General features: G+C 39.9%; 6 protein-coding genes across 8 annotated transcripts; 3 read left to right on the top strand and 3 right to left on the bottom strand.

Annotated features, from left to right (window-relative positions):
- Positions 1-12,211: 12,211 nt before the first annotated feature.
- LOC124856868 (interferon-induced GTP-binding protein Mx-like) lies at positions 12,212-24,606 on the top strand. The gene is made up of 12 exons (XM_047347793.1): positions 12,212-12,870; positions 18,228-18,365; positions 18,469-18,623; positions 19,296-19,434; positions 19,515-19,713; positions 19,803-19,881; positions 19,968-20,090; positions 20,180-20,321; positions 20,388-20,546; positions 21,749-21,825; positions 21,948-22,190; positions 24,064-24,606. The coding sequence occupies exons 1-12, from the start codon at positions 12,648-12,650 to the stop codon at positions 24,286-24,288; spliced, it is 1,902 nt and encodes a 633-aa protein (XP_047203749.1). The 5' UTR covers positions 12,212-12,647; the 3' UTR covers positions 24,289-24,606.
- A 404-nt stretch (positions 24,607-25,010) lies between these two features.
- thoc7 (THO complex 7) lies at positions 25,011-27,625 on the bottom strand. Its single transcript, XM_047347794.1, has 8 exons — positions 27,388-27,625; positions 27,034-27,154; positions 26,438-26,565; positions 26,264-26,350; positions 25,572-25,629; positions 25,421-25,487; positions 25,272-25,341; positions 25,011-25,179 (listed from the first exon to the last, which is right to left on the bottom strand). Exons 1-8 carry the CDS (start codon positions 27,404-27,406, stop codon positions 25,118-25,120), a joined length of 612 nt encoding a protein of 203 aa, XP_047203750.1. The 5' UTR covers positions 27,407-27,625; the 3' UTR covers positions 25,011-25,117.
- Positions 27,626-29,652: 2,027 nt separating this feature from the next.
- Positions 29,653-72,532, top strand: LOC124856726 (ataxin-7). Its single transcript, XM_047347504.1, has 13 exons — positions 29,653-30,003; positions 33,030-33,127; positions 40,915-41,127; positions 41,328-41,396; positions 50,974-51,078; positions 55,155-55,434; positions 57,634-57,956; positions 58,233-58,315; positions 60,980-61,260; positions 61,367-61,556; positions 61,648-61,769; positions 63,832-64,984; positions 68,383-72,532. The coding sequence occupies exons 3-13, from the start codon at positions 40,923-40,925 to the stop codon at positions 68,398-68,400; spliced, it is 2,829 nt and encodes a 942-aa protein (XP_047203460.1). The 5' UTR covers positions 29,653-30,003; positions 33,030-33,127; positions 40,915-40,922; the 3' UTR covers positions 68,401-72,532.
- A 37-nt stretch (positions 72,533-72,569) lies between these two features.
- Positions 72,570-76,491, bottom strand: psmd6 (proteasome 26S subunit, non-ATPase 6). Its single transcript, XM_047347505.1, has 8 exons — positions 76,238-76,491; positions 75,603-75,808; positions 74,398-74,543; positions 74,102-74,321; positions 73,913-74,021; positions 73,613-73,781; positions 72,881-72,958; positions 72,570-72,787 (listed from the first exon to the last, which is right to left on the bottom strand). Exons 1-8 carry the CDS (start codon positions 76,380-76,382, stop codon positions 72,691-72,693), a joined length of 1,170 nt encoding a protein of 389 aa, XP_047203461.1. The 5' UTR covers positions 76,383-76,491; the 3' UTR covers positions 72,570-72,690.
- A 3,326-nt stretch (positions 76,492-79,817) lies between these two features.
- slc2a9l1 (solute carrier family 2 member 9, like 1) lies at positions 79,818-94,365 on the top strand. Its single transcript, XM_047348372.1, has 11 exons — positions 79,818-79,908; positions 80,000-80,160; positions 82,353-82,477; positions 82,620-82,749; positions 82,849-82,997; positions 83,090-83,277; positions 83,979-84,089; positions 85,482-85,583; positions 90,939-91,011; positions 92,436-92,563; positions 92,660-94,365. The coding sequence occupies exons 2-11, from the start codon at positions 80,072-80,074 to the stop codon at positions 92,843-92,845; spliced, it is 1,281 nt and encodes a 426-aa protein (XP_047204328.1). The 5' UTR covers positions 79,818-79,908; positions 80,000-80,071; the 3' UTR covers positions 92,846-94,365.
- Positions 94,366-102,031: 7,666 nt separating this feature from the next.
- prickle2b (prickle homolog 2b) lies at positions 102,032-242,269 on the bottom strand. Of its 3 annotated transcripts, none has more exons than XM_047348195.1 (9): positions 242,062-242,269; positions 241,580-241,665; positions 122,249-122,432; positions 114,774-114,887; positions 113,517-113,654; positions 109,861-110,064; positions 109,222-109,408; positions 106,113-106,973; positions 102,032-104,457 (listed from the first exon to the last, which is right to left on the bottom strand). In XM_047348195.1, exons 1-9 carry the CDS (start codon positions 242,101-242,103, stop codon positions 103,523-103,525), a joined length of 2,751 nt encoding a protein of 916 aa, XP_047204151.1. In that variant the 5' UTR covers positions 242,104-242,269; the 3' UTR covers positions 102,032-103,522. The 3 variants fall into 3 exon arrangements, with proteins under 3 accessions (XP_047204151.1, XP_047204152.1, XP_047204153.1); XM_047348196.1 differs by having other exon boundaries at positions 241,580-241,704; positions 242,062-242,268; XM_047348197.1 differs by lacking the exons at positions 241,580-241,665; positions 242,062-242,269 and adding an exon at positions 129,013-129,482.
- Positions 242,270-244,396: the final 2,127 nt, after the last annotated feature.

A 244,396-nucleotide genomic window follows, 5' to 3' on the forward strand; every position in this document is an offset into this window, starting at 1 on the left:
AGTGATTGTTGCCTTAAAAACAAGTTTTTTTTGTATAATAATTAAGGATGTAGCATGACTTTTAGATTTATGTGTTTTATTACTAAAAGGTTAATGAAATAGTTTAAACTAGTTTGAAGAATTAGTTTTGCATGCAGAATCATTGGTGATTTATTAGATTGAAAGTTTCCCTGGTGCCATTAAGCTAGCTGACAGTTCAAGATATGCAAAAGTAAGGAATATATTTTTGATAAAGAATCAGAGTCATGCCTTTATACTTGGTGGGAATTATTTATTTGATTCAATTTGTAGAGTTTATTCATCCAAATTACATTGGATGTCCATTAATCTAATACTCATCTTTGTACAAGACAAATTAGGATGATGTGTGACTAATTTCTAAGTGAGACATTGATGACGTGAATAACTAAAGTTTGTGTTTAGTTGTTGATGGAACTGAATTGCAGTTAAAAACATCTGGATTTTCTTTATGTTGCTTTTCTTAAATTCATAGTGACACATAGTTATGTCAGAATTCATTTCTTTGGTTCTATGTAATGTGATTTTGGTTACTAGAACATTTTTGTTCAAACTTTTTGCTGGATTGTCGCATGGGTTGGACCCTGCGCCAGAAGAGGGGAATGTCAGAATAAAGTAACATGGGGTTCCAAAAGTTTTAGCACTCATGGGAAAAAGGGTAGCTCAGACCTCCAGTGAGGACTTAGTGACAATGCGAGAGAGACGTTGTACTTTGTTATATAAATGGTGCATAGCTCCCTAAGACCACATTATGATAACCTCTCTGAAATTATGGTGTTGATTTTTTGTGAAATTTTATATCTCCACAGATTAGACCATTTTTGAAATTCTTTTTGGGTTGTCTGAAACTATGAAATGTTGACCTGTAATCAGACCTTCCTCAAACATCATGTCACATTTTTGATATTCAGAATATTTAGCTGATGGTCATTGCTAGTATATCAGGTGAAGTCAGAAGATCAATTCTTTTGATTTTGTTGGATGTTTTGATGAAGTTCATGTAGTTAAGCACTTAGGTTTGAGAATGGGACTTTGAATTGAAAATTAGCCAAGTGTTGTGAAGGCTCTACCTATTGTTCTCACTTATATGAGATTGAGACAAAGGACAGAGGCAAATCTCAGTCCTTTTGAAGTGCTGTGTGGCAGGTCTCCTATTTTGGACATGGGGATATTGCCAAGATAATTTTCTTCCACATATTTGTGTGAAGATAGGATGTTGTTTTACTGTCAAAACCTGTCCACTGTGTTTTCTCAAGTTTCACAGACGGTGAAGGCTGCATTACCAGAAACAGCCACTTCCACCCTCCAGTCCTTTATTCCTGGCGACTGGATTCTGGTCAGAGAATCTAGGAGAAAACACAGGAAGTCCAGGCGCTGGAATGGCCCATATCAGATCCTACTAGACACCCAGGAAAGCTGCAGGAAAGCTGCAGGAAAGCTCCAGCTCCTCCAGCTTCATCTGGCTTCCAGGACACGAGTCATCTTCCAACTGGATCATCCACGGCCTGAAAGGTGTGAGGACAGCGGACCACCACAAGACAAAGAACTGTAAGCTGATCACTGGCGAGTGATTGAAGAGGTGGTTGAAGAACACTGTTCTTACAAGGGCACAATGATCCCTTGGGCAGTGCAACGTTATTTCAGAATCTACTTAAGGCCATCGCATTGCCTGAAAGTTAGAAATCATAAGGTCATTTGCCTCACTGCACACACACCACAGTGAGAGATTCTTTCCTCCCACTTTGACAGCAAGACTGACTCTGAGGAGGAAATCTCGGATGCTTTTATCTAACTTTTATGTTTATTGCTTGATATTTATCATTATGGTATTATTACAAATTTGAATGTGTTCATTTCCACCGTTGTTTAGTTGGACTATGGAAGCCTAACTTCCAGCAGGTTAGAGTTCCTGTTTCTAAATATATTTCTAGAGGAGCTTCCTACGACCGCCCACCTGTACCAGACTGGTAATAGGGCAGCTTGAAGCCACTCAGGAGAGTCAGCAGGATTTTTTGTTTTTTAAGTTGTGTTTATAATTTGTTTTCTTTAAAAAAAGAAACTGTTTGCTTTCAGTACCAGAAGAAAGGACATTCCACTTCAAGGTCACGATGCAGTTAAATGGAAGATAGTCTGTTCTGATGCTAATAATTGGTATTGCAAATATTTTTTATAACTCTTGTGTTCATTTTGGGAAAGGTACAGCAAAGACAATGTGTGGTTAATCTGACTAATAATATTCATCGGTGGATTCGAAGAGAGATTCATCACTTTTCTGACTACTATGAACATGCTGATAATGTCTGGTGGCAACTGATGCATCAAAACTGTGAGGAAGATAAGAAATGATTGTTGTTATGTTTGTTGTTTGATTTCACGTGCTATTAATGATCAACCATTTTTGGTACCAGTTCCTATTGATACTACTTATGCTCTAGCTACTTTCTTTCCAGATAACAGGTTGGTGGAGGTCGTTTTTCCTTGGGTGATGGTTTTGTAGAATTTTCTTTTAGTTATGTGATTATCTTGTAATCAGAAGAAAGGAGTGTAATGGAAAATTCTTTTAAAGTGCTCTGATATTCCCTTCACCTCTCTCCTCTGACATCTGTGTTTTAATAGTGTTCTGTTATTTAGAGCAGATGGACTCTAAATTCAAATGCTGGAGAGTTTTATGGTTAACACTTCCTGAAGTGTATATTTCAAGGGAAGGTAGATGGGTGCCCTCATAAATAACTTTGTTAACTCTGACCCGGGGAGGGTCTAGGGGCCATATTTCTAAAACTCTTTGCAGTTGAGATAACACTGTCATGTTCTGGTATAAATACTGTGTGTAAATGTTGATCGGGGCTCTGTTTCACTGACTAACCTCAGTGACAGAGTCATTCAAACGCTGAATGCCTTTGAATAAAACTTATAAGACAAAGTCCGGATTTTCTCTTGTTATGAGTCAACTTCTACCCACTTTGATAAGAAAATTCCACAACACAAGCAACACAGCTTTGTTCACTTTTCCTCTAGTTCCGCTGGGGGCAGTAGCAGCCAGCCATTTTAACACGCAAGTTCCTAATTTAAATAGGGCAGTCTGCACCTCTTTTGCTACTTTTTTTCATTGCATGTGCAAAATGTTTTTGTACAAGCAGTTTACTGACCCCTATTTTTATACACATTAATTGAGCATACTTTAGTACACTATGCTGGAATTAAAAAAATATATATACTTAAAAAGATCTTTCTGTATTCCTTCTCTTTTGTCCATGAATAAATTAAGCTATACACATCAAAACAAGCCAGAATTTGTCTAAAATGGAAAAGCCTTAGAACCAAAGCAGTGGTACCTGGGCAGCCTTCAGTGGTGATCAGAAAGAAAGAAATAGTGGCATCAGTTATTAGCAAAGCTATTACAAATAAATATATTGTCATGAATTGGCTGGCGTTAGTTGCTATTTATGCTGTGTTTTATTTATCACTGAAGTCCTAACTTGGATTTTGGAATGACACCAAATCCAACTCAATGTTCCAGTTCCAAGTTGAAAACCACTGGTATTTACTCAATAATGAGGCTAAGTCTCTGCATTTTGTACTTTCAAACACTGTAGCAACATGCTAACCACCGGGCCAAGAACCCTAATAGTGGGCAACACAGTTGTGAATGGTATTAAAAACTTCTGCAACAAAAAAACACAGACGTTATCATTGGTACCAGTAACGTGGTGTCCGATATCTCAGAGAATATTCTGGCAATCACAGAAAAAACCCCAACTGTAGAAAACCTTATCATACACTTTGGAGCCATGGATGACATAGCTAAGAAAAAATCTGAAGTATTGAAGGAGGATTTCATTCATCAGCTGAATAAAGTTGGAGGTCTCAATATCAAGGTGTTTCTCAAAGGTAACCCTTTGCACTGATTTTCTGTGGAGATTAAATTTTTTCGAAACTTCTGATGGTTAACAAGTGGTTAAATAAAGCATGTGCTACAACATCTGTGAACTTCATCAATAACTTTAATATTGTTTTGGGAAAAAAGATACCTTTTATAAGCAAGATGGTTTCTATTTGAACGAGCTGGGAAACAGACTTCTCACATCTATTCTCTCTGCCACCAACAGCTCCAGCAGAGATAAAGATAACCAGGCAGTTGGCTGAGAGAGAGAGAGTTCATCATAAAAGGTCTCCCCACAGAATTCCACAGAAAAAGTGGAACCCCCTTCCCCCAAACCCCGACCATCCCCCTCTGTTAAACCCCCCTGACCCCAGACCCCGACCCAAACCGCACAGAACTCTCATCTCTCCACTGAGCCCGATATTTGCATTACTGGATTTCACTGATAACATGAAAGAAGATTTTGAAATTGGGACCCAAATGACTCTGACATCTTCTCCATTCAACACCCCCTATGGCCCAGGCCCTGCTACTAAACCGACATCTTCAAAAAGCCACAGAGCCACCCCACCTCCTAATCTATCTCCTCCTAATCAGGACCTTCAAATCAGTTCTCTGTGATACAGTCTGGGCCCCAGTGGGAACTCTATCAGAAATGCAAAGTACTGCTCAGAACTCGAAAATGAAAAAGCATTCCGAGCGGTGCGCGCAGCAGAGTGACATCAGCAGCCGCTCTTCCTCAGCTCCCTGCTGACCGAGCTACCCATCTTGTTCGGTAGGGGGGCGCTGTGCACGTCTGCATTGCATTACATTGCAAACGTGCCGAGAAATTGATTGAATTGCAGCAGGGCCGAGATCAATTTGTGGCAGTGGCAGGCCAGGTGGAGGGTGGCCACTTTGTTTAAAGATTTATTAGAGTGTAAAAAAGTATTTCTGGGCAAATTTGGCTCTTTTGAATATTTGGCTCTCCAGGTAAAGAGCCCGGTCCGAACCATGTTCTTGAATATTTACAGGCCTCCGAAGTCCAAAACAAACTTTTTCAGTGATTTTAATGAGCTTTTATCTGTGATTTGTGTTTATTATGACTGTTTAATTATTGTGGGAGACTTCAACATTCACATGGACAATCCTGAAGACAGAAGTGCAATAGATCTATGTGACACTCTTGGACATTTGGATTTAAATTAACACGTTAAACAGCAAACGCACAAACAGGGACATATTTTGGACTTGATCTTCACTAAGGGTTTAAACATTTCCAAGGTGTCTGTAACTGACACGTACAGCGACTAGGCTCTACTTCCTGCTGTCTCGATGTTTTATCCACAGCTTTCCTTAAGAAAGCTTTGCCTCTCATAATGTCTAATTATAACTTTCTAATTTCCCTTTTGTCAGTTGTTTTCCCCCAGGCCCTGAAAGCAGCAATTATCAAATCACTGTTGAAAAAGAGCAACTTGGACAAGCTGCTACTGCAGAACTACAGGCCCATCTCAAACCTCCCCTTCATCAGTAATATTATTGAAAAATCTGTGTTTCAGCAGTTAAACAACTTCCTAACAATGACCAGCCGCTTCGATGTCTTCCAGTCAGGCTTCCTGCTCACCACACTACAGAGACTGCTCTTGTCAAGGTGTTCAAAGACATCCATATAAATGCAGACTGTGGAAGAACCACAGTGCTGGTATTATTGGACCTTAGTGCAGCATTCGACACTGTTGATCACGCCATTTTATTAGAGCGCTTGGAAAACTGGGTTGGCCTTTCTGAAACACCACTCGTTTGGTTTAAATCCTACTTGAAGGACAGGTACTTTTTTGTGTCAGCTTTACATCAAAGACCACAAAAATCACGTGACAATCCCCAAGGGTCCATCTTAGGGCTCCTTCTATTTAATATCTACACGCTCCCCCTAACTCAGATTATAATAAACAACATAAGTCATCATAACTATGCAGATGACACACAGCTATAAATTACAATGTAACCAGGTGACTATGAATTCATTCAAGCGCTGGGTAAATGCTTAGAAGTAATCAATGAATGGATGTGCCAAAATTTTCTTCAACTGAATCAAAACAAAACAGAAGTATTAATTTTTTCTGTGCCAAAGTAAGAGTGTTTAAAAATTAGCACACAGCTTCAGTTAATACAGCTAGAAACCTCAAATCAGGCTTGAAACCTATGTGTGGTGATGGACTCAGACCTGAACCTTCAGAGGCACATAAAGACAGTAACAAGGTCGGCCTTCTATCACCTAAAGAACATCTCCAGGATTAAAGGACTAATGTCTCAACAGGACCTTGAAAAACTAATTCATGCGTTCATCTTTAGTAGAATTGATTACTGCAATGGTGTCTTCACAGGTCTGCCTGAAAAGTCGATCAGACAGCTGCAGTTGATCCAAAATGCTGCTGCCCGCGTCCTCACTAAAACTAAGAAAGTGGAGCACATCACCCCAGTTCTAAAGTCCTTACACTGGCTCCCTGTAGCTCAGAGAATACACTTCTGTTAGTCTATAAATCACTGAATGGTCCAGTACCGAGCTGCATGGTGGCGCAGCTGGTAGCATTGTTGCCTTGCAGCCAGAAAGTCCTGGGTTCAATTCCCAGTGGGGGTCTTTCTGCATTGAGTTTTCATGTTCTCCCTGTGCATGCGTGGGTTCTCACTGGGTACTCTGGCTTCCTCCCACAGTCCAAAGACAAGCCTGTTAGGTTAATTGGTCTCTCTAAATTGCCCTTAGGTGTATGAATGAGTATGTGCATGGTTGTATGTGTGTTACCCTGCGATGGACTGGCGAACTGTCCAGGGTGAATCCCACCTCTTGCCCATAGACTGCTGGAGATAGGCACCAGCTTCCCTGTGACCCACTATGGAATAAGTGGTAGAAAATGACTGACTGACTGGTTTAGCACCAAAATACATTACAGACTTGTTGACAGTGTATCAACCACCCAGACCTCTCAGGTCTTCTGGCTCAAATCTACTCTGCATACCCAGAACCAAACATGGAGAAGCAGCTTTTAGTTTTTATGCTCCACTAACCTGGAATAAACTCCCAGAAAACTGTAAAAGCGCTGAAACCCTAAGTTGCTTTAAATCAAGATTAAAATTGTATTTGTTTAAAGTGGCCTTTGACTGTGCCATCTAAACATTATTAGTTAAGTTTTCAGTCCAATTTTGCTTGTTGTTTACTTATTTGTTTGTGTGGCAGCAAACAAAGTGAAAAGGTCCTGCAGTACTTCAACTTTAAAATGAATGCCAAAATGGTACTTGGAAAACTTTGGATATACTAAGTGGTACTTGTTATAAGTAACGAGGGGGGGGGGGGACAATTGCCCCCTGCTGTAGAGCCTTGGACCCCCAGCTGCCCCCCTACTTTTATTTCCCTAAAATACTTGTAATTACTAGTCACTTGTTTGTCCAAAAACCTCTTACAGCCTTTAAATTAAACATTAACTTACCAAAAAGTATATAATTGTAAATATAATCTGAGATCTCTGAAAACCTTAGTGACCCTGCATCAAACACCGTCTGTCTACCGCTTGGCGGCCGCACCTGCGTGCAGTTTCAGGCACATTAACGAGACTGTCTGCTGCCCAGCAGACTGGAGCAACTGAGCTGTCCAAGCTTCTGCAGTTAGAGTCAGTTTGTCAAGGTGATGTTTTAACACACAACAGCAAAGGCAATTTAAGTTTGCAATGAATGAAATGTCTGCTTAAGTGACCAATTTTCAGAGTGTAATACGTTTATTAATCGTTTGACAACAGTGACTCACTCGTGTATGATTTGTAAGATCGTTCACATATTTCAATTGTTCGTTTAACAGTTCATGAAAAGTTTAGCTATGTTTGCTTTTTTAGGGGCTGCAGTTTCACTGTCAGCTCTATATGATCAATTTCACAGCAATGAGGCCCAATTAAACCATGTTACATCCGTTCGGTCAGATCGGGAAAATAATAAATTGGCTGCCATAAGAATAAGATTTCTAAATACTATAACTTGTTGTGTGACCTGTGTCAAATGTGATCATTTCTGGTTTCATTTTAGCAGATCGCAATGAAAAGGAAATTTTAAAGTGGAGACAAAAAGGTGGTAAAGTAAGGAATGAGAAGGAAGAAGAGACTTCGAGATTTGACAAAGGAAGAATGTTAGAGAGACCAGGAGGGTCACAGGTGAAGGAGGCCACAGAGAGTGCAACAGGTGAAGAAATTAGTGAAGATAAGGAAAATGATGTTAGCGTAAGCGGTGAAGGTGAGAAGATTTCAGAGTCTGAGAAAGAAGACAGTGCAGTTCTTGCAGCAACTTCAGGAGACAAATTACAAGCCACTGAGTGGCTGAAGTTGGGCCGTTCCTTGCCCGATGTGCTCGTAAGAAAAGAGGATCGAAAGAAAATGCCTTTAATTACTTTATTAAGGAAAAGTAAACAACTTAGAGTAACGTGTCCCAAAAATCCGACTTAACGAACATATATCGCAACAATCTCAACTGATAGTGGTCAACAAAAAAATACAGCGGCCCACACACCCACTCTCCTGCCTTGACACTCCGACAGGTGGGTTAATATGCCCAATCACCAAATCTCTGCCCATATTTAGTTGACCTACATATTGATAAACAGTAACAAAAGTAACAATTATAATCCAAACAATTAAATATCTAATAAATTACCTTAATTTCATTTATGGCTCCTACAGCAGTGATAAGGAGAGAATTGGAAAGCACAGAGTCAGAGAATCCAGCCTATCCAGCTGGACCACCTGATATGGATTTATTCTCGGTATAAATTCCAGTGCAGAGATATTAATGTCTACAGTTGAGTTATGAAGTTAGATAGTCCAGGGTTTAGATATGTCAATTTATGTTATAATTTTATGTTACAATAAAATACAGTGCAGAAACGCAATGCAAAATTGTATTAGATTCTTATTGTGACGTTATATTATTTTAGAACAATGAACTTCAATGAAGAGTTCCAGCATTGCCACCCTGTCTAAACATTTTGCGCCTCCTTTGTCCCCGCATGTAAAATTTTCTAGATCCGTCACTGTAATGCCCCGCTTAGGGACAATCACAGTGAAAAATAATTCAGTTGGTGTCACAAATTTTTAGAATTGCGCCGCTCAAGGTGGCAGGAGGTTGGAGTAGCTCTGTTACTTTTGATTCTGTTACTTTTGATTCTGATTTATTCTTTTTTGGGAACTATTCCTCTTGTGGTGGATACAGTTGATTTTTTTTGGATGACTGTCCACTCCAGTGTCGGATGCTGTGCAGCTTGGAGGATTTTTCTTAATACTTTCTTTTTTTGGACATTTGTTATGATGCATTGCCATGGCAACGGGGTTGTTTCTTACAACCGGGAGCAGCTGATTAATATCTCAAAAGCTCAAATAATACTTCAGCTACAACCCCAAATCCCTGATGAGTTGAAAAGGAGACGCCGTGGATGCAGAGCAGGAGCTAAGAGAAGAGAGAGAAGGAGGAAGTTCAAACCATCTCTTCCGTCGATTTTGATGGGCAATGTGAAATCGTTGGGAAACAAGTTGGATGAACTCCAAGCCCTACAAAGGACCCAGCCAGAGTACCGGGCATGCAGTATCATGTGTTTAACTGAGACATGGCTGCAGGATCATATCCCTGACTCTAGCGTCTCTCTGCCGGGCTTTTTAACCATACGAGGAGACAGAGATTTAAAGAGGAGCGGCAAATGTAAAGGAGGTGGACTGGCAGTACTTGTGAACAACAGATGGTGTAATCCAGGACATGTTACTGTGAAGTGTCATCTCTGCAGTCCGGATATTGAACTGTTGGCAGTAAGTTTTCGTCCATATTCTTTACCCAGAGAGTTCACCAGTGTTATTTTGGCAACAGTTTAGGTTCCACCTTCTGCTGTTGCTGACACTGCATGTGATGCCATCAGCTCAGTTGTTGCTAAGCTACAGACACAAAACCCCAATGCTTTTGTGGCAATTTCTGGTGATTTTAACCATGCTTCACTCTCTGCTACACTTCCAACATTTCAACAATTTGTCAGCTGCTCTACCAGAGAAAATAAAACATTGGATTTGTTTTATGCAAATGTCAAGGACTCATACATCTCTACAGCAAGACCTCCTCTAGGCAAATCAGATCACAATCTTGTTTTTCTCTGCTCGAAATATAAGCCACTTGTTCAGAGGCAACCTGTAATAAAGAGGACTGTGAGAAAATGGTCACAGGAAGCTGAAGAAGCTCTGCAAGGTTGCTTTGAGGCTACAGACTGGGACGCACTGTGCCAGCCACATGGAGAGGACATCAATGCCATGACTGAGTGTGTAACCGACTTTATAAACTTCTGTGTGGATAACATCATCCCCACCAGAACCGTGAGATGCTTCCCCAATAACAAACCTTGGATCACCAACGACCTGAAGGACCTGCTTAACAAGAAAAAAAGAGCCTTCAGAGAGGGAGACAGAGAATTATTGAGGATTATACAGAAGCAACTTAAAGTCAAGATAAGAGACAGCAAGGAGGTGTACAAGAAGAAGCTGGAGAGCAAGCTCCAGCAAAACAATATCAGAGATGTGTGGACAGGGATGAAGAAGATCACAGGCTTCAAGCAGAAGGATGATCAGACCAATGGAGGTCTGGACAGAGCCAATGAACTGAATACATTCTTCAATAGGTTCAGTTCAGAAACAAGCTTCGCATCCTCCTCTCCTGCTCACAGCCAAACAGACATTCCATCTTCCTTTGACCCGCAGGACCCACAGCTGTCCAGTAACACCTCACATTTTTTATCTTCCACCTCAGCCCTAGGCCCTTCTGCTTCTACATGTTTGCCTTCAACTATATCAGAAGATGCTGATGCTTCCTTTGCTTCCCCCTTCCACCTGTGTGTCTCAAGAAGTCAGGTGAAGAGACAACTGGAGAGACTGAATAGGAATAAGGCTGGAGGTCCAGATCATGTCAGCCCTAGAGTCCTGAAGGTCTGTGCAGAGCAGCTCTGTGGGATTCTGTAGCACCTCTTCAACCTTAGCCTGGCCCAGAAGAAGGTTCCGGTGTTGTGGAAGACCTCCTGTCTTATTACAGTACCAAAGAAAACTCACCCATCAGTCCTCAATGACTATAGACCTGTTGCCCTGACATCTCACATCATGAAGGTCCTAGAGAGACTCCTGTTGGCCCACCTGAGTAAGCAAACAGTAAACCATCAGGACCCACTTCAGTTTGCTTATCGCTGTGGAGTTGGAGTTGAAGATGCCATCATACACCTGCTTCAACAAACCCACTGTCAGCTGGACAAAGCCAGTAGCACTGTGAGGATCATGTTCTTAGATTTATCCAGTGCATTTAATACAATCCAACCTGATTTGCTTTGTCAGAAACTCCAGAAGACTCAGGTGGAGGCCTCAACAATCTCCTGGATCAAAGACTACCTGACAAACAGACCACAGTTTGTGAGACTGAAGGGTTATGAGTCTAACCAGGTAGTCAGCAGCACAGGAGAACCACAGGAGACTGTACTCTCACCATTCCTTTTCACTCTGTACACCTCAGACTTCCAGTACAAGACAGACTCCTGTCATCTGCAGAAATACTCGGATGATTCTGCAGTCGTGGGGTGGATCAGAGATGGACAAGAAGCTGAGTACAGGATGGTGGTGGACCGCTTTGTGGCATGGTGTGGAAACAATCATCTCATTTTGAACGTGACTAAAACAAAGGAGATGATTGTAGATTTTAAGAGAAACAGGAATAAGTCAAACACTATTTCTATCATGGGAGAAGGTGGAGGTGGTGGAGGAGTATAAATACCTCGGTGTTCACCTGACAACAGACTAGAGTGGAGATGCAACTGTGAAGCCATCTACAAGAAGGGACAGAGCAGACTGTACTTCTTGAGGAAGCTTAGGTCCTTTGGTGTTTGCAGCAAGATGCTGCATATCTTCTATAAGTCTGTTGTGGAGAGTGTGATCTCTTCTGCCATCATCTGCTGGGGAAGCAGCATCAGAGCCAGGGACTTAAAAAAGCTCAACAAGCTGATAAAAAAGGCTGGCTCTGTTCTGGGGACTCCTCTGGAACCTCTGGAGATCATTGTGGAAAGATGGATTCTTCATAAAATGAAGAACATTATGGAGAACCCCGAGCATCCTCTTCATGAGACTGTCCTACAACAACAGAGTGTGTTTAGTCAGAGGCTTCTTCAGATCTGCTGTAAGAGGGAGTGCTACAGGAGATCCTTCCTGCCCACAGCCATCAGCATCTACAACGGCTCTTTGAGGAAACCTTCATAATATGAGCTACAACAACATTTAATTTCCCTTTGGGATTAATAAAGTATTTTTGAATTGAATTGAAATTTTCCAAATTTAAATTATAACACTTGAAGGCGAGGGTACAGATTGAGAAATATTGCATAAAACTTAAAATAAAAATCCTTGTACGACACTTTAATGCGATGAAAATGTAAGTTCGTCTCTTTTCTGTGTGACAAAGTATCGTTTAGTGCAAACCGCAGTAGAAATGGGACGGGAAGAAACGAAACTCAAACCATGAATGAAAACCATAACACACATTAAATACCTCATCGTTACTTTGAAGGACACTCCCTTTAGGTCCGCTGCGATGCTTCGCGATGCCGGGAAACGAAACCTAACTTGATGCTCCGAAAAATATCCCTAACAGTTGTTTCTTGTCCAGTAGCTCTCGGTGGTTCAGACTGGCTGCACACGGCATACCTCTCTATATCACCGTCTTTTCTGTTTGCATGTATCTTGTTTCACAGACGACAACATCAGAGGCAATGAATACACTGAACCAGCAGTATGAGGAGAAGGTGCGTCCCTGCATCGACCTGATCGACTCCCTTCGCTCCCTGGGAGTGGAGAAGGACTTGGCCCTGCCTGCCATCGCCGTGATAGGAGACCAGAGCTCGGGGAAGAGCTCGGTGCTGGAGGCGCTGTCAGGGGTGGCTCTGCCAAGAGGAAGCGGTGGGTGAAGTTAATTCATGCCTTTGGCCAAAATAAAACTGTAGATTTTAACGTAATGTGAAAATGATTATTTTATGCAAATTCGTCACGATTATAAACTTTACTACAATTTTTTAAAGTTTTAAAAATGTTGTTAGCGTTGTATGATTGCCTAAGTCAGTTGTTCCCAAAGTGGGAACGACTACAAGAATGTAGACACCTGTAATGCTAATTAATGGACACACCTTGATTTAAAATGTCCCTGAAAACATTATTTTCAAGGGCACCATCATTTTTGTCCAGGCCTGTTTCATGAGTTTATTTTTAAAAATAATTATGTTGAAGCATGTTTGAAAAGCAATGTCTGACTTCCATTTGTTCATTTTCATAGAATTTTTATTCATTATTACCTTTGTCAGATTCAAGTTATTTCTGTGACCATTGTGGGTTTTTCTTTCATTAACCGAGGGGTACCAACAATTTTGTCCATGTGTGTAAGTCTCCTTCAGTTCCTGCACTTTCTTCTCTTCAATACGATTGCTTGTTGCAGTTTTAAAAGAATTTTTAGCAGTAAAACTGGATAAACAGCAACAGGTCCCTCCATTTTTGATGTCACAGTTATGGCGCAGAGGGGCAAGTCGATGATGTAACCCCTACTGTCCCAATTCTCCAATTTTGCACGAGTGTTACCTGCGCACTTGAACCCTTACATGGACTTCTACAAAGTACACACTTCATTGAGGGGCGTAGTGTGGGTATTGGGACAGGGCCATTCTGATACTGTTATGGCTTGCGAGATATAGGACCCCAGAATGCAGACGAGCAGGCAGCGTGATGGTAAGTGCAAAAATGATTTAATAAAAAACAAAAACTCACTCTCAGAAGAGGCAGAAACAAAACAATAAACGGACAGGTAGGACAGGCTTGGCATGAACCACAAAGCAAGACAAGAGCATGATTTAAGAACAAGACATGATATGAGAAATGTTTCCGCCATGAACAACTGAACAGGAGTGAATATATGGAGAGTATACCAGGTGGAGCTAGGCGACAGATTAGTTTGGAGCAGGTGAACCGGATAAAGATAATTAACAGACAGAATAGAACGTGGCTGGAGCAAGAACAGAGACTCTTGAATACAAACAAAAACTAAAACATGACCAGAACCAAAAACCGAACTTGACAAAACATGAACAAGACTAAAACATGACCAGAAAAATAATAAACAGAAGCATAATTCAAAAACTGTGAGAGAAATAAGAAAAACCCAGAAACCAAAAACCAAACAACCCCAAATCATAACAGATACACTGCTTGGAGCAATGTGTTACATATAAAACAATTCAATATGTAGACTTTTTTCCACCCAGCAGTTTATTGTGTGACACCGCGTACGTGGTCGTAAAAGTCAGGCGGACATCCGCCTGACTTTTCAGTCTGTCCGTGGAGTCAAGTAGGGTATGCCCGGCTATGCTTTGCCCTTAACTCATAGGCCAAAAAAATATTGCTGCTCTTTAAAAAACAGCCATTAAAGGGCTAACCCAGCCTATCGTTGATGGTTGATAAATTCGTAAAATTAAAAATAGATAAATTCGACCAACCTTACTCGCTATCTAGAGGCAAAGTTATGAAACCACTGTCTGCGGATCCTACGGTTCTTTAATCTCAGACTAAACTGTTTGCCCAATCATAAAGTATAAAATACTAAACTCCCATTAATTAGGTCAGTCAGTCAGTCATTTTCTACCGCTTATTCCATAGTGGGTCATGGGGGAGCTGGTGCCTATCTCCAGCAGTCTATGGGCAAAAGGCAGGGTACACCCTGGACAGGTCGCCAGTCCATCGCAGGCCAATACACAAACATCCATGCACACACTCATACACCTAAGAGCAATTTTGAGTGACCAATTAACCTAACAGGCATGTCTTTGGACTGTGGGAGGAAGCCAGAGTACCCGGTGAGAACCCATGCATGCACAGGGAGAACATGCAAACTCCATGCAGAACGACCCCCAGCTGGGAATTGAACCCAGGACCTTCTTGCTGCAAGGCAACAGTGCTACCAACTGCGCCACCATGCAACCCGTTAATTAGGTTTAAACAGATTTAATGCTTTAAGGCAGAAAAATAGTACATCAGTACCAAGACCTTCAGTTCCTCCTCCAGCAGATGAAGAAAGTTGAAGAACCCCGAACAAAGGAAAACCCAACATTATATACTCTAGGCTCTGCCCTGTCACATAGGGCAGAGTTCAGCCTTTTGTGTATCAGTAGATAATATGTGTAGTCAGAATCACCTGGATGTGGTGCATTATCATTATTATGTGTCCTTATCTGTGTACGTGCAGCTGCAAGACAGAGATAGGCCTAGTAACAATCTAACAGTAATGACACGTTTCTTTGAATTGAGAGATGAACATAAGATTTTCTTCAGTGATCATCAATTTCAACTGTCCAAACATATTTTCTCACCTGAACGAACTAAATCTAGGTGTTTTCAAGGGGTTTCAACAGCCACATTTAATGTGCAAGATAAGGTTGAGGCAATGATAAAGAAGTTAAGCCTCTGGGTAAACTGCATGGACAACAACAAAACAGATGTTTTGTTGTTACTACATGACTTTGTGTGCGCAAATGAAATTACATTGAGTGTGAGTGTGAAATGTGACATTACTGTGCACCTTTGGTGAACTGGTTTCCCTGAATCCGACGGTTCTGATAGTTGTCACCCATTCAGCTCTCTGCCTGCGGCTTTACCAAGCACAACATTCTCATTAAAGCTGTGGTGAATTTAGTTAAAAACACAGTATGTTCAATAACTGTTATCACACCAGAAATATAATTTTCCTCTCTCTCTCTGTATACAAATGGCAAGTGGCCTGCACTTGTATAGCCCTTTATCTTGTCTGAGGACTCCATTCATACACACATCCACATACTGACAGTGGTAGGCTACGTAGTAGACTGACAGAAGCAGGGCTGACATACAAACGGCACCTCCGGGCTTTCTTACCAGGCGGGTTTTACATGTACCTGAAATTTTATGACATCCTAATCTTTTTATTAAAATTATTTATGGTTTACATGTTTGTTTACATAACAATTTAACAGTCCCTTCATCTGTACATTACAGTCAATTTACATTGGTTCTCCCTAAACAATATCGAGGATTAAATTGTGAAATATACAAATACGAGCAAAACTTTCTAGAACAGGAGCGTTGGGATGTATATTTGTCGTATACAGAACAAAAGGAAAACAGACGGATATGAATGGATACAACCACCTAAAGCTAGACAAAAGATGGTCGAAGTGGTGTAACAAAACTAATCTATCTTTCCCATCTTTTCTAGAATATACCCTTTTGTAGTCTTATGGCATAAAAGATTCTTTCCATCGTAAAAATATAAATGATGTCGAACCATTCCTCCATTGAAGGTCTTTCTCGTTTCAACCATTTCCTTGTTATGACTTTCCTACACACAGCACTTAAAATCTGGAATAATAATTTATCATTGAAAAAGACATATCTTGATGGTAGAGCTCCTAGGTATAAAGATACAAATTCAAAAGGAACCCTCGTTTGAAATACTTTTTGCAGAATCTCACGGACCTCTTTCCAGAAAGGGAGTAATATTGGACAAGACCAGAATATGGGAAAATGATTCACCTTGAGACATCCACACTGTCTCCAGCATATCGATGAATTGGTGTGGTGACCCTTTTGGACTGGAGTGGTGAAATATCTAATTAGTGTTTTCCAACAAAACTTTCTCCATACTGTCGAGTTTGATGTTTTCCACTGAATCTCTCAAAGATGTTTCCAATTTTCCTTTTTTATTACTAGATTTCCTTCCCTCTCCCATTACTGTTTTACCTGTGTAGAACTCCCTTTCCACTGTTGTAAACCTATATATGGCCTTGCTATAGTATTTTTTTCCTAGATTTGAAGCGTATGCATCCATAAATATTTTCAATATATCACTATCCCAGTGTTCTTGTTTAATCTCTGCCTGATTTGCTCAATATGGTGACGAACCTGTAAGAATCTATAGAAATCAGCATTAATTAAACCAAACTGTCCCGTAAGGCTTTGAAAACAGTTCATCGACCCTTTACACAAAAAATTACAATACGCTGTTAAACCACGAGTTTTCCAACCTTTAAATCTTGCATCCATATTTCTGGGGAAAAGGTCTGGATCAAAAAAAGCACCATCTCAATAATTGTATCGCCTCTGTCAAATGATTTGTATTTATTACCCTTTTCCATGTCTTAATTGATAGACCAATCCATGGGTTCCCCAGAGTAGTTAATTCATACATCATTCCCTTATCCCCTAATGCTCCTTGAATTGGAAACTGCCATTATGGCCCCCTCTATCTCCATCTAGCCCTATACTCTGGATTGCACCAACACTACCAGTCTGAGCTGCGCAGCTGTATAATAATCTCTCAAGCACGGTAGCACTACACCACACTCATTCTTTGCCAACTGTAAATTCCGGTATTTAATTCTTGGTCTTCGTCCCTTAAAAAATATACCTTGATATGAGTTTATCCCACTCATGGAACTGTTGATCAGGTATATATATTGGAAGGGATTGAATAACCTCGGTGGAATTATCATTTTAACAGATTCAATACGGAAACCAAAGTTGAGAAATGGCACTGAGTCCCATGTTCCTATGTCTTCTCTAATTTTGTTGTTTGGGGGAGACATTAAGTGAGTACAATTTTGCCAAGTCTTTTGGTATATTGACCCCCAAATACCTCTTGAGGGACTGTAATTAAAACTAAGAATATGTGTTTTTGAAACAAGGATCCTGAAACAACTCCATTAATTTTGATTCTAGCCTTAGGGTTATCATATAGAGCCTGTAATGTCTTAACAAATGAATTGTGAAATCTTAACGTTTCCAGGACCCTAAACAAAAAAGACCAATTTACACAGTCGACATCCTAATCTTAATCTATAATGTCCTATTTATTGATAGACACACAGTTGCCAGCAACAGCAACTTTGCCTATTCTGTAAACATCTTCCACAAGATTGAGGAGTGCGTTCATAGTTAGATGAGAAAACCAGAATTGCAGCCTCCACTCTAATTCATCCCAAAGGTTGAGGTCAGGACTCTGTGCAGGTCAGTCAAGTTTCTCCACAACAAACTCTATACACCCGCAGCCATGGAAGTGATTGGAACACTGGAATTCATTGATTCATTTGGTGGTGTGACGAAATGCTTGTGGGAAAATAGATCAATGAAGTTTTGTTAATCTGTAATGTGATTTAACCTATGTTAGCCAAACATTCACCAACCCCACTGGAAGTCACGTCAGATGTCTTTGTTCCCTAATCATTGTCTCATCTTTATTATAGGCATTGTTACAAGATGCCCTCTCGAGCTGAAGATGAAGAGAAGGAAAGAAGGTCAGGAGTGGTATGGAAAGATCAGTTACCAAGAACATGAGGAGGAGCTAGATGATCCTGCAACTGTAGAGAAAAAAATCAGAGAAGGTACAACGCTGCATTTTCCATGTATTGGTAAAAGTATTGAAAGAGTTTCTTTAATTTGTAAGCTTTACTGACCAGAACGTCCACCTTTGTTCCCTCTCTCCAGCACAGGATGAAATGGCTGGAGTCGGTGTGGGGATTAGCGATGACCTCATCTCTCTGGAAATTGCTTCCCCAGATGTTCCGGACCTGACTCTCATCGACCTTCCTGGCATCGCCAGGGTGGCTGTAAAGGGACAACCTGAGAACATTGGTGATCAGGTCAGCCTCTTTAGTGTCTCCTTGTAAGTTGTTCAAATAAGTGTTAGTGGTTAATTAAAGAGACTGGCAAGGCTTCAAATCCAGTGCCTTGAAATTTCTGACATTTTGTAACGTTCTAACCATAAACTTAAGTGCATTTAATTGGGAACACACCTGTCTGGTGTGCCTTATGGTCTACATAATGCTGTTTGATCACACATTTTCTCCACCAAATCAGAGCATCTTTATTCATAGTGAGTTTAATTGCACACAGGCAGACTCCTTTTAATAATTAAGTGGCTTCACTGGGTAATTAGTTGTACTGGATTTTATTTAGGGTTGTCAGAGTAATAGACGCCGAATAGGGCACACTTTTCAGATTGTTTTGTAAAAAATTGTATCATTTGTTTCTTCCTTTTCACGTTACTTTGGGTTGATCTATCACATAGAATCTCCATAAATTACATTGAAGTTTGTGGTTGTATCATGACAAAATCTGGAAAAGTTCAAGTAGTGTGAATAGTTTGTAAGGAAATTGAGAAGAAAAGGAACTGCTGGTGGAGAGTAGGCTTCCTGCAAACAAGCCAGAGGTTTAGATAAGCTTGACCTGGCCTCCAGGGTGCATGCATGTCAGAAGTCTTGTCAAGTGTGTTATAATGTACCATTTATTATAATTTAAATGGGAAATTTCAGATAAAGCGACTCATCGAGAAGTTTATTAGAAAGCAAGAAACCATCAATCTGGTGGTGGTTCCATCCAATGTGGACATTGCCACCACAGAGGCTTTAAAGATGGCTCAACTGGTGGATGGTGAAGGAGAGAGGACTCTGGGTAAAAAGAAACTATTTAATAAAATTGCCACATGGCTCTCAGTTAAGTAATTAATAACTTAGGTATTCCCTTATTCTCAGGTATCTTGACCAAGCCTGACTTGGTGGACAAAGGCACAGAAGAGACTGTGGTGGAAATAGTCCACAATGAAGTCATTCAGCTGAAAAAGGGCTACATGATCGTCAAATGCAGAGGTCAGAAGGAGATCACAGAGAAGGTGTCTCTCACTGAAGCAATAGAGAGAGAGAAAGACTTCTTTAAAAATCATGCCTATTTCCAGTAAGTTCATTCTTTTTGTGCCATCAGGTGAACATTGTTTGTTGCAGAATGTGTTTGGATTTGATTTGTTTTTATTATTTTTTCCGCAGCACTCTGTACAACGAAGGTCATGCAACTGTTCCCAAACTTGCTGAGAAACTTACTCTGGAGCTGGTGCATCACATTGAGGTGAGTAATTTCTTTCATCCTAACTGCTTAATGAATTGTGTAGTTTTTAATGGTCCAATTTTTGACTCATGATTTGGGATTTACAGAAATCTCTCCCAAGACTGGAAGAGCAGATAGAGGAAAAGCTGAAGCAGACTCAGAGGGACCTGGACCGATATGGTAATGGACCCCCGTCTGATGAGGCAGAGAGACTCTTCTTCCTGATTGATGTGAGTTCTCATGATGTGACTAACACTTACTTGGCTATGCATTGTCTCGCTAACAAACATTAAATACCTGTAATATATGTGCACTACAGATAGTGACAGCATTCACCCAGGATGCCATCAGTCTGACCACAGGGGAGGAGCTGAAGTGCAGAGAGGGACTCAATGTCTTCTCTATGCTTAGAAGAGAGTTCGGGAGATGGAAGGCCCACCTGGAGGACTCAGGACAAAACTGTAAGTTTTTTTTAAGCAGACGTACAGCTGTATATCAACTCACAAGTGACGTTCTTTATGATGCAGTTAACAGAAAAATTGAAAGCGAGGTGGAGCAATATGAAGAGAGGTATCGCGGAAGAGAACTACCAGGCTTCATTAACTACAAGACCTTTGAGGTGATGGTCAAGGAGCAGATCAGACTGCTAGAAGAACCAGCCATCAGGAAACTTAAGGATGTCGGAGGTGAGTAAAGGCACTTTTTTCAGCATGTGTGTGTGTTCAATATGTTTTAAAGGGACTTTATGTGATAGACCAACACAATATAGTATAATTGTGAAGTGGAAGGAAATGTAGGGTATACATTTGCATTTGCCACTTCTTCTCTGATATCCCTAAATAAAATCCAGTGCAACCAATTGCCTTCAGGAATTACCTAATTAGTAAACATGGTCCACCTGTGTGTAATGTAATCCCAGCAATACATTTTTACGCCTAGACTCGTAGCGGACGCAACATAAATCACAAAACCCAAAGAATGGTTTAAAAAGACAATAAATGACAATATGTTTTTGGGATATCAGTGCAAAGCAATAAAACAGAATACAAGAATCAAAGTTTTCTTCAAAAATGATCTAAAATACAAAAGCGACTCTTAAGAGTGAACTGGCTAGTCGAAGGCAAAACCTAAAAGCTCCAAAAGAACACAGAATACACAATTAAACTGGGAAGGAGTAGACACTAAAACCTGTGGCTCAAACCACAAGTATGAAATTTGTTCACAAATTTGGCTGCAAATGTCACAACGTTAAAAGTCACAAATACCCCTTTTTCACCACCGTGGTTCGTGGTTTTTTCTGAGTTTTGATATTGCAGTAATAATACAACTGTGTTGGAAAAGAACTGTACTTTTGTTTATTTGAGCTCAACAATTGAGAGAATAGGTCATCAAATTAACATATTTGTATTGTACTGGTGGCATTTTTATATCAAATACACAAACAACCCCCACTTTTCAGATTTCTGTTTATAAAGAATATGCATAATATGCGTTATTTTCCTTTCACTTCACAATCATGCACTACTTTGGGTTTGTCCATTGCACTAAATTCCTAATAAAATACATTGATGTTTGTTGTTGTAACGTGACAAAATAAAAAAAGGTTGTGTGGTGTTATTGCTACATAAAAATGAAGTGTTTAAACTTTTAAAATATATAAAAAAAACAACAACAGTGCCAAAGTAACTGTTTTTATGACTCCTGAGTCACTTGCATGAGAATGAGATCTGTTCAAGTTGAATGTAGAGACAGAGGAAAGAAAACCTATGGTATTTATTTTGCTGTATTTTCATTGTAGTGTTTTTTATTGCTTGGGTTTATTTTCCGAACACAACCACAGAGATACAAAAATAAAGCAGGTTTTTCTTGCTTATTTTGTTTCTTTTAGATGCTGTCAAGAAAACCTTCATTCAGCTGGCCTACGAAAGCTTCACAGGATTTCCTAATCTTTTGAAAACAGCCAAGGTAGGGCTTTAGCTTAGCTGAAGAAAGACCTCTTTACGGCTTACGTCATTGTGAGCATTGCCGCTGTCTATAATTTATATCATTATTTTGGTAAAAATTCAAATGGAGATGTGTGTTTTTAGGCAAAGATTGAGGCCATTAAGCAGCAAAAAGAATCTGTTGCTGAATTGATGCTGAGGACCCAGTTCAAGATGGAGCTGCTCGTTTACTCCCAGGATAAGACCTACAGCAACAGTCTGACTGAGAGCAAAAAGGAGGAACAGGAGAATGATGACGACTCCATTTCAGAAAGGAGCACTGTCTTCTGCATGGATAACCATGCAACACTTCAAGAGCTGATGGTGCATCTTAAATCATATTACAAAGTAAGATTTCATTTCCAGGTTTAGTAAACACCAACACTTTAGACCTTTTCACCTCATGTAACACCCATTTTTCTCCAGATAACTTTAGATACTCATGGCCCTTTTTTATTTAGTCACAACAAATTGTCTGAATACCTGTCATTCAGTTCAGTTCAGTTTTATTTATATAGCTCCAATTCACAACACGTCATCTTAAGGAACTTTAGAAAGACAATTCAATCGAATCATACAGATTTCAAGTCGGGTACATACATTCCAAGTAATCCCATCAAACAGTGCAGTCAGATTTAGTTTATTGTTCAAATTGGTTAAAGGGTTTTCTATCCAAGGAAACCCAGCAATTTGTTGTGAGTCAGTGACTTGCGGCATTTACTCCTCCTGGATGAGCATGTAGCAACAGTGGACAGTTACTTGCATTGATTTAGCAGCAATCCCTCACACTGAGCATGCATGTAGCGACAGGGGAGAGGAAAAACTCTCCTTTAACAGGAAGAAACCTCCAGCAGAACCAGGCTCAGTGTGAACGGCCATCTGCCACAACTGACTGGGGGTATGAGAGAACAGAGCAGAGACAGAAAAAGAACACAGAAGCACTGATCAAGGAGTACTTTCTATGGGAAAGAAAAGTGAAATAATAATGGTTGTGGCTCCTTTAGTGGCTTCATCTAGGAGAGAATGACAGCCAAGCAGATGAACTCTGAGCCAGTTTTCTGGTCTATAGTATGAAAGGGAACACATACAGTTAGTCACAGTAGAAGCTGAAATAAAAGCAAATAATGCAAAATTGGAGAGTATTATAATGTAGCAGAGAGTGTGAAAGTGGTCATTATGTCCTCCAGCAGCCTAAGCCTATAGCAGCATAACTACAGAGATAGCTCAGGATAACCTAAGCCACTCTAACTATAAGCTTTATCAAAAAGGAAAGTTTTAAGCCTAGCCTTAAAAGTAGACAGGGTGTTTGCCTCACGGACTAAAACTGAGAGCTGGTTCCACAGGACAGGAGCCTGATAACTAAAGGATCTGCCTCCCATTCTACTTCTAGAGACTCTAGGAACCACCAGTAAACCTGCAGTCTGAGAATGAAGTGCTCTGTTAGGAACATATGGAACAATCAGATCTCTGATGTATGATGGAGCTAGATCATTAAGGGCTTCATATGTGAGGAGGAGAATTTTAAATTCTATTCTGGATTTAACAGGGAGCCAATGAAGGGAAGTTAAAGTAGGAGAAATATGATCTCTCTTTTTAATTTTCATCAGAACTCTTGCTGCAGCATTTTGAATCAGGGTGCAGTAGTTCGGACAGTACTATAAAACAAGATTAGCTTATAAACCTTTTCCTAAACTTCTGAGAGCTGTGAACTTTTGCTAAACATAGATTTTTATCAGTTTAATTAATATTCTGAATCTTCAATTTCCTAGCCATAAACTGTTCTTTCTAGCCTGAAATAACTATTTTCTAGACTAGAATTAGCATTAGCATGTGTCCTTTAGATTTATTTGCCTTTTCTAGCCTAATTAAATCATTAATAAATAGATCTTAGTTTGATTAATATTTAAAATTCTTAAGTTTATTGATAACCAATTCCCAGTGATTTTCCTATAAATTTTAAATAAAGTATATGTATCCTTGGTAAATCCTAAATTAAAATTTACAAAACTGTCTTGATTATTCTTTGACCGTAGCTGAGATGGCTCAATTGGTAGAAAATAATTCATCCTGCACTTAGTTTGAGACTGATTTATGTATGTACAGTAATATAATTTAACCTAACATACTCAAGCTACACATGTAGATTCATGGGTTCTCCAGATGGGTGTTGATTTTTTTTCTTCGAAGAGTTTTAAAGTATTGTGCCCATTTTTCCTGGCAGATTGCGGGAATCCGCCTGGCCGACCAGATCCCCCTGGTGATCCGTTACGAGATGCTGCAGCAGTCTGCCGTGCAGCTGCAGAGGGAAATGCTGCAGATGCTTCAGGACAAGGAAAATGTGGACTTCTTGCTGAAGGAGGACTATGACATCGGCAGCAAGAGGGCTGCTTTGCAGAGTCGCATGAAGCGCCTCACGGAGGCCCGTTCATACCTGGTGGAGTTTTAGAAGTCATGCCAACTACCAGGAGGGGTACATCTTTTACTTTAAATGTATATCATAAGATGCACCCTTCTTAAAAGTTTTAAAAGGCCAGCATTTTCTGCACTGCAGTGCATATTCATTGTAGGAAATTATTATATTGTGATATGTATTTTATGGCTTAATATTTTGCAAAATATCCCATAAGGCACTACTATTGTCACAGGCAAAACCTAGAAGTAGGTTTAGTTTTTTCTATAGTAGAAATTTGCTTTACCAGAATAATTGTCTGATTTCAATAGTCCAGTTTATTGCAGGAAAATAAAAACATTTAAGCAAATTAAATCATTTTGTCTCATTGTAGATGTTAAATACCTTCAAACAATCTAGATTCATTGTAGAAAAGCAAATGTATAGATTTAACAAATCAGAGCAGTGGACTGAAAAATGAACGTCAGCGCACCCTTGTGGAGATTTGACTTAAAAATGTTCTCAAATGTTAAAAAAAGCCGCTGAAAATATACTTTTCTCCTTAATGTCAATAGCAAGCAAATGTTGCCTTTGACCTTAAATTTTAAAAACAACTCAGTTACTTGCTTTAGTTGCAGAAAGTAATTGATATGATGCAGAACCAAATTTTGAACTGTGAAATACTAAATGCTTTTTCTGCTCTTCAACTTCCAGTACAAAGTGTATATTAAAAAAACTCTTATTTTAACTCAAACGCATGAATTACACAGACAACCACATATGGACAAGTCAACTTTATTTAAAAGTACATACAAAAAAAAACCAGGATTCTTAAAGTTGGTTCCGTTTAAAATCAAGATCCATTTCAGTCAGGCTCTGTAGGCATTTATTCACCATTCTCTGCAGGGCTCTCCTGACTGTGGTCGTCACTGTCTGACTTCTCGTCAACTAGATATGGAATGCATAAAGGACTTTACTTTTCTCAGAAAACAGTTTAAAGTTTAAGTGCCACTGAAGAAAAAAAAAAAAAAAGTACTTACTCTCAAGTGTCTGCTGTAGCTCCTGAATGGTGGTGAGAAGAACATGGAACTGCTTCTTCCTCAACTCCAACTAAACAAGGCACAGGTGTCAGAAAAAGAAAAGCAACTTACATCTAAACAGAGGAGATAACGCACACATTTTCTTTTACCTTCGCATCCACATTCTCCTTAATATGAGACAATTGTTGGAGTTCTTTGTCTAATGCCTCCAACTGCCTGTAAGTAAACAAAGCAAAATGAAGCACAATACATGAATTAAAAAAGCAAAAGATAAAAGACAAGATGATTAGGCTGACTTACTTGAGGGTTTCATGGCGGTCCGGATGCTGCTGGATTACCTTTGCTAAAGCATCATATTCTGGAAGGGAACAAAACAGTTAAGCATGCAAACTTTCACAATATTTAGATAACCAAAAACTCCTCAACCTAAAGAGTAGAAGTAAATCCCTACAAGAATACATAACCTTGTGGAAGAATGTACTCGGGTCAGATGAGATTTTTTTATTTTTTTTTGGCCTAAAAGCAAAAAGCTATGTTTTGCGAAAAAAAACACAACATCCCCACTGTGTAACATGGTGGTGGAAGCCTGATGCTGTGGGGATGCTTTTCGTCAGCAGGGACAGTGAAGCTGGTCAGAGTTGATGAGAAGGTGTATTGAGCCAAATACATGGCAATCCTGGAAGAATAAAATCTGACTAAACTTGCAAAGAATGAAAAAAAAAAAAAATCAGTCTCTAGATATAAGTTGGTAGAAGCTCTCACTAGAAGTGTGCAGCTACAATTGCAGAGAAAGGTGACTCACAGAGTTTTCACCATTGGGAACTGAATACAAATACATGCTGTACTTTTCAGATTTTCATTAGACTACGTATTTCTTCCACACTGCAGATAAAACTCTGGTCAAATACTTAGAGGTTTGAGGATGTAACATTAAAAAGCACATGAATACTTTGCAAGGTACTTTGCAAAGTATCAAAAATAAAGAACTTTACCTTGCCGATTTTTTCGTATTCTCTTTGCCCTCTGTATTTCTTTTTTGCATTCTCCAATCTTGTCATGAGCAGACATGATGCTTTGTTCTTCAACATAAAAATACAAATTTGTTCAAAATTTTTAGCCAAAAGATACAGATATTGTAGACTGTGGTAGATTGAATCAGTTACTACCTATGTTTGAGTAAATCTTCTCGTAATTCTCCATTTCCCGAAGATTCATGTCGTAAACCATCAACGTTTTCCCCATGGAAAACTCACATTGAGCCAGAGTGCCCAGCATCCTTTGATACTGGGTAAATCTACACACAGAAACAAAACAGATCAACTCCAAGAACAAGGTTCTGGCACATTTTTCATTTTAAAACTCCTATATTTATCCAGGCTCAAATTTCCAAACTTCTTGTCCTTTTTGGTCTGTTTTAAAGGTTTTAATACAAACCCTCACTGTGCATGTATGGAATATTATTTCTACTCTGATCTGGATGGATTTATGACTGGCTGGATAGATTTAAACAGATGGAAGGAAGAATACATGCAGTCTATCCAATGGGACAGGGGATCAGCTCTGAAAATACAATTAACTTTTCACAATCTATTTCCCTTTTCTATACCTTTCCAGACTACACATTAACCGTGTGACTACAGAAGGTATACTATTCGATCTCACCCAAACGTATGTTTTGTATTATAGTTACATATCTAGCACACATTAGAAGAAAAACAACGAGCAAGAAAAGATGGATTTCAGTGAACCAACACTCGCTCACCCTTCCTCTGGACTCCCAGGAGAGTGGCACCATTTGTTGAAGCTCTTTAACAGCAGATTGATTCTGCGGTCATCTCCGGCTCCGTCACCGTCAATGAGAAGACGCTTTCTTATAACTTCATCTGTGACACAAACCAGAGAGGCAACACTCACAGACAGGCTACTAGAAAGCTACTGATTTAGCTAACGGTTAGCATCTTAGTTGCTCCCAGTAAAGTCGACTTCTTTAAGTAGAATTTAATTGCTGTCGACAATTAAACCCATTTTGTATGCTGACACATTGTAGGGTTAGAAAAACGTCGATACAATTACCTTTAACTTAGAGATAAAATTAATAAATCGCACAATTACTTACCATCAGTAACAGCCCCCATGTTGTTTCCTTCTTCTGCTTACAGTCCAGGCACATTTTCAACCGATACTGCCTCCTTCTGGTGTTAAACGGAACTGCTGCCTGGGACGTTCGAGCTCCAGATTAAAATCTCGACCGCATGGACGTCATTTTATCAACAATTAATTAGCTTTTTAGTGATTTTAAAATAAATTTCATTCATTTTTGAATCTTTGTCAATTATTTTAATGTATGTATTTTTTAGTCAGCTATATATTTGTAAACGTAATTTACCTTTTATCGAAGCAATATTAATGTACGTTTATTTTATTTTTTTCCTTTTACACTTTGAGTATTTTGGTAAAATTGGCGTAATGAAACAATAATAAATACCATAAAAATGCAACAGTTTGACTATAATTGTAATTTCCTGAGTACCGACGTTTTTGCTTGAAAACCTACAAAATATGCTTTTGTAAATGATGCAATAATGATGAATCCAATGCAGCAAAACACTCAAACGTGGTTTATTGGATTACTACAACATTGCTACAGTTTAATCAGGCAAAAGTATTTTTAACATCCAAATAACATTCAAATTAGGTAGTGCGTCTGACCAATCACATGTGAACATCACAGGACGTTTCACAAGCAGAAGTTGGGCCTTTCTTCCCTAGATTGTAGTAGGCATATCAAGTCAAGTTTATTTATATAGCGCGTTTCAGCAACAAGGCACTCAAGGCATATACAGTACTGTGAAACATTCTAAGTGCGACAAAAAGCAAAACTTAGAGGAAAAGGGACAAATATTTTTTCACAGCTCTGCATGAGTCTGTATTGATGTTAGTCTCGTATATGTTTTCCTCTTTATCTTGTTTATTATATTCTGCTAAGTAATTTATACCTCTTTATTTCTACTGTAGACAAAAAGACCAAACGATGAACTTCACGTCCTCGCACAGTGTCTGGTTATGGGCATTAGAACTCTTTTCTAAGATCCGGATCATTGGTTCAGTTCATTCCCAAGACCCATTTGGCTACCATGTGACTCTTCAGTTAGTAGTGCTTCTAGTTTTCATATATATGTATATATTTATATATATATATATATACCGATACATATATATACATATACATATACATATACAAAAAAAAAAAAAAAAAAAAAAATATATATATATATATAAAAAAATATATATATATACATATACATATATATATATATATATATATATATATTTTTTTTTTTTTTTGACGTTTATGTATAAATCTACGTACATGTAAAATATTTTTAGTCTTCTAAGAAATCATACTTAGCATGAAATTCTTTTGTACACAACAATCTTTTCTGATCTTGGATATTAGTAAGTAATTTCAGTGTAAGGCTCATTTCCTCTCTGCCCACAGATAATGCAGTGTTTATTGCACTGCACCTACCTCTGTTTTAATAGTATTAAATATTCCTCTTGTACTGTCAGTGTAAAGGTATTAACTTGATTGCATTTAATCTTTTTTCAATAGATTAGTGATATGTTTATAAAACAGGCCTTACAATACTTTAAACCGCAACATACTCTTCATGACTCATTGTGTGTTCTGTAAGGACCAACAGAAAATGCAAAACAGTTTTGAAAGATGCAGAATCAATGCCACTATACACTCACTGGTTCTGTAACATTCCAGGATGTGACTGGCATGAATGGCTGGCTTATGAAAGCCTTAGAGAAGGGCTCATATTTGTGTCTATGTTGGAGATAACTGTCTAGTGAAATGGGATTTAATTCATGAGAAAGGTGCAAAGGTTCCCTTCAAGTAGGAATTCTGACTGGAGAGGAGTTCAAGTTGATTTTTGCCACAAAAACTCAGGAACTGCATTGTCTGAATGGAATGAATTGTCTGCACTAAACTGAATGAGAGAAGATGCAGAAGATAGGGTTATATGGAGACAAATGACTCGCTGTGGTGACCCCTGAAAGGCAAAAGCTGAAAGAGAAGAAATCTAAACGGAATTAATCTAGGGTAAACAGATTATTTCAAACACAGTTTAAACTTATTATATCTATATTTTATTTAGAAAAACACAAAGAATAACATATAAAATGCTTATCTTGGCACCAAGATAACATTAGACTAAGAAAAACGTAAAACCAGCAATATATAGAATGGTCAAACCTGTACTGAACTGATCTACACAGATAACAGACTCTTTAAAATACAGTTTAGATGTGGCGGACTACGAAGGCCTCCTGCAAAACCCGCCACTACTTCTCAGTTTAAACAAACTGCATCAAAAGCAATACAAGTATTATCGCTCTGCTAAAAAAAAAACAAAAACAAAAAAAAAACACACACACACATACATACTCCGTTAAAAAAAACATCTTCACCCAGGTTTAATACTGCCCAGACATGAACCGGCACCGTGAGTTGGCTCGGCCGCAACCGACACATGACCAGTGACGTCCCGTTCCCAGAATGCAATCTGGTAAACAGACATGGAAGCACCAGGTGAAGACCTCCTTAGAAGCTGAACACTGCATTCGTTTCCCTCCCACCGTCCTGTTTGTCATTCACCCCGTGCATCCAGTTGCTGTTCATCGGCCTTGGGACACATTTAGAGCTCCGGTACCCACAGTCTCGGTGAGTTCCCGGCGGTTGTCGCTCCGTGACCGCCGCTGGGCTGTCAGGCTTCTGGCAGCTTCCTCGCTATCGTTGGCCATGGCTGTTTTCAGGCTAACGTAACAATTAGCCACCGCTGCTGTGAAGTACCAGCCACCAGTGTTACTCTGAATCAAGCTTGTTCTTAGGACAAAACCGCGCAAACAAATATCTATTTTGCCCAATATAACCCTTCCTGATATTGGTCGTTAGTTATTGTTGGGCTTTAAAATGAATTTATACAGATAGGATAGTTTTTTGCTGTACAAGTGTAGTAAAAAAGTACAAGAACAACGTTAGCTAAACATGCTGCCTCTTGTTTGTGTCCTCTAGCTGCTGCCCGCTAGCTATTCCAGTTGCACCTGCTTTGAACCAATAGAGACATTTCTCCATTAAAGTGTGATGAACGTTTAGTTTATTTTTAAAACACCGTAGATAAAGAGTTTTAAATACCCGTCTAATTTTAACGTAAGAGCATGAAATCGCTGTGATTACATAGATGGTGTCATTGTAAACTAAAAGCTCGTCTATTTTACACACTACTTTAAATACGTTAACCTGATTTAGATTGTGACATTTTGATCATATGTTTAAAATGTTAGCAACGAGTTTATGTTGCCATTAGCTACAGTGACTCCTTTAGGGAGAGCTGAACCACCTCTTCATTCTGAAGAAAACGTTTTCTCCAACACAAACTCTTCTGAAGACACCTCAGACAACATGCCTTGTGGATCGCTGAAACTGAAGATCAAATAATTGATCGCTCCTACTCTTCATCCTCCACTAGATTACAGTAGACCTTTAAAACAATGACTTGTTTCACTGTTTTATTTAGCTGTTTTGTTAATAGTAACTCGCAGACCTTTTGTTATATATGGCTTGTTGTTGCATACTGGACATATGCATTGAAATTATGTTTATGATGTGGCACCTGACATATCCCTATGGATCCTGCATCTGTGTGATGTAGTATATTGGTCACTAAAAGCAGCAACTTCTTTAACAACTGTATTCTGGGACAAAGGCCTCTTCAGTGATCACTTTGTCTCTTTAAAAAAGTTTCTTTGTTGTTTTTTTTTATTCCTTTTTTGTCATGCTGAAATATTTTAAATGATGAAACAAATGTTGATATCACACAGAAATAACCTGAGTAAAGACAAAAGGCAGTTTTCTAATCATTCTAATCATGATTTTGAGGAGAAAGATAACATTAGCCAAACCTTCCTGGCCCTATGTAAAATAGTAATCACCTTCTTGCTATATTATGAATCAACCTTTTTTAAGCAGAGTTCAAGAGCTACACACAGGCCTGATTGCTGCTAGAGCTGTTGAATCTACACATTCTTTAAATAGAACCTGTCAGATAACAGGAAGTGGACTAAAAGATCTTAAAAGCAACACATCCTGCCCTGATATAAAGACATTCAAGAACAGGTGAGAAACATTCTGGGCTACAGTGAGAATTATTGTGTACAAGAGGAGAAAGTATGAAACAGCTGTAAAGCTTTCCAGGGGTTCCAGTCCTACTCAGATTTATTTAAGAGTGCAAACACAAAGACTCGTCACTTCTTTGCCCAGAAAAACATCTTAAAGATCCACACAACTCCGGGGAAAATATTCTGTTGGAAACTTTTTGGTAGTTGTGCTTCCTGCAAGGTCTGGTGTAAAACTAGCACGGCATTTCAAAAAATAGAACATCACACTGACAATCAGACATGGTGGTGGTAGTGTGATGGTAATCTCTGGATCACTTACTGTAGTAAAAGGAACGATAAGTTCTGTTTTCTACCAAACAATTGTGACAAGGAATGTCCAGTCATCAGTTTGGGACCTTAAGCTCAAGTAGACTTGGGTTACACAACAGAACAATGATTTCAAAAACACCAACAACTCTGAATGGCTAAAAAAACAAAAACAAAATGAAGATTTCGTAACGGCATAGTCAAAGTTCAGACTTAAATTCAATTGAGACGCCATGGTATGACGTTAAACATGGCGTTCGAACTAGAAAATCTCGCAAAGTGGAAAAATTAAAACCATTCTGCATAGAAGAGTGGTCCAAAATTCCTCCACAGGGATGTCGTATCACTGACTTGTCTGCATCTGAAAATCAGGGGAGATCTTTAAGAAATAAGTAGAATTTAATATTTCTAAAATCTTGATCTGTGTCGAATGACGTTAATTTAAACTGACAGTTTGATAGTTTGACAATCAAAAGTTGATTCAGAAGGCTTGTATGAGAAGATGTTTCACTGTTTAAAGTTAGAAAACAGTCCTAATACTAGCTCTTTTTTAGTAGTAGTGGTGGTAGGAATAGGAGGAGAGGTATTAGTGTGCTTGGGAAGACACAGAACCCCAAACCACCCTCAAACATTTCATCGAAAACACTATTTGTATGTAAAATGCAATGTATGCATAAAAAATTAGAAGAAATGCTTTAAAAAGGATGTGAATAACTGAACAGTAAACTCATCGCAGATACAGAAATGTGTTTTATACTTTATTTATTTAATTAAAGATCACAATCCACATTTAGCAACATGGGTGCTCTTGTCCATCAGGTAAATTTACTTGTTTTAACCATAGAGGCTAATATTTATGTTTAGTTTTTAGCACGGTGGTTAGGATAAAACAACAGTAAAACATTACGTACAAAGATTTCTTAAAATTCAAAATTTAAGAAATTGGGGATCATCTCACTTTAAGGCCAAATGGCAAATATCCAATCACTAAATCCTTTTACAAATGATTAAAATGATTCTTCAGCAGGTCATCGAGTTTTGAAGTAGCCTGTTGATGACCCACTCATTTTAATCAGAGTTGTTCCAGCAAGGACTCTAACTCACATGGGACAGTTGCAGATGGACAACGAGTTTAGAGGCATTTCAAACGTACCGTTGCTTGTTTGTTTTATGAAATGGATAAATGACAATACAAATGGGCTAACAGAGCCAAGCTTGACTTGATAATAGTCTTTGTTGGTTGTGTTTTGGTTTGTTTGTCTCCAGGTATCCTCTCCAGTGTGTGTACCAGCCTGCAACACCCAAACTGATGAGGATTGGCTAATCAAATTAAAAATAACCTTCTTGTTTCTTGTTGTATCAAGGTAAGATCTCACAGCTTCCTGCAAAAAACATAATTACTAACAAAAAAGCATAATTTGTATATAATTTGTATTTTCTTTGTTTATTTGGTATTCTTAGTAGTGTTTCCAGACTATTAACTTGATGCCAACGAGGCATTTTATTACAGCAACAGTCACAGTGCCTGGCATTAGTCTTCTTTTCTCTGAAGTTTCTCATTTTATGACGTTACAGCCGTAAATGCCGTTTGCATTTCTATTTGCCCCCCCCCCCCCCTCCGAGTCAATACTTTGCAGAACCATCTTTTAAAGCAACTAGGGCTGCGAGTGTTGTGGGGTAAATAACACCACTAGCATCAACCTAATGTCATCAAGCGATTTATAATTGCATCGTGGCCTCCTGAATAATAATAATAATTATATCCCATACCTAACGTCTTTGTGTGATAGCAGTTTTGACATACTTTTTTACCTTTTTGGATGATGGAGCGAAAAGCGCTCCATGAAATTTGCGATATTGTTTTATAACACGTAAGTTAAACTTCTTCACATCTTTCTCCCTAACCTGTCTGCTGTGTTCCATGGTCTTCAAGATCCTGCATGTTCGCTAATGTTCTCTAACAAACCCCTGAAGCCTTCACAGAACAGCTGGATTTAAACTGAGATTAAACTGCACACAGGTGGATGACTCTAGTTCACCAATTAGGTGACTTCGGAAGGCATTTGGTTGCCCTTGGTTTCATGTCGGGGAATCAAGTTAAAGACTGGATTGAAATGCACGCCACACCTTTCAGATTTGTCTTTGTAATGTTTTGTTTTCTTTCCATAATCCGTGTTCCTCCATCAATAATGCATTCACAGATGTGCAAGCTGCTGTTAAATGTGCATGAATGGGTTCCCGTACCTTCATGGATCCTGACATTAAATTGTTTTTTGATTTCGAAGTAAGTTGGTGACTGTTACCCTTTAGCCTGGAATATGTGTAGTCCATGATTTCCAGAAACACTTTCTCGTTTTCAGTTGACCACCGGACAGTTTTCTACTTTTATTTGACTTGACGCACTTTTTCTGAAGTTAAGAATAATTTGATGTCCTGAAAGATTTAAGGGTGGCAAAAAAGCCAAAACAGAAGAAAGCTTTGAGGGGGCAAATACTTTTTCACTGCACTCCATTTAGTGTGTGAGGAAATTATAAGCTGGGGCAGGGACAGGAGGGTAAGTGTTCCGGCCTTCTTTTTAATGAGCTAGATAAGTGTTTTTATTGTTTGTCTTTTTCGATATAACTGAGGTATAATTTGTTGATTGGACCAACTTTGTGTGTTAGTATTAAAAATATCACCCCTCCCTTCTTTTTTGTCAGAGCCACAGTGCTGATAACAAAGTTGACACAAAGAGAAGCCTGTAAAATAAAGAGATAAACTTCAGCTTTATTCGCTTGAAGAAATGGTTGTGGGAATAATTTCTAGCTAGTTTATGTTTTTATTCAGCCCCTAAGTACTTTTAAACAATCAGACATTAATGTTTTATTGCTCTGATGTCACAATCACTCCCTCCTCTCCTCATTCATCCTGCAACCGTTAGCGTACGCTGTGCCTTAGTATTCCTGGGGTACAACCTACAGTTAAATGATTTTATGAGCTCAGAAGGGGGAAGAAGATGTGGGGGATGACTAAGACAGAGAAATGTAGATAAAATGCTGGGAAAGCCTGGCTGATGAGTACCGACTGCAAGCCCCACCAAGTTATGAGTAATCTCTGAAGTAATCTCTATCATTTCAGTCCCCTGGGTCACATACGCAACCACTCCCCCAAACTTTGATCAGAACCTAGCCCATACAGTTGAAATGGAGTTGGATTAAATCAGTTTACTAAAATAAAAAACATGAAAAGAATAATTGCTATTCCACTCAGGGTCACAGTTGATTTGTGAAACATATTTGTGCTGCTGTGATGAAAGACCAAGATTTTGTTTGGTCTTAATCAACAAGATGATGTTAACAAGAACCGCTGCATTACTGGGTCATATGTGGGCTGGTTCGGGTTAGTTGACCCTTTTGCCAATTCCTATCTCCAAATCCTATCTACACTTTGCCATTTCATCACTTCCATTTTTACCTGTAAACAAAACAATTTTGGCTTCATGGTTTAAACCATGCTTTGTCCACTTATTTTAGATGTTAAGTGATTTCATGCGTAAGGGAGATAAAAGATCTCAAATGGTCAAATCTATCATTAAATTCCATTTAATTCTATTTTATAATCTGGAAACAGTGTACAAACCACTATATTCCCATTTACTTTTGTTCAAATCTGTATTTGGACAAGTCCACTCATATAAAATATGACTGATAATAAACCCAGATCAAAACAAAGTGACTCTTAAGTGACCGTCTGCTGATATCATATAAATAGATACAAAACATACAACCACATTTCCTTACAGTGGACTATCATTAGATTAAAGAAAATGACTTGAAATAGTTGGATATCAAAGTGAGTATAAAAAGGTCTTTCAGGCAGGTACAGAATGAAGCATGGTCGATACAAAATGGCCTATTATAGACAGCAGGACAACAACCAAAACTACAAAGGTACAAAATGGCAAAGGCAAACACGGCCAGCACCCTGTGAGGATGTAGGTTTACACCAATGCTGGACTGCAATTCTGTTCCAGGTAGGGTTGTTCCTTCAGTGGATGTGCCCGTAGATTTTAATTGTAGGTCTCATTCTTAATTAAATGTAACTGCATCAAGTAATGCACAAGTGGCACTATGTTGTATACAACTGCAAAAGCCTCAGAACTAAATTACTGGTTGTCCATCTGCATGTCTCTTTTTTTTATTTTTCTGGGCAAATAAACTTAGAGTACATTTTGTGATCCAAAACATTTTTGTTTAGAATTTCTGAAAAATTACAGAGCTGTCTCCTTCAAAACATTGAAACATGGTCCCATATTATGATTGTTTTTTCTATTTCCTGAGTAACTGGGAATTTAATATTCAAATATTAAAGTAAACTGCCCTCTACAAACTTCATTACCTAAACTAATAATACTATTTACCAACTGGGTTTAATCCTTAGTGTCAATGTTATGTTTTGGAGCTTGAGTTATGGTCCAACGTGAAGCATTTTCTTGTCAGATTTAAATTCTTTTAAGAAATTGGTTCGATTTTAACCATTAGTTCCTATAGTAGCCCGTCTTAAATATAGCTTAGGTTTAAAATACAGAGCCATGAAAAGTATTTGGACCCTTACACAATTCTTCTGTTTTTGCCTTGTGTCCCTTAAATGTTGCAGATGATCAATATTGGCCCACTATTGGAAGAATTGTTTCGGTTGAGACACATTGGGAGGTTTTCTAGCATACATCTCCTGTTCGAGTTATGCTGCAGCATTTAAACCATATTTAAGTCCAAACTTTGATCAAGCCACTCCAAAACCTTATTTTGTCATTTATTTATTAAAGAGTATTTTTTGCAATTCAGAGGTTGACTTGCTGGTGTGCTTTGGATCATTGTGTGTCTGCATAACACCAGTTTGCTTGAGTTTAAAGTCACAAACCTTTGACTGGACATTCTCCTTCAGGATGTTCTGGTAGAGAGCAGAATTCAGCCATTTGATCGGCTACATCAGCAAACACCTTTTCATTCCTTGTTGCCCCATCCAGCTGTCGTTAAATATTGCAGTCTCCTATGATATGAGAAAAGCTTGCACCTCGTCATTGCTCCAAGGGGTGACTTTTTCGTATATTTGTCCGCACTCCTTCATATGTTTCTCTCGCTTGCTTGAATGCACGTTTGAAAATTGCGGTTGTTTAGTTACGCTGGTTGACTCTTACGGCTGGCCGTGCTCACGGCCTGTCAGTGAACAGCCGTTTGTTCACGTCGTGTACAGTACGACTTGGCCTCGCTTAGCCCTGCTAAGAAGGAGAAATGCTAGCGAAACGAGCTTAGTGGAGCTGAGTCGGGCCAAATCGAGCCAGTGGGAAAAGGGCAATAGATATACATATCAATTATGTTTTCACACAGGGCGGGGTTGGTTTGGATAGCTTTTTGCCCATAATAAATGAAATCTTCATTTGAAATCTGTGTTACTATGCATGTGGTTTCTAACCAGTTCAGGAGCCAGGAGAGTTCAGATGATTTTCAGCAGTTGAGGACAAGGAATCAATATTTGACTGAAGTGTTTGCTTGTAAAAGCCTAAATTGGACCAAAGGAAATAACGTTTACTAATTATGTGATAGAAACTGACAATATATTTAGTTTTAAGTGATTAATTCGGATTTAGTTTCCTTTTATAACTTACAGAGGCTATGAGTCCTCAATGCCACCGTCTGTGGTTCGATTCCCCATCCTGGGACATCTGCTGTATGTCTTCTCTCCTACTCTCTATGCCCATTTCCTGTCTGTACATTGCTAAAAAATAAACGAATTAAAAATACAGGGGCAGGTGTACAAAATGAAGTATATATTCCAATATGCCTTTTAATTTGGGATTTTATTTAACGTGGGTTCCTGTACATTCAGAAATAACCTCGTTGTATTGTCAATCTGACAGCTTGGAAAATGATACAAATAAAATAGAAGAGACTCATTTAAATTCTTTACTTAAATTATTCACTATTAATAAGTCTTGTTTTCTCTTGGTGTTGGATCAGGAGTAGTCATTTAGAAAGTGAAAGTAAACAGATTTTTTTTTTTTCCCAAAGACATGATGAAAGAAAAAATATTGGGGTTGTAAGAAGTAATATAACGTAATATAACGCTAAAGATTTTTATTTTTACAGTCTTCCTTAAACAATGCTGACCGCTGAATTGTCAGAGAGAATCCTCACCTTTGGGCAAAACATCAGTGCCCCACTTGCTGCCCTGCACACAGTGGCCCACTTCCTTGTTCTTTGCAGGAAGAAGCTTTTTCAAATCTGTGGACATAGATTGCAAAACACAAGGCATGCATATCCAGTTTGTGCACTTAGATGGTATATGCTCTGAGATTCTGAATGCGAGACTGCATTTAAAAAATGGAGAGCTTAGATTTATACCCAGTTGTTTTTCTTTTCCTTTTTTTAATCTCTTCTTTTGTGTGTAGTTCTTATTTTTACCTTGAAAAGATGTCACTTTCCATTGTACTCAGTCATTCATAAGGGATCATAGTACGTTTTTCATTTTATCTACAAAGTTTTTGTGTCCTGTCTGTTCCATTACCATTTCTTTCTACAGTTTGTACAAAACTCTTCTTAGCCCTAGATTCTTATTTCTTCTTTTCAGATTAAACCACAAAATTCTTTGCTTTAAGTTACAGTTATATTTTTAAGTTATATTAAGTCATATTACACTATGTGTAATAGTTCCACACGTAGTGGGAAATTATTGCAAAGTTGAATAAAAACGACACATGATTTGATAAAATAATTAAAAAAAAACTTTTTATTGAGCCTCCTTTACTCTGATACCCCAAAATTAAATCCAGTGTCACCAATTGCATTCAGAACTCACTGAACTAGTAAATAGTCTGGCTGTGTGAAATTTAACCTCATTATAAAAAAAGCTGTTTTTTAAAGGGGACATATCATGCTTTTAAATCCTTTCATTTCGCACTTAAATCATTCAGTTTTGGTCTATATAACGTGGAACTGCAGTGCTTTGGTCTGTTGTTTTACCCCTTCTGAAGTGCGTCTGAGAGCAACTTATTTGGTGCGGTCTCTTTAAATGCTACTGAGGCACTTCACACCCCGCCCTCTCCAGGTCGAAGATCGCTCAACTTTAACCCGTTTGGCCATTTTTGTAGTTTGATTACAGATACAATTATGTAGTGGCACAAAAACGAGACAAAAAAGGCAAAAACAATGCAAAGCTGTTTCTGTAATACTATTAAAAACACGCAGTATGGTTATGTCCTCAAGGAGCTAAATGCAGCACACAACACTTACATGAGAAGAAGGCATGATGGTACTGCTATCGACACAATGGCAAGATCATTTCAACAAACAATAAATTCCTGTCTAAAATAAAATTTATTGTCATTTTAGCGTTATTTGCAGCTTATCGCTCGTTCTGCTTCACGCAGACAAAAAGAAATTTCCCACTGATGTGGGAACATTTCCATGAAAAATAAAATGCAACCAGGCACTTCGAAGAGGTTCTTATGCTGGGGGACTGTGTAATGAACTGTATGGGTTAATACACCCAACAACTGAACATTTAGACTTGCAGCTTCAGCATACTTGAGTTTGGACTACAAATCGCAGCGAGAAATAAAAATGGCAGATACGTGAACTTGGTTAGCCAGAAGTCCATGACCCTGTTCGGCTTTTCTGCAGCAAATACTGTGACGTAACATGTTGGAAAACGTAACAGGTAATAGAGAAAACTGAACGGATTGAAAAACATGACCCAAACAGAATATAAAGATATCAACCCAGCACCTGTAGAGACCAAATCCAACTGTTCTGCACTCCTGCACTCCATCATGTGCATGCCACACTTTTCAAATTTTCATTTATTTAAATAAAATAAAGTTGCTGTATTTTTTTTGTTTTTTTTTTAGGTATAGGCAAAAAAAATGTAATGTAAGAGCAAATTTTTTTATTTCACATCACATGGATAACTTGTGCAATATTTCATGAATGACAAGCATTGAGCTATCATCAGTGTTTATTCAGAGGCATTGCTTGTATATACACTTAATGACCACTAGGTACACCCGCTTAATTTTTTGTTGCCACACATTATCAAATCTGCCAATCACATGGCAGCCACTCTGTGCATTTAGTCATGTAGATGTGGGGAAGATAACTTGCTAAAGTTCAAATGGTGCATCAGAGTGGGGAAGAAACAGGAAGGTATTTTGTGTCATGGTTGCTGGTGCCTCATGGGCTGGTATTTCAGAAGTATTTCAGAAACAGCCAATCTGCAGGGACTTTCACTCACAACCATATCTCGGGTTTACAGAGAATAGTTCAAAAATATCCAGTAAGAGGCATCAGTGTGAACCAAATTGCCTTTGTCTGAGGAGAAAGGACAGAGAGATTTGAGGTAGAAAGGCAACAGTAGCACAAATAACCAACCTTACAGCCAAGTTTGTTGAATACAATCTCAACACATAACATGTCAAACCATGAAACAGGTGGGCTACAGCAGCAGAAAACCACACAGAATGCAGCTCCTATCAGCTAAGAGCAGGAAGCTGGGGCTACAGCTCACACAGACTCCACAAAATTGGACAATAACAGACTGGAAAAATGTTGCCTGCTCCAATGAGTCTTGATCTCAGCTGACATTCAGGTGGTAGGGTCTATCCTGTTGTGCACCATCGGTTAAGGCTGCTGGTGGTAGTGTAATGGTGTGGGCAGTATTTTCTTGGAACACTTTGGGCCCATTAGTACCGACTGAGCAGATTACCATGTCCATCCATTTATGACCACAGAAATGTTTCTGACACCTTGTTTTGGGTCAGTTCTGAAGGCAGAAGGGGGTCCAACAAAGCGGCCCTCAAGGGTATATTGGTAGAATAATTTTCATTATGCATAATGCCATAGCAACGTTGCTGTCACTATGGGTTCTGCGTAGTGGAAGAAACGAAGCTTATGAACTCACGAGTGAAATGACAAATGTCAGCGTTAACTAGATGGTAACTTACAGCTGAACCGCCACTAGACTTAGGACTGTTGAGTACATATGAGCTTTTATTTTATTTTAATTTTATGTTAGAGTCTAATAACACAAGTATTGGCTGTTTAAAATAATCAGTGGGTGAAGAGTCGTCCTATCCCGAGCGCGCCCATAGCTGACTCTCTCTGTTGTTACATTGTAGCGGAAAGAATGTCGGAAAGGGCCGAGGATGACGTCAGGGGGGAGCAGCGCCGAGCGGCCAGGCAGCAGCTGAAGCAGCAGCAGATCCAGCGGGGAGAAGGCTCCACAGCAATGGCGACTGTTGCGGAGCGGAGATCGCTGCCTAGTCCTGAAATAATGCTGGGACAGCCTTGGAGCAGCTGGATCGACGCCGCCAAACTGCACGGACACGACGGTGAGTTCCTCGGCGTCCCGAATGTGTGAGAGGAAGCGAGGGGAAGCGCGACAGTTGCCAGTCCCGACCTTTTTTTTATTTGGCCGATTGCATTCAGTTTTTAGGCTGGATATGAAGAAACGCTACTGGTAGCAGCAGCACGGTCAGACAAGCAAGTGCAACTATTTATCTGTCCCTGTTTCGGATCGCCTTGTTTTCAGGTGCTGGATCGGAGGAAAGTTTCAAAGACTTGGGGAAAAATCGAGAAGCCATGCGTTTGTGCAGAGAAGGTGAGTGTTTTTTCACTGTAGGGCCAAATGTGTATTTTGGTTGTGGGGTTTGCACATAAGACACACACTGACTCAAAACACTTTGCACGCTTGGTTCAGTCAGAACTTACTGTAGATCATGCGCATAAACAGCTAACTAAACAGCCGGTTTTTGAATGTGAAACCTGATTTTGATCGTGTTTAGTTTCTCCTTTACGGCTGCACACAAAAACAATAAGAGTTAGCAGTTAAGTTTAGGCCCAAACATACTCATTGCTTATGGGTTTCTCTTTGGAACACGAATTTAATACACGTCTTTAGGTGTGTGAGCAAATGTCGGAAGAGTTGTCTGTCAAAAGAAAGTATTTCACCTGAGTGAACATTACAATAACTTCATGCATGCAGCTAAAAATTAAGAGTTGCAGCCTTTTAAAAGCGGAATTTAAATGTATGTCCCTCAATTTGCATTGAAACCAATAGCAGTCGTGACAAAAAATAAATCACAAAAATGCCTAATTTATAAAATAATTTAAATATTTCCATAAAACTTTCAAAAAACTTTATTGGATTTATGATCGACCTCATTATTGGTTAGAGTAAGTGTCAGTTGATTGATTGTAGTTGTCCATTATTATTAAAAAGTCACATTCATTACTGTAGAATATATTTTCACTGGTTAAAGAAAGTAATGGAGAGATTCTGCTTGTATTCTTTTTCAAATGAAATAAGCTATACACCCCGGACAATATTGTTTACAGGAAAAAAAGGACATAAATTATATTCTCGGCAGAAATCCTCAAAAGTGCAGCTTAGAATCTCTATATTATACCCCAAATAAAATTGTTTCAAACGTCACTGCATTCACTTCATTCTAAAAACATGTTAGTTACAAAGACTGCACATATAGGAGGCTTCTACTAAAATAGTTGGAAGAATTTATTACATTTGTTGTAGAAACCAGTCTAGAAGATAAAGTGGTTAATGTTCCTGCTGAACCTTTAATCAAATTTCTTTTCCTAAAAAATGTTTTAGGATTTAGCTAGTATATGTGTACTGTTTATTGCATTATTTACAACAGAACAGAGGGGAAATCCTATGTCTTCTGTAGGCGCTAAAACAAATATTATCTAAACATCATCTTATTTTACCCAGACTGTCCCAATGAGAAGCAGTCTCTTGTCTACCAGTGATCTATGATCAAGACGAGGGACAAAAATTCCCTAAATTACAGAGAACTGGAAACACTAGGCTATAGAAACAAAAATCAACTGTAATACAAAACAGATTAACATACACAATTTATCTAAAAACCAAAAGGCCGTAACATTTTTTTAAAATAGTTTTTAAATAAATAAAATGCTTAGCAGTAACAAATAAGTCCACACATAATGAGCATGTGTTATTATGCAGTTTGTCTTAATTGAGAACAGGATCTTGGGACTATCAGAAGAACATTATCTGAAGACCTGGTGTTACACACAATACAATAAATAGCATTAATTGTCCTTCAGTGGGAAAATTCAGGTGTATCAACAGGAAATGAAAGGCAAATAGAAGCATGCTGATCCACACCAAGCTAAAAATCTAAAAACAGAAAATACGAATATGAGACTGTATAGTAAGGGGAAATAGATAACATGAGAAACATTCTGTACAGTCATTAAAAATACCATACTCTGATTAAAAGAAATGTACAACTGAGTAATTAAACAAATGTATAAATATGCGTATAAAACAATAGACTGTCTACAAGAAATGGAAAAAACAGCAGGGATGTGAACACTTATTGAGTTTGTTGGGAGCTGTGCAGACTGCAGATATAATGCGGTCATTTGTAAATAGTAAATGGACTGAACTTATATAGCGCTTTTCCAGTCATACAGATCGCTCAAAGCGCTTTACACTAGCGCCACATTCACCCAATCGCACTCACTAACACTCACACATTCATACACCGATACGCAGATCGGTAGGCAACTTGAGGTTAAGTGCCTTGCCCAGGGGCACATCAACCAGGCGGAAGCTGGAATCGAACCCACAACCTTCTGATTGCAAGACGACTACTCTTCCTACTGAGCCACAGTTGCCTCAGTTGTGCTTTACAAATGAAAAGTGTTTCTCCACACACACAAACAGAGTAATGCTTCACATTGGTTATAATGCAGGTTTTATTTGCACTGTCTCTAATACTGATTTTGTCCTGCTTACAGGCCAAGATTTGGAATGACCATTAATATCAATAACTTGTTTGAAAGTAAATAAAAAAGCCTCTTTTGTAAAGGACTTTAATCCCTTTTACAGGCTAATAGGACAGATTAGGTGGAAAGTTTGATCAGGATGTTGTGGGTGACAAGGAAGACGAATTTCTACCTGAGTAAAGTTTTATATTTGTTATTATAGATACAGTGCGTCGAGTTTAAGGTTATTTTGACCTGCATGGTTTCCCCAGAAAATACCTGAGGCTGCATGAATTTGGTCTCGTCTTTAGTGGTAAGAGTGAAAATCAGTTGTCTGTGAACCTGTCACACCAAACGACCACGATCAGAGAGTTGGGGTTCTCTCTCAAGCATTTGGACATCCAATATGAACCTGGCTTTAGTTGTCTGTTTGGTTCACAAAATCAGCATTAGCAATTGTGCAGGTAGCTACTGAATACAGGAAAAGCAGTGTTCTAAGCCCAGTATGAGGTCCTGTACATCATACTGAACCCATGCTGGCAACCTGCTGGCAACATTTGAACCTGGGCACAGCGTCTAGTGAGAAGGAACCACACATACACTTTGGAGTTTGAGCATGTTTGTCTACTGATCATTGGGAGCTGATTACCCAAGCCCCCTTTCGGTCTCTGTTTTACGTCTGAGATCTACACATGTTCTGAACATCTCATCACCTGAAAGAGTTGGCCCGAAATGAGACGTCCAAAATGGCCCACCTCTGTTACGGTTCTGACCCGACGTAACTAGGTAGTCACAGATCGGAGACTGCCATGCTGTAAAAGGGTAAGCATAGATCACATAAGAGTGGGATGTTCATGTTAATCAGCAGAGTCTGATGCAGATTATAACATGACGAGGTAGCAAACAACAACTGTGCTTTTTATTTAAAGCACTGAATAGACTTGATCGGACAGAAAGAGGATCGCAGTGCAGAACTGGGCAAGATATTATTGGGTATAAAGATGCCCAACATTCTGTGTGTGAGTTTTAGACCAATCCTCTTTGTTTTTACAATTCCTGCTGCTTATTTTGAAAGCACATAATCATCGGACTGACTTCTGTGATATAAATGACAAGGTGAGCCGTAAACAGTTCGCATTTTGAACTGTGTTTCCACAGCAGCTTCAGAGGTTCTATGACTTAAAGATTTGCAGGAACACTTCTCTACCACCCTAAACATCAGGTATGGATATGTTTTTGGATGTGCAAGTAATATACCCAGTAGCAGGAATTGTAAATCCAACCTGCGCAGACCAGAAGTCAGCTCTGTTGTGCAGGGTTCTTGTGTCTACAAGTGCAGTCTCTGAGCAAGCCTAAACTCTTCGAATGCCAAAGATGTAGGCTGCAGATTGTTCCTTCTTGTCCTCTTCATCTGAAAATACGATGCAAGTCCTTTTTGCACTTACGCGATGCATTCAAGCACAAGTTTGGGGCTCTCTCTGCTTTAGTCCTTTTTTTTTTTCCAGTAACCAGCTGCAAACTTTGGCGTGTCTTGAACACCTGTACACATCTCTCCTGCTCAGTGGTGAGTGTGTTGGACACAGTTTTCCGTCTAAAAACACACTCCTGCAGGATCTCTCACAGATCTCTCACAGGTTTCCATAGGAAGTGTTTTGGAGGCTCATGTTGAACTCTGTTCTAGTTCTTGCTATGAAATCATAGCATTCAGTAACATTTTTACCTGTCTCATGCTGTCCTGTTATTGTGACGCCCTAGTCCCAGTCTAGTCTTTCTTTCTGTTTCATGAGTTTTAGAAAGTTAAGCATTAACTACAGGCCTTGTGTTTGGTGCTGTATGTAATTTTAAATTAGCTTTGGTCAGCAAGGTGTGTTGTGTACATACTCCAAAATCTTTACACAAGTCTTGGAAGCTCCAAGTGACAAGAGCACAGCTTTAATGTCGGACGTGTTCATGTCTTTGAAAAGGTGGCGCATTAAGCACCTATAAATCACAGCATCCTTTTGTGACTAGCCTTTAGAGGGTTTTCTTTGGAATAAATCAGATGAATTGCCCTCCTGGTCAGATGAAAGCTGACAGGCGGTTTTAAAATTTCAGGGCTGCTAGATTAGTTGACCAGCAGCCAGCTTGAAACACGTATTTGTTATGTAGCAGCGTCTGTCTGTGACTATTTTCTTTGTCATAGAGCCTGATCAACACATGCTTCTCATACCAGAAGTTTGCCTTCATACATAGTGTGTGTGTGTGTGTGTGTGTGTGTAGTAGGGGTACCAAAAGAGGATGACTATACCTATCCATTATGAGTCACCATTAGATTCCTCCTGTGGTATAGCTGCATTTCTACTCAGACATTAACATAACACACATTGTAGAAATGAATGCTAATTAATGATTTATGAATTCAGCAGTCTGTGATGGATTTTTATGAATTTTACAATGGCTCTGTCACAGTTCGCAAAGCTGGGAAACGTAGCGGCACTGTCACCCACGGGTCAGACTGTGCCAGCATGTGTGCTGCTCAGAGGTTGTTGGAGCTGCTACAGTCACACCTATATCATCCATCACTGCCATGGCAGAGGATGCTGAAATTAACTAGACTTTCATTGTTTTCCCCTGTCTAAGATTCACAGGCTCTCTTTCTCCTCGTCGAACTGAGCCTCCTTTTCCCTCTTCCTCCGTGTGTCGCCAAGGCCTTGACCATCTTGAGATGGGTTTAAAAGGGAATTCGAAGTGATGACGGCTACTTTTAAAGTCGAGCCTGTTTAGTGGGTTTCCAGAAAGTATCAGGAATAGGCGCAGGGTGCTTGCTGTGAGATGCCTCGAGTATGATAACCTCGCAGGGTTCCTTCTAGAGCTGTACAGAAGTTGCCCCACACACAGAATTTCATCTCATTATTTTTAAAGACTGGAACATTAATCATTCAATAATTAAAAAAGGACATTTTACTGTTTTTTTTTTTTTTTACCTCTAAGACCCAATTAGGATCAGAATTTCTAGTTAGGTTTGTGGGTCTGGTTTAAATGACTAATGTGGCAAACTCAAAACCATTTGAATCTTAACAGACAAAGTAAAGATGTACAGTGCCTTCCAAAAGTTGTGGCTTTTTACCTATTTACATAATTTAAATGTTTTTAAATGGTATTTTATGTAATGGATTTGCACAAAATAGTCTTAGTTGGTGAAGTGAAATGAGAAAAATATAAAAAAAGGAAAAAACTTTGCTATGAAGCCCCTTAAAGGTGCAAGTGTAATCAATTAGCTTAAAAAGGTCACATAATTGGTGAAATGAAGTCCAACCTGTGTGCAGTCTTAAGTGTCATATGATCCCTAAGTAAAAACCTACCTTTTCTGAAGGCCCCTGACCCTGCATCTCCACTAAGCCAGAGGATATCATTCCATGATGACCAAGGAGCTCTCCAAATAAGTCAGGGACAAAGTTGTTAAGTAGTATATGTCAGGGTGGGGTTATAAAAAAATATCCAGATCTTTGATGGTTTCCCCAGAGCAACATCAAACCCAACATCTTCAAATGGAGAGCACATGGTACAACAAAGGGGTGAGAATCTGTCGACACCTGGCGAATTGATCCCATTATATTTCAGAGGACTAAGATACGATTATAAATCGATTGATGCATTGACGCCCCCCTCCATCCATATGGATCTTTCATCTGTTACTGAAACTAAATCCTTCTTGTCAATCTGCCGTTTTTCTGCGAGACACACACGATCCCTTCACTGGTCTCGTTTGAAGCACACAACCTGCAAGCTGCTGCGCATCACAAATTGCGCAGTTACATTGACACAAGATTCCTCGGAAATGGAATTGAACCTCGTCACTTTGTTTTGGTCTCGCTGTGGGGCGTGTCGATCGTTCTTCGAGCTGGTATGTTGTATTAAAAGACTGCTCCATAGGGCAAAAGCCCTGATTTTCACTATATTTGGTATTACTTTTCAAGTGTTCTTTGCACAGAACATTTTACCTTTCAGATGTTCTGCCCCTCCTGGAGCAACACACTGACACATTGTAAATAAGGTTGATATTAATTAGATGGGTTGAATCTGCAGCCGGCTGCTTGACAGACATGGCTCCCTAGTAATGCTAATGCTCATAAGGATTTTACACCATGGATGTTTGTGTTTTTAGCGATGGGAAATATTTTCAGACAGCTGGATTTGTCTTTGTTTAATTCAAAGTGTGGCTGCTTTTTTTTTAGCCAGCTGGCCAGCAGCACACAGTACCAGGTTGCTGTTCGGTTCTGTACAGCCGGTGAAAGTCCTCTAACTAGCACACTGAACCTATAATCTCAGGCTTTGGCTAATTGAAGTAAAGAATTCTGATGTTTTCTTAAACAATGCTTCAGAAATTACATATTGAAATATGTCCACTTAACTCTTATATAAAATATGTGCCCTTGTAACCTTCAGTAAAGACATTCTCTTTTTATTTATGCCGCATTGGATGTTCTACAATAGGCCTTTTCACACCACTGCTACTAAAGGAGACACTTGGCAGACATTCAATCAATTGACATATTAAGAAGCATCAGGCCAGTCAATTTATCCACACAACACTGCCGCTGACCTCTGAGAGGGAGCCCAGCAGGTAGATGCTTTTATACGGCCTTCGCATAATGGCCCTCATCCCTTCCAGACTCAGACAGTGATGTTTGGAGAACCCTTGAAAACCCTTGCCGAGTAGGTACCGGAGAGAGGAGCTCCACTTGGCTTCTCTTGTATCCGCTTCTCAGCTCATCTCATCGTAGCACCCCAGGCAATCTCTTAATTAGCCTCCTTAATGAGGCTGGGTTCTGATTCTCAGGGTAGATTTTGAACCCAGTCAGCTGAGGAGCTACTCTCTTCCTGATTTGCATGAGAGGGGCTTGCAAGGTGTGAGGTGGGGTTTGTGGGCGGAGAGAGACTCTTCAGCTGTACCAGCTTATGAAAGTATTCATAACCTCTGAATGTTTTTGGACCCTTTGGTCATTTTACAACGACAAACGTCATTGTAATTTGTTGGGATTTTATGTGATCGATTATCACAAAGTGTGGTGTAATTGTAATGTGGAAGGAAAATTATACAAGTAAATACACTGCTCAAAAAAATAAAGGGAACACTTAAACAACACAATATAACTCCAAGTGAATCAAACTTCTGTGAAATCAAACTGTCCACTTGGGAAGCAACACTGATTGACAATTAATTTCACATGTTGTTGTGCAAATGGAATAGACAACAGGGGGAAATCTTTGACGATTAGCAAGACACTCAATAAAGGAGTGGTTCTGCAGGTGGGGACCACAGACCACTTCTCAGTACCTATGCTTTCTGGCTGATGTTTTGGTCACTTTTGAATGTTGGTGGTGCTTTCACACTCGTGGTAGCATGAGACGGACTCTACAACCCACACAAGTGGCTCAGGTAGTGAAGCTCATCCAGGATGGCACATCAATGTGAGCTGTGGCAAGAAGGTTTGCTGTGTCTGTCAGCGTAGTATCCAGAGCCTGGAGGCGCTACCAGGAGACAGGCCAGTACACCAGGAGACGTGGAGGAAGCCGTAGGAGGACAACAACCCAGCAGCAGGACCGCTACCCCTTTTTTTTTTTTTGCAGTGAGGAACAGGAGGAGCACTGCCAGAGCCCTGCAAAATGACCTCCAGCAGGCCACAAATGTGCATGTGTCTACACAAACGGTTAGAAACCAACTCCATGAGGATGGTATGAGGGCCCGACGTCCACAAATGGGGTTGTGCTCACAGCCCAACACCGTGCAGGATGCTTGGCATTTGCCAGAGAACACCAGGATTGGCAAATTCGCCACTGGCGCCCTGTGCTCTTCACAGATGAAAGTAGGTTCACACTGAGCACATGTGACAGACGTGACAGAGTCTGGAGACACCGTGGAGAGCGATCTGCTGCCTGCAACATCCTTCAGCATGACCGGTTTGGAGGTGGGTCAGTAATGGTGTGGGGTGGCATCTCTTTCCATGTGCTCGCCAGAGGTAGCCTGACTGCCATTAGGTACTGAGATGAGATCCTCAGACCCCTTGTGAGACCATATGCTGGTACGGTTGGTCCTGGGTTCCTCCAATGCAGGACAATGCTAGACCTCATGTGGCTGGAGTGTGTCAGCAGTTCCTGCAAGATGAAGACATTGAAGCTGTGGACTGGCCCGCCCGTTCCCCAGACCTGAATCTGATTGAGCACATCTGAGACATCATGTCTCGCTCCATCCACCAACGGATGCTTTAGTCCAGGTCTGGGAGGAGATCCCTCAGGAGACCACCCACCGTCTCAACAGGAGCATGTCCAGGTGTTGTAGGGAGATCATACACAATACTGAGCCTCATTTTGACTTGTTTTAAGGACATTACATCAAAGTTGGATCAGCCTCTAGTGTGTTTTTCCACTTTAATTTTGTGTGTGACTCCAAATCCAGGCCTCCATTGGTTAATAAATGTGATTTCCATTGATGGTTTTTGTGTGATTTTGTTGTCAGCAGATTCAACTTTGTACAGCACAAAGTATTCAATGAGAATATTTCATTCATTCAGATGTAGGATGTGTTATTTGAGTGTTCCCTTTATTTTTTTGAGCAGTGTATATTAAAACACACACTATGTTTTTTTTGGAATTACAGCAGCAGGTTTAGGGGTACGTCACTAATACCTACTAGCTTTGCACATCTAGAGACTCGGATTGAATTGAGAGTTCAATTAGAACTATGTCTGGACTTTGACTGGGCCATTCGAAAACCTAAATATGTTTCTAAATTGCATTCCATTGTAGCTCCTGGCCAGTTAAGGCAATCCACAGTGATAGTTATACTTGAAAACATAGCACAGTACAGAAGTTATGCTTTTTTGTGGTATGATGTGGAGGCATTTGTTTGATCCCGAGCCTTTGTATCAAACAGCTTTTGGGGAAAGCTTTTGGCTTGTTGTGACTTAGTAAAGAAAAATGTTGCCACTGGTATTTTAATATATTAACATGTAATAATCAGTTTCGCACCAAACTTTAAGAAATCCACCCTTCTGTCGCCACCTATGTTTTTTGTGTCTATAAAGCTGTCCAGTTATCACCCTGGGCAAAACCTTTGTTTATACCTGAAAACAGCCAGCTTTTGGCAGCAGGCAAATTATTTTTGATTCTTGTCTTATTTATCTGTTTTTCTCTTATTTTTATTTTCTTCTTATTTTTTGTTTGTGGTGTAGTGCTTCTTTATTCATGCTAATAAAAAAATGTATGTTATGCTAAAATAAACCTTTTTTGAGGCATTACAAAGTTATTACAACAAACGATTTCAGAGGTAAATTATCCACAGTTCTTCTAACTGGGTCACCAGGTGAATGAAGGTCTAAGTTATATCCCCCTCCTTAACTTGTGCTCTCTGTTTCTCTGCTTGACTCCTCCACTGTTTACAGACATGCCCATATTTGGTCAGTGTCCCGCACAGGACGACTTCTACCTAGTGATGTGCAGCCACTGCGGTCATGTGGTCAAGCCACAAGCCTTTCAAGCACACTATGGTAAGTGTCACTCAAAAACAACTGCGTCCACTCCTTAAATTTTTAAAGGGGACAAATATGCAAAATCCACTTTTTTAGCCTTTAAATACATTTTGTTGTGTACTTGGAGTCTGTAGGAGTGTAGAAAAGTTTACTTTAGTCTCTCCAGGTGCTGTGGAGGTATCTTTATGTTCAGTTTGGTTCGTATTTTTCAGTCTGTTCAAGTTTCTCTGTCATCTGTTACATTTTTCTAACTGTTATGTCACAGTATTTGCTGCAGAACAGCTCAATACGGTCATGGACTTCGGGCTGATCAATTACATGTATCCGCCATATTCGTTTCTCGCTGCTATTTTGTAGTACAAGCTCAAGTATGCCTACGTTGAAAGAGGATAAGTTCGGTTCGCTTGTTGGGTGTATTACCCCTCACAATTCATTACACCATCCCCCAGCATCAGAACCTCTTCAAAGTTCCCGGTTAAATTTTATTGAAATGTTCCCACATCAGTGGGGGAAATTACCATTACCATGAGACGGCACCAAAACGAGTTGCTCTCAGACGTGCCTCAGAACAGGTAAGAGTGTGGAGCTACAATAACAAGTAGTTCCACTTTATAAAGACCACAACTGAATGATTTAGGTGTGAGTGGAAGGATATAAAAGCATGATATGTCCCCTTTAAGTTTAAAGCACGAGTGCTTTCAATGGGAAATGTAGTTAATCTGAAGCCCGGTTTGCCGTATTTTTATGCATAACTTAATACAGTGAGATGCATTTGAACCAAAACACATGGTTTTTAAGAGCAAATTAATTTATAATTTGCCTAAAAAATTCTGTATCACATCAAAGCTGGTGTTAAAGTTGCCAATGTTGAAACACACCCTTCTGTTTTACCCACATCCACTTTTCCCTTTCATGTTGTATGGCTGAGTAGCAATCGTGTTTTATTTCCTTTAACAATTTTAACTTGTCTTCCATTTTGAAACGAAGTAATAATTTGAAGTGAACAATTTAAACTATTATCAACTTATTTTAGGGATTAGCAGGGTAAGCATTACTAACAGTAAACATCAGTGTCTGCGTAGGTCCATACATTAACTCTCCAGTTCCCACAGATTCAACATTTCCAAATCCAGCATGTTCCATAAAAGTCTACGATTAAAGCTGAGCAACTCTGGAGGAATACCTTCAGCCCTCTTGATGTAGTTGGTTCCTGGTCAATTCGACTAAACTTTACATGAATTGACAAAAACAGTCAGGTAGAAAACAACTCAAAAGTACAGAATGCTCTACTTTATATTACTTTGATCTTGCTTAATAACTTTGTGTTTGTGAGGATTGCATCACTGTAGACAGTGTTTGCAGCCAATTAGAAAATTCCCACAGCTGATGTCAATTTTATTTTCATAGCACATTTAAACTTGACTAAAGTCCTTCATAATTTCAAACTATAACCAAAATACAAAAAAGAAAATGAGTAAATTACAGTATAAGGACTAAAAACAAATCAACATTAATAAAAACTATGGCGTTATGCTGTACAAAAAAATAAATGGGTTTTTAGCTGACATTTAAAGGAATCTGCGTTCTGAACGTTGCGAATATTTGGTGCTAAGCTATCGCCTGGTCACCCCTTCATTCTAGTTTGGATCCTGGGACGTCCAGGAGAAACTGGCTGGTTGACCAGAGTGTTTTTAAAGCTGTGTAAAGAAGAAGGAGATCACAGATAAAATGGGCCCAGATGAAACATTTTTTAAATCAATGCCAAAATGGACCAGTGGAGATGTTTCAGGACCAGAGTTCAATCACAAACTCAAATAGAGTTGCACCTGCTGTGTCTTGCTTCATCCTATTTGATAAATGTACCATTTGTGCGTTAGTGTTTGTCAGTAGATCCTTCACAGTGCCTATTATCCTCTCTGAAGTGACTCCTCCCACATTGTTACACAATATCACCAGTCTGGGCTGTATTATTTTTGATTTGCTTCTACTTGTAGATTGGCTTTCAATCGTGTCAGGGCGATTTTTAATTGAGATGTAGAAGAAAAAACTGCAGGGTGCTACCCTGCTAGTAAATAAAAGCCGTACTGACTGCATCCCAGCAGGTGACTGCTAGGCAGAAAGACCATGGCAGTATTGTTATACAGACTCAGAATCTGATTCATAGATAAAAAGCATCCATAATGAGCTGTTTACGACAATTTCAGCATGTTTTGTGCAATGATTATTTGTTATATGATCATATTGCCTGTAGTGTTTTAGGAATGTACCAATCAGCACATACTTTCCAGGAGCTGAAGATTCACCCTCTGCAGTAATTATAACTAAATCCTTATATTTACAGCGATAAATCTCAAGACTCATTAAAACTGCAATGTTTTATTTTTCCTTTTGGTTCATAATGTGTTTTGTTTTTATCCGTTTCCGGTTGAAGTTCAGCTCTGCAACAAAGTGTCAAATTAAAGTGCAGTGCTGGAACCATGCAACCATACATGGCCATAAAGATTAGCCGGTCTCTTGCTGGGCTTTACTCCATGTTCTTCTCCCTGATGTCATTGTGGGAAGACCCAATGCGGTGTTGACACCAGGACAGGAGCACTGATTTCAGTACCATGGAGATTGTCTCAATATGTTGTTAGCATGCTTCTTCAGCCCATCTGTCCTCTGGAAGGTGTGCTTCTCAGCTGCGGCTGATCCCAGCAGGGGAGATGCTAACTACAGGATGGGATACAGCAAGCTTAGCTGTCTGCAATTTATAATTTTATTGAATAGGTACTTTGCTCCTCACTGATCTGGTGATATGCAAGTAGACTTTCATGAAAAGGTTTTTTGGATAATGCATCTTGAATCTAGATTCAGAATAAACAATGCTTTATCATCAGGTATGTTTTGTATATATTTAGGACCTTTTAGGCAATCCTTTGATTGGGGGGTTGACAGGAGGCACCAGGGACAAGGATTATACGCATACAGTTTCCATATGCCTGCTTTCGCAGGGACTGAAATCACTCACGACGTGATCTAATAAAATCAATGACATCAACTGTTTAAACATGGTATTACTACATGCCATGATCCTCTTGAGGAGGCAGGCGGGGCGCCCCCCCTGTATGATGGTAGGGGAAACACTGCTACGGTTCTCTCGTCCTTGTTTATCTTAAATGCTGTCTTCATTTGTTGTCCTTGGGCTTCTCCTTGTTTGTCATTCCTTTCTTGTCTTCTTTCTTCTGTTGTTGCTTCCTTCTACCTCCCTTCCTTCCGTCCTTCCAGCTTTCCTTCCAATCTTCCTTCCCTGTATCCTTTCTTCTTTCCTTCCTTCACTCCTACCTCGCTTCCTTCCATGTACTTTGTCTTCTTTCTCTCCTTTCTTATGTCCTACCTTCTTTCCTTCCTTCCATCCCTGACCATAGTTGAAATGTCTGATCTCAATTCATATTAAACTTTAGTGTAATGTTGTTATACTTCTAAAACATGTTTTTGTTTGTGTTGTTGGAGCAGATGACGTCAACACTGAGAACTGTGTCAGTTTAAAGGCTAAATTAGGACCCCAGCTATCTTGTACTCCTGAAATTAGCAGCTGAGATTTCCATTAGAAGACCCGATGTTTCTGTGGTTGCCTCCTGGGATTCTGTAACAGCTATGACGATGAGCACATATGGCCATGTGTTTATTGATTCTGGAAACCCCTCAAACTGACCAGAGTTATTTATAATCTGATGTGTGATGAAATTTCTTTCTTCTATTTTTGTCTTTTTTCCACCTCCACAACAAAGACTCATCCTAACATTTTCTTCTCCCATACAGCCTTTTATCAGTCTGCATGGCAACTATTGAGTGATGCTCAGTCAGGAAATAAAGCTTTTGACCTATTGGCTGCTTCTATTTCAGGCCGTTGAGGCATGAATCACAAATGTTCCTGTTCTATTTGTTGGGGGTAACCTGTATCCTGACAGAGAAAAATCTCCATGTCCCTGTCGTGTCTTCTCTTTCCTCTTTGTTCATGGCACATAATTACTTTTGGTCTAGTCTGTTTCAGAGAATGTCGTTGCTTGTATTATTTTGTGTTAATTTTGATCTGTTTTCTGCTGTTATTACAGAGAGAAGGCACAGTTCTACCAGCAAGCCGGCCTCCACGTCGCCCTTCCCGGTGTCGGGCAGAAACCGAAGTGCTGGCAGCGGACTAAGCTCGGGGACCCTGGCCGGAGTAACAAGTGGCGGAATCCTCGGGCGGACATCCTCCGCCGTCACCAGCGTGTCGTCATCATCTTCATCATCATCCTCCAATCCAAAATTTCAGAAATCAGCCAAAGAAAAACCGCAAGGCATTCAGAGAAGACCTCCCCTCGCCCCATTTAGGATGAGCCAGTCTGACAAAAGGTAAGTTTCATCCTTTATCCTATAAATCACAAAAAGCAAGCAGAATTGGTGTGTGTCTGGTGTGAGAATACAAAGCTAATGCAGGTCTGGCAACGTCATAAAGGTGCGTTCACACCAAACGCAATTTCCGTGAAAGGAGCGGCCAATTTACATGTTATCCCTATGTAGAGGCGCGTTCAGGAGCGGCGCAGTGCGCTCCTGAACTTTTCCTAAATTCGCGTCACGTCAACCAATCAGGGACTGGATGTGGCTGTGACGTAGGGTGAAGGACCAAAGCGGAGAAGAAGCAGTTGTCAGTGATGGAGGACCAGATCATAGTGGCGGTGTGCGGCAAGCCAGAGTTGTATGACTCAACTAATTACTTTTACCGAGACAAGTACAGAAAGGACCTGGCCTGGTTATGTTTAGACACAAATATCTTAAATTTAGGAGATGTGGACATTAAAAATCGGCAGTTTTTTTTTACTGAGCTGAGATTTATTTACTCACCGAAGACAGATGGACAGGTGTTCAGCCGCAGGGATACAGCGCCGGTAAACCGCGGTGAAGTTAGTTTGAAGTTGGATGTTCAAGCTCCGCGGAGTTAGCAGAATCTGGCTCACGGTTGATCCGATTCAGGCACTCAGATTTTCCACGATTGTTTGGTACAGAAACTTATTGACGGTCCCTAGTGAACCACCGCGCGTCAGAAGAGGGAGCAACAGAGAGCAGCTAGCTGAAATCTGGTGCCTGACTCGGATCGGCCGTGGGCTGGATGCCGTTGGCTCCGCGGAGCTTGAGTGTCCGGCTTCGGGCTGGCTTCACTGCGGTCGCCGGTAGTTGGCGTCCCGGAGGCCGATTCGTCTCCCAACGCGGGGCAGCAGATCTTCGTACTGGGTCGTGGATAGACGGAAGTACTGCTGAAATCAACCGTCATCCAGACGCAGCTCCTGGAGTAGGTGGTGGTAATCTCCGAACTGTTCCCGTCCCTGAAGAATCTGGTGAACCCAGGGACATTGATGTCGGCGGCGTTTGTTGGCTCTCCACAGGTAAAACACCGTGATTATCCGTGAAATCCATGTCCAGCATGTTCAGTTGAAACCAGAAAGCAGCAGATGGAAGCTCCTCCTATTTGATGACGCGGCGAAGCGTTGCCGCTTGTTGCCAAATGCCAACGCGGAGTTCACGGGGAATGTGAAGCGGGCAAAAGCACACAAATGAGGCGAAAAATTCGCAGAAATTGCGTTTGGTGTGAACGCACCATAACGCAGGCAGAGACAAATGCATTGACTGTAGTCTCACATGTCTGCTTGGTAAGCACATTACAGTAACTAACACTTCGCTTTGCTCTTCAAATCTCTTATTTGTTTTTTTTAGAAACACCTGGTATAGGGTAGCCCAGAGCTTGTTATAAAGATGAATGAGTTTAGATTATTGATATTACAACCACAGACAGGAAACCTGCTGCAAATTCAATGTTTTGAATACAGATTTGAGTCTCATTGAAATTTCCGGACTGAATAAAGGTGTTGGCTGCGAACGGTAGAACATGTCATTGTTTGCTCATTCAGTTCTGCCAGCTCTTCGTGTTCGTTATGTCATGGATCACCTCATAATACATATAAAAGATTCGGGCCTAGAGCTTGACATGTGTGCCCTTTTCAGGTACTTTTAACAAATGGATCATGATAACAGAATTTTCTACTTTTAACATTGTGGGTAGCTGGATCAATGGAAGGATGGATGATATACAGAAATATGCAGTCAATTGAGTCCAATCATATAGACAGATTTAAAGTCTGTTGCATTCAGTTTGATCCGAGTTATAACTGCTCTCATGTTCAGTTTATTTCGCCAATTGGTAAAAAGAAAGGAAACCCATCGGATCAGATTGAGTCGCTGACTACATGTGCCGACAGTGAACGGTTGATTGCTTCGAGTTGTTAACTTTGCAGCTATCCTTTATAATAAATGAGCAGCCATCTGCCATGATTGAATGAATGAATATGGTGATGTAGCTTGGCTGGAAACTGTATTAATATGACTTAAAAATAACACACCTTTTGTTGTCTTTGATAAATGATCAGGTTTACGTTTTGTCCAAACAGCCCGTTTCATGCCTCCACATCCGTCTCTTACCATGCTTCTTTCTGGATCATTGTTTCGAACTCAAGGTTTGGTCCTTGCTGCCCTCTTCATCTCTGTAACCTTCTCTTCCAGCCTCACCCAAGCTGTTAAGGTGGAGAAGATGCATCTAAAGGTGGACTCGTCAGCTAAGCTGGTGCAGGCTCCATCCACCCCCGCTGCCTCCTCCTCCTCCTCTACGCCCTCCTCTAACACCACTGTGAGCACTGCCGTCATCACGACTTCCACGTCCTCATCATCATCATCATCAGCCCCTAAACCAGGCCTTAACTGTCCCTCCATACCAAAGCCCCCATTGCTGGTATCTGGTCCGATTCCCAACGGCAAGGGCCTTCCCGCAGACAAGAAGCAGGACAGCAGCACCAGTAGCAAACGCCACGTTAACAAGAAGGTGTCAGGTCAGTTGGAAGGGAAACAGAAATAAAAAATATTTTTTATACAGTTGATGATGTTTTTGCTTATTAGTCAATTATCCCATGATTGTTTAAAGGGGCCCATAGTTGTTCTGAAATCATCTAACTCTTCTAGATATTGTTTGTGTTCCTTACACATGTAACAAAGAACAGAATTAATCTAATTAACATTTCAAAGACAGACCCTCAGTATATATTATATATAACAAAGTAGTAATGAATGAGCTAATGTGTTTTTACCCCAACTTTTTGTGCCTGTAGAGCGTGAGTTCAATCCTGACATTCACTGTGGCGTTATGGATGCTACAGGCAGGAAACCCTGCACAAGATCACTAACATGCAAGGTAATCACTCTGCTTTTTCCTGAGCAAATGAACTATATACGCAACGTGAAACAGCATAAAGCAGGTTATATTATTCTGCTGTTTTCTTTTTCAAATTTTTAATCAATTGTTCTCCGACACAGCTTGTTTTCTGTATAATTCCCAAGAATCCTCAGGCATCATAGCTTCAGACTTCTAAACAGGGGTTTTTACCATCAAAGCAACTCAGTGACAACTGAATGTCTGTAAGCCTCTGTCACAAAACATTCCTGTCATACACCCACGATGTAAGGATCAGCAATCATCACTTGATTGGTTAAAAGGTAGCTGTTTACCATTATTAGGGCTGTTTTTTTTTTTTACTGTAATGAGAATTTCATTTATTGTGACGACGACAAACACTACATGACAGTTACAACCCCAAATTCAAAAGGTGCTGTTACCACCGTTATCATGAGAGCAGCAATAACTATCAATATCTTTAAGCGCACTGCTCAAAAAAATTAAGAGAACACTTAAACAACACAATATAACTCCAAGTAAATCAAACTTCTGTGAAATCAAACTGTCCACTTAGGAAGCAACACTGATTGACAATCAGTTTCACAAGATGTTGTGTAAATGGAATAGACAACAGGGAAATCTTTGGCCACAAATGGGAGTTGTGCTCACAGCCCAACTCCGTGCGTCCTGCACAGTGGCATTTGCCAGAGAACACCAGGATTGGCAAATTCGCCACAGGCGCCCTGTGCTCTTCACAGATGAAAGCAGGTTCACACTGAGCACATGTGACAGACGTGACAGAGTCTGGAGACACCGTGGAGAGCAATCTGCTGCCTGCAACATCCTTCAGCATGACTGGTTTGGCAGTGGGTCAGTAATGGTGTGGGGTGGCATTTCTTTGGAGGGCTGCATGGCCCTCCATGTGCTCGCCAGAGGTAGCCTGACTGCCATTAGGTACCGAGATGAGATCCTCAGACCCCTTGTGAGACCATATGCTGGTGTGGTTGGTCCTGGGTTCCTTCTAATGCAGGACAATGCTAGACCTCATGTGGCTGGAGTGTGTCAGCAGTTCCTGCAAGATGAAGACATTGAAGCTATGGACTGGCCCGCCCGTTCTCCAGACCTGAATCTGATGGAGCACATCTGGGACATCATGTCTCGTTCCATCCACCAACGTCACGTTGCACCACAGACTGTCCAGGAGTTGGCGGATTCTTTAGTCCAGGTCTGGGAGGAGATCTCTCAGGAGACCATCCACTGTCTCATCAGGAGCATGTCCAGGTGTTGTAGGGAGGTCATACACAATACTGAGCCTCATTTTGACTTGTTTTAAGGACATTACATCAAAGTTGGATCAGCATGTAGTGTGTTTTTCCACTTAAATGTTGTGTGTGACTCCAAATCCAGGCCTCCATTGGTTAATAAATTTGATTTTAATTGATGATTTTTGTGTGATTTTGTTGTCAGCACATTCAACTTTGTACAGAACAAACTATTCAATGAGAATATTTCATTCATTCAGATCTAGGATGTGTTATTTGAGTGTTCCCTTTATTTTTTTGAGCAGTGTATACGATTAGTGCCATAATTGTTTTGCTGTTTAGCTGGAAATATGCACTACTTAATGTCACTTTTGTCTTAAAGTATTAAAAACAGCTTGAACTATTCATTTAGTTTAAGCTGTTTTTGTGTTTGTGGGGCTTAGACTGCAGTGACGTGCAGTCCTAGCCAAACAGTCTATAGCCAATAAAGACTGCAAGGAATTTTTAAATATTTTGTATCATCCCTTCTGTTATCGTGAAAAGCTTTCAAGTCCATATCTCACATCAGAAACTGTGAAGACGAGTCTCCTCTGACCTCCCACTGATTATTCATAGATCACATTACTGCATTGTCCTGCATATCTGTTTTTACCGTCGGTGCGGGATGACAGAAGGTGCCATGAGTATATGACTTAGACATTACGCATAAAATTTGCATCCAAAGTCTCCACATTGTTCTTTTCAAAACAATAATGGCTGAAGAACTCAGTGTGGTGTTCCTGTTGTAAACCAAGCAAATTATTTAACCCAAACCAAAAACCTGGACCTTCTGCTATGGGAAGAGCAAGGAAAGCTGTGGGTATGAGGAGCAGCTGGGTTTAAATAGACAGGGAACATTGGGCGCAGGTGTTTCCAGTCAGCAGTGAACTCCAAACCACTTTGACTTCACCAGAGACACAGAATCTCAAATATGAAAGCAGGCAAAGGCAGGAGTCGTCACAGTGCTTTAAGAGTCACCACACAGGGACACACAAAGGACATGGGCTGCAGCTATTGCTTTCCTTGTGTGAAGTTTCTTTTGAACCAGAGATTCTAATTTGGGATTTTCAGTAGCTCTAAGCAATAATGATCAAAACTAACAGAAGCAAACACATAAAAATCATTGCATTTGAAATCTATTACTTCAATAAATGAATTTCTGAAGATATTCTAATTTTGAGATCCACCTGTTCTGAAATAAAGTTAGGTTTTGTAAATACATAAAAGGAGTATTTGAGGATTTTTTTTAACTTGAGACAGTTGTGTTATACAGTCCAGTAGCCCAAGGTATCATCTATGCCATATAAATTAGTGAAGCATTCATATGATTCACAGGCTCTGTGATTTACTGTTTTCTTTATTATTTTTAACGTCCCAACAGACACATTCCTTAAGCCATCGGAGGGCCGTGCCTGGACGTAGGAAGCGCTTCGACATATTGCTGGCAGAACACAAGAACAGAACAAGAGAGCGGGAGAGGGAACGAGAACTGCTCCAAACGCATTCCCAGCAAACTGCCCCTCTCAGGGACCCACACCCCTCTCCCCAGCTTGCCCCTGGCCATGACACCCACCCTGTTTCTCATGGCAACGGACCAGCCCCTGATACCACAAAGCCTTTGTCACTCGGAAAGCCCAAATTTCACAGTCCTGGTCTTCCACGGTAAGTGCTGCCCTGCATTTGCTCAAGCAGTTTTTATTCTAATTATTTTAATAAAAGCAGTTTGCATGTTTCAGTGAACTTATTTGCCAAACTCTGTGTCAATCAGACTGAACAACTGTCATGCTGGAGGTTCCTCTGGAGATCCTTCAGTAGTCCACGAGTCACCGCACTATGCCCAGTCTGCCCCAGATGCTTTATCCAGACCCTCGAGTGATGAGGGAGAGAATGAGGAGCGGGAAGACGGCGCAGACAAACTGGACTGTCTCTATTCAGGTTACCACCCACGACCGGCAGCTGTAAGTGGTATTAACAGGCTATATGTGTATATATAAAACTACGAAGGAGGGTGGTTTGTGTTTCTCACCCAAGCTTTGTCTCTCTTCCCAGTACTGTACCTTTGGAAGTCGTCTGATTGGGAGAGGCTTTTATCCCTTTGATAGGCGATGGGACAGAGTGCGAGGTGCCCTAACCACGATGATGGAAAAGCACGTTAACTCTCAGATGTGGAAGTAAGTCTCTTTAGTTTTTGTTCAGTTTCAACTCCAGCAAGATTCCTGCACAGTCTAGAAACGTATGTAATTTGTTTTTATCATTTTCCAGCTCCTGATAAGTGTGAAAAAAAAGAGAACAGTATGGAAAAATATTGCTAAGTTACTGACTGACTACCTTTTCCTCTCTCTAACACTTTAAGTTGAGGTTGAGTCGGAGCTGTGATTCCTCAGGTCTAAAATTCCAAACAAAGCACTGCTGTAAAAACTGCTGCACTGAAAGGACATTTAAAAACAAAAGTTTAGAAGCGGTGCTTTAGAAAATCTCCTTTCAGTCGAAGATACTTTGTAACCTATTTGAGAAATACAAAAGTTTAAGGTTTTTCAATGGAGTTGATCTAAAAGTACTTAAGTTGCCTTGGAAACCAATTTCTGCATTTTGTGGTTTCAAATCCACAGATCATTAAAGCAGACTGCTATTCAAGTACCCTGTAAATGTACAATGAAAACATTTGATCTTAAATAACAATAGAAATACATTGTCTTTAAAAAACATTCATACCCCTTTTCTGCATTTTGACACGTTACAAACAAACTTCATTGTGTTTTATTAGGATTTTACTGTATGTGCTAGATCTGCAGAGGTGTTTGCAGAAAGTGAGGGAAGGCTGCTGACTGGACAGGTATTAGTCCTGTGCCCCGCAAAGCTGGCCTTTGAAAGAAAGAGAAAAGCCGTAAGGCATCTCGTTTGGAGGTTGCCACAAGGAGACACTGCGAAGAACAAAATTGAACCTTTTGGCCAAGCAAAATGCTAGCTGTAGCAGAAAACTAACACTAACCCTGAAATTGTCATCCCTACGGTAAAACATTGGGGTGGAAGCATCAGACTGTCAAGGGAGCTGGTCAGAGTTCAGGGGAAGATGAATGGACTAAGTTAGGGCCACACAATATATCAAGAATATATCATCACCGCAATATTGATGTGTTCAATATTCATTTGATGTGGCAAAGGATTGTCTAGAGTGAAATTATAATTGGCTAATATATTCCAAGTGTTATGAACTTGCATTTTACATGCCAACGTAATATTTACCCAGTTGGACAGTCTCACAGCAGCAGATTCTCATACCAGACACAAATGGCATTGCCCAAAATGCTACATGGAAAAAATGCTAAAGGTCACAGAGTGTAGGAAGCACAGCTGAGAAGGAGAGGAAAGAAAAAAATAGGCATATACTGAAACCCATATTGTTATCACAATATTTACCAATATTGTCGCCACTACATGTTTTGTTAATAGCTTACAGCCCTAAACTAAATACAAATTCACACCACATTTATCAGATTTTTATTTGTGAAACATTTAGAACCATCATTGTTTTCCATTTCAGTCTTTGTGTTGATCTATTAGATAAAAGACCCCCAAAATACACTACCGGAGCTTTTCTCACTTAATGGGTCTCTTATTTTCATTACTATTTAAATCGTAGATTCTCACCAGGGACAACAAACCTGTGAATTATCACATGTGGAATTATGTAGTAAACAAAAAGTGTTTAATAACTCTAAATATTTTTAGATTTTTATAAAATAGCCACCCTTTGCTTTGATGACTGCTTTGATCTCTTGGCATTCTGTCTATGAGGTTCATGAGGTGGTCGTCTAAAATGGTTTTCCACAGTCTGTAGAGAGATGACATAAAAACCACACGGAGGGAGCCCAGATGTCAGTCAAATGGCCGATACGCGCATAAAAAATGAGCAATTTGCAGCGTAGCGGGAGTTTCAAAACAATAACGGTGGATGGAGTCCGTGTAGCAGTCCTGTTGTTGGCCGAAGAAGTGCTTCGTCTCTTGTTGGTAATCATCTCTGAGGCTTTTTTTTTTTTTGCCTTAAATTCTATTGCCGACTGGTTTCGGTAGCCCCTGTTGAAGTCAGCTGATCCGGGCCAGTGACTAACTTGCTTAGCTAGTCAGAGGAGTAACACATGGAGATGGCAAAAAGTCATTTTAATCACACTACAGTTTTGAGTTTGTGTTAAAAACCAATGGACCATATTAATCCTTATTTTTCTTTATTTTTAGGAAAATCCCCCTGGCCTTGGAGAATTCCTCTCTTGGAGCCCATAGGACAAGCACAAATTCCCACAGTAGCACTCCCTCGTCAGGCTTCCTGAGCCCCCCGGCAACCTTGCCCCAATCTCCCTATAGCCAATCTAGTGAGAGCAAGTCATCGCTCTCCTATGGGACCACCTTAAACGCTCACAGCTCCTTTCAGGGCGGGCCTGAGCACCCGGTCTATGGCACCACGCAGGCCAGACAAGTGTCTTCGTTGCCGCAGATGCCTTCAACCCACTTGTCCTCAGCCTCGTCTTCTTCAGCTCCTTCCCCAGCCTCAGGCCGGGCACCGAAGTCACGTTCATCCAGCAGCAGCACCTCTACCAAATCATCTTCCTCATCCTTCAAACCCAAGGAGATCTCTTCTTTCTCCTCCACACCTGCCATACCCAACTCCACCAGTGGAGGAAGCACTGGAGCAAACATTAACAGTAGCAGCACTAGCTTTAGCTCGGGAAAGAAGAGGAAGAACAGTTCTGTCATTTCTTCATCCCATTGCTCTTCTGAATCCTCTTCTAATGCCAGTTTCTCTTCATCCTCCCCCTCATTCAAGAAGAACTGTGCAAATGTCGGCAGCTCAGGGAGCACCTACCATCATAGCTCATTAGGACCTTCATCTTCGTTATCGTCCTCTCATAGTGGAGTTCACAGTGTGGGCCTAAACTGTGGCCCCAGTGTGCGGACCAACTCACTTAGTCTCAAGGCAGAGCCTTCTGGAGGCTCAGCAGGTGGTTCCTCTGGGCCACTGGCACGAGGTCCTCCCTCAGGCAGCCCCGCAGAGTCCATAAAGCGTATGAGTGTAGTAATGAACAGCAGTGACTCAACACTTTCTCTGGGGCCTTTTGTCCATCACCAGCCCACCTCCTCATCAGACCACCACACCACCTTTAGTCACCACTCCTCAGATGGGCGCCTGGAGGCTAAGAAGCGCAAAAGCTCTTCTGCTTCCAGTGGCATTAACAGCGGAGGTGGTAGTCTAGGAAGGGAAGGAGCGGCAGGAGGAACTGGACCGGGCAGACCCAAAATAACAAAGTCCCCTGCTCTTAATAATATCCATGGGAAGCATGGTCGAAGCATTCCAGGGACGCCAGGTCTACCCAACAATTCTCATTTACATCAGGTTGGTGTTAATAAATTGTGGTTGTTTCATTAAAGAGTAATGTTGGCTTAGATTAACTTCTCCAATCTGCACTGCTTTATTTATCTGACTAAATAAGGAGACAGCAGAAAGTAAAAAGCAGTTTTCTACGACTGAATGAATGAATCCATTAAAACCACGATCAGAATCAGATAACCTTTTTAATGCTAAGATTATAGACTTCATTTTTGAATTTCTCTGAGATCACACTTTTTTTTGCTCTGAACAATATTTCCCAATATTGATGAGCTACATACATTGGCTGTATAAACTATGAATTACTCCATAACAAGTTATTGCCACATATTCTACTCTAGTGCCTTTTACAAGTATTTATACCCTTAAATGTCCTCCCATTTTGCCACATTATAACCACAAACTTCAGTGTATTTCATTGGGATTATATGTGATGGACCAACACAAAGTAGTGCTCACCTTTGAACATCTCACAGAGCACTGTCCATCATTCCAGAATGGAAACAGTGTAGCACAACTGTAAACCCACTTAGTGATGCACCGCACACATCTGGCCTTTATGAAAGGGGGTTTAAGAAGAAAGCTGTTGTTAAAAAAAAACAAACGGCAAACACACTTGACTACATGCAAAGGGCGCTGCCTGTGGAGGAAGAACTAACACTGTACATCTCCTTGAACACCCCAACACCATGGTGAAACATGGTGGTGGCAGCATGATGCTGTCTTAAGCATGGACGAGGAAGCTGGGAAGAGTTGACGAGAAGATGAGTTGAGGTGAATACAGGGCAATACTGGAAGAAACCCTTGTTAGAAATGTTGCCTTTAAGCAGGGCAACAACCCTAGACATGCAGTCAGAGCTACAATGGAAAGGTTTCGATCAAAGCGCATTCTTGTGTGAGAATGGTCCAGTCAAAACCCAGACCTAAATACAATAGAGACTTGATTGGTGTTCACACTCTCCATCCAATCAAGTTGAGATTGAGCTATTTTGTGTAGAAATGTATGGGTAAAGGTTTCAGTCTGTAGATGGAGGGTGGTAGAGACGGACCGCAAAAGCCTTGGTGGCTACGTCACTGGAAATGGTTCTTATATGTAGTTGTACAAATTAATGTCACATTGTTCAGGTTTTTATTTGTAAAATGTTGTATCTGTAGGTGTTGGTCTATCCCAGCAAATCCCAATAAAAGATGTAGTAGTTTGTAGTCTTAATTAGACAAAATGTGAAAACGTTTCAAGATGTATAAATACTTTTACAAGGTATTGTTGTATGGCAAACGTTAAAGTTGATGGTAAAATAACGGAGAAAGTCCAAATTAGCTTTGTAAACTTGCTTCTGAGCATATCACAGCACTTCTAGACAGGCAAGTCCAAAGTGAAAGGACGACCACATGCAATAAATGACACCCTGTGCACACAACAACATTTTTGGTTGAAACAAAAACGTTTTGTAGCGTTTCTGCTATTTGTGTACATTGCAACGACACCCATTTACTTGATTTAAAAACAATTTTCATTTTCGCATAGACAGGAATAACAGAATGTTCCTGTATGGAGAAGCCGTGGCACATGCCCAGGATGACTGTATTCAGTAGAAATTAATGCACGCACATACAACATAATTGAAGCAGACCTGTTTAAAACCCACAGATTCTACGGCGCAATTCAACATGATTCCCAGTCATGCTTCAGCAAGAGTTCTGATGAAAATGAAAAAGAGATCATATTTCTCCTATTTTAGCTTCCCTTCATTGGCTCCTTGTTAAATCCAGAATATAATTTAAAATTCTCCTCCTCACATATGAAGCCCTTAATGATCTAGCTCCATCATACATCAGAGATCTGATTGTTCCATATGTTCCTAACAGAGCACTTCATTCTCAGACTGCAGGTTTACTGGTGGTTTCTAAAGTCTCTAGAAGTAGAATGGGAGGCAGATCTTTTAGTTATCAGGCTCCTCTCCTGTGGAACCAGCTCCCAGTTTTAGTCCGTGAGGCAAACACCCTGTCTACTATTAAGGCTAGGCTTAAAACTTTGCTTTTTGATAAAGCTTATAGTTAGAGTGGCTTAGGTTATCCTGAGCTATCTCTGTAGTTATGTTGCTATAAGCTTAGGCTGCTGGAGGACATAATGACCACTTTCACCCTCTTCGCTACATTCTCATACTACTCTCCAATTTTGCATTATTTGCTGTTATTTCAGCTTTTAACCTTGTTCCCTCTCTTTTCTCTTCCTAGAAGCTACACCTGGCCTGGCTTTGTGTCTACCTGTGACACCTTTCTGGAGAGGGGCATCGTCCAAGCTTCTGCTGGCAACAACTTAATACTCACCCTCTACCGATGACCCACATGGCCCTGTCTTTTAGTGTTTAACACTTTCTCTCTCCTAGAAATGGCGATTGACTGAGCTTAACTGTGACTAACTCTATGTGCTCTCTTTCAGACTCTAACCTTGAAAACTGGCTCAGAGTTTATCTGTTCTTTCTTTCTAGGTGAAAGGAGCTACATCCATTAACATTTACTTTTCCAGCCCATAGAAAGGACCCCTGGATCAGTGCTTCTTTGTTCTCTTTGTGTCTCTGCTCTGTTCTCTCAGACCCCCAGTCGGTCGGGGCAGATGGCCGCTCACACTGAGCCTGGTTCTGCTGGAGGTTTCTTCCTGTTAAAAGGGAGTTTTTCCTCTCCACTGTCGCTACATGCATGTTCAGTATGAGGGATTGCTGCAAAGTCAACGTGACTGTCCACTGTCTCTACATGCTCATCCAGGAGGAGTGAATGCTGCAAGTCACTGACTGGATGCAATCTGCTGGGTTTCCTTAGATAGAAAACTTTTTATCCAATTTTAATAAATAACTGAATCTGACTGCACTGTTCAACGGTTACGATTAATTGGAATGTATGTACCTGACTTTTGTGAAGTGCCTTGAGACAACATGTGTTGTGAATTGGCGCTATATAAATAAACTGAAACTCAAAGTTCGCTTGAAATTTGGTGGTTTTATAAGTAAAGGTTGAACGTCCTCATCTGTCCATATAAACATTTTAGTCCCTGACATTTCAAACGTTTAGTGGTGGTGCCTTTCAAGGCAGGTTGTTGAATTACATAAAAAAACACACCACTTATTAGTGGTGTGGTATGGAAACAACATCGTTTTTAACATTTCTACTAATGTGTTGTATACGGAGATCGCAATTAAAATGTTGTCATGCAGATGAAATGGTAAAACAATCCAGTCTTTAATGGACTGTTGTCATGTGCACAGGGCCTTAGATAAATAGTAAAGGTCACCTTCTTAAGAAATAACTAAAGAGATCTTTCAGTTGATCTACTTTTCTGTAAAACCTCTCAATAAAATTGTCTCAACGGCTCATTTTTCCTTGTTTTTTTTTTTTTTTTTTTGTCACAGCCAAAAGCTCGTCCCTGACAGCGACTTCCTGCCTCTGCGATGGAAACGGGCAGACGGAGAAAAGTCCAGAGTTGTCTGCAAGCTGTTCTGGACTGCACGAGGCCTTGTGAAAAAAAATCCACATGACTCTCAGCTTCCCACAATCCTCAGGGTGGAGATGATCTGGACTGCCCAGTGAAGTAGATGTGGTCCTTACTTTTTCTCCCAAAGCCATGTGTGTGTGTGTATGTGTGTGTGTCTGAAGAGAGGTGGATGGGCAGAGGTACTGAATGCAGCGTAGAAATCCCCCCTACCTGGGTCGTGTCCCAGTAATCCGAGAGGTCTTCCCAGCTGTGTAGGAGGTAGAGGGGACACAACATGCCGATCTTTTCTGTGTAAGGTGAAGAGCGAATGTGTAAATGTGTTTTTTTTTTTTTCCCCCCCCATGTCAAATTTTGCTGGAGTCCCCAACTTAGTTACACCCCTGTCGCCTGATCTCAGAAGCCTTGCAAGGAGCTGGAGGAGAAGCAAAGTGATAATTGCGACACCTTAAACAACACTCAACAACGTTTTTTTAATGTTTGTTACAGTTTGATACATTCAATAACCTCGGGTTACATGCAGTCACCCATGACAAGCCCCCCAGCGGCTAATCTGGTCAACCCTATAATCATCCAAAAAAATTATGCAAGTTTTACCTTTGTCTGATTTCTTATGAGCTTTTACACTGTACTACAAAGGGTCTTTACAGACTTGGTGAAGACAGGTTGTGCTTTTAAATGTGAATAAGGACACCTGATGTGCCCATTGGATTCATTCTTTTGTTGGAGAGAAAGGCCTGCCCCTGAGCGGACACACGTTAGTTCCCTGAATCGGCATTGTGCAAAAAACAACAAACAAAGCAACACACACTACTTATCTGTCCACAGTGCTCGCCAAAAGCTGCCACAGCTTTGCCAACTACTTTTATTTTTGATACAAAGGGGGATGGGGGAGGGGGTCAGCTCATGAAGAAGTAATAGGTGCAATGTAGATATGAGGAAAACCTGAGCAAGCTGTGTTGTTACAGCCACAACTTACCTACTTTATCCCCACAAAGCTGTTAAATTCTCAGCTACGTGCGGGCAGATGTTAATTGTACTGTTTATTTCTGGTTTTACATGGAGTCAGGTATGGTACGTCTCAACTGGAACAAACTTGCACGTCTGCTTGCCTTCTTCTGTGGGGTTTAATTGTCCTTCCCAGTGTCTAACCACTACCAAATCTCTGGGTGTTACTTTCTCAGCGCCTCGCTTCAAGCAGCACACTGTGGTTTGGGTAGGGATGTGGCTGTTGACTATGGAGTGCCAAAACTGCAGATATGTAATAAATAAATCCTTAAGTATTATTTATACACCATTCAAATAAAATACGCATAATTATTATGTCAATCTCTTGCAAAATATATGGTTCAAATTCCATGTGAATTAAGTATGAAGCCATAACTTGTTAAAGTCACATAATTATTTCAGTATTCACTCATTTCATGGTTTCTTTGCTGCGGTGCACCATGCAGTAATTCAAACTGTCACTGTGACTCATCAAACACAGAATCTGGCATCTGATTGGTTACTTTTACAGTAGGTCCCGCCCACTCACTTTAATGGATAATGCTGCCCACTAAAATAAGTTCATGATGTGCTGCAGCATCCAACCATGTCACAATTGGTTTAATAAATGTTTGTTTTAATAATTAAAACGAATATTCAATTCTGTAGTTAATTATATCTTTAACAAATGTTTTATGTATTTGATTGCAATTATCTTTTATCAAATGTAGGCACTTTTGGATCTCCATATGACCGGCATATGCTAAAACAGGTTGAGCTGAATAAAATGGTATGTATTCGAAAGGTTGTTTCAGTTATTTGATTAAAAAAGTGAAACTCAAGTAAAGACACTGTGATACATTAATATAAGATTTATTTCTATTCAGTTGGGAGATTACGGCTTACAGCCAATGAAAAACTAATGTTCAGTTTCTTGTTTAATCAGAACATTGCATAAGACCAATAAAAATGGGACGTTTAATAGAGAGATGTTGCCTACTGAAAAGTATGTCCATGTACTGCACAGTATATGTATATGCACTTAGTTCTTGGTCTTGTTGGATGAATTACTGCATCAGTGCAGTGTGAGAAGGAGGAGATCCTCCTGTGGCTCTGGTGCGCTGTTCAGGAAGCCCAGGTTGCTTTAATAGTGACCTTCAGCTTATCTGCGCTGGTTCTGGTGTCTCGTCCTCTTGACAATACTCCATTGATTCGCTGTGTGGTTCAGGTCAGGAGAGTTTGCTGGTCAGTCAAGCACAGTTATAACATGGTCATTAAAGCAGCCTTTGGTACTTTAGGCAGTGTATGAATTGCTGTAAATGTTCTGCTCTGACTTGATGAAACACAGTGGACCAACGCCAGCAGATGATGACTCCCCAAATCAAAACTTCACACTGAAGCTAAAGTAAATTTGGATGCTGCGCCTCTTAAGGCTGCAGTGATTTCTTTTGCATGAGCGCCCTTATAACTATACTTTTCCCTCCACTTAAGTTTTCATTAATATGATTGAATTCATTACTCTTAACAGCCTTTTTGAGGCTTGTGGAAAGTGTTGGTGACTGTCTGCTGGACAACTGTCAAGTCTTCCCCACAATCTTGTTAAAAAGCATTTTCTTATGGGTTTTATGTAACACTTTAATTGTCTGCGAAACTGTTTATCAGCTGAATGAGATAATCATCAAACAGATCTCTAAGTCTATGAGTTAACCTGTTTAAATGGGCTTATCGAAACAAATTTTGGATCGTATTCTAGTTTGAGATGCACGTGAATGTTTTTGTCAGAAATGAGTCCTTAAACAGGCAGTCGTCGTATCAGGATGTCTGCTTTTGAATAGTGGTTTCAGTTGAGTTTCCTGGTGCGAGATTCATGGAGATGGCTTCACCAGAAATATCTGAGCTTTTTGGCAACCCGTTGATTTAGAAAATAATCCCCTACTGATGTCAAATAGAGCCAAAAGATTTCTTTTTTTTTTTAGGAAAGACTTTAATTCACATCGTTTTCCCGTAGCCTATGTATCAAACAAGTGTCCCTATTTGAGAATACATATTTTGTTAACGAATTGTACATAGTAAAGTATGTATTTTTGCACGGGCATTTTTCCTACACGCTGAATTTTCTGGTACAATTTTCAAGGTTATTTATTAAAAACAACAAAAAAAATCTGTCTGTGGACGTGACTATTTGAAGTGGTTCACTGCCAAGTCTATACAATGCAATACAGCTGTATGTCGAAGCATCTCATGAATCGTGTACTCAACCTTTAAGGAGAGACGGGGAGATGTCGCCACTGTAGCATGTGTCTGTACAAGAGATACCTTTATTCACTTACCAAGGTCTGAATCACATGTGCTTTTATCTGGCGGTTTTATGTTGCCTACAAATCCAACTCTACGTGACCCCCGTTAGTGACCCCCGTTGGCAATCTTTGCAAGGAAGAGGATCAATTCAAAACAGTCCTGCTATTTGTTTCCTTGTTGCCAAACAATTTAAATCGCAGTTTTTACAGAATGAGTTCAGCAGCTTTTAGAAATATCAAATCAAGAAAGTGCCTGAATTTGTTTCTCCCCCCCGACTCTTTGAGGACAGGATTCGTTAAGGTCGTTCTACCCTATTTGAATGTTCAAAGTATTGGAGTTTGGTTTAATATCAGCTTGTGAACCCTTAAAAGCCGAGCTTCTCATCTACTCAGTAAAAACACTTTTGTCTTCAGACGACATGTAGAAATTTAGTTTTGTTCACCTTTTGAACTCCACTCAGATTTTTGTTTCTTGTAGATGGAAACATTGAGGATGTTTTGTTTTCTTCCGCACCGCAGACCTGGAATGTTAACGTGAGAGAGAATACAAGGAAAAATCGAAAACACCAAACCCACCATTCTTACTTTGTAAAAGCGTGTATAGATTTTTGTTTTTTTGTATACATTATCAGAATCATTTTCAGCTGGACTTATGTATTGGCTGCTATGTAATTCATGAACAAAACATAGGTTAGAATTAATATTTAAAGAAAAAGATTGTATAGTATATTTGTTTTGTAACAGGTTTGTGTAAATAAAATAATTTATACTGTTATTTATATGAAATGCTGCCTCTGCCTTGTTTGTCAAAAGAACGACACCATTATAGGTAAACTGGTTTTATTATATACACAATATAAGCCACTTTGTCAGACATAACAGGGTTGGTATACCAAGAGGAAAACTGCAACTCTCCATCACTGAAATAAAGATGGCCGCCACAGTTACATGTTAATGACTCTCGACAGCTTCTGGACTCTGTTGAGCAGCAAGTCGCCCTTTTTGATTGTTTCCTGGTACTGCCAGTTTTTGCTATCAGGTCTGCAAAAAGGAGCAGAACAACATGTATGTTTCATAGTCTGCCTGCAAATTACTGTATTAGTATATTAGGGTATTTAAATGTATGACTGTTACCTATTAGTTTCCACGATCTCATTAACTTTGTCAATTTTACAGTGCAGACGTCCGGCGGCTATGAATCGGGACAGTTCCCTGCAGAAAGAAAATGAGATTCATGTCTGTTGGCCTAAAACAAAGCAGCAACAGGAGGATTCGTGTAAACCTTTACAGAGAAGCAACGTACCAACTGATTTGGCAATAAGTGACTAATTACTTATTAGTCCTCTCAGACACTTTCTGAGAGGATATAATGCGTACCTAGAGCCGGACAAAACTGCAAAGATGCGTAAAAAGCCTTCATATTAATCCACCTTTAATGCAGTAGCACGTTAAAAAATTCAATTTGACATTTATTTAGTGGAAGAAAACAAATCTTATTTTAAGAATTGTGTTCAACTGGTGGCCAGATTGTTGGTAACAATCCCTTTAAAATGAACATAAATGTGACATAAAATAAAAAAAAAAGTATGATTGGACTTTAGGACGTTTTAATTAGTAATCTGTGACTTTCCTTTTCCCTGCTAAGAAGATGGGAAGGGAGGTCCAAGTCTGAGAAGTGCGGCAGAGCAACATTTTGGTTCCTCTAAAGCTCCATAACCTCTATTAGACGCTAGTTACATACCAAGGAATCTGGTATGGAAAATCAGGAAAATCCGATATTTGCAGTGCATGCTTAGCTGTACGCAGACTAAACATTTTCTACATTATAAAGTGTTACACGGCTCGCCAATGTACTTTACAACTCACTGGTCAATGAACTCTGTGCTGACGCCGAAGGCCTCGGCCATGTATCCCAGCGTAAGGGAGCGGTAGGACTCCAGCAGCTGGCTGTAGGCCTGGATCCTCATCTCCCTCACATAGTAGCGGTAGTGTGGGGCAAAAAGCCAGTCTTTCTTCATCTCCTGCTCCACCAGGGCTGGAACGAAAAGGTTCACATCAGAATGACATGAAACAGCAGTTTCAGCACAGAATACACAGGAGATATAAGTTCATTATGATCCAGAAGGTGCAATTTAATTAACAAAAAAAAAAAAAAGACGAACTCACCCAGAGACTGGAAGAAGACCGAGTAACGGCACTCATACAGAGAAAAAAGATACTGGCGGATGGGAGGGAGGCTGTGCAGCACCTCCAGAATCTCTGCTCCTTTTATCACCTGAAGAAAGACAGATTTAACACAGGGACATGCTCACAGATATAGACAGACGTGAACACTTCCTTCACGTTTTTCCTTACCTTTTCACGGAGGTCGGGCCTTTTCAGGGCAATCATGCAGACGTAAACTGTGTAAGTAACAAAGGTCTTGTAGTCCATGAGCTCATATGAGGTAAAGGTGGAGACTGTGTCGAGGAAGAGCTCTGCAGCCTGCTTGAAGTCCCTGATGGCCACGCAGTAGAGACCCTGGTACACCTTCAGACGGTTCCTCCGGTCCCAGTCTCCCCCCTCCTCGATGAGGCTGCACAAAAAAGAAACGCGACCGTTATACTCCAAAAAGTTGAGGATGCTTCAGAGCAAAGCAGAGGAGGATTTACCTTTTAGCTTTTTCTGAGTTGCGCGTGATGAGGTCACTGTCCATGTAGAAGAGCCCAATCCTCAGCAGGTAGAAGACAATGTCTAACCTGTGACCCAAAGCCACCGTCTTGTCGTACGTCTTCCTGAAAGCTGTTAGAGCACCCTCCTACAGCGACAGACAGAAAAATGGAGAGGTCAGTCCTGATCTGTTCACTTAAAAGTCATTACTTCAATTAATTTGTTAATAATGCACCATTTTAGAGGGAACAATTTAAACATGTAACAAGAACAGTTATTACAAGATTTTTGAATACATGAAGGAAATTAGCATGTAGTCTGAAACAGTCACATCACAAACAGACCTGTGCAGGTAAATGTTCTCCTTCACTACCATGAACTCGTTACTTAGGTTTGATCAGGGGTCCGTTTCGCTCCTGTTTCATAAGAGTCAAATGGCCAAAATGGGGATCAGGACCACAAGAGGAAACGGAGTAATCTAAACTGTTAAAACTTTATAGATTTCCTTTAATTTGAGGAGTTCAGTGATAAAATATATTTACAATACATGAAAATACTTAAGATAATTACATTTTTTTATTTTTTTAACTAAAAGCTACTCTTTTTCTGGTTTTTGATTCAACTTTATTATATGTTATGATTTATTTTTAGAATTATTTCATTTAACTTAAACATTTAGATTGTTCTTAATTTGACTTTATTTGAATTTTGATACTTGTTTAACTGTCTATGTTTACCATTTTTTTCAATGGTTCTTTTATTTCAGTCTTTTTTCTACAATAGTTTCACCTTCCACTTAACTTTCCATTGATAAAACAGCATAGCGCACTCTGTGAACAGCCAGCTTCTTAGGCAATGATCTTTTGTGTGGTACTCTCTTTTTGGAAGGTGTTAGTGACCGTCTGCTGGACTACTGTCAAGTCAGCGGTCTTTTTTATGATCATGTAGGCCATAATATAACACTTGTCCATTAAAAATCCTCTTTTTGTAATGGTTTTATGCAACATTTACAATTTATTTTGTAAACAACACTTTGGGTGGTTTATTAATTGAAACCCATAATCATCAAAACTAACAGAAATAAATGCTTGAAACATATCAATCCGTAATGAATCCCTGTATCAGTTTCACTTTGAATTAACTTTTGATTTACTAATTTGTTGGCATGCACCTGAACACACTCCACGTCCTTGCTGAACCATCTCACCTTATCTCCAATTCTGATCAAATATTCCGCTTTAGCCATCATGACATCCCGGATCTCGCTCTCTCCCAGGTTTTTCTCCGCATCCTCCAGAACATCATCCAGGCGCTTCAGCTCCTCCCCGTTGGCCTTTTTCATTTTGCTCAGCAGCTCAGAGTCCAGCGGCCACTTCAGCTCCTTGCAGAGGCCCTCGTAATACGGAGCCATATCTGAAGCAGACACAAATCCAGCATGGTCATTTAATGTCTCATTTACAAAAAAAACGGAAATCTAAATCAAAGCGAGATGATTAATGAGGCTTTACATCTTTGGTTGATGTGTGGTAAAGCTGTCAGGTACCCCCCTAATTTTCCTTTGCCCTGTAGAGTTTTTATACTGATAAAATTGACGGAATAAACACAAAGTCTGACCTTCTTAGTGTTGTACTTAAGACATTTTATTGTCTGGCGCGAAGTGTTAGCCAACAAGCTAATATTCTTGCCATGTATTTACTTTAACCGTGAATTTTTCAAACTTCATCCATACTTCGGGTAAAACAATCCACAAAAAACTCCGTCTAACAAACAGCTACCAACGCTTGGTTTAATTATATTAGCAAGAACTCAGTGTTATAGCTCCGTTTAAAAAGGCTAACTCACTGTTAGCTTTGATAGCATCCATTAGCTCGGTCTTCACTTTCTCGTCCTGTCGGTGGCCGTCCATGGTGAGCAGAAACTTTAACTGAGCTATCCTCAGATCGGGGTTCTTAGGCAGACCCTCTTCCTCCAGATTCTCCAGGGGCATTTTGTCTCTTAATAAACAGGCAAACAAGTAAACGTATATGCAGTCAACTCTTCGCTGTTGCCCAGCTATTCAACGATGACTACGGAAAACACTGTACAGTGTTGTTTCCGCCGGAGCCACATGAGAAAAGAGCGGAGCACAACAAAGTCGATATAGGCAATTTTATATTACCGCCCTCTGGCGGACACAATGTCAAACAGCACATTTGTTAAACATTGCACAAGCAGCGGCTCCTTTAACGTTTTAAAGCTCCTCTCGAGTTAGCTTTGCGCAAATTCGTCCTTAACAAGAACTTCTTAGTTCCTTTCACACAAGTTAACAAAGAATTAACTCATGTTCATAGTCCACCACCTAGATTTTTGTATTAAAATCGCAGCCACAACATAAACTCACCCATTTCTCCATCTTATGAAATAATAGTCTTCGAGAATACAGCTGAAGCGAGGAATTTAGATGCACAGCATAAAAAGACAAACAACCATTTTTCTTACTGTCTGACATTAAATCAGACTAAATGTTGCCGTTTTGAATTTGCTAAAATGATCAAAATCGTTTCTATTTTTTTATTTTATTTATTTCTTTAAAGTCAGAAGTTTACATACAGATTGCTATGCCTTTAAACAATATGGGAAAGCCCCAATCCTAAAACAAAAGCATTATAAAAAACCAGATTATAATCTCAGAAGCACTCAAGAGAAAAAATTTTTTTTTTTTTTGGAGAAGTGAACTAGCGTCCAATGAGGCTAAAATAAAACTGAAGTGTTTGGCTGTGATAACCATTGCTACGTTTGGAGCAAAGGGGGAGAAGCCGATTAGCCTAAACCATCCCAACAGTGAAGTAGGGAGGTGGCATTATCGTGTTATATATTACATATATATATTATATATGTAATTTATACCCAAAGTTAAATTAAAGGTTGTTGCTTTCTTGTGTAAGTTCTTACATCTTAACACTGAAACTGCTACATCCACTATATCTGTGAATTTACACATTTAAGACATTTTGTCCTTTGCTTCAAACCAGATTTGCAAAATTCACGTCACTGTGAACTGGCAGGTTGATGGCTTGTTACTTAATTTTTACTTGAAGAAGTTAATGATAACCAGCCTCGGGGTTCTAAAGCAGACCATAGAGTCTGGATTTGTGTACTGCAACGCTCATGCCAGTAAAGGGAGGATGGAAACTTTCTTTCAGCAGCTGGTAGGCCTTCGCAGAGTTTTAACAAATTTGTTACATGTCACAGTGATTTTTATATTTAACCATGTAAATGTGAAAGGAACGGTTAACTCCAAGAAACATGTTTGTGTCAAAATCTGAGAGATGACAACTTTTTACTTACTGTATCTGTTATTCAGCATTTAACTTTAAAAAGCTTTTAATACCTGGGGAAATGCACAAAACCAGCTTAAAATGTTACATACACAGACATCTTATTTTTAGCTACTCATTGTTTTATCTGGTAAAATATTTAGATCGTTGTTTTAGCTGAGTCATTGTGACTTGTCTCTTTTTAAGTTATTTTTTAAACCTTCCCTCGTTTAACATATTTAAAATTGATTAATCAATGAAAATGATCATTGCTTTACATTAGTTTCATGTGTATTAGAATGTTTACGGTTGGGAATTTTTTTTAAAGGGCAGATATAAATTTCCTTACTTTCCATTTTTAACTGCTAGTAGCTCATGATAGTTATATTGTCTGAAATCTAGAGATCTGTATTTAAAAAAAGTGTAAATGAAAATGGAGCATAAAACTGCAGTAGTGGAATTTTGCTGAAATATTATGTTTGGAACGTTGAGTTCAGGTATCAGTGCGTGATGCAATGACAACGCAAGACAAAGGTAGTGATAGTAAAGTCTCCAGCTCAAATACAAGCTCATAGAGTGAATACAATCATTTTTTTCCAGCGGTGAAGGAAGTTAGTTGAACTTTTATCTGTGTGCAGTGGTTTGGAGATCTAACGAATCGGCACCTCTGGAGAGACTTATGAGCACTGGGCCCTGGGCCCTGCCTGTAACTCACCACACTGGGGAAAAAACAACCTGTGACAAACACTGTAATTCTAAGCGCTTAAACTCTGGCAAGGTTCAAGTAGAATTCTGATTCAGTTCTGACCAGCATTGGTACTCTGGTTCCAATGGACATCAGCATGTTCATCCCAACAACTGTATCACAAGAATACTTTATACTAGCGAGCCATGCATTTACTGGCAAGTCTCACTTTTCTCCACATAATCGTTACATGTTTTACTCATGTGACTTTAGCTGTACTAAAGTTGTGTAGCTGTCAAAGATTATTAGGACACAATTTGTCACACCACTCAAACTCTGTAGGTTCATCTATAGTTGTTTCATTTACAACAACATGTATTTTGGCCATAAAAAGTCATGTAAGCTAGTGCTACAAGTGTCGTGGTTGGAAGGCAATACTTAGCATATGCAGTAAAACATTCTCTTCTTAATTTGGTTCAGAAACAGAGAAATATAATTATTCTGGTACAGCTAATAGCAAATAAAATAAGTCATTTTTTAACCTGATAAACATTAAGCTCACAAACAACAGACAATGTTGCATTAGTGGTCTGACTGTTGACTGGCTGTTCGAGCAATCTCCACCCTCCCTGGCATGAATTGTCTTGTGTCCTCACTCCTCAGTTTTGGGTTGTTGCTTTCCTTACATCAATGGTTAAATATTTTCATAATCCTTGGGCAAAAACAGAGACTTTTTCAACTCTTACCTTTACCCCCTTACCTTAATGGGGCTCTACCATGTTTCCAGCATAGAAAATCTTTGCGGCAAAAATGATAACTGTATCCTTTTGAAAATGATCTGTTTTCTCTCTACAGGCATAGACAGGGACATGATTCATGATGGTTCACCTATTATCCTCCATATTTAGTAATGCCCTGTTTTAAGTAGGCCTGACTCAAAAAGCAAACTTTTCCAGACAGGTGTGTTTTTAAAGGTACTTTCTGCTTTTAACATCAACGGGGACGCAAGCTGGATTTTACTTCATACTTTTCAAGATTTTATAGGTTTTTGTTTTTACTCTAAGACAGGCTGATATGTGCAGTTTAAGTTAATCAAATGTATCTTAATTGCCTGATCTAAAGCTTGTGTTGTCTTAATGATATACATAATTTACAAGGTTATGTTGTTTGAATTTCTCTCCATCTGAGCAAAATGGAATTTAGGATTAAATGGCAAATAATGAATTTACAATTACATGAGTATTTTACTATAAGCATCCCTCTTTGTTTTCAGTATTTATATAAAATGTCCTTTACATGCCTTTGACTAGAACACACAGAAATACAGAACATAGTAAATAATGAAATAATCAAATGAAAATACTAGTTGGTATTTTAATGTTTTGCAAAAAACACATTTTAATCTGTTATATAAGTCATTTTATTCCACACTTCAGACACAAGGCAATGCTCTGCTCCTCATCGTCGTTTTGGGCATTGGAGGAAGCTTTCAGGCTGGTTACCATATCACTGGACTTAGTTCTCCTTCACCAGTGAGAAAAAAAAGCTCAGTTTCTCAGTTTTATGTTTCTTATTTTTGGGTTATTTGTTTTGTCAAGATATCGTTTATTAATCTCCTCGCAGTATATTCAGCGCTTCATCAACAGCAGCTGGTATGACCGATACAATGAGCCCCCATCTCCACAGAAGGTCACCATGATCTGGTCCCTTATTGTCTCCATATATGCTGTTGGGGGACTCTTTGGGGCTGTCAGTGTCAAATTCTTCTCGCAAAGACTGGGAAGGTGTGTATGCAGCTTACAGGTTTATTTATATAGCGCTTTTCAGTAACGAGACACTCAAAGCGCTGTACATACAATTACAATACAATCACAAAGAAAATAAACACAGATACAGACACAGAAAAACAAATCAAATGATACTACAATCCTTCTAAGAAATCTAAAAATCTATGAATCCTTCTGAGAAATCTAAAAATCTCTGGCCAACATTACAATGATACATATAACATTAATAATCCTTTGGGTTTTACTGGTAAGAGCTGATTCTAAACCAATCTTTCTAAAGAGGTAATTATATCATTAAGTCCTCTATGTAGGGGAAAGCATCTTGTGCTAAGAGAGAATAATCCTTGGATTCGCTGGAATAATGCAGTTGTAGTCCAATAATAACAGTCATTTGCATCCATTGAAATTTAACTAAGCAATCACTGAGTTCTGACTAAAGAAGCTGAGTCACTGGTGTAAAAACAGCTTTTGTTCAAATTTTTAAGAAACTAGTATTATTTTCCTTTCACTGGTAAATCTAAAAATCTATGAAAAGGAGAAGAAATGAAGAAATGAAATCCACATTTAGGTAAAAACAAGGAGCATGGGAAAGCAACACACATAAACAGAGATTGCTCCTATTTGAGATTTTGTAGTGGTAACCATGTGAACAAAAAGTCAGCAATATTATATATTATACTTGTCTAATGGGGACCTAGCTAAAAACCAACTGTCTCACATTATTCTTCTGTTCTGAAATTAAGAAATGCCCAAGGTGGCTCTGCCTCCCTATTAAGACCTTTTATCCTGTCTTGCATGCTCCTGGAATCCTGCAAACATTTCCAAGTTGTTGTGGCAAAAGCAGAAGAAGGGGGAAAGGAAACAGAAAACTTAGTTTGCATTTATAAAGCTAAGTACAAAACAAAGACTGGCTAAATTGTACTCCCACAGCCTGACAGAAAATGCTTGATGAAAGTTAATGAGCAAAAGATTTATATACCATAAAAAAGCAATCACAGTTTCTAAGCAACACAGTTAAATGCAAAATGATGGCCTGACATTTTCCTTTGGAACTTTCTGGTAGATAGCTGAATTTATGTTTCCATCAATTATAACAAGCCATCCAGTACCCGAAGCAACAAAGCAGCCCCAGACGCTCACACTATCATGTTTGTTTTTGTGTTAATTTTATAGCAAATGTAACTGGATGCACACCTTCTAAAAAGTTTCACTTACGTCTCTCCAATCCACAGAATATTTACCTAAAGGTTTTGAGGATCATCCTGTTCTTTTGGCAAAATTAAGACAGCACTTTTGGTCAGCATTGTTTTTGTCCTGAAACTCAACTATGGGTTGTATTTTGCCCCGTCTCTTTCTTATTGTTGAATCATGAACACTGACCTTAACTGAGGCAATTGATTTTAGCTTTTTTTTCTGGGTTTTTGTGACTTCCTGGGAGAGTTGTGAATGCACTCTTGGTGTAATTTTGTAGGCCAGACACCTCTGAAAAAGTTCACCATTGCTTAATTTGTGGATAATGGCTCACACTGTGGTTCACCGATGTCCCAATGCCATAGAAGTGGCTTTGTAACCCTTTCAATTCTGATAATATCAGTCATTTTGTTTCTTGTTCTTTCTTGAATTTCTTTAAATTGCATCACAATCTACGTTTTGAGATCTTTTCGCCTACTTCGTGTTGTCATACATGTTGTCTGTAAGTAATTTCTTGACACTTAAGGTCTGGTTGTGATCCGGCCTGGGAGAGGCTTGTGAAATCGCAGTCATCTTTCCTAATATGTGGGAAATCACTGGTGATTCACAATTAACAAACGGGCAATTGCTTTTAAATAGGGTTAGTTTGGTTAACTTTGTTTCTTTAATAAATTAAATCATTGTTTGAAATTAAATAAAAAAACTTGCTTAATCTAAAAAAAATATGAGGAAAAAATAGTAAAACTGGAAGAACTATGTAGGGGCACAGTGCTGTATCCTGAAAATGACCTTTGTTCTACAGTATATGACAAAGACATGTCGACAAAAAAAAAAACACATGGCTTTGTGGGTAGCACCAAGGAAGATGACATATATGAGGCATATGGTACACCATATTCTAGTGGACTTTTCCACCATGAAAATCTAACTGATTAATGAGCTTCTCTATCAGATATGTAGCCTAAAATGTCCTGAAGTAAAATGTGTCCCTTCCCCAGAAAACGAGCAACGATGTGCAACAGCTTGATTTCTGTTATTGGAGCAGTGATAATGCTGACAAGCAAGGAGGCTAAATCCTTTGAAATGATTATTGTGTCAAGAATGCTATATGGATACTCAGCCGGTGAGCAAGTCTGCACAGTCTTTGCTTTTATTTCTCCTACTTTACTGTGGGTCATTCTGAATCATTTGACACTCATGTGAAGGGGGTGTAATATGCATTTTGGTGTAATTATTGCTGTTACTTATGGTAATGTATGCTGCAGGTTTAGGACTGAGCCTCCATTTAATGTATCTGGGGGAGATTTCACCCAGGAAGATAAGAGGCCAAGTGACTTTAACTTCATCCACTTTTTTATCACTCGGTAAACTTTCTGGACAGTTTTTTGGATTAAGGTATGCATCTACTATCAATTGCAATAGCCTCTTTATCTACTAAAATAATGATTAACTTAAGAACGAGGCTAAGCTGCACCCCAACATTTTGTTTTTCAGCGAGATACTCGGCAGTCAGGACCTTTGGAACATTGTCCTCTGTCTCCCTGCGTGTTTTTCAGTGGTTCAGGTTTTGGCGCTGCCTTTTCTCCCGGAAGCTCCAAGATATTTATTCATAGAGAAAAGAGATGACAAAGCATGCAAAAGAGGTACCTTTTCTAATATAACCAAACAGGAACAATGTATTTATTTTCCTTTTGATTTTCTTCTTTATGTTTTTTTTTTTTTTTTTTTGCTCTAGTCCTCCAGAATTTGTGGGGCAAAGGTGACTATAAACAGGAAATGGAAGAAATGTTGATTGAGCACACGGCTCTTGAAGCATCTCCACCAAAGAGCCCTCTGCAGCTGCTGAAGGACTGGACTGTCCGATGGCAGCTAATCACTGTGTTCATCATTTACAGTTGCAACCAGATGTCAGGCATGTCTGCGGTGAGAAATAAATACAGTACCTTGCAAAAGTATTCATACCTCTTGGATACTTCCCAGCTGACTGGGAGGTATAAATTATGCCTTAATCAGAGAAGCAGCCAGGAGGTCCGTGTTAACTCTGGAAGTGCTGCAGAGATTCATAGCTCAGGTGGGAGAATTTATTTAAATGACAACATTTAGTGTTACGCGCCACAAATCTTGTCTTAAACCAAAAAGGAAGCCAGTATTTAAGGAAAACCAGAAGGAGTCAGTTTGCACCCGACCATATCGGGAATACACCAAAACATGTTAAAGAATGTTATCTGGTCAGATGATTTAAACATTAAACATTTTGGCTTACACAGAATGTATTATAATTAACTCAGCATCCCCATGGTGGTGGCGGTATCATGCTGGTGCTGATGCTCTTCTTCACCAGAGATAGGTAAGCTCAATGGAGCTTAACACAAGGAATCCTGAAGGAAAACAGGCAGCTTGCAGCTACAACTGCAGTAAAAGGTGTTTCTAAAACGGGGGCAGAAAACAAATGTACACTACAGATTATTATTTGAAAAAAAAAAACAACTTTGAAAACCATGTATAATTTTCCTTCAATATGAATTCTTTTGCAAGACACAGTTCATAATAATCTTAACAGGATTGTTACAAAAGGGACTTCATTGTGGCACCCTTATATTTTACTGTACTTTCCTCCTTCCCAGATCAGCACCTTCTCCTTTGACATCTTCCTGAAGGCTGGTGTTCAGAAAGACAAGATCCGCTACATCACTGTTGGTCTTGGAATAACTGAAATCCTCACCTCCATCTCCTGTGTGAGCAAATCCCTCTATCTGCCTTCGTTAAGCGGACTTTGTTCCCCTTTGGTGATTCAGACAAAGCAATAGACAGAGACTGCTCAGTTCTGTCTGTGATTTCAAAAAGCAAGGCAAACATTGTGGAAAATGCAGTTATTAATAATTAGTAATAATAACAGTATTATTGGTTGGAGCAGCAGCTCTGTCTCTCTGTTAGAGACATAGTTCCAACTCAGTCTGGGAAAGTATAGAATTCGAGTTCAGTATTTTAAAGGCATGGATAAGTGTGGGAAAAAGAAAATTAGAGTATGGAAAAATATTTGTATTTCCAGATTTGATTCCCTATTCTATTGTCTAAATATTGTGTCTGTCTTTTCCTTATACTTTTTTGGGTCCTCCCTTGTTTTATAGCATTCTGTCCCTTGTATTTCCTCCCTTATTTCCTTCCTTGTGATTTTCCCTTCGATCTTTCCTTTCAATGGTCCTGCCTAATTTGCTTTTATTATTCTCCCTACCTTCCCTGTGTCTTATGTCTTTATTTCCTTGTGTCCTTCCATCTTTCAGTTGTTCTTTCCTTGTGCCCTTATTTCGTTTAGCTCTTATGTCCTTCCTTCCTCTTGTCCTTCCTTATTTCCTTTGTTGTGTTCTTCCTTACTTTTGTTACTTATCTTTCCTTTGTTGGGTCTGATCTCCATTCATTCGGTTCTTCCTGGTGCCCTTTCATTCTTTCCTTCTTTCCTTCCTTCCTTCCTTCTATCCATCCATCCTTCTTTGTTTCCTACCTCTATTCCTTTCTTGTGTCCTGGTGTTCTCCAGTTTTCTTTCCATCTGTTCTTCCTTCCTCCCTTGTGTCCATTCTTCCATTCTTTCAGTCCTTTCCTTGTGTCCTTATTTATTTTCTGGCTTGGATACCTCCCTCATTTATTTTCACTCTTGTGTCCTACCTCCATCCCTTGTGTCCTACTGTAATTCTTCCTTGTGCCTTTTTATTACTTCCTTAAACCCATCCTTTATTCCTGGTGTCCTACCTCAATTTCTTCCTTCCTTCCTTACACCCATCCTTCCTTCCTTCCTTCCTTAAACCCATCCTTTATTCCTGATGTCCTACCTCCATTTCTTCCTTCCTTCCTTCCGTCCGTCCTTCCTTCCTTCCAGTTTTTGTTTTTTCTGGTAATAGATACAAACCCTCGGTACACATATCTGCTAAAGTTATCATTTTAAAACTTTAAAATTATTCTAATAGGAACTCTGAAAAGCTGAGTCTGGAAAAAGTCTGGATTTTTCTATTAGAAAAAAACGTATATGAACCCTATTCAGTTATATGCAAACATAAGCATTTTTAAAATGTGTTAGTAATGTTAAACTCCTCCAGATTCAAGCCCATATTTTCTTTACATGTTTTTCCAACAGAGTCTTCTGATTGAGCACATTGGGAGGAGACCTTTGCTCTGGGGAGGGTATACTGTCATGTCTTTTATCTGGATCATGGTAACAATCATGCTCAACCTGAAGGTAAACACCCCAAGTAGGAATGAGAAGGATAACATAAAACTATTACAGAAAGAGCTGAAAGTTCGGTTTAACTAAATCAGCTGATTGATGCAAAAGAAATCCTCAACATTACACTTGAATGTTCTCTTCACTCACTTGTTGCACCTGTTTGGCAACCCAAAGGAAAGTTCCAAATTGGACATAATTCAGTATACAGGCAAGGCATAGTGGAGTATGCATAATACTGATTTGTGAGGAGGCAAATCTTGAATGGGAACCAGAATCAGAATCAGAATCAGAATCAGAATCAGAATCAGAAAAGCTTTATTGCCAAGTACGTTTTTGGACATACAAGGAATTTGTTTTGGCGTAGTCGATGCAATACAGTACAAATTAAACAGTATAAACATATCTACAATATAATATAAATATATGTGCACAGTTTTAAGTGAGTGAGAGTAAATATAGAGCAGTATAAGATGCAAGAGCAATACAACAGTGCAGGTGATCATTGTGCAAGTAAAGCAGTGCAAGTAAAGCAGGAGTCCAAGCTGAGCGTTAATGTAACACATAGAGTTACAAGTTACAAGTGTCCTGTCAGCAAAAAAAGGGGGGGTGTGGGGGAAAGGGACAGTGTCAGGGTGGTTTCCGGGCTTTGTTAACCAGGCTGGTGGCAGATGGGAAAAAACTGTTCTTGTGGCGTGAGGTTTTGGTCCGGATGGACCGCAGCCTCCTGCCAGAGGGGAGAGTCTCAAAGAGTCTGTGACCGGGGTGGGAGGGATCAGCCAGAATCTTCCCTGCCCGCTTCAGGGTCCTGGAGGTGTACAGTTCCTGGAGCGACAGTAGACTGCAGCCAATCACCTTCTCAGCAGACCGAATGACACGCTGCAGCCTGCCCTTATCCTTGGCTGTAGCAGCGGCGTACCAGATGGTGATGGAGGAGGTGAGGATGGACTCAATGATGGCTGTGTAGAAGTGCACCATCATAGTCTTTGGCAGGTTGAATTTCTTCAGCTGCCGCAGGAAGAACATCCTCTGCTGGGCTTTCTTGATGAGGGAGCTGATGTTTGGCTCCCACTTGAGATCCTGGGAGATGATGGTTCCCAGGAAGCGGAAAGATTCCACAGTGTCAATTGTGGAGTCACAGAGGGTGATGGGGGCAGGTGGGGCTGGGTTCTGCCTGAAGTTCACAACCATCTCCACTGTCTTTAGAGCGTTGAGCTCAAGGTTGTTCTGGCTGCACCAGTCCAACAGATGGTCCACCTCCCATCTGTACGCAGACTCATCACCATCCGAGATGAGTCCGATCAGGGTGGTGTCGTCCGTAAACTTCAGAAGCTTGACAGACTGGTGACTGGAGGTGCAGCTGTTGGTGTACAGGGAGAAGAGCAGAGGAGAGAGAACACAGCCTTGGGGGGAACCGGTGCTGATGGTCAGGGAGTCAGAGACGTGCTTCCCCAGCCTCACCAGGCGACACAAGTGGTTGCACCACTAAGACACACGCGTTTTCTCTCTCCCTCCCTGCTGATCCCTGCTTCTGCTTTTGTCTGTATTTTTCTCAGAGCCTCGCTTTGCATATCCTCCAAACTTTTAAATTATGGATTTGGTCAGCTGGTCTCTCAACGTAATTGATCATATTTTTTCATCAGGAAGACAGGGTAAAGGAGACCCTCTTGTCCAGACGGGACATTCTTCTCTGGATACACAATGGATTCTTGGCAGCAGTGGAAGATTGTGTGCCTGACTACGATGTCGGTCGAGGACATAGAAAATGTGTACATATTTGGACTTTTGATAACAGAATTTCTGCTTTTTGGAGTTGGTGGTTACCTGGCTTATCGAGTGATTCGCAAAACGTGGGCGGCTGTTCAAAGCATTCCAAAGCTGCCTGTGATGTTTGATGGAGTCTGTAGAGCGATCAACACTCAGACTGAAATGTTAAGAGAGCAGAATCGCAGCCTGGCAGCGGTTAGACTCAGAGGTTAAAGGATATAATCTTGGAGAAGTTGTACGCTCTAGATCTGCAGAAAGTACCTGAAATTTGGCTATTTGGATTTGCAATTGAGACATACAGGGGTTGGAAACTGAAACACCGGGTTTTAGACCACAATAGTTTATTAGTATGGTGTAGGGCCTCCTTTTGTGGCCAATACAGCGTCAATTCGTCTTGGGAATGACATATACAAGTCCTGCACAGTGGTCAGAGGGATTTTAAGCCATTCTTCTTGCAGGATAGTGGCCAGGTCACTACGTGATACTGGTGGAGGAAAACATTTCCTGATTCGCTCCTCCAAAACACCCCAAAGTGGCTCAATAATATTTAGATCTGGTGACTGTGCAGGCCATGGGAGATGTTCAATTTCACTTTCATGTTCATCAAACCAATCTTTCACCAGTCTTGCTGTGTGTATCGGTGCATTGTCATCCTGATACACAGCACCACCTTCAGGATACAATGTTTGAACCATTGGATGCACATGGTCCTCAAGAATGGTTCGGTAGTCCTTGGCAGTGACGTGCCCATCTAGCACAAGTATTGGGTCAAGGGAATGCCATGATATGGCAGCCCAAACCATCACTGATCCACTCCCATGCTTCACTCTGGGCATGCAACAGTCTGGGTGGTACGCTTCTTTGGGGCATCTCCACACCGTAACTCTCCCGGATGTGGGGAAAACAGTAAAGGTGGACTTATCAGAGAACAATACATGTTTCACATTGTCCACAGCCCAAGATTTGCGCTCCTTGCACCATTGAAACCGACATTTGGCATTGGCATGAGTGACCAAAGGTTTGGCTATAGCAGCCCGGCCGTGTATATTGACCCTGTGGAGCTCCCGACGGACAGTTCTGGTGGAAACAGGAGAGTTGAGGTGCACATTTAATTCTGCCGTGATTTGGGAAGCCGTGGTTTTATGTTTTTTGGATACAATCCGGGTTAGAACCCGAACATCCCTTTCAGACAGCTTCCTCTTGTGTCCACAATTAATCCTGTTGGATGTGGTTCGTCCTTCTTGGTGGTATGCTGACATTACCCTGGATACCATGGCTCTTAATACATCACAAAGACTTCTTCCGCTTATCCAGGACCGGGTCGCGGGGGCAGCAGACTCAGCAGAGACGCCCAGACGTCCCTCTCTCCAGACACCTCCTCCAGCTCCTCCAGGGGGAGCCCAAGGCGTTCCCAGGCCAGCCGAGAGACATAGTCCCTCCAGCGTGTCCTGGGCCGTCCCCTGGGCCTCCTCCTGGTGGGACGTGCCTGGAACACCTCCCGAGTAAGGCGTCCAGGAGCCATCCGGTATAGATGCCCGAGCCACCTCAACTGGCTCCTCTCAATGTGGAGGAGCAGCGGCTCTACTCCGAGCTCCTCCCGGATGGCCGAGCTCCTCACCCTATCTCTAAGGGAGTGCCCGGCCACCCTACGGAGGAAGCTCATTTCAGCCGCTTGTATCCGTGATCTCGTTCTTTCGGTCATGACCCAAAGTTCATGGCCATAGGTGAGGGTAGGAACGTAGACCGACCAGTAAATTGAGAGCTTTGCTTTTCGGCTAAGCTCTCTCTTCACCACAATGGACCGGCACAGCGCCCCCATTACTGTGGCAGCTGCACCGATCCGTCTGTCAATCTCCCGCTCCATTCTTCCCTCACTCGTGAACAAGACCCCGAGATACTTCAACTCCTCCACTTGAGGCAGGAACTCCCCTCCCTGCCATGAAACCTCCCACACTAAAATGACAAGTGTTTCAGTTTCATTGTCCAACCTCTGTACTAGTAAAACTCTTAAGGTAGTTGGAAATTCACAACTACCTGAACCACTACATGTATTGTTTTCCAAATCTGGCGCCCCAATGTGGCCTTGGCAACTTCTGCTAATTGGCTATCAACAAAATATCTCCTGGATGTTATATAAACACGATGCTCTTCCCCAGCACTCCCCTACCAGCTGTGTGCTGATAGGACTATGCGGCCGATTGATAAAAGTTCCACCACTCTTCTCAAGGACAATGGCGCTTCTATCAGTGTTGACAGTCTAATTCTTGCAAACACACTTAGACTTATATACTCGCACCCTCAAGATTCCACCGTACCCTTGGTAAATCTTTACTTATGTGTGTGTTGCTTACCCCTGCTGAGGTTTTTTGTACTACTTAATATGATTTTTTTCCTCCTATCTTACTTTCCTAAATGTGTGATTTCATTACTTTTCATAGATTTTCAGATTTCTCAGAAGGATTACCAACAAAAGCCAAATATTAATAGTATATGAAAATTTGACTAAAGCTGTTTTTACACCAATGACCAGAGATTTTTAGATTTCTTAGAAGGATTGTATTACAACTATTTCATACCAGTGAAAGACAAACATTATTAGTATTTAAAAAGTTTGGACTAAAAATGTTTTATACCAGTGACTAAACTATTCTACTTAGACTTTAGTGAGTGCCCATGATGTTATTATTTGAATGATGGGACCACAGCTGCCTCATACCAGCGACCTCAAGGATTAATATGATCATTTCTTCTTCTTGCACAGGATGAATTCCTTACCAAAGAGAACTTGATGAGCTAATTACCTCTATTAGAAAGATTGGAATAGAACCAGCTCTTACCAAGGATTATTAATGTCATTTGATTTGTTTTTCTGTGCTTGATTTTCTGTATCATTATAATGTTTTTCCTTATGTACAGCGCTTTGAGGGCCTTGTTGCTGAAAAGCGCTATATCAATAAACTTGACTTGACTTGACAAAAAGACGTTGAATCGGTCAACTGCCAGAACATCCAACAGTCAGTCAAAACAGTGGGTGAAGGTCACCGAATACAGAGAATATCTAAAAGATATTAAGCCCACATAAAATACCAATTGTTATTTTACTTTTTGAAATGGAGTTTTTAATGAAAATTCAACATGGAAGACTTACCTTCACCGCCTCCGCTCCGCCTGGTTATTCCTCCATAACGCTCCAATCAGAGACGGGCCCACTCTTCCCCTCGTCCAATCATCTCCCAAGACATTATATTTCAAGACATTCATCATGGAAAACGCTGCTCGTTGCTGAGCTTTGACCCTCCTCCTCCCCTATTCCACCATTTGGCTCCCATATTCCTTACAACTTCTTCAGGCCACTCCACCACCAGGATCGGATTCCTGGGGGGGAAGACGTACCTAATCCTAATCCTAAAATGGCCTATCTAGCTCACGTCATCCTCAGACTACATGTCCTCCTCCAGGGTCCAAGCACCAAATAGATAATTTTCATTAATAAACCTGCTAATCACTATCTCGTTGTTTCTCCCTTTTTTCTGAAGCAAATATAAAATAGTATAAAAAGTAAGTAACTTGTTATGAGTGTCATAATAATTGTTATTTCTGCAGGATTTAAGATGGGTTCCCTATGTTACTGCTTCTCTAATCTTCCTCATCATCGTCTCGTTTTGTGGAGGACCTGGTATGAGGTTTACAGCTACACATTTAGCTCTTAGTTAATTTGAGGAAAAGCTGTATATTCTACAGTGCCTCAAAACATATTCATACACCTTTAACGTTTCACTGTTTGTCCGGTTACAGCCACAATCTTTGATGTATGTATTCAGTTGGACCTTATGTGATAGACCAACACAAGGTTATGTTTTTTTATTAAATGGAAGGAAAATAATGCATTGTTGTCAAAAATGACAACAAATAAACATGTGAAAACTCCAATGTGCACTTGTATTAAGCCCCCATGAGTCAGTGCTTTGCAGAATCTTCTCGTTTCTTGAGGTATGTGTCTACCAGCTTTGCACATGTAGAGACTGAAAATCTTGCCCATTCTTCTCAGAGAAACAGCCCAAGATCAGTCAGATTGGATGGAAAGCATCGGTGAACATTAATTTTCACGTCCTACCACAGATCCTCAATCCGACTTCGGACACAAAGATGTTGTAATTTTAACCATTCAATTTTAGCTCTGGCTGTTTGTTTACTGTCCTTTAGGGAAAGTCAACCTCCACTCCAGTTTAAAATCTTTTGCAGCCTCCAGCTAGATTACTTCTAGCATTGCTCTGTCCTAGGCGCCATCTATCTTCCCATCAACTCTTATGTTTCCTATCACTGCTTAAGAACAGCCTCATCACATCATGATGGTGCCACCACCATGTTCCACTTTGGGGACTGTGTGTTTAGGGTGATGCGCAGAATTAGTGTTTCGCCACACATGTTGGTCAAAAGGTTAAGAATTTGTCCCAGCTGACTAGAGCACTTTTTTCCTAATGTGGGTCATAAAGGCCAAAAAGTATATGAATGCTATTTTTAGACTGTTCCACGTGAACCGTGGACCTCCACAGCTCCTCAAGAGTTACCATGGGTCTCTTAGGTGGATGGCCATGTCTTGGTAGGGTTGCAATTGTGCTACAGATACCACCATTTTCAGATGATGGATTGATCCGGGCTTTGTAAAATGTTCAAAACCTAGTACTGCTTTAAAGTTTTCCACAGTGTTCTCCCTGGTCTGTCTGAAAGGTTCTTTGGTCTTCATGGTGCTGTTTGTCCACTAATGTTCTCTAACAAACATTGGAGGATTTCACAGAACAGCTGGATTTATACTGAGATTAAACTACACACAGGTGGACTCTATTCACTTTTGGAAAACTTTGAAAGGTTATTGGTTGCACTGAATTTCAGTTAGGGGGTACAGGAGGACAGGGGCGGAATAAAAATATAAGCACTTGTTAGATTTAATGAAAAAATATATGTATAATTTTCCTTTCTTGTGGCAATTGTTTACTACTTTGTGCTGGTTATCTAATAAAATCTCAATAAAATATCTTGAAGTTTGTTGTTGTAACTTGACAAAAGATGTGAACACTATTTGTGTTTCGTCTCCTCTTCCAGGGGCAGCTGCAGCAACACTCAGCAACGAGCTCTTCATTCAGTCTGATCGTGTTGCAGCTTTCGTTCTCATGGGGCTGCAGCGTTGGTTCATGATCGCAGTGCTGGGCCTAATCTTCCCATTCATTATTGTGTGTACATTAACACAAAAAAAACAAACCAACATGAGTGTCACAAGCTCAGCATGAATCTAACCAAAATGCTGTGCTGTCCGTGTTCTCCCACAGGACGGTCTCAGCTCGTACTGCTTTATGCTGTTTGCTGGTGTGTGCTTGATGGGTAGCCTTTATACTTTCTTCCTTCTGCCTGAGACCAAAGGAAAGACTCTGGTGGACATTTCAGAGGAGTTTAAAGCCATTACGGTCTGTGGGAAATCCTTCTTGGAGGAAGAGAAAGTGGAGACCAAGTTGTAAGCCAGGGGATCATGAGAGACACTTTCAATGACAGAAAAAATACACCTTACACAGAGCTTTGTTCTGGGAGCATTAAAGAAGGATTTGAAGGATGTATTTAGGAATTAATTTGCACTACATCCTGCTTTTCCAACTCTGGAAAGGAGAAAAATGTTCATCCATTTTCTGTGTCAGATCGTTATATTTTCATGGATTGTTGAATGCAACTCCATTCTTGTACATCTGATGCTGATACAGATGTGTTTAATGGTAATTATTCTAATAAATAATATTCTAATCAATGACCTTCAGATCAGTGCAGCTTGCTGAGCTGGTACAGCTGCATCTGTGTCTTCAATATGTTTGTCACTGAAAGGTCAGGACTCTGCTGCCTCTACTTTTCTGATAATAAATCATCCACTGTTGCCTTTGGACTCTGCACAGTGTTAGCCAGACACCTGCAAGGAATGAAATTAATGGGCACTGTCCCAGAAAAAACTCACTACAACATAACATGACTTTTTTTATCAGTTTTTTTTCTTTTTCACAGTGATGTGATGAAACTCAGGGGTTAAGGGCCAATTTGGTGGTGGTCACATTTTCTTCCATATCTTCTTCTTGGCATGTAATGCTCATGGTGCAATTTCATATTTGTAGCATTTTCTGCATATATTTGCATTCAACCACCTTGAGTCAAAATGTCTCTGCCAGGTTTGCACATGCCGGTTGTAAATCTTTGCCCATTTTCTCTGTGGACACGCTCAGTCAGACTGGATGTAGATTTTCTGCGAACAACACATACTCTCATGTGGATTTAGGTCTGGACTTTGACTGGTTGATTTTAACACAAAAATGATACGATCTAAACCATGGCATTGTTGCATTAGCTCTATGTCCTGCTGGATAACGTACATTGTGTCTCATTGTGGGAATGGTGTTGTGCAGTGTTAGTTTGCTACCTCACAGAGTGTTCTAACTCTGGTTTCATGTGAACAGAACATTTTCTTCCACATGTTCCCTACATGGATTGTGGTCAATTTCCTAACAACAATTACTCTCTTACTATGTCATGGATTGCCGCTCCTGCACTGTAGCTCTTTGCAGCTCCTCCAGAGTTGTCATGAGCGTCCTGACTGCTTCTCTCAGTTTCGGTACAGCTATGTTAAACAGAATGCACATCACACCTTTCAGATTTTTTTTTTTTTATAAACTATGAAGAAAATGTATTCCTGCAGTGTTTGGGGGCCTGGATGAATTGAATTTCATATTTTAAGTCATGTTCATAGAGTAAGTCTAAGAATGTCATTTGCGTGAGTTGCTCCCTCATTCACAGTAAACTGAATATGAATTCTACAGTTGTCTTTGTCCATTTGTCTTTTATCTGTTGTTTCGCCATTTTCCACAGCTACTAACTTGCATTCAAAGGGTGTCTGAATATCAGTCAGCCCCTTAGGTTTACAAAATGGCAGTGCAGTCATTTAAAGGTAGATGGCGCTGTTACCCTCTTGTTGAGATCCATCAGGGTGTCCAAACTTGCACAGCAATGCAACTGAAAACTGTTTTCATCAATCGGGTTTTCTGATTTTATGATAAAAATCTAAATCGTTACTAACAATAAGGATGTCAGCAAAATGTTTTCACTCTCTAGCCTGTTGCCTCAGTTAGGAAAATAAATGCAAGTTCAAATATTTCTTAATTTAAGATTTTAATTGAACATTAGATATGTTTTACACATATATTTTGTGTTGTTCTTAATGTTGTTTTCATACATATGATGTAGCAGAGTTCAGAAAGCAACTTTCTATTTTTGATAATCCTCCTTCAGTGAAAAGTAAAGCCAAAGTTATTTTATTCTGCCTGTATGCACAAAAGCTCACTGACAACTTTGAGAATCAGAGTGGAGCAAACAGAGTGGAGGAGATTAAAGGATTCTCTGCTTAATACAAAGGCATCTCTGTGCTGATTTGTCCAATAAATGAGCTTACACGTGTGCACTCCTCTGTCTGAGCATGTAAATTTCATATTCAAATGACACGATGTCACTTAGCACACATGCTGCAACAAAAGGACTCCTGATTGGAATGCTCCCTGCGTCTGAAGATGATTTGAGTTGAAGAGAAAGAGGAGCAGATGTCAGGGGAATTTAGCAGGTCATTCTGAAACCAAGAACTGGCTTCAGTGTGAAGGATGATTTCAGTAAGCTCGAGTATTTCACAGAGTTGTTCACTGTCCACATGAAATGTGGTCATAATTAATAAAAAAACACATACCTTCCTAATTAGATTACTTGAGAATAACACCATACAGTGCTTTCAAAATGTATTCAGGGGAAGCAAAACATTATTGTCACTTTTTTTTTTACAAATGCAAATCTGACAAGTGTGGCCTGCATATGTACTGGTGAACAACCAGCATCATAAAGACCACGGATAGTAGCAAACATGTCAGAGACAAATTTATAGAGAAGTGTCTAACACGTGTAAGTGATAAAACAATATCCTTAACTTTAAACATCTCACTAAGCACTGCTCAATCAAAGTGATGTGACCATCCACCTAACTGACAGGCTGGGCATTAACCAGCGAAGCAGTTGTGATCCCAGTGGTAACTCTGAAGGAGCTGCAGCGATTCACAGCTCAGGTAGGAGAATCTGTAGACAGTACAACTATTAATCGTGACTCCACAACTCTGGCCTTTATGGAAGAGGAAAGCCATTGAAGAAAACCACAAGAGGTTCCATCTTTAGTATCACACAAGCCATGTAGGGTATACATGTGGAAGATAGTGCTCTGGTCAGATGAGGCCAAATTTGAACTCTTTGGCCTAAGCCTTATTGCAAAATGCAGTGAGTGGTGGAAACCAATGCTGCACATCATCCTTAACACACTCTCCCCTCACTTAAACATGGTGGTGGTAGCATCGGGCAGCTGTAATGCTTTTTCTCATACTAAACAATGCTCACATCTGGTTGGAGGAATTGAAAAACACAAATACCTGGAAGAAAACCAGCAAAGTACTTGAAACTGGGTCAGAGGTTTATCTTCCAGCAGGAGGACTCTAAACATATAGTCAGAGCTACAATGGAATTGTTTTTAAATCAAAGCATATTCATGTATTAGAAATACCCAGTCAAAATCCATACCTAAATCCACATCATAATCTGTGGCAAGACTAGACAGTTTCATTTGAGAAGACAAGAAACAGGAGCAACTTACAATATACTTAATGGGTTCTGTATGATTTTTTGATAGAGATCATGACTGAACATCGGTCTTGTTTTTCTCTATTAGCTTCCTTAATTTTTGATTTCCCAAACTCCTTCATAGAAACAATGAAAACGTTACAAATTGTCATTTTTGGTGTGGGAATTTTAGCCCATAAATGTCTAAAAAATTGTCAATGACACATTTAAGGGCTGCTATTTCTTTATTCAAATGCAGAACAATTTAAACTAATCTCACTGAAACCAGTTTATACTTGGACTTTCACTAAGATGGCCTTAGAGCATGAACAAACCAGGAGATCCTTGCAAATAGAAGCCAGCAGCCGATTGGCTTAAAACTGTCACCTCATTTTTCAATCTGTTTTGTCTTAATTTGAAGATTAGTTTAGAGAAATTTCCCATCATACGCTGTGCTTTATACTTGCTCTCACACCCATTCACTTTTTTCACATGTTGCCACAAACTTTAATGAGGGATTTTATGGGGTCGACAAACACAAAGTTCCCATTATTGAAAGAAAGACACGAGAAGCTCAGTTTAACGTCTGCAAAGAGCCGAGAAGAGGACACAGCAAGCATCTGGAAGAAGGTGTTCTCGACACATATTACCTTAATCACATTTTTTGGCCAACATGCAAAAAGCTTAGAGGGAAACTATCACAGCCTATCACCTTGAACACACCATGAAACATGGTGGTGGGAGCACCATGCTGTGAGGAGGCTTTTCTTCAGCAGGGACTGAGAAGTTGGTCCAGAGTTGATGGTGAATTGGATGAAGATAAATACAGGTTAGAGAACCTGTTAGAGGCAGCGGGAGACTTGAGAGAGGGGCGGAGGTTTGCCTTCATGCTGTCAACATAAAACATACTGCCAGAGCAACACCAGAATAGTATAGATCAAAGTATATTTATGTGTTAGAAAAGCCTAATGAAGGTTCAGACTTAAATCTAATTGAAGAATTGTGGCAATCCTGCTGTTCACAGACACTCCATCGAGAGAAAAATACCCCAAAACACCTGTAGCTTTTACTGATGCCAAAGGTAGTTTTAAGAAATATTGACCCGGTGCGGATGAGTACAAGCATATGCCGCACTTATCAGATTTATATTTGGTAAAGCAATGTCTGTAAACCATGTATCGTTTTTCTTCTGCTTCACAAATATGCATCACTTTAGTGATTATAATGTGACAAATGTGAAAAAGCCTAAAATTATAAATACTTCTGCAATGAACTGTAACTGTCAGTTTTTGCTTATAGTGTGTCAACATTTATAGATATTAGAGACTCTTGTAAAAGGCATTTGTCTAACACTTTGGTATAATGATGATTAGCTGGACAACTAATTAGTCCATCCATCATCTCTGCTAAAGAGACAGTGGGGCTGATGAAAATCTGAGAAAAGGCACATTGTAAATCTAATTAATGTGCTTCATGAAATCTCTACAACCAATGCTGCCTTGCATTTGGCTTCATTAGCTGTTGTGATTACCTACAGGTGCCACACAGATGGAGCCCCTCCTGAGACCAGAGCTTGCTGAAAAAGTCAAAGAAGTGAGGAGAAGTGGTGGGGGCTGACGTCTTAAACCAGATGGATCCTTCTGGCAGTCTGCTGTTAAGATGCCCAGCATGCAGTTCTCCTCCATGGCGAGGTGCCCGTTGAGCTGTTCGATCTGTGGATCAACACAAACCTGGCATTTCCCTGGGCCACCTGTCAGACTGAGTGAACATGGTAAATAGATAACTATTTCTAACATAATTGCTGAATCAGAACCCCTGTGGTAGATTCCAATGAGCTCCAATTAAGGCCTCAACATGTCATATATTATATTTAAACTGTTCGCAACTTTATGTCCTTTTCATCATTTGCTTGGGACAATTTAGAGCTGCTTAAAGAAAAGAAGAGAAGAGAGACAGATGGACAACAGGGTTGCTGTCACAGGATATTAACACTTCTATATCAGGAGAGCAGCAAGCCCATCACACAGGACAGTGGGTTTAAACAGTGAGGTGAAACAGAGGGGAATCTGAGCAGAGGAAGATCAAGCTCTGCCCTCCTGACCTTTTTTACACAGACTTGGGGGCTTACAGAGCGATTATACCTGACATGTTAAAATACACTGTCAGCATATGGGGATTACCGCCCCATGAAAGAGGGGAAAAAATATCTCATTGAAGTTGCAAACACTAAAAAACTGCAACATATACCCTTGTTAAGGTGATTTCTGGCTTGACAGTTGCTGTGTTTGTGCATTCTTGCCACAGTAATTGAACACACATGATGGTTCTGTGGTTGGAGACGGCGCAGTGAGGCCCTATTTGGTCTGGTCACATGCCTTCATATTTAGTGAGGCCAGTCAGTAAGTCGCTGCTGTTGAAAGAAAAGCTGCTTGTGTGCATGTTTGATAAGTTCCAATTTGGCATTCTTCCTTTTAAAATAACTAAATCCAGCTATTTTGGTTTCCTATAAATTGCAGCTGTTTCTCCAGAAACAACTCAAGAAAACAGCAGATCACTACCTTCACATTCACATTTACACTGCAGCAAGTGACATTTCTGTCTTTTAAGTTGATGAGCTGGAAGCAGAAACATACTGTATGTCTGCAGAGTGATTTTAGAGATTCTGATGAGTAGGGCCAGATTGTGATGGTTAGCTGGCAGGGCCTTTCCACAATTGAATCTCCTCTACGACCTTTGTCATTGGAACTTACTGACCAAGAAACACCTCTGAAGAACAAAAGAAAGCTGCTGTAGTAAAAGCTGTTGAACAAAATGTTTGTTCTGATTGTACATGTGGAAGACATGGCTTGGCACTGTGGGAAGAAGGAAGGGAGTGTGATGCTTTGGGGTGTACGTCATATGGATGTCATTTTACATGTACACCACTTAGCTAAATCTTTGACATTAAATCAGACTGAACTTAGGCGTGGCACTGGTGGTGTAGGGGTTAAGCTCGCGACCATGTGCACAGGCTATAGTCCTCAGTGCAGCTGTCCTGGGTTTGAGTCCTGGACCCAGTGATCTTTGCCGAATACCCCCCCTCCCCCCTCCTGTCTACCTACTATCAAAAAATACAGGCCTCTAGTGCCACAAAAAAAAGAATAAACTTATCTTGTTTTTGGTTTGCTAAATTTCTGAATGATGAGGGAGGCCATTTCTAAAATATATTTTCTTCCTTTAATTTGTATATAATATACCTTGCAACTCAACAAAAATGGCCTGAGAATACTTAAAAAAAACCAGCATAACAAGTTTTAGCTGTTAAGGCCAGTGAAATAAAAAAAGAGTCCTATTCTGACATAGGCCAAAGGGCTATGTCAGAACATATTGAAGCAACATCCCTATGCATCAGCCAGAAAGGTAAAGCCTGGGCACAAATGGGTATTTCAGATAGACAATGAACCTAATAATACAGTCAACTTAATTACAGAGGGGCTTAAGAACAACCATGTCAATGTCCTGGAGTGCCCACCAGAAAGCCCAAATCTCAAGTCCCATTGATTAGACTAGGCAGGGCTTAAAGGCTGTGTGTGAGCAAAGCAGCAGTTACACCAGTTAGGAGGAATGGGTCAAACTTCCAGCAAACTACTGAGAAGCTTGTCATTTACAGACTCAGGGGCATACATATAATGAATGTTGGTTCGTTTGGTTTTCTATGACTCTAGTGAATTATTTGCCATGTGGTAATATAATTTCGAAAACAGTGATTGACTTGGTTAGTCTAGTTGGACTGCTATTATTTTGAACACTGCTATATATAAACTTACTCTGTCTGACTGATAGTCATTCAGCATCCTTTTTTTGGCTGTAATTCTGAAAGCATCAGCTGACTTTGTGCTGGGGCGGTACCGAGGCCTTCGTGGCTGTAATTCATCGGCAGTCCCGACTGTGGCAACTGGAAGCATCCAGACGCACCTCTCAGATTATCTGCCCACCGTTCTCCACCTTGGATGTGCCACAGTCTGAGGAGCATATGGCAGCAATCTGTGCCCCCCCCCTACCCTTGCTGTGCTGCCTCCATTTGCTTTTAATTAAACACATGGAGACACTCCACACATAAACACACTTTGGTGAGGGACTAATAAAGAAACTAATGAGAGTTAGTGATGATGATGTAAAGGAAGCAAGTGTTTAACAGACAATTTTGTCCTCTCTGCACTCCCAGTTAAGGACTGATTATAAACTAGGAACTGTCTGAATTTACAGACCAGGCCATCAGCAGCCCAACATAATGGGGTTCATATGTTTAAACCTTTAAATCTTTTGTATCTAGCTTGTTTTCCAACCACATCTAGGGATCATCCAAATGTTTCTGAGCAAACATGAAAACCTGAGCACACTTGAGGTAAGGTAAACACTCTTTTTGTGCCAATTATTCCAACAGCATGAATGCGTCAGTGCTTTGAATCAACAGACTGGCATTCACACACCTTGCTCCAAGTACAGTAGACGGGTCTGTGTGGATTATGGGAGCCAGCAACAGTAATCCCTTCTCCACATGGACTACAGAAGCAATCCAATTTACAGTATGACACTGCTTAACACTTTGCAATACAACCTGTCAGGTAATATATGCCAATAGTTAAACCTCAGACACATAGGTCTGGCGATCCGGCCATCGGGGGGGCCATGGCTCTCTCCCGGTGCTGGCTGGGACCAGTTCCAACCTCCCAGTGAGCCTAAACAGGAGACAGCAGTTTCTTTCTCCAACACACTTGAGTGCCTTTGATTTTCAGTTTATGAACCATGTATAAAAATATAATTTGTAACCCAGCACAACGGAAATACGTTTGTGATATAGATGTCTCCAGTTAAATCAGTTCACATTCTCATCACTTTAAAAGCATTTACTCCAACCAGGAGGCTGAAGTTAACAACTAATCTGAAGGGGGCCAATACTAAAGCAGGCTTCATCTGTCTAAAAAGGACTCTAATCTCAAATACATCATATCAGTTTATGCAAACACTGTTTTATGAACCTTTAAAGCATCATTGCATTTCGCATTAGGTAGTCATCTACACAGAAATGTTTGTTTTTATATTCCTGTTTGAAGCACACACTGAAAACCTAACATGTAAACTGTTTCAGTCAGGACCACATTACCTGAATCACATGTTATTCTGAGAAAACTACATTACTTGCAAGATCAGTTGCATTTACCAAATAACATTAACTGGGCTTATCTATTATGTTCCTTGAATTTTGTCTGCACATATTTTTAACTTTGAGTTAAAAAGTTCTGTTTTTTAATGATTCAATTCATGAACACACACAATTCACAGAAAATGCTGCTCAACACTCATTAACTCAGTTTTTTTCACAGCCAGTGACTTTGCTTTACATGGTGTATACAATAGAGTCCCAATGAGAAAAATAATTCATTGTACTGTGACTAATACAGAATCTTGATTAGGAAAAGGTTGAAGTTTATAAGACACGTAGATAAGACTTAAGGAGGACACACTGGAAATGTTATTAAAGAGAACGATAACTTTAACATTTACATTGTGACCAGGAATGTCCCCAGCTTAAGTTAGTTTTATTACCTGCTGATTTTCTGACAGCTGTATGACTTCAATTAACTCAGCCAATGTTTTTTTTAATAAGGCCATGTTTTTGTGTTTATAGGTTGCAGAACTGAATTCCAGATCATGAACATCATTTTGTTGATTCAACAAATCTGGGTTTTCCCTAAAAACATTAGTTATTCACCCTTCACGAGGCTGTGACATTCACAGCCAACATGGTATTGTTTTGGCCGCTTCAGTTTCCTGTCTATTTTATTTGACTAGCTCTTCACTGACTCTCTATGTACAGGGCAGCTAAAACCTTTTACAACCTTCAGGCGAAGCATTATGAAGCAGGAGAACAACTTGTCCTAAAGGTTTTGTCCATACTGAAGATCTTGCGGACCGAATGATCAAGTCCTATAATAAAAGTGGGGATATATTAGCAATAGCCTAGCACGTGCTTCTCATGAAGACAGTTAGCAGAAACCAAATGAAAGTTTATTGAAGACTATACATGGCAAGACAAATATACAATTGAAAACATAGGTCTGTCCAGCAAAAACGAGACAAAATATGTCCAAAAATGCACCATTCTGAACATCATTCATGACAGAGTTAATACTAGTGAAATGTACCATGTCATTCTATTGCATATGCAAATGACTGATTTTAACCAATTTTGAGATTAGGATGTTTTGTCAGCAAATGCCTATTCTTAAATGACTGTAATAGGGCAGAAAAATAATCCTGATTGGGCGATCTCTGATAGGGATACTTGACTACAAAAAAAGTCTAGGATTTTATTTTAGTGTGCAGCATATTTTCATTTGTAAGTGTCTAAAACAGCCCTGCAACTTTCAGATGTCTCTCTGGTCCACAGAATCCTGGTAATAACCGCATCATTTTATTGAGGTGGGTTCAAGCAGACACACATCTAAACGTTGCAGCACATTGGCCTGGGTAGACTGGAGTTTGACATCTCTGGTCTAAAAATATAGCTCAGACAGATATGAAAGTTATTATATGAGCATGCCATTGAACAAAAACAAACCAATAAACCCCTTCTAAGGGGAAAAGGAATGTCTGACATTACCTGGTTTTAATATCTGAACATCCAGACCTTTAGTTGGCATTTTGTTGGCTCAGTGAGGCTGATGTAACAATCTCTCAATTTGTCAGGAGGACAATGGACAGAGTGTGATGACTGTGACTGCTGCACCCACCACCAGCTAACAACCCAGTGGAGGATGACTCTAATCAGTCCCCTCACAGTCAGTCATTATATGCATTCAACGGGTTAAAGAAAAAGAGCTGCACACTTTATCACCTATGTGTTGTTCCTTTTTTTTTTTTTTTTTTTTTTTACACAGAAACACCAGCTGTTGATCCACAATGCTCTGAAATACTGCTTTATTCCAAACGCAGCACCAAGTCAGCCAAACAACACATGCATAAGTTGTTTTAGTTATGTTCTACTTCTACATTTTAGATATTTACCTCATTCTATCCTTACAAAAAATAAAAATATGGGCCCACATTTACAATCATATTTACATTTTTTTTAATTTAGATGAAATTAATAATTCATTTATCAATGTACAAGTTATTAACTGTAATAGAACAGAAGGTCCTAAGTCTAGGTCACACTGACTGAAAACTTAAAACTGTACCAAACAGACTAAGTTATGTACTTCTTTGTAGCAAAGAAAGAAAATTATGTTTAAGAGAAATTGCACATCAGCTATTGATAAACACTGACAAAACTGCACATAGAAAATCTGAAATATTAAAATGAACAACCATGCAAATATTATTGCCTTTTTATGGTTTACCAGCTTTAATTCATTACTGACTTTCAACCATTTGATAACTTGCACTCAAAAACACACATTTCTTTGTTTCTTATGGAGGATGTTAGCGTACTCAAGCTAAACAAAAACAAATGTCCTGTAGAAAAGGTCCAGATGTTAAGAGATAATGCAATTCTTGCTTTTTCTGCGTTTGCGGGTGTGCAGCTGCCCGCTGCGGTTGGGTCCTCCCATTCCTGTGTTGTTGTACTTGTGGACCATCTCCTGGTTGTTCATGTAGCGCAGCTGGATGGGCCTGGGGATGGGCTCACCCAGGAAGTAACCCTCATCCTCTGATTCGGAGGATGAAGAGCAGGTGGAGCACCAGTCGTCATCATAATACTCGTCCCAGGAGTACTGGCTCAATCCACTGCGCCTGTTAGCTGCAGGGTTCTGCAAACATAGGTCTGAAGTGGTTCTGGGGCACTGCCTGAAGGCCTGGGGCTGGTATCTTCCCTGTCCTCCAGCTCCAAACTGGCCCCCAGCACCCCTAGGTGGTGGGAATCGATCATAATCTTCTCTGACATTCAGCTGTGGTCTTTCTTGGGGTCTTGCTCTACGATCAGCTACCAGGTTTAGAGCGTTTTCAGACCGAGAGCGGCGGGATCTTCGCTGGCGGTGATGATGGTGCCGACGCTTTTGAGAGGTGTCTTCTGGAGCATCTGTCCAGATGCTCGCCCCTCGTCCACCAACACCGCTTACTCTGCATTCACTGATTGGTGGCAAGCGTGCAGCATTAGCGCTGCTTACCATCCTCTCCTCCTCCTGATAGGTGAAGCCAGGAGGTAAATGAGTCATGCCTACACCAACTCTCATTCCTGGAGGGTCGCAATACTGCATTTGGTACTGGGAAGACCTGGGGGGGGTTATTTCCAGGTAGGACTGGCTGGTTTTGAGGCTGTGTATAGACTCTGAGCTACGAAACTGCATGGATGAGTTCAGGGTGTCCATGTTGCTCTTCTCTGAAACATTCATTCCAGAGTCTTTGCTCAGGTCGGGCATGGAGAAACGAGAGAGTTGATCCTGATGCTTTCCTCCACCGTCCGCCGAGTTGCCTGTAAGTAAACAGAGTAGAATAAATTGTTATCTTTGAATTGTATTTCTCATAATGACCTTTCGAACTGAATAAATACTATGCACATGAAGTCTCAAAATAAAGTTAGGTAAAAAATCTTTACCCCTTACAGATTTCATCCTTTTTTTCATCTTTTTGTAACAGGTTTATGAGTTCATTAAACAGATGTTATGTTAATAATAAAATAAAAACAAATTTTATGTCAAAAAAGATAATGAGTGAAAACAAAAGGCAGTTCTCAAGTAATGATTTGGCTTAATTGAGGGGAAAAAGGGTATCAAAACCAAGCTGGCCCTATGTAAAAGGGCCAGCTTGACTTAACCCAACTGATTGTGCTACCCTGGGTAGCAACAGCTGCTATCAAGCATTTGCGAAATCTGACAATGAGGTTTTTTACATGCTGTGGAGACATTTTGGCTCACTCTTCTATGGAGAATGTATTATTTAGCCACACTGGAAGGTTTTTCTGCATCTCAGACAGATTTAAATTAAGACTTTGATTAGGCCACTCCAGACCCCCAATTTAAATTGGTTTTGAGCCATTCAGAGATGGATTACCTGGTGTAGTATGGATAATTTTCCAGCTACAAAACTCAAGTATATTTGAGCTTAAGCTCACAAACTGATGGCCACACATCCTCCTTTAAGATTTTTTGGTGGGAGCAGAACGGTTCAATCAATTACGACAGGTCAGCCAGATCCTGAAGCACCAAAGCAGCCCCAGACCATCACACCACCACCCCCACCACGTTTGATTATAGGAATGATGTTAATTAACTGGCATGCTGCGTTGGTTTCCAGATGCTCGAGATATAATAGAATGCACAACAGACTTTTCTAAAAGTTGTGGTGGTCACCAAGACATTTTTTGGAATATGTGAGATGTGCCTTTCTGTCATTTTTTGTCAGCACCTTAGGACTCACCCATGGATGCGGTTTTTGCCCAGTCACTTTCCTATTGTTGACTCATGAACACTGACCTTAATTTAGGCAATTGAGACCTGCAGTGCTTTAGATGTTCTGGGTTTATTTATTGCCTCCTGGATGAGTCGTCGATGCTCTCTTGGGAGAAATTTTGATTGGATGGCCACTTCAGGAAAGGGTTGACCCTGTTTCATGTTTTCTCCATTTATGAATAATGTGTCAAACTATGCCTCATTGGAGTCCCACAGCTTTAAAAATGGCTTTATGATTCTTTCCAGACTGCTAATGTCAGTGGCTTTGTTTCTCATCTGTTCTTTCTTTAGATTGGGACATGTTACTTTAAGAGATCTTATAGCCTACTTCAGGTTGTCAGAAAGGTTCTATGTAAATGATTTCTTGATGCTGCAGGTCTGTCAGTAATCAGGTCTGGGTTTAGCAAGTGAAAGTGATGTCAATCACTCAACTCATGTAACAAAGAGGCAATTATATTTAAAAAAAAGGGTTTACTTAGACAGCAATTTACCTTCAATGTACTTTGTACATTAATACAATTGTAATATAAAAACTGCATTTTGTATTTACTCAGGTTATCTTTGCTAGATGTTAAAATTAATACATTTTATACATTTAAATGTGACAAAAAAGCAAAAACAGGAGTAATCTGTTAGAGGGCAAATCATTTTTTACAGCAGTTAATGGTTCCAAACTCACCGGTAGCATTGGACAAAGCCAAGGACTCCATGGAACCTCTTGGGGTCTGCTCCAGTGGGGTCAGCTGTTCTGTGAAGTTAAGTGCATTAATGGGGTTTCTGCTTCTTGCCACCTGAGCAGTTGTCTGAGGCCCCCGATCTCTGTCCCTCTGAAACCCGTGCAAACTGATGGAGCGTTTGTCTGAGGAAAAGCCATTGTGGTGCACTTCAGTTAAGCTCTTTTGAGGCCTTAGTTTGGGTGGGCAGTACTCCTCTGGAGCTGCCTGCTGGAGCCAACTCTCATTGAGAGACTGGCCCTTCATCGCTGAGATGGGGGGCCGCTTTAAACCACCGTTCTCATTGATCCGGTGATCATGCTGTTGATTAGTCTGTCCAGGGGAGGTGGGGTTATAGGAACTCCTTACGTTACACTGGTTGAGAAGCTGGAGAGGAGAGGGGTCGGTAGCTGGATCGGGTTGTGGCTCGTAATTGTAACCGTCACCCATCTGCTCCTGGTTCTGCCAGGAAGGTGGCTCACGGGTCAAACTGGGCGTCTGGCTGGAAAGACTAAGCAGATCCATTTGTAAAGACAGAGGGTCCACTTCGCCTGAAAACCTCTCTGACTGCACGCCGCTGTCGCTCTTTGATGTTTTGGTGCTGCGTCTAGATTCCCGTGTGGAGCGAGCACTTTGGAAGGCCGAATCAGAGGAATCAGAGCCGTTGGGCTCTTCCCCCAGACTGCAGGAGCGCGAGCAGAAGATTTGCCCCTGTTTGGGCAGGAAAGGTCGACCAAGCAGAGAGCATTTACAGCGGGCACAACAGAAACAGCCCTCAGTGGCGTGCCAGTGCTGCCCGTCATACGTCATCTGGCCTTGATCAATTCCTGAAGGGAAAATAAAAACAGAAAAAGGGTTATGCAAAATCCAACGCATTGAAATATGTTAAAAAGACCCACAAATTTTGAGATCTTTAATGGCTGTTACATGGCTTGATTAAATATGCCGTCTTATGTGAAAAGCAGCACATTTTTAGTCTGCTGACTGAGAAAATAGCATTAGAGGTGGAAACCAAAGTGCTATGTGGCAAACTCATTTTAGAGCTTGTCCAGAACTGCATAAACACAACTTTTTCACAATGTTTTCAGTCGAGGGGGGAAAGAAATAACGCTAGTTGATAATGAAAAGAAATAAAGCTAGTTGATAATGATTGCCATCTGGTTGTACAGCAGCCTCTGGTGGTTCAGTACTTCTTTAGTTAAATACTTTACAGCATTCTGCCTGGCAAATAATAAAATAAACCAAATGAAAAAGATGGGCTTTATTCACTCCTATGATACCTGATATTCATATTAATGCTTACAGTACTGCAGCCACACATCTTTAAAAACAGCTTTGAGGACAGTGCCTTCTTAAGTGCCTTCATAAAAACAGTGCCTTGTTGAGAAATTCATACTCTGTATATATTTTATTGTAATTTTGTGAAAGACCAGACAACATAGTGCATCACTGTGAAATAAGATAAGAAAATATATCATTTGAGATTTTCACAAATGATGTTCAAAAAATGTTTGGCGCCTTTTTACGCAGACCATATTTGTAGATCTATCTTTTGCTGCAGTTACAGCTGCAAGACGTTTAAGATTTGTCAATGCCAGCTTTGTAAATCTCAATACTGAGACCTTTCCTCATGCTTCTATTAAAAAGGCCAAAGTCCTTCCAGATTAGATGAAAAACATCAATGTTCAATTCTTGCCACAGGTTTTCAATTAGATTAAGATCTGGATTTTGAATAGGTCACTCTAACACATGACTCTGCTTTGACCATTCCATTGCAGCTCTGACTGTTTATGGTCAATGTCCTTCTGGAGCGTGAACCTCCACCTCAGTCTCAGGTCTTTAGCAGCATCCAGCAGGTTTTCTTCTAGGTTTCCTGTCCACTCTGACCTGCCTATTCTATTACAGAAAAGCATCCCCACAGAATAATGTAGACACTTCTATTTTTACAGAAAGGATGGTGATGTGCAGTTAATTTTCCTTAGCAACAGGGTTTTGCATAGAGGTCTAAAATTCAGTCTTTGTCTAATCTGATCAGATGATCACTTTCTTCCATGTTTTTGGTGATTCCCGGGTTTGGGGTAAACTACAAATGGGACTGGTTTATGCTTGAAGTTCCAGTCCACACAAACTGCTTGTTACGACAAAAACATTGGAGTGCACCTCATCACAACGGCGTGTAATTAGTTGTTGCAAATCCCCTCTTTTTTTTTTACTTTTTAAATTTGGTCCGAGTGGAGCTCGGTCTTACAAAGAGAATATTTATTGCAAAATGTTACACACACCAAAACACCTAAAAGTAACACTTATAAAAAAGGCCACACTATGCATTTCAGAGATTTGGACCTCTGCTACATCGATTCTAGCAACAACAAAAAAATAGTGAGTACAGGCAGGTTGAGACTTTCTTTATGCCTTTATTCTTGCCACTCTTCCATAAATTAATAGAGTTAAATATCTTCCATTGACAGATTCTCCCAACTAGGCTATGGATCTCTGCAGCTCCTCCAGAGTAACCATGGGCCTCTTGGCTGCTTCTCTTCTTAATCCTCTCCTTACCAGACCTGTATGTGTAAGTACACACCAACTGAAACTGAAAGGCCAGGCATGGTGCTCTGTGAGATGTTCAGAGCTTGAGATAATGTTTTATCACATACATTTGCTTTGAACTCTACAACTTTCTCCCTGGCCTTTCAGAATGTGCTCCTTGGTCTTAAGGATGCATTTAGTTCACAAATTTCTCAAAAAACGGTAACTGACACAAACTTACACGCCAGTAGACTCTGTATACTAATTAGGAAATTTATGGAGGCATAAAGTATTTGAATTATTTGGGATGATGACATTGGGGGGTGTGGGTAAAAATGCAGCCCACATTTTCAGATTTTAGTGTCCTTTCACTTCCCAGTTATGCTTCTTTAGTCTATTTTGAATGTCTTTTGATGTCAGCTAGTTTCTCATTCCTTTTCCACCCAGTCCTCGTACCCCACCATCACAGCACAATTTGCCTCAAATGCCTCCCTATGGTGGACACTGTTCAATTAAGCAGTTCTTAAAATCTGTCCAATATCAGCATACCAATGTGCTCTCCACAGGAGTCACAGTACTCAGCGTAGAGAGACTCGAAGCAGGAGCAGCAGTAGGGCCGTCCCTCCTTCATGATGTACCGCTGGCCCCCCAGCACCGTCTCACACTCGAAGCAGCAGAAGTGCTTCATGTGCCAGTGCCGGCCCTCCGCCTCGGTGCATTCATCTGCAAAGATGATCTGAGGAAGGAGAGATAAGAGAGGTGATGGTTACTTTGTTTGCCTCCCAATTCATCCTCCTCTAAATGCTCCACTTTACTTCAGCTGCTTCACACTCTGAGATCCTCCTCTTTGTGTCTGACTTGAGTGGGAGGCTAATGTGAGTGGGACTTGGTGCAATCTAGGTGGCACATTTGCTTTTAATTGAACTGCTGTTAAAACTGTCAGGGTGCCTCTTAAGTGCTTCTGTGTCCCTGTTCCCATTTGCACATTAAGTAATTTAGTGTTAATGTTTAGGAGATCAGCCTACTAGAAGCTGACCTCATTAAACAAGAAAGCCTGTTAGCATCATGTGACAGCTGCTTAAAGCTCTCCATGTGTGTAAATGCTTTATAAATAGGCTTTCGGACACTGTTACATCTGTAGTTATTTATAAACAGTAATCTGTCTGTAGGCATGTTGTGTCTACACACCTCGTCGCAGGCCGTGCAGCGCGGCTTCAGTCTCTCAGCGTGGTGCCGGCCGCAGTAGATCTTCCCGTCCTGGTAGAAGTAGATGAGGTCCACCAACAGCTCCTTGCACGTGCTGCACACGAAGCAGGCAGGGTGCCAACAGACGCTGTGGCCAGCCCGGGAGGCAAACACAGCGATGTCGCCACCATTTATCTGGCCTCCACACTGGGAAGAGAAGAACAAAAACAGCTTGTAACTTTATTCTTCCATGTGTAACCCAGCATGACTTCCAGTACAATATTAGGAAAAAGTCAGTCCATCCCTGCTGCTTCTATAGGATTTAAGAAGAAACGTAGCAGCCAGGTGCTGCAAATCAAATATAATAGAATGATCATCAGCAAGTGTGATCATCATCTCTGTCAAAGCAAATGTTTCGGTGGTCTGGAGAATTCAGGTCTATGTTAACCTCATGTCAAGGTGGAGAGACATCAGCAAAAACTTTTGAAAAGCGAACTGTAAATTTGATATTAATCACTCTACAGAGAGATATATCATTCTGAAGTGGAAATCATTTAAGACCACTACCAGTCCTCCCTGAAGTGATCGTCCCGGGAAATTTACAACTAGGTCAGACACATGCCACGTTCAAGGGTCCTGTAAAAATTCATTAACATTAACATTAGCATAATAAAGTTAAAGTTAATGGCAGTAAAGTTAAAACTTGATGGAACAAATGGCTTGTTTGGTAAGGCTGCCACGATAAGGGCTCTTCTTTCTCAAAGGAATGTTGCAGCAGGACTGAATGAAGTAGTCGACTTTGAAAACCATGTCCTTTGTATAGATGAGATCAGAGTGGAGATGATTTTACATAGTACACATTGCAACATTTAGTGAAAACTAAACCCTAACTCTAATCCTAACCCTGTGCGCAGGATCTGGACACCTTGCAGTATTTGTGTCAACCATGAACTGTTCTGTAAAAACATCTATATTCAAAAGGGAGGCCATCGGTTTGACAGCTCACACTGCAGTAAATCTAAGGCAGAATGGCTGAAAAGGAAGGTACTTGTTGCAATGGATCAGTGTAAGTCCAGACCTCAACCTGATGGAAATGTGGGACCTTAAAGGAGCCGTGCAGAAACAAATGCTTGTTAGCCACAATTACATTAAGCAACTTTAAAAAGAAAAATGGACCAAAACCTCTCCACAACGATGTAAGAGACTGACAGTCAGACAGAAAATAACTACTAGGGCAAGTGTTAATGATTGCAAATAAAGATGGTTCTACAAACATTTCCATTTTGACTTCATTTTAGTAATGATGCTGTGGGATCTGTAGTGCTTTTACACACCTAAGGTTGGATTTCAATTCATTACGTTTCTCGTTAACACTAGAATTGCAACATTGCATCAATCTTTACAACAGGCTTTTTAAATGTTAAATAAAAATAAATTTTTTCTAGTAAAAAAACCCAAAAGGATTCTGTTTAATATTGCCAAAAACTTGAGAATGACTGATCAACAAAACAGTCCAACAACTGAGAAATAACCATCTAGTTAAAGGCTGTTGTGTCATCTAGAATTAATCAGCATTAAAAGAGATTCTAATCAAATTTATAAAACTGTTACTGCTTCTGTTTGTGGAATAATTTAGTTTATTTGTGTGCCTGGAAGTCCATGAAGAGAACTGAGAAGCTATGAGTTGACCTCAGTGGAATAAAATGAAAAGATATGTGTCAGGATAAAAAAAAAAGAGGAGAATGAGGCTTTAGTGAAGAGAAGCAGAAACAGAAATATCGTAGTTTTACAGTGACAAGGCCGATGTCGGGAATGGCAATTAGATTAAGGGGAGCGGGCAAGAATGGGCTGAGGTTTACGGTGCAATCAGGTTATTTGCAGTGCTGTGAAGATCATATTTGCCCCCTTACAGATTTCTGTTGTTTTTGCTTTTTAGTCATGCATATGTGTTTCAGAATATCATGTGAATTTCAATTTGACACCAAGATCACCTGAGTTATACAAAATGCAGTTGTAGCTGATTATTCCATGTATTAAAAGGGGAAAAAAACAAAATCAAAACCATCTTGGTTCTGTGGCTGTGAATAAAGAATAAAGAAAACATTTAAATAGAGCCTGTCTGACAACATGAAGTAGGCTAAGACATATCAGAATATCAGAATAACCAAAAGAAATTCAAGAACAGATAATAAACAAAGTCCCTGCCATCTATCAGTCTGGCTAAAATAACAAAGCCATTTCTAAAGCTTTGGGCCAACAGAGAACCAAACTGAAACCATAATCCACAAATGAAGAAAACACGGAACAGGGTTAACAGGGGGAGTGAAATTACTCCAAGAGCGTGTTGACAACTCATCTAGGAGCTCACAAATGAACCCAGAACAACAAATACAGCACAGCAGGCCTCACTGGCCTCAGTTAAGGTCAGTGTTCAAGGCAGAATTTCAAGGTGAAAACCATTGCTTACCAAAAGAACACAAAGACCATCTCACAATTGCCAAAAACATCTTGATGATCACCAAGAATCCTGGGAAAATAATCTGAACTGATTAAACAAAATTAGAATGTGTCCATCCTGTTACATCTGATGTAAAACTTGCATTCCAGTATAGAACATTATACTGACAGTAAAAACATGACGGTGGTAATGTGATGCTTTAAAGTTATTTTGCTGTTTTAGAAACTTGATGACTTGACGTAATTGATGGAAGTATAAATTCTCCTCTCTTGCAGAAAATCCTGAAGGTGAATGTCTGACCATCAGTTTGTGACCTTAAGCCCAAACACATTTGGATTAAGCAGCAGTAAAATGATCCAAAGCGTACCAGCAAGCCCACCGCTGACTGGCTCTAAATCTGTAAGAGGGCAAATCATTTTCCACAGCACTGTAAGCTGCAGCAAAACCTGCTGCTGCAGAGAGGCCAAAGGAGGGATGATTCAAATCAATATATACCTGATGATATTCAATTGACTTTTACTGGACACATAGTTTTATTTGTGCAAGCTAATTGGACAAGAGCCACATGTTGTAAAGCAGCTGCATGCATACTGGGACCCATTCCATTCCACTCCAGTTCAGCCTGTTCTTCACACAGCCGATGCCGAACTGTGCAGCTTTGTTGTTAAAGGAATGCTCCATTACACTCACAAGTCCCATAAGGATGCTAAAGGAGAACATGCAAGTGATATATTGACCAATTTACAACACACTGGATAAAAGTGAGAAATAACATGGATGTTTTAACACTGACCTAGCTCTCAAAGACAGAACGGCGTGCTATGTTTGTAAATCAAAAGAATACAGTATGACAGCCAGCATGCCAGAGAGACAAATGTAGACATGCATCGGCAGCAAGCTCTACATTGGAAGACTCCAAGGTGAGACAGAAAAGGTCAGGGTGTTGTTGGAAAACCCAGGCGAATGTTGCGTCTCTGCCCTTCACATGTCAACATGAAGCAGCTGTCCTATACATCACAGGGGCTGACATGCCAGCAGAGTGTTCCATATGTAAGTTGCATGATTCATAACTTTCCTTCTACGGCCCACATGACACATCTTTGACCGTGTCATGCTCACTCTCATCCCATCACGCCATTTAGAAGTGAAAATATGGCTCATGGTCACCAATTATGTCTTTGAGGGTTTTTAAATGAGCTACCTGTTCGCAGATGGCCCCCATCATCGTCACTGGGAACGGACGCACGTTTCCGCGGCCCAGGTTCTCCCGCTTCCTCTGGTTGCTGAAGAGTTTGAGTTCTCGCTTCTCCTCGTCGTCCAGGCTGTTGCAGTATCGTACCTGGACACAAACATAACACATCAAATGATCAGCATACTGACATGGGATGCTGCTCTGTGGAGCTCAAGGTTGATAGAAGAAGAATAACACAACACGTTAAAGTCCTAGTTATAATAACACTTAAATTGTTAGTACGTGATTCTGACCATCTTGAAAAATAAGCTGGATGTTTTAATTAAAAGTTGCTAATCTATTATTAATACAACCTCCACAGGTAGGGGTCCAATATTGGTGGGTCCACTTCATCCCCCCAATTGTGTGTTTGAAGCGTTCAGTTGATCATGAGGAGTAAAGAACGTGTGTAGATCATGGAATGAAATCATGATCGGCGATAGGTGTTTTATTCTCTCTTTCTCTCAATACAATCCTCCTTTGTGAAATGCATACTGCAGACATGAACTTGTCTCAGTGTAGCTGTTGGTGTGTTGACAACTAACCCCAGTTCAGCCAATATTCGGAGATCGATGTGAACTAACATAACTCGGTAAACAGGGTTTCATTTCATTGTCACAGCCTGGAAAAACAGATTAAAACAGCTGCACAAATGACCGAAACCTAGTGTGAGTCGTTTTAATTCTCTGAAATCAGCGGAAAGGGGGTGGCGGGTAGGAGGTTCTCACAAGCTCTTAGCTTTCCACTGGTGTAGACTGATAGAAGATCTGTCTAAAGAAGGTGAAGGAACCATAACTGATACATTTTATTCCTCTGAGATCACAGACCATTGAAGATTTTTGAGCATTTAAAAACAAGTTTATTTATTTTGTCTGTCAGATTATTAGACAGGATCACCTGCAACTTCGAAACAAGGACATAAAGCTAAAACTTGTGAAAAAAATGAAGCAATTAAGGCCGAGCGTGCCAATCTTTTAAGGAGCTCACTCTCAGGACGGCTCGTGATAATGATTTATTAATGTAACAAATCCTAATAAGTGGCTACAAACATCGCTCCATCTCATTCACGTCCATTAACAAGACAGCCCCCCATTTCTCCTGCCTGTCTCCCCTCTGTTCCCCTCTTATCTCTATAATGGCCTGAAGCAGAAAAGGTGGGGGAGGGAGGAGTAGATGGATGGATGGATGGAGGTGGGGGAGGACGGGCGGGACGGTGTGGACTCTCACTTCATTGTCGTGGGGTGGAAGCTGATAGAGCAGCTGTTTGATGCGGTATTTCTCTCCTGGGCTGTTCACGTAGGGCACCTTGTCCTCAGGCAGTGAGCTGTAGTAGTGATGAACCTGCAGACGACACACAGAGGATGAGACGGATGGAAAATCATAATGCTTCTGCAGCAGGTCAACTATCTGAGAAACACCAAATAATGACACGTAGGGCTAAATATTTTCACTTTGAGCTCGACCTTTGATTAATATTCGTTCTGTAAACATTTTAGCCTTCTGTAGCATAAGGTGTTATTTTCTATTTAGTCATGTTGTCTGTAGAATAGTCAAAAATTATCTATTTACTAATAAAAGCACCGACGCACAGATTAGGCTTTTACTGCCATATACCGATTTGCATTTTGTTTTTTTTAGGTCTGACCTGCTTATTTAAATAAATGAGCAAAAATGTGCTGGCTAGACTTAAAAAAGGTAAACACCACACATGAAGGTTGTGGGGTTTATTGCAACAGAAAAACAGTATGCACAGTTTTATCCCATTTTTACATTGAAGCAAACGTGCCTAACTTTTATCAGATTTTGACAACAAAAAAAAACTGCATCAAATTAAATTTGGTTAAAGTTTGTTGATGACAAATATCGATCAGAGCTGATCAAAATTGGCCAATCCCGTTCTTTTGCCACTAATTGGTGCATCTGTAATATTGTTACAAATGTTCCTTTTATAATTGCAAGCAGAGATCCAGTGATCAGGCTTTTCCTGAGCAATAACGATTTTCTTTAAGGTGAGACTTGTCGATTGAGCAGGAAATGTTGGGACCTAACTTGCTGATCACCGTTTCTGATCACTGGCAAATTAGTTGGTCCTAAGATATTTGCCTGTAAGATGATTAAAGACGCTAAACAGATATGAACCGATCTGGCTTTATAGCCGGATTTACAGTTTTCTTTAAAATTTGACCTGCTGATTAAAATTTTGACCAATTCTGATATTTTTCTAAGGCTTAGATCATAAACGGGAGAAATGTGCTGCACGTTCTTTGATAGAGGTAGTAGTCTTAAATCAAACAGAAAATTAATAATTAACATGGGGTTGTTTGATGTGTTTATAGACTAAAAATGATGTGAGTTCTTGGTTCTGACAGATTTATGTAATGACCAGGGGATAAAAAAATATTTTTCAATATGTGACCTGCCAATCACCGATCAGAAGTGATCAAGGGAAAATTGGCAGATTCTATACTCTGGCCAAATAAATCTCAATTTCTTAGTAAATTTGTCTTAGAAAAATTTTATTTTATTAAATGCATTAATCAGGCTTTTTCCTGGCCAATGCTGATGTCAGATTTTCTTTTATATTTGGCCTGCACGTTCATTGGGAAATTGTTGAATTGCGAAAGATAAAAATATGCTCATTTTTAGTATTTGACCTGTGATAATTACTCAGTGCTGATTAAGGGGAAATTAGCCCACTTTGGATTTAAAAATATTAATTAATTATTGCACAAACTGGGTGAATTATTATTAAAATTAAAATAACTTCAATGCTGAAAAGGTAAAACTTTGGAGATAGGTTTTACCCCTACAAGCCAACGTCACACAGAAGCCTACACACAGTTAAAAATCACTTTGATTTATGGTCCACCATAGAGAGACTTAATGGAACCCCACTCCTCAATCTCTCACATTGACATGGGAATGTATCACTGACCTGTCAAAGGTGCACTCTCTCTCACTCGCACACACACACACACACACACACACACTTATTGCCAAAGCAGTGATTAACCTAACTGAACATAGTGTGTGTGCACACGTGCTGGAGCAGATTAATGTTAATCTGGATAGTTCTGAATTACATTCCCCACATTTCCACAGCAGACAATGGTTGTCATCTCCATGTTATTTATCACAGTCCCTTTTTTATTGCACTATATCTGCAGGACTGGGGTATAACAGAGGTCAGCGAAGGGGGAGGAGCAAACCTGCAGGGTTTTTAAAGGAAGATTTAAAGACATTGGCCAAAAAGAGAGAAGAAAGGGGAGAAGGAATTTGTTACAAGGATTCAAATGTTAAAAGGTAATGAAAGTGCGTCATTAAACGAAAGGCAAAACCATATCAGAGCTGATGTCCTCCATAGAATCTGTGATTGATACTTGCTGACTGGGTCATGTCTGTCTCAATGACCTGCTGGTCTCCTGAATGGATTTACTGACTTGGTGTTATTGGCAAAGACAGGCTGAAAGCTCCAACTCTGCTTCACAAAAACAGGTTAACCTGAATCCTGCAGACAGGAGTTAGTGAACCAGGGCTCAAAATAACCATAATGCTTTAAAAACACATCTTCAAGTTGAACTGTAAAGCTGGGGCATTAAAAATCCTGATCAGCGGTAGCCACAGCCTTTTGAAATTGTGTTCGGGGTTGGGTTGATTTTACAGATCTCTGTTCGGGTGTAACCCAATTCCTCCTGCTATGCTTTGGTTGGCTTTTCCTTGTGTTTGCTGGAATATAGTCCGTGAAAGACCAACTGGAGTCTAGCATATACTGTACACCTACACACACACATGTAGAGCTGATGATAAATTACAAAACATGCCTCCAACAACAGTAGGGTTAGAATCTGGAGGTGAAAGGCTCGCTGCCCCGCGGGCAAGATCAAAAGAAAGATACACACATGCAGACATGTAGAAAGACAGTGAAACTCAAGAGAAGCAGCTTGTGATAATAACTATAATCAAAAGCAGACAAAGCTCAAGACAGGGCCGACATTTAAACTGTACTGAAAGGAGTGTTTTCCCTAGCTAATGGTAGGACTTTGGAAAAGGGTGACAGGAGAGATCGCTTCTCACAGCTGGTTTCTATTGCTGTTAACAGCCCAACACATTCAGGAAGCAGCTCTGGCATTCCTTCAGCAATACTCTGTGCAGTGGTTAGTGGACGTGGATATGATACAGCGGTGGTTAGAAAGCACAACTCGGCACAGCAACCAGCGGTGAGAAAAGTTGGGTTTTCGTGGCAGAAGTGAAACCTTGTAGATGATTGAGTAAAATTTGGTTTCATTCAGGCGAAAACCTGAAAGATGAGCAAAAACAGATCTACTGCTAGGGGAATAGTCAGTTCCCCCACCCCTACCCCTCCACCCCCCATACACAGACACCCGTTAAGGTGCTCTACTGGCCAGCAGGCAATAAAAAGGCTACTACCATTTTCCCCCTCGGATACAGGAACCACATATTTGGCAGTTTGTGGCAAAAGAAAGTCATGGGGTGGAAACTAAAGAGGTGCATGTCTGAATACCAGCGTGTCTGCTAAGCAGGGTACTACAGGTTAACTACCTGAGCCTGACTGAATGACCAGCTAATATAAACTGGTTAAACTCCCATCATTACTCTATACAGAAAGGCAAAACAGGTATAATGTTCTGCATAATATACCTTTGAATATTACTGCAAATATTATTGGGCGTTTATTCTATGTTTTAGCTTGAATTTATGTATTAAAATGAAAATACTTAAATGTTATAGATAGAACATAGTTATACTATATACTACAAATCTGGATGTATACTATTGAGAAACAAAGAGAGTTATCTTATGCAGATAAGATTTTAACTGCTTATACCCTTTTAACAGAACCTCACATTAAAAACCCTGAACTCTCTCTTGAAAGATCTCACCATATAGCCAGTGGTGTTTGTGCATTGCAAAGCTTCATGTGTAAGTGGACAATGCTAGTGTGCAGCAGTTACTTTTAAATACCAAGTACTGAATGCAATATACATTCTGTGCAGCTCCACTGAGATAATTAGCCATTTGTTCTTCATTTTTGGTGAACAACACTGTGATTATCTTCAGCAGTGCACATTGCATAGGAAAAACTGGCTGGACTACTTAATAGTTAGCATGACTGCCCTGAACATTAGCTACAATTTCCACAATCCTTCACTTTGCATTTTCTTAGAGGGAAGGAATGAGGCAAAACACATGCAGCCATAAAAAGGTCATAAGTCACAAGACAATAGATGCTCTTAGACTGATGGGAATGCCATGAACTTTCAAAATATTTGCTCATAAAACCTTCCATCCACTATCCATCCAATGGAGGGGACATAAATATCTGTCGCAAATGTTTTTGCAATGCTTGCACTAGTTGTTAAAAATATTAGTGATGCAAATGGGAGGAGCCACAATTGTTCAAAGATCAGTGATCAGGTCAACAGCTGACAGTTTTATTGCTCCCCCATCCTGGCCTGGAATTGTTTTAATTGTGCTCAGGTTTACTTAGGAAACAGGTCAATCTACCCTCGCTTCTCTCTCTGTTTTAAATCCATTTTAAAGCCATGGGTCCAGACCCGGCAGCTAGTTTACATTTCATTACCTGAAGCCAAAGTTCTGTACAAATATCCAGTGTTAGAGGGTTGAAAGCACATACGTCAGGCTGGACAGAAAATTAAAATCAGATTGCCGTAACTGCTGAGCAGAGGTTCTGTGTTAGACTGAAGCTCTTACATGATGATGAAAAACGGAAAATGCCCCTATGAGGACTCTGCAGAATTACATTCCTGCCCTTGTTGAACCGTAACTTGGCAACATCTAGTAGTTTTGTTTTAAACACAGGCCCTTCTCACACTGCAGCTCTGAAACACGACAAAAACACTTAATAGCATCTCCATTCGGTGGAGATTACTTTGCTCAGCTTGCATTTCTGTAAAGTGCTAGTTAAGTGCATCAATAAGATTTAAGAAGGATACCTGTAAACACACTTTTGAGGACAAATGAAGTCCCACACGAGTGCAGAGTTATCCTTCGAAATCCCTCAGATCCACGTACTTGACTGCTGTACAGCTGAGTAGAAATCTCTCATTACACAGAGAGGACACCACTGCCAGCTCAAAAGCAGACTAATAACGAGCTCTGGCTCCCAGAGTGGAAATTTAAAACCCACCATTTAGATCCAAAGCTTTAGCTTTTTGTTTAGATTTGGTCCTATGCAAAAGGTTGCTAAACAAGTTTTCACAGCCTAAAAGCCTCAACATTTCAGAGATTGCATTAACGTGGGACACATCTGTGCATCACTGAAAATTATAAATTAAAACTTTTACACATTTTAAAATTATATTAAGACCAAAAAAAAAATTTGAAAATCTCTAAGTCATTTTTGTCAATTATTGTGCCATTTCTTTCAAAGATCTACCATGCTGAGTCTGGGTTTATAAGTGTGACCCTAGGCAGAAATAAAAAAAATAGCTCCTCTCAGGTGAAAACTAGGGCCTGTGCCAGCAGCATATTGACTCAGCTCTTCAATGAAATGAAACCAGCTTCAATAAACGCCTCTATTGTCCAATTGAACCAGAGACCCTCCCACATGTGAACACCTCTGGCTCAGTGGAGCATTGTAAAAGAGGATTTTCTTCTACGTGCATAAAACTGTTTAATGTGCTGTGCAGGCTTGACTCAAGTGCTTACGAGGGCCAAGAAAACTCCTGTAAACATGTTTGGTAGCAGAAACAATAAGGAGATTATTTTAAGGGCTGGAGATATGTGATCTTTTGTTATCCGTTAGCCCGGTGAAGGCGATGTGTCAGCTCAACGGACGAGCTATTAAGCAAACATGTACAACTTCCACGCTGTGGTTTTACCTCTTAGTGTGCTGGGGATTTTAGTTGAATCCTGCTCAGTCAGTCTTTTAACTAACAGGAGTTTTACCATACTCATGTCTGCAAAAACCCTTTGTTTATGAATACATTTACAATCGCTAAAGTCAAACCACAGGTACCTTTAAACAAAATTAAAACTTTGCAAAATGAATTTTCAGTAATTCATTTTAAAAAGTGAATCTCATTTATTACTCCATGTGGTATAAATTAATATCAAGTACTTTCTGTTACTTTTGATGATTATGGCCCAGAGCTAATAAAAACTCAACACTAATGATAAAATCATATAACAGGATCTTTTTAGGCCTACTGAAAGGTCAATTTACTATACAATATATACACTCAATACTGGGTCTGGCCTCCTTTTGCATGAATTACTGCATCAATGCTGCATTGCATCAAGACGATCAGCCTGCGGTTCTGCTGAGATGCCAAGGAAGCCCATGTTGCAGCATGTCCACAAAGCTCGTCAGAAGTGAAAAGCAGTGCCCTAAAATATCCTGGTAGCTGGCTTGGCTGACTTTGCACTTGGTAAAACACAATGGACCAACACCAACTTCACATGAGACCCTTAAACAACTTGGACTATATGGCTCTCCACTCTTCCTCCAGACTCTGGGACCTTGATTTCTAAAACAAAATGCAACATTTACTTTCATCTGAAAAAATTACATTGTACCAGTGAGCAAATGTCCAGTTGTTTTTCTCCTTAGCCGTAGTAAGATGTTTCTGATATTATCTCTGGTTTAGAGTGGAGTCGGGAGGCTTAACACATGAAAAGTATACTAAATACGTATGTGTGGTGGCCCCTGAAGCACCAACTCCAGCTGGAGTCTACACGTTTTGAATCTCTGCCGAATTCATGATTGTGGTTTGCTTCATAATGCTCTCAAGGTTGCAGCTACCCCTGCTGCTTGTGCAATATTTTTCCTTCCACCCAACTTTCCATTAAAATGCTCACATACAGCACTGGAAAGCAAGTTTCCTCAGCAATGACCATTTGTGGCTTATCCTCCTTGTGGAGGGTTTCAATGACTGTCTGCTGGATAACTGCTAAGTCAGCAGTCCTCCCCAATAATGTGTTTCTGCAACCAGTAAAAGACCGATGGGCTTAATCTGCCAGGAGACCATAGGTATGATAAAGGTTTCCCGTTTGAAATAGCATAATGAGAGCAAGCATAGGCATTTTGAAAAGGATTCTTGTTACATCCGACAAACAAAAAGCAACAGAGAGGTCAGCCAGAGTGGTACGAGATGTAAAAACGTTTTTCATTGCATTTTGATTCCTGAGATCTTGACATCTTTGATTACCAAAGAATTCTGGGGTTGACTCTTTTGGTTAAACTGAAAGGGACTTTCTATTTCTATTTTATTTGACCACTTATGTTATTTGTTAAATTCCTGAGATGGTTAAGTTATTTTGAATATGACTATTTTATGCTGTGTGGCTTGACTCTAATAAACGGACCTTTGATTCATTGAAAATTTTCTTTGTGGCCCTTTAATATTTGCATTTGAATACCCTTATGTATATCTTCTGTTTTATAAAAAATTTTTATGAAATGAAATAAATGCTCAAAAAACATGGCTCTGTGTATGAGTTTCACTTTTTGAACTGTTCTTTTCAATAATGACTTATATGGATGTACCTGTATAGCCCATCACTGTACTTTAGTCATAACAATTCAAACTTTGTTAGGAATGTAGCCACACATACTTAAAGCAACAAATACACTCTAAAAACAACAGTGTGTAGCTTCAATGCCTTCGAGTGTTTATGCTGCATAGTCCGTATCAAAACAAGTGGAGACGTGCAGAAACCTGTTCAGGTTTGAGTCCCAGCGGCACCCAGGCATACTCCTCCAGGGCACAGCCTGAGTCGTCGTCCGAGGTTGAGTTCCTCTGGAAGTCGTACATCAGCTTGGTGACCGTCTTCTCCATTTCCACCGGCATGACTGTCACTGCATGCTCTTCACGCCGACACTTGCAGTGCACACAGATCTTTCTGCAATTGGACAGACACAGACACTGGTCAAGCAACTCCCAAGTATATCCAGACCTGCTGGATTATTGAACAAAAACAAAATAAGTAAATTGAAATAAATATTAGTGATTAATGGACTGATGATAAATACTCTGTAAACATTAATACAAAGCTATTAAAGTAATTGGAATAGTCTCTCAAGAAAAAACCCTGGGTCTCTTGAGTTTAAACCAGCTTGAATAAAGATTCTAATTCTGGCTGTCACACCAAAATGACGGCACCACAAACAGAGCTGAACATGAAGAAAGACTCAAACAAGCTGTAAAACACAATACAACCAGTAACAGTGATAGAAAACAGAGCTTTGGAAGAAGCAAAATGTACACAGCAGGCTGCTCAAACACTTCCAAATGTTTTAACCAGAACACATGCACCATTAGTACACATGTTTCTGTTACAATACTTGTCTTTGTTTATTCTTTATGTATATCCATGGGTATACAAAAACCATTACTGAAGGTTTCATTTTCTGCAAATGTATATCAAACCTATGGAGATGAACACCCAAGAATGGCTTGTTAGATAATAAAAGGGATGTATATATATACCATAAGTCAACCTATTTTTTTCTCTTATAATCCACCCAATCTGTCTGCGGAAGATAACCGAGGAGACGATGTTTGCATACCGAATTGAGCGTCCTTGACAGACCCAGAAAATGGAAACTGGGTGGCCAAAAGGTCGCACTCCACTAACCCGTATCCCCCTCAGGCAGCTAAACCAAGAAGGCAGAATCTCATTACCTTCCCAGATGGATGCCTTGTCTGACAGTCAGCACTACGAAGAAGCTTAAGGACACCCAGAACACTGTTTGACACTCTGATGCCTCCAGTAAGAGAGGATCAGTTGCCGGGTGTGCACACATGTACATGCAAAGTAGACAGCAAAATGGCTAACTCACCAAGCCAGTATCAACTGTACTCTGAGGTGAGCAAGGGTGATAGGCGAGAGGCGGGATATACCCTGGACAGGTCGCCAGTCCATCGCAGGGCAACACAGAGACATACAGGACAAACAACCATGCACACCTAAGAGCAAATTAGAGAGACCAATTAACCTATCAGTCATGATTTTGGATTATGGGTGGAAGCTGGAGTACCCGGTGAGAGCCCACGCATGCATGGGGAGAACATGCAAACTCCATGCAGAAAGACCCCCGGCTGATTTTATTTTAATGAAATAATCAGCTATATGAACACTGGTTTCACAAACTACTCATTTATTTATTCATTCATTAAATAAACTGAATTGAATTTATTGGATTAGGGCAGCATTGGCCCTCAATATCCTGATAGCATGATGTGCTCAGTAAGTGTTAACATTTTGTAAAATCTCATCTTTTCTTTAGATTAAGAAGGCCCTTCTTTTCTAAGATAATACACCTCAGTGTATTACAAAGTAATAATATAATTGGTTAATAAACACCTGACTAACATGTCCCAACTGGCCAGGAGCGATTTAATCATTAAGAGGAAAAGTTAAATAGATGTTAAGTGGGAGATGACCTTCATTATCACTTAAGATTCATTTCTATCTGCTAGAAGCCCAAGTATTTTCATCAGCTCCCAGTGCAGAAAGGCAGACCTCAGCAACTTAACACTTAACAAACTGAGCCCATACATTTTAACTAAAGATCCCAAGTGCCCAGATGTTGTTGCAATAAATATTATTTATGAAGAAGTGATACGAAAGATAAAGTCAATTGTGCACCCTGGGAAGGAGGATGAAGTAAAATTCAACTCATATAGCAAGGTGCCACAGCTAGGAGCAACTTGAGGGTCTAATAACAGAACAGCACCTTAAACATGGTTAGCTCTTTAAAGCTAACTAGTTGGAGGGAACACTATATGCTGTAAGGATGGTATCTGAACTAGGGGTATATGTATGTGGAGTCTGGTAAGCAGCTTTCCTAAGCATGTGACTTTGTCTGGTGAAGTCAGTGTAAACTGTATAATGGGCCCTGAAATAAGGGTGCATGCTTTCAGCTTGACACCCTGGTATCAATGATTGAGACTCTAATATTGAAGTCAGAAAGGAAGCATTTTGGGTTGCCCTCCTGTGTTGGCAAAGTTTACCAAAAAAGACGACCCATCAGGCTAGCCAACAACACTCTGCTGCAAAAGCACTGAAGAAGCCTCCACCATTTTAAAATATTTATCCAGCAGTACTTTTGGTACTCGGTAGAAAAAAAAAAAAGACAGAGTTATAGACAAGACAAGTACAACTTGCAAGCACTCTGAGAATAGCCTAACTGGCTCACCACTAGTGGAGGTGCCACCATACTTTTAAATATATTAATGTATAGAGGTCACCCAAAGATCACTGCCCTAATGTCATGTCAATTATTTTTAATACTTTATCAGAGTTTATTTGGCATATAATGTACTAGCCTTCTCACAGCAGGCTGACTGGCAGTGCGCAAAAATAAATGAGACAGGGGCAGTGCAACCTTACCCTATGTACAGCCAGAGAAAACCACCGTCACTCTGGCACTTTCTCTGAATTTCTCTGGACATTTCTTGTTTCCCCCCCCCCAAAGTACTGGTATAATCCCATTTTGCTTCACTTACGTATACCAAAGATGTTGCATTGTCTCATCTCATTAGCTTGTTGCATCGTTAATCTATAGTAACAGCACATGAGGAGATGTGGGTATTTGTTCCATTCCTCAGACATGCTCTTAGCAACCTAAAAGTTACGCCTCTCTTCGGCTGACACTGAGTTTTCTTGGAAAGGATGACCTGAGCTGATGTGAAGGAAAGCATTTCACGACCCTTCGCCTCAGTTTATTTGAAACTCTGTGAGGAGGGTCTTGTAACTGTTAAAGGAAAGCTCCTCTCTGACCCACTCTCACTTTCCAGGTTGTTGAGACCCCCCCGATTCACCTAGAAAACATCTCAATCTTCCTTTATCATTTTTAAGTACGTGTTTCAAACCTACAGGGCCAGTTTCTCTTTCCTTCCCCACGATTTACATCACGTTTTATGGACTTGCTCGGGATTTCCCCTCCACTGAAACACAATCCCTGAGCTCCACCATGCAGGCTTCATGATTTCAATTAGATCAGATTTAGTGGCTCTGGAAATACAAGTCAAGTGCATCACCAATGCCTCGTAAATGATTTGAGGTACACAGAAGGAAGTAAAGGGGCCCGTTTCCACTTTTAAATGTTGCCGGCCTATTTTCATCCCAGGGGAGTAGTAAATGCTGGCACATGATTGGTGAGCTCGAGTGTAAGGTTTACTTAAGTACTTGGGGGGTATGTTGTTAGATGGCAGTCGCTGTGACCATGATGTCAGTGGACAATAATTCACAGTTTCCAGTTAATTATCCTCATCCAGCTTCACAACTTTGGCCCTGTTACCCAGGTTCTGGGTGATTTTAACATGTAACCAGAGTCTGATGGACAACTCTACACCTGTCAGATGTTCCTAAGTGGTTTTAGGTCTCTGATGCATTATCTCCTTTAAGCCTAGTGTTTAATTAACTGGCTTTTATAAAGAAAAATTGTGATACATTATCCTCACCCAGACAATTTGAAATAATGCAAAGGTTTGTATATTGAATTAATTCTTTAGACCATAAAATGGGCTATGATTTTAACGCCAACATTGGAATTAGGTTTAGAACGGTTACTGTTAACAGAGTATACCAAGTCTTTGAAAAGTTATGGGATTAAAAACAGCAACAACTATGATTTAAAGTTATTTAGTTGGGATGTCAGAGAAAGGACCAGGGTGAGGGTGTTTTCTCCAGCTATCTGCAGCAATGTGGCAGTGCTGCCCCTCACCCACCTGTTGTTGCACACTGTCAGTTACCTAGAGTTACCTAGCTGAAATGGACTTCTACACGTCAACACTTCTTGGCTTACAACAACAAAATCCTGCTTCAAACGGCATTAAGGCAAGCAATAATGATACTGATTACAACAAATCCAAATTTTCTGGCTTTTTTCTTTCACTGGTTTCATCACTATGTCCCCACCACTCTTTGTGAACTTTAGTATTACAGCTACAACATACCCGCATTAAGTTTGGGAATCAAGGGGAGTAAAATTCTAACAAGCCAAAAGTGTTAATGTGCAGAACTTGCCCACAAGGCACTCAAAATATAATATCCCACCAAAGACCAAAGTAGTAATTTGTGATTGCCACATTGACATTGAAATAACAACTGTGATTCGTTATATTGTGCAGCTCCAATTTAAATTTATCCCCAACTATTGCTTTGGACAGCTTGAAGCAAAACACCTATTCTGCTCTCAATCTTGAGCGGCTCCTCACACCACTGCAGTTTTTCCATGGCATCACCATCGTGGATCAGACTAAAATCCCATCATAATGAGGCCACTCCTCAGAAAACAGGAAGCCAGAAAAGAGAACAGCTGTGTGCCTGAGGGAGCCAAGTCTTGTGTTGATTTTTATTTTTTTTTCTGATTTAACCTTGTTATCTTTGGAAGAAGTGAATGGAGAGGACTCTTTAACTGCTTTTTGTTATGGAATTGCAACGTTTCTCATTAGAATTGTGAGCAAATCAACAATGTAGAGAACAAACAAAGCTTCGGGATGTATGGGCTGTGATGTAGTGCAAGATGATAAATGTGGAATTGAGAATCATTCGGAGTTAATGAAAGCTAAAACAAGGCTGAGGTGTTCCTGACAAGAATCCACCCGAACAAAGATTTTTTTCCTTTGGAAGCCAATTAGCAAGAGCCTGATGCAATCTGTTGCTGAGGCCAGAGATTAAACCTGCTACCACCTGTCAAAACCAGTTTTAGATTACAGATAGCTGAGGACCTGCCTTCTTATCAGACATTCTCTGGGTCATAACTGAATAGGTTGCCAAGCACAGTCCCAGATGAAGAACAACTAAAACACAAATGTTATTTTGGTTACTTTGAAATCATTGATGAATGTTTGCACAAATATGTTATGGACCACAAACTTATTTCATGCTTTGTCCAAAAAATTGCTGTAAGAAAGGCTGTTGACAGAATTGTTCAAAAGTAGTTGTTTGATTGGCCCTGACTGAAACTTTTTGTGATCAAGAGCTACCAGAAGGTGCTGTCATTTTGATGTGCAAGTTGTAACTGAGTGAAAGAAACTCAAAGTTAGCCAACTGCAGCATCAGGAAACTGTTTTCTATATGTTAAGACGTATCTGTGGTATACTGAGGCTAAGTGACAACGAAAGAGAGCGATAATTACAGTAAATAACAGGAAGGCTGAACGTATTACAGCAAAGTTGCACTGTTTTAACCTATTGAGCTCTCAATCTCTATCTGTTGTGGAACATGCTGGATTTTCTAACCCCTGTAGCCTTTTGAAAATCTCAAAGTTTCTACTTTCTCCAGACACTACACATGGAAATCACTGTGCTAGCCATTCTGACCATGCTAATCATTAATTCAAGTTATAAAAATTGTTTAAAATATTCTAAAATATTAAAGCAAATCTCTATTTTACATTGATTGTTCTCTCACACATGCAGTGTGACATCACCTCTGTTCCTAATATGACAGCTCATGGCAGCAAGGCCTTAAAGCTGGCACATTACATTACAGCTGAAGACTTTAATTTCTATGGTCCAGCGTCTGATAAATGAAGTAAAAATATAATAATAATAATTTAAAAAAATAAATAAATAAAAATCACACTTTTTAGGTACATTTACACATTAAACCGAACCCCGTTCATGATTTAGTGTAGCTTAATAAGTGCCACTACTCTGTAAAAGTTAATGGCAAATATTACTTCTTCAACATATTGGAAGCGAATGTGATAAACACCAATAGCTGGTTTAGTATTAGTTTGGTTACTATTTGAGCTGCTCTCAGATCAGTGACACTGTAGCTTCAGCTGTAAACCACTGAAAACACATTATTCATTATTTACCCTTTCACTCCATTCTAGTGCTAATGAAGTGTCCCTCTTTACTGCTAAACAGTATGTAATATGTAAACCATCTTCACTGTTCAATTAGTCGCTATAGAGTCCTGTAAAAACACGCTCCAATTCGGTTTCACTGCTGCTGTGGGCTAGCCATCACTAGTTGAAAACAACATTTAGAAGAAAAATATAGAAGAAAAATAAAGGAATGTAGCAGTTATTTAGCGTTAAATGAGGGTTATCGTGCAATCCATATGGCACAGGGGCAAACACACGGTTCACAACCCACATGAAGTTAACCACTGCGCTGCAGGGGGTGGGGTGGGGGGATTACCACCAGTGGGAACACGTCCACACAGTGAAAACCACGATTTTTAAAGTGCACACAAAATGTTGGAAACAGGTGTTGATCCAGGAGAAAAAAATAGTAATATTAATAAAGGAGATGTGGTTTAAAAAAGGAAAGCGAAGTTAGAAACACTATCCAACGCACATTTCAAAAAAGGAGAGGTTTTGAGGTTAAAAACGTTCAGACGACACATTTTTAACACAATCTGTGCGCTTTTACGCACTTGGATTTCCGAGAAAATAGTTTAACGCTTGAGTTTACATGGCTTAAAAACAACCCAGGTGAAAGAGAAAAGTGCTGCGTACCTTCTTACAACCTGAGACGGACTAAAGCCATGATCCAAAGCTGACTGCTTGACTTGCTGCGGGCTTTAAAATAAACGCTCCTCATTGTAGAATCTGTCGCATAACTCCAGCGACACAGCGGTGCCACGAAGGCGCAGCAGCCTCACCCGCTGTGTGATCCGCACCTCTCTGCTACATCTATCCCGCCCTCCCGAGGAAAGAGGGGATAAAAATTGCCTTTTGTCAACCCCCTCTGCTCTCTGCCAAAAACACGCAGGAGTTCAGAAAACTACTGTAAACAGATTCCTCAAAGCGGTGACTAAAGAAGAGCGTAGAGTCCAACAGAGATAAATTAAGTCCCACTAAATGAAAAGAAAACTCCTCTGATTTGAAAAGAAAAATGTTTCTACAGAGAAAAATCCGGGTGGACTCTCAGTGCGCTTAGGAACAGTCCATTAGAGCCACTCTTCTTGTTGCAGCACACGCCACTGAGCAGCAGCAGCGCTTTAAACCCAGTACGCTTGTTATGATGACGTCAAGTCAGCAGTAGTAACTAAACTATTTCTGGTTGCCCTTTCAAAATAAAAATAAAAAGTCAGGGCACAGCAAACCGGTCTTACATTATTTGAAATCTTGATACAGAGTTTCTGGCATCAAAAAAATTCCAAAGTTTTAAAAGTTATTATTTCAAAACCCTTAAAATTTTCTGTGATGCCAAAAGTTTAAAGTTCTTTTATCAAGATGTCAGAGAAAGTAATACAGAGTTGTCCTTCCCGTTTCCCTACCTGTTACTGAGCACTGCTGGTAAGCTGGCTGAAACATGAGAGCCATACTATCTCTCTGTTTGAAAATATTTCTAGTTGTAAATGACAATCATGGCTTGCAAACCAGAGGAGCGCAACCCATCATGCTTATTAACAAAAGATGTTTTCTAACTATAGCTGGTAAGCTTTGGGTGGCATGTTTGTTATGGTCCAACTGCTGGCTATCAGAACAGATAGAATGACTAATAAATCAGCTAAAATCAGCTTGCTAAACATGTGTGTTCAAAACATGGAACATTGTGTTCAATAAGCAAGGGAAAAACTACTACTAATGTTGTAAATATTCAATATTGTTGTCTATGTATAAACATCAAAGTCATCATGAATATTATGATTACTGTAATGATTAATATGTTATATCACTTCAGCTGTCATAAGAATAGTTGTTGGTTTACAGCTTTAAACAAACGTTGTTATGCACTTTAGGTCAGCTGACTAAAATGTTTCCACTTACAAAAAACAGGCAGGTTTATGATTATTTTTATTATTATTATCATTATACTGCAAAAGGGGAGAGTTCAGTCAAACAAAGTCTATATCTAGAATCATGACATAAGAATGTATATAGTTTTTAAAGCTATGCCACTTTTAAGTGAACAAAACTAACATTTAACAATAAACAACCCCACTTTCTCCTGTTTGGTTTGTTCAGAAAACTCAGTAATGAATGAGTAGTCTATTTAACAGCAACCACTATAGTTAAAACTAATGTAAGGATGGAAGCAGAACCTGAGGATTTTAATATGTAGGGAATGTTTCTCTTAAACAATTAAAATGCTATATATTCAATAGTTAGGGGCTACTGTGGGCTGTTGCTGAAACATTTATTTAGCATGTTTCACCATTTACAGACATTAGTTAAACTTTATCTCAAATTGTACATTCTTAGATTTAAATTAAATGTTTACTAATTACTACAGCTAGTGAGAAACATCCCTCTTTTTAAGTTCTCAAACAAAGCTTTATTTTGAAGGCATCTTGGTCAACTTCCTGTCTGACTCTGGAATCTGGTTGGCTTCACACAACCTCTGCCTTCTCAGTCCTGCTTTCTCTGCATGTTGTGATGTCAGCAACATTGGTGTAATTAGCAGCCTGAGTTGCTGGTGCTCTGGCAGAATTTCCATGAGAATTAGTACAGTTCCCTGAATGCACCATCTCAAGACAGGAGGAGAGACAGTAGAGAGAGAGGAATCCCCAGGAAGCTGAGCTGCATGGAAGCACAGCCTCTGTAAACACAACAGGGCTGCTTAACATAAGAAATGATCATTAGCTGGAGAAGAGACAAAAGTCTCGCAGACAAATGAAAAATCACAGAATTGTACTGAAACCCATTTAGCAGTGCCTCAGTGAGAACCACTGATGTTTCAGGCCAATGCATAAAATGAGACCAGCGGTTATCAAACCTTTTAACTTCTTATCCAAATAAATTACCACGGACAGAAATTTGACCTCATTCATTTTAAGTATACATACATTCATTGCTAATAAGCCAAATATACAAGCATCAATAACTACAATACTGCTTTTATCAGTGTAAGTATCTTGTGTTTATTACTTATGAAACAGTTATGGCAAAATATGCTTTTAGGTACAATTTTCATCTGAAGATCCATAACATACCATTTTGTGACCCATAGTAAGCTACTGACCTCCACTGTAGGAATCACAGAATAAATGTGTAACTACAATATGTCATTAGTTTTAAAAGAGATTATAATAAAAAGACCGGGCAAAAATTATATCCATAGGATGTTCCAAGGGGAATACCGCTGCTGACCAAAAAGAACACAAAGAACCATCTCACATTTCACATAAACCATCTTGAAGATTCCCAAGATCTTTCTCAAGATAATCAGTGGGGCAATGAGACAAATGAGGAACATTTTTAAAGGTGTTCTACCTGTTACATGTGGTGGAAAATTGGGCAGTTCGCTGCTTCAGGAGTTGGCCGACGCCATGTAAAACTAGTGGTCTAATTTGCAGCAGACTACATCACATAGCTTTTTTTGTTTTGTAAGGACGATTGAAAAAAACACCTTGAATAACATTCCTTCATGCACAGATGCAAAACACCATTACACACACACAAATATATATATATATATATATATTTGTGTGTGTGTGTGTGTGTGTGCTTGTGGCTCTGAAAAAATGCCCATTAGAAGAGTTGGATAACCCCTGCCCATGGCTCCGCCACCAGAGATAAGCTGTCAACATAAATAGCAACAAATGTCCCCCATCCAAGCTATTGCTCCAATGATTTTAAGCAACTTCTCAATGCTTCTCAAGCCCAGTTCCTTAATCAGCTTGCGTCATTGCTCATATATTTCACAGATTAATTCTTGTCCACAGACAAACCTTCAGCAGTTCTGAGAATGCTGCACTCTTCACCTTTTGGATACTGATCCTCGAGCTCCCTTTTTTGAAGACTAAAGGCCTGTTTCTTAATGAAAGCCATATTTCAGACCCTGGCATTCCACACACACGTGGCAGGAAGAAGCAAACATAAGGATGTATTATCACCAACTCTTTCCAAACATAACGGTATCAGTTACAGCTCCGGCTGCACTTGGGGCCTTTCCACAGGATTTTACAAGGAGCCCTTAAGTAACACCGACCTGCACTTGGAGCAACCACAGAAGGGGTCACTCAGATTAAGGGCAGCCTTTATTCCTGATAAGTCATTGCTCTCCGCAATTAAACTGTTTCCAGAACTGCAGTGAACTGTTTCAAATGCCGTGAGGGGCTGAATAAAAGCGTCAGGGCCAGTTTAAGGAACATACCTCAGATAGCATTGCCTGCATGGACTCATGGCACGCACAGAGTACATGCTTGGTAATTTTAGACTCTGCAGCTCTGAGTATAAACATATTAGAATTTTAAATCAAAGCAGAGGGTGAGCAACATTGTTCCTTGTAGTTGGGAGCCTGTCTAAAGTACCCTTGTAAATCTTAGAGGTAAAGAAAAAACCTTATCCTACAGGAGCATTTCTCATATCTTACCAGTAAAGGAAGTGATTTATATATTATCTGATACAGCCAGGTACACACACCTGATAAATGCAGAGTCCTTTTCTTATTTGAAGCATTGCCAGCATCTTAACATAGCCTTTGCTTATTCCTTTTTTAAGGAACAACACTCTTTCCTCCTTTCATATGGCAAATGCTGATGGCTGTCACTCTAAAGTCAACACACGAGGCAGCTGGGTCTCACCCCAACAGCTGATAGCTCTGGCATGCTGGGAGTAAGGGAGAAAGATCAACGCATAGTTTTTCTTCTCACCACTACAGAATGTTTCTAAAGTTCTGTCCCAACTACTAAAGAGTTGTTTGTGGTGCCTGTGTCCATGTGGGCCTAATAGTCTGTGTGCAGTCTAAAATCTAAAACTTTCTAAATCTAAAGTAAACAAGATTGTTTTAACCCAACCCTGCACTGAGGTAAATAAAAAAAAATGTGGAGGAATTTTGGCCCCCTCTTCTATTCAGGATTCTTTTACTTCAGCCACCCTGAAGGGTTTCTGTACATGAACAGCCTGTTTAATCGGATTTAAGCCTGGACTTTGACTAGACCAGTCCAAAACCTTCATATAGTTTTTTTAAAACAGTTGAGAGGTGGATGTTGTGCTTTGGATTATTCTCCTACTGCAGAATAGAATAGAAAATAAAATCTTGTATTGTCATTGTCACAAGAATAGGGCAATTTATAATTTATGGAAAAAGAAAAATAGAAGTAGTTTGTTTAAAACATAAAATGAAAACACACGTACACACATTCCACTGATTATTACTGATTATTGCATCTCCAAAGTGAGTTTGGGCTTAAGGCCAGAATTCACGGTTCCATCAATAAAAGTACATTGTCCAGATCCTGAAGTAACAAAGCAGCCCCAGACCAATCACACTACCACCACCATGTCTGATTGTTAGAATGATGGTCTTTTGCTGAAATTCTGTGTTAGTTTTATGCCAAACATAATGAGACACACACCTTCCAAAGGGTTCCACTTTTGTCTTGCCTTTATGTTCTTGTTGGTCAGCAGAGCTTAGAGTTCTCTCATGGATGCAATTTTTTGCACAACTTATTTCTTATTGTTGAATCATGAACTCTGACCTTTACTGAAGCAAGCGACATTTGCAGTCCTTAAGATGTTGTTGTAGGTTCTTTTATGACCTCCAGGATAAGTAGTCAATGAGTTCTTGGAGTATTTTTTGTGGACCAGCCACTACTGCAGGATCACCACTGTTCATCGTGTTCTTCCTTGTGGATAATGTTTCAAACTGTGATTCACTGGAGACCAAAAGGCTTAGAAATAGTTAGGTTATCTGGCAGTAATCAGACCTGGGTGTGGCTACTGAAATTGTGCAAAGTTAAAATAAAATAAAATATTTTTTTGTTTGTTTATTTATTTATTTGGGTGACTTAATTTTTTTAATGTGTTTTCCTTAATTTAAACAATTATGTCAAGGTCAGGTTATTCAATCAGTAAATGATCAGTACAACTAGTGAGCTTACTGATTGGTAGATGATTGTTTGGCAACGCAGTACTGATTTTATTTGAATTGCCATGTAAAATAAATGCACGAACATGTTTCTTTTTTACCTCATCCAAAGTGTGCTTTTGATCATTTTTCAGCAACTGTCCCCCAACCAAGTCCCCTTTCTAAAAGTTAGCAAGAAGTCTTATGCATGATGTAGGCAACATTTTCTCAGGTTTTCTCACTTATGTGTGCCATCCATCTAAAGGTTTTGTCGTTAGTTTGCACCACTTACCAAAACTGAGGATAGAGCTGCCAGTGAGTCTTGGCTAAAACACCAACATAATTTTGTAGGTTTTCCCAAAAGCAAAGTAGAAATCATGTGGGCTTACTATGGGTACTCCACCAAAGAGACTCTGTAGCCATGTTCCCAGGAGATAAGTGGCCATTGTTCACCCTGTGCTCAACAGTAACTGGATTAATTCTTCACGGATCGTGAAGTAAAATTGTATTTGTCCAAAGGGAAGGAAATGGAAAGGAAATGAGGAGACCGGCCAGCTTGGCTGTATTTCTAATTAGCTTGGGGGTTCGTTAGCACATGAGCTCTAGTTTTGCAGCCTTACTGATACTAAGGCCTGAGTAAGTCATTAAGCCAGAGAGGGAAAATAAGAGGATATAGGCAGAAAAAGACAAAAAAGGGTGAAATGGAAGCAGACACAAAGAGTGTGGACACTTAGTTTCACGCATTAAGGCCCGGGGCAATGAGGTGACCTTGTGCAATAACTCCTCATGGAGACTAGATGCTATTTTTTACCTCCTCTGGCCTACTTTTACAACTGCTCTTCTTCAGCAGAGAAAGACACCCTCTAAAACTTAAACCTTCATCTAACCATCAGATCATCTATCTCCACCCCAGACAGAACTCTTCAGTGTTAGGCAGCTCGGTCTTCAACTTGCTGTCGCCAAAAAACGCTTTTTTTGAAGAGTTTGTCATACTGTATGTGCCATTGGACCTTGTTTTAAAATCCTTTTTAATGTTTGCTCATTTAAAGAAAAGAACAGTCAGTGGGGAGGAACAGTGGAAATATTGGCTTTGATGCAGTAGAATTTGATCAGAGGTTAGTGAGACAAAATGAAAAATACACTGACATAACTGGTATTACTGTATTGCAGCTTAAGAAGTCTGGAAACTGTTTAGGAGAGAAAAAGCAGCTTTCTTTTCACTCAGCAACCACATCTGCAAAAAATAACAGTCTGATTTAAAAGGTGCTGTAAAGCATCACATAAAATTCTCCTTTTTCTCTCCCAGCAAGGCACAAAGCCGCAGCTCTGATACAGATTAAATATCTTGCCTTATGAATGAACCACCCACTTCCAGGGGTGGAGAATCCAGGTCCAGAAAGTAAAAAGCCTGCCTAGTTTTCCTTCATCCTGTTCACTTAACCAGGTGATTAGTCCCTGTCTATGCTGTGGAGATATAAATTTAAATGGTTGGGACTAATCTCTGTACAGGCTTTTTACTTTCTGGACCTGGATTCTCCACCCCTGCCCACTTCCTAATCTCCCACATTCAGAAACCTGCAGACATTTCTCTGACTCATTCAGCCTCCACTGATATTTCTGCTCTTTATCATTGAATTAAGACAAAAATGTGTGGTTTGGGTATCATTATTGATTTGTGGACCCTCCTTAGAGCAGGTTTGTAGTCTTATTCACAACTTTGCCAAATTTCATAAACCCTCACTGTGTTTAGTTTCTGCCTTCACCAGAATCCACAGTCACGTGCTGATTCAGACTCACTCGACTGCAATCTGCAGCTGCCATAGATATACCAAAAAACTGCTTCTCTTCTCCAAAGGATCTACATGAAAAAGAGTCTTCCCTAAGATGTAGGAAATTAAAAAATTGCTGCTCCTGTCAATGTATCTTCACACACAAACTTAAGTGAGATCCACCCATGAAATCAGCACAACTCGGCGTTGAAAGATATACAGGTCCTTCTCAAAATATTAGCATATTGTGATAAAGTTCATTATTTTCCATAATGTCATGATGAAAATTTAACATTCATATATTTTAGATTCATTGCACACTAACTGAAATATTTCAGGTCTTTTATTGTCTTAATACGGATGATTTTGGCATACAGCTCATGAAAACCCAAAATTCCTATCTCACAAAATTAGCATATTTCATCCGACCAATAAAAGAAAAGTGTTTTTAATACAAAAAACGTCAACCTTCAAATAATCATGTACAGTTATGCACTCAATACTTGGTCGGGAATCCTTTTGCAGAAATGACTGCTTCAATGCGGCGTGGCATGGAGGCAATCAGCCTGTGGCACTGCTGAGGTCTTATGGAGGCCCAGGATGCTTCGATAGCGGCCTTTAGCTCATCCAGAGTGTTGGGTCTTGAGTCTCTCAACGTTCTCATCACAATATCCCAAAGATTCTCTATGGGGTTCAGGTCAGGAGAGTTGGCAGGCCAATTGAGCACAGTGATACCATGGTCAATAAACCATTTACCAGTGGTTTTGGCACTGTGAGCAGGTGCCAGGTCGTGCTGAAAAAGGAAATCTTCATCTCCATAAAGCTTTTCAGCAGATGGAAGCATGAAGTGCTCCAAAATCTCCTGATAGCTAGCTGCATTGACCCTGCCCTTGATAAAACACAGTGGACCAACACCAGCAACTGACACGGCACCCCAGACCATCACTGACTGTGGGTACTTGACACTGGACTTCTGGCATTTTGGCATTTCCTTCTCCCCAGTCTTCCTCCAGACTCTGGCACCTTGATTTCCGAATGACATGCAGAATTTGCTTTCATCCGAAAAAAGTACTTTGGACCACTGAGCAACAGTCCAGTGCTGCTTCTCTGTAGCCCAGGTCTGGGGAATGCGGCACCTGTAGCCCATTTCCTGCACACGCCTGTGCACGGTGGCTCTGGATGTTTCTACTCCAGACTCAGTCCACTGCTTCCGCAGGTCCCCCAAGGTCTAGAATCGGCCCTTCTCCAGAATCTTCCTCAGGGTCCGGTCACCTCTTCTCGTTGTGAAGCGTTTTCTGCCACACCTATTTCCTTCCCACAGACTTTCCACTGAGGTGCCTTGATACAGCACTCTGGGAACAGCCTATTCGTTCAGAAATTTCTTTCTGTGTCTTACCCTCTTGCTTGAGGGTGTCAATAGTGGCCTTCTGGACAGCAGTCAGGTCGGCAGTCTTACCCATAATTGGGGTTTTGAGTGATGAACCAGGCTGGGAGTTTTAAAGGCCTCAGGAATCTTTTGCATGTGTTTAGAGTTAACTCGTTGATTCAGATGATTAGGTTCATAGCTCGTTTAGAGACCCTTTTAATAATATGCTAATTTTGTGAGATAGGAATTTTGGGTTTTCATGAGCTGTATGCCAAAATCATCCGTATTAAGACAATAAAAGACCTGAAATATTTCAGTTAGTGTGCAATGAATCTAAAATATATGAATGTTAAATTTTCATCATGACATTATGGAAAATAATGAACTTTATCACAATATGCTAATATTTTGAGAAGGACCTGTATGTCCACCAGCATGTATTCAGTCTCTACAGTAATTAATTGCTGCCCTGGTAGTTGGACAGAGATGTTCACATTTGTTTCAGGCGCATGTCAAGTCTCTAATGATTCAATTCAGTTTATTCAATTCAGTTTTATTTATATAGCGCCAATTCACAACACATGTTGTCTCAAGGCACTTCACAACAGTCAGGTACATACATTCCAATTAATCCTAACAATTGAACAATGCAGTCGGAGTTAGCTTTTTATTCAAATTGGATAAAAAGTTTTTCTATCTAAGGAAACCCAGCAGATTGCATCCAGTCAGTGACTTGTGGCATTCACTCCTCCCGGATGAGCATGTAGAGACAGTGGACAGTCACTGGCGTTGACTTTGCAGCAATCCATCATACTGAACATGCATGTAGCGACAGTGGAGAGGAAAAACTCCCTTTTAACAGGAAGAAACCTCCAGCAGAACCAGGCTCAGTGTGAGCGGCCATCTGCCACGACCGACTGGGGGTTTGAGAGAACAGAGCAGAGACACAATGATGGAATATAATGTGGTGTCATTGGATCTACTTACTCTGTAACACTGTATTGCTATTCCGAGGTTATGAATACAAATAACTAATAACTCATTTGCACAGTTTAATTGATGTAGAATTTCTGAAATAAACAGTTCTAGCTGAATAGTGGGAGAATAAGATGTTGGAAGCAATTCAAGTTTATTTTGTTCTGACACAACCCAAAGTCATTTAACACAGAGTTCAGCTGGAGAGACATACATATGGTCATTATCATGATGCATAAACAGAGTGGTGTAAACCAAGCCCACATTCCTCAAACATCCCTGGTTAATAAATCAAATGCACCGTTTCACAGAAGATGTGCATTTCTGTTAAATCTGGGTTCCTTACTGTAAATGCTTGCTTGATGGTAGTATTAAATAAAATCAGACAAAGTTTGGAGCTGCTGTTACGTCTTTAACTGGCAAGTAAATACTGTTCCTAATGCTACCATCACAACCCCTAATTAGTATACACTACGGTACTTCTGAGTAAACAGAATTAATAATTTACTCAAATAAACTACGCTTATCAGCATACTTTCACCCTGATTACGTGAGATAAAAAGGCTATTTATGAGAGTCGAGTCCCAGACCATAAGTCAACTCTCAAGTCTTTAGAGTCCAGATCACTGTAGATGGATGGCACTGCTTCGGTTTTCAGCTCAGATACAGTATTAACCACAACATCAGCATATGGGTTTTGCAGCAGAGATGCCAGTTTGTAGCTTGGAAGGAAGGATGTTAGCTTTTAGTCTGCTATTACATCCAGCTGGATTCAGAGACGTGCGATGGAGATGGTAAAAAAAACAACAGTTTCTCTCTTGAAGGTGCACATGCTGCATGTGTAGCTGCAGCTGTAAATACTCCATCCTGTTATCCATGGGACAAACATTACTTATAAAAAACAGTGGTTTAGTTGTCATTTCTAAGCTCCTTGAACAAACAGCTCTAAAGCTCAGCCTTCATCTCCAAGCACACCAAACTCTGTGCATTCTCATACTTGGTCAACTTGGTCAGCTGACTGCTCCCCAGCAGTAGGTCATTGAGCTTCTCCTCCATTAATATTGATCTATTAATTTCTAAACCTTACTAAGGTTATTCTAACGTCCATCAAAAACTAGAAAAAACAGCTTCATAGGGCATGGATTTTTGGGAGGAAACTGAAAGTGCATACAGCTATTTTGAATAATACAAATTCTACTTATTGTTTTCAGGAAGACAGAATATAAAACTAAAACTAAAGTGTTCAAGGAAGCTCTGTACATGATGTTAAAGCAATAACACTAATTTTACCAGTTAAGAAGGCACAACAAAGGCAAGGAATACTGAAATTAGAGGGCAGTTCTACAGAAATGGTTTCAGCCACATTTTTAAATAAATGCCAGTACTTTATCATGACAAATTTAAATATTTAGCTTTCCAGGACCTCAGTGACAGACAGGATCAGTCTGTCAAACAGAGTTTGACTGGAGGGCTATGGATCCAGTGAAGCCTTCTTGAAAAATGTACACAAAGTGGACGCTCTGCTTATGTAAAACTCAACAGTGAGTTTGGTTTGCAATTTGCTCTCCCCACAACTCAACTCGACATATGAATAAAGATTCTTTCAACACTCCTTAAAACGTACTATACGTATGTCTAGATCTTTCTCATCAGGAAGGCAGTCTGTGCTTACGCAAATGGTTTGGAGTAAATTAATGATGACATAAACGCTGCAACATGAGTCATAATAGCCAAACGGAAACATACCTTGAGGTCTAACTTTCTGCACTGACGCTATATGTAAGTACTAACTACAAGCTGCAACCTATTTGTGGTGGGAGTGGCAGCACTGGCATTATTCAAAGCACTTTAATCTTTTCATAAGGAGTATTAATTAGCAACTTAAGGTCGACTTGGCCTCGCATATCTTCAGACTGATCTATGACCACAAACAAAGGGGTGGAAACACACTTATTTAGGGCCTGTTTTAGAAATTACTGCATTGGGCGTGGCGCTGATGGTGTAGGGGTTAAGTGCGTGTCCATGTGCAGAAGCTATTGTCCTTGATGTGGCTGTCCCAGTTTCGAGTCCAGGTGACCTTTGCCAAATGTCTCCCCCCTTCTTTGCCCTCTTTCCTGTCTACCTACTGTCAGGAAAATGAAAAAATAAAGGCCTCTAGTGCTGCAAAAAAAATATTAAAAAAAGAAATTACTGCATGCAGTGGTAGGACTACAAAGACATTGGTAAATGAATCTCTAGATGTTTGAAATTATTATTTTACACTTTGACACAAACATGCATTAATATGGATGGATCTCAATAAAACTCATGAAAAGTTAATTTTTTTCAATATTTCAGTGTCAATTGGAAAAACTAAAAAAAAGGAACGATTGAGTTTCAGAATACAGTACTTTACAGTTAACGGCTTCTTTTGCACGAATTACTGTATCAGTGCAGAGTAACATGAAGGCGATTAGCCTGTGGTTCTGCTGAAGTGTTAAGGAAGCCCAGCTTGCTTTAAAGTTTGTCTGCATTGTTGGCTCTGGTGTCTGTTATCTTCCTCTAGTTAAGACTCTTAGATTATCTGTGGAGTTTAGGTCCCACCAGTTTGCTGGCCAATCAAGCACAGTGACACCGGGGTCAACAAAGCAGGTAACGGTACTTTTGGCAGTGGGCAGGAGGAGTTAAGGAGCGGGGAACGGAATGGTTGTAGCCCTTGTCCTGGATATGTTTGTGTGAAGCGGAGTTTGAAGCACTGACTCCCGGCATGGTCCATGCCTTCTGAATCTGAACACTAAAAATCCTTTTTTTCATCAAACGTATGTAATTCTCTTTTGCAGAGAAATCATGATTGAAAAAACTAACAGCAATTAATGATTATAATATAACACTATGTATATTTTATATACATTACAAGTTTTACTTTTAAACTGAATTACTGAAACAAACTGCCTTTTCAATGATATTGTAATTCACTGACTTGCACATTTATGGTTTGTTACTCTTGGAAGAAGGTGGCTTTCTTTTGTATTAGCAAAAAAAAAGAAAAAATTAGAATGGTAAAAACATACTAAGTGATAGGTAAAATGACACAATGCACTCTGAATGTTCCCACATACTGATTAAGTCCAGGCTTGAACTAAGTAATCATCTTCATTTCAGCTTGTTTTTCCAACAAACTGGCTCGGTAGATGCAGAGCAGACCCTACACAAAAAAACAACACGTCCCCATCAACAAGGCCACTGCAGCCTCTCTCTCCACAGTGTCCTGGAGGGCTTTGGACAGTATGTATTGGAAAAGAAGGAACCATTTCCAGGACGTGACTGGCTGTCTGGCAGTGCGTTTCATCACGAGGCAGATGAAACCGCAGAAATTGAAGCTTTGCTGACAGATTGCTGCTGAGTGTCCAAACTGTAGGCAGCAAAACATTCACACAAGAACACACAAGGGTGCAGGAGGACAAAAGACGCATGAGGTGAGATGAGCCACAGTGAGAGATGCAATCACACACACACACATACACGCAGACAAATCCCATTAAAGACCTTTTATCAAAATGAGGTCAAACTTTCCGAGTGAACGCATCTCAGAGCAAAGGCAGACCTTCAATCCATCACGTCTACTGCTTTTTAAAGTGTACTTTAAGCTTGCTTTGGATTCCAGCTCTGTGCATATTTGTTACTCGCAAATCAAGTCACATATAAGTCTTAATCCATCTGCAGCTTTTTCATCACCCTCTTTATTCCCCTCTTACAGCTGCTTCCCCATGCTCCCTATTTAAAGCATGGCCCATTAAGAAGATGTGAAAGAAAGTGCTACCCTGAAAGAAAAATCATCCTGGCCGGTTCCATCGGACTTGGCTCGACATGCCAGCTTCTGTTTATTTGAACTGCGAACCTCCATTTGAAATGTGTGTGTGAAAGTAAAAGTGCAAGCGTATGTGCAGGAGAGAGAGACAGAATGGAGCATGTGTAGCCAAGGGAATGGCTTCACACAAAATCCAGTGTCTCACCCTCTGATTTCTTTCACACCTCTCAACACGCTTTTCACGCGCATTCATTTGCCCCGCGGGCTCCTGGCGCTCCTCAGGTTCTCCAGGCCACAGACAGGCCTCTGTGTAACGTGTTCATGGCATAACCAAGCTGAAAACAGACCTCCATCACCCCCTGTAGTGCTCCAGACACAGAAATAACACTGTCCTTCTGCTGACCCACACATGACATCACAGGAAGTATACAATCACTCCTGTTGTGAGCGAAACAACCAAGAATGCACACAATTATTCACATAGATTAACAGTGAAAGCAGTCCCCAAGAAGACTTTAGGTAGCAATAGAAACATGGAGACATGTTGGGGAATCGTGAGGTTAGTGAGGCGTAGTTAAAACTATAGATACACCAAGACATTGACTGAAATCAGCAGGCAATGTCTTGGTGGAGTTTCTCAGCTTGATGAGCACTGACTGGTTAGGTGTTTGAAAATGAATTCAGAAAAAGCAAAAAAGTTGTAAGAAGTTATTTTAAAGAAGCTTGTATTTTCTAACACAAGACATGTCTGTGTTTCATTGGCATGAGAGAGTGAGAAAGAGTGAGACTTTAGGCAGATAACAAGAATCCTAAACATAGAGCAAATCTACCTTCAGTAAGCCCCTTAAGTCCCCAAAGTTGGGGTTGGGACCCTACTGGGGTTCACGAATCAACAAGAAATTAAACTACACAGAAAAAAACCCCAATATTGGTAAAGCATATGCATATTACCACAGCTAGAAGACATATAAAACAGAACTTACAAATAGGTAAACACAATATTTTGGCCGTTGTTGCTGTTTGTCTTCTTATGCACCTGTTTAATTGACTTACTAGTAATACTTGTGCACTCAGTCAACAGTCAGAGTCACAAGTCTCTTCCACAGTTATTTTCTGGGTCATAAGATGAAAATTTGGGAGTCACTAATCTAGGGCAAACACATGCCCTTTTTCCATTGGCTCTTTTTAGGCCGCACGGTTCTACTCCACTGGGCCTCGCTCTACTCAACATGAAAGTTTTGGACACAACCATGGCAATAATGAGGACAAGGACTTTAAAGCGCAAAACCGCTGACTTTTAATCATAGTGCAGTTAAATTTAGTATGGATATTCGTGCTCCACGGATTCAGGGGGGTCCTTCTTCCGTTTTTTTCCGACACAGGCAGTCTGATTACGGGCAACTGCTCCCTGCCTGCTCCCTCCTACTGTAGATGCTGGCCCGTTATGGTCCATTAATACATTTCTGAACCAAACTCGCTGTTTTGTGTATTTTGAGGGAAATGTTTGTGTGTCTAAACAGCTAATTTTATGTGTGATCAGCTGATTTAGGATGTTATGAAATACAGAGCTCCACCTGTGTGTAATTCACAAAGCTGATGTGTCCTTTTTCTTTTCTTTCAGGCTTCAGGCATGGTTTATGACTTGTAAATAGTGAAATTATATATTGGTTTGACCTGCTCCAGCCATTAGGGTCCTTAATATTATTGTTGTCGCTCTTGAGTTATATAAACTTTTCCCTGTACTACCTTTCCGAAACCCTTCTCATTTTGGGCCAATCAGTGAAGAACAGTGTGTTCATGTCACATTTGGTCCCTACTCAGCCCCGATCGTACCTGTTCAGGGGCAGGTATGAAAGAAGTAGGTACCGGTACAGAAGAAACAGTAATAGCAAAGGCTAGAAGCAATAGTTGGTGTTGTTAGATCTTCTTCTATTATTATTGTTCCTAAACAGAAACTGGAAATGGTTAAGACCAGTATTGGCAAGTCAAAGAGTCACAAAAACCTAAGATCATAAATTGAGCACATATTTATGGTTGGTCCATCTGTAGTAGACATTGTCCAAGACAGTAACAAAGGAAGACAAGCCTACAGTAAGTATCTAAGATGTCGTGGTTTAAGAGGCACGGACCGACAGGAAGAAACACTGAGGATATGAAAGGATGGCAAGTATTCAAGCAAAAAATCAAGACACATATACATGTAGGAAATAGAAACATTTAATGTTAAAAAAAAAAAAAATACAGGGTAGGGTCTAATTAGTTGGTAAATGTGCTGAAACAATAACATTTGAAGGTGTGGCTTTTTTAGTTGTGATGAAGTCTGAATGGTTTGAAAGAAGCAGCAGACTTATCCCTGCCAGAACAGGCTGGGTCTTACGCTATGCACAAGGATATGAATAGGATGAGAATAGAAAGGTGGAAAATTGAGCCTCAAAAACAATGTTTCATCAGTTTCACCTCCTTAAAAGGTGTTTAAAGATTTTAAATGTAAACTCAAGCAAAGGTGACATTAAGCCAACTGTGTAAAAAATATGGCATACTACTCTATAAAAAGGAACACTATGTCAAATCGCATAAGCAGCACTATAGAGCAAGAGTGTTCTGGCTTCTGTCTGGTATGTGGGCCAGCTACCAGCCAGCAGAATACACCCCAAAATGGAAAGACAGAGCTGTGTGTGTGCACATGACTCAGAATCTGCTATGCCAACACTGGCCCAGCCATAAGAGTAGATGCTGGAACCAGAGTTATTGAAATTGACTGTGTAGTTCAACAGTGGAAAAACCAAGAAGATAGTTAAAGAGAGAATAAGAGAGAGACACTTAGAAAAAGACCATATAATAGATCATAAAAGTAACATCAATGGGCGATAAACTGGGAAGGGGAGGAATACATAAGAGGTGGCGTCAAAAGCAGGGTTCCTTCTGAGACAATGCATTGGAAACACAACAGAGAGGGGAAGCACATGGTATCACCAAGCCCATCCATCTGCAGCCAAGCCATATGCCAAAACATTCACGCATTCAACTGAATCAAGCTATGGATTTGTCTCCAGGCTGCTTCAGACCTCATTGTGTGGTAACATAAAAATGGCACACGAGGAGGATCCTGTTTAGGTACCTCCCCTGCTGGCCTAATCTATACTTACAAAGCTGATGTGATTCGATCAGTCAACAAATGGGTAAAATTTCCTGCAGTCCCACCAGCCTGGTCTGGCCACACATATGGGGCTTATGAGCCATAAAGGCAGCAGAATGTTACCAGCAAAGAACTGTTTAAATAATGGGTTCAACACAGAAAAAATATGAACCAAAAGACTTGTTGTGTTTCTGCACATTTGTACTTATGCGTTTTGATCATTCTGGTTTCGCTAGGAACAAACAGTACTGCATGAGAAACTACAGCAGATTATTGCTCTATAGAGTGACATTTTCGCCAAGCAGATTAACAAAGAAAACTGCTAGTTTGGTTTAGATAAGGGATGTCCTCATCTGATTCAACTTGGGATCCTGACCAACACAGTTTTGAATGATCAGTGTCTGAGTAGTTGATTTATTTATTTTATTGGACTTTGCCTTGTTTTAATCAATACTTATTTTAGATTGCCATCAGTCCTGAGAAACAAATTTCATTTCACAGAATGGCATAACATGACATAACAACAAAGGTCTTCCACTAATCTCCAATTGCTGTTATCTATGTTTTTTTTTTTTTACATTTTCAGCTGACATCAAACATTGTGATCGCACATACCATCTGTTATTGTCGAGATTAAACAATTTTGACACTAGTTACTAAAAGAGTTTGACAGCAAGGAGGATGGAGAGAGAAGGGGAAGATATGCAGCAAATGGCCCAAAACAAGGAATCAAACCCACAACAACAACGTCGAGGACTATAGCCTCTGCACATGGTGTGCCTGCTCTACCAACTGAGCCACCAAGATGAATAATTTTAAAAACAAAAATAAAACCCGTTCAGTCTACAGTTGCAAGCTTAGGTGTTTAGGTGTCTCTCGAGGTGGCAGTGAAAGAGATACATCACCAAATACACAGTTACTCACTGTGAGAACAATTGAAAATAAATTTACCTGAGGGGTGCCATTTTGCATGATGTTAATTAATGTTTATCAATTTATTGCCCACCTTTAGTGCACATTGGATGCATTGTGCTGAAGTGCGGTGAAATTACACATTTAATGACTTTAGCCGTAGTTAGTTTTATTCAAAGCATTTAGCTTTCCGTTGCCTTTCACAGGTGCTTGAGCAATGGTACATTGTCCCCTGTCAACAAAAGACCTACAACACTACACAACACTATCTGAGTCAGATAAAAAACGTCATTATCTGCAGAGTTTGCTATCTGATCTTAAAGCTATTGACTTTGCTACAGACATTTGGAGCTTGGAGGTTTGCCCAATGTTTATGCCTAGCACAGCACATTGAATACATTCCTCATTGATCAAAATGGGGGTGTGGTGAATGTCCAGCTGTTTGGTGGATCTCAGAGTGCCATGCATATAAGCAGCAATTAAACAGATATGTAAGAAATGCACTACGAAGACTGCATTCTTGTCATATTATAGGATAATTCGAGAATAGATCTATATGATTTCAGCATGGGCTGCTTGGTGCACACCTCTCAGTTTGTTTTGTGCAATGGACTACCAAGGGGGAGATAGGTTGTCATTCTAGGCCCTTTCAAACTTCTGTAAAGCTAAAGAGTTGTCAATTATTAGCATGACAATGACTTTTAAATGAGTGAGTATTATTGTACCCAAAGTATGTACTCTGAAGGTCTGTCCTGCAAATAATCGGACTGGGATTAGGTACCAGTAAATACTTAATTGTCAAAGACTCAGATCACTATTAAGGATAGTAAAAATTGATCATTATTAATCTAATCTATGCTGATGGTTTAGTCAACCTGAAACCCTGAATGGACAGTGGTAGGCTCCAAGCCTTTACCAAAAATCTAAAACTCTGGGAAAACCTGCCACTGCTCTATTGATTAAAGACTAATTTGCATTTAGCTGTTGCAACTGAACCTGTCTGTCCATCTGATCCTCCAAATGCCACTGATCTCACCAAGAGCTCGGTGTGCTGCTGGTCTATTGTGAACTTTATTGATTATTCAAAAATCAACAGTGAGATACACAGAACCCATATTGCTGAGCCACACTTTCATTTTCCCAAACAGCACAGAATCAATACATTAGATAAATAGGTAGGTTTTGCCGTATGTAATGAAAAGCCTACTTGGCTCTAAACTGGAGAAAGAATAGACAATTAGATAATAGGTCATAAAAATGTGTCCCATGATGGGAAACGGATGCAAGGGAGCAGAGTATTTTTGATGACACAGCACTGATCACAGGGTGAAGAAAACAGCGCCTGAGCAACACTCAATCCTCTGACATCTGGGACACATTTAGTGCCCATGTGCAATGAATTACATATTTTTGGGAACTAAGCCACATTGGACTCTGTAATCTGTTGGTGGGATTTTATTCCTGTTGTTCATCGTTTTGCTTGTGACTTCAGCACTTGTTTTTTTTTTTTTTTAATGAGACGAGAAGATGACAAAGGCATTGTTAAGGAGACAAAAATGGATAAATGTTTTTTTGGGGGGAATTTACCATATTAAAAATCAACAAACATCCATCCTACAAATCACATCCTACAAATTCAAAGTAGCTTTTTCACCCTGCTAGAATTCTCAGCTACAAATTACTATTTTAGAGCAGAAGAGTGAAATTCATCACCCTTATGATTGGCAGGCTCATCAAACGTTTGAGTTTCTGTGTCGCCTACAAATTGTGTTCATCAAACTGAGCACCTCTGACTAACTTCTCATGAAATGGATGTAACTTAAAGAACAAGAGGAGGACAGAGCTTTTAATCCGCTGACACTCAGGGGAACCTCTAACAGAGAGTTGAAAGAGAAAAACATCTTTAAAAACATCTGTTGAAATATGAAGGCTACTGCTAAAACTTATTTTCTCTTCCACTGTCAATTTGTTTTATTAAAAATGCCTCATGGGGATTCTTAGCTAAATTTACTGCTTCAATTTTGGTTGTTAAGTGTCTGAGTTTTTCGGGAGTAAAAAGAGCTGTCTGTTAACTGATGTTTCATACCAACCATGCATCGATTTGTATTCCTCTCTGTACCAGAAACAGTACGATAGGAAATAGCTAAAACTGAAAACGTACAAAGTGGCAAACAGGCAAAATGACCAGCACATATCCATCCCTCTAACTATCCAATTGGTTTGCATGTAAAATGGGCAAAAACTTGAAATACGCACAATGTTTCCTGTATATTAGAAAATAACTTTCAAGAAAGAGCCCTATATATAATAAATCAAAAAGTAGTGAGTACTTGAAGGTCTTCAAATAAAAATAAAAGTTTGTTCATGAAGGGCAAATGTAGTAATCATAATAGCAACAACAAAATTTTAACAAAAAAAATGTTTAATTTTTCTCTGCCCTTTTCATCTCTAGACTTTTGTCTGAGGAGTACTCTTGCCATTGTTTCTTGGCAACAAGTTTATTAATGCATGGGGTCAAGTTCGGAGCTGTGGAAGTGCACACCAGACAGCTTCTGTGAACTGTTTCTCTGTCACGGAGAACAGTTGCTTGCACAGGTCTGTACTACCAAACCTGCATAGCATTAAAGCAGGATAGAGCCGGAGTAGGGCCATTGCCTCTGGGATGAAAGTGACAAAACTGTGCTGGACCCGCTGAGTCACACTTTGCCATGAGTGTGCTGTTACACTGCAGTTCTGCAAGCTTCGTTTGGTTGTGCAGTTTAGTTCACTTCACGTCAAAAGAGAATGGACTACAAAACAGTTTCAAATTATTTATTGTGCTACAAAGTGAGTGAACTCAGTGTGCTCTGTTTATAAGTAAAATGTGTACTTGGGAATACAGCGGGGCCGACTTGGTTTGTCATTTCTTGGCACACAAAAATTGCCATAAGTTTCCTTGTTCCACCTGACTCTCGAAAGCACAGATTGTATTGCATGCTGGAGCTGGAAGAGTAGGCAATGGGCCTTGGTCTTTACATGTCTGGTTTGGGAAGTCATTATCAACAGAACACCATGTTGAGTTTGGAAAAACTAGCTATTAACTTGGCCAGGGGTAAAGCATTTTTTTATAGATTTTTTGGATAGATGGGCTTGTGGTCATTCTGGAGAAAGTGTCAGTAAATGCCATAATTTGTAATATATTATTTCTTTGTTCTTAATCCATTATTAACTGTTTATTAAAATGTAGCTTGTGACCTGTGAAGAAGCAATTTATTCAGTTAGTACTAAAACTCAGGGTCGACATATGGGATTTACACCTGCAAATTGGATTGGATCATAAATTATTATCATAAAACTCTGCTGGTGAGTTTCAAAGAAAATAAATGATCACAACAGTAACTATAGTTAACTACTAGTTAAGGCAAATATACATCTGCTATATATTTTTACATTTGAATTGTCTTATTCTTGTAAGATAATGTAGGAAAATAAGGACATAGTTGGAATTCATAATCAGTATGGAACTGAAACACAACCTTAGATGTCTGAAAAGAAAAACTGAACTGCATAAAAGTCACTTTACCTATACTTTGCCCAAAACCCACCATTTGCAACCAACATTACACGGTACAATCCAATTTCTTCAAAACATTTAGGCCCCGGCTAAAGGATCCGTTGACAGACTACCAGACTCATAAGAGAGAGAATTAACGCTTGAGTATGTACCGGAAACCGTATTTAACACGTGCATAATGATAATCCGAGTAACACATTTTAAATGCAATATTTCAATCAACCTGATCAGAAATTGCATAATATTTACGTCGCAATTTGATAATTTTTGTTTTTATTTCCCCTAAAGCGGATGTGTTTTAGTTTGTCACCATGTCTCACTTCCTGTCTGACCCATAACATTTCTGTGAAATTGCAGCATAGGTTCGAAGAAAATACTCCTGGTCTATCTTGGTTGGACTGTCGAAAGCGCAGTTGCATCTGCGTCTGCATCTGCATCAGCATTCACTCCTGATTTTTTTTTTTTTATCGGATCCAGTGTGCTTTGAGGGCTACATGGCAAGATATTGGATTACAATAATGTCAAATCTGTTGTTTTTTTTTGTTTTCAACATTGTAAGAGTGAGAGTTTTTTTCATCTAAAAATCATCTTTGTTTTGTGTGGAATGCGATGGATTTAAGTTCAATAAGATTTTGAAAGAGAAGCATGCCCAAGGGCAAGTTTATACTGGTAGGTGAATGTCAGAGAAATGGTCTTGACATGATGGTAAAGTGGACCTGTTTGATCAAGATAGAAAGCAAAGTGTGGTAAAGCTGCAGTAGCAACAGCATTTACAAATGCATACACTGGAGGATCAAAAAAGGTTGCGTTTCATTGCAGACAAATTGATTCTTATGGTTTCATTAAGATCTCCGACATCTTTGGCCAACTATAATGATTTCGTGGCCAAAAGCCAAGTGGAAAATCTGCTCTACTGTGAAAGTGCAGCAGGGATTTCGAAAACACTGAATGCCTCGGTAGACGCTTTTCTGGTGATATAAGATTTTCTTCTCTCACGGAAGAATGAGAAGAAGAAAAGCTTTTGTAAAGCGGAAGGAAAAGGAAATGTGATTTTTTTTAAATGTTCCTGCAAAAACATCAGAATTTTGGGGCGTATGTTTATATTCAGACCCCTTTAGTCAATGCTTTGCAGAATCACCTTTTGCTGTAATTTTAGGCTGTAAGCACTAAGGGGTATGTTGCTACCGCCTTTACACACAGGGACTGCAGTCTTTTTTCATTCTTGTTTGGAAATAGCTCAAACTCAAACAGATGGGTGGAGGGTGTATTTGAACATTTATTTTCAAGTATTGTCAAAGATTCATAATTGTATTTATATCTGGACTTTGACTAGGCCATTTCAACAAATGAATATTTCTTGATTGAAACCATTCTGTTCTAACAGTATGATTGAGGTTGTTCTTCTGCTTGATGGTAAACCTCTATCCCCAGTCTCAAGTCTTTCACAGCCCCTAAAAGGTTTTTTCCAGGATTGTTGTATTTATTTCTTTTTTCTTTTTAACGTGTCCTGTCACAGCATTAAAGCATAGAAAAATGATATCTCAAGACAGTTTCCCAATTCATGATTAATTTTATTAATTGCAGATTTAGTCCAGCATCAAAGTAGGCAGGCCACATTAATGTTACAGTAACCCATGTTTGTATGACCTTCAACCATTTTGAGTAATGTGTGTTGGTGTGTGGGTGTGTATGTGTGTGTGTGTGTGTGTGATGGTAGGTGGGCATAGGTGTAGAAATAAATGTGTTTGTGTTGAGGGGGTGTGTGTTAGTGTGAGTTTCTCACCTGGAAGTATACATTTGTAAGTGTGGTGAGAACAGTAGAGGGCCTGCAATCCACAGCACCTAACAGCAGCAAAGAGCAGATAGACCTGGCTCCAACCCTCAGCAGCAAGATTGCCTGGCACCAAGCAGGGGAGACCCCCAGAACCCTCAACACGTTGTGCAGGCATCAGCTCGCCGCAGCAGTTGGAACACAAAGGGACCAAGGTAGGAGAGGCACATTGCATTTCACTCTGGTGGGGCCAGTCCCCAAGAGGTCTAGAAGGAAGGATACCCACCAGAACCCCAGTGGAGCCCCCAAAGACCTTAACCAGTCGGACACACCTCAATACGGGCACCCGCAGCACCCCTACCAGTTGCCACATCTCCATGCCAGACCATCGGTCACCCCCAGGAAAACACCCAAATGCCCAGTACAGGATTGCTGTGTTTAGCTCCATTCGTGTTCCCATTTATTTTGAGCAGGTTACCTATCGCTTCTGAGGAAAAATATGTCCAGAGTTGTACTTGAACATGTTCAAATGAACAGTGTGTATTCCCACGGCATGATGCTGCCACCACCATAGTTAACCATGGGGATGGTGATTCAGGGTGATATGCAGTGTCAGTCTTCAGTAGCACACGTTTATATGACATTTTTTCAATATGTTTTATCATTCTTTGGTTCCAGAATGGCCATATTTGTGAAGTGCATAACTAATAGTTGTGCTATCAACAGAGTCTCCAACTTGAGCTGTGGATCTCTACAGCTCCTTCAGAGTTACCACAGGCTGCTTCTCTGATAATTGCTCTCCTTGCCCAGCCTTTCAGCTAGGTGGAAGGTTATGTCTTGGTAGATTTGCAATTGTGTCATACTCGTTAAATATTTGGATGAGGGATAGAACAGTGCTCTGTGAGACGTTTGAAGTTGTGGATGTTGCTTGATAACTCGCTCTATTTTAAACTTCTCCACAACTTTCTCCCCAACCGTGTTGTGCTTCGTGGCCTTCATGATACTGTTTGTTCACTAAGGTTCTCTGGCAAAACTCTGAAGCCTTCACAGAACAGCTGAGTTTATTATCAGATTAAAGTAGACGTAGATAGATTCTATGTAATTACTAGGTGGCTTCTATATTTCTTTTAGGATATCAGAATAAGGGGTGCTAAATGTAAATGTGTGCTATGTTTTTCAGATTTTTATTTTTACAACTTTTGGAAGTCATGTATTAACTACCATTCCACTTCACATTTATACACTACTTAGCCTATCCCATGAAATTCCAACAAAATACATTGTAGTTTGTGATTGAAATATGACAAAATGTCAAAAATGTATTAGGTGTATGAATACTTGAAATGCACTGTAGGTGAAATTTGTGTGTGCTACTGAAGGAGAGCACAATGGGAGACACATGGTGTGCCAGAAACCAGAGCAGCATCTAACTGTATTATATAGATTAATTAAAAGACTGAATCTGTTGCCTATTATCTTTGAATACTTGTTGATGGGGGTCCACAACCACATGCAGCGCTGTGTGGGGGCCTGTGGTCTGATTACATCAGTCAGACCCATGAGGAAACTGAGTCTCCATGAATAAAAAAAAAAAAGGAAGACGATACTAATTCTTGCTAAAAACATTTTTAGGCAAAAACAGAGTGTTGTCAGAAAGTGTGTCCTCTTAGAGGAAAATGACGAGATAAAAGAGTATTAGTATAAAGAAATAGAGGAAAGGGGGTTTCAAGAAAAGAACAAGTTAAAGGTCATTGTCTGACTTCAAAGACCCCCCCCCCCAACTCTACATGTTGCTTTATGATGTACAGCCAAACACACCACCCACAAGACTACTGGCTGTGTGTGTGTGTGTGTGTGTGTGTGTGTGTGTATGTGTAAGACTAACACTGTTAGATGAGAGAAAGAGATGGATGGGTAGAAGGCTGGGGGATGGAGGTTTCAGGGAGGGAAACCAAAACTTTCTCCACTAACTACCTTTGACTTGAACCAAACCTATGTCTGGGAGCTTGGGGATGAAGGCAGTGAGCACTTTTACACCTTGTTGTCACTATAGCAAACTACAGGCAGGAAGGTAATGAAGAAAGAGGGTATAATACTTAAAGAGCTTTACAACATGATAGAAGCTGTCCAAACAAGAACAGTTTTTTCTGCTGCAAGAGGTTTGGTAAAGACTGGGAGAAGCAATATCTCCACCATCCTGACACATGCATTGGATCCCTACCCAATCCTACACAATGTCAGTGCTGTCTTTGAGGCTGGCATCTTTTCACAGCTCTCCAAGTGTGGATATTTATATTTAACTTTGCATGACACGACCAAGCTTTTATGCAGCAATTAAGCTCTGACCCGGACTTATAGACTGGTGACGAGGCCCGACTCTAGCCCCCTAGACAACAGCATTTACTTATTATTTAAGAAGCTTTAACAGTTTTAAAAATTTTTTAGGAACTCACATCCAGGCAAGGTTAGTTACTAATTAATAATAAGCAAAATAGGAAACTGAGAGAAAGTCCAAGTGTTGAACGAGAATATACATATTAAGTACTACTTAATTTGTACATATAATCTGTCTCAGGGCAAAAGAAGGCATGTTTCTGTCTATTATACTCTACATTCTACCAAAGAGCATTGCTTGTGGGAAACAAAGCTGTTCAAAGCTGTAGGTTTGATTTAAAAAAAGGGAACTTTTACTCCATTCTCAGAAGTAAAGACGAGAATCTTTCAGGAACTAACTTGTGCATTCTCTCAATTGAAGCCCTTTTTTCTGATCCACATTCCTCTGTGTTTGATTACAGCTAATGTTTATCTCTCACTCCTTCATTTGGTTTCACAAATCAAACAAATCTACTTACAATCTTGTACCGCGAAAGACACTCAATAAAAGCCCATGTAATTATTGTGACAGCCTATGTTATGTGTTTGCGTCAGTGTGTGTTATATCATTCAGGTGACTTTGAGTCAATTCGTCCCATTGCCAATTTGTCATTTTGTTCCAAAAGGTTGTCACTTAACCTGTTTCTACTTCCATTTTGTTTCTGAAAAAAACCAGGTCATTATTCAATTGGTTTCAGTTTGTGTCTCTGGGTTAATAATAAAGGGTGTGATGAGATTTTGTGGTATGAAATCAGTACCATATTAAAACACCACAATATTTATGGTCAAAATGAAGCCTATGTCTCAAAGCACTATTCTGTTGCTGTCAGCATGTGACTGTCTGGTAAGATTAGTCTATGTTATTGTCATGAAGGACTTCAAATGAGATTTGAAAGTGTTTGTTTAAGCCAGTCATTCTGTTGTATCTATGTTGAAAGTACTTATTTTGAAGTAAGAAAGGAAGTAATTATTGAGTTGCCTTATTATGCTGTCAAAGTCTGCTCATAATTATTCATCCAACGCCTGTGGCAGAAAGTTAATTTTACCTAAAAACCTTGGGTACAAAAAGACCAAAACCGCATAAGTACAAAAATGCAAAGGGGGCGAAATGACCAGCATCCCATTGGCCCTACGGACCCATTGCTTATGGTTTCTTACATTCAACATACAGTATATGGGGCACAAACAAAACAACTGTAGTGTTGGTACTTAGAAATACTGTCAGCTGTTTTGATGTTAATGAAGCTATCAACAGGTGTGCTAAAGGAGCAACAATAAGACAACCTCCTATACAGAAATGGTTTTGCAAGTGGAGGCCAAGGGCATTTGTTTTCCCTCCTCATTTTTTGACTGCTTTCAGTAGTTTTGCATCTGACCAGGATCAGTGTCACTACCGCTAGCAGGAGGCGACACCTGGACCCTAAAGCGGTTGCACAGGCATTGCAACTCCACCATGATTGCACATCAATATTTGCCATTGCCCAAAGGTTTGCTGTGTCTCCCAGCACAGTCTCAAGAGCATGGACGAGATTCCAGGAGAAATGCAGTTACTATAGGACACCAGGACAGGGCCATCCAGGACTGGTATCTGCTCCTTTGTGCAAGGAGGAACAGGATGAGTACTGCCAGAGGCCTACAAAATGACCTCAAGCGGGCAAATGGTGTGAATGTCTCTGCCCAAACTATTGAAAACAGACTTCATGAGCATGGCCTGAGGACCCGACGTCCTCTAGTAGGACCTGTGCTCACTGTCTGGCTCATGGACAGTGAGCACGGAGCCTACTAGAGAACGTCGGGTCCTGTCGGGTCCTGTGCTCAGTGTCCGGCTCGTGGAGCTCGACTGGCATCAACTGGCAAGCTCACTCTGAGCTTGTGACAGATGTGAAAGGGTCTTGAGAAGCTGCGCAGTATTGTTCAGCATGATCGGTTTGGCGGTTTCCTAACACACACCTATTCCATGCCAGTAAAGATATCCAGCATGACTCTTTTTCCAACTGAGATCTGATAGGATTTCAAAGTGTTCCTAATTATTTAAAGTGGTGTATTTGGTAGTGGTGGGACATGGTTAAAAATGTTTATCTCATTAGAACAGGCTTTAATCTCATTTTAGTTTATCTGTAATTAATCAAAATGAATGAACATCCCTCTGCTAATATTTGGCCAACTGGAAGGACTCTGACATGTCTTAATGCCCAAAGCTGATTTGCATTTTAGTGACACTCTTTGTTGAAGCTAACCAAGAATGGTGGGGACATTGTGATGAAGGTAAGAAAGAGAAAACTGAGAAAAACATAGGTTAACAGCAATCAATACTCTAACTGAAATATTAAATAGCATCACAATTCTGGATTTTGCATTTTATTGTATTGTGCAATGCCACCTATTACCAACACACACTTTATGTGGATAGCCACCGGCTGTTGGTTCACTAAGGTAGTAAGAACAGGAGGTGGAGGGGGATGGGGGGTGTGCTGGTAGAACTCACGAATTGTGTTAATACTAATCTTACACAGATTCTGAAAATATGCTAATGCAAATATGGTGGAAGCAAAAAACTGATCATGATGTAAAGGCTCAGAAACATTTGCAAGTCACTGTTGTCTCTGTATGAAACTGGTCTCTACCAGCCATTGTGAAAGTACAGAAGCAGCACTTCGTTTAATCACTTGTAAGATAACCATGGTTGTTATGTATTGTTGGGATCAATGGTCTAAAAACAAAAGTGATAAAACAGTAAAGAGAAGTTTTCATTATATACCGAGAATCAGAAGAAGTGAAGGTGAGCAAACTTTGCAACTAAGCATCGAGCGTTGACGTGTGTGACTGGCTCCAGAGGAAACACAAGCCTTTAAAACACGGCACTGATTTGCTCTGATAACGTTATTAGTGGTAAGGACATTTTCAAATGTTTCAAACAAGAACCAAACTGTGAAACTGTCAGTCAATAGTGTATTGAACTGGTTGATGTAAAATATATACTTTGTAGACAAACCTGCCGACTTGTATGACAGATCCAACTCAGATTGGGCCAATACCTTGAGGCATGACTTACACAGCAACTCCCTCAGAAACTGACCACAAAAGGAGCATCTATTTAGCTAACATAAAAAGGTACAGGCTTTGTCAATGATATTATGTATCTGCAATCAGATTATGCAGTAAGGGTAGTTTGATGAATAATATATATATGAAAATGTAGCTGTTTTGTGATAGTAATGATTAATATTGAATTTAGAAACTATATTGCATTATAATTAATAAATAAAATACCAAAAACTAAAGTCTGATCAATCCAAGTCATGATGGTGTAAACGTATGTAGCTACAAAATGTAGATGTGCAAATGTACACATTTCTTCTTGATAAAAGTGCCCAAATACTTCAAGGAGAGGAGTTTCTCCACAGTGTAGGTACATTTTTGTGAAAAAATTCACAATGTCTACATAGGTGACTGCTGGGAGCGAACCTAACTCTGCTGGTATTTGTCCACTTCATATGGATCTACCGATTAAAGCAATCTTTGCTCCATACCTTTTTAAGGCTACATCTAAATTGTCGTTGTAATGCACTCCAGCACTTAAAAAAGCCATGACAAAAAAAAAAAAAAATGAATAAAAGCCGCGGAAATGCTTGCTCGTAATGCATTTCCTATGTAACACCGTTTACCAGTATAGTATTAACATGGCACATTTACGGAGTCACTTACTTCCGGTCCGGTCTGGTGGGAACTATCTATAGATTTGGCAAAAACACGGCAGGTGGGCACAATGATCCCAGACAGCAGGGGGTTAATCTCTATTCAGCTGGTGCTTAAAGTACTGAAAGACAGTTTGTAAAACAGATTGACAAAAAGAGACAGAGCCTGAAAAAGAGGACTTGTGGCAGGTAGCAGAACATTCAATGACAGCGGTAGAGAAACATGTTGGAGGAGTCAGAAGGCTGTAATGGTTGGAAGATGACTTGTTAAGAACCAGACCCATCTAAAAGCTGTGATTGTATGAAGCCAAGTCAAACAACACACACAGACACACACATACATATACAGAAACTCAAAGAAAACAATACAGTCACCCTCAGCATCCTGAGTAACATTAACTAGGGTATTCTAGATTCAATTGTAGAATATGCCAAAAATGATTGAAGATCCACCCCACCCAATTCATTGAACATGATACCAAGGTGGCTACAACATTTGTTTTCCATTTGCACATACAGATGATTAGCAAGTCGCTAGCACAGAACTGACTGGAGATTTGATTTGGTTTTGTAAAATAATAAAATAGTTGTACTGCAATAAAACAACTGGAAAATGGTCAGTGAATTTCATGATGACACTTTGTTGACATTTGATTCTAAAAATGTTAAAAAAGTTATGTTAGAGAAGTTTTAATATTTAGACAACCCAATGTGTAGTTGTACTTCAATGCAATGTAGAAGCACACCTGGTGGGAAATACTTTCAAACCAAACTGAAAGGGCTGAACCGAAAACTTTAGGTAAGAATACATGTGCCATCACATCCCTGGTTAAAAAAAAAAGACAAATAAAGAATCTCATACTAAAAAAATGCTGGACTTCTGAAACTTATCATGTGTGGTGGCAAGACAAATTTGGTCCTAGGTCCCTGCACCCAGTTTTTTGCAGCACCAGACAGCCGCCACAGTTTTAACGTTTTGAAATCCTACCCTGACTGTTTTGGTGTTTAGTAGGTTCAGGTTTCTCTTAGCCATTCCCTAACTGATGTAGATGAATGCACTTTTGTCTTTCATCAATGGCAAATTCTTTTATATTTCCCCTTTTTGAAGCCTCACTAAAGAAATGGGTCTTTAAATGGCAGAATAACCCAGGGAAACAGGAACTCATGGATTACTAACTAAAGGTTCCTCAACACTATGACCAACATAAAGTAAAATATAAATAAATAATAAGCTTGTTTAGGGTGAAAATAATGTTAGTAGCAGTGAGAAAGAAAAAAAATAAAGAAAATTATTTCATAATCTGGGATTTTTATCCCCTCTGAATAAACATGCTTTAGTTAAAGGTATTTTTAACTTTTTTCAGTTTGAGACTGTGCTGAATTTATTTAAAAGCATTTTCTGGATCACTTAGAGAGTTGTCTGAAATGTAGGGGGTAGAAAAAACACGTAGCTTTGGTGTCTGTTCACGACCATGTTGAACAATTCCAACACCTGACCGCCCCCTCAGCTTTAATAGATTTTTTTTCAAGTAATGGTTGTTTTGCAGACAGTATTCACTGCAAGTATTCAAGGAAAACCAAAGATGGCTGGTTATCCAATTTCAAACTATTCAAACACATGCATGAAAATCCACTCTAAAACACAAGGGTGTGCAAGGACATCTGCAGCCATCCAAGGCTGTTTTACCTCAAAATAAAAGACATGACGAAAAACTGACAGCTTTGGAAGAAAAAAAACTTAGCTCTTTTTGAATTTAAACGTAAAGTGTTTTGTCCACTGTTATGTTGTACAAAGTGTACTTAGAACTTCTTTACTGTGAATTAAATTAAATTAATGAATCTTACAACCTCCTTATAATTTCTGCTGTTGTTTGCTGAAGCCATACAAAATAAAGTTTAAATAAATGTTTTATTTCCAGTTTATAGATGTTCCTGTTTGTTATTCTGTGATTGGGCTTTAAGTTCACGGCAGAGAAAGCACTGAGCAGTGTGCCTTCAAATAGGACAGACAGAGGTGAAATTCTGTGGGCAGCATTATAAAAGAGGGGACAGTGAAGAAAGACATCCACCAACCCCGTCCTACTTTGCACCACATTTTCCTGTTTCTCTGGCTGCTCTGGTCTTTTAGCATTGGCTAGTGAAAAACTGGCTATCAGCAAAGTTCAGGCAATAAAGCCAAGTCAGTTCTGCAACCTCTTAATTCAGATATTGCCTCTGAAGCAGTGCCAATATCAAAGAACAGAATATTGGACAGCAGAAATACAATTTACACTGCAAGCAAAGATGACTTTTGAAAGTATACACATTGAAATTGTCACAATATCTCTTCACACTTCAATGTTTTTTTATTGGATTTTATGTGACAAACGACACAAAAAAGTGCACAATTGTGAAGAGGATGGAAAAGGAGACATGTTTGTCCATTATTTTTTCTAAATACAATTCCTGAAAAATGTTATGGTCAAGACCGCTAAACTCGAGACCAAATCAAGACAAGACCAAATCAAGACCAGAGGCCTCATGTACGAAGCGTACTTACCCACAAAAACCTTGCAACGCAATGTTTTATCCACGACTTGGCATGTACAGAAATGAACATTGCATGAAAGTGTGCAAAAGCCACGTAAACTTTTTAAATCGGCAATAACAAACTACAGAGAACAACAGAGAACTAAACCCAGCACAGCTGGAGGACATCCCTGATGGAAGAAGTCGAAGGTGTTTTTTTCAGAGATCATACTGAACTGCTGACACATGATGATGCATGGCTTATTGGCCGGTTTAGATTGCCCAGAGCAAGTATTATGGAGCTCTGCACGGAGCTGGCCCCAGCGTTACAGAGGGAAACCAGGAGGAACCAGGCGTTGCTAGTGCAGTTCAAGTTCTCACTACGCTGCGATCCTTTCAGTCGGAGCTTTTTAGATGAAGCTGACTGAAATGTCGGGTATTTAACTGTTATCCTAGAGCCGGGCCATGCAAGCCATATGGGACAGCCTCATCCGTATGTTGCTCAGATAAAGTTTTCCCAAACTGTGGCTCTCATTTGCAGTGAGGAGCCGTTTTCCAAATGTAATCAGAGCCATAGACTGCATAGAGGCGACTGTGGCTCAGTAGGAAGAGTAGTCGTCTTGCAATCAGAAGGTTGTGGGTTCCATTCCAGCTTCCTCCTGCCATATGTCGATGTGCCCCTGGGCAAGGCACTTAACCTCAAGTTGCCTACTGATCTGCGTATCGGTGTATGAATGTGTGAGCATTAGTGAGTGCGATTGGGTGAATGTGGCTCTAGTGTAAAAGCGCTTTGAGCGGTCTGTATGACTGGAAAAGCGCTATATAAGTTCAGTCCATTTACCATTCATACTGCCATAAGGGCCCCATCTTTTGGAAATAGAAAGCATTTTTATTAAATATATGTGCAACCTATCTGTTATGTGTAAATGTGTCTCACAAATTCAATGGCATGTTGGCCTCCTCAACTCATGATCCCTTTATGCTATAAAAATAATTATAATTATTCTAATTATAATAGTCATGTTGCACGATGGCTAGCTTCTAGTAAATTTTTTGTTAATTTGTTTATGCGGTGTCCTGAATAGTTTTAAAGCTATAAAGTACTTCACACAGTGTGTGTGGTAACAGTCATCCTAATAGAAATTTGGGAGGCATATTCACGCCGTTACAATGATCAGTTAGACAGCGCTGTTTGGATTTGATACAGACATTGTAAAACTAAACGGGTTCGAGCTGACAAATGTTTTATTTTCAGTCAGGTTTGAGTCGCTGATGTCATTCAAGAGGCCGCTGGTTTGCTGAAATTCACTACCAGTATCCCTTGTGGTGTGTAGACACAATGTCTCTTAGCGTTTTTCCATCGAATGGAACCGGTTTGGTTCTTCAACTGTCACAGCACCATTGCCATGGTTATTTGGACACGTTCTGGGTGTCTTCTGGTTATTTATACTACTTTGCATATGTATTTATGGCCGGAGACTGGGTGGTCAAAGCTTCATGTGCAGCTGTGCAGAATTCACCACAAATTGGAATGTATGAAGGCTACGTGTGCGGTAACATGTCTACGCACAGTTTCATTCATCTGAATTTTTTTGTGCGGCACAAGTTTCTGAATTTCTCCCTACTGTCAACTTCTTTTATGAAACTGCGCACTCTTTCATACATGAGGCCCCAAGACTTGAGACCAAGGTGAGACCAAGTCCATGACCAAGACAAAACCATTAAGAGAGCATTTTTAAGACTATTGCTGTAATCATGTTGCGAGTATTGCTAACATTTAAAGACAAACTGAATATGGCAGCTTATTAGCAAGTTGACCTATAAAGTTGCTCCAGACTTACTGGTGTGCCAGTTAGGCAGTAAGCAGACCCATAACTACATATAACTTGTTCAATATATCTGACAAGCTGTTAACGAATTCAAAAAACTTACCAAACACCTCTGAAGAGCGGGTACATCCAGCTAAACACAAATTAGCTAAGTAATCCAAGTAATACTTAAATTAACTAAGTATTAGCTACAGGCAATTATATATTTATGTGTTTGCACTGGAAAACCTTTTTCCCTCTTGAATCCTCATTCATGTCAGCTTCTTCAAGATTAAGAATTTGAAAATGTGGGCTCAAGACTGGTCTTGACCTTAAACAAATGAACATGATTTGACCTATGCATTTTAGCTCTGACTCTATGACTAGGGTTATTGTCCAGACGATGAACCTCCATCCCAGTCTACAGTCTGTCCCAGCTTCTAGGTCATCTTTTAGGATTGCCCTTTACTTAGATCTGTCCAACCAGGGGTACGTCAAGGATGTTTTTCTTCCTTTCATCTTTGACCAACTTCCCTGTGTCAGGGGAAGAATATTTCCACAGCGTGATACTGCCACCAAGTTTCAAAATGAAGAGGTTCCACATGTAGAATTTGTACATGTAAACCAGAAAGCTTAATTTATTTCTCATTTGACCAGAGTGTCACCTACACTAGGCAAATATAGGAGACGTGACAAAAACACGTGAGGTGAGGTGTGCAACTAATGATTGTCCTGATAACTGATGTTTGAAACTGAGCTCTGAATCTCTGCTGCTCCTCCAGTTACCATGGTCCCCTTGGCTACTTCTCTGATTAATCCTCTATCTAAATTGCCTGTCAGTTTAGACTGATGGCCATACTCTTTCAATTTTCATATCTTGTTATCTAATGTTCTCTAACCCAAACCTCTGAGACCTCAAAAGAACAGTCGTAGTTATACTGAAGTTAAATTACACTTAGGCAGAGTCTGATTACTAATTGGGTGACTTCTGAAGATAACAGGCTGAACTGGATTTTATTTAGGGGCATCAAAGTAAAGGTGGATGAGTGCATAGGTACATCACTCATTTCATATTGGTATTTGTAAAAAAGATTCCAAAACCATGTTTCCTTCCACTTTACAATTATGTGTTATTTAGTGTTGGGCGAGCACATAAAATCCCAGAGAAATTCAGTACTTTGAAGTCTGTGGTTGTAACATAAAGAACTGTAAAAAGGTTTGTGAATACTTTTGCAGGACTCTGTAAAGATGTTTTGAACAAGTCAGACTTTAATGTAACTGATTTGTAGATAAATGTTAACCACAAATGATTTCAGTTATTTTCAGAGGAGGATTCATTCAATCATGTTGCTGACTAAAGAAATGTAGAAGTGCAGCTCAGCAGAAGTTGCTCATCAACAAAAATGTATGTTGTTAAATCATTATTACAACATCTGGGGGTGAACAGGAGGCTGCAGCAGCGTTCATCTTGATAGTGTGGTGTTGCACAATCGAGAAAGCAGGCAACTACATGTAGACCCGTCTAGAGATGGACATTTCCAGATTCTCCCCAACTGTGTTGACATGAACTTACGTGCCGAGACCTCCAGGAAAAACGTACAACAAACCGCGAGCCAAAGCGGACTGAAAGCCATTTGAATTTCAAAAACAACATCTGTTCTGTCTCTGGTAGGCTTTTGTTAGTCACATCACAAGACAGCAGCACAAAAAAACTCAGTGATATATCTGATCTACAAGACATCTTGAGCTAATACAGTAAACATACAAAGCCTTGCTAAATTTTCAAAACTCAATTTCACATGTTTTTACAATCACAAACCTAAATGTGTTTTATTTTATGTGATATACCAACACAAATTAATGCATAATTATGAGGTTGAAAAAGATGCATGGGTTTCCATTTGATACAAATAAAAATCTGAACAGCGTGGGATGCATATTTATTCAGGACCGTTTAAGTGGATACCCCTAAATAAAATCAGCGCAACCTATTTCTAAGATCTGTAGCCCATGTGTAGGGATCTGCTGGCTGGAAAACCTCATCATACATTCCACAAATGTGGTTTCTGACATAAAAGAAGCTTTATCTGCAGTTTGCCAGAAGCCAGGAAGGTAATGCAACAAACATGTGGGAGAATATGCTCTGGTCAGATAAAACTAAAAATGAATTATTTGTTTTGTTGCAGAAAATGAACACATCCTGAACAAACCAACTCCGACTGTGAAACATGGTGGTGACAGCATTGTGCTCTTGGGTTGCTTTTCTTCAACAAAGAAGCTGGTCAGACTTGATGGGAAGATGGAGGGCACAAGACCTATTTCACGTTAGAAACTGTGGCAAGAATTGAAAATTGCTGTTTACACAGACTATGCAATCTGATTGAGATTAGGTTATTTTGCAAAGAATGATGGGCCAAAAAACAAGTCTCTGGATGTTTAAATTTGTTAGAAACACCCCAAAGTTCTTGGAGCTTTAACTGAAGCAAAAGGTGGTTCTACAAAGTATTAACTCAGGGAGGCTGAATACAAATGCACACCAAACTTCAGATTTTGATTTGTAAAACAATTTCCAAAACCATTAGTCATTTTCTTTGAAAATGTCATAAACTGTGAAAAACAGATATGAACCCTTTAGCAAGGTGCTGTTTATATCTACACATACATATAGGATATGTTTTAAACTCTGAGGTAAATTCCTTGTTCTGATCTTTTGAATCTTCACAGACTGACAGCGGTGTTTAGATATTTTGAGAATTGCTCCATACTACCGTTTACAGCATGGCCTTTCAGGACATCTGCACTTCAGAGAAAATATCGAGATCTGCTTCAGTTCTTGCATAGTTACCTCATTTATATAAACAAGCAAACATTTAAATCCATCTGCGTCCCGGGTTGACATCCTTTACCAGAGGTTTCATGCAAGTGGCAGATGTCTTTGTTGATCTTCTGGATCACGAACACAATGAGCATACAGACTCGAGCGCAGACCCATGTAAACAAGTGGCCGATTGACACGGGCTTCTTCTCTCTTTGCACTAAAGATGCATTGTTCTTTGCACAGTGATAAACCGGCAGGTTGACATGACGGTGTGTGCGCACCGGTGCCAGCAGTGGGAACCGCAGGACAGCACGAGTTGTTTACTGCAGAGGAGCAATATACTATTTGTCTTGATTTCCATCACTCACGTGCAAAAAAAAAAAAAGAAGAAAAGATGTCCTGGAGCCTTACCAGGCTGTCACACTGAACAATAGCCTGTTTCACTAAACCCACACTCTTGCCACCCCTGGTCATGGCGGCGAGACAGAAACAAACAGAGGTAAAAGTGTGTGGGTGTGTGTGTGGTAGGAAAATGGTGGGATGAAGGAAGGAGGGTATAATCTGCCATAAGTTTTAGTGTGTAGAAAAACGTTTGGCTGGATCTGGTCAAACTTCTGTATCTCTGTGTGTTTCTGTATATGTGTGTGCTCCCTGGACATGATTAAGTAGGCCTTGCAGCCATGCCAAGGCTACTGTGATTCTCCAGCCAGCGGCAGAGGCAGATGACCAAAGACACTTAATTTTAGCCTCATTCATCACCCCTGGGACAGCTTGGCACTGCGCTCAGGACCCTGCTCATCTCCTCCCCTCTATCTCACATCTATGCTTACAGCTCCACAAGTTCATTGTTCAGAGCCTCACCTCTGTGCACCTTTCTCCTCTTTTTCCCTAATCAGACACTTCCCTTTCTCCACGCTTGTCTAATCGCCTCTTCCTCGTTGCTTACCTTTGTCTAGCCTTCATTCTATATCCCTCTGACTATTTTTTAATTAACTTTCACTAATCCACTGTGTCCCTCCATCTTGACCCATCCTCCTACGCTTTCATTAGCTCCCTTGAGCAGTTCTCCCTTTTTTAACCCCCCAATTCAGCTAATTTTTCATTCCCATTACACCTCCCTTTCTTTCCTCTATAATTAATCTTGACCTACGTCTTCTGAATTAGCCAAGTTGTTCCCCCCGTCAAATCCTCACCTGATCTTATTAGGGTCAGCTTGAAGGTAGGGGTATTTGGGGTGTCAACTGAGGATAAAAGTGTGTTGAAAAAAAATCAGATCCCAGATATCAGACGTTATGCAAAATAATCGAATTGCTTATGTTTAAAACAGAAAAGCAAATAATATTTATACTGCTGATAAAATAACATAATATTAAAGTTATTAAAGTATAAACACCCACTTAACTTCACGGTGGTTTTTTTAAGTACTTACAGCACAGAATACTATACCTTTTTGCTTTTCTGCTGTTAAAAATCGAACTCTTGGAGAATAACAAATTGATATTAGATAACAGCAGTTAATTAGTTGGGCAGCTTGCAATCAGCTTTTTAATAAACAAAGTTTTGCCTTAATAAGAGTAATCGAAAGCAATCCTCTCATTTCCACAACTGTTTGTTTTCATCGACCAAAAATATTTCCAGTCATATAAATTTGTCTATGTTGCTCAGTTAAACCGTATAGTTCACTTGTTTCAGGCAGCTGATCAGCAGTTTGAGGCAACAGGTGGGGTGCCTTACTTCTGCTTTACTTTAAGAAAGCAGACAAAACTCTGGACACTGGGCCCCTTTTCAGACATCTCATTAAACAGACTTCAAAGCATAGTAACAGTCTGATGGATAATGCTACTGGTTTTTAAAACTAAAACTTCTTAAAAACTTTGATGTAATGTCTATTTTGAAGTTCTAAAGGTTTCTGACTTAACTAAGCTCCTGTGTGATTTTATGTCAGCGACACCCCCAACAAACTGTATGGCTGCATTGTTCACACTTAAAGCAGCGCTCCCACTATTACCTACTCGGCTCGACTCAACCCGGTTTTTAGGGTTTTAATGGAAAACTACTCTAGGACCCACACGGTCTGGGTTTCAATCGAGCAGAGTCAAGTGGAAAATGTGATGTCAGCACACTGCCTGTCACTGATTGCCTAGGCAGTTGCATCAGTAGTTGAGTCAGAAAAAGGACTCAGTTACAAGAATCAAACCCGCCATTTTTAAAAACTCACAAAAAGTGACTAGTTGACAGTGCCTGTATTACTGCGGATATTGTTTGACAGATTTCTTTTTATGGGAGACTTGCATAAAGTACAGCTGCAAGATATTAGAAAATCATTAGATGTTGATTTTGTTGTTAAATATTGTACCTTTCTAAGCTTCTAACAATTTTCTGTGACATTTAGCGTCTTGGACACTAACCTGTCTCTGATGTGGTGATTCACCTCAGTGAGACTCCATCCAAAAGGCGTATTGTCTCTTTCGCATAAAAAATGCTTATTCATGACATATATTGGCTAACAGATATTGCAAGCCAAACTACTTTGTGATACGGATATTGCACACATTGACATTGCAATATATTTGCAACATATTTTGTAGCCCTAGAATTGATTGTAACTAAAATACTACAAATTAAATACTACTCTAGATCATGTAATACTGGTAAAAGAGTGTGGTATTTTATTTCAGCTTTGAAATTACAAAGAGTTTAAGCATACACGTGACACTGATTTTAATTCAGCACTCGATTGGGACTGGGCCTAATGCCCGTTCTTAGATTTTTGGGAAAATCCTTATCAGGGTATCTTTTTAGGAAATACACAGTTTGAAAATGGATTTCATTTTTGTAGAGTGCAGAGTTAAAGCTGAGAGGCTAATTGCCAAAACAATAGCTGCTCAAGGCACAGCGAGCCAGTTAACAGGACTTAGTCCAAAACTCAGAAATCTTATGCCAGAACACACAAATGTATTTCCAGACAGTTTCTGTACTCCTGGCCAAGTTGCTTACCATGTGTGAAAATGGAAACCACATAAACCACAAAGAAGAAAATGAGAGATGGTGTCCATTTTAAAATAATCACTGCTTATTATAATAATTACTATACATACCTTGACAAGCAAGACATATTATCCAGTCACTGCTTATGCACAAGACAGCTAATATTAAAATATCATTGTTATGTTTTGACATAAGGTCCTTCATTTTAAAAATCACTTTTCCATTTTACTGTTTGTGTTGTGTGTTTTAATAAATTAATGAGAAAACCGATTTCCCTGTCATGTCCTCACTAATCTGGTTTACAATTATTAAAAAGGATATTCAGTTCTTGCATAAGACATTTGTCATGTAACCACCTGTGATGTAAATTAGGTCTAGATTACTCGTGCTAAACCAATTAATGGAAACATCCCACATTCATATTTCCCCCTTAATAAAATCTAGTAACATCCCTTCAGATTGTGCCATCACTGATGCATGGCCACCATCACTGAATGGCTACACAGAAGAGGTAGACAAAGTAGACAAAGCTTTGACAAAAAAACATAATTTGGCACTCTCACTTTGCTTTTGAACAGATTAAACAAATATCAACTCTGCAAAAAAATGCACTTTTGCAAATAGAGCTCTTTTATGAATCTTCCCTTTTTTTCCGCTTTCAGATTCTAATTTAGGGTTAATCCCAACTCCACTGTTCTGTGCAGAGAACAGGAGTATTGCTGCCTAACCCACAGAATACATGTTAAAACAAAAGTGAAAACCTAGTGGTTGGCATTAATGTGACTAAATTCTTTTCAGTACTTTAGTACCATGACTCCAGTTGAGGCCTCCGTTTTTACCTTCAACCTGTACACAGAGTCTTGTGTTGGGTTGTTTAAAGCAATTCTACTAAACGACTTGCATCAACATGTACAAGAAGTTCATGTTGGAGAGTCTATCTGTGTGAGCGTGTTCGGACCACACATGAAGGAAGCCTACCTGCTGTCCCATATGGTTGGCATTCTGCCTAATTAAAGCTTTTGTTGCCCCACAAGCTGGGTGAATTACCATAAGGCCTCCTCGAAGTCCGGTATTTATGGTAACTTGGCATTATAAAGAAGATATAAAGAGAGAACACTGGTCTGATTTCTCTGCATGTTGCCACAGAGACAGAGTGAAAAGTTCCCAGGCAACAGACTAACTAACCAGCACTTTGCATGCCTGTAAGTTTCTCTGACATTTAAGGATGCCAAATAAATCCCTTAAATGTCCAATGATAGTCACTACTATGGGCTGGTTAATTTCATTAAGATACACAAAGGTCTTAAAAATGTACAGACTCAAAAATTCAAAACTTTCACATCGTGTATTTACTTTAGGTCTACATATTATTTCTATAGTTTAATGTCAGACAAAATGCTGGAGAGACTGGAGTTTTCTTTGCTGTTAGGAGAATGGAGAGTACATCTTCCCTTCCGATGTAGATATTTTCACCCTCTTTAATGTTCAGTGAGAGAAAGACTGAATTGGCTCCTGCAGTTTCCATATCTCTTTGTGTGACGTAACCTCTGCGTGCTGCCCTCAGATATCCTCTGACAGCTTTTGATGTAGAGGAGAGCTGAACAGAGCACAGCCGAAACATCAGCCATTTAATTTTAGGGCGTTGAAAGCAAAGTGTTAAGTTTATGAAGTTTTTCTGTGAGTTTGTCCAAGATAAACTAGAACGGTACTGAGTAATGTTAAAATGCCAGTGAAGCTCCTGGAGTGATGCCTGTATGGAATTTTGTGGTTTCCCTCCACTAAACTGCTGTTGTACACTGCCAGTAAGCTGGCTGAAAGAAGACTACTACACCTCCTCCTTGCTTGAAACAAAGTTTGGAAATGCATCCAGTTGTAGTCTCAGTCGCGTTAACGCTAAGCAAGCTAAATTTCTCTTGCTACATGCAGTGTGACTGTTAAGCAGCTGTGTGCAGGCTAGCTGCTGCAGCTAATATCATTGTTATACTCTAAGTGTTACTCCATCAACAGTAAAACAACAAAACAGTATATTATTCTGCTTCATAAATACTTGGAATAGGGTTGTAACAAAATGCCAGGGCACAAAATATTGCAGTGTTTAAACGTCACAATATATCTTTAAGTCTGTTTTTCTTGCAAACCACTACCCAGTTACCGCATCAATAAGTGACTTCATCTGGTGAAGTGACTGAAAGCTGTTATTGTAAGATGTGAAGGTGCTTTAAGCTTGACACCCTGCATCTATTTTGAGACTTTTATTTTGAAGCATGAAAAGTTGTAGTTCTCGAATTGTTGTCTTGTTTGTTGACAGAGTCGGCTATTAAGCATTGAAGACGTCTCCCCCACTTTGACACTGTTTGTGTGACAGTAATTATGGTTAATCAGCAGAAAAAAGAAAAGGTGACAAAGACACTGAAGATAAGAACGATCTATAAACATTGTGACAATACTACAATTGGCTAACAGTTAGAGGCTAGTCCTGAGGTTTTCTGACTTAACTAAGCTCCTAGACTTAAATTAGATAATACTACCCTGAACTGAATTTAGTTTTAAACATAGTCTAAGATTATAAAACTTTTATACATTTGAGCATTTTTAAGCTTTTTTTTGGCATTAGGATCACCTTAGAATTACACAAGCATAAATACCACAAACTATGGCCAAATCAAAATTTGACTGCAACATTGATTACATACTTTCCAATAAACGTTGTGATTTGTAAAATATTTAATCTATTTGTAAACAAAATAAAAACTTGGATTTCTAGCAGTCCCAAAAATTGTTGAAATCTTTTCTTTTTTACCTGAATCCAATTTTGTGTATTGTCTTTTTTGTAGGCTAGATGCATTGTTACACCCCTACTTAAAAACTACTACTAAATTCAGCAGGCTCTTTTGCTCAAGTCTATGTATCAGAATCAAATTAACAATTCATAAAGATTATAAATAACATTATTATAATTGTAAAAAATCAACATGTCACATGTCTAGTATCAGTAAGGATTTAGATTTAGATTGATTGAAATTGTTTATTAACCACCATGACACCATGTTATTTTTACTTAAGCTTATCATACAGAATATCATACCAGCCATGCCTAGAAACCACATCTTTGAGTTAACTAACCAACTTCCCTCAACAGAAATACCTCTAGCTATGCATGACACCAATCAAGCTGGCAGTTTTAAAGTCACCAATATGCTGTAATGCAGCCTTTCATTTACCCAACTAAAAGCATGGCAAATTTGCTCTTCTTGTTCGTTACAAATCCTCCATCAGGATTTAAATTGTGTGAGAGAGTTTTTTGTGTGGTCAGTGCAATTGATAAATCAAATTATATTTCAACTGCTGGAAGTTCTGCAACATTTTTCTTTCCCAGGCAGAGGTGCTATAAGGAGGCTAATGTCTGATGACAAAATATTAAGGGGTGGTTTGGTCCAAAATCACATAATTTTGCCGCTAACTACGCAGCTCAGCTGTGTGTCACTTTTCCTTATTAGCTCTCACAAAGGATATGAGGATTGCTGCACATCCCATGAAACTCAGATCCTCCAGACAACTGCAGGCAATCCTCGGCTAACACAACCATGTCAGGAGATGGTGAAAGGAGATAGGTGAGCAACAACATCTGGGGATTCCTTGATCACTCATAACTTGGTGTGGGAGACCAATACCCCATGCAGAAAGTTTTAAAAAAAGCAAGCATGAACAGATTTCTCTTTAAAAAATGATCAAACAGTGACAGAATCATCTCATTCAACAACAACAATGAAGACACAGAAAAAAAATTTGATTTTCTCCTTCTTCAGCAGAAATCCTCAGACAGAAGTTTAACTAAAAGAAACTGACTTCATTCTTGACCCATGTCACCATGTGACCACACAGTCACCATGTTTTCCTGAAATAACTGCTCTTAGGAGGCCAGCAGTTATTGTTACATTTCTGAATGTGGGTTGTGTTTACCAAAAGTATGTAGAATGCTTTTCAAACAATGCGCTATTGTTTCTGCATGGGTCTCAGTATGACTAAAATTTAATCCGGAAAGATATTTATGGTAATTAATTTATTCTCTGTAACCTAATCATGGAGTGGGGAGCAAACCGAGAGAAAACAGGAAAAGTAGAGGAAAGAATGTAATAAAAAATAGGTGAAAGGTTAAATTCTTCAAATACAATCATGAAGACTTTTTTGCATTTTCTGTTGTTACAATAGCTTGGATTTTATTTTTTCAGTCCCTTTCTTGAGTCATCTGTCTCAATCATACTCCTGAGCTCTATCTTTCTCATTTTTCCTCCCACAATAGTTCGCAAATTTCTTTTGTGAAGAAGGCAGGATCTTGTGTCTGATGGACAGATCCTGAGTGCCAACATTTCCCCATGGTCGACCTTATCAGTGGCTGTACTTTGCAGAGATGAGTGGCAGCTGGCTTTATCTGGCTTCACTCTTCACCCTCAGTAGCCTCCAGAGTATTTAATGTATGTGTGTATTTATGCAGATTAAAGACCTGGGCAATTTAATAAAACATGACAAGCACACAGAATTAAAAAGTTCAATCTTTTTTTTAAGATGCCATCATACTGATTTCTGTATTTTATTGAAAAAAGCCATGTTAAAGTATGTAAATGTTGCAAAACAATAGGCCTTGTTCCATCTTTGAAGTATGTGTGCCAATTTTCATCTGCCACTGCTTTAGATTGTGCATGTGTATTTGGGTTAAAGGTGTAAAATTCAGTCTTTTCTAGCATTGGGTACAGGGTACATCAATTTTGTTTATTTTACTTTATAATCTGGAACACAAAGCATGCAAATAATAATTAGTTGAACAAATCAAAATCAGATTAAGACGCTATCAATTTAACTGTTCAGCATGCAGAGGTGAGTAAATCTTCATCAGTGCAGACAGAGTGTCTGCATAGCGTAGCATGGGAATAAGTAACGTTATAATTGCTGCAACATTGGTGACACTCATGCTACAAAAATGTGTGACAGCCTGATTAAGCTGGTGATCAAATTGTAGATGCAACAGTTCCAAACAAAGAGGAAAGCTGTTGTTATTTACCAAAGGCATCATATCCTCCTACACAGCTGAAATGCTAGGCATATATGAAACATGGTGATAGGGCTGTTGGTTTATATGATGTTGCAGAGATACATTTCTAAGCTAAAACGAGCCCACTGAACCCAACTGAACACAAAAAAATCACTGATCTATATGTACATACTTTCTTACTGGAAGTTTAAAGGCTCCAGTAAAGTCTTCAGATTCGTGCTCTTTGTTTTTCCTCTGCTTCTTCTTCTTCTACTCAAATGCACTGCTCTTACATTGCATCCTCTCTTCCTGCTTTTGCTACACCAGGCCTAAAAGGATTCACACTGCAAGGGATCTGCTCTAGGGTCTAGATAAACCATGATGAGACCAGCAGTTGTAACCATGTCAGGGTACGGTTCTCTGGTCCGTTTCAGGGTCTGGGATGGGTTCACACCAGCGTGATCCACTCCAGAAACCTGACTTTGGCACAGTGAAAAGTGTTCCAAAGGTTTTGTGTGAAACCACTCTAAGTGGTTTGTGGCTCAAAGGTGTAATGTAGGAATGACAGATTGTTTATTCAACCAGGAGATTTAAGACCACCATCATGCGGTGCATCATGCACATCCTCTTGCCATTATTGCATCTTTAACAGGTTAAAGGAAAGTGCACCACAATCACTGGACATTTTATGCACAAAGCTCTAAAATAAATCTGCCAAGTTCCAATCTATGCTTCTGTTTGTCCTGTAATGCTATCTTCAAATTTCACACATCTAAGTCATTCAGATTTCACACATCTTTCACATCTAAGTGGGATATGGAACTGTTAATTGTGTCATAAAACTTGTAATCATAATTACTATCACTGATCTTTCACAGGAAAACGAGGTCTGTGATAATAATTATGATTTGGGTTCACCTGTAACAAAAACTCCTTTATGGACGCTGTGTGGCACAAATAATTAACACATAATAATCACATTGGAGTTTTAAACTATAAAATTCTTAACTTTTCTAGCTTTCAATAGCGCTAGCTGCGCCGAATGCTAACTCAAGCTTGCAACTGGAACATTAAGTGAAGATCAGGTTTCAACTGTGATATCTTTATGTCTGTCCTTTTTTTATACCATTGCGACAGATGACGGCAGCCCCCGGCAGTCCTCCTACATTCCTCACTAATGATGTGAGCTTGTTCATATGTAGAGCTGCCGGTTGTTACCGTTGCGCTCTTGAAAATGAAGCATGCATTTAGTATGGAAAAAAATTGTACTCTTGAGGGGTTTACCAGGTGTGCACATTTCTGAAATTCAAAGTTGACAGCAAACAGGCATACAACCTTAATAACAACCCATTCAAAAGTCCATTAATGCATGAGATGAAGCTGCAGTGCTGATAGTGCAGATGCAAACGGAATTCGGAAGATTGGCGCAATTACAGCCCTTTTAGGAATTCAGATGATGAAAGATAATAAGGATTCAAATCAATAAGACTAATCAATACAGCTCTAAGCCGATACACTGCTGCGAGTTAATTCCTTGATATTGATTGTTTCACAGCACATAAAAACAGGCAGGAGGACAAACAGCAGGAGGAAAGATGAAGGTTGTGAGTGAGGGAGGAGGACACAACCCACTTACTAAATGAACTGCCACACCTAGCACCTGAAGAGCACTGAAAGCCTCACTTTCAAAATTTGATTCATCATTCTATTTTCTATTGACTACTGACCCTCTCCAATTCTGCTAGTTTACTTCTGCTGCACTAAATCTGAAAGAGTCTTGTCTTGTGTTAGGCATAAACTGAGAGGTCTTGTCAAAAAATCATGCCAAAAAAAGAGAGATCCTTTTATGTCTGTGTATTTTATCAAGAATCCATAAAAAACACATGTTCCATGGCAACAAACTTAAACCAGTACTACAGGTACATCTAAAACAATCTGAGTATTATGAAAAAGTTCACTATTTTTGTTCATTCATGTCAGAAAGTAAAACATATATATTATATAGATTCATTACAAAAGGAGGGAAATATTTCAAGCCTTTATTTCTTGTAATTTTGTGTTTTGATGATGTTTGTCTCAGTAAATGAGAATATTGCATAAGCTCAATAAAAAAAAAAATCTTTAAACAGAAATGTCAGCCTTTTGAAAAGTATTTAATTTCTATGCACTTAATACTTGGTTAGGCCTCCTCTTGCATTAATTATTGCATCAATGCAGTATGGCATGGAGGCAATCAGCCTGTGGTTCTGCTCAGGTGTAATGGAAGCCCAGGTTTCTTTGATAGCGGCCTTCAGGTCATTGGCATTGTTGGATCTGGTGTCTCTCATCTTCCTCTTGACAATACTCCTTAGATTCTCTATAGGGGACAGGTCAGGCCAGTTTGCTGGCCAATCCAGTACAGTAACACCATGGTCCTTGAACAAGGTTTTGGTACCTTTTGGAACTGTAGGTAGTGGCAAGGCCCTGCTTGAAAATGAAATTAGCATCTCTATAAAGCTTGTCTGAAGAAGGAAGCATGGAGTGCTTTAAAATTTCTGTGTAAATGGTTGCGTTGACTGTGGACTTTAGAAAACAAAGTGGACAAACACCAACAGATGATGTGGCACCCTAAACCATCCCTGACTGTGGAAAGTTCACACTGGACTTCAAGTAATGTGGATTTTGTGCCTCTCCACCCTTCCTCCAGACTCTGGGACCTTGATTTCTAAATGAAAGTTTACTTTCATCTGAAAAGAAGACTTTGGAACACTGAGCAGATGTTTGTACCCCATTTGTAGGATTCACCTGTGCATAGGGACACTTGTGCTGACTTGAGCCTCAGTAGAGCATAGTAGAGCCTTATAACTTCAGCTAGTTTACTATTTGCTGGACGGACAAATTTGTACTATTCTTGAACTGTTGTCGGAGGCCACACAAAACTATTCCAATTGGCCGCTGGGCAGCACTTTGGACACCCCTGGTCTAACTAGTGCAGCGCACATGCCATAGAGTAAACAGCTTTTTAAAGGTGGTTGCTCAAACGCCAGCTGCATTTACAGAGAAAGCTACAGAGCTAACTCTGGAACAAATCCAAGGTTCTGTTTTTATACCTCACTTCGATGACCAGCATCTCACACGCTCATGCACTCTGTCAGTCTACAAACACATTCACATCACTATTAAGGACAGTTGGACCAGCACTGGGCCTCACACATGCGAACTGCTCTTAATCTTGTCACATTTGATGTGATCGAAGCACGAGGCTTAAGGAGCCTTCAGTGCCATCCGTTAGAATCTCATTGTGCTTCTATATACAGGTATCTGGTGACACAGGGACACTCAGAATTGGACCAGTTATTCCGGCACATGCAGGTTTAAACGTGGAAATCCCAGACATATACACACATATGTTGTCAGAAAAAATGGTCGACATGCTGACTGGGCCTGTAAGTCTGATATAAGGGCCTGGTTCAAAAATAAAAAAGGCATGTGGCACAGCTGTGAGATGTTGGCAGCTCACTTATATCACAACAGCTGAGAAGACAGGATGACAAACTGACTTCTCTTTTCTTCTCTTCTCTTCTATTTTCTGTTGTTCTCCTTCTTGTTGTTCCTTTATTCATCCTCCTAAATCTATCAAACAAACTCCAAAAAAAAAAGATTACACTTAAAGGAAGATACAGTTTGTGTTGACAGGGGTGCTGGTCGATTCGCCCCTACATCATTTCATACCATTGTAGTTGTGGTTGTTTCATATCAGATTTTTATAAATGTGAAATGGTGCGGTCTTCTTATTGATCATGCATAAATGTGTACCTGGCAGGAGGACATTTTGTACTGTTTGAAAACTGATGACTTCAAGATATTTTCTATAGTCTACTTACAGTCTACTGTAAGGCATCGTGGTTTTACGATTGCAATAAATCTTATTTACCAAAGGGGGTCACTTAGACTTATTTTTGTTTATTCACAGGTCATACTTCGTCATGCTTTATAAGAGTCAACTCGCTCAAATAGGGATCAGACCCAAAAATTATGTGTTATATAACATTCTCAAATGCTATAATATAATGACAATTTTACATAATAACTTAAATCGGGCATGAAGCTCACCTGTGGGGTTGTGCCCATGTGCTGTGGGGAGGGGATTCATGATGTTTAGGTTCGGGGGCATGTGTTAGATATCTGTGTCCTGGTTGGGGGTGGCCCTGTGGGGAATTCATGTCGGGGTTCGTTGGGGGAGGGGGGCTCATGGTGTTGGCACGAAATTCATTGGGGGGTTGGGACTATTTTGTTCTGTCGCGGCTCTGGTTGGCGGGCTGTTTTGGACCATGTAGACCCCTCTTTTGTACATGGCGCCCTCTCTGGATGAGGATGGGGGTCGTTGGGGACTGGGGTCAGGGCGGGGGGTCAGGGTCCGGGCCAGGCCGGGGTCGCTCAGGTTCAGGCATGAGCCCGGGCTAGCCTGGACCAGGTTCAGGTGCTGAGGCGGTCTGCCTGTCTCCACACCTGGAGGGAAGGGGACCACCTCCTGGGTTTGGGGGCTGGTTGTCCCTATGGGGTATCGGCACCTGGACCTGGGAGTATAAAGTATGTATGGGGAGTGTGAGTGAGTGTACGACTTCCATTGTTGTTTGTCTTTACATTGGGTGCGTGGGTGTGAGTGTTTTAATGTGTATGCATGAGGGTGGGAATGTGTGATTGTGACTGTGTGCCTGTTTTTTTGTGTCAGGTTGGGTCTTGGGCTGCTCCCTCTCCTGGATCAGTTTAGGCCCCCCATTAAATGTGAGGCCTATTCCCTCCCCGCCACACTACCTGCCGGTGGTTGGTGTCTCTGCCCAACGGTGTACTCGTGGTTCTCAGTATCTGGGGCTGGGTGCTTTGGTGTGTGCTGGCTCACTCCCGGTGGCTGCTTGCCGGGTCCTGGACCCCTGGGCTCTGTCGGCCCTCTGCTTGGCGAGTGATACGTCCCATGGTCTCGGGTCTCTGGGTCCATGGCTGGATCTGCTCGGGCGCAGATGGCTGCCGGCGGGGCCTGTGGGCTCGTCGTTGCAGCTCCCTGGGGCTTCTGCACTGTGGTTGCTGGGTGGGTTCCCTGGGACTCTCCCCTGCTCTTCTCTGGGGGGGTTGAGGTAGGCCCGGCGGTGGTTCTCCTGGGGTTCCTGTGCTCTGGGGGGCCTTTGGATGTCTGTGGCTCGGATCTTACTCTCAACTTTTAGATCAGTTTTCAGACCTTTTATCTGATTTAGTGTTAAATACAGATAATGTTATTATAGTGGGGGATTTTAACATTCATGTTGACACTGAAAGTGATAGCTTAAATATAGCCTTTAATGCTATCTTAGACTCAATTGGCTTTGCTCAAAACATTAACAAACCTACCCACCTTTGTCTTCATTCTCTGGACCTTGTGCTAACATATGGCATTGACTGTAAAGACATAACAATATTTTCTCATAACCCTGTCCTGTCTGACCATTTTTTAATAACCTTTGAGTTTAATTTAACTGAGTACTCCACATCTGAAAGAAAATTTCATTATGGAGATCATTATCAGACAATGCTGTAACAACCTTTAAAGAATCTGTTACACTTTTGATTTCCTCATTATCACAGAAAAACAGTGGAGGGCAAAAATTTTGTTTCTTCCCCTTCACAAATTGATTCTCTTGTTCATAGTGTTACTTCATCATTGCGTGGTGCATTAGACAATCCAGCCCCCTCTGAAAAAGAAGGTAATTATTCATAGGAGGCCAGCTCCCTGGTTTAATTCAGAGCTGCATACTTTAAAGCACAATGTTAGAAAATTGGAGAGAAAATGGCGCTCTACACACCTAGAGGATTCCTACTTAATCTGGACAAATAGCCTACTGTTGTATAAAAAGACACTTCACCAAGCTAGAACAGCTTATTTCTCATCATTAATAGAAGAGAACAAGAATAATCCTAGGTTTCTCTTTAGTACAGTTGCTAAACTTACACAGAGTAATAGCTCTGTTGAGCCATCCATTCCCTTAGCTCTCAGCAGTCATGACTTTATGGGATTCTTCTTAAATAAAATCGATACTATTAAAAATAAAATCTTTGACATACTCCCTAAGCAAGTGAGACAACATTGGAAGCAACTGTAGAACCTGATCTGTGTTTTGATCCTGTGGAGCTTCCCGAGTTATCAGAAATATTAGCTTCGTCTAAACCTTTAACTTGTATGTTAGACCCAATCCCGACCAAATTATTTAGGGAAGTATTCCCTCTGATTACCAGCCCTTTTTTAGATATGATTAATCTATCCTTAGTAAATGGATATGTACCACAAGCTTTTAAGGTATCTGTAATTAAACCTTTACTTAAGAAACCTTTGCTTGACCGAGATGACTTAAAAAATTACAGACCTATATCCAATCTTCCATTCTTATTTAAAATTCTTGAGAAAATTGTTGCTAATCAAATGTGTGAGCATTTACACAGCAATGACCTGTTTGAAGAGTTTTAGTTAGGCTTCAGAGCTCATCATAGCACTGAAACAGCTCTGCTGAAAGTCACTATTGATATTCTTATGGCCTCAGATAATGGACTTGTGTCTGTACTGGTTCTGTTAGATCTCAGTGCTGCATTTGATACAGTCGATCACAATATTTTCTTAGAAAGGCTGGAATATTCTGTGGGGATCAGGGGAACATCGCTAGGCTGGTTTAAATCTTATTTGTCTGACAGATTCCAGTTTGTTCATGTAAATGATAAATCATCTTTAAACTCCAGGGTTCATTGTGGAGTACCACAGGGTTCAGTACTTGGGCCAATTCTCTTTACTATATATATGCTTCCAATAGGTAAAATTATGAGGCAGCATAGGATAAATTTTCACTGTTACGCTGATGATACTCAGCTTTACTTATCCATAAATCCTGATGAGCACAACCAGTTAGATAAACTACAAGCATATCTTGAAGACATAAAAACGTGGATGACTTTAAATTTTCTGCTTCTAAATTCAGACAAGACAGAAGTTTTCGTCTTTGGACCAGAGTCTTTAAAAAAGAAACTGCTTAGTCAATCACTTAACCTAGATGGCATTAAATTGACCTCCGGTAATAAAGTAAAAAACCTTGGTGTTAGTTTTGACCAGGACATGTCATTTAAATCCTATACTAAACAGGTTTCTAGGATTTCCTTCTTTCACCTCCAGAACATTGCCAAAATTAGAAATATCCTATCCAGGAGTGACGCTGAAAAACTAGTCCATGCATTTGTTGTTTCAAGGCTGGGCTATTGTAATTCTTTACTATCAGGATGTCCACAAAATGCAGTTAAAAGCCTTCAGCTGATTCAAAATGCTGCAGCAAGAGTTCTGATGAAAATTAAAAAGAGATAATTTTTCTCCTACTTTAGCTTCCCTTCATTGGCTCCTTGTTAATTCCAGAATGGAATTTAAAATTCTCCTCCTCACATATAAAGCCCTTAATGATCTAGCTCCATCATACATCAGAGATCTGATTGTTCCATATGTTCCTAACAGAACACTTTGTTCTCAGACTGCAGGTTTACTGGTGGTTCCTAGAGTCTCTAGAAGTAGAATGGGAGGCAGATACTGTAGTTATCAGGCTCCTTTCCTGTGGAACCAGCTCCCAGTTTTAGTCCGTGAGGCAGACACCCTGTCTACCTTTAAGTCTAGGCTTAAAACTTTCCTTTTTGATAAAGCTTATAGTTAGAGTGGCTTAGGTTATCCTGAGCTATCTCTGTAGTTATGCTGCTATAGGCTTAGGCTGCTGAAGGACATAATGACCACTTTCACCCTCTTCGCTACATTCTCACACTACTCTCCAATTTTGCATTATTTGCTGTTATTTCAGCTTCTAACTTTATGTTCTCTCTCTTTTCTCTTCCTAGAAGCTACACCTGGCCTGACTCTGTGTCTACCTGTGACCTTTCTGGAGGGGGGCATCGTCCAAGCTTCTGCTGGCAACAACTTAATGCTCACCCTCTACCGATGATCCACATGGCCCTGTCTTTCAGTGTTTAACCCTTTCTCTCTCCTAGACATGGCTACTGACTGAGCTTCTACTGTGACTAACTATGTGCTTTCTTTCAGACTCTAACCTTGAAAACTGGCTCAGAGTTTATCTGTTCTTTCTTTCTAGATGAAACGACTAAAGGAGCCACATCCATTAATATTTACTTTTCCTTTCAATAGAAAGTACTCCTGGATCAGTGCTGCTGTGTTCTTTTTGTGTCTCTGCTCTGTTCTCTCAAACCTCCAGTCGGTTGTGCCAGATGGCCACACACACTGAGCCTGGTTCTGCTGGAGGTTTTTTCCTGTTAAAAGGGAGTTTTTCCTCTCCACTGTCGCTACATGCATGCTCACTATGAGGGATTGCTGCAAAGTCAACGCCAGTGACTGTCCACAGTCTATACATGCTCATCCAGGAGGAGTGAATGCTGCAAGTCACTGACTGGATGCAATCTGCTGGGTTTCTTTAGATAGAAAAACTTTTTATCCAATTTGAATAAATAACTTAATCTGACTGCACTGTTCAATGGTTAGGATTAACTGGATGTACTGGATGTCAGATGTACCTGACTTTTGTGAAGTTCCTTGAGATGACATGTGTTGTGAATTGGTGCTGTATAAATAAACTGAATTGAATTGAACTTCAGAAACACAGTGGACCAACACCAGCAGATGACATGGCACACCAAATCATCACAGACTGTGGAAACTTCCCACTGGAGAACAAGCAATGTGGATTCTGTGCCTCTCCACTCTTCCTTTAAAAGTCTATGATTTCCAAATGAATTGCTGACTTTACTTTCACCTGAAAAGAGGACTTTGGACCATTGAGCAACAGTCCAGTTCATTTGCTCCTTAGCCCATGTAAGACGATTGTACACCATGTGTACGATTTGACTTTGCTTAGTGGCTCTTGTTGTGCTAACTCAAATCTCAGTCGAGCATAGTAGAGCCTCATAACTTTAGCTAGTTTACTAGCTGAACATAGTATAGTTAAAATGCTTACTACTGTAGTTGAGTACTAACTCTACATACGTTTTCTCCTTAGCTCCTTCTCTGACTCTGGAGTGGCTTGATATGAGGAATGTGACATTTGTGTGCAGTGGCTCTTGATGCACTTACTTAAGCCTCAGCACACATTTTGAAACTCCCCTAAATTCTTGAATAAGTTTTGCTTGAAAATCCTCTTGATGCAATTACGCTTTTCCTATCAAACTTTCTCTGAATATGCTTAGATCCAGCCCTCTGTGAACAACCAATCTCTTTAGCAATGACCTTTTGTGGCTCACCCTGCTTGTGAAGGATGTCAGGGACTGTCTTCTGGACATCTGTCAAGTCAGCAGTGTTCCCCATTTTGTAGCCTACTGACCCAGACTGAATGACCATTTAGAGGCTCAGGAAACATTTGCAGGTGTTTTGAGTTAACTAGATGATTAGGTTGTGACTCCAGAAGTTTCCAATAGTTAACTTTTTAACCATATTCAAATTTGGTTTTGAATATGGCGAGTTTTCATTATTTGTAAGAAAAAGGCTTGAAATATTTCACATTCTTTCATGACTCTATATAAAATATGAGTTTCAATTTCTGAAACGAGTGACAAGAAATATTGTCTGTATACAAGCGGCCACAGTGAAGTTCGTCTATAGAGTGGCCAAAAAGGGTGAAGGAAAATCTACAAATCTTTCAAATTAAACTCAGCCTTGCTGTGTAACACCTCTGAACACGGCACAAACAAATCAGCAGCTGAGTGCAAAAGATGAAAAGTTACTCACCGCTTTCTGCCCCTTCCCCCCCAGGTTTGTTGGGAATGATGTGAAAGCAGGGAAAAGGCACACCAAACTTCAGGAAGATCTCCCAGGTAACAAAGAAAGTAGCAGTCTGAAGAAAACACTTTCAACACCGTTCCCTAATTGAAAAAAAAAACACTGTGTTTATGTCTAAGATCAGCAAATAAGATCCCCAGAAAGGGGATTAAATTAAAAGAATACTTTAAGTTGAGGTGATGATGAAGAGACAAGTGATTCTGCTCACAGATGGTCAGAATGGTGAAAGTGAGTGCGCAAAGGAAGTCTCAGAATGACGGAGCTTTTCAATGGATGAAGCAATCAGCGCTGACCACCAAACTGGTTGCTGAGAAGCCAAACAGTCGACAACATTAACCCCACCCTTTGTCTGCTAACAGCAGTCAAGTGTTTCTTTCGTAGCTCATTCCCAGCTTGCACTAATCCCATAAATGTTCTTGCACTTTTCTGTGCTGACATCATGTGGGAGCAGGAAGCCAAAATACCTTCGTTTGAAGATTTACAAGATCACAGAGGACTTGAAAAAAAGTTACTCCACATAAAAAAACACTCCAGCATAAAAGATTCACATACACCAAATATTTAAAAATTACTATATATTTTTGTCTTTCGATCCATTTGGGTATCAGCAAGTGTGAACACCTATTTAAAAGCAGAGTTGCTAATTTGACTTTCTCAAAAAATGTCTTAAAGAAGCAACTGTTTCAGTTCATCAGCCATCAGAAGGGTTATAAAGCAAAAATGTTATCATTTACAGTGTATCATTTACAGGTGAAATATTCAAACTGTTGCCATCGTTACAGAAAAGTTCCAAGCAAGTTTATTCCAGGGTTTATTCTGCTCATAAACAGGCAAATTATCCTGGAAACCCTTCATTCTGCAAAGAAGAGTAGGCCAAAGGCCAAGAATCCTCCACAGCGACGTAAAAGACAATTATTGCTAATACTCCATGGCAGTTGTTTTTGTCATAGGAGTAAAGGTTTAGGGGTAATTTACATTTTCACTTATGATCTGAAAACTTTTAGGTGTGACAGGTTAGCAAAAACAAAAAGAGCCTTTAGGGGGCAAATATATTTTCACAGCACTGTATATACACCGATAGATTTCAGCAGGAGTGAGTCACGTCTTTTCCACACAGTAGATCAGTATTGTAACGGTGACAGTCGAGCTATTATGGTTTGAAAAAATGGTGCATGAATCAAAAAACAACTGTGCTTTACCAACACAAATATTATTGCAAATTGGGTGTTTTCAGCTGCAGAGGAATTATTCTTAACATTCTTAGCATAATACCAGTGCAGTATTCCCTGTTCAGCAGTTCATCAGTCTACATTCCCTGTAAATCCTGCAGTGGCAGCAGCCTGTGGAAACATCTGCAGGAGCACTTTACAAAAAAGCCTGTACTGATGTTCATTCAGTGGGCAACAGATAACTTAAATCATGAGCTGACTGTGTCCTTGTAATGAGTCTTAGGATGTTAAACCCCAAACTAACCTTGGCTGAAAAGTGTTGCCTATGAAAGAGAGTTCCCATCCCCCCACTCTGCCACTCATTTGTCAAAGAAAAAAGTACAAGAAGACAAATGTGAACATGGAGAAAGTGTAATCTTTCTCCTAACCTTTCGAGCTTGAGGTTTCTGGCACCATCAGTCAGTGTGATGTGGTTAGAAGATCGTCACCGTGTCTATGCGGCTAATACTGTGCGCCTACTGTTCTCATGAATGTGCAGCTGTAAATCTTGAGGTATTTCTGGAGAACAAGCAGGGCTGGAGCCTGTCCACACCTGACAACAAAGACTTGTTGTGTAGCTTCTGCAAAGTAAATGTGCACCCTTTCCATAAAGCATTCACACTTCGCAACACACTTGAAATAAAAAAATAAGGGATCAAGCGGGGGGACATTACGCAAACCCAAAATTACCATGGTTGACAACATAGTATTACATGGAATTTGACAAAATTTCTCAAGATAAAATCATTTACAGGCTTCACAACTTGTGGCTTCATGTTTTCATTCAGCTGCTATGGAAAAAGCCTGCTGTAGTTCACATAACTCAAACTGGAATAAAAGCCCATCATCATCAGGTCCGAAAAATGCTAAGCATTACCCTGCTGTGACACAAAAAAAATATGTAGAAAAAATGTCAACTATTTTGGGCACAATCTCTGCTGCAACGCCTATTGGCAACCCAAGCCACTCCTATCAAATAAATGTATCTTCAGCATTATTTTTATTTATACTTTACTCTGAAGGTGATCTGGTGTCTAGAATCTTTTAATTAGCAATCCTTGATCTCTTGTTTCCCTGGGGAACAAATATGACATGACACAGAGGTCAACATTTCCTAGCGCCACCATAAAATGGAAAATACAAGATAACATTCCATTCAAGTAAGGCAGATGGGTATTGAGCTACATCAGTTATGAAATCACTATAAGAATCCAGCTACTTGCTTGAACTTGCACTTATTAACATTCAGTGGAATAATTGCAGTGCCTGGTGAAAGTTTTCACCCTACTTTCCTTTTTACCTATTTTTCCAACCTGTAATTTAAATGTTTTTAATCTTATTTCATGTGATGGATCTGCACAACATAGTCTAAGTTGATGAAGTGAAATGAGATTTTTTTTTTAATAAGAAAAAATAATTTAAAAAAGAAAAACGTGACATGGGGGATAGAGACGTATGCACATTTCTATCCCCCATGTCCCTTTCCTATGAAGCCCCTATAAAGGTTCTGGTAAAACCAATTACCCTCAAAAGTCACTTATTCAGTCAGTTATTAGTGAAATTAAGTACAATCTAAGGCCATGACTAAACGACAACAATCCATTGAGAACAAGATTTTCTTTCCCTTTCTGTTAACACATCTGCATGACAACATATTAACTACAATCCACATTGACATGGTAACAGTAGACGTGTTGGAATGACCTAGTCCAAGTCCAGACCTCAATCCAATTGACTTAAAGAGACTTAAAGATCGCTGTTCACAAGCAAAAACCATCCAACATGAAGGAAATGAAGACGTTTTGCTTTGAGGAATGGACAAAAGTCCCAGTGGCAAGATATGGTGTAATTGCTGCAAAAGGTGGCTCTACAAAGTACTGACTTTAGAGGGAGTGAACAGTTATGCACGCTAAAGTTTTCTGTTATTGTGTCCTATTTGTTGTTTGCATTACAGTAAACGAATTCATCTTCAAAGTAGGCATGTTCTGTAAATGAAATGGTGCAAACTCTGAAACAATACATTTTAAATCCAGGTTGTTAGACAACAAAACATTAAAAAATGCCAAGGGGGGTGAATACATTTGCAAGGCTCTAGAAAGCTTAAAAGCAGTGGAACTGTGGCAAACAAGACTTGAAGTTTATCTTGCCACCCCGCACAGTGAACAGGATGCTAAAGAAGCTTATAGAAAACCCTACTGATCACTGTTACCAAACTGCTGCACAGACCGGCATCTTGGTGTCTCCATATCAACCGTTCGACTTCCTCTACATGCTAACCGGTTCTTTGGGAGGCATGCCTGGAAAGAGCCTTTTCTGTTCTACATCACAAACAAAACATGTGGAGTTTGTTAAACTTTACTGGGACTTTAACTGGGCTCATTTGATTTGATCAACTGCGACTTTTTTAACAAACACTCCAGATGTGTCTAGAGTAAAACAAAGAACAATTATATTGAAAAGCAGCTTGTGCACATTGTTAAGCATGGTGGATGATCTGTGATGATGTGGGCCAGCTTGTCTTTCAAAGGTCCTGGAAACCTTGTTAGAGTGCCTAACACAATTAACTTTTTGAAATACCAGGACATTTTTTAATATACAAATCTGACGGTCATCCAGTAAACTAAAAATGGGTCTTCATTGAGTCTTTCAACATAGTATTCATCCAAAACAAGAAATGGTACATCAGAAATAAAATCTGCCTTCTTCCACAGCCATTTCAGTTCCCTGACCTAAATCCTATAGAAAACCTGTGGGTTTAAAGAGAAGAGTACATAAGTTTATTATTCAGGATTCTGGACGATGTAGAGCAAAGGTGTTTAACTCCAGTCCTCGAGGGCTGATCTTCTACAATTTTAGATATGTTCCAAATCCATGAGTTGAAGCAGACACATATCTAAAAGTTGCAGGATGAACCTTCAAGGACTAGAGCTAGACACCCATGATCTAGAGAGATGCAAAGTGGAATGGTCAAAGCTGCTTTTCATAGCATGATCATGTTGTAATTATGAATATGAATATATTATTTAATATTTAATATTAATACTTTAATATTTATTAAATAATATGTTGGTCTGTTAAGGGTTGTCCTGTGAATACCAGCCTAATAAGGCGGTGCCATTAGGACAAAATTGAAAGGGATGAGCCAAGCTCCGACATGAACAGCAAAACTCTGCACACACATGGAATGAATTCACACAATTTCTTAAAATGCAAGAATTTATTAACAAAAATAAGTCAACTCAAAGTCAAACATATTTCAATCAACAAACTCTTCACCATGCTAAAACAATCCAACTAAACTACCAAGCAGAATTAAAGAATAAGGAAGACTAATGGGCTATGTACAATATAAACAAGTTGATTAAAGATGGTTAAAACCATGACCAAAAGAGTGATGCAACATTACCATGCAATGTTTATGTTTGAGAACCAAAGATTATCTTGAAGAATCTGGAAGTTAAGTTAGTCTTGGAACTAACTTAGGCAATAATTGGTATATCTTTAAACAACCAAGATCAAACAATGCAAGATCAGATTAAATATTATTTTAATAAAATCATATTTTAAAGAATGATCTGCTGAATATAACCAACCTTCTGGATGACCAGTTCTCAATGGTGTTTAATTAGCTGCCTTTATTTATTAAAATAATATTTAAAGAAATATTAAGGAAATAGTAAAATAATATTTAAGGAAATATTATTTTGAAAATGAACCAAATCTTTCTGGAGAAATGGGGCTTAATGGTGTTTACTTAGTTATCAAGTTTAGTAAAATAATATTTAAGGAAATATTTTACTAGATTGAGAATCAACAACCTTTTTGAGTAAACAATCTTTAGCAGCAAGCACGTGTTCTTAGCTGTTAGCAGTTAAAAATAACAAAAGAAGCTTATAGCTTATCATCAGAATCAAACACATACCTTTAAAATACCACTAATAAAAGGGGTTAAAATGCATAGGCATGGACGGCACGTTATGCCTGATCTTCTGTGTTTAAAATCACCCTTTAAATAAAGTTTGTCTCAACTTTTAAAAAACACACAAACACAGAACACAAAAACTGAGCACATGTGCTGAACAGATAATCTGCTAGCACTAAGATGGCTGAGTTTCAACACAAACAAAACCAAACTTCATAAAACGAAAAAAAATGTTTAGATTATTTCATTCTAAATTACTTCTCTCTGCCCAAACCTAACCTCTTAGGTGAACTGAGGAAAAGCTGTCCAGGGCGATGAAGTTTGAAGAAAACATCCACAGTGAACAAAAGGATTAGCTGCAGCTAACCTCCATAGCTGTGGGGAGGGGCGGCTCGTTCTGTCGGCCGGCCAAACTGCACGTTACAGCTGTAACCACGGTGATGTGGTCCCGTAGTCCCTCCTTCAGACCGGGAAAACTGCTCCACTCTGCGTCGCAGAGACAGGGTCTCTGCTGGGAACTCTCTGGAACACACTTTGCTTCTGTAGACCTCAGAGAGAAAAGTCAAGCCATGCTTGTGCCTTAATTACCCCCGTTCATGAATGAATAACTGATACACAAACAGCAATTCATTCCTACTTAACTTAGTGCATATGATTGTATGACACTCTTGGATCCAGTTTGAAGAGCTATGTCTGTTTGCCAGCAGAGACATTAGCACGCTGTGTCTCTCCTTCCAGCCCCGCAGGGGACCAGTGTGGAAGAGACAGGATGTAGCAAGAGCGGTCATTTTATTTGGACAGTGACGTCACGGGAGGTCCGCTGTTTTCCCTTTTCCTGGCTGTGATGTAAGTAGGTTAATGCAATTTATTTTGAAAGTTCCAGAAAAGTTCGTACTGGACTTTCATGTTGTAACCATGGCTGGGTCCCAACAATCAAGACATGTGAAATGTTGTAGGAGAAGACATCCAGACTAAGTGCAGGCCATTGACAAAGGGGGGTTGTTACAAATATTAGGGCTGTCCGTAATTGTGCCAGCAGGGATTTTTACAATTTATTTTCTAACAAGGGATTTTTTGACACAAACAAAAAATGGGCTCAAAGGTTAGATCTTTTTGTGAGAGATTATGCCACATGGTTTTCACATATCTTTACCAGGGGCGAGCTAATAAGCCAACTTGGTGTGGGACCATTTGTTATGCTTAAACACAAGACATGAATGAAGAGGTGTGTCTACGAATGAGCCACCCCCTCATCCCTTTAACAGGACACACAGAGGATAACTCGTGTACTCATCCCCCTCTTTCTATGAGGAACAAATTAAGTTATCTATCATTTCCACAGTCCCACAGAGAGAGGGAAGTGAGGGCCAGAGGCACTCAGAGAGCAAAGCTGAAGTGGCCAAAAACATTACAAGGATTAAAGCTGATTACTTAAAAGCAGAGATATGAAGCACAGAAAATGAGGGTGAAAAAACAATACAACAAGTTGGTTACAGTCATCTGCATATGATGAAAATATAGTGTATGTAAAACAACGATCTCATGTTTGAAATGTTATTCTTTCATCCAACAGCCCTGCTAATAGATAAGTAAACTGAAGCTGCTGTCACACTGTTTCTTATCTTGCCATGTATGTTGGTGTATTAATAAAACAGGTTCTGGTGTCAAAATGTGAGGAAATAAAACTCATGTTGTAGGACATCAAGTACTGTCTGGTCTTTAAAGCATGTGAGTTGCTTTTGATGAGCCAATTTGCTTAATGCATGTGTAACCCAGTGTTAAAAACACAAGAAAAAATAAATGATGTTGATTTAATGTTTTCTTCTACAACAAGATTAAAAAGTATAAATAGATTTCAAGTCTTATTCTAAAATAAGAGTGGAAAAGTAATAAAGTTAAAAATAAGTTAATAAATATGTTCATAAGTATAGATAAAAGAACCCCTCACAACGACTATGAAATCGAGGCACGTGATGTCGCCCGGTACGGCGGAGCCGGGGTCCACCCTGAAGCCAGGCCTGTGGTCGGGACTCGTCGGAGAGTGCCTGGTGGCTGGGTTGCTCCTCGCGGGACCCAGCCAGCGTGGGCGTGGGCTCTGGAACCCATCTCCTCAAGAGGGGCTGGACTCTCTTCTACTTTGGAGTGGCCCACGGGGAGAGGCGGTGGGCTGGGGTGGGTTTGCTTGTCGCCCCCCAGCTCAGCCGTCTAGTGTTGGGGTTTACCCCAGTGGATGAGAGGGTCGCATCCCTGCGCCTTCGGGTTGGGGAGAGGTCTCTGACTATCATTTCAGCCTACGGGCCGAGTGGTAGTGCGGAGTACCCGGCCTTCTTGGCGTCCCTGTGGGGGGTGCTGGATAGTGCCCCTCCCGGGGACTCCATTATTCTGCTCGGGGACTTCAACGCCCACGTGGGAAACGACAGTGACATCTGGAGAGGCGTGATCGGGAGGAATGGCCTCCCCGATCTGAATCCGAGCGGTGTTTTGTTATTGGACTTCTGTGCTAGTCACGGATTGTCCATAATGAACACCATGTTCAAACATAAGGGTGTCCATCAGTGCACTTGGCACCAGGACACCCTAGGCAGGAGGTCAATGATTGACTTTGTTGTCGTATCATCAGACCTTTGGCCGCATGTTTTGGACACTCGGGTGAAGAGAGGGGCTGAGCTGTCCACTGATTACCACCTGGTGGTGAGTTGGATCCGCTGGGGGAGGAGAAAGCCGGACAGACTTGGCAGGCCCAAGCGCATAGGGGTCTGCTGGGAACGTCTGGCGGACCCCTTGTCCAGGGATGTATTCAACTCTCAGCTCCGGGAGAGCTTTGACCAGATTCCGAGGGATGTTGGAGACAGAGGCCGAGTGGACCATGTTTTCTGCATCTATTGTCGATGCTGCCGCCCGTAGCTGCGGCCGTAAGGTCTGCAGTGCCTGTCGCGGCGGCAATCCCCGAACCTGGTGGTGGACACCGGCAGTAAGGGACGCTGTCAAGCTGAAGAAGGAGTCCTATTGGCTGTGGTTGGCTTGTGGGACTCCTGAGGCGGCTGACGGGTACCGTGGGGCCAAGCATGCCGCGGCCCGGGCGGTGGCAGAGGCAAAAACTCAGACCTGGGAGGAGTTCGGTTTTGTGTTTTGTGGACCTGGAGAAAGCATTCGACTGTGTCCCTCGTGATGCCCTGTGGGGGGTGCTCCAGGAGAATGGAATCGGGGGCCCTTTACTAGGGGCCATTCGGTCTCTGTACAAGCGGAGCAGGAGTTTGGTTCGCATTGCCGGCACTAAGTCGGACCTGTTCCCAGTGCATGTTGGACTCCGTCAGGGCTGCCCTTTATCACCGGTCCTGTTCATAACTTTTATGGACAGGATTTCTAGGCGCAGCCAAGGGCCGGAGGGGGTCTGGTTTGGGGACCAGAGGATTTCGTCTCTTCTTTTTACAGATGACGTGGTCCTGCTGGTCCCCTCTAGCCAAGACCTTCAGCATGTACTGGGGCGGTTCGCAGCCAAGTGTGAAGCGGCAGGGATGAAAATCAGCTCCTCCAAGTCTGAGGCCATGGTTCTCGACCGGAAAAGGGTGGCTTGTCCTCTTCAGGTTGGAGGGGAGTTCCTGCCTCATGTGGAGGAGTTTAAGTATCTCGGGGTCTTGTTCACGAGTGAGGGAAGAATGGAGCGGGAGATCAACAGACAGATTGGTGCGGCTGCCACAGTAATGGGGGCGCTGTGCCGGTGCGTTGTGGTGAAGAGAGAGCTGAGCCGAAAAGCGAAGCTCTCGATTTACCACTCGGTCTACGTTCCTACCCTCACCTATGGCTTTGGGTCATGACCGAAAGAACGAGATCCCGGATACAAGCGGCTGAAATGAGCTTCCTCCGTAGGGTGGCCGGGCACTCCCTTAGAGATAAGGTGAGGAGCTCGGCCATGTGGGAGGGGCTCGGAGTCTTTAAAAACTGTGAAATATGCCTTTAGTGATTTCTTTTAGTGACGGATTTAAACAACCAATAGCTGGCACAGTCTGATTTCACATTAGCCAATAAAGTTGATTGTCCCGCCCCTTTAACTGCTGTGCTGAGATTTTGCTCAGATTGCGATAGACACGCTTGAGAGCTCAGAGCTGGCGTTTGTTTCCGCTAATAGCCTGGAAGATCTTGTCAAATTCGATGAAGAATCTTGGAAATCGGTAAGAAAAACAATGTTAAAATAGTTTTGCAAAAGATATAATTCAAAATGGTAAATCCGTTTTATTAAATCTCAGAAAGCTTCCCTTGTGAACGGCTGAAGCCCGGAAAAATCCCCGAGTAGTCATGTAGCATCGAAGCATCGGTGAGTGATCGCACACGCTCGGCAGTTGGCTCAGTAAATTTGCTGAAAATTGGATAAAATACCTAGTAACTGATCAATTTTAATAAAAATAAAATTGTATTGTAAGTTTTTGTATTATTATTAGTGTGTATGTTGTATTTTTTCTATTCAGTTACACTTATTTTTCTAGTAGCACATGTTCTAATATTTCAACGGTGCTAATTCATGGTTCATGGTGCTGTAATGTACTTTTCTGTTGGCATTGCTTGGGAACTTTCTGTTCTGAGTAAGTAAGAGCTAATGTGAGCTTCAAATTCACATTCTCATGTAAAATATAGTGTTATAGATGTACCTCATTGACACTTTTAGTTTGAAATATATATATATATTTTTGCCACATAAGCTCATTTCTTTAGTTTACCGATATGTTGGTAATACTCTGATAACTTGAATATTGTTGTACAACATGGAAAAAACTTGAGAAATGATGAAAGATCTCTTTGAATTGTAGTTTAAGCTTTATTGATATTAGCATCCTGTATTTTAAGATGCTTTACTTTGGCCTTGTTCCAGGTCAGGTTTTTTGGTTATAGTGCACTTTTGGCCTGTGGTGCCCCGAGACCACCAGATCATCCTCTCCTGAACTTGGATGGCGAGCCCTAGCCCAGAGGACCGAGTGAACTGGTAGATTGTGACCCGACTGGTCACTAGCTGTGAGACATTGAATGAATATTTGACAGACGTATCGAAAAGACTGGGTTATTTATTTTATTTTGAGTTTTTCTTTTTTTTTTTTAAAAGCACGCAATTTTTGTTTATTTGTAAATGCTACTGTTTAAAGTCAATTGAATGAGATGACAGAAACTCCTGGAGCAACTCGGATTTTCTCCTGCTGTATGGGGCATAGCATAATGCAGCGTTGTCCATGCCCCACTTGTTGTTGCACACTGCCAGTCAGCCATCTGTAAGGAGGCTACTACAATTTTACCTCATTGCTTACAAGAAGGTCAAATTTATCTGTTTGGAAAAATTTCTGGTTACCAAAAATCAGGGAAAGCTGGAGCACCACCCAACAGTCATTAAGGCAACAATGATTTAAAACTAAGGTGGCAAGTAACGAACAGCAAGTCTGTTAAGCAGCAGACTGTTGGCCAGCTGCACAAGCTGATTGCTCGACTAACTAGTTGATAGCCCCTTAATTCAGTTTTGAATTAAATGAATTAGATCATGCTATACACGTTTAAATACCTTAGGTAAAATATGGTATATACACTCAGGGTTATGATACTAATAAAATTTGCCAGCCCATGCTTAGTGTGCAGCATGACCTTGAGATGCTTTAGTACAGTGTTTCTGAATGCTGCTCCTCATGGGCCACTGTCCTGCATGCTTTAGGTGTTTTCCTACTGCCACACAACTGACTTGAAAGAATGAACATGCTTTTGCAGCAATTGGTGGTCCAAAGACCCATATAAAAGATGAAGGACAGTAGCCCTAAGGATCAGGGTTGAGAACCACTGCTTTTGTAGAAATTGATTTTCTCCAGTAAGCGCAATCATAAAAACTAAAAACTTTGCTTTCTAACCAAGTTCTCTCTTCCATGAAATCAGCAAATCATTCAATAAGTGAGTTCTGCATTATCTAGACAATTTCTAAGGCATTGCTTATTGCGTGTAGCTGCAAAAAGGCCTGGAATACACCTCGTGATTCAGTGTGTCCAAACAATTCAGCAGTGAACTCATCATCTCATGGTCTCTGACTGTCAGCTCTGACTTCTTATTAGGTTAACTGCAATTCTCTTCCTTCCCCCCAAACAGAGCGAACGGTAATGAGAGGAGAGGTGAGGCTGAAGACCATGAGCTGAGCTTCAGCCAAGAACTGTGGGGACAGAACAAAAAAGACTGACAGACAGGGGTCAAAAAAAGAGAAGAGGACCTAAAACCTTTGTGCTATTGTTTGAAGGAGGATCAAAACAATGTTGAAAAGGAAAGGGGGGACTGTGTTGATGATAGAAACATTAAGAGAAGGAGATGGCATCCTTTCCTCTCCTTCTCTCTGGCCTGGCAGTCAGCCTTCTGGCAAAATGAATGCTATCCATTGCATATGGGTAACCCTGTGGAGGCACACACACACACACACACACACACACACACACACACACACACACACACACACACACACTCTTGTTTTGCTATATGTAGTGAGGACCATGTGTTGACTCCACACACACACACACTCTTGTTTTGCTATATGTAGTGAGGACCATGTGTTGACTCCACACACACACACACACACACACACACACACAACAAAAAAAACATGCAGCCAAGTAAAAGCAGAACGGCAAACTGAGGGGATTTTCAAGGCAGAGTGCCTTTTCGGAGTCTGAGGCTAACCGAGAAGCCAAACTTGGCTCCTATTAGACACAATATTTTTCACAGCTGTTTCCGATCTGTTTGGGCCTCACGTGGGCTGAAATGATGAGAAAGAAGAATGGAAAACGAAGCCAGCAGAGACACTTTATAACTCAAGGGACAATCACCATTTAACTCCACTCACAAACAGCGTCTTCCAGGAGGTAACCGTGTCCTTAGTGAGCCCCAGAGATGCAATCGGACTGCTGACGAGGGAGGCTTGGATTTCACAACACAGGATTTTAGTTGCACAAGAATTGCCCATGAAAATTCTTATTGCCATCCTCACATGAACACACACACAAGATTAAGCCAGTAATGTATGATAAAGAAACGCTGCTTTCTCTGCATATTTCAGTTGATTTATCTTCTCTTCTCCAGTCTCATTGTTCACTTTTTGTTGCCAAAGGGAATCCTGTAAATCTCTAAGAAATTGCAATCACACTCTTGTTTAGAGCATGTTTAGACACATACAGGTCCTTCTCGAAATATTAGCATATTGTGATAAAGTTCATTATTTTCCATAATGTAATGATGAAAATTTAACATTCATATATTTTAGATTCATTGCACACTAACTGAAATATTTCAGGTCTTTTATTGTCTTAATACAGATGATTGTGGCATACAGCTCATGAAAACCCAAAATTCCTATCTCACAAAATTAGCATATTTCATCCGACCAATAAAAGAAAAGTGTTTTTAATACAAAAAACGTCAACCTTCAAATAATCATGTACAGTTATGCACTCAATACTTGGTCGGGAATCCTTTTGCAGAAATGACTGCTTCAATGCGGCGTGGCATGGAGGCAATCAGCCTGTGGCACAGCTGAGGTCTTATGGAGGCCCGGGATGCTTCGATAGCGGCCTTTCGCTCATCCAGAGTGTTGGGTCTTGAGTCTCTCAACGTTCTCTTCACAATATCCCACAGATTCTCTATGGGGTTCAGGTCAGGAGAGTTGGCAGGCCAATTGAGCACAGTGATACCATGGTCAGTAAACCATTTACCAGTGGTTTTGGCACTGTGAGCAGGTGCCAGGTCATGCTGAAAAAGGAAATCTTCATCTCCATAAAGCTTTTCAGCAGATGGAAGCATGAAGTGCTCCAAAATCTCCTGATAGCTAGCTGCATTGACCCTGCCCTTGATAAAACACAGTGGACCAACACCAGCAGCTGACACGGCACCCCTGACCATCACTGACTGTGGGTACTTGACACTGGACTTCTGGCATTTTGGCATTTCCTTCTCCCCAGTCTTCCTCCAGACTCTGGCACCTTGATTTTCGAATGACATGCAGAATTTGCTTTCATCCGAAAAAAGTACTTTGGACCACTGAGCAACAGTCCAGTGCTGCTTCTCTGTAGCCCAGGTCAGGCGCTTCTGCCGCTGTTTCTGGTTCAAAAGTGGCTTGACCTGGGGAATGCGGCACCTGTAGCCCATTTCCTGCACACGCCTGTGCACGGTGGCTCTGGATGTTTCAACTCCAGACTCAGTCCACTGCTTCCGCAGGTCCCCCAAGGTCTGGAATCGGCCCTTCTCCACAATCTTCCTCAGGGTCCGGTCACCTCTTCTCGTTGTGAAGCGTTTTCTGCCACACTTTTTCCTTCCCACAGACTTCCCACTGAGGTGCCTTGATACAGCACTCTGGGAACAGCCTATTCGTTCAGAAATGTCTTTCTGTGTCTTACCCTCTTGCTTGAGGGTGTCAATAGTGGCCTTCTGGACAGCAGTCAGGTCGGCAGTCTTACCCATGATTGGGGTTTTGAGTGATGAACCAGGCTAGGAGTTTTAAAGGTCTCAGGAATCTTTTGCAGGTGTTTAGAGTTAACTCGTTGATTCAGATGATTAGGTTCATAGCTCGTTTAGAGACCCTTTTAATGATATGCTAATTTTGTGAGATAGGAATTTGGGGTTTTTATGAGCTGTATGCCAAAATAATCCGTATTAAGACAATAAAAGACCTGAAATATTTCAGTTAGTGTGCAATGAATCTAAAATATATGAATGTTAAATTTTCATCATGACATTATGGAAAATAATGAACTTTATCACAATATGCTAATATTTTGAGAAGGACCTGTACAGGTGTTTTTACAAAGGTTTTCACAGAAGCTCCCAGGTCGGATGCAGTAATACTAACTGCTCTGTCAATCTTCTGCACACATTGGCTAATAACCTGTTCTCAATGGCTCAGAGCTGTCAGGCAAACAGCCAAGGAAGACAAAGCAAACATGTAAAAGGATTGCTGCCAAAACTTACAAATGTGAAATTAACAAAATTTCTAACGGATGTGTTTCATTTTCTAACATGTAACGTTTTTGTAGCAGCAACTTTTCAACTTACAAGTTACCTCTTTACATCAGGCCAAGTTGGTTTACATAGCATTTTCCCTCTATAAATGAATTAATTATTTGAAAACTCAATTTTCTGTTTACTCTTGTTAGCTTTGATATTAAAGACTTCTTGAAAAACAGTTTAATATAACAAAGAAAAAAGCTATTTCACCCCTGGGTTGATCACCCTGTGGTTACCCATCTTGTTCATGAACTTTCAGTTACTCTTGTGCTCATTGTTTTCACTTAGTGTTTTCAGTTTGGATTCCTTTGATGCCTTTGTTTCTCAAGTACACCATTGCTTCTGAAGTAATTCTGCCTGCCTCCTGACCGCTCTTGGGTCCTCCTCCACAATTTATGAAGATTAGATCATGTTACACATTCATTCCAGCCAATGTCTACTGAAGAGCTTATACTATATCAAATTTCCATTGACTGTAGTTCTGATTTCCACCTCAGGGATGTTAAGTTGGCTCATATTATGATCCCTGATCAAACTAAAGTAACTATGAATGGCCTTCTTCTGGGTGTCTTTTATTATATATGATCATATTTCCTTACAGTAAGTAGGGAATGAGCAAATTACAGAAAATGTTAACCATTGAATGTTAAAGTTATTATTAATTCCATGTTTGGCATGAGCAGCACCAGTTTTTGTTCTTCCAGAATAGGTTTAAGACCAAGCAAACTGCACTGAAGTCCAAAAGTTTCTTTTAAATGGTTCCAGTAAGACAGAAGTGTCAGCGATCTGATATGTCATCTGGTGAGCGTCTAACAAGACAACCGCTCAGTGAGTCAGTTACCAGTCAGAGTTGTCCCCTCATCCACAGTCCACAGCAGGAGACCTCCTCAGTGAGAGTCATGAAGCCTGTTTACACCCCCCCCCCAACACACACACACACACACACATGCACACACAGTCCCCTTAACACACAGTCCCCTTAATGAGTAATCAACCACAGGCTGTTAATACAGACAGGCCATCTGCAGCAGCTTTTTTAAAGGAGAACATTAAAAACAGCATCCTATAAAAGCATCATGAGGTCTTACACATAGTCTCACAAGCACATACACCAACAGACATGTCTAATAAGGCCACAAACCCTCCCCTCTATGAAAGTTGCAATGTTGCTCTGGTTAAGGTCATAAATGCATATGTCTTCGTCACACACGTTGATATAATCATGTCCTGTGTGAATAATGACGGTGTGATGTATCCATCCATCAAGTTATAATTCATGATCTGACCGCAACTTTCCAAACAGATCTTTCCAAATGTCCTCCATGGGAGCCTCGTGCTTGTTGTGTCAGCTGTACATAGCTGTAGAGATCAGTGGGTCTTTTTGGGGGGGGGGGGGGGGGGGGGTGTACATGAAAAGCCATTATTTATTCTCACAGCCACAACTTTGGCATGCAGATTTTAATAGGAGAGGTTATCAACAGAGATCTGAAGAAGGAAAGCAGGCTGCTTTTGGAGCACCTCCTTCCTATATGGATGTCTATCAATCAACACCAACAAACCCCTCACTCCAAATTTGAAAGCTCTCACCAAACATGTGCGATGATTTTTGATATTTCCAGTTTCTCCACAAACAAATACAATCATAACTTAGGAAGAGGGCGAGAAGCAAAAGCACTCTCATAAAATGGAGGTGCCCCCTTTGTGGTGGCTGATGTTTCACAATACTAAATTTCTGGAGTGTTTCCAAAAGAGGTGCATGGCCCCCTGTTCTGATAACAGCTGAGGCCCCAGTCCTGTCCTCTTTTCTGAATCACTCACTCACTCTCACACATTCACACACATACAACTTGTTTTGCTATATGTAGTGAGGACCATGTGTTGACTCCCATTGACTTCCATTGATTTTCAGTCATTTTCAACTCTTTCTATGCCCTAACCCTGAATATAACCCTAAACCTAACCATTACCAGTGCATGCCTAATCCTAACCTTAACCTAAAGTCAATTCACACCTTAGTCCTAAACCTAACCGTTAGCAAAATAGCTCATGAGGACCAGCAAAATGTCCTCAATTTGATGGTGAAATTGGGAAAATGGTTCTAACTGTGATGCCAAGACAGGAACACACACACACACACACACAAGGTCTCCAGAGATCAGCTTCATGTTACACAATCAATCAGTTGATATTGCTTCTATTGACAGTCTCTAGAGGAGCGTCCTTCTGCTTGATAATCTGTCACCTTTGTTTGCGTCTTACTCTCTTTTCTCCTACACTTTTCCTCCATCCTCCATCCAGTCATACACTGACCGATCAGTCCATATCATATCTGACAACACTGTCCACTCAGCAAAACAATGTCCTTTTTAAATTTCCAGTGCCATTTGTAGAAAATACCAAACAGATGACACATGAACCTTTAGAGGAACAATTCATTGATCCTAGCCCTGTACTCAGACAAACAGAATTATTTCCTCCTTTGAGAGGGAGTTATTACAAAAAGCCTCATAAATATTTCATATCTACTACGATACACTTTCTGCTCCATGCATAATGTAGAAACGGTTTAGGGGAGGGATGAGGTTGTAAGTTGGGGAAATGAAATGGAAAATGAGATGCTGTAGTACCGGCTTACAGCCAATCAGTCTTCCTTTATTTGAATGCTGCACATTCACACCAAATGCCCTAATTTGCATGCAAGCTTTTTTTTAATGACTTTTGTTTTAATATTTTTGTGATTTAAAGTGATATTTACTGACATCCAAAAAAGAAAAATGTCATTATTTGGTTAAAATCAAGTCAAAATGCATGAATGAGTATTATGAAGTTAAAATTGATGCTTAAGTATTTATATATTTATATACAACATATATTACATTGTAATTGTGGCATTTCCAAAATAAATTATTAAAAACATTTTTCTCCTGTATATATTAGAGTTATCTAAAATTACAATTGTATATACACTACCGTTCAAACTGTTTAGATACACTTTCTCACTCCATGGGTCTCTTTATTTTCATGACTATTTAAATTGTAGATTCTCACCAAAGATAACAAAATTGTGAATGGCAACACATGGAATTATGTAGTAAACACAAAGTGTGAAACACCTCGAAACATTTTTATATTTTAGATTCTTCAAAATAGCCACCCTTTGCTCTGCTTACTGCTTTGCTCCCTTAGCAATCTCTCTATGAGCTTCATGAGGAGGTCGAGTAAAATGGTTTTCCAAACAGTCTTGAATGAACTTCCCAGAGGTTCTTCGAGAGACGACCAAAGCTGAATATTTCAGTCATCACAGCAAAGGGCGGCTACTTTAAGATAAATGAAAAAATTTTTTAAAGTTCTTTTACAATTTTTCATTTGCTACATAATTCCATATGTGTTCCTTTACAGTTGTATGTTATATGTATACAGTTATATGTATGGATGGTTTATGGTTACCTTTACCACTCGTTTGTGTTTTTTGCTCATTATCATAATAATAAATCATGTAGATCCTGACGGAAGAAAAAAACCAAACAATGGTTATTTTCTAAATTACTAAACCTGACCTCTTATTTCCCCATGTGCATGATTTTTTTTTTGTATTGGTCTCTATGTGAACAATTCCTGTCCTATTAGTTACTCTCAGGACACATGGCCAGAACATCCTCTGTGCTCTGACCTAACACTTAACAGAAGACTGTGAGTAAAAAGGGGGGTCAGCTAACTTCACCTTGACAAAGGAAATCCCTTTGCTTTAGTGGATTTAACAGACAGCTGCTAAACTACCCAATTCCTGTTCTTTATCCTTAGATGTACATTTAAAACAGGAAACAGAGTCAAAGTGAAGGAAGACGGGAGTCTAAGATGGTTCATCAAGCAGATGGAAATGAGACAATGAGCTTTCTGACAGCAGCCTGCCAGTTTAATGATGCCTGTTGTTGGCTGATTTCAAAGCCCCATATTTTAAATCGACTCACTCGAGTTCTCGGCTCTCGTGTCTTTCCTTCGTTCTTCATTATGCCTCTGACCAGGCATGTTTATCCTCATCTAACAAGCTGAGTGTTCTGTTTTTTATTTTCTCCATTTTCAAAGCCAAACCTTTTCCATTCTCATCTCTAACATCCCTTTGTGCACCATATTAAGAAATACTCGAGATGCATTTCAGTGGGCAACGAGGGATGCTCACGTGTAGGTCCCAATCAAACAGATGTCATCCATCACCCTCTATCAGATGGCACGGCAAGACACAGAAAGCAAAAGAGGGAGGGGAAGGAGAAAATGAGGAACAAAGGAACGATCAAGAAGGCTTTTGAGAATCAGCAGGCGGCTTTATGTGAGAGAGATGCATCGAAACACACTCAGGAGGACAGAAACAATGACAGGGATGCGATTTCCATACTATTATACAGCCTCTCTATGGTCTTCATAATTTTGTTCTCTTAGCTACCTCTCCTCCACCTCCCACACTTTCTATAATAAACAAAGAAGGGAATAGTTTGCAGGACAAAGTGATTTTTCCCCATTGAGGACCTGCACTCCGGTGGAGGATGAAAGTTGTCAGATGGGCTCATTAAGATTTGTTGGAGCTCAGCAGAAGTAATTTCTCATATTAAAATGGGGGTTGGCTGACAGTAAACAAATGCATTGTAATGGGTAATGGGTAGTTGACTACCATGTACCTCTTGTTACCCTGATTTTAATTGAACAGGTGGATAAAAAAACATGAAATTTATTTGTGAATCCATTAAGAAATATTTAAAGATCTCAAAAAGCTGGAAAGATTAGCTGTGGATACATTTATCAATATGACTGTTTATCTCAAGTGTTTACTTTGAAAACTAAAAATAAAGAAATAAAACACTGAAGAGGGAAAAAACCCACTGACTGATGTTATGATGATGATCCCAAACATAATGTTTAGCAGGTCTGATGTTTAACAGGTTCGGTTCTACAACATTTGGATACTAACACTGAACAGGAGACCTCAATTGGATCATAAATAAAAGTATGGCATAAAACCAAAAGCTAACCTGCTGATTCATAGGCAAATATAAGCCCAGAAAGTATAAAATATGAATATATGCCAATTGGGCTTTCCATTGTTTTTCAAAGCAAAAAAATACATTCAGAACACACTTTCAAGCTCCACCCGCTCAAACAGATATATACTACCATATATGGATTATGACGTAGCTCATGTAACTCAACTGTCTGGAAACTCTCCGCCATCCATTGCTGAAAACAGAAATCTGGTTTTTCATGATTTCTTGAAAACAAAAACACATTTTAAACTGTAATAAATGTGTGGCAAAGATGGGATGAGACCTCTTCTTTCCTACTATATATTGTGAACGCAAACAGGTAAAAAGGAAGGATTTTCTCCTCCCCCACCAAAAGCTGTCCCTCTGTTGGGAACCCTTTTTGTCTTAGGATTATTGGAAAACTTGGTTTCCCAGTTGTTTCATAGTGCTCAGAGGTAGTCAACTGCCATACCAAACAGCAGATGTTGTTTGTGTGCAACTAAATGTATTCATTTATATTTATCCGCAGTGAGTATAAAACTTCTGCTGATGTCTTTGTATAGCTTTATTAAATTGAAACAATAATCTTGCATATTTACATATAGTCAGCAGCAGTGACTTTTTCTCAGTGTAACTCGTTGATTCAGATGATTAGGTTCATAGCTCGTTTAGAGACCCTTTTAATGATATGCTAATTTTGTGAGATAGGAATTTTGGGTTTTCATGAGCTGTATGCCAAAATCCTCCGTATTAAGACAATAAAAGACCTGAAATATTTCAGTTAGTGTGCAATGAATCTAAAATATATGAATGTTAAATTTTCATCATGACATTATGGAAAATAATGAACTTTATCACAATATGCTAATATTTTGAGAAGGACCTGTATGTGCAGGATGGACAAATAGGAAAATCAGAACATCTGCTTCTGCACCTAAAGTTCTTTTTGCTGAAGAAAGCTCTTGTTTGTTCACTAACCTGATCCATGTGAGACATGACACAAGCACTTTCAGCTCTAAACTGAGCATGTAAATGCCAGTGCTGGTGGATGGAGTTTGAAATTAGCTACAAATGCAAGATTGTGCTGTAAATGCATTCAGCTAAATGTGTATCCCTAGAAAACTGAAATGTACGGATGACTAGATATTGATGACTAGATAATTGGTAAGCCAAGCGAAAAGACAAATTGTGCAACCAAATGCCACACCAAACAGATCCACACAAAATCAAGCCTCTTCTGATCATTTAGACATAGTCTATAAAACCTCTCAGCACTCATGTGTGTCTGAAATGAACATCAATGTTGATGCATGACATTGACTAATCGTTCCTCCCTCGCATTCAGTACTCCTGCTGCGTCTCTCTCCATCCTCCGCTCTTCTCATTGTGTGTTTCCCTGCCTCTCTCTGTGCTGGTGTCCTATGGCTCCTCTGTTCATGGTTCAGGGCTTCTATCCCACTAAGTTGATTCCCTTGTGACTCCATGAGGCGAGACAGAGATGGCGAGAAATGAAAAAGAAATCTCATTAGAAAATGGATCATCTGCTGTCAACTATCGGCCTGGCCCCGGCATGGTAAGGACACAGACAAAATACAAATGGCAATAAAGGACCCACAAGTAATTTGGAGTCCTGCCACGCTTCAGTAGTGCTTTAATATCAGATACAGAAAGACAGGTGAAAATGCGGAATTTAAGAAAACCTGTTCATATCCACTCAGAAAATAGGAAGCATTGCTCAGATGCATAATCTTGGAAATGTATTCATACTTCCCTTAAAGTGTTTTTTAAACAGTTTGTCACGTTATAAGAAAGAAATTTTGGTCTAATTTAGCGGGATAAAATGTGCTAAGCCAAGAAAAAAATACCTTATAATTGTGGAAGTTCAATGATAATTAGTTTTTACAGATATTCTATAAAAAATACAAACAAATGAAAAAACAAAAAAATTATAGAATGCATATACATTGATTCCCCTTAAGTCAACAATTCGTAGAACCACCTTTCGTTCCAATAACAGCAGCAGGTCTTTTAAAATATGTCTCTACCAGCTTTGGACATCTACAGCCATTTATTGACCATTTTTCTTTGTAAAATAGATTAAGCTCAGTCAGATTGGATATTGACCTTCTATGAACACCGGTTTTAGGATTTTGCCACAGATTCTCAATTTAATTTAGGTGTGGACTTTGAATAGGCAATTCTAACACATAAATCTGCTTTGGTCCTAACCATTCAGTTGTTGCTCTGGTTGCTTGTTCTGACGGACAGTAAGCCTCTGCCCCAGTCTCAAGTCTGTTGCAGCCAGGGGCTGATTGACCAGCAGCACCGGGACATTTCCCAGTGGCCTGGCTGCTGGCCTGACCCGCTCAGCAATCACTGAGAGGTGGGACGAAAGGTTCGGTTTTTAAAAACAATCCATGCCATAGGGAAAGGACAGAACAAATTACAACAAATTACAAATTCTGTTAAAATTAGGAAAATATTTGTAGTTATGTGAATATAGCCAGTGCATAAAAATTGTCAACAAATGAATTGGAATAGATGGGAAATTATTGGTCAATTTTGGATTTTTCTTTATAAAGGTGGTGAAGAAAGCAGTGTCAGTACACTGAGCAGCACTAGAGCTGCAAGAGCTCCTGCTGTCAAGGAGGTGCTGGACAGCAGCAGTAAGGAGTCAGAGCGGGAACCTTCAGGTACAGTTTAAGAGCACAAAACACACCTGCAGGCTATGTTTTTTTGCAGCAAGAAGGTCCTGGGTTCGATTCCCGGCTGGGGGTCTTTCTGCATGGAGTTTGCATGTTCTCCGTGTGCATGCGTGGGTTCTCACCGGGTACTCCGGCTTCCTCCCACAGTCCAAAGACATGACTGTTAGGTTGATTGGTCAATCTAAATTGCCCTTAGGTGTGTGAGTGAGTGTGTGCATGGTTGTTTGTGTGTTGCCCTGTGATGGACTGGCGATCTGTCCAGGCTGTACCCCGCCTCTCGCCCATAGACTGCTGGAGATAGGCACCAGCTTCCCCGCGACCCACTATGGAATAAGCAGTAGAAAATGACTGACTGTATAGATTATTTCAAAAGTTAATTTCATTTTGAAGAGCAGCCAGAAGTACAGAGTGAGAGAGAGAGAGAAAGAGAGAGATGGACAGAGAGAGGGACAGAAACAGAGAGAGAGGGAGAGAGAGAGAGACAAAGAGCGAGAGACAGAGGGGAAAGATAACGACAGTGAAAATCATTAAAGTCAAGAGAAGCCATATGATTATTTTTCCCGCTTTCACTCCAAGGATTAAAATTATTTTTTTTTAGTACCACCTAAATCACACAAGTCTAAGAATCATTCCAAATCATTTGTTGTATAATTGTGATCTACGATTGATTGTCATATTCCTTGTGAGTGTAAAAGGGTTTAAACATAGCATAATGTAGGAGAACATAATTTCAGTTTATGTGATATGAGTACATAATATTGCACCACAGCAGAAATAATAATTTTGTAGGTACAGGTCCTTCTCAAAATATTAGCATATTGTGATAAAGTTCAGTATTTTCCATAATGTCATGATGAAAATTTAACATTCATATATTTTAGATTCATTGCACACTAACTGAAATATTTCAGGTCTTTTATTGTCTTAATACAGATGATTTTGGCATACAGCTCATGAAAACCCAAAATTCCTATCTCACAAAATTAGCATATCATTAAAAGGGTCTCTAAACGAGCTATGAACCTACTCATCTGAATCAACGAGTTAACTCTAAACACCTGCAAAAGATTCCTGAGGCCTTTAAAACTCCTAGCCTGGTTCATCACTCAAAACCCCAATCATGGGTAAGACTGCCGACTTGACTGCTGTCCAGAAGGCCACTATTGACACCCTCAAGCAAGAGGGTAAGACACAGAAAGAAATTTCTGAACGAATAGGCTGTTCCCAGAGTGCTGTATCAAGGCACCTCAGTGGGAAGTCTGTGGGAAGGAAAAAGTGTGGCAGAAAACGCTGCACAACGAGAAGAGGTGACCGGACCCTGAGGAAGATTGTGGAGAAGGGCCGATTCCAGACCTTGGGGGACCTGCGGAAGCAGTGGACTGAGTCTGGAGTAGAAACATCCAGAGCCACCGTGCACAGGCGTGTGCAGGAAATGGGCTATAGGTGCCGCATTCCCCAGGTCAAGCCACTTTTGAACCAGAAACAGCGGCAGAAGTGCCTGACCTGGGCTACAGAGAAGCAGCACTGGACTGTTGTTCAGTGGTCCAAAGTACTTTTTTCGGATGAAAGCAAATTCTGCATGTCATTCGGAAATAAAGGTGCCAGAGTCTGGAGGAAGACTGGGGAGAAGGAAATGCCAAAATACCAGAAGTCCAGTGTCAAGTACCCACAGTCAGTGATGGTCTGGGGTGCTGTGTCAGCTGCTGGTGTTGGTCCACTGTGTTTTATCAAGGGCAGGGTCAATGCAGCTAGCTGTCAGGAGATTTTGGAGCACTTCATGCTTCCATCTGCTGAAAAGCTTTATGGAGATGAAGATTTCATTTTTCAGCACGACCTGGCATCTGCTCACAGTGCTAAAACCACTGGTAAATGGTTTACTGACCATGGTATCACTGTGCTCAATTGGCCTGCCAACTCTCCTGACCTGAACCCCATAGAGAATCTGTGGGATATTGTGAAGAGAACGTTGAGAGAATCAAGACCCGACACTCTGGATGAGCTAAAGGCCGCTATCGAAGCATCCTGGGCCTCCATAAGACCTCAGCAGTGCCACAGGCTGATTGCCTCCATGCCACGCCGCATTGAAGCAGTCATTTCTGCAAAAGGATTCCCGACCAAGTATTGAGTGCATAACTGTACATGATTATTTGAAGGTTGACGTTTTTTGTATTAAAAACACTTTTCTTTTATTGGTCGGATGAAATATGCTAATTTTGTGAGATAGGAATTTTGGGTTTTCATGAGCTGTATGCCAAAATCATCCGTATTAAGACAATAAAAGACCTGAAATATTTCAGTTAGTGTGCAATGAATCTAAAATATATGAATGTTAAATTTTCATCATGACATTATGGAAAATAATGAACTTTATCACAATATGCTAATATTTTGAGAAGGACCTGTATTTGCGATAATTTACTGGTTGTGGCCTGGTATCAAATTCCCAGTCTGGATTATTGTCCCAGTCCACCCCAGCCTCTTAACAGGTTTTGTTCCAGGATTCACTTATATTTGGCTCCATCCATCTTCCCATCAGCTCTGACCAGCTTTTCTGTCCCTGTTGGAGAAAATCATCCCCGTAGCAACGACGCCACCAATGCCATGTTTTATTCTACGGATGGTATGATCAGGGTGCTCTGCACAATTATTTTTCAGCTACCCATAGTAGTTTGCAAGTAGGGCAATCTGACCTCTTTCACTGTTCAGTTATGCACTACTTTACCTCAGTCTATAGCATAAATTCCCATTTACCATTTTTTTTCTAAAAAAACTTTAAAGTGTTAATCTATTATTTCAATTTAAATAAAAACACATCTACATTTAAATAAATTACAATAAATTTAGGAACATTCTGTTTCATATTTTCAAATACAGTAAATAAGTACACATCAATCAACTATCAAAAAATAATTTAACACAACTTAATTCAAACTAAATCATATCAACTTGATGTTTACTTACTGGTTTAACTATTGTCCTAATTGAAATGAATATATTTCATGCTTCAGTCTGACAAAACAATTTGAAATTTAAACATGTCAACTTTTGAAAATTACAAACTATCGATAAAATATGACGTATTTATAATTTATTTTAAACAACTGATGTTTAGGATTTTACTTTAAACTTTGTGATACAAATTTATGTATATAACCCAAAAAATAGCTATGAAATAAAACTGAGTCCTATTTTCTACCTATTTAATTTTGAGGAGGTCATAAAGTCTTTACTGTTGCGAATGCTATTTCTGAAATATATTAATCACACCTTAACAGGCTTTAACTCACTCCAAAGTTACACTTCAATAAATAATATAAATATGAATATAAATAATTGGGTGTTCTTTTGCTCAATCCTAACATTCTTCCTGCATGGTGTTATGTTAGAAAAAATATCATTTTAAAGATAATAATAATAATATGACTTTCTTCCTTTTTTACCCAATTAAGCCTTTTACTTGCATTGCAAATTCTCAAGAAAAACGTCCTCGTCTTGCAAATTCTCCCTTGCTGAAATTCTGCCTCTTAATTAGCAAGAATGACAGTGAAGCTGCCTTTTGCACTACAGAGGTTGAAAGCATGCTGGGGTAAATGAGAGCAAAAGTACAAAAAGGAGATAAAGAGAAATAAGAATAAACACAAAGATGCACAATGAAGAACTTCAAAGTTTCACACGGTGGAAAAAAATAATTGCTTCTGGTGGTGAAGCAGTGGGTCAGCAGCCAATTTACACCACCTGGGAAGAACTCACATACCCTAATGCACTTATCCTGTGCCTCTTTTGTGCAAAAACAACAGTTTAGTCTTCTGAAACATGTTGTCTCTGTCTGTTAACGGTCACATCTTGCTGATTTGACTTCTTCTCTCTGGTGTCTTGGAGTAACGCATCAAGTCCTCCACATCAGTGAGGCACACTTTCTTTAAGCAAACCAGGGTGTATGGCTCAGACGGGAAGAAATAAAAAACCTCCTAATTCTTTTTCTCAAACTTTTTTGTCATCTTTATTTTATATGTCATTAGTTAAGTAAGGATGGAGGCCAATGTACAGCCAACGAGCTGCAATTGAACTACAGCCATTAAAAAAAATCCATGAGGGAAATGCACATTGCACGCATATGTATTCAGCTCCCCATAATAAATACTTTGCAGAACCAAAGTTTGGTGCAGTTAAGTATTTTGGTGCACTGTCAACTATTAGTTTGCCACCCACAAAGAACAACTTGCAATTGGATTTAGGTCAGGCCTTTGACTAGGCCATTGTAACACAAATCATTTAAGCTAAACTATTCCATTGTAACTCTAACTTTATGTCTTGGGTTGTCATCGTGCTGGAAGGTAACTATGACCACCAGTCTTGAAGCTTCTGCAGCCTTTAACTGGTTTTCTTCAAGGATTGTTCGGTATTTAGCTCCATCCATCTTCCCATCAACTTTGAGAACCTGTTACTACTAAAAAACACCATCCCTACAGCATGATGCTGTCACCACCATGTTTCAGAGTAGACATGATGTGTTCAGGGTGACATGACCAAAAAAAGTTTTTTTTTAACGTCATTTGATACCGTCCTGTTTTGACTTTGTTAACCATTAATTGTTTACTAATTAGGTGACTTCTGAAGGTTGCACTGGTTTATAGGAGCATTAGAGTAAAGGGGGCTAAGTACCACAATTATGCACAACATTACTAAATAATTAATAACTACTTTGTGAAAACCATAGATCTATTTCCTTCCCCTTTAACAGCTATTCACCTCTTTGTGTTGCTGTGTTGTAAAAAATACATGGAAGTTTGTGGATGTTACAAGACGAATTGTGAAGAAGGTGAGGTGTGAATGCGTTTGCAAGAAAACGTGACATTGATGTTTGCCAATATTCTCCAATGTCACTTTTTCCCTTCCAACAAGTGCTGAAGCACCTCTCCTCAACGTTGAGAGAGAATTTACCAAGCTCTTGTCAACGTTTCCTCTTACACTGTTTCCTGTATTTTGTTCAGGAACAACTCATAGCAATAAAAAGTCTCTGTACACCTAAAACAATGTGATGTGATCAGAGAAAAGGTTTTAAAAAACATGATACATTATGAGTTTGGCAGAAAAGCAGGATCCAAAGAGACCATGTCTCCCTTTCCAAAAAAAACATCTTAATTTGCCCGTTTTCCAGCTGTACACTCCACAGACCTGAAATGGCAAATGAATCCTGTGAGTCTTATTAAATCCAGAAGGATCCAAGTGTATCATGACAGCAAACATGCCCTTACCTTTAAAAATTGGTCTCTAACGTACAGATGTAAAATGTGTGAGGCTCATTCAATGTTAGCAGGGAGGGATAGAATAAAGGTCACACTGGTTTCCCCGTGCAACTGTGCATGCCAGACTGTGTGCATCCATCTTTAGCCAGTATCTGTCTGTCTGTGCACGTGTTTGCATGCACCATGTGCAGAATGAATTAGACACAACACAAATCACAGACAGTCTGGTGTTCTGAACAGCTCTGGCCTTGGATGCTACCTCAGTGGTGGGATTTAGGAAATGCTGAGGAAAAACTGTCCTTACCTGCCAGGATTGGAGGAATGTTGTTTAAAGGCAGAAATAGTTTTCCCCTCATTTCTCTAAATAAAAGGAAACCTCTGTTTTGTTTTTGTTTCAAAGTTAGTCTAAAAAAGTAACAGCTGAAGTTCTTAGCAAAGCTTTTCTTTAAGTCAGTATGAGGGCTTTTTCAGTGCACAACAAGAGCTGGTGCTACAGCGAGTTCTTAACTGGTTCTTTAAGAGAACCAGTCTGGGTTTCCACATCTTAAAAGTCAAGTTGGTGCCGCACCAAGTGTCGCATTCAATAAATGTTTGGTGCTCTATCCATTTTATCCTGACTTTTTCTGGAGAATTGTGAAATCGTGTTCTTCATATCAGTTTAACTGCAAACAAATGCCCTAATATCACCAACTCCATTTATAAATGCTATTTTAGTGGTGCATGTGAACACTACATAATCCTTATCATCAAGATGAGCACTGAAAAATGGGAGTAAAGCACAATGCTTAGAGCGGAACTTACTAAAACCACCTGGAAATATAAAAAGAGAGAAAAAGTTTAATAACTGAGGTGCAAATAGTTTTCATGGATTTAGTGGTCACTATCATCTACAACTGCTCGTCTATGCAGCACAATAAGCACTGTAAACGCCATGACAGTAGATGTCAAAATGAAGAGCGAGAAGACATAAGACAGTGAGGCTGTGGTAATCTGACACTAATCTGACATTTTATTAATGTTGAAGTGTAATAATTTTAAGGGTGTATTCACACCAGCAAAGTCCTTTGGCCTGGACCAAAGCGGACTTTGTGTTTTTTTGTTCGGTGTGTTTTGCTTTTACATTGTACTTATTGCAACTAAACTATAACTTGTAAACAAAGCCACTCATGTGACGACTGGTGCTCCCATTAGACAGAATGGAGGAAAACTATCATTAAGGTTTTCCCACAGCATCATGCTGCCACCAACATTAGTCAACATGGGGATAGTGTGATTGGGGTGGTGTATGCTGTATGTTTGAATAGGCAATTTATAACAATGCATGTTGACCAAAACATTCAATTTTGTTCTTATCTGAGCAGAGCAGAGCTCTTTTCCCACATGGCATGTAAGGCTTGTGGCAAACCTTGAAGGAACTTTTATGGCTTTCTGTTAACAACAGCTTTCTTCCTGCCTCTCTTTTACAAACACCAATTTGTTGAGTGGCAAACTAATAGTTGCCCTTTCATCAGATTTTCAAACATGAACGGCTGATCTCTACAGCTCCTCCGGAATTACTATGGGCTTCTCCGATGCTTCTCTGATGCTCTCCTTGTCCAGTCCGTCAGTTAGGTGAACCGTGTCTTGGTAGGTTTCAAGCTGTGTCATATTTTATTTGTTTAAGATAAGATGGTTCTATGAGATTTTAAAAGCTTCGGATACTGTTTTATAACTTAATGGTGCTTATGATGGTTCACTAATGCTCTCTAATAAACCACTGAGGATCTCACAGAACAGCTGGATTTATACTGAGATTAATTTGTCACACAGGCAGACAATTTGGTAATTGGGTGACTTCTGAAGGCAATTTGTTGCACTTTTAAGGGTGTCAGAGAAAATGGGGCTGAATACAAATGCAGGGCACACTGTTCAGTTATTTATTTTTACATAAAATCTCAATAAAATACATTGGAATTTGTCGCTGTAATGTGACAATATGTTAACATTTTCAAGGAGTTTGAATACATTAAGATATGACACAACCCTGTAAAAGATAAGGTGCCAACTGCATTTAGCTAACACCCCCACAGCGTGGCACAGGATACAACCTCTTAACATTCCTTCATCCAAACTACCACAAGTCTGCTCTGATCTTTCTTCAGTTGCAGATATTAACAGTCACCTAAAGGAAGCACACTGCTGTTGTCATCATACCTATTTCAGGACCAAAGAGAAGAGAGGCGGGATGACTCATTCCATAAAGTCTGTCAGAAATATCAACAAGGATAGTTAGAGAATAAGCAGCTATGACGCAAAAACTAGAATTAGAAAAAGTAACAGCAGCTGAGTGGGAGTGAAGCTACCAACTCGAATGAAAGACACCGTCTAATTCTGTGCAACGACAGAAGAAACAACAACCATGCTGACAAAAAATTTACTAAATCCAAACAAGTTAAGATTAAAAAATAAAAAGGACAATCTCAATGCCAGTTCCCCACACACGGCTCAGTGCTGCGGGACGCTTAACTTGAACTTTTAACAGCTCCCTCTACATACACACCCTTGAACTCTACTGCCCTCCCTTTGGGAGAAGCGCCTCACAATTTGAAAAATCTCTCACTCAGCACAAAAAACAATAGACAGCAGGAAAACAACTATAGCCTGGCTGTGCAGAGAGGTACCAGATTCCTCATGTGCAATAAACTCCAAGAGGCACTGCTAGTTCTCTGACAAGCTAAAAGTGACAAAAGACTTTGGAAAGCGACCTCATCCAGCCAGGAAATACAGCGAAACAACCCCTCAACAAAAACCAAACAGGGTTTATTCCATTGTTTGTGTGCACAATTCACAATACTCAGTTGGTAAGCATCACTGGAAAGCAGTCTGGTGCTAAACTCTGTAAACTATCCAGAACCAATATATTTAAATGTCCCTTACAGTCATAGGATTAAAACAAATTTTCGTATTTATCTGAACTTTTTATTGCCCTTTCAAGAATACCAAAAAAATTAAACCATAATAAAAAATGCTAAATATAAGATAGAGATAAGATCCATAATCTGGCCAATAGCTTGTAGCGGAAAGCTGTGTAGCATTCTTATGGCTCTGCTCTGGATTTTGTGGTACTGTTTGCTTTATCATCAATTGAGAAAGTTAATGGAGAGGGTGTCTGACAATGCTCAGAACCCGAATCTGAAACACATTCTGGACAGAAAGCAGGGACACTCCCTTGACCTTCTCAGCTCCACTCACCATCCTTGGCAAGGCTGTCTTATCTGCCATAGATTGTTTATTGGGAAAGTAGAGTTATAAGCAAAAGTGATGTTATAATGTGTTTCCATCTGAATGACATACAATGAAACTTTAGTTTGCCTATTTTTAGATTATTTTACATGTTTGGTGATGTTCAAATCACTGCATGGCTAATCATCTTTAGAATTACTGTACTGTAACTTTTACCTTCTCCTCCTGCTGTGCCATGCAGATGTTCTGTCTGTGCTGATGAAGATTCACTCACATGGCCATGCCCAATGCTAGGAGTGGCTGGCATGGTGGCAAACCTGGTTCTGTCTTATGAGTAATTCAGCCAAAAAAATATTTGACCACTCATGGGCACCCATAGACATAGTGTAGTGAACTTTCAACTCAAGATGGTCAGATAATTATCAATAATCAGGGAAAGAAAAAAAAAAAACGAGAAATAAAACTGTGAAGTTTATGCAAAAAGTTATGCAGCATTTTAAATGAGTAAAACCTCAATGTCTAGTTGTAAAAAGTAGCATTTTCAGCAGCATTTCTACCTATCCCTGTTTAAAACAATCAGAAAACGGGGCTAGGCATAAACATAACAGTAAATGCAAGACCTGTTGCATGTTTCTGCATCACCAGCCGAGACCTCTTACAGATTTTTGCAAACGCAAAAACAGTATGCAACAGCCAATATGACAGTCGGTTCCTCAACCTTCAGGTTTATGCTCCCTACACTATAGCTGCTAGACAACAGTATTTGAATAGACTTTGTAATTTGATGCTGCCACTAAGCTAGTAGCGCCAAAACTAGTCTCTACGTTCATCTGCTTCATGGACTGAAATAAGTGCCACATGTGCACCTTTAGCTGGATCACGACCCTGTTAACTTCCAAACAAGCTCTTTGTCGGTTCTTGCTAATGACCCCCCACCCCCCACATGCACACACACACACACAAACAGACACACACAAAAAGACACATGCAGACACTCTCCAACCTCATGACGGCTGACTGATAGCCATGCTCTGCACACACAAACAAACACAGCTCATTACTGGACACAGCGACACAAACACACTGGTTGCATGGAGGCTGGATCTGTGTTGATAAGGAGCAGGTCAAACAACAGATGGCAGCCAGAGGATTACTGCAACTCTCACAGTCAATCTCTAGTTAAACACAGGAGAGAGACACGTGCACACTAAAGTTACACACAAGTAAATCACTGCAACTCTAATTTGTTCAGAAAAAAGTTGGATTGGTTTTCTAAAAAATATATACCAACAAACATAATAGGCATCATGCCATGTCTTAGCTTAGAATAAAATTTGGAAGCAGTACATATGACCAAAATTAAAGTTATAGTAGTTACAAAATAAAAACAAATATTAGTGAGCTTATGCATTCAGCTAATGTGACAACACAACATTGGGTTCAAGAGAACAACACATGATTTTAACAATATTTTTGCGCAAACTGAAAATCTATTTTTTTCTAGCTTTCACAAACACGGCACAGATTTCATAAATTAGCAAACTATGTTTTGAAGAATCTTCAGTCGGTGTAGAATAATTCCGTCCAGGTTTGCATAATGTTTTGTTTGTTTCTACAGTGGTTAACACAATAAAAATAATTATAATTGATCCATTTCTGTGGTTTTATATATAAAGTTTAAAAAATCTAACTGTGTTTTAAGTAACTCTCTTTGTTGTAGAATTATCAGATTCAGGTGTGACCATGCTAAATAAAATATTCCGATTTTAGATTTTGAAATGAAGATGTCAAACAGCACCACAGATTATTTTAAAACTGTGAAATAGGCCTTTAATGCTGATAGAAAGCTCCAAAGCAGAGGCCAACTTTGTTTTTTTGGGGTTTTTTTTATGTGTCCTGTCCAAACAGCGGAGGTATTGTGGGTACAAATGAGGTACAGTATGGAGGGTCCAGTTGCCTTAACTGTATCAGGGCATATTTCTTCTAAAAAATAGCATGAATGGCAACCCGACCACTCACTAAGCCAGGAAATTGCCCCTTCAACTCTGCCAATATGGAAGGAAACTGCAGCGTAGCGTGGACACAGCATGGACCACAGGCAGACAGATGTCAAGACCCAGCAAAGTATTCCCCCTATCCCGACACCATTAAAACAATGCGCCACCTCACTATCCACAGTCAAATAAAGAATTTAACAGCCACCCAGCAGTCAACAGACTGCCCTCCCTCAAAATCCCCACAAAATCCAAAGGTCCAAAACTGAAGAACGCAACTGCGACCTCCAGCAACACCAATATAGGCTACATATAGCAAATCAGTGGCACTCGCATTACTAAGACCCATTCAGACCCAAGAGCAGCACCAATGAGGGTCCTCAACACCAGCCAACCCAACCTCACCAATCCACCCCGAGTAGATGTCCAAACATGGCAATCCCAGAAAAACAGAAGCCTTCATTAGTGTCATTAGTGGCTAACAGCTATCATGCAGTGCCCAAAATGCAGAAAGTAGGATTGTCCAACGCTTATTGACACTTAGAAATCATAAAATTGCTTGAGGAAAACCCATTTGTTTCCGATGTAGAGGTCAAAATAAGTTAGACGATAGACTAACATGCGGCATTGAAATTTATTAACTTGCTCCTACTTCAAAATTTTGTCAGTTAACGAAAAGTATACAAATAAAACCCAAATAAAACATGATACACTAAGGACAGTCATTGACAGTCCTTTGAGCACATGCAAAATTAGAAATAACTGCTTAAATATTAAACATAGGCATAACATAAACATTAACCAGTTAGTGTGGAGCCAAAACCAAACTAATGCAAAAGAAATATGTGGAATTTACTATACCCCCAAATTGTTCTGGGAAATAACAACTTAGTTGACATGTTGCAGCAAATCTTTCCATTTTGGGCATTCTGCTACCCATACAATTCAACCACTCATTTAACGAGCCATTGTGCTGCTATAAAAACATAATTTTACTGATTATAAAACTGACACATCCAAGCAACACAAGAGAGAACAGTTCCTTATATTACAAGTCAACCTTGACATGAGCAAGTATAGGCAGTGATGTTTCTTCTTTGTTGTGCAACACGGACTTGCAAGCACACTCACGCTCCGCCGGCCCTGCCAAATCTAGCAAGTTCTCTGTGGGAGCTTTACATCTGTCAGAGCTGTTTTTGTCACAGTCACTTCCACTGCTGAAAGTTGATCTCAGCAAACACTGTGGTTCTGGGGTGAATTTCCAGTTCAGTGCAAAGAGACATCCCTGACTTCATTTACATGTACAGCTATGTACTTGAGTAAAAACCTTTTTCTTGACGCTACATCACTGTCAGATAGTTTTTCTCTTAAACAGGCAAACACATTTTATTCCTCCCCTCTATAAGATGCTGGAGTTCCCAGATGTTGACAAAGTATAATCTGATTGCATTAGACACAAATAGTTAAAAACAAATGACCCAGCAACTGATCCATATTGTCCATCTATTTTCCCTCCTGTTCTCCTGCATCATTAATCACACACTAAACCAGGGGTAGTATCTCTGCTAATATCACACACCATTAGTTTGTAGACTTTTTACACAACTGCCCAAAACAAACACCCTCACACTCACAGTTTTTCATAATCAGTCAAGTTTTATCTACATGATTCTTAATGACATCCATCCATCCATCCATCCATCCATCCATCCATCTCTCTAGCAACACTCTCCAGTTCATACTGAGAGATCTAAAGAAATGCAATCCTGAGCAAATGCCCAAACCACTCGGCTGATTCCTTTGTTTTCAGAAGACCAATGACTCTATATTGAGCTCCCGCTTCCATAAGATGGACCTTCTCACTCATATGTGTGAGCTTATGACCAGCCACTGCTTGATCTTGTTCTTATGGTCAATATCCCTCTGGTCAAGGCAATAATCTGTCTTTCAATGTCTCTGGAACATGGCACCAGGATACTTAAACTCCTCTGCTTGAGGAAAGTATCCCCCACCCCAACATAGAGAGGGCCATCCATCGTTATCTAGCGCAACTTTATAAAGCCAGGGTAGGGAGAGCTCGCCAACGAGCACCTGCTGGTCAAATCCTGGCTTCTATTCAATTCATTTTTTTTATTTAGTTTATTTCTACATCACCACTTCCCAACAAATGTCGTTTCAAGGCACTTTACAAAATAAAAAAGTCAAGTCAATCCAATCATGGGGTTCACCGGGCTCAGCCTGGAACAACAACTGGGAAGTACCCTCCACATGGGCCACCAGCCACTGGGAGGCAATTAGAGGTTGAATGGCAAGTGTCCTGGTTAGCAGATCCTAACTTTGTTACCTGGCTTTATTCTCAGCTAATCAGGAAAACACTACACCCAACAACTTCGTTCAAGTTTTTCTGCTCTAAAACACAGTGACTCTTTACAACATCACATTTATTTTTAATTTAGGTAAGATGAGTGCTTTGGCATTTTTGTTGATCTGTTACTGTAGCAACAGTTCAAAGAGATGATCATAAACCAGTTTCAAAGTGGAACAAGTCATGGTTAAGTTTAAATAAAATAACTATAACATTTTTGTAGAGGCAAAGATGGAGCCAGGTCTAGCGAGAGAAGGCATTGTTTCCTTAGACTACATCAAGAATGATTGTTGTTTTAAGATTATTGAAACCATTCAGAGTAAGTAGTTTGTAAAATTATTTTCCACAACACTGTTTCCACAAGAATATTTATTTATTCAAATCTTCCAGCCACTTTAAGTATGTTTTGCACAATGTTTAAGTTAGTGTGGACTGAGATGCTAATTTCACATGTTATATTGACAAAAATATGACCTCAGCTTTTCTATTTCCCTTTGGTGACCTGATGATATTTATCTTGCATATACCAGAAATGTTCACAAGTATTTTTTTCCAAGTCCTAGTCAAGTCGTCGAGGCTGTACTTAGACATTGCACATTGAATTCTCAAAGCAGTGCATGAATACATGGAATTGTGTAGCATATAAATTACAATGTACTGAACGAGGCAAAGTGTAGTAAATACATAAACAAATGTTAAACTTCTGAATGAACGGCACAGGAAGTGCTTTTAGTTTGATATTTTCATCCAGAACTGTCCTTGTAACAATGCAGCTACGTTAACAGTGTAATAATGTCAGAGGTTAAGTTACGTTTATTCTGTTCTGTAATGATCCAGTCAGTCATTTAGTGATTTGCACTAGCATTCATTTAGAGAGGCATTCATTATGAAACTAGAGCTAACATAAATAAATTGTTATGATCATGATTATGATAATATCTCTTAATCCACGACCGTCATTTGATAATAATTAAGGTCATCCGTTCACAGTAAAACATGTGCAACAGCTGCAGTCTGTAGCTCATATACCATCTTCCTTTCACTCTTCATTACATCAGATAAAACTGATACTGAGACTCGAGTCAGGCCAGGAGTCTCAAGTTTTTAGGGTCTGAAGTCTTTTATTCGTTCGACTTAAGAGTGACTCGAATCCAAGTCTCAAACTTGAGTGCCATCTCTGGGTATATGTCAGAATAACTGCTAAATGTTGAAAATTTTATACTTCGAGTTATACTTTCATGCTACTTATTTTAACACGACTTGGCACTAAGATAACTTACAGTCAGGAAAAACGAAGGTTTCCCTAACTGCAAAAATGAGATACATCTTGGACCAACAGGTCTTTGTCAGGCTGCAAAATGTCAGGAAAATAAGTAATTGTAATTGTGTAATACTAATCCTAAAATTTGCCATAATAATATTGATTACATTTAACCCGCATTCTCCTGACTCTTTTCCTTCTTTATTATTACACATCCACACACTGTAAGCTTTAGTATCTCAGCTGCTGAAAATATACATCCAGAGTGGCTAATGAGGACAGTTAAGAGTCTGTTGTGCAGCATATCAGCAAAAAACTTCTCATACCTCCTGACAAAAGTAGGGATGTGTGCTTTGTTTTAGAATGGCCTAATCAACACGTAGCATTATGCATGTAGATCAAAAGGTGTGATTTTAGTCTCATTTGACCAAGGCACCTTCTTCCACATATTGATGTGGCTTAAGCAAACTACAAACAAGACTTTTTGAGGTTTCTCTCAACAAAAGCTTTCTTCTTCCCATGTTTCCATACAGACCAGATTTGTAAAGTCTACAACTACTAGTTTTTCTGGCAGAAGATTCTCCTACCAGAGCTGTGGACCTCTGTAGTTCCTCCAACATTACAAGAAGCCTCTTGACTGCTTCTGTGATCAATGATCTCCTTGCCTGGCCTGTCAGTTTAGGTGGAGGGCCAAGTCTTGGTGGGTTTGCTGTTGTGCCATACCTACTTTATTTTGGGATGACTGATTGAACAGTGCTCCGTGAGATGTTCAAAGCTTAGGACATTATTTTATAACCTAACCCTGCTTTAAACTTATCCACCTTTTTATTTCTGAGGTCTGTTATGTTCCTTGATCTTCATGATGCTGTTTGTTCTCTAATAAATCTGTGTATTTATTTACATTAGCTGACTTTTGGAGGCAACTGGTTGATAGGATTATGTTTAGGGATATCAGATTAAAAGGGTGTTAAAAAGTTTTTTTTACATCAGACTTCTTTTGTAAAACATTTTGAAAACTTATATACTGCTTTGTGTTTCTTTATTTCATAAAATCCCAATAAAAGTTATGCTTATAGAAGCAAACGTCCACAAAGGAGAAACAAAGAAACACTCTAGCTAACATTAGCCATTCTCCTTGTGCTGGAGAGTCATTATTCAGACACATCTTGGTTGAATTAGAGCATCTGTGTTTCCCCAACAGGGCCGAGAAGAGCTGCAACTCAGCAAACAGAGGGAGGGATGTTACAGGCAGATGGAGATAGTTTTATTTTCCAGACTAGAAGGGAACAAGGCCAATGTGTCATTCTATATTCTGGTGTGGTAAATGATTTTTAGGGGCTGCCCACCATCTGACTAAAACGGCGGCACGCTTTCTGGCTCAGATGTCAAGCTAGTTAGTATTACAGGTTTCCGTTCTTTAGAAAGGTTTTTTTTGTTGTCTCGATGAGCAAGGGAAAACATTCACAGCATTGTACACAAAGCCGCTTCAGGCATCAGGGTTAAACAAAGAGCGTCTGGCCTTTGCACCTGTTGTCGTGCACATGCGCTGGCCCAAACCTCTTACCTCAAACGCATCCTACACCAACACCCCGCATTCCACCTGCGTTAGGAATCAAATATCAGTGAAGACATGAGGAGAGCGGGGTTACCCGTTCTTTTTCCCTGAAACCACATGCAGTCATTAACCACGGTCTGCTTCCACAGTCATTATAAGATATTTACTCTTATATGTGATCCAGAGCTGAAAGCCTCAACCTGGTTGGCTGGAAACCAGATCAAGAGACAGCTGTGGCGTCACTTGCAGCACACCAGACACAGATGTGGCTCCAACACCAGCTCTTAAAGAATTACGGAGATGAAAATGACCCTAAACACATTAGAGGATAAACAAACAAACAAAACGGAGAGACTCATAAGCCCACCAGATGGAAATAAAATGTGCCATAAAAAATAGAGAGGCCTGAAACAGACAAGCTTGAGCTCCATGTTCCCACATGACAGGAGACAACAGTTTCCATGCACTGCAGCTTATCCAACCCGTCTGCCTCCCGTTTCATCACTGAAGCTGCAGGCAAACAATTTACATTTTACTCCCAATCTGCTCGCATGCAGTTCATTATATCCCCATTACTTTCTGCCTGCTGAAGACATTAAAGAGACACTAATGAGGAAGAAGAAGTTTGGTTTGAACAGATAAATAAATAAGCACGTAAGAAAAAAAAGATACACACAGGGAACGGTCTCATGAGAATCAAACGAGAGCGAAATCACCACCCAAAGACCACTTATAAATATAGGACTCTTTGATCTCTGCACAGAATTAGCGATTCATCAGACATGATGAGTGTGTCAGAGTATGGCACAGGCAGCATTTTCTTCTTTTTTCTTTGAATGAGGAGGGGTCGAAGTGAAGAAAAATTAAATTCAGCTAAATGATGTAGAGACGCACAGTGCATATCACTGCCCTCCTCCACGAATCAGCTGTATCCATCTGAACAGACAACTCCATATGAACCACAGATACCACACAGATATATCGCAGAAACGTTGCTATCTGTGTGCAATTCTCCTCAGAACCTTTCAAAACCTTTTTCTGGGTCAGAACAAAATCTTAGGGTCAGTTGCAACCATTAGAGGCTATTAACACCAAGGGCTTGTTTAGAAAAATAAATGTGTAGTCTGAAAAACTCCACTGGGTATTCAGATTAGATCAAAATTAAAACAGATATTTCAGTTGTGTCTGGTAAAAAGCAAAGGATGAATATGGGGTAAAGCCCAGTGCAGGTTCTGTCATACTGTGAGCCCGTTTTTCTTTTAAAGATCCCAGGAACCATTTTAAGGGGAATGCGTATTGGTAGCACGGCCATGCATCCGTCAACTTACATGCACCTATTGGTGCCCTGCTGAAGTGGGTTGAGACAGAACAGATTAGAACCGTCAATGCTTTTTAATAGAACCGGGCTCCAAAAGTTGCCGTAGTGGGCACCTTGGAGAGACAACCAGACGCAGCTTGTTTAAAAGAAAAGGATTCATATATTTAGACGTGCATCTTTGGACACCATTCCTGTTGCCCTTTAGAGTGTATGATTTCAGGAGCTCTTTAAATTTCCTGGATATCTTAAATCAAAATCTTGTTTCACCTGAGAGAAATCTCAAAATGTGTCTTCATCTTTTTTTTTTTCAGCAAATATTTCACCAAGCACAAAATCAGCCTTCTTTCGTAGCCATGACAGTCCCCAGAGCTAAATCTTTCCTTTCTGCACATGTTCCAACCTTTTCAAATATTAGACAAAAGAGGTCGTGAAGGTATTGCCCACCAGGGTACCCATAACTGTACTACTCATAACTTCGGATATTTGTATTAAATGTTAGAGCTTTCTATACTTTCCACATTTTTTAAACAGTTAATCTTTAAGTTTTTAAAAAGCAATTGTGTCTTATGATCTGTAGGTGAAACAACACTGGTATTCAACTAAAATGATCATCTATGTAAAAAACCTATAGCACTTGGACTTGGTCAAAAAAGGGCTGAAATACTTGACTATAAACAGACAATTTAAAGCACAGCTGGTAATTATTGCTTTAGTTTTGCCATTTGAAAATATGGCAAAAAATAGCAGTTCTACTGTTTTGTTTGGCATTTAAAACAGACCCACAAGTGCAGTTCAACCTGTAATTAAAGTTGTCTAGAGTCCAAATACAGTAAAACAGCCCTTTTCTCATTTTTAAATTCCAATCAGTAACTTAAAAAACAAAATGCTGATGGGTAAAGTTTGAAAAGGATGATATAATTTGGCAAAACAAAAGATACAGGATTTGACTTAAATGACTGAGAAAAAACTAAATTTAACCAATGTAAGGGTTTTGTTATTTACAAATTTTAAAAATGAAAACTATTTCCATACTAAAATGTATATGTTCTGTAGTTATCCAAATGTGGAAAATGATAAAAGATAATTCCAGACTTTTCCAGACCATTCAAGACTGCATGGGAACCCTGTCATGTTCTTAATAATGTAATATTTATTAATAAGTTACATTGCGAAGGACTGACATGTAATAAATATTTGGACTTCACTTTTTGTCTGAACTTTGTTAGAAATATTAGTAAATGTTGACTTTGAGGCTGATGGAAGCCATTCGGAGCCTTCCACCCAGCCTGTCTCTTTGCGGTCTGGTGGGTCCAAGATGAACCCGGTGGGGTGGGAAACCCCAAAAGGGGGATTAGATGGGAGAAAGGAGGATTTGTTGGTTAAAAGCTGCCCTCTGACATGGATACAACGGTCTTTGGATTCAGCAAATCAGCTCAATCTGTCTTTCATCCCTGAACTTGACCATCGTCCTGTCACTTAACGGATGTCACATTTACTATTGTTTTTACACAGAACAGCAGAGCTTGTTATCCTACTGAAGATCAGTGTTGCATTAAAAACTCACAATAATATATGAGCTTTTTACTGGTGCTCTAGAAGTTTGAATGCTTTGGTTTCTGTTAAATTTCCAGATAACCCAGTCTATTATGCTTAGTTTTAATAGATAGTAGGGCATCCTACAATAAGTACTTCTCACTAAAAAACTTAAAAGATAGGGTTTAAAATAATTCCCCACCATTCAGTGACTCTCGTCTCCCGTTTAGAAGAGATTTTAAACAATATGAAACTTCAGTTAAAGCTGCTAATTTTAAGTACCTGGATAAAAGAAACCAGGTTGAGGAAAAGTTGGAATTAGTCATTTAAAGTGTCCATTTCATTTTAAACTAGTGTAAATGCCTTCGTATTGCAACAGCTCTAAAATTTTATTTTCCAAAGCAAGTATGCCTCCTATTTTCTATATATATTATTTATATTTATATCATTAATATTTCTATATTCTCTCGTCTGCAGAAATACACTGATAATTCTGCAGTCGTGGGGTGGATCAGAGATGGACAAGAAGCTGAGTACATGAAGGTGGTGGACCGCTTTGTGGCATGGTGTGGAAACAATCATCTCATTTTGAACGTGACTAAAACAAAGGAGATGATTGCAGATTTTAAGAGAAACAAGAACAGGTCAAAAACTATTTCCATCATGGGAGAAGAGATGGAGGTGGTGGAGGAGTATAAATATCTCAGTGTTCACCTGACAACAGACTGGAGTGGAGATGCAACTGTGAAGTCGTCTACAAGAAGGGACAGAGCAGACTGTACTTCTTGAGGAAGCTTAGGTCCTTTGGTGTTTGCAGCAAGATGCTGCATATCTTCTATAAGTCTGTTGTGGAGAGTGTGATCTCTTCTACCATCATCTGCTGGGGAAGCAGCATCAGAGCCAGGGACTTAAAAAAGCTCAACAAGCTGATAAAGAAGGCTCTGGAGCCTCTAGAGATCATTGTGCAAAGAAGGATGCTTCATAAAAGTAGGAACATTATGGAGAACCCTGAGCATCCTCTTCATTAGACTGTCCTACAATAACGGAGTGTCTTCAGTCAGAGGCTTCTTCAGATCTACTGTAAGACAGACCGCTACAGGAGATCCTTCCTGCCCACAGCCATCAGCATCTACACCGGCTCTTTGAAGAAACCTGCATAATATGAGCTATAACAACATTTAATTTCCCTTTGGAGTGAAATAAGTATTTTTGAATTGAATTTGAATTAAATTTCAAATTAAAATGTGCTACTACTGCCCCTACATGGCTCTCATCACTGCTCCACCTAAAAAGGGGATTTAAGTATTTCAGAGACTCCTGATCTACTGGGAATTATAGCTACAACATTCATATGATGGCTGCTTCCAACAGGACACTGTGCCATGTCATAAAGCTCAGATCATCTCAAACTGGTTTCTTTAACGTGATGATGATTTCACTGTACACCGATGATCTCCACAGTCACCAAATTTCACCTGTTTGCACCATGGATTACGCAGCAACTGTGTGATGCTGCCATGTAAAATCTCTGAGTATCTCTTATCCTTGTTGAATCCATGCAACAGAGAATTTAGACTGATCTGAAGGCAAAAATCTGATCCAAACCGGCACTAGCAAGGACTAAATAAATATAGAAATGGAGACAGTACAACTCCCAATTGTTAAGAATAACTAACATGTATGTTCATGTAGATCAGATTTTAATCTGGATCTTTACAAACAGTGAGCCACAACAAGATAAGACCCCTGGGAGGAAGATTGAAGTCTCTCATCCATGAAATTATGGTTTAAGTGACTCTTTGGTGTCATTCTATTTCTCTCTCTCTCCATCACAGACAGACACACCCAAACACACTTGCCATATGTGCACAGATTTAAGAAAAACCCAAACACACAACAAAGCTTGTGTGAACCAGCTGAAAAGAAGCAGAATGCCATCCTGTCTGATTGAGCTTTTTAGCTTCAGCCTTGACTCATGTGGGAATGTAAGTGGAGCGTAGACAACACATCACCCACTTTTCATATGACAGCAAATTACACACAGATAGAAATGAACGTAGGAAGAGGATGGGTAAAGAAACACAGATATGTGGAGAGAGAAAGAACAAACAGATGATAAAGAGTCAAAGCTGTGATATGGGGTAAGACCTCATTTCATCTATCAGTACAACAAATAATCTTTATGTTTTACACCTAAGTGCTGCTTGATTGAGTAGCTGTCAGGGCCTCTTTTCTCAAAATGAGACGGAGACCCCAAACTCTCAGGTCAATATGCTACTAAAGCCGACCAATTATCAGAGGGGCGGCTGGATCAATAAACCAATCAAATATTTAACACTGTGTGCAGCGCAGACAAATGAGGCTTTGGAAATCAGTACTGAACTCACTAAAATAATAAATGTGTCTAAAAGAACTCAGGAGCTAAATGTTCAATACATAAAGAATGAAAAGGAAATCAGACCCATCACTTCTTATCCAGTCCATGATTCAAGTATGATAGGGATAGTTGAACTACACTGACCTCTAGTGGATCCTGCAAAAATCAAACTGTGCACTATGTCAAACCCCAATATGATTCCTACTGAGATCTTCCAAATGCATCAAACCTCCCTGGTACAATGTGCTCAAACACATCTTTGTCAGTATTACATTTAACTCTATTTTTATCTAATTCATCTCAAAAGGGAACAGGTGGCAGGGCAGTGAGAAGACAGGGAAGGGGCTGGGCGGGGGGATAAAACATGAGGAGAGATTCGAAGAGCGCTTTGAAGTGGTGCACTGCTTAAACCACGGTGCACACTTTAAGGTGGGGGACGGCACGGATGGATGTTGGATGGCTGAGGTGGATCAGGGTATGAAAATGGATAAGTGCAGGCAAATGAGAGAGCAGCAAATTGTGTTAAAAACTAAAGAGTGAAAATAAAAGCAGATGTCAGGGATAGCTGCAGGTCAAAAGTTTTAGATACACTTTCTCAGTCAATCGGTTAGATTGTAGATTCTAACCAAAGGCAACAAAACTATGAATGAACACACCTGGAATTATGTAGTAAACAAAAAGTGTAAAATACCTTTAAACATTTTTATATTTTAGCCTTTGCTTTGATTACTGCTTTGCTCTCTTGGCATTCTCTCCATGAGCTTCATGAGGTGTTCGAGAGTCTTGAAAGAAATTCCCAGAAGTTCATTGAGAGACGGCCAAAGGTTAATATTTCAATCATTACAGCAAAGGACGGCTTCTTTAAAAATCTAATATATAAAACATATTTAAAGTTGTTTTAAATTTTTTGTTTGCTACATAATTACATATGTGTTTATTCACTGTTTTGATGCCTTCATTGAGAATCTACGTACAATGTAAATAGTCATGAACATAAAGAACGCCATTAAATAAGAAAGTGGTTCTAAAATTTTTGACCGGTAGTGTATGTGATTGTTTTTATGTTTTATTTAAGCTTCTTAGTTTCTATCAACTAGAGATGCACCGATCTGGCGTCTATCGGCCGATCCCGATTTTTAAAGATTTAGATTTTCTTTCAAAACGCTATTGTACCCATTTATGCATCAAAGCATGTCCCCATCTGACTTTCAGTACTCTCAAAAAAGAGCATTAAAGTACCTGCTGCTGGTTGATGCTTTGAAATACCAAAATTGTAGACATTCTTCGTTTCTAGTGCATATAATGAATAGTTAAATAAAGTCTGACATTTCAGTATCTGACCTGTCGCTCATTGCTGATCAAGGGAGATGTTATAGATGTATTACATTGTATGTATGATTCTGTGGCTTTTTCTAATCTCATTGCTGCCCTAATTAAATATATCTGCCCTTGTTGCTTATCTGCCACACCGCTCACTGCTACAGCTTACACAACATAACTGTTGATATCACATAAGACGCAACACAAAGTCAAAGATAAACTGATACAAGAGGATGACACCCTTTAGTAGGGTTAAGAACAGGCATAGATATAAGCAGGACTCACGCTCCATTCTTTGCTCCTCTCAGTTCATCCCTAAGATGGGCTGAGGGGGCCCGGTACTGAAGGTGAATGTCACTCTGCATCTGTTCAGTTGTATACTCTGTTCACTGATCGTTTTGGCATTAAATCTTGATTTTATACTTAACCATTTCTCATTATTTCACAAGGTAAATACTTTGCTGGTTTTACCGGTTGGGTCTCGGAACTGGAGAGAAACGGACCCATTAGTGCATGGAGGGAAAAAGAGCGAAAACTCCCATTTTGCAACAGAGGAGTGTCTGGTTGTGGTATCTGCCCATTTGCTTGGCTTGTCTTTACCATCAATCCCACCTTCTTTGAACATCAATCCCTTCCTTTGTTAAACTAATTAGACAGTTATGGTGTTGGGACCCCAGCCATGGGTTACAACAGTAAAGGACAGTAAGGACTTTTCTGGAACTTTTAAAATAAATCGCATTAACCTACTTCCAGCTCAGCCGGGAACAGGAGTAACAGAGGACTTTCCATGACGTCAGTGTTTGAATAAAAATCCAGCGTTCCAACAAACAGACCTCTTTCCATGCGGATCCCCATGGGAACCAGACAGGAGAGGCACGCGTGTGTATGTCTCCTTGTTGGCAAGCAGACATAACTCTTCAAACTGCAACCAGGAGTGTCATACGATCACGTGATCATATACACAAAGTTAAGTAAGAATTAATTGCTGTTTGTGTATCAAGTATTTATTCATGAACGGGGGTAATTAAGGTGCAAGCGTTGCTTGACTTTTCTTTCTGAGGTCGACAGAAGCAAACTGCATTCCAGAGAGTTCCCAGCAGTCTCTACAACGCCGAGTGGAGCGCTTTTCCCAGCCTGAAGGAAGGACAACGGGAACACAGCACCATGGCCACAGCAGTAACGTGCAGTTCGGCCGGGCCTGGAGTATGAGCCACCCCACCCCACAGCTACAGAGGTTAGCTGCAAGCTAACCCTTTGTTACCCACACGTGGATGTTTTCCTCAACGCCCAGGACAACTTCTTCTCAACACAGTTCACGTAAGAGGTAGTGTTTGGGCAGAGATTAGTTTAGAATGAAATAATCTAAACAATATTTGTTTCATGACGTTTGGTTTTTGTTTGTGTTGTGTTTTTAAAGTTAAGACAAGCTTTACTTAATGGGTGGTTTTAAACACAGAAGAATGGCCATAACGTGCCGTCCATGCTTAAGCATTTAATTTTTAGTGGTATTTTAAAGGTATGTGCTTGATTCTGGTAACAGGCTATAAGCTTCTTTTGTTAGCTTCAACCGCTAACAGCTAAGAACACGTGCGATCGTCTTTCTGGGATCATTTACCCAGAAATGTTGTTACTTTCCAATCTAGGAAATAATATTTCTCTAAATATTATCTTACTAAACGTGATAACAAAATAAACACCACTAAAGATCATTTACCCAGAAAGGTTGTTGTTCCTCATTCAAAATTATATTTTCTCAAATATTATTTTAACATTGCCTTCATAATATTTCCTTAAATATTATTTTAATAAATAAAGGCAGCTAATTAAACACCGTTGAGAATTAGTCATCCAAAAGGTTGATTTATTCAGCAAATCATTCTTTGAAATGTTATTTTATTAAAATAATGTTTTATTTGATCTTGCATTGTGAATGTGTTGTTTGAAGGTATACCACTTATTGTCTAAGTAAGTTCCAAGACTAACTTAACTTCATTTCCAGATTTTTCAAGATAATCCTTGGTTCTCAAACATAAATAACATTGTATGGTAATGTTGCATCACTCTTTCGTTCAGGGTTTTCAACCATCTTTGATCAACTTGTTTATATTGTACATTAGCCTTCGTTATTCTTTCATTTTGTTTGGTAGTTTAGTTGGGCTGTTTTGGCATAGTAATGAGTTTGTTCATTTAAATATGTTTGATTTTGAGTTGACTTATTTTTGTTAGTAAATTCTTGTATTTTAAGAAATTGTGTGAATTCGTCGTGTGTGTGTGTGTCTGTGTGTGTGTACAGAGTTTTGCTGTTCAATAATGTCAGAGTTTGGCTCAACCCTTTCAATTTTGTCCTAATATCACCGCCTTATAGGGCTGGAATTCACAGGACAACCCTTAACAGACCTAAATATTATTTAATAAAATATTTAGTATTAATATTAAATAATATATTAATATTCATAATCACAACAGTTGAAATTAAAGATGAAATATTTGTTGCAAACAACATTAAACAGCCAGATGCGTCCATCAACAGGCAAAACCTTTAAATACGCCAGATGCTGAAAAGTCTGATTTTCTTTTTTTGATGCATCAAAAATAATAACTTTTTTAATTTGCTTTATAAAAATCAGAAGGAGGTTTGGTATGATTTACCTTGCTGTCATGTATTAATGGAGATTATTCCTTAAATGTCTGTTGGATTCTAAACTACTATCTCTATCAATGAATGCACAGCATTTTTTCCTGCACTTTTCCCTGTATATTATCAGTCTTTGGGGCAGAATTTCTTTTATTCGTAAGAAGAAAATCTAAGCAGTTAGTCCAGGATCCGAAAATGTAAAACAGAAAATGTTTTCCTGTTTTATTTAATTTCACTATACATAGCCGCAAACAAATACAATCAACGTCTGCCAGTTGATCAAAACATCTACCACCTTCCTACGTTCTGAAGCTATTCACACAGTTCCTACAAAGCTTCAGCAATGAATGCAGATCTTTCTCTATCCTAAATTGTACTGCAATTATCAGAAGATTATCGGTCATCTTCTTTGAAAAAAAGCCTAATGACATGGCGAAGATTGACTGTACATTTTGCACATAGTGCAACATAATCAACAGACACCATAATATTACAAGCTCTCTGCCTTGTTTGTTACCATAAATTACTTCTATGACATTGTGATATTTTCTAGTAAAACCTTTTGAATAAATAAATATAGTGAGAATACTTCTCATGACCAGCACCAGTCGCTGTCAGATAACAGGACAATATGTCAGAATGCTAATTCAGTCAACCATCTATCCAGAACAAATGGGTTGGAAATTGAAGTCCTCCGCACAGTAAATATTAACTCTCTGTTCCTCTGACAGCCTTGAGCCTGCCTCATTTTATTTTTAGTGACAGTTCAAAGGCAGCTCAGCACAAGCCTTCAATAAAGGCACGGATCAGGATCAGGATCAGGGCAAAAGATCTAGGTGAATTAGTATCACTAGGGCAAGAGTCAGTGGGAAACTTAGATCCTTTCTAGTGGAAAAGAGGTGAAAATTGTTATATATGATGGACAGCTGTGTAAACAAAATCTGGTTTAAATTAAAATGGGTCTCATAGAATGGTTGGAAATATTCGTATTCCACCTTGAACAGACTAAATTAAATTCACTCCTTGTTTTAGTATGGGTCACAGTGGTGTGACCCATTGTGTCTGTCTGTGAGACAGAGCAAGTTCTCATGCCTATCAGTTATAATCCAAATGCATGAGCACCTGTTCCTGATGACCTTGATAACAGTGATGGAGAAACTTCAAAAGACTTGGATCAGGGTGAAGCTACACATGCCAACTCTGACCCACACAGCTGTTGTGTTTAATAATTCTGTGTATTAAGAAAATACAAGGAAGATAGATAAGTTGATGGATAGATGGTTAGAGTTAAATACAGGACAATCCTGAGAGCACGAAGAACCTGAGACTAAGCAAAGGTACACCTTCTAGACATACAGCTAGAGCTATAATGTATGCTTAAGATCAAACTACATAATTTCTTAGAATGGCCCATACTCTGCATGTCGTGCCCTAAGATGAACATATGAGTTTGAAGGTGAGCTTTTGCCAACATTTCTCTCATAAGGGCATTCACATTCACAATTTACTATATTTAATGTGAACATCTAATATTATAAACCTAAATAGTATATAAAGCATATCCGATCCTCTTTCAATCATTTCTGTATGTTTTTAACTACAATTTAACAGGGTTAAATTGTACTTCTGTTCACATAGAAACTATAAATCTTTCAGGAAAAATTATTTTACATGAAATTCAGATAAACCAGAACAGTAGCACATGGCCAATAATTATTATTGGACTGGCAATTTGGGTTTTTTGTCTCAACGTTTTAATCATCTGCATCACAAAACAATCACGCAGTCTCCCTAAATTTCAGTGCCTAGCCCAACTATAGCCCCTAACATAAATATTTGGTGGTCGATGTTTACACTATTTTATTCTTTAAATGGTATTTATTTAAATCAGTTAATATTTATTATCAGACATTCAGTTTTTTTTACATGGCTTTTCCGCTAAATCACAAAGAGCCCTGGATGGTAAATCTTTCTGTTTACAGAAACATACTTATTGTGGTTGCTGTTAAAAAAATAAATCTGTTTTTTTTCCAGAAAGTAACTATTTATTCTATAATTACCACCCTTTAAGAAATGATCCAGTGATGCAACAATTTCCATTGTGACTATGGGAGTTTAAATTGACACAAGAACAAACATAGTGGAGTTACTGTGTCTCAGTAAGACATTTTTGCCTGTCATAGAGACAGGCTGGTTTACTCTGACTCGTCAAAGAATGGAAAAGTAAGTAATAAGACCTTTAATTTGTTTCAAACAAGTGTCACACAATGCTATCAGATTTGCTTTTAAATCAGTTAAAACTAAAATATTCAAAAGGCTTCAACTTGTAAGAAAGAGGCAATCTGACAAGAGGGTTGGATATGAGTCGATTCGTTTTGGAGAGTTTGAAAACATGGAAAAAACAAAGTTAGTGTGGTCAGAGAGAGACGGCTTGTCTGTCTGAAACAGCAACCCTCAATGACCACTGACCTGTATTCCTTTTAAATCCTATCTGAGACACCATGAAGAACTTTCTCCACATGTTGGACAACAATCGAAATAGAGGAGCTGCAAGAACAAAGTTCTCTATGACAGATTTGGTTAATACACATATTTTATACAACCAAATCAAAAGCATTGGCTGGTATGCGTACAGTCTGACAGCACTAATGACAGAAGGTTACAGAAACCATTACAGGTACTGAGCGGTACAGACACCTGACACCTCACAGAGTCTCCTGTTACACATCCAGAACCCACCTGGTGGATGAAATGACACCACATGTTGTGCTTTATGACCCACTCGGACATAAAACAGACCACAGGGGGAATGCAGCACACGCAGGCAAGGCTGAATCTGAACCAGACGAGGGGATTCTTTCAATTTAAATAACACAGCTGCATCAAAATACAGCTTGGAGAAGGAGGATGATGTTTATTGATACAGAAGAGATGACACAATACAAAGGCTCCTGAAGGGAAAGCAATACAATTCTCAATCCTTGAGCAAATGCTCTGACCAGAAAACTATGCAAAAGTATCTCTGTGTATTGTTGCCAGAGGCACTGAAATGATATATGAATTTAACAAGACACATCAAGCAGTATGTCAGGACTCCATGCTTGTTTTCATTATTAAATAGTATGGTGGACAGAGGAAATGAGGAATCCTGCAGGAATTCAGCCCTCCATCTGTAACATCAGTGTGCATGTGCCTCACATAAGCCTGGCTCCTGAGTTTTGAAAGCTGGGATTTCATCAAAATCTAACAGCAACCCAACAGGGTCCCATAGCATCTTAGCTAGATTGACGTGCATACACCACCAACTAATCCTCAAGAGAGAATAAGTGCAGTAAGATGGATGGGGAGATGTTCAGACTAAGACGTCTGAGGACCTAAAGGTCAGAAATATCATTTATATCACCCTTCTAGTCATACATCACAGGATTCTGCACTCCAGCCCCTTTAAAGGGAATCTGCTCAAGATGACAAAGAAAGCACACTATTAGCAGGCAAACAGCCAAGTCACATATAATAATAGTATTCAGGCTCCTTAAAACACATTCCATTTTGTCACTTTCAGCCACAAATTTGGGATAGATGAACAAAAAGCAGCACAAAATCTGAAAGGTGTGTCATGCATTTGTAAAATACACCCATTGGTGAATAGTAAAACCTCATTTCATTGCAATTGCAGCTTTGCTCATTTGCACATAAAAATTTTGCAAATTCTTCTTTGCACAATAGTTTAAGCACGGTCGAAATGGTGGGAGACCTTCTGTAAGAATCAATTCCCGAGCTTTGCCACAGATTCTCAGAGTGATTTAGGCCTGAACTGACATGACTATGCTTTGATCTAAGCTTTCCATCTAGGAGTGGAGATTAATTATTTTGTTTATTGTTATCATGGAAATTTCGATTTATCATGATATAAATGTCAAGACCCCAAAAACAATATTCTCAGCATTGTCACATTTACTATTTTCTCCATTGAGGATTCCACGAATGCATCGTACACCCATATTTGTGGATTTAATTTGACAAAATGTGTAAAAGTTCAAGGATTATGAATAATTTGTGAAGGCACTGTACACTACTGCTACATTCTGCTTCCAAACAAGAAGAACATAGCCCACAGCGTCAGAACTTTAAAGAAAAGAGGATCTTCATCTCGATGCCAAAGCGCAAATAAATCACTAAGTTCTATTGTCTGGCACCAACCACCAATAGGTTTTTCGTCCCAGCTCCCCCCTCTTATACAGCAGCCAGAACCCATTCATACGCCGAAGCACTCTGACAGTTTTATTTGCCAGGTCGTCTTGTTAACACAGTGAATAGCTGGGCTGCCCAGTGTTATGCAGATCGAACTGGGTTACCAAAGGGACAGACGTCAGTGAGCCATTCACAGCCGGGTTAAAACTCAACCTCAGTCTCTCTCATTCTGCTGCAAGCACTATCTCCTCTCCTTTTCTTTCTTTCTGTCTCTTCGGTGTTGCTTTTAGACAGCTAATGTTTCACCCTAAACTTTGGCAAAAACAAGTACAGGGTTTGTTCAGTTTCAGTCAGCTCTGGCAAAAGCTGAACAATTTTTTTTCTTGGTTTAGATCTTATGTTGTGCTACTGGATGGGGTAAATGAAAAACTGGTGAACTGCAATGGTATAAATTCCTAGTCATATTTCCTACACATTTTTCATGACAAAATTCCAAATGTTTCCAGACTGAACTCTTAAGTTCAAAAGAAAGAAAGAAAGAAAGAAAGAAAGAAAGAAAGAAAGAAAGAAAGAAAGAAAGAAAGAAAGAAAGAAAGAAAGAAAGAAAGAAAGAAAGAAAGAAAGAAAGAAAGAAAGAAAGAAAGAAAGAAAGAAAGAAAGAAAGAAAGAAAGAAAGAAAGAAAGAAAGAAAGATATACTTTTCCACACTTGTGTTCTCTTTTCCATACTTATCCAGCCCTACAAAACACTGTAGTCAGATTCAACACTTTTCCAGGCTTTTCCATACTGCACAGGCACACTGGGAATCCTCTCAGTCTGTGAAGCAGGTCACATATAACGTTCAGGAGCTAAAGAATGCCAGCAACGTGCAAAAGAGAGTCATGTGAGCTCACTGATCAAATATCACAGTGACGCTTAGGGTTCATGTTAATAAGCTGGTAATGAGTCTCATTAGCACAAAGAAAATCAATCAACCTAAAGGCAGCCATTAATAATTCAGATGGAGCATGTAGTGCAGGGAGAAACTGCTCTGAGCAGCCGACTTAGCTTCCATAGTCAGATATCTGTAAAATTTACATGACAAGGAGATAAGTAATTTCCACTTAAAATTAGAGCCAAAGGTGAGCATGAATCTGTCTCTGGCATGAACGTCATTAATTTAGAGTTTAAAATTATTTATCCGGAAAGCTGATTTTTGGATTATGCCCGAAAGCAGGATCTGTTGCCAAAAAAGAACCAGTTTCAATAAACAAAGCCAATTCTGCCAAAAGTGATCAAATATCCAGTCAGAATTATGCCAGAAGCTTCTTAATAGCAAGTTATCAAGGTGCATCCTGCTAAGAGACATTTATCCAAATATAGGTGGAGGTGTGTATAACTGTCACCGTGTGGTTCAGAGAAAATTCAAATTAATTAAAAACACACATAACTAAATGCCCAAAATGAATGACATTCAAGCCCATGATGAGAGTATGTAAACTTCTAAATTGAACATATTCTAAACACCCCACAAACTCTCTGATGTCCCAGATCTTTCCTGAGACCTTTAGAGTTAGGACACGTGTAGTGTCTGGTTTGACACACACATCGGAGCTTAACAACAGGAGAACATTCTTGAGGGCAGTGTTTTGGTAGGCCTGGGAGGGTGGTTGGTGTAAACGCCACACTGTCTCCTCTTCCTACATTATGAATAGAAAATAAATGGTTCAACACCCTCAGTCTGAAAACACGGTGGGGCTCAAAGTGGCAGAACCTTCTATAGGTTCAATATGGTAAGAACTATGCCCGTACTGTACGTTACGTTACTGAAAATGAAGCAAATTCTGAAACTTTTCCACATATTGTCATGGTGCATACATAGTACATTGCATATTAAATTAAATTTTTTATGTGACAGACCCACACAAAGTACTGGATAATTGTGAAGTGGAAAGAATACAAAGCAGGGTTTTTAAAATACAAATTCCAAATAAATATCTGTAAAGTGTGATCTGCTCCTAATCCTGGCTGACTTAGATTTAAAATGATTGTCATTTGACCATTACATTTCGTTTCTGATATGAAACGACACAGACATCTATCAAAAGATAAAAAGACAATATAAAAGGGGTATTATTTTTGGAAAAGAAATCTACATTTTTATTTGCTTTTTGAAAACGGCAGCATGTCAAAAATTATTTATATCTTTCTGAATAATAAGTTGAAATATCATTATTAGTTTTACAGCAGTCAAAGCGTCCTTATAATTGCTGACCAGCTTTTTGCATGTTTCCACTATTATTTTGTCAACTTATCTTTGGTGATGAGCTCCAAATCTTTGAGGCCTCCTTGCCATCACGCCCCTCCCCCCAGTGGCCCAGCTAAGTCGGGACTCTAGCTGGGCCACTCCAAAATGTTGGTGTTATTTCCAGTGAGAAGAAACATGTTGATGAAAATCTAAAGATTATTTTTAAAACAAATCTGCCAGGGGTATGAATAATTGTGCACTTAACTGTACATTCAGCCCCCGTAAGGTAACCGTTTGTAGTAACAGCTTCCACCCAGAATGTGCATCAAATGGAATTATTTTAATAAAACAACTAACCATCAGTCAGACTGGATGTAAAACCATCAAGTCCATCCACTGATTCTACATTAGAGTTAGGACTTTGACTGGACCATTCTAACACACAAATATGATGTGATATAAATAATTTTATCGTAGCTCAAGCTGTATGTAAAGGGTTGTGTTCCTGCTGGAAGATGAAGTCCACCCCAATCTTCAGTCTTTTGCAGCCTCTCACACATTTTCTTCCAGGATAACCCTGCATTGACCTCAGGGTTTCATCTTCTCAGTAACTCTGGCAGTTTCCTGGTGCTTTGCATTTCAAGAAATTGAAATGCATTGAATAATTTTCGTTCCACTTCACAATTAAGCATTTCTTTGTGCTAATCTATAATATAAAATACAAATGCCTTAGGAGAAAGGCCGCAGATTGTGTTGGAATATAAATATCTGGGGGCGGTATTTGATTCAAATTTGTCATTTAAATCACACACAAGGGTCTGTAATCAGATCAAATTTAACTTCAGTAATTTCATACACATTCGTCATCAGATGTCCATACAGGCAGCAAAAATGTACATGCATTCTATGATTTTGTCCCATACTTACTGTTTACCTATCTGGTCTCAAGCTAATGCTACAACTCTAAAACTTTTGCAATCACTCTATAAACAAACTATAAAAACTTTGGATAAGAGAAAAATTATTAACGGGTTATCATCCCCCCTACTTTACCAGTTTGTTAATATCCACACATCACAGCAGAAACAGAGGTGCAGTGAGGGGATACTGAATTATTCCTTTTAGGAAAAGTGCATTTGGCCAAACCGCTTTTTCTGTTCGAGCGGCTACTAAATGGAACCTCACCACCATGACCATCGGAAGTCTAAATGTAAATATGTGGTTTTACTCCTTTTCTTTTAGGGTAACTTTTACCATCTGTCTAGACACTGCTGGTGAAAAGTTGCCTTCTAGCTAACTCTGGAATATTGACAGAAATGATATTAATATGCAATGTCCATGTAATAAAAATATATAGATATATACAGTACAGACCAAAGGTTTGGACACACCTTCTCATTCAAAGAGATTTCTTTATTTTCATGACTATGAATATTGTAGCTTCACACTGAAGGCATCAAAACTATGAATTAACACATGTGGAATTATATAGTGAACAAAAAAGTGTGAAACAACTGAAAATATTCTAGGTTCTTCAAAGTAGCCACCTTTTGCTTTGATTACTGCTACGCACACTCTTGGCATTCTGTTGATGAGCTTCAAGAGGTAGTCACCTGAAAAGGTTTTCCAACAGTCTTGAAGATGTTCCCAGAGATGCTTAGCACTTGTTGGCCCTTTTGTCTTCACTCTGCGGTCCAGCTCACCCCAAACCATCTCGATTGGGTTCAGGTCCGGTGACTGTGGAGGCCAGGTCATCTGGCGCAGCACCCCATCACTTTCCTCCTTGGTCAAATAGCCCTTACACAGCCTGGAGGTGTGTTTGGGGTCATTGTCCTGTTGAAAATTAAATGATGGTCCAACTAAATGCAAACCGGATGGAATAGCATGCCACTGCAAGATGCTGTGGTAGCCATGCTGGTTCAGTATGCCTTCAATTTTGAATAAATCCCCAACAGTGTCACCAGCAAAGCACCACCACACCATCACACCTCCTCCTCCATGCTTCATGGTGGGAACCAGGCATGTAGAGTCCATCTGTTCACCTCTTCTGCGCCGCACAAAGACACGGTGGTTGGAACCAAAGATCTCAAACTTGGACTCATCAGACCAAAGCACAGATTTCCACTGGTCTAATGTCCATCCCTTGTGTTCTTTAGCCCAAACAAGTCTCTTCTGCTTGTTGCCTGTCCTCAGCAGTGGTTTCCTAGCAGCTATTTTACCATGAAGGCCTGATTCACACAATCTCCTCTTAACGGTTGTTCTAGAGATGTGCTGCTAGAACTCTGTGTGGCATTGACCTGTTCTCTAATCTGAGCTGCTGTTAACCTGCGATTTCTGAGGCTGGTGACTCGGATGAACTTATCGTCCGCAGCAGAGGTGACTCTTGGTCTTCCTTTCCTGGGGCGGTCCACATGTGAGCCAGTTTCTTTGTAGCGCTTGATGGTTTTTGCGACTGCACTTGGGGACACTTTCAAAGTTTTCCCAATTGTTCGGACTGACTGACCTTCATTTCTTAAAGTAATGATGGCCACTCATTTTTATTGACTTAGCTGCTTTTTTCTTGCCATAATACAAATTCTAACAGTCTATTCAGTAGGACTATCAGCTGTGTACTGTATCCACCTCCTGCACAACACAACTGATGGTCCCAACCCCATTTATAAGGCTTGAAATCCCACTTATGAAACCTGACAGGGCACACCTGTGAAGTGAAAACCATTTCAGGTGACTACCTCTTGAATCTCATCAACAGAATGCCAAGAGTGTGCGGAGCAGTAATCAAAGCAAAAGGTGGCTACTTTGAAAAATCAAGAATATAAGACATATTTTCAGTTGTTTCACACTTTTTTGTTCAGTATATAATTCCACATGTGTTAATTCATAGTTTTGATGCCTTCAGTGTGAAGCTACAATATTCATAGTAATGAAAATAAAGAAAACTCTTTGAATGAGAAGGTGTGTCCAAACTTTTGGTCTGTACTGTATATTAAAGGTTTTGTTTTTAATGTGACAAAATATCAATTTTAAGGGATCATCATTATTGTCACTTGAAGTTTGTTGCATTCTGAAACTATTGCTGGGTTCCTAACGTTGGTGCCTGTTGGGGAAGAAAATGTTAGCTTTTTATTGTGAGACTACAAAGACGAGCAATTAAAAGTCTGCATTCCTGAGCTCACTGTTGCCCCTGTTAGTTTGCTTTAAGCAAAGGGGAACTCCATGGATTTTATGGTTCAGGGAGTCTAACTACTATTGAAGACACCAGAAGACAAATGCTACACAGCCCCAAGGTTGATGCAGCCTAAATATTTTGTCTCCTTGGGAGGAGATCATTCCGGCGTGCTGCAATGATAGGTTACATCTTAAGAGCATTGAGAAAGTAATGATGCCGAGGCTTTTTTTAAGCATTTCTCCACATCCTAGGTGCTTATGTAGAAGGCAACTAGACCTCTTCGCTAGTTTATTGAAGATGTTTCAGCTATAATTCTTCTTCAGTTATGAACAGAGATGGAGGTGATTTACACCCTAGGGACATGTTTGGACCATTGAGCAACGACCCAAACATTAAGCTGATTAGAGTGACATGTCCCAATTGCCCCATTAGTAACTTCAATGGACCCATTACTGTGAATGTTCTGACCAAAACTTATAAGCCTGTTACTTACAACCATGTTCAGAACTAAAGGAGCCTTTCGGATGAGAGGTGAAATGTCTTCAAGAAACAAAAGAAGAAATCCAGTTGCCTTCTACTTAAGCCCTTAGTACTGTCATTTCCTCGTGACTGATAATCTTCACCACACATTCTTTTACAAATAATTCTTATCGAACCACGCCAAGTAGGTCATTATCTCCTTTAGTTCCACTGTACAAATCATAATCAGCGAACATCCTTTATGACATTGTTAAAGGGATTCATTATGGTGCTTTTCATACCACTTTCCCACAGTTGTGTTACCCACATTAGTCACAGTTTAATCCTCTAACTGGAATCACCTGTAGCTCACAGCAACACCACATCCTCATACAATATAAAGCCTGTTTCACAGCATAGGCACACTGATGTTTTACTTGTGACTAAAGCAGCAAGAGGCAGGCCTGCACGCTGCGTGAGTTGTCTTCACTGGAAAAAGAAATCTTTAATGGCTTCCTCACGGAGACATGCACAGTTGATTCTGAATGCTACTCCACTTGAAAAGAAAACCTGAAGTGTCGTTGCTTGGAGAAAAGTGTGTTCCCAAATTAACAGCAGCTTCATTAGCCGGTTAGAGGTCACACCAGCAGCGAAGCAAATTATTTCTGAAAAGTCAGGTGTGCTATTGTACTCATCCGTCATTAGTCAATACTTTGTAGGTCAGCTTTTGCTGCAATTATAACTGCAGACCGAGTATCTGTAAACAGGAATGTTCAGATACTTAGTTGAATGTAGGTCTAGACTTTAACTGGACCATCAAAAAACATCAATACGATTTGATGTAAACCATTCCATTGCAGCTATGGCTGCATGTTCAGGGTTGTTGTCCTGCTGGAAGGTGACCCTGTAAACCAGACTCAAGTCTTCTGCAGCCTCAGTCTTCAGCAGCCTCAAACAGAGTTTCTTCTAGTCTAGTCCTGTTTTCAGCTCAGGGCTCTATCTTCTTATTAACATTGATCAACAACTCTTCAACAAAGGACAGATTTGTGGGGTACATGACAAAACGTTTCCCCTGTCGACAAACTTTCTAATCTAGGCTTTGGATCTCTGCAGCTACTCATCCTGTCCCTGCTGATGAAAAACATAACTTCTGGTTCCTAGGAACCCACCATTTTTGGGACCTGAGATGGTTCTCGCACATAGACAATGTTTGGAAGAAGGTTCAGCAGAGACTGTACCTTCTGCTGAAACTCAAGAAGTACAACCTTCCATATGAGCTGGCAATCTTCTACACTGCCATTATTCAGTTTCTCCTGTGCACATCCATCCCTGTGTGGGTTGAGTTATCCGCATAACAGGACAGGGCCAAATTGCAATGAACAATCAGGTCTACAGAAAGGATCAGACCATCCAGGGTGTTATGGATGTATGATTCTGTGGCCTTTTCTAATCATCTCTTTGCTGCCCTAATTAAATATATCTGCCCGTGTTGCTTATCTGCCACACCGCTCACTGCTACATGCTTACACACCATAACCATTAATCACATAAAATGCAACACATAGTCAAGGATAAACTGATACAAGAGGATGACACCCTTTAGGAGGGTTAAGAAACAGGCATATACAAAAGCAGGACTCGCGCACTGCTCTGGGCTTCATTTGGCTCATCCTAGATGTGCTAAGTGGAGCCCGGTACCGAAGGTGAATGTCAATCTGTATCTGTTCATTGGCATATTTTGTACACTGATTAATTTTATATTAAATCTTGATTTTATACTTAACCATTTTTCATTATTTCACAAGGTAAATACTTTGCTGGTTTACTGGTTGGGTCTCGGAACTGGAGAGAAACGGACTCGGCGGTGCACAGGGATGAAAGAGAGTAAAATCTCCCATTTTACAACAAGGGTCTAGGGTAAGGAAAGGGGCAGCTAACATATCTGCAGTCCCCACACAACCTGGACATACATTGTTCTCTAATGTTCTCCATAAACGTTCTTAACAGGACAGCTGTATTTATACTGAAAATAAATTACACTCTATTTGGTTAGGGAACTTTTGAAGGCAGTTGGTTGGACTGGATTTTATTTTTGGGTATCAGAATAAAAGGAACTGAATTCAACTGCACAAAACACTTTTCAAATTATGAAAACCTTCATAATTACGCACTGCTTTGAGTTGATCTATCACACAAAATCCCGCAAAAAATATGGGGTTGGAAAAAGGTTTGAATGCTTTCTCAAAGTGAAGTAAAGCAATGATCTACCTCCATTTGTGGAGCAGAAAGCCAGGACACTGATCTCCACAGGTGATACAAGGCTGTCCTCTCTGTTGTTCCTCTGCAGGCTTCAACTGGGGGGGAGACCGAAGCATAGGATGAGGGACTCACAGCTTCAAGCAGATGAAAACAACACATTTATTAGAAAATCTAAATATTTACTCTGACTGCCTGACTGAATCCTTTATGTGCTGCATCTATATCCCGTTTAAACACTTAGAACAAGCATCAAGAAAGTTAAAGTCACAGACTGAAATAGAAAAATCCTCAAGGAGCTGTTAGTGGCTCAAGTGTCAGAGTGCAACATTGCATCCCTATAGAAACAGGACTGAAAAGCGACAGAAAAAAAACGCACACACTTCTTAAGAAAAACAAGAAGAGTGCATCAAAACTGGAATATACAAACAATGCCCGACAACAACAGAAAAATAAAACGTCAGATCTGTGTAAACTTTGCACTCCCAACCTACCGATCTGCTGGCATCTCTCATCTTAGAGCCGCGACTCAACATGACGCGCTGATCCCAGAACAGTACAGGTCAGTCTTCTGTCTTACTTCCCACGTAAAGCGCGTAAAAAAACGGAAACTTGAGAGCGGCGCCTGTTCCCTAGAAAAGCTTTAACACTCCAAAGATTAAAACCCCCCAAAAAACGCTACCAAATCCTGGCTGCGGTCCTAACAACCTCCGTCGTTAATAAATGGAGTTCCGGTTAGCAGCTCCACCCTGCAGAGCTACAGCCAATGGAAGGCCTTATTTTCATCAGGACAAACTGTAATTAGGAGACGCTGCGTGTGAATTACAGTGCATTAGTTCCTTTGCAGACCCAGACCCGTTATTGAAGGAATAATCGCTGCCATCCCCTTTAAAGACTATTTTACCATGATTTGCACCACCTTGAAAGTGTGGGTCACTTTCCATCAGTTCTTATAGGTATCACTAAGTTTGGTGCTTTGCAGAGGGATGCAAGTCTTGAATGCGTTTCACTCGTATTGTATGTTATATTTCAACAAGTGTGTGATTGTGAAGTGGAACAAAAATAATTCTAGCGTTCACGTTTTTTAGAAGTATCTGCATAGCATGATTCTGCCATCACCCTGTTCACATCGTTTTATTGTGCATGCAGGAAACTCACAAACATGTGGCAAAATGAAATTGGATGTCTAATGGCTTTCTTACAAACAATAGATTTCTTCTTGCCACTCTTCCAAAAAGCCCAGATTCTCCAACCTGATCTGTGGATCAATGAAGCTCCTCCAGAGTGACCATGGGCCTCTTTGCTGCCACCCTTCTGATTTAGGTGGACAGCCATGTCTTGGTAGGTTTGCAGTTGTGCCTTACACTTTGAACAGTTTTTCATTAATTTGGGATATTGTTTTATAACCTAACCCTGATTAAATCCTCTCCACATTTTTCTCCCCAACCGGTCTATACGCTATACAAGTGCAGGCCATTTACCATTGATTTAGCTTTGTTTCTAATATTCCCTAATAAAAAAGTCTGAGGCCTTCAAAGAACAGCTGGATTTATACAGAGATTTAACTAAAGGAAATTGCTTGCCCTATATTTTGTTTAGGGATATGAGAGTATAGAGCAGGGGTGGGCACAGTTTTTGACTTGTGGGCCAGTATTTGTATGAACTGATATAAATGACAAGTAAAAGCCATAACATCAAAAAGGTTCTGTTCTTTAATAGATAGTAAAGCATGGATATCCAAGGATTATTGTTCAAATTATTTTCCAAATGCATATTTTCACAACACAGTAGAGAAATTCATGTTCGGAGGGCCGGATTAAAAACCTAAACGGGCTGTATATGGCCCTCGGGCTGCAGTTTGCCCATTCCTGGTATAGAGGATTACGAATGTATGCCACATTTTTTATTATTTTTACATATTGACATATTTTTTAATTATTTAAAAAATGTTATTCAGTAAAGGTGCTCTTTAATGAATAATAAAAAAAAAACATCTGTATTAATTTTCCTTTAAGGTTACTTCCTTGTCACATGCTCACTTATCAACAGAGAGACACAAAGAAAGACATCAGACATCATGCTTCAATATTAAAACAAAATAACTAAGGTTTGACGGACCTGATGGCATTTCAGGTCCATCACTTGCAGATAAAAGTTGAAAACCCTCCTGCTTGCATAGTAGAACTTGATTGTCAAAGAATTAGAGAGAGGGAATGTGTGTGTGCGTGTGTGCGTGTGTGTGTGTGTGTGTGTGTGGTACTAGTCGGCCTCAGTTCAAAGTCAGCTCAGGTTACCTTGAGGAATGGTGATGATGATGGGGACTCTGGGCTTTAAAGCTCCCCTCCTTACTGTAACTCTAGATTAAGAGTTTAAACGCTGCTTAAGAAATGAAAAACAACCTTTTCGCTGCTCTAATTTCTGAGAGCAATGCAAATGCAAGGTGCAAGCTGGGAAAAGCTCCTTATTTGGTTATCAACAGCATACAGTGGGTGTTAGCCCAGTAAAATGTTCCAGGACTCCATAATGTGTATAAATCTGTTTTGTATTATCTTAAATATCTCATCCATGAACTTTAGACATGCAGAAGTATGTCGGGTCCAGTGCTGGTGTTTGTGGGCGCAGATCCCCACAGGACCTTAGGTCACCAGTTTTCTGCTTCTCTTCCTAGAAGCTACACCTGGCCTGGCTCTGTGTCTGCCAGTGACACCTTTCTGGAGAGGGGAATTGTCCGAGCTTCTGCTGGCAACAACTTAATGCTCACCCTCTACCGATGATCCACATAGCCCTGTCTTTTAGTGTTTAACCCTTTCTCTCTCCTAGACATGGAAA

This window comes from Girardinichthys multiradiatus, chromosome 20, assembly GCF_021462225.1.
Source record: "Girardinichthys multiradiatus isolate DD_20200921_A chromosome 20, DD_fGirMul_XY1, whole genome shotgun sequence".
NCBI classification, from domain to species: Eukaryota; Metazoa; Chordata; class Actinopteri; order Cyprinodontiformes; family Goodeidae; genus Girardinichthys; species Girardinichthys multiradiatus.

Coding starts and splice junctions, on each gene's coding strand:
- LOC124856868 (XM_047347793.1), top strand. CDS start 12,648: ATGTATCTTGTTTCACAGACGACAACATCAGAGGCAATGAATACACTG. Junction 20,091..20,179: donor GACTCTTCTTCCTGATTGAT/GTGAGTTCTCAT, acceptor TGTGCACTACAG/ATAGTGACAGCATTCACCCA. Junction 22,191..24,063: donor ATCTTAAATCATATTACAAA/GTAAGATTTCAT, acceptor TTTTCCTGGCAG/ATTGCGGGAATCCGCCTGGC.
- thoc7 (XM_047347794.1), bottom strand. Junction 26,566..27,033: donor CCTGGGAGTCCAGAGGAAGG/GTGAGCGAGTGT, acceptor TTCTGTGTGTAG/ATTTACCCAGTATCAAAGGA. Junction 26,351..26,437: donor GAAGATTTACTCAAACATAG/GTAGTAACTGAT, acceptor TTTATGTTGAAG/AACAAAGCATCATGTCTGCT.
- LOC124856726 (XM_047347504.1), top strand. CDS start 40,923: ATGTCGGAAAGGGCCGAGGATGACGTCAGGGGGGAGCAGCGCCGAGCG. Junction 41,128..41,327: donor CAAACTGCACGGACACGACG/GTGAGTTCCTCG, acceptor CCTTGTTTTCAG/GTGCTGGATCGGAGGAAAGT. Junction 41,397..50,973: donor CATGCGTTTGTGCAGAGAAG/GTGAGTGTTTTT, acceptor CACTGTTTACAG/ACATGCCCATATTTGGTCAG.
- psmd6 (XM_047347505.1), bottom strand. CDS start 76,382: ATGCCCCTGGAGAATCTGGAGGAAGAGGGTCTGCCTAAGAACCCCGAT. Junction 72,959..73,612: donor AGCACAGAGTTCATTGACCA/GTGAGTTGTAAA, acceptor TTCTTTCTGCAG/GGAACTGTCCCGATTCATAG. Junction 72,788..72,880: donor GAGATCGTGGAAACTAATAG/GTAACAGTCATA, acceptor TCCTTTTTGCAG/ACCTGATAGCAAAAACTGGC.
- slc2a9l1 (XM_047348372.1), top strand. CDS start 80,072: ATGATCTGGTCCCTTATTGTCTCCATATATGCTGTTGGGGGACTCTTT. Junction 82,998..83,089: donor TGACAAAGCATGCAAAAGAG/GTACCTTTTCTA, acceptor TTTTTGCTCTAG/TCCTCCAGAATTTGTGGGGC. Junction 83,278..83,978: donor AGATGTCAGGCATGTCTGCG/GTGAGAAATAAA, acceptor CCTCCTTCCCAG/ATCAGCACCTTCTCCTTTGA.
- prickle2b (XM_047348195.1), bottom strand. CDS start 242,103: ATGTTGAGTCGCGGCTCTAAGATGAGAGATGCCAGCAGATCG. Junction 241,666..242,061: donor TGAGAGATGCCAGCAGATCG/GTAGGTTGGGAG, acceptor TCTCCCCCCCAG/TTGAAGCCTGCAGAGGAACA. Junction 122,433..241,579: donor TTTCTGCTCCACAAATGGAG/GTAGATCATTGC, acceptor GTCCAATTGCAG/AAAGATCTGTGTGCACTGCA.